Here is a 248,107-nt window from a genome sequence, read left to right as displayed (position 1 = left end):
GCAGAGTTTCGTCTTGGAGGTGATGTCGCCCCCCCACGACTTCAGCCACAAGGCTCTCCTGGCCGAGTTTGAAAGGACTAGGGACCTTGCTGCCACCTGTACCGCTTCTCCTGAAGCATCAGCTAAATAACCAGTTGCCTTCTGGAGGACTGACAGGGAGTCTAAGATTTCCTCTCTTGGGGTACCCCCCGATAGGTGGTCTTCCAACGTACGTAACCAGAAAAACAAAGATCTGGCTACGCAGGTGGAATCAATATTTGCTTTGAGCAGGTTCGTAGAAGCTTCCCAGGACTTTCTAAGGTGACTTTCTATTTTGCGATTCATCAGATCTTTCAAATGGGAAGCATCCTCAAAGGGCAAGGACGTTTTCTTAGTGACCTTAGACACTTGGACGTCTATCTTAGGGATCTCACAAATAGAACTATCACCTTCTAGAGGAAACCGATTTTTTAGCTCAGAAGGCACAGTAAGTGCCTTCTAGGGGGAGGACCACTCCTGAGCTATTAGGTCCTGTATAACCGCATGAACCGGGAAACCCTTTCTACCTCTGGGTTTCAACCCTCCAAACATCTCATCCTGGACTGAGAGCCTCACCACCTCCTCCTCCTACCCCATGGTATTTCTTACCATGGAGACTAACTCCTCCATATCCTCCAAGGAGAAATAGTATTTTTTTGCATCATGACTGGAGACGGACGTGGAGCCCTCATTTTCCCAAATATCCTCCGATCCTGAGGAACGGACTTCTCCCGAATCTGAGTCGGCTTCCATAGGAGCCCTTTTCCTTTTTTTGGGGGCAGGGCCCTGGGCCACCAGGGTTTGGGTTGCTATGGAGGTTTGAACCTCCTGCCTAATGAGATTTTTTATGCTGTCAAACAGGGAGGGTTGCTCGGTACGCAGGATATTTTGCATACAAGGTTGGCATAACTTCTTTTTGTAGTCAGAAGGAAACCTGGCACCACATATACCACACTTGCAGGGGGTTTTAGTGGCAGAGGCCTTGTCTTCCTGCAAGAAGAAAAGGCTTACTCAGACCTGTGCCACCAACTATTTGACAGGCAAGGGACCGGCCCTGCTACTCACTGTAGGAGGGGGAACGCTGGGCTCCGCAGATGCTGCAGTTGAGGGCTTCTCACCATCCATGTCTGCACACACCACAGACACACTGCGCTTACCTGGAGCTACTGCACACTTTTAAGGGTGATGCTGCGTTCGGTTGCTGGGTGCTCCTCCCTCCTCCCTGGGGAGGATACCGCTCGACCCCCGCCATTGGATTCAATCCCGGGTTCCCCGGGTGCTGGCACGCGTTTCTCCCTCACAGGACGCCGGAGGCTGCAAACTGGAAGTGCGCGTCACCGCTACTTCCGGTCGATTGCCTGCCCCCTCTGACGCGCGCGGCTCCAATGCAGCGCTGGGAGGAAGGAGGAAGCCGGGGAGCTATGCAGGACCCCGGCAGACACCATACCGCCCCGCTTTACCCCGAAGGGCGCGGGAGGGGCGGCAGAAGTACTGAGTCACACCGCGGTGGAGACGGGAGCAGCCCATGGAGGAGGAGAGGCGAACGCCCCGACCTCGGCTGCCCAGCTCGGTGAGTACATAGGGGCTCCGCTCGCTGGCCACGGCAGCCCCTTGTGACCTCTTCATGCCCCGATAGGGGACAGGAAAAACACTGAGGTAACAGGAAGGGGAGGGTTATTTAACCTCTTTGTGTTCCTGTCCCCTATTAGGGCGGGGAGACAACCTCCAAGGTGGCTGTCGTGGAAGGTGACTAGAGAAAACTGCATTAAAAATTGTATGTGTGATACTGGCACTAAAGGGCGTTTTTCACTCTTCATTTATAGATGGACCCAGTGAGGAATTAAATAATAAAAAAAGCACATACTGACCTACAGATCCCCCACCGCTCCTCTCTTTTCCTTCTGTTGCTGACCAAACACCGCAGCCAATCATTGGCCGCAGCGGTTATGTGTACCTGACTTTTTTTTTATCCTTCTTTATTAAGTCTTTAAACAATCTCTATATATAAATCTGTGTGTGTGTGTGTGTGTGTGTGTATCACCAACCAATCACAAAGCATCTTTAATTTCACCAGAGCTGTTCAAAAGAAGCTAAGCTGTGATTGGTTGCTATGACCAACAGTTTTCCTTGCAACCAATCACTAAGCATCTCTCATTTCACCAGAGCTGGTTAAAAGTAGCTGAGCGGTGATTGGTTGCTATGCGCAAGTTTTCCCACTTGACAACACCTCAGCAGACACTGACATGGTGGGAGAAATCTAGCATCCCCAGGAACATAAGCTCCAGCCGTCTGTCTCCCAGAAAGGAGCAGTGATTACATGACAGAAATGAATCCCCCCCTCCCGTGTGGTATCATTAAGTGACACACATGAATGTAGGAAAGTGCACATATTAAATGTCATGTGGATTTAATATTTTCTCACAGACACTTTTATGCATTATTGATGTGTTACTGTGCTCTGATGCTGTGAGTTTTTTTAAAGTGCTACTTTCCCCATAATTCACCTGAATATACCCATATATCACGTAATGCTTTTCCCATAACAACCCATTAAATATGATACTATACTGCACACAGATGCTGTACATCCATGAGCAACTCAGCCGGACAAATTACAAGTTGACGGTGCATGAAAATGTGTGTGAAGGTTTCTCTACTGTACTAATGTATAAGGTTTGTGCCTGTCCATTGGTGAAAAGCATGACTGTGATATTTATGGTAGCAGATAAGTGACAATATCATCCTGATCAGTAGAAAACCTGGGATCTTAGTGAACCATGTTTCTGTGCAATTTCACTATTCTACTTTTACTGGATCTGACGGGATGATGTGGGATATTAGGGGAAGTAGTCCGGTGGCTCTGGCTGATGGGATGATGTGGGATATTAGGGGTAGTGGTCCGGTGGCTCTGGCTGACGGGATGATGTGGGATATTAGGGGTAATAGTCCGGTGGCTCTGGCTGACGGGATGATGTGGGATAATAGGGGTAGTAGTCCGGTGTCTCTGACTGACGGGATGATGTGGGATATTAGGGGTAGTAGTTCGGTGTCTCTGGCTGACGGGATGATGTGGGATATTAGGGGTAGTAGTCCGGTGTCTCTGGCTGACGGGATGATGTGGGATATTAGTGGTAGTAGTCTGGTGGCTCTGGCTGATGGGATGATGTGGGATATTAGGTGGTAGTAGTCCAGTGGCTCTGGCTGACGGGACGATGTGAGATATTAGTGCTAGTAGTCCGGTGGCTCTGACGGGACGATGTGGGATATTAGGGGCAGTAGTCCGGTAGCTCTGGCTGACGGGATGATGTGGGATATTATAGTGAATGTGGCTATGCAGAGTGGGCAGGGCTCTACACTCAGCTTTATATATAAATATAATCATTATAATTTGTTATAACTAACCGTAGTTAGTTACTATGCCCGGGCAGCGCCGGGCTCTTCAGCTAGTATATAAAAAAGGAATCAAATATGTTTTGTTACATACTAACAGATAACATTATTCAAGACCAAACTGTTTTCTTTTACACCAACTCTTCATGGCCTACCAAATCCCTAACCCACCCTCCCACACTGGTGCATCTGAATTTTATATACCACATTATAATAAATGTATTCCAGAACTATTCCAACCTCCACAACTTTGGACCTTGTTAAAACAATTGAATTACGGATATCCTGGTTAATCATTATTCAGCTCAGCAGCAATTGTACATATTACCTGTAATACAGCCAGACATGATCTGGATGAGATTCTAAAATGCCATTCTTTCATATTTGGGGCTGCATTTAAGCAAATGGAGTTGGGGAAATAGTGAGGATTAGTGGTGTCCTCAGTCTTGAGAAATACAGCAGATACTTAGCCTTCATGCAATACCATCAGTGAGGCATTTGATTGGCTCCAAATTTATTCTGCGCACAACCACCACCCTAAACATACAGCCAATGTGGTTAAAAATTATCTTTATTGAAAAAAATGAGGAATTCCTGAATTGATGATACGGCCCCACAGAGCCCTGATCTCAACATCATTGTGACTGTCTGGGATTACATGAAGAGACAGAAGGATTTGCACAAACAACATCCACAGATCTGTGATTAGTTTTCCAAGATGTTTGGAACAATCTCCCTGGAGAGTTCCTTCAAAAACTGCGTACAAGTATACAAACAGGAATTGATACTATTTTGAAGGCAAAGGTTGGTCACACCAAATATTAAGCTTTAACTATTTATTTATATAGCACCATTGATTCCATGATGCTGTACATGAGGAGGTGTTACATAAAAAACACAAATAGAAGTTACAATGAACAAACTTATAGTAACAGACAGGTACAGGAGGGAGAAGTCCACTCCTTACCCTTGTGAGCTTATATTTTCCTTTTATTCACCAACTTTAATTTTTGTAAATGAACAAAATTCAAATTATTAACACTTCCATTGCGAAAACATCCTTACCTTGAAAAATATAAAATAATGCAAAATAAATAATGCAAAGAAAACAAGTTCATAATCATTTAGAAACAACAATACTAAGGTTTTAACTCAGGAAGAGCTCAGAAATCAATATCTTGTGGAATAACCATGATTTGTAATCACAGCTTTCATGCGTCTTGGCATGTTTTCCACCAGTCTTTCACACTGCTTCTGGCGCAAAAATTTAAGCAGTTCTTCTTTGTTTGATAAGATTGCTGTAAAAGAGAAATAGCGCAAAAGTGCATTATCCGGTGTGCAGATAACAATTGCAAGTTATACACTCACCAAATGGAGTTTTGTAACAGGCAATGGAGGATTCGCTGCTGCAGAACTACAGATCCATGAGGGACCAACATAGAAGATTCAGAATAGGAAAAATGTGGTCAGACAATCCGCGCTGCGAATCACTAAAAACGCGGATTATTAATACAGTGGTCTTTATTCTACGCGTTTTAGTCTCACAGAACTCCTTCCTCAGGATAAAAAACACCTGAGGAAGGAGTTCTGTGAGACTCTGAAACGCGTAGAATAAAGACCACTGTATTAATAATCCATGTTTTTAGTGATTCGCAGCGCGGATTGTCTGACCACATTTTTCCTAACCTGAATCTTCTTTGATGGTTTGTGACTATCCATCATCCTCCTGATTACATTCCAGAGGTTTTCAATGGGGTTCAGGTCTGGAGAATGGGCTGGCCATGTCAGGGTTTTGATGTGGTGGTCTCTTAATTTTTGCCAGAGCTGTATAATATATTATATATACACATACAGTATATACATACATACACGCACACACACATTTGTGTGTGTATCTATTTTCCTTGACACGTACGAAGTATGAAAAAGTGAAAGGTAAAGTATACACCAAAGTGAGCTTTATTAAGAAACATTACATGAAAAACTTTGTACATTACACTGGAAACTTACAGACAATATTTGCACAGTCAAGCACACATTAACAGGACAATACAGCCGGATGTGACTTCAGGTAAACACACCTCTGATACAGAGCTGCTTCAATTGTTTAAAGCCTTGAAAAATACTGTGAAGTTCTGGACACACAAACTCAGTTCTGTTTTTATGACAAGTCTATTAATGGCATCAAATTGTATGTTCAAATGGAATGAAAAACATAAACCTTAATATAATTTATTTATAATACATAGTCTACATACAAGGAGAGACAAATTAACATTTCTTAGTTATTTTAATTATCAGAATCCATGTCACTGTCTCCATGAATTGATGCAAACTCTTCACTGTCTTCTTCGTCTTCTGATAGCTGGATCTGACTGAGTACATTGGGCCCATGACGCTCTTCTTCCTCGTCCTCTTCTTCTTCTGATAACTCATAGCCTCCCATGCTACTAAAGCTGGTGTCTCTAGTATTAGATTTTGGGTCAGGCTCCTCATAACTTCCATAACTATAAAATACAAATCAGTTTGATTCAATTCAGATATGACTCCCTCTTACATAAAATATTTTTTATTGGGCCTGGTTCAGACAGGTACATTTCCTGGTCCATAAAAAATCAGCAATGCTGAGACTGAGTGCGGTTCTCCCGTGGGTCAGGAGACCAGCTTTAGATCTAGGAACAGCGGTCCATATCCAGACATCTGAAACTGGCCTAACATTTTCACTTACCAATTTTTGTAGTAGTACTTTTCTCTGAATGTTAAGACAATAAGTAGCTAATAAAGTAAAGGATTTGTATAAGGATAAAAAAATGGTTTATTTGTTCCAGAAATGGAAACAAGCTTGTCTATGGGTTGTGTGTGGCAATAAAGCTCAATGCCATTCTTGTTAATGGGGCTATGCTACAATCAATATATAAACCATGAACAGTTGTGATGGCATTTGTAGACAAAACTACTTTTTTGTAACTTTATTATGAAAGAAGATTGTCAAGAAATGCAAGTGAGGTCCCATGCAGGTAGAGCTAAACAACGCAAACTAAAGAAATAGGCAAAACTTGTTACACAACTTTCCCTCCTATATCCCAATGGCCACAGATTCTTGGATTCAGGTTGCAATGGTTTTGAATGACAAAACCCACCCATAATAAACAAAAGAATATCCTGTGTCACAGCACTCTGTCCTTCACAGCAGCCTTGACCACCATACAATGTGTAAACTATGAAACCGCACTCCTATAGGCTACATGCAGTTCTACTATAATAGATCAGAGGTCATGACTAAAGATGACCAAACCCGAACTGCAAAGTTCGGGGGTTCATATCGGACACCTAGTGTCTGGTGTTGAACTCCAAACACGGACTTCTCCTGGAAGTCCATTTTACAGTACAGGAAGCGAGAGAGCGAGAGCGAGGAGAGAAAGGAGGGGATAGAGGGGAAAGGGAGAAAGAAAGGGAGTAAGAGAGAGAGAAAGAGAGAGAGAGAGAAAGAGAGAGAGGGAGAGAGAGAGAGGGAGAAAGAGAGAGGGAGGGAGAAAGAGAGAGGGAGGGAGAAAGAGAGAGAGGGAGGGAGAAAGAGAGATGGGGGAGAAAGAGAGAGGGGGGGAGAAAGAGAGAAAGGGGAGAAAGAGAGGGGGGAGAAAGAGGGGGAAAGAGGGGAGAGGAAGAGAGGGGGAAAGAGGGGAGAGAAAGAGAGGGGGAAAGAGGGGAGAGAAAGAGAGGGGGGAAGAGAGGGGAGAGAAAGAGAGGGGGAAGAAAGAAGAGGAGAAAGAGAGAGGGGAGAGAAAGAGAGATGGGGGAGAAAGCCAGAGGGGGAGAAAGCCAGAGGGGGGAGAAAGCCAGAGGGGGGAGAAAGCCAGAGGGGGGAGAAAGCCAGAGGGGGAAGAAAAAGAGGGGGAGAAAGATGAGGGGGCGAGAGATGAGGGGGAGAAAGAGTTGAGGAGAGGGAGAGAGAAAGGGAGAAAGAGGAGGAGGGAGAGAAGGAGTAATAGGGAGAGTGAAGGAGAGAAAGAGTAATAGGGAGAGTGAAGGAGAGAAAGAGTAATAGGGAGAGTGAAGGAGAGAAAGAGTGATAGGGAGAGTGAAAGAGAGAGAGGCAAGGGAGAGAGAAAGGGAAAGAGAAAGTGTGGGGGGGGGGGGGATTTTTTTCCAGTTCCAAAGTTCAGCTCCCCATTGATTTCAATGGGGTTCGGTTTCAGGATCAAGTTCCATTTTTAAGAGGGATCTTCAAGTGCCAGTATTTGTGCTCCATTATTTCCATCTTTGGAAGGGTTTAGATTTAAGGTCTACTGACGCAATGTGGTCAATTTCATTTGTGTCATATTCGCATTCACATCCAGAAATCTCTGTTATTTTACATTTTGTTCTTGCTTTAGGTTTCATTCAGAGTTAGAAATAACAGGAGTGGTGTACGGACACTGCGGTCAGTTTTTATAGTTTGTTTACACTGTTATGTACATTGTATTCTTACAAATTATTCCTAATGCAGATGTGCGCTAAAGACTGGTTTAATGTGAGCTCAACACGTGCAATATTACATTATTGGTTCTTATACAGACCTGATGTTGCTGTCTTCCATCCCTTGTGAGGTCTCCAATCCTTCTCCGTATGACATCATACTTTCATCATTTTCCATTCCCAGCCTGGTATTCTCCTGCATCATGTGAGGTTGCTTAGGTCTAATTCCTCCTGACTCAATGTCAGAGTCACTGCCGCTCTCACTAAGCTGGATGGCTGCACAAAATATATGTGCAAAAATGTTAAGAATTTCAGAAAAGTTAGAGATTTGGCAACATTTAAATTCCCGAAGACAGGGGTGCACAACTTTTTTTTTAGCCTGAAGGACGAATTGTCATCTTTGTATTTTAAGGGGCCTCAACAAAACTTAATGGAAACGTGTCAGCAAGGTTTTTAGATCCCAAAGTAACAACATCACAGTAACATACCTGTAATGATGATTACTTCCATATCTTCATATTATAATTCTGTATCTCCGTTGCCTTGTAATCCATTGGCGAGTTCTTATGCAAATGCAGGGGCTTGACTTGTACTTACAGTTCCCTTGCATCACTCCATCTTTCTCCTTCCTACCAGTGATTGACAGGTCGCTCTTCTCCGTGAACTGCTTCCCCACAACTTGTGCAGGTGTCATTACTCCTGGGGGTGGTGAGAGCTGTACTATCCATTTCCGCTTTTATCGACCGCTGGGACTAATGGCGCCTGCCCGAGCACTCAGAAGTGGGAGCAGGTCACAGAGACTGACAATTCAGCAATGAACTAGGAGTCAATGGAGACACGGACTAATAACAGGTATGGAAGTAATCATTACAAGATCTTTACTATTAGAAAGTTACTTTAGGAGCTAAAAACCTGGTAATAGATTTCCTTTAAGATCCTTTATGTCATAATATTACACACACCGCTCACATATCCACATGCAGCATACACCGATCACATATCAGACACATGTAGCACACACATCGCTCACATATCAGTATCAGACACATGCAGCACACGCCGCTCACATATCAGACACATACACCATAGACAATGCTCACATATCAGACACATGTAGCACACACCACTCACGTCAGACACATGCAGCACACACCGATCACATATCAGACACATGCAGCGCACACTGCTCACATATCCACATGCAGCACACACCACTCACATATCCACATACAGCACACACCACTCACATATCCACATGCAGCACACACCACTCACATATCAGATACATGCAGCTCACACTGCTCACGTATTAGATACATGTAGCACACCGCTCACATATCAGACACATGCAGCACACACCATTCATATCAGACACATGCAGCTCACACTGCTCACGTATCAGATACATGTAGCACACCGCTCACATATCAGATACATGTAGCACACCGCTCACATATCAGATACATGCAGCTCACACTGCTCACGTATCAGATACATGTAGCACACCGCTCACATATCAGACACATGCAGCACACACCACTCACATATCAGATACATGCAGCTCACACTGCTCACGTATCAGATACATGTAGCACACCGCTCACATATCAGACACATGCAGCACACACCGCTCACATATCAGATACATGCAGCTCACACTGCTCACGTATCAGATACATGTAGCACACCGCTCACATATCAGACACATGCAGCTCACACTGCTCATGTATCAGATACATGTAGCACACCGCTCACATATCAGACACATGCAGCTCACACTGCTCACGTATCAGATACATGTAGCACACCACTCACATATCAGACACATGCAGCACACACCGCTCACATATCAGACACATGCAGCTCACACTGCTCACGTATCAGATACATGTAGCACACCACTCACATATCAGACACATGCAGCACACACCACTCACATATCAGATACATGCAGTTCACACTGCTCACGTATCAGATACATGTAGCACACCGCTCACATATCAGACACATGCAGCACACACCACTCACATATCAGATACATGCAGCTCACACTGCTCATGTATCAGATACATGTAGCACACCGCTCACATATCAGACACATGCAGCTCACACTGCTCACGTATCAGATACATGTAGCACACCACTCACATATCAGACACATGCAGCACACACCGCTCACATATCAGACACATGCAGCTCACACTGCTCACGTATCAGATACATGTAGCACACCGCTCACATATCAGACACATGCAGCACACGCCGCTCACATATCAGATACATGCAGCTCACACTGCTCACGTATCAGATACATGTAGCACACCACTCACATATCAGACACATGCAGCACACACCGCTCACATATCAGATACATGCAGCTCACACTGCTCACGTATCAGATACATGTAGCACACCGCTCACATGTCAGACACATGCAGCACACACCACTCACATATCAGATACATGCAGCTCACACTGCTCACGTATCAGATACATGTAGCACACCGCTCACATATCAGACACATGCAGCACACACCACTCACATATCAGATACATGCAGCTCACACTGCTCACGTATTAGATACATGTAGCACACCGCTCACATATCAGACACATGCAGCACACACCATTCATATCAGACACATGCAGCTCACACTGCTCACGTATCAGATACATGTAGCACACCGCTCACATATCAGATACATGTAGCACACCGCTCACATATCAGATACATGCAGCTCACACTGCTCACGTATCAGATACATGTAGCACACCGCTCACATATCAGACACATGCAGCACACACCGCTCACATATCAGATACATGCAGCTCACACTGCTCACGTATCAGATACATGTAGCACACCGCTCACATATCAGACACATGCAGCACACACCACTCACATATCAGATACATGCAGCTCACACTGCTCACGTATCAGATACATGTAGCACACCGCTCACATATCAGACACATGCAGCACACACCACTCACATATCAGATACATGCAGCTCACACTGCTCACGTATCAGATACATGTAGCACACCGCTCACATATCAGACACATGCAGCACACACCACTCACATATCAGATACATGCAGCTCACACTGCTCACGTATCAGATACATGTAGCACACCGCTCACATATCAGACACATGCAGCACACACCGCTCACATATCAGATACATGCAGCTCACACTGCTCACGTATCAGATACATGTAGCACACCGCTCACATATCAGACACATGCAGCACACACCACTCACATATCAGATACATGCAGCTCACACTGCTCATGTATCAGATACATGTAGCACACCGCTCACATATCAGACACATGCAGCACACACCGCTCACATATCAGATACATGCAGCTCACACTGCTCACGTATCAGATACATGTAGCACACCGCTCACATGTCAGACACATGCAGCACACACCACTCACATATCAGATACATGCAGCTCACACTGCTCACGTATCAGATACATGTAGCACACCGCTCACATATCAGACACATGCAGCTCACACTGCTCACGTATCAGATACATGTAGCACACCGCTCACATATCAGACACATGCAGCACACACCACTCACATATCAGATGCATGCAGTTCACACTGCTCACGTATCAGATACATGTAGCACACCGCTCACATATCAGACACATGCAGCACACACCGCTCACATATCAGATACATGCAGCTCACACTGCTCACGTATCAGATACATGTAGCACACCACTCACATATCAGACACATGCAGCACACACCGCTCACATATCAGATACATGCAGCTCACACTGCTCACGTATCAGATACATGTAGCACACCGCTCACATATCAGACACATGCAGCACACACCGCTCACATATCAGATACATGCAGCACACCGCTCACATATCAGACACATGCAGCACACACCACTCACATATCAGATACATGCAGCTCACACTGCTCATGTATCAGATACATGTAGCACACCGCTCACATATCAGACACATGCAGCACACACCGCTCACATATCAGATACATGCAGCTCACACTGCTCACGTATCAGATACATGTAGCACACCGCTCACATGTCAGACACATGCAGCACACACCACTCACATATCAGATACATGCAGCTCACACTGCTCACGTATCAGATACATGTAGCACACCGCTCACATATCAGACACATGCAGCACACACCACTCACATATCAGATACATGCAGCTCACACTGCTCACGTATCAGATACATGTAGCACACCGCTCACATATCAGACACATGCAGCACACACCGCTCACATATCAGATACATGCAGCTCACACTGCTCACGTATCAGATACATGTAGCACACCGCTCACATATCAGACACATGCAGCACACACCACTCACATATCAGATACATGCAGCTCACACTGCTCACGTATCAGATACATGTAGCACACCGCTCACATATCAGACACATGCAGCACACACCGCTCACATATCAGATACATGCAACTCACACTGCTCACGTATCAGATACATGTAGCACACCGCTCACATATCAGACACATGCAGCACACACCGCTCACATATCAGATACATGCAGATCACACTGCTCACGTATCAGATACATGTAGCACACCGCTCACATATCAGACACATGCAGCACACACCACTCACATATCCACATACAGCACACACCACTCACATATCCACATGCAGCACACACCACTCACATATCAGATACATGCAGCTCACACTGCTCACGTATCAGATACATGTAGCACACCGCTCACATATCAGACACATGCAGCACACACCACTCACATATCAGATACATGCAGCTCACACTGCTCACGTATCAGATACATGTAACGCACACCGCTCACATATCCACATGCAGCTCACACCACTCACATATCAGATACATGCAGCTCACACTGCTCACGTATCAGATACATGTAGCACACCGCTCACATATCAGACACATGCAGCACACACCACTTACATATCAGATACATGCAGCTCACACTGCTCACGTATCAGATACATGTAGCACACCGCTCACATATCAGACACATGCAGCACACACCGCTCACATATCAGATACATGCAGCTCACACTGCTCACGTATCAGATACATGTAGCACACCGCTCACATATCAGACACATGCAGCACACACCACTCACATATCCACATACAGCACACACCACTCACATATCCACATGCAGCACACACCACTCACATATCAGATACATGCAGCTCACACTGCTCACGTATCAGATACATGTAGCACACCGCTCACATATCAGACACATGCAGCACACACCACTCACATATCAGATACATGCAGCTCACACTGCTCACGTATCAGATACATGTAGCACACCGCTCACATATCAGACACATGCAGCACACAACACTCACATATCAGATACATGCAGATCACACTGCTCACGTATCAGATACATGTAGCACACCGCTCACATATCAGACACATGCAGCACACACCACTCACATATCCACATACAGCACACACCACTCACATATCCACATGCAGCACACACCACTCACTTATCAGATACATGCAGCTCACACTGCTCACGTATCAGATACATGTAGCACACCGCTCACATATCAGACACATGCAGCACACACCACTCACATATCAGATACATGCAGCTCACACTGCTCACGTATCAGATACATGTAGCACACCGCTCACATATCAGACACATGCAGCACACACCGCTCACATATCAGATACATGCAGCTCACACTGCTCACGTATCAGATACATGTAGCACACCGCTCACATATCAGACACATGCAGCACACACCACTCACATATCCACATACAGCACACACCACTCACATATCCACATGCAGCACACACCACTCACATATCAGATACATGCAGCTCACACTGCTCACGTATCAGATACATGTAGCACACCACTCACATATCAGACACATGCAGCACACACCACTCACATATCAGATACATGCAGCTCACACTGCTCACGTATCAGATACATGTAGCACACCGCTCACATATCAGACACATGCAGCACACACCGCTCACATATCAGATACATGCAGATCACACTGCTCACGTATCAGATACATGTAGCACACCGCTCACATATCAGACACATGCAGCACACACCACTCACATATCCACATACAGCACACACCACTCACATATCCACATGCAGCACACACCACTCACTTATCAGATACATGCAGCTCACACTGCTCACGTATCAGATACATGTAGCACACCGCTCACATATCAGACACATGCAGCACACACCACTCACATATCAGATACATGCAGCTCACACTGCTCACGTATCAGATACATGTAGCACACCGCTCACATATCAGACACATGCAGCACACACCGCTCACATATCAGATACATGCAGCTCACACTGCTCACGTATCAGATACATGTAGCACACCGCTCACATATCAAACACATGAAGCACACACCATTCATATCAGACACATGCAGCACACACACTGATCACATATCAGACACATGTAACGCACACCGCTCACATATCAGACACATGCAGCACGTACACCGCTCAAATATCATACACATGTAGCACACACCACTAACATATCAAACACATACAGCATAGACAATGCTCACATATCAGACACATGCAGCACACACCCTTCACATATAGGACACCTGCAGCACACACACAGCTCACATATCAGACAGAGCATAGACAATGCTCACATATCAGACACATGTAGCACACACCGCTCACATATCAGGCACATGCAGCACACACACACTGGTCACATATCAGACACATGTAGCACACACCGCTCACATATAAGGCACATGCAGCACACACTGATCACATATCAGACACATGCAGCACACACCGCTCACATATCAGATACATGCAGCTAACACCGCTCACTTATCAGACACATGCAGAACACACCCCTCATATCAGACACATAAAGCACACACCGATCACCTATCACCTATCCACATGCAGCACACACTGATCACATATCCACATGCAGCACAAACTGATCATCCATCAGACACATGCAGTACACAGTCACACCGCTCATATATCAGACACGTACAGCACACACCGATCACATATGAACATGCTGCACACACTGATCGCATATCGACACAAGCACTTTCATATCCACATGCAGCACGCGCAGACACACTTTTTACATATGAAGTACACAGCGCAAATATCCACATGCAGCTCACATATCAGACAAGTGCAGTAAACACACACGGCTCACATAGCCACATACAGCGCACACAACACTCATATCCACACTGCTCACATATCAGACACATGCAGCACAAACAACATTCAAATATTAGCCACATGCACCACACAAACACAACTCACGTCACACATGGAGCACACACCGCTCACATATTCACAAGGAGCACACACCGCTCACATATTCACAAAGAGCACACACACCGCTCACATATTCACAAGGAACACACACACCGCTCACATTCACAAGGAAAACACACACCGCTCACATTCACAAGGAACACACACACCGCTCACATATCCACAAGGAGCACACACACCGCTCACATATCCACAAGGAGCACACACACACCGCTCACATATCCACAAGGAGCACACACCGCTCAAATATCCACAAGGAGCACACACACACCGCTCACATATCCACAAGGAGCACACACACACCGCTCACATATCCACAAGGAGCACACACACACCGCTCACATATCCACAAGGAGCACACACACACCGCTCACATATCCACAAGGCGCACACACACACCGCTCACATATCCACAAGGAGCACACACACCGCTCACATATACACAAGGAACACACACACAGCTCACATATACACAAGGAACACACACACAGCTCACATATCCACAAGGAGCACACACAGCTCACATATCCACAAGGAACACACACACCGCTCACATATCCACAAGGAGCACACACATCGCTTACATATACACAAGGAACACACACACCGCTCACATATCCACAAGGAGCACACACATCGCTCACATATCCACAAGGAGCACACACATCGCTCACATATCCACAAGGAGCACACACATCGCTCACATATCCACAAGGAGCACACACATCGCTCACATATCCACAAGGAGCACACACATCGCTCACATATCCACAAGGAGCACACACACCGCTCACATATCCACAAGGAGCACACACACCGCTCACATATCCACAAGGAACACACACACCGCTCACATATCCACAAGGAACACACACACCGCTCACATATCCACAAGGAACACACACACCGCTCACATATCCACAAGGAGCACACACACCGCTCACCTATCCACAAGGAGCACACACACCGCTCACATATCCACAAGGAACACACACACCGCTCAAATATCCACAAGGAGCACACACACCGCTCACATATACACAAGGAACACACACACCGCTCACATATACACAAGGAGCACACACACACCGCTCACATTCACAAGGAACACACACACACCGCTCACATATCCACAAGGAGCACACACACACCGCTCACATTCACAAGGAACACACACACACCGCTCACATATCCACAAGGAGCACACACACACCGCTCACATATCCACAAGGAGCACACACACCGCTCACATATCCATATGCAGCAAAACATCATGTACTTTAGTCACAAATACATTGACCATATGTTGAAAAAATGCCCATGAACCCGCCTGCCTTTTGGTAACTGAAATATAGTTAGTAGTAAATTCTTTGGTCCCAATTCATAAAGACTGGCATTTTTCATATTGGTTTTGATGAAGGTGTGGAATGGAGTGCAAGGCATCTGATTAATTAAGAGGCTCATTTGTCGACATAAATCTTACTTCATTCATACTCCAGTATGATTTGTGGCATAAGGAAAGCCACTTCTGATGGTGATTTGGACAAGGAGGTGTCGCCACGCCAAAGCTCCACCCACTTTGTCAGACCTGGCCAAAAATGGCTTGAAAATCACAAAGGTAACAATTGTTCCACAAATGTTTTTTGACTGTTCAAAGATTTTTACAACAGTTTTTTGGTGCAAAAGCTCTGATTAATTGGGGCTTTTCTCTCCGGCCTCAGCACAGATGTGTTCCTGGTCAGCACTGCGTGTGATGCAAATGACAGCCGCGTGGGCAGTATGTGACCCGAGGGTTGTGCACACTGACCTGCGACATCTATGTGGACAGTACAATAATAAAGTGACAAAATCTGCTTCCTGATGAAAAGTCATTCTTACCATACAGACCATAAGGCTAAGTGCACACGTACCGGAACTCTCGCGGAAATTACCGCGAGAATTCCGGAATTCCATTCCGCGGGAAAAATCGCATTTTAAATTCCCGCGATTTTCCCGCGGAAAAACTAGCATTTTGCAAGCGTATTTAGCTTGCAAAATGCTAGTGTTTTCCAAGCGATCTGTAGCATCGCTTGGAGAACTGATTGACAGGTTGGTCACACTCGTCAAACACAGTGTTTGACAAGTGTGACCAACTTTTTACTACTGAGGCCGCCAATGCAGCATCAGTAGTAAAAGATAAAATGCAAAAAAAATAAATAAAAAATGGTGTTATATTCTTACCTTTCAACGTCCCGCGCAGCCGTTGCCAGTAATCCTTTGCGAAAATGCCCGCGATGACGTCAGTTCTCGCGGGATCGCGATAATTCGCGATGACGTCGCGCGAATGACCACGAGACTTCGCGATCCTGCGAGAACGGACGCCATCGCAGGCATTTTCGCAAAGGACTACTGGGAACGAGAGCGTGGAGAGAGGCGGGCAGGCTGTGCGGGACGCCGGAAGGTAAGAATAACAATATTTTTTATTTTAAATTCTATTTTTTACAGGGATATGGTACCCAGAGCCCGGAGGACAGTCTCCTCTCCTCCGGACCGTGGGTACCATCCGCAAATGTTCTGCTTACTTTCCGCATGGTGTGCACAGCCACATGCGGGAAGTAAGCGGAACAATGCATTCCTATGGGTGCGGGATCGCCGCGATTCCGCTAAATTATTGAGCATGCTGCGGTTTTTACCGCAAAGCGATTCCGCCGCGGTAAAAACCGCAGCATTAGCACAACATTGCGAAATCCCATAGGAATGATGGGATGCTTATTTTTCGCGGCAAAATCGCGCGGTTAAAACCGCCGCGGAAACGCGAAAAAAACGCCACGTGTGAACTCAGCCTTACTGTGTATGAACACAATGTACTTACATGAGAAGGGATTATCTCCTTCCTCGTCGCTTCCATCATCATCATCTTCACCATCAGACATCAGTAAATCCTCATACAATACACTGGCCTGAGGCAGCTGCACTATGTTCTCATCTTCCTCTGCCAAGTCTCCATCAACATCATCAATTTCCTTACATAATTTAAGGGATAAAAATAAAAAAAACTAATGAAGTCTTAAGTTTGTCTGAAATCTGGTCAAAACAGCTTTAGGAGGAACTTACAGGGGCTGGAGTCTTAGGTTTCCCATCATCATCATCTTCAAATCCTTCTATGTCAACATCAGAATCATCTTCCCCTAGACGGTTTCTTCCTAGTCTCATCTGCAGAGAAAGAAAATACATATTAGCGTTAGATGTCCATGGGCTGGGATTCTTACTGATGGCTAGAACTATTCCCCTTCTTCTTAAATGGAACTGGTGAGCTTGAAAATGTTGTGCAACCTCTAGGAAGCACGTTACAGGGCAGGAGAAGCTGAACACATTGATATACCGTATATGTAAATCACTGCACTTTTTATTCTTAGGAGTCCAATCAATGATCCTAATCAGTGTTTGAGTCTTCCTTGTATATTTGTGCATACAGAGCTAATGGTCAATCATGGATTAGAACCACCCACTTGATACTGAAAGGGAATCTGTCACCAGGTTTTTGCTACCCAATCTAAAAGCAGCATAGTGTAGAAACAGAGACACGGATTCAAGGGATGTTTCACTTAATGGGCTGCTTGCTGCAGTTTTGTTTTTTGTTTTTTTTATAAAATCACTGTTGTACCAGCAGGACGTTATGACTATAGGACTAGTAAAGCTGCTGCTACGTTGTCCATCTGCGCTCCCATTGATGATTGGCAGCGTTCTGCCGATCAGTGGTGTGGGTGGAGTAAAACAGAGCTCAGCATTCAGAGAACCGATAGATCTGCACCGGTGGGTCTCTGTTCCTATACATGCTGCTCTCAGATGGGGTACCAAACACATGGTGACAGATTCTTTTTAAAGCACCACTCCAGCGGTTTATTTTTTCAGTGCTGGAGTGGCGCTTTAAATGTAAGCCCCCTGCCCTCGTTGTTATACTCACCTTCCGGCAGCTTCATCTTTAATAACAATAATAATAATAATTTTTATTTTTATATAGCGCTAACATATTCTGCAGAGCTTTACAGTTTGCACACATTATGATCATTGTCCCCAATGGGGCTCACAATCTAAATTCCCTCAGTATGTCTTTGGAATGTGGGAGGAAACCCAGGCAAACACGGGGAGAACATACAAACTCCTTGCAGATGTTGTCCTTGGTGGGATTCGAACCCAGGACTCCAACGCTGCAAGGCTGCAGTGCTAACCACTGAGCCACCGTGCTGCCCTTTTACCGCTTCCGCTCAAGTCTCGCGATGCTATTTTGTGCCCGTAACTTCTGACTTCCAGACAGTCAGACGCTAAGTCACAAGAGCTCAATGCAACTCTATGAGAGAATGAGACCAAAACGAGGCTTTCATAGAGATGTATCGAGAAGTGACCTCTGACGCACTAGAGATGCTGGCAGGTCACTTTTTGCCAAAGACCGACGGGAGTGATGCTGGAAAAGGATGAAGGCGGTAGAAGGTGGGTATGAGACAGGGGGCAGGAGAATTACATTTAAAGCACCACTCCAGGGGTGCAATAATAAAAAATGCTGGAGTGGAGTTGTAAGAATGAAAAGTGAAGCAAACAAACATATTATTTTGTTTAGCATTTTGTATTTTAATGCTCTGCCAGCAGATAAGTGCAGCATGATCAATGTGATCCCAGTTCCTTTAATTGCGGAGAAGTGAATACAGGCTGTAGGCTTGCAATCTAGAAAACACAAGCAATAGCTTTTTTGGTAGGAATGATGAAACTACTAAATGAAATAATATTAAAAATAGAAGGATACAAATAATCCCTGGTGTTTGTGTAGAAACATATCATAAAGTAAGTATATTATCACCAAGCTTCTCTTCTCCAGGGAGGCAGTAGCGGCCTCTGTGGCAGATAAATTGCTTTCATCTGGGTAGAAAGGCGCTTCCTGGGACATGCTCAGCGATGTGTTGGTGTCATAGTAGTCAGGAGGCTGCCATGTAATAGAAAAATGAATCAGCTAATAAGTTGATATATGCTAATAGACATCACTGGTATGTTGCATAATGAATTGCTGGGAACTTCGTGTAACCAGCAAAGCAATCTGCTGAGTGCGTAGCCCCCATGATGAACAATATGTCAGTCCCATATTTGCTATCATTTTTAAGCAATAAAGGGCTTGTCCACTACTTGTACAGCCTCTTCATATATGCCCGAGTTCCCAGAGAAAAATAACAAAAGCTCATACTTATCACCGGCGCCATGCCAGAGATACATGCGCCAGGTCTCTCAGTGCTCACATGACCACTGTTAAATAACGTGAGCGCTGCGGTCAATCAGTAATCGCTGAATGGCTGCTGTCTTTATTATTTCATCAGAGCGGACATCCACTCATGGAATAATGATGAGTAGCCCCTGATCAGCAACCACTCATTGTCATGTTACCTGAGCACTGCAGATGGTCACTAATCAGCTGCTGCTCATCAATATCCTGCTAGAATGGACATCACGACAGAAGTACCAAAGGCAGTAAATGGGAAAAGATTTTTGTGTACTCACCGTAAAATCTCTTTCTCTTAGCCTCTAATTGGGGGACACAGAACCATTGGTGTTATGCTGCTGTCCACAAGGAGGCGACACTATGCATAATCTGAAAAAGATTAACTATGGCTCCTCCTCTGCAATATACACCCCTGGACGGCGTTAGCCTTCTCCTGTTTTGTGCAAAAGCATTAGGAGGAATATAACAGAAAACATGACCAAGCCTGTAAGAAGGCCACTATGTACGAGCTCAGAGAACAATATAAGAACTCAACCGTAACAACTGCCCGTAAGGGCAACAGGGTGGGAGCTGTGTCCCCCAATTAGAGGCTAAGAGAAAGAGATTTTACGGTGAGTACACAAAAATCTCCTTTACTCTGTCGCCTCATTGGGGGACACAGAACCATGGGACGCCCCAAAGCAGTCCCTGGGTGGGAAGCAATTGACGAATATTGTGCAGACAGGACCCTAAACTTGGGGCACCGCCGCCTGCAGAACCCGTCTACCCAGGCTCGCGTCCACTGAGGACTGGGTATGAACGCTGTAGTGTTTGGTAAACGTGTGTAGGCTAGTCCAAGTGGCCGCCTTACACACTTGTTGAGCCAAAGCCTGGTGCCGAATGGCCCAGGAGGCCCCTACCGCCCGTAAGAGGAGAATTTTTAAGGCGGTAAGCCTCTTGTATGGTGGATTTGATCCACCTGGCGAGGGTAGCCTTGGAAGCCGACAGACCCTGGCGGACGCCTTCCAGAAGAAGGAAAAGGAAATCAGACTTCCGGAAGGGTGCAGTCCTAGACACGCAATGCTCTGACGAGGTCAAGCATATGCAGAGCCTTCTCCACTCTATGAACCGGAACCGGGCAAAGGGTTGGCAGTGAAATTTCCTCATTGAGGTGGAAGTTGGACACAACCTTCGGAAGGAAGGATGGGACCGTACGGAGAACCAACTTGTCCTGGTGGAAAGCCAGGAAGGGCCGTCTGCAGGAGAGTGCCGACAGTTCAGACACCCTGCATAGCGAGGTGATTGCCACCAGAAAGACCACCTTCTGGGATAGAAGGCGAAGTGGGACTTCCCTAAGGGGTTCGAAGGGAGGTCCCTGCAATGCTGTCAGGACCAGGTTGAGGTCCCACGTTTCTAGTGGCCGTCTGTAGGGGGGAACCAATTGGGAAACCCCCTGAAGAAAAGTCCTTACTTGCGGCTTGTTAGCAATGCGTCTTTGAAAAAGAACTGAGAGTGCTGACACCTGGCTCTTAAGCGAGCCCAGGGACAGTCTAGCCTCCAGACCCGATTGGAGTAAATCAAGCACTTTAGGGAGAGAATAAGGGAGTGGGATCTGGTCGCGAGATTCCCACCAGGTAAAGAATGCTGTCCAGGTACGGTAATAAATCTTGGCAGAGGCTGGCTTCCGTGCCCTGATCATGTTTCCAATGACGTCCGGTGAGAGCCCTGCCTGGGTTAGAACCCGGGTCTCACGGGCCATGCTGTCAAATTGAGAGCCCCTGAATTCTGGTGGAAGAATGGGCCTTGTGACAGAAGTTCGGGACGGTCGGGGAAGACACCAGGGGGCGTCTGCTGTAAGTTGTATGATGTCAGCGTACCATGTACGTCTGGGCCAGTCTGGCGCGATTAGGATGGTTGGAACTCCTTCTTGTTTGATCTTCCTCACCACTCTGGATATCAGGGGGAGAGGTGGAAAAATGTACAGAAGCTGGAACTGGGTTCAGTCCTGAACCAGGGCATCCGCTCCGAGCGACCGCGGATCATGTGTTCTGGCCATGAAGTTGGAGACCTTGGCATTGAAATGGGATGCCATTAGGTCCATGTCCGGGGTCCCCCAGCGATGGCTGATCTGGCGAAAAATTTCGGGATGGAGAGACCACTCTCCCGAGTCTATTCCTTGTCTGCTGAGGAAGTCGGCTTCCCAGTTGTCCACACCCGGAATGTGGACCTCAGAGAGTACCGACCCCGTGTTTTCCGCCCAGTGGAGGATGTGTGTCACTTCTCTCATCGCCTGGGTACTGCGTGTCCCGCCTTGGTGGTTCACATATGCCACAGCCGTGGCATTGTCCGACTGTACTCTGATATGAGAGGCTGCCAGTAAGTGACGAAAGGCTCTCAACGCCAGGAGGATGGCACGAATTTCCAGGATGTTGTTGGGCATGTTCGCCTCCACTGGTGACCACTTGCCCTGTGATGTAAGTGCACCGCACCCCAACCCGTCAGACTCGCGTCGGTGGTCAGGACCTTCCATTGACCTGTGAGAAAGGATTTCCCCTGCGCGAGTGAGGTTGGCTTGAGCCACCAGAGCAGGGACCTCCTGGTTGATGATGTTAGCTGGAACTCCCTGTCGAGGGAAAAAGGATTCCTGTCCCAGGACTTGAGAATGGCTAGTTGAAGAGGCCTGAGGTGAAACTGGGCAAATGGGACCGCTTCCATTGCTGCCGCCATCCTGCCGAGGACTCTCATGGCAAACCGGAAAGATCGGGGGGGGGGGGGGCTGCGAAGGAGGATGCGGACTCCTAGACGGAGAGCCAGTGCCTTGTCCTTGGGAAGGAGCACCAGACCCCTGGAGGTGTCGAACAGCATCCCCAGGAAGGACAGAGACTGACTCGGAGTAGTCGATGACTTTTGTAGGTTGACTAACCTGCCCAGGCGACTCAGAGTGTCGATTGTGATTGAGACGCTGAGCTCGCAGTCCTTGAAGGTGGAAGCCTTGATGAGGAGATCGTCCAGGTACGGAATGACTACTATGCCTCTGGAGTGTAGAACGTCCATGGTGGCTGCCATGATCTTGGTAAACGTTCTGGGAACCGTGACGAGTCCGAACGGGAGAGCCACGAACTGGTAGTGGTCCTGGTTGATTGCAAACCTGAGAAATCTCTGATGGGCGGGATCAATCGGTATATGCAGGTATGCGTCTTGTATGTCTATGGAGGCGAGATATTCTCCCTGTTCCATGGATGCAATGATGGACCAAAGGGACTCCATGCGAAAATGACGAACCCGCACATATTTGTTGAGTTGTTTTAGGTCCAATATGGGCCGTACGCTGCCTCCTTTCTTGGGGACTACGAATAGATTGGAGTAGAACCCTCTGAAGCGCTCAGCCGCGGGAACCGGTACTATGACTCCTGCTTAAAGAAGGGAGGAAACCGCTTGGTGGAAGGCACGAGCCTTGGCTGGCGGTTTTGGGGGAACAGAGAGGAAGAACCGGTTTGGTGGGTTGGAAGTGAACTCTATCTTGTATCCGGAAGAGACTATTTCCCTGACCCACCTGTCTTCTGTAATAAGCAGCCAGACTTGCTGAAAGAGCAAAAGTCGTCCGCCTACGGGTGGGGTGTCTTCCAGAGTTCGTGAGTCATGAGGAGGAGAAAGTCTGAGGTTTTCCTCCTTTGGGCTTTGACTGGCCTGCTTTTGGCTGCCAGGTCTTGTCGGGCCTTTGCGTCGACCGTGAGTTGTCCCTGCGTGGGGAACGGTTACGATTTTGTGCTGGGCGCGAGACGGACCGGCCCGAAGAATTCCGAAAGGATCGGAATCGTGTTTGGTTACGCTTTTTGTAAGTGCGTTTAGGTTTTAGTTGAGGGCGAGAGGTACTCTTACCCCCGGTGGCGTTGGATATAATTGTGTCCAACTTTTCACCGAAAAGCCGCCCACTGAGGTACGGGAGGTGCGTGAGGGACTTCTTTGAGACCGTGTCCGCTTACCATTCCCGCAGCCAGAGGATACGCCAAATCGTAATGGCGTTTGATGCTATCCCCGCTACACCCCTTGCTGAATGCAGAGCTGCATGAAGCATGTAACCTGCTACAACTGCTATTTGAACCGCTTGGCCCGACAGCTCAGGGGTTGGTGCTTGGAGGCCATCTTGTAATTTTTTGGCCCAAGCTAGAATGGCCTTGGCAGCCCAAACTGAAGCGAACACGGGAGCCAGGGAGGCCCCTGTAGCCTCAAAAATTGAACGAGCCATGCGTTCTACCTGCCGGTCTGCTGCGTCCGAGGGTTGAGCTATCTGGCAGTGAGAGGAGGGTCTGTGCTGCTAGTCTAGAGACTGGGGGGTCCACTTTGGGTGGATCTGTCCATTCCTTGGTGTGTCCTTCTGCGGGAAGGGGTACCTTGCCTCCAAATATTTGCGCTTGAAGAATTTCTTCTCAAGCTGTGAGAACTGCTTGTTAAGGATCGCCTTAAATTCTGGGTGATTAGAGAAGACCTTAGGCGGTTTTAGAACACCTTCAAACGAAATCTTGTTCTCTGGAGCCTCCGGGGGCGGATCAGAAATATCCAGCACCCGATGGATGGAAGAGATCACGTCTTCAACTAGCGCTATATTGCTAGGGGGGATTGGGATCAGGGAGCCCTCCGTTTCGTTGTCTGAGGCGGAGTCACAGATGCCTTCCGAATCTTGTGTATCGCTGAGGCGTCCCCTGGTGGGTGAACTGTGGCGGAGGTCTTCTGTGGTCGGGGATCGCTGTGGAGATCTGCGCTGTCTGTCTCTGGTAGGGGACGGTCTAGGTGACCTGGAACTCTGGAACTACGGTGTCTCTCCCTAGAGGGGGATGACCGTGTGCTATGGGATGACGCAGATGAACGCGACCTGTGGGTCCGCTTACGTCTGGATGTGGCCGGGACGTCATGTCCCTGAGTCGAGCTCTCCCTTTGCTGGGTAATGTTCATAGCCGAGGCATGACCCTGCAGAGCCTGAAGCAATGTGGAGGTTATCTGTAGACTGCGTCATAGATTGCGACATCTGAGTAGCCCATTCCGGCGTGGTAGCAGACACCGAAGCATTGGTAGGGGCTTCTTGGGGTTCTGACCCAGTAATACAGTCCCGGCAGTGCTGGTACGTTCTACCACTGGGGAGAGTGGTTTTGCAGGCTGTGCAGAATGTATAAAAGCAGTCCTGCCTGGTTCTCTTGGACCTTGAGCCCGGCATAGTGCACAGAGTGCAGAAGGGCTGGCTATGCAGAGGACCCTACAGGGGTGGCTATGCAGAGGAACCTATGGGGGAGCCTTATAGGGAATATGGATTCACAGCCGAGTAAAAAACCCTGCTGTGATCTTACCCCACACCAGTGTGCCCCTAGGTCCAGCGCTGAAGATCCGCAGTCCTGTGCCCCCCGGAGATTGGCTGGCCTGGTCCTGCTGCAGAAATGGCCGCCAAGAAGACGAGGAAGGGGAAGAAGCGCGGCAGAGCTGTGAAAAAACGCGCCCTTTCTGTCTCGATCCGCCCCCTCTATGACACTGTAGAGTGTCATATTTGTCATCTGGGGGGCGGGCCGGGGGCGGAGAGGAGGCGGCGGCTTCAGCTAGGCCGAAGCCGCAGCCTAAATTAGATGCCTGATGCCCAGAAAGGCTCCAGGCCGGCGCAAAAGTCCGGGAGGGGGTCGGATCTGAACCTGACTCCCCCGGATCTAAAGGCAGGACAGCGGTGGGGCTATAAGCGGAAGGGGGGCCCTGTGAGGGGTCCCTCTGAGGCACGATAGAGCTGGTGCTGCCGCAGAGACAGGGGCGCAGGAAGCCCTGTGTGTCTCTATTGTGCCATGCCTGCCTGCATCCCCCCCCAGCCCCGACAGGAGCCCGCAGCTGGGCTGGGGTCCCTGGATGCAGCCGCAGTGTGCTTATGCTGCTGGGAGCTGTTCAGACCCTATCTGAGGCGTCTCAACCTAATGCCCATCAGGGGGGCTTTATCCTCGCCTCAACCTCAACCCGGAAACCAAAAAGGAATTGGGGAAGGAGGGGGGTCTCGACTTCGAACCAGCACCCGAAAGACTGGGGAAGGAGCGACATGGGGAATAGCCATCTCGACTTCAACTGGGCACCCCGTAATAGGGGGCCGAGGAAGGAGCCATGCCGGGAGTCTCACAGGAGACCCACTTTTCTTCATCTGTAATCCCGTCGAAAAAAACGGCGTGAAAAAAAGAATAAAAAATTTTTAGGTGTTCTTCCTATGCGACACTAAGCAAAAACTGGAGAAGGCTAACGCCGTCCAGGGGTGTATACTGCAGAGGAGGAGCCATAGTTAATCTTTTTCAGATTATGCATAGTGTCGCCTCCTAGTGGACAGCAGCATAACACATATGGTTCTGTGTCCCCCAATGAGGCGACAGAGTAATGTCACATGAGCGCTGAGAGCCCTGGCACCATCATCCCTGGAATGGCGCCGAAGCAGCAGCAAGTATAAGGTTTTATTGTACTCGGAGACATGACCATTTAAGAAGGAGTAGTCTAAGTAGTGTAATGGCTTCAGTATGACTATGCTATAAAGGAAAATACCCAGACACACAAGTACTAACCTGGGGAGTGTACGGTCCAGGAGTCATTGGATCTAGGCTATCCAGGTCAGCGTCATCTAGGGCAGCCTCCTTAGCAGTGCAAATGTCCTTTTCTAGTTGTGTCAGGTGCTCATCATACTGGTCCAAAAAGGAAACAAAGACCAGAAATCAGCAAAGAATATGGCTCCCGATTCATCAAAGCAATAGTGCCCAAATTCTGGCGTAAAGGCTTTGAAAAGGCTACATTTTTGTGCAACTTGGAGTTAACTCATAAGCTACAAAATATTTGCGTGGGCAAGTTTTTCTCAAGTGTTATCACCCATACGTCATCACCTCATTCCTGTATGAATTACCACTTCCTTTACCCTCCTGGGGAACCACCACCCATGATGGGGAAACGCATCACATCTATCTGTATTTTTAGTGACACCCTTATGTCTTATTATTCTTAAATACAGTGATTATTTTTCTCTTGACTACTTGTGCATTTTACATTGGGCCAAAGCTACCACAGAGCAGGTATGGTATCATGTTGGTTGTGCAATCATATTTACACGTCTGGCATTTAGGAATCATGTGAATATGTATTCTTACCATGTGTATCTTTGGATTGAACTATAAGGGCACTTCTCTTTTCCATTGAAGATTTATCCATCTTTCTTTTTGTATGGGAGATTTTGCTTATATAGGTGTCTATGTGTATTAGGGTCCACTAGAGATTCCCAGGGTGAGATGACGGTGAACGGGGCAACTTTTTGCTTGTCTCTTAGGTTGCCAACCTCAAGTGGGGTGAATTGTAGGGGTTGAGGGCGAGTTTATAGGCACTCAATCGATTTATTCTGACCTCTTTTCCCTATTCACCCCTATCCCTTGATACTTTTTGTATCCTGTGCTTTAATGCTGGTTTGATTAGAGACTGATAACTGTGAAAATTGCACTAGCACAGTTACAACTCTTTTATATTTTTTTTTATTGGAATTTACTTCTTACTTATTTACTTTTTAAATTATTAATGTACATTTTTATGGATTTTTTTTCCGATATGTCAGATCGCTTTTGCCATTTTCACAGCAGTTTCTTCCAGCTCCGTCTAAATGAAACTAGGGCAGGACAGGAGTGTGACCCCACAGTACGTCTAACTCATGACAGGCTATGGTGTTCCGCCAGAAATTAAAGACTGGAGTAAGATTTGTGGCGCAGTGCATGCCACTCGTCAAGGGCGCCGGATTCATTAAGAGGCATGCACTTCTTAACGTATCAAGAGCTACATACCCCCCCCTCATCAAGATCAGCGTGAGAAACATGGATTTTTGTGATAACTCACCGTAAAATCCTTTTCTTCGAGATGCTCATTGGGGGACACAGATACTGTGGGTGTATGCTTCTGCCGCTAGGAAGCTGACACTAAGTGAAAAAAAGAGGTTAGCTCCTCCTCCGTCGTATACACCCTCGCCCCTATTGCGGGTGGAACTCAGTTTGGTGCCAAAGCAGTAGGAGGACAACAAAATCAGCCTTAATACAGGTACAAAATGTCCAGAAAAGGACCAACCTTATATCACATAAATAAATGCGTATTAACTAAACAGAACTGGCTAATAGGGTGGGTGCCTTGTCCCCCAATGAGCGTCTCGGAGAAAAGGATTTTACGGTGAGATATCACAAAAATCCATGTTTCTCCTTCGCCTCATTGGGCGACACAGATACTGTGGGACGTCCTAAATCAGTCCCTGGGTGGGAGATTGACTCACCGATCCAAGCTACATGCACCTCTTGTTTAAAAAGTATGCCACCGCTGCTTGGAGAATCCTTCTACCCAGGCTCGCATCCGCTGAGGCCTGAGCATGGATATTATAATGTTTGGCAAATGTGTGCAGGCTGGACCAGGTTGCTGCCTTGCAAACCTGTTCGGCGAAGCCTGGTGCCGAAGCGCCCACTGCCCGGGTAGAGTGTGCTCCGATCCCTGCTGGAATCGGCGTGCCTCTAATGCCGTAGGACTCCTGAATCGTCCAACGAATCCATCTGGCTATGGTCGATTTTGAGGAAGCGAGTCCCTTCCTGCGCCCTTCGGGGAGCACGAACAGCGTGTCCGTCTGACGAAAGGGTGCCGTCCGCGACACATACCTCCAGAGGGCTCTTACCAGGTCTAATGTGTGAAGAGCCTTTTCCACATGGCGCACTGGTGCTGGACAAAATGAAGGCAAAACAACATCTTCATTAATGTGAAAAGAGACTTTCGGCAGAAAAGGAGGGGCTGTCTGAGGACCACCTTATCCTTATGGAAAGTGAGGAACGGAGCTCGGCAGGATAGGGCCGCCAGCTCTGATGCCCGCCTGATGGAAGTGATGGCCAATAGGAACACCACTTTCCAGGAAAGGTACCTCAAAGAGATATCCTGAAGCGGTTCAGATGGAGCTTCCTGCAGAACACTTAGGACTATGTTAAGGTCCCAGGCGTCCATAGGCGCCTTACAGGGAGGTACCAAGTGGGAGACTCCCTGAATGAAAAGTCTTCACATGCAAATTGGTAGCAATTCTGCGCTGGAACAGGACAGATAAGGCCGATATTTGTCTCCTGAGGGAACCGGGGGCAAAGCCCGAGTCTAATGCTCTACCGACTGAGCTATCCGGGCTCTCTAAGCTCGACTGGAGAAAAGCCAAGATGTTGGGGATTGAGAATCCCAGCGGGGAAACACTCCGGCGTTGACACCAAAGAACACCTTCCAGGTGTGGTGGTAAATTCGTGCTGAAGCAGGCTTCTGGGCGCTAATCATTGTAGCGACCACCTTGCTCCCGAACCCTGCCTGGGTTAGAATCCAAGATTCAACGGCCATGCCGTCAAACACAGGATCCCTGAGTTCGGGTGACAAATCGGCCCTTGAGACAGTAGATCTGGGCACTCTGGCAGGCGCCAAGGAACGTCGGCGAGCAGCTGCATTAGATCTGCGTCTCACGCTCGACGGGGCCAGCAGGATCGCCGGCACCCCTTCCGTCTTGATCTTTTTGATGACTCTCGGAAGTAGTGGCAGTGGGGGAAATAGATATGGGAGGCGAAACTGGTTCCATGGCAGAACCCACGCGTCCACCGCGAATGCCTGCGGGTCCTTGGCCTGAGCGACATATGTGGGCACCTTGGCATTCACTCTGGAAGCCATCAGGTCCACATCCGGAGCTTCCCACAGTTGACAAATCTGCTGAAAAACTTCGGGATGTAGAGACCACTCTCCGGATGCAAGACCCTGCCGGCTGAGAAAGTCTGCCTCCCAATTTTCCACGCCCCGGAATGTGGACAGCCGAAATCACTGAGTGGTTTGCTTTGGCTCACTGAAGAACGAGCTCCACCTCGCGCATGGTTGCTCTGCTGCGGGTGCCCCCTTGATGATTTATGTAAGCCACCGCTGTGGCGTTGTCCGATTGAATCCAGACGGGGTGGCCTGCTAGAAAGTGAAGAAACTTCTGCAGAGCCAGCCGAATTGCTCGTATCTCCAATAAGTTGATCGGGAGGCGTGCCTCCTGTGGCGACCACCGTTCCTGGGCTGTGTGGTGGCGAAACACCGCTCCCCCACCGAGGAGACTGGCATCGGTTGTCATTACCAGCCAATGATCTGGGGGGAAAGGTTTCCCCTGGGCCAGAGAGGAACTGGTTATCCACCATCCGAGCGACTGCCTGACTTGAGAGGACAGTCGGCACCTCCGATCGAGCGTGAAAGGATTCTTGTCCCAGGCTGACAAGAGGGCGTGCTGCAGGGGGCGAAGGTGGAACTGGGCGACAGGTATCGCTTCCATTGCTGCCACCATTTTCCCTAGAATCCTCATCCCGGATCGGATGGTATGAGGGACTGGTTGGCGAAGTGTCCGGACTCCCTGCAGGAGAGCTAGCGCCTTTTCCTGATGGAGAATTACCAACCCTCGGCAAGTGTCAAAGATCATTCCTAGGAAGGAGATTCTCTGAGCTGGCACAAGGGATGACTTCTTTGCATTGCCAACCATCCTAAGCGGGCAAGAGTATCTAGCGTGATGTTGACCTTTTCCTCGCAAGCCCGTATTGACTGGCCCTTGACCAAGAGGTCGTCCAGATAAGGCAAGACGACTATGCCTCGAGAATGCAGTGTGGCCATCACAAATGCCATAACCTTTGTGAACACTCTGGGAGCCGTGGCTAGCCCGAAGGGTAGCACTACGAACTGAAAATGTTGATCGCCGATGGTGAAGCGTAGAAACCTCTGATGAGGAGGAAAAATGGGAATATGCAGATATGCGTCCTGGATGTCTACTGAGGCCAAGTATTCTCACTGCTCCATGGCCGATATGACTGAACGGAGAGACTCCATCCGGATATGTCTGATCCTGATAAATTTGTTCAGAAGCTTCAGGTCCAAAAAAACAGGCCTGACAGACCCGTCCTTTACGGGAACCGCAAAAAGTTTGGAATAGAACCCCTGAGCTCTTTCGTGTTCCGGCACTGGAACAATGACTCCGTTGTGCTGGAGCGATTTGATGGCTCCTAATAGAGCCCTTGACTGGGTTTCCACCCTGGGAAGCCGGGAAGAAAAAAACGTCCTGGAGGATATCTAACAAATTCTATTCTCTAACCCGAGGCCACCAACTCCTTTCCCCATGCGTCGTGAGCAACATTGACCCAGACGTAGTGAAACCAGAGTAGGCGGCCGCCAACCTTGCCGGTGTCGTCTGGTAAAGGCCTCGAGTCATTTGCCCGACGATCTTTGGGATCTGGATCCCCTCGATCTGGGCTGCTGAGTATGCATTCTCCCCAATGGGTTGGCTCTATATGAGACCTGCCGCTCCCTATCCTGGTTTGGGCAGCCTGAGGCGGCGGAATTGGCCGCTGTAGTCCTCCCGGGGTTGTGAAAGGCCCGAAAACGTGCCTGAAAACGGGTGACGAAAAAGCGTTTTGACCTTTTGTTGAGGGAGAAACCCGCTCTTTCCTCTTGTGGAGTCGGAGATAAGTTGATCCAACTTCTCCTCAAATAGGTGGCCGCACTGATAAGGCAGGGAAGTCAAGGACTTCTTAGAAGTAGAATCGGCTCGCCATGTCCTTAACCATAGGGCTCTTCTGACAGAAACTGCATTAGCGGCAGCAAGTGCCGAGCAATTGTCCGCATCCAAAAACGCATTGATTTCATAGTCTCCGGCCATCGCCATCTGACCTGCGACCTCCGAAATCTCTGCAGGTAGATCCTGCTCCTGCGCGACCTTGTTTAATGTTTCTGACCATGATATCATAGCCTTGGCTACCCAAGTTGCTGCGAATGAGGGCGCGAGCGCTGACCCTGACGCCTCATATACTGAGCGAGCTAAGCTCTCTATAAGGCAATCCGTGGGATCCTTAATTGAAGAAACACTAGGGACGGATAGCAGGGTCTTAGTGGCTAGGCACGAAACCGGAGGATCCCCAACGGGGATTCCATCCATTTTTTTACAGAGGTCCGGAGCAAACGGATACCTTGTGTCGAGTGCCTTTTGACCCGAGAAACGCCTATCTGGACGTTCTCTGTGCCGCTGCACTATGTCCTCAAACTCCGGGTGAGAGGAAAAAATTCTGTGCGGGCGCTTCACTTGCTTAAATGCCATTTCATGCCCCATAGCTGCTGCGTGACGCAGGAGTATCCAGGTCAAGGGGCTCGTCTGAGTCACATTCTGAGGTCTGCTCGCTTTCAACCACTGGTGACGGGGAGCGAGAAGCAGAACTTACGGATGCCAAGGCACCGGATGGACTGGGCGACACCGTGGGGATTCGTTTCCCTCGGGTCTGCCTGGAGTGAGAGCGGCCCCTGCAGGCGAGGGGCTCTTGTGAGGTGGAGGTCCCCTCTAAGGCCGGCGAGCCACTGTCCTTGCCCCCATCTGAGGCATGAAGGGACTCAATTGCATGAACTGTGACAGTGATAGGACCCACTCTGGGGGGCTTGGCACACTGGTCGCGGTCACAGGGGAGGACGGACACTGAGGTTCTGTTAGGCGTCGGGTTGCGGGCGCTGTACAGCGGGAATCCCGAGCCTTGTCCTCTGTGGTCTGCTCACACCAGTATTGTGGGTTCGGTCGCAGGGGAGGGCTCCTGGGCGCATTTGGAGTCGCCCGCTTTGCATAATCGCTTGCTCTGCACCCGCGGAAACGCAGCCCGACAAGAGATGCAAGCTGCTTCTTCAGACATGCTGTATCTGTCCACTGCTGGGGATTGGGGGAAGGAGGTAGCACCTCGTTTTCCCTGTGGTCTCCCGGGCAGCACTTACCCTAGTCCTGTGCCCCCCCGTTCCTGGACGCCTCCGCACAAAAATCGCCCGCCACCAGCCGTGGGGCGGACCGCTAGCATATAGACCGGTCCAGGGGTGGTATTTCCGGGTCTGCGGCCTAGCCGCGCTCCGAAGCCGGGGACTAAATTTATCCCTCGCCGCCCAGGCCTAGGGGGGGGCGGGCCGCCGGAAGTGACGCGCAGCCCGGAGGCGGAACTTCCGGTCGTGGCCTAGCTTCGGCTAAAGTCACGGCCTCAATTTATCCCCTGCCCGCGACGGGGTTACGGGGGGGGCGACTTCATGGCGCCACAAAAAAACGGCGCTACTTACTGGCGCGGGCTTCTCCGCACCGCTCTGCAGCCGGTGGCATCTGACAGCTAAGGGCTCCAGCCCCGGATCTTCGCCGCAGGAGCCCTCCCAGGCCCTCTCCCCACTGACGGTCCTCTTCAGCTTCCCAGCTCAGGCATGTGAGGGAGCCTTGACAAAATAGGAATGTGCAGGCACCCTAGCTCCATCTAACCCCTTCAGGGGGTGAGGAGAGGGACCGTCCGCCGCCTTGCAGTCTAAGCATTGGTGGAGCAGTGGGGGCCGCACGGACTAGTCTTGTGCCTCTGTACAGTCCATGGTTTCAATACAGTTGTGGCCAAAAGTATTGACACCCCTGCAATTCTGTCAGATAATACTCAGTTTCTTCCTCAAAATGATTGCAATCACAAATTCTTTGGTATTATCTTCATTTAATTTGTCTTAAATGAAAAAACACAAAAAGAATTGTCCTAAAGCCAAATTGGATATAATTCCACACCAAACATAAAAGAGAGGGTGGACAAAAGTATTGGCACTGTTCAAAAAATCATGTGATGCTTCTCTAATTTGTGTAATTAACAGCACCTGTAACTTACCTGTGGCACCTAACAGGTGTTGGCAATAACTAAATCACACTTGCAGCCAGTTGACATAGATTAAAGTTGACTCAACCTCTGTCCTGTGTCCTTGTGTGTACCACATTGAGCATGGAGAAAAGAAAGAAGACCAAAGAACTGTCTGAGGACTTGAGAAACCAAATTGTGAAGAAGCATGAGCAATCTCAAAGCTACAAGTCCATCTCCAAAGATCTGAATGTTCCTGTGTCTACCGTGCGCAGTGTCATCAAGAAGTTTAAAGCCCATGGCACTGTGGCTAACCTCCCTAGATGTGGATGGTTAAGAAAAATTGACAAGAGATTTCAACGCAAGATTGTGCGGATGTTGGATAAAGAACCTCGACTAACATCCAAACAAGTTCAAGCTGCCCTGCAGTCCGAGGGTACAACAGTGTCAACCCGTACTATCCGTCGGTGTCTGAATGAAAAGGGACTGTATGGTAGGAGACCCAGGAAGACCCCCACTTCTTACCCCGAGATATAAAAAAGCCAGGCTGGAGTTTGCCAAAACTTACCTGAAAAAGCCTAAAACGTTTTGGAAGAATGTTCTCTGGTCAGATGAGACAAAAGTAGAGCTTTTTGGGCAAAGGCATCAACATATAGTTTACAGGAGAAAAAAAAGAGGCATTCAAAGAAAAGAACACGGTCCCTACAGTCAAACATGGCGGAGGTTCCCTGATGTTTTGGGGTTGCTTTGCTGCCTCTGGCACTGGACTGCTTGACTGTGTGCATGGCATTATGAAGTCAGAAGACTACCAACAAATTTTGCAGCATAATGTAGGGCCCAGTGCGAGAAAGCTGGGTCTCCCTCAGAGGTCATGGGTCTTCCAGCAGGACAATGACCCAAAACACACTTCAAAAAGCACTAGAAAATGGTTTGAGAGAAAGCACTGGAGACTTCTAAGGTGGCCAGCAATGAGTCCAGACCTGAATCCCATAGAACACCTGTGGAGAGATCTAAAAATGGCAATTTGGAGAAGGCACCCTTCAAATATCAGGGACCTGGAGCAGTTTGCCAAAGAAGAATGGTCTAAAATTCCAGCAGAGCATTGTAAGAAACGCATTGATGGTTACCAGAAGCGGTTGGTTGCAGTTATTTTGGCTAAAGGTTGTGCAACCAAGTATTAGGCTGAAAGTGCCAATACTTTTGTCTGGCCCATTTTTGGAGTTTTGTGTGAAATGATCAATGTTTTGCTTTTTGCTTCATTCTCTTTTGTGTTTTTTTAATTTAAGGCCGGGGTCACACTAACCGACACACAATATGGTCAGTATTTTACATGCGTAATACGGATGAATGACCGCTAAACAGTGCTCCGTATGTCATCCGTAATCAAGGTGTGGTCGCGTATTTTGCGCATGTAAGCATCCGTATGGCGAGATTTTCTCGCAGGCTTGCAAAATGGACATATAATGGAGCCCTATGACAGGGTTTATAACACAAACCAAAGAATAGATATAGACACATAGAATACATATATATATATATGCGCATTCTATGTGTTTATATCTATTCTTTCGTTTCTATATTAAACCTGTCAGTGTAAGTTTACTGTATAGCGCACTTAATTGCCGGCTTTGCTTAAAGACACCGGGTGCGTATTTCTCGCAAGTCACATGTGTGGTCCGTGTGTAATCCGTATTTTTTGAGCACCCATAGACTTGCATTGGCATACTACGGGCGTAGTACGCTGACAATCGCAGCATGCTGCGATTGGCATGGAGCGTAGAATACGGATGAGAAATATACGGCTGGTGCGAGGGACCCCATAGAGAATCATTGGTCTGTGTGTAATGCGTGCTTTTAGCGCCTCTCACTCGGCCGTATTCCTCGCCAGTGTGACCCCGGCCTTAGACAAATTAAATGAAGATAATAATACCAATTGTGTTTGCAATCATTTTCAGGAAGAAACTGAGTATTATCTGACAGAATTGCAGGGGTGTCAATACTTTTGGCCACAACTGTACCTAGGGGTGGTCAGGGCTAAGTCCGGCATTGTGTCCCACGTCGCGGGAGAGGATACGTGGAGGGACACTCACACGTGCTCGCCCGTTGATGGTTTTGGGAGATCAGACCCTTTCAATAGGGTCCGTCGCCCCTGTCTCATCTTCATGGAAAAAAAAAAAAAAATCTGGAGCAAAACCAGACGTGTGCCTCCATGGACACTAAGCAAAAAACTGAGTTCCGCCCGCAATAGGGGTGAGGGTGTATACGACGGAGGAGGAGCTAACCTCTTTTTTTTCACTTAGTGTCAGCCTCCTAGCTGCAGAAGCATACACCCACAGTATCTGTGTCCCCCAATGAGGCGAAGGAGAAACGGCGGTCTTGATGAATCGGGACCATAGTGTTGTGTGGTTGACTTTAATATCCCCCGAAACACAGCTTACCTCAGCCAGAGTCTGGCTACAGACATTGACAATTTCCTGCGCTGTTTTACTATACGGACTGTCTGGCCCTGTGAATAAACAAGTTATTGTGTAATTACGGTATATTCACTATGTGAAGAACACAATGAACATAGTAACATCACAAAAAACATTAAATAAACTAAATAAAAAGTCTGAGCATCCTCACCAAAATTTTACTATTGCAAAATTGCATCGGTTTTAGAAAACCGGGGAGAATCTTTCACATAGGCTCTATCTGAAATACAAGCAAACTGGAAAAGCCAAAAATAGGGTGATCACCCATAACTTACCATTGTACTTCATACTGTTTGTGCAGATTAAATTAACATCAGCCAGGAAGATTTCTCGATTTTGATACTTGTGTTTGGAAATATTCTAGACACAAGAATAAATGCAATCATTATAGTTTTACAAAAATAAAAAGTTATTAATTAGGACATAGGGAATTCCTATACAATTTCTGCTTTTTCCTCAAGGAGATGGTTTTATTACTTTTTTTTTTTTTTACACCATATGCAGAATGTTTTATACCCAAATCTACTTATTTCATAGACATCTATGCAATGGCTACAGGCATTTAAATGTAAGTTATTAAACTGTTCAAGAAGAAAAAGAACACCAAAAAAAGATAAAATAAATGAATATGTAACCTGACGAATGGTCTCCAAATCCATCGGGTTCACAATGACTTTGTAGTAGTCAGGAATAAACTTTTTATTTACAGGATGATGGAAGGGCCATGACTGTAGAAATGAGGGAAAAAAAAAGGTGTTAGAAGTTATTAGGGGCAAATTAGAAGGATCCTACAGAAGTTTCTTACCGTCTTCTATTTTACCAATAATCATCACACTTATTATGGTAAAGGAAAACAAATGAAATGTGTTCCTCAGACAAGGATTTCTATCTACATGTAAAGTCGTATAGTAAAAATCCCACCATCTCCAGTGGTGGCAACTCCACCTTAAAATGAAGAAACATACCTATGTATTTTAACATTGTGAAGAAACCTTAAAACTCAACATACGTCAGTCACTGCCATCATCTTCTGAGTCACGATGTTATCCAAGATAAAGGAGAAGGCAACTTGGTCATCATCATCCAGCAATGGGTTAATCGCTTTCTCCAGTCTCGCTAGCTTGTCCTCTTTCTGTTAACAAAAGCGCACAGTACATTTCTTACAAACCTAGAAAGTGATGTATATTTCACAGAAATCAGCCAGTAAATGACAAGTATCTATCCACCTTTGAACATTTTCCGCGGTCTCCTTCCTGCACTTTCCACTTTTGCTTGATTGTATGGGACGGAGTATGGAGTAATACTGTGTAACGAGCTCTAGATCAAATGATGAGGAAAGCACTAGGCGAAGCGTCCGTCTACTACTATTCTACTTTAGGGCACTTTCACTAATTTAAGTCCCTTTTTTCTTACGACTATTCACCCATTTGGAGAGTACCACTGAAGTGTTTGTGCGGATGGCCAAAGGGTATCGCTGACAGACCCACAGCGCTCAGCTGACGGCTAGGGGCAAATTCATTTTCAGATATGATTATCCAGGTTGGGACAACATATTTAGGCTAGGGATGTTAGCGGTGATGTGTCGTATGATACTGACATCGCAGTGTGGTGTTGCATTGCATCTAATGATCGCCAATAGTCACCTGCAACCTTCCTCGACGGAGAAAGAGAATTACAAATGTTTCTAAACGAGTTGGATTTTTTCCGACGTTGGTTACAAGTCACACACAACTCACTTGCCATAGGTTTCAGTATAAATTACATGCGATTTGGCCATTTATTTATTTTTTTTTTTTTTACAAGATCCCAGCACAGGATGTTGTTCGTGATACAACTTTTATGAGAATTGCTGTCGCCAGACATATTGCTGTGCACCCTTAGTCTTCGGAGGACATCATCTCTAGCAAGTACTTGGATGCCCCATAATTCCTTACTGCTTTGTGTTATTCCGTTTCTTTGTTAAATTATTTATTAATAAAGTGACAATTGTAAGATACCATTTCTCTTGATAAAGGGGCAATGTCCCTACATTCTGAAACCAATACTACTGATTGGACAGTACAGGATTGGGGCTACATGGTGACGTGTTGCACCACAGCCACTCTCTGACATGTTGCTAAGATTTGGCTATAAATAAAAGCCAACTTGCATGCAAAGCACATGTCATGTGCAACCTGTGACAGAATATGCAACACATTTGGAAACATATATAACTGACACAGTCACAATATCTGGCAGAACACAATACAATGACATAAGAAATCAATATATCCTTTGATGCAAGGTGTTACTGCAATTTCTGTCAAGCCACCCTAGCCAAAGTCTGTTCAGGGACACATCTAACTGGTGTCAATTTATTTCTCAATTTCTAGGAGGAATAAGAGAGGAATGACACAACACAAAGCTCAAAGAAAAGAAGTCCCAGAGTTGTTATTTTATGGAGAATACAAGGATTCAGCAAAATAGCCACTGACAGGACCTCATTCAAGCAGGCGTCCTTTGACTTCAACATGAGATCAACAGGATATTTGCGGTGGGCATAAAGGGGAATTTGGAAACTCCTGAAGAGGTAAAGAATTGTTGGGCAATGCAGATCTCTCATCGGACTTGCTGTCATTTCTTCCACATCACCGTATGATTCTTCTTGTAGTGAGGAAGTATTTTCATCTAGTGCAGAGAGACTTCCATAACTCAACTATCATATAAAGATTTATCCTTTCATTTAAAACACTGCCAGGAAGAGAAACTTTATGCTATCATCCGAAATGTCTAAAGGATATTCATGAGGTCTGACACTACTAATTCTGTATCCTCTGGACCCCTCTCCCACATCTCCGTGATGCTGTACTGTGTTTGTAAAAGTCAAGCTTTCATGCAAAGTTTTCCAGTGCTGAATGTGGGCAAATATAAGTAACCCTCAGTGCAGACATTCAGTGATATTTTACTCTATTTAATATGAATTCATGGAAACAACTCTTCTTTGTGAGCTGCTTTGCGTTGACCGCTTGATACTAAGTCCCTGGTCAACACGCTCTTATACATCATGCTGCCAATCATTGATTTTCAGAGCTAAGAGTGAACTGACAGATGTCGTCTCAAAAAAGCCAGATTTATTAGACCCTCAGCAGACTATTCTATAAATGTGGAGACTTTCCAGTTCAGACTGTAGTTTTCTAAAAAAAAACAATCAAACATAAAAAATCACCTGCTTGCCCGGGGCCCAAGGATCATCTCAGAAAGTGTAACTGTCTATGCAGAGAAATCATGTAGCTACATCCGTACCGCAGTTCTTGTGACTATCAGAAATGGGAGGTTTTCAATTTAAACCACAAAGGAATCTTGGTAATTATTGTTTTTACTTCCTTAAAGCCCATTTATTCACTTGTAAATTATCAATTACTATATCCCTGGTTATACTCGCCTAAGAATCTAAAATTTTATCACAGTAATTCTGTCCTGGTCTTACGGCAGCAATTCCTGGGACTCCTTTTTGGACTCTTTGTGTGGCGTGTTCTGTATTCCATGCTTTGTGTATTATCAGCACATACTTGCACTCTTCCACTTTGTCTTTTTATTACTTTTTTCATTTATTAATTTGTGACATCTCTGTATTAGTATTATCATTATTAAAATGTTAGCGGCTTACCTCTCTAAGCTTTTCATCACACAGATCCAACATTTCTTTTGAAATTTGGGTCAAAGCATGTTTAGGTCCTGAATTTAGGAAAAAAAGGTATATATATTTTACATAAAAAGTTTCCCAATCTAGAATCATACCATAAAGGTGATACATAAGAGTTTCCTCACCATTATAAAGGATGCTGTTCTTCACGATTAACTCCACCTGCTCTCGAAACTCCTCACGGGATGGATACATTCTCTTGCGCACATTTTCTCGCAATGTTTGTAGATCCATGGGATTTGTCACTATCTTGTAGTAATCCTTCACTACTTTAGCATTTACAGGACTGTGGAAAGGGTAGGTCTTCAAAAGAAAAAGCATCATGTAAAAACAGGATTTTTGGTTGCTTACCGTAAAATCTGTTTCTCGGAGCCTTCATTGGGGGACACAGGAACCATGGATGTATGCTGCTGCCACTAGGAGGCTGACACTATGCACATAAAAAAGTTAGCTCCTCCTCTGCAGTATGCACCCCACCGACTGGCACTAAGTTAATTAGTTAGTGAGAAGGCAGTAGGAGAAGCAACAAGATAGAAAGAACAAACAGACAACTTAAACTGTAACAATAGCACATAGAAGAAGGAACAACAGTTGCAAAGAACATGGGATGGTGCTATGTCCCCCAAACGAAGACTCCGAGAAACAGATTGTACTGTAAGCATCCAAAAAACCTGTTTTCTCTATCGCTTCATTGGGGGACATAGGAACCATGGGACGTCCCAAAGCAGTCCCTGAGGAGGGAAACAGCAGAAAACTCCATTCAGGTCGGAGAACTCACCACTGCCGCCTGCAAGATCCTTCTGCCTAGGCTGGCGTCCGCCGAAGCGTAGGTATGGACCTTGTAAAATTTGGCAAATGTGTGGATGGAAGACCAGGTTGCCACTTTGCAAAGTTGTAGGGCGGATGCCCCATGGTGTACTGCTCAGGAGGCGACCACTGCCCGGGTAGAGTGAGCCTTAATCCCAGGGGGAGGAACTCTGTTCTTAACCCGGTAAGCAGGGCTGTGGAGTCGGTAAGCCAAACCTGCGACTCCGACTCCGACTCCTCAATTTCCCTTACACCGACTCCGACTCCGACTCCGACTCCACGACTCCGACTCCCACACATATTGCTTATATTTTAGTGAAAAATTTATTGTAGTACAATGTGAACCTCAGACATTTAATCATTTTTATGATCCAATAATCAAGATATTTAGATAGAACAGAATATATATTGGTGTACTACCCGGTTTTCATTCTTTTTGGTACAGATACGATATGGATAGACAGATATGGATAAATGGATAGATAGAGCAGATTTCTAATCTGCTTTTGCTATTGAAAACATTATCTATGAGCTCAAAAACCTTTCAGGTGATGCAGTTTTTTAAAAAGATGATTAGCTTTTGCAGCTGAAAAACGTATCCTCAAAAAACACAGGAAAAACGTTGTGTGTGAATGTAGCCTTAGATCAGGAATATAACAGCCATTTATAGGACATTTCATAACTTTCCCAAACTCCTATGAAAAAATATTCAGCACATTCTGCATTGAATTACTGTACCCAATTTATTATATATTTTAGGAGTCGGAGTCAGTCCATTTTATACCGACTCCAACTCCGACTCCGACTCCACCAAAATGAGCACAGACTCCGACTCCGACTCCACGACTCCGACTCCGACTCCACAGCCCTGCCGGTAAGCCTCCAAAATTGCAGTTTTGATCCAGCGAGCAATCGTTGCCTTGGAGGAATGACAAATAGGAGATCCATCTTCTTAAAGGAGGTGGTCCTAGCCAGATAGATCCTCACCACCCTGACCAGGTCTAGCCTGTTCAATGAACGCTCCAGAGAATGAGTCGGAGCAGGACAGAAGAAAGGGAGGACAATATCCTCAATCAAGTGAAAAGTGGATACCACCTTGGGAAGGAAAGAAGACATAGGCTGCAACACCACCTTTTCCTGGTGAAGAAGCAAGAAGGGGGGGTCGACAGGAAAGAGCCGCCAACTCTGAGACGCATCTGATGGAGGTGATAGCCACAAGAAACGCCACCTTCCAGGACAAAACGGACAGGGAGACCTCTCTGAGTGGTTAAAAGGGAGAACCCCTCATGATCTCTAGAACAAGATTAAGGTCCCAGGGATCCACGGAATTCGAGGGAGCCGCTTGCACCAATCCTTGAAGGAAAGTTCTGACCTGAGAACAGGAGGCTAAGGACTTCTGAAAGAGGATGGAGAGGGCTGATACCTGACCCTTTAGAGAACTAAGGGGAAGGCCAGCATCAAGTCCCACTTGGAGAAAAGCCAAAATGGAAGGAAGCGACAAAGTCATCGGCGGAGTGTCACACCAACGGAAATAGGCCGTCCACGTCCGATAATAGACCCTGGAAAACGATGGCTTCCTAGCCTGGATCATGGTGCGTATCACCCGATTGAAAAAAAACGGACAATTTCAGAATCGCGGTTTCAACAGCCACGCCGTCAAATTGAGCGACCAAGAACTCTGGTGGTAGATCGGTCCTTGTGACAGAAGATCTGGCCTGTCTGAGAGCCTCCAAGAGGCGTCCGCCAGAAGACTGACGATCTCTGCGATCCAAGACCTTCTGGGCAAATCCGGTGCGATCAGAATAACCGGCACCCCCTCTTCTTTGATCTTCAACAGCCTGGGAAGAAGGAGAAGGGAAGGAAATAGGTGGGGAAGCACGAATTGCGACCAGGGAATGGCCAGGGCATCGGCACCCACAGCGAGAGGGTCGCGGGACCTGGAGACAGACCGTGGAACTTTGCTGTTCAGTCAGGACACCATGAGGTCCATATCCAGATGCAGGGACCACTCTCCTGCCGCGAGACCCTCGTGGCTGAGAAAATCGTCAGCCCAGTTGTCCACGCCGGTAATATGCACTGCGAACATTGCCGGAACCGTGGCCTCTGCCCAGAGGAGGATCCTGGATACCTTGGCCATCACCAGGGGACTCCGGGTCCCTCCCTGGTGATTGATGTATGCCACAGCTGTGGCATTGTCCGTCTGAAATCTGACAGGCAGACCCTTGAGAAGTCTTTCCCAGTAACGGAAGGACAGAAGGATGGCCCTTATCTCGAGGATGTTGATCGGTAGAGAGGACTCCTGCGCCGACCAACGCCCTTGATCAGTCAGATGGCGAAAAACCGCCCCCCAGCCGAGAAGGTTGGTGTCCGTCGTCACCACCTGCCAATAGACGGGAAGGAAGGACCGTCCCTGGAGGATGAGGGGGGATGACTGCCACCAGTTGAGAAACCGCTTGACTCGGGAAGGGAGACGAAGCGGACGATCCAGCGACCGGATAGACCTGTCCACTGCGAAAGGATGGCCTGCTAAAATGGTCTTGAGTGGACTTGCACAAAGGGGATTGCTTTCGAGGCTGCTACCATTCTGCCCAGGACCTCCATTGCCAAACGGAAGGAAGGAAGCCGAAAGCCTTGCAGAGAGCGAACTCCCTGCTGGAGGATTGCTCTCTTCTCTTCGGGGAGAAAACCCTCGCTTGTCGGGTGTCGAACACCATGCCTAGGAAGACAAGGCACTGAGTCGGAACAAGGCAGGACTTTTTCCTGTTGACTAACCACCCGAACCAGGCCAGGGAGTCAAGGACGATGGACAGACTTTCCAGGGCTTAAGAGAGAGACAGAGCCTTGATGAGGATATCGCCGAGGTACGGGAAAAGCACCAGGCCCCTGATCCTCAGAATGGCCATCAAAGCCGCCATGATCTTTGTGAAGACCCTGGGAGCAGTCGCGAGTCCAAACGGCAGGGAGATAAACTGGAAATGGTTCTGCTGTACTGCAAAACGCAGAAACCTCTGAGGAGCTGGAAAAATCGGAACGTGGAGGTAGGCATCTTGGATGTCTATGGAGCACAGGAATTCCTGCGCCTCCATGGAATCAATTACTGAGTGGAGGGACTCCATCCTGAAATGTCGAACGCGGACCCTTCTGTTCAGTAACTTCAGATCCAGAATGGGTCGAACTGCGACGCCCTTCTTTGGAACTACAAACAGGTTTGAATAGGAACCTGTGAAGCGTTCTCATTCTGGGACGGGGACGATAACCCCCGAACTGAGAAGGGAGGTGATGGACGCAAAGAAACCCGGAACCAGAGCAGGATCTTTTGGAGGACAGGATTCGAAGAACAGATCTCGTGGACGCGAAGCAAACTATTTTGTATCCAGAGGATACTACCTCCCTAACTCATGTGTCCTCCACCGAGGCGAGCCAAACGTCCCTGAAAAACAGGAGACGACTGCCTAGCCTGGGAGATACGCTGGGAACTGGACACAAGTCATGCCAAGGAAGATCTGGCAGGTTTGGGCCTGGTGGATCTACTGTGGGAGCTTTGAGGACGCCAGGAAGGGGTGAGCTTGAAGGAAGCCTTTTTCCTGACCTGGCGGGTCTGCGGCCTGCGCTGACCGGAAGAATCCTCTGTTGCCGCAAATCGGCGAAAAGGAGCGTAAATGCCGCTTCCGGGAGGGCCGGCGAGGTCTGGACTGGGGAAATAAGAGACTCGTGCCTCCTGTGACCTCTTTAATAATCTGGTCCAACATGGAGCCAAACAGGCGGTCTCCCTGGAAGGGGAGGCAGGTAAACGTCTTCTTTGACGATAGGTCCGCCTACCATGCTTTGAGCCAAATGTTCCTCCGGATGGCCACCATATTGCTGGACGCCTGAGCAGCGCAGGATGCGGCATAAAGGGAGGCAGATATCAAATATTTCCCTGCATAGGAAATCTGGTCTGCAAGGTCGGCTAGCTCCCTCGGAGGAGCTCCTGCAAGGATGCCCTTACAAAGCTGTTTGGCCCATCTGGCTATGGCCTTTGAGACCCAGGTAGAGGCAAAGGCCGGGCATAATGTAGAAGCAGCCGCTTCAAAACCTGTCTTAGCCAGCGATTCTCTAATCCTATCGTTGGCAGTCCTTGAGGGATGCTGCATTAGAAAGCAGGAGGACCGTGTTGGTGGACAGTCTGGAAATTGGGGGGTTCACAGCCAGGGAAGTCGTCCAGTTAGCGGTGAGCTCAGGGGAGAAGGGATATAGGATGACGAGGTGCTTCCCACTTTGAAAACGTCTGGTAGGGTTCTCCCGTTCCCGCCTGAGTACCTCCACAAATTCACTGTGTGGTGCAAAGACCTTGGAAGGTGGTTTTGACCGTCTAAACGAAAACGCCTCATCTGCGGGTTCCGTAGAGGTATCCTTGATGCCTAAGGTCTGGTTGACCGCGACAATAAGGCTCTGGACCACATCTCTCATGTTGGAGGCCTGTTCTGAATCGAGGTCCGACTCATCTACTGAAAGCGTGTCTGAAGACGCGTCGCCTGATTCGGGAGAGGAAGACCTGGAAGAGAGATCTCACAGTGAGAGACCGGATGATGAGATGGAGAGGGAAGAGGACCTAGCACGGTGCTCCTGTCTGGGTCTCTTACAGCCTGTGTTGGAAGGGCTGGACGGAGAATCCTGTGAACCACAGGCAACTGCAGGGACCGGAAGGGGCAATTTGTCAAGTACGGACACCAGGGTCTGTGACACCCTGGTGATGTCCGCCATAGACAGCGACACAGAAGAAACCCACCCTGGAAGAGGGGTCTCAGTCTCGCCTGGGGTGGGAAGGGACTCCTGGGCAGTGGGGTTGCTGCAGTCCTGACAAAGGGGAGAGGACTGACCTGAAGGGAGTCTGCTTTTGCAAGAAGAGCACGCAAAGTGTCTGACCAGAGTAGAGGAAGAAGAGGAAGAGGAAGCCGGAGGACGAGAAGGTTCCCCTTTGTGCTTAGGCATGATGAGCAGACCCACTTATGCCAGAAGGTTAGGGGACACAGAGAGATGCAGAGGATAGTGTCAGTCTGCAGTGCAGAGCTACTCACAGTATCCTGTCCAGAAGTCTGCTTCCAGGCTGTAGAGGCTGCTGAGGAAGAGCAGGTCCTGCAGGGAGAAGCCACCGTCCGGGACCACACGCTGGAAAATGGCGACTTCAGGGAGAAGGCCGGAGGTCCGTGTATGAAATTGAGTGCTGCAGGCGAGTGGACGTGCTGAAAAAAGCCCGCTCTCTAAAGCCAAAAAAGGGGCGGAGCTAACCGCCAGGTCTAGGGGCAGAAAGATGGCGGCGATCGCTGCCATCCCTGCGCCGCTTGTCAGATGAGGGCGGGTGGAGTGGGCGGAGCTAGCCGCCGAGTGCCGAAAGCGGAAGTGAAGGGGAGACAGGCGGGCAGAGCCAAAGAGGAAACTAGGCTGGATAGAAGTCGGGGCCTAGATTAACACCTGGAGACCACCGGAGGGGGGAGTGGTCACCCTAACGCTGAAAAGGGTCCCATCAAAACCCTAAAATAGGGTTGAGACAATACTCACCTTCTTCCTCTGTCCTTTCGTTTATGTAGAACTAGTTCTGAAGGAACAAAGGGAAAAGAGGGAAGAGGTACCTCTCCTTCTCGGGGATGTTAGACGTCCAAAAAAACCTGTTGAAGGACGTCCACGTCTTCACCAACCATCAGGCTCTGGTGGGCGACGATAGGCCAGGACCAGATCCAAATCACCTAATGAAAGACCCGTGTCTACCTCCTACTGACACTAAGCTAAAACTGATTAACTTAGTGCCAGTCGGTGAGGTGTACACTGCAGAGGTGGAGCTAACTTTTTTATGTGCACAGTGTCAGCTTCCTAGTGGCAGTAGCATACACCCATGGTACCTGTGTCCCCCAATGAAGCAATAGAGAAAAGAATATATATGCATTGAAGCAATCCAAAAAAAGCAACAATGCTGTTTTCTGTCCATCTCTGCATTAGAATGATTAGGGTAATGTTCCGCATTGCAGGATAGTCTTAGGCTGAGGCTCCATAGCGAGTCACTTGTAAATCAAATATGTCAATGTTTTGCCAAAAATCTGACATGGATTTTTAAAAGGCAGCTGGAACCTTTCTAACCCGTAAAGAAATAATGAAGTCTCTTAATGCTATGCATTTACCACAATTACATTGTCCCACCGTGTAATTATGTAACTTACATTGGCCATGTCTCTCATGTCATTGATGATGGACTCAAGCACTGATGATAAGGTGACCATGGGATCAGTTCTTCTACGATGTATTGACTTATGGGGTCGCTGAAAGGACAAGCAAATGAGCACAATGTAAGCTGTATTTTCTCCATTAGATTTCAATCACATCAGATAATGTCCATGTGAAGAATATGCAAAGTGACATCACATATCAAAATGAATGCTATTGCAAAAAGTGAATAGCAAGGAAAAAATGGCTACATCTGCTGCAATGTGAATATAGCCCTATTACAGGATGCTAAAACGGCAGGTTACTGATAGTTACATGCTGACTTGGTATTTGTATGATGGACTATTTCTACTGTTCCAGTGTTATTCTATGTTACCGGAGAGTGATTATCATCTTTTTCTATAAGAGTTTGAGAGACAGCAGTTACAATACAAATTACACAGGCCACAAAAAAAACAAACAAAAAAAAACTATAAACCAAAGGGCAATACTGTCTTGGACACATGCATTTTTGTTCACATCACACTGTGTTTCACCTAAACCCACGATTTCCTCTGTGAGTAAGGCAATTAGGCAGAGAATAGCCATTGCAGGATTGTAAATGCTACATTTATGCGAGACTGTGTAATGCAACATGTCGTACACACAGTGCATGCCACTTTCCCCTCTCCAATCGCCCACAGACTTTATACATCCAGGCAGTCCGCACTTTACTCTGCAGTGAAATGTCAATGCAGAGTAAGGGCCCCGTCACACATAGCGACGCACCAGCGATCCCGACAACGATATTACCTTGTCAGGATCGCTGGTGCATCGCTACATGATCGCTGGTGAGCTGCCAAACAGGCAGCTTCACCAGCGATCAGCACCAGCGACACATGGGTAACAAGCGACGCACGTCGCTTAGTTACCCACTGTGTACCTTAGTTACCAGCGCGCTGGTGCAGGGAGATGGTAACCAAGGTACACTTTGGGTTTCTAAGCGGCACGCGCTGCTAAGAAACCCGATGTGTACCTTGGTTACCGGCTCCCTGCACCAGCGCGCTGGTACCTAAGGTACGCATCAGGTTTCTAAGCAGTGCGCGCCGCTTAGAAACCCGACGTTTACCTTAGTTACCAGCGGCAGCTCGCTGATCGCTGGTCTCCCGCCTGTCACACGCAGCGACGCGTGCTGGCCAGCGGGAGACCAGTGATCGAAAAAAATGTCCTGGCTGTTCCAGGACGATCAGCGATAACTGGCAGGGGGGCCGGTCGCTGGTCAGTGTCACACACAGCGATCTCGCTGGTGAGATCGCTGTTGCGTCACAAAACTTGTGACTCAGCAGCGATCTCTTTAGCGAGATCACTATGTGTGACGGGGGCTTAAGTCTTGCAGACACAGCCAGACTCTGAATAGAGAAGGTAGAAAGGGTTTATCACTGTCTCTGCCTTTCTGAATTGATGTATACAGAAAGTTGAAAAACCATTGTGCATACAGTATCAGAAGCACTGATACCGCTTCCTCCTTCGAACAAAGCAGTCATACGATCGTTGGCTGTAACGACATCAGGAGCTGCTAGGTTCTATGAGACCCAGCATGCTCTACTATGCATGAGGCTGAATTTTCCTGGTTACAGGCCCAATATACCAGCCTCAATTACAGGAAAACCAAAAATACGAAAGAATGTATTAATACATTACCACCAAAGGTCTTGTAATACCTTATTAGTACAGTGTGTAAAATAAAATAAAAACAGCAAGAGGAAAAAAAAGGGTAAGAGACTGACAGTTTAAATCTCTGTTTCTAGCCCCACCCCATCAAAAAAAAAAAAAAATGTTCACAATATAAATATAATTTCTTTAGAGGTCCTTTTATGGTCATGAAAATAAAATAAAAATGTGTAAACCAGACATGCTTTGACAAAAAAAACAACAACAGATTATCGTTTTAAACTGATGAATCACTTTGAAGGTCTTACATTCAAGTAATCACAATGCACAGTACTTCCCACTCTTCTCTTCTTCTTTTGGGGTAACTGCTGCTTAGGGAACTTCAAGACCAAGGATTTCCTACGAACCTCATCCGCACTAGAAGAAAACACAAATGTAAGGTGTGAATACATTCCTATATAAAAAAGGGGATTTTTGGTACTTACCATAAAATCTCTCATACCCATTTGGGGCACACAGGAAAACAGTGATGTTTACTGCTGCGACTAAGGCCTGTTTAACACTTCTGTTTTTGACCATCATTCAAAATCCGCCGTTTTTAAAAAGAAACGGATCCGCCATTTTTTTGGGCGGATCCGTTTTTTTCCGCATTGAGTTGCATTACCGGCAGATCTTGACGGATGGCTCTCCGTTTTTTGCGGATCCACCCGCCGACATGCCTGGATGGACCATGCAACTTTTTTTTGCTGCAGGATCCGCATTTTACAGAGCGCATGCCCGGTGGAAGGAAGTCAGCCAGAAATTTTTTTTTTAATCAGATAGTTTTTATTAAAAGTTTTAGAAATGACAGGCATGTACAACTTACAACATGTTGTCAAACATTCCCTTCCCCCATAACACCCCCCTCCCTTTGTCCGATGGCATATGGACTGGTACATAGCGAATAAACCCAATTCCATCACACAACCACATCATATGAGAAATGACGGTTAACAACCGACAGGAGACCACCTCCAGGGCCCACTCATTAATCTAGGAGATTCGAGGCAGCCAGGCCGGGAACCTTCAACCATCCCTCCCATATTTTCCGGAAGATATGCGGCACACCCCTCCTGAGGTACACAAACTTTTCCATATATAATATTTGGTTCAACCTATTAATGTATTCTTTTCTTGAGGGGATTTTGGCAGAAATCCAGTGATAAGCTATCAGCTTTCGGGCCACAAATAGCATTCTGGCCACAGCAATTTTAAGGTATTTATCCCCTCCCACCTCATCAACATAACCCAAAACACAAATCGTGGGGTCCCTGGGAATATCCTGTCCCGTGACCAAGTGTATAAGGCCAAGGACCACGATCCAGAATAACTGCAGGCAAGAGCACGTCCACATCATATGTAAAATGTCCGCATTATCTATCGTGCACTTGGGGCACCTCGAATCCAACCGCAACCCTCTACTGAACAACCATTCGGGAGACCTGTATGTCCTATAGAGGATATATAGCTGAGACAAGCGGCCAGGCTCACTAAGAGATAATCTGGGAATCATCTGTAGAATCGAGTCCCACTGTTCCGCTGATATCGTACCCAGCTGTTGTTCCCACTTTGTCAGTGCGCCAATAGGATGCCTTGACAGGACCTGTCCAAGTAAGCCACCATACACCATTGAAATCAGTCCCCTGGTGGACCCCTGCATACCAAGCCTATGGATAATGACATCGTGGTGTATGGTTAGGTCAACTTTTTTGCTCTGCACCATGTACGCGTGACGCAGCTGCAAATATTGATAAAACATAGAGCGTTGGAGGGGAAATTCCCGTCCCAATTGCTCGAAAGTTTTAAAAACCCCTCTCTCCACCAGCTGCGACACCCACCATATGCCAATCCGCCTCCAGTGAGCAAAGCCTCTGAGCGTTTTCATGCATGGCAAATGCTGATTGTCCCATATGGGGGAGTACTTTGTAAGACCGCGTATTCCTCTCAGCTGCCTCAGCTTATCCCATACCCTAACCATTAGAAGCACCGTAGGGAACCTGAATGCAAGGGGTCGAAATCTATCCGACTCCAGACTCGACACCAGTGATCCCCGCCCCACTAGGAATTGAAGGATCCTCTGACCTCCCACCAAATCCACCAACTCGCCCTCCATTCCTCCTGCTACAGGCTGGCATTGGGAAGACAGAAAATAAAGCCATGGGTTGGGCAACGCAAGTCCCCCTTCATCTTTAGGTTTTTGCAAGTGTTCAAGTTTAATTCTCGCGCCTTGTTTCAGCCAGATAAGCTCTCTAAAAATCATATTAATTTTATGAAACCTGTTCTCGGGAAGCCAGACAGGGGAGTTATGGAGGACATATAAGAGTTGCGGCATAACTACCATCTTCAACAGATTCACTCTTCCCACAACAGAGAGGTGTAACTTTGCCCAGGCCTTAACCTTCTGTTTGATCCTGTCCAACAGCGGAACAAGATTTAGGCTCTCATAGTCTGTCAGCTTATTGGATATCCTTATGCCCAAATATTGGAGGGACGTTGCAACCGGCACACCTACCACACTGCAGGAGCTTGAGTCCAGTGGGAGGAGCGCAGACTTCTCCCAGTTAATAACCAGACCCGAGACCTCCCCAAATGCCCCAAGAAGTGTCATCGTGTTTTGCAATGATCTGTCCGCGTCCGCTAAAAATAACAACAGGTCATCCGCATATAGTGCTGCCTTCTCCTCATGCTCCCCATATCGGAATCCCTCTATGCCAGCATCCAATCTTACCCTGGAGGCCAATGGCTCCACCGCGAGAGCAAACAGCAGCGGGGATAAAGGGCATCCCTGCCTTGTTCCTCTATGAAGCAAGAAAGGATTAGACAACTGACCATTAGCCCTCAGCCGAGCACTCGGCTCCGAGTACAAGAGCTTGACCCAGCCAATAAAGCCCGGGCCAAAGCCCATACAGTGAAGCGTCGCCCATAAATAGTCCCACTCCACACTATCAAATGCCTTAGCGGCGTCTAGGGACAGAACCACCCTCTTCCCGGCATTATCAGCCCTCACCTGCATATTCAGATATAATCTCCTAATATTCATAGCCGTCGATTTGTTGGGCATAAACCCCGTCTGATCGGGGTGTATTAACACAGCTACTACCTTTGAGAGTCGAATGGCCAGGACCTTCGCTAAAAGTTTAATGTCTAGCGTCAACAGGGAGATGGGCCTATACGACGCGGGCAGAGTTGGGTCCTTATCCTTTTTCAACAACACGGCAATGACAGCTTCTCGCATAGACGGTGGGAGAACACCCCGTTCCAAACTATCGTTAAACACTGTCAATAGAGCAGGGAGCAACTCCGTTCTATACCTTTTGTACACCTCAGCTGGCAACCCATCTACCCCAGGTGCCTTACCATTGGACATGGTTCCCAGAGCCTCCTCCAACTCGTCCAGACTCAGAGGTCTATCTAAAAAGTGTCTGTCCTCAGGAGTCAGCCCTGGTAGATTGGCAGCCTCCAAAAAAGGCAACAACATCCTCTGTCGGGGCCCTAGCATGTGAGGAATATAAGTCAGCATAAAAAGTCTCCAGAATTTTTAAAATCCCCGGTGCGTCAGTGAGTAGTCGCCCATTCACATCCTGAAGACCCGCTATAGTCGCAGACCCTCTCTGTGCCGATGTCACGACAGAAAGCAAATTCCCCACACTTTCCGCACTCTCAAAATATTTAGTAGATTGAAACAGCCGTTTTTGCGCCGCCGCCTCTAATGTCTGTTTGGTCACCTTTGACTGCGCCTCCCCCAATCGCTTCCGAGTGTCAGGCGTGCTCTGTGCTGCAAGGGCCCTTTCCGCGTCCTCCAGTTCCCTGAACACAAGTTGTGATTTTGCCCTGGAGGCGGTCTTTATTTTAGAAATCTCTCGTATGTACATTCCCCTTAAGTACGCCTTTAAGGCCTCCCAAACGATCCCACTAGAAGCCGAGCCTCTATTAAAACTAAGATATTCCTGCAACTCAGGGATAAAGCCGTCATTCTTATCGATTAGCTGCAGCCAAAACGGGTTGAGGCGCCAGAGAGGTCTATCATTCCTCCTGTTCCCGCCCCCCCCAAGCATGACCGAAACAGGCGAATGATCAGATACCGTTCGCGCCAGATATTTAACCTCTAAACTTTTTGCAAGCATAAGATCATCACCCAGGGCCAGATCAATGCGAGACAGGGAGGAGTGAGTAGAGGAGAAGCACGAGAATTGACGGACACCAGGGTTACGGCATCTCCACAAGTCGGTCAAAGCTATCTCCCGCACGAGCACCCCAAATGGCGTAAGATTACCTCCCAGCCTCAGAGGCTCATGGCTACCCGTCCCAATGTGAATCCAGAATATTCCACCATATGCGGAACCCCCGGAAAATCTCTCAGAATGGCAAGAACTTTATAGATAACTCTACTGCTATAAGGCGGAGGTATATATATAGATATCAACACCAGTGGGGTAGAAAAAAATTTACAAGATAAAAGGACAAATTGCCCCTCTGTGTCTACCACTACCCGGTGACACTTAAATTGAGTCCTGGAGTGAATCAATATACTAACCCCCCTAGAGTATTGGGAATGAGTAGAGTGAAAGCCCGCCTGTACCCATCTCTTATCCAGGATTCCCAGCGTCTCCTGTGTGAGATGCGTCTCCTGCAAACAAACAACCGCCGGCTTCTGGTCCGTTATGAAGGAGAATATGGCCTGTCGTTTTACCGGTGACTTCAACCCCCTGATATTCCAACTAAGTATCTTAAAATCAGCCATTATCGTACCATAGCATATTGCCTACCATCTCCCCCCCGGCCGTACCATAGCCAATATTGAAATGTACAAGTATGCCAAAGGACATTTTGAACCCAATCCCTCCCCCCTCCCCTCAAAGAACACCCTCCAACAATTCCTTGGGCTGAACCAAGGGTGCAACAAGTAAGGGTACTGTCAAACCCTTCCACCCCATTCAGCAGGCGCTTCAGTTCCTTTTCACTACCCGCATTTGACAGGATATAACCCCACAGCACTTTGCATTTTCCCGTATCCGTATTCAGACCAAGGCCCCATAAGGACCACAAATTCTTAAAAAAAAACAGCATATAACAGAGTAATACAAGAATGAATAAAAATATAACTTCTTAGGCAGTCCATTGCCTCAGGACCGCAGACTTCAACCGCAAGGCTCCAAAATAACTGAGCAGGCCAAGATACCATCAGCCACATTCCTGCTCCTTCCTCTCCTTCCTCAACTGTCGCTCGTTAAGGTCCAACCAGTCCACGGCTTCCCTGGGGTCCAGAAAAAAGTGGATTTTATTCCAGGCCTCAACACGCAGTTTAGCCGGGAAAAACATGGAGTACTTGACGCCACAGGCTCTCAGACGCTTCTTGATGTCTGTAAACTTTGCTCTCATCTTCTGAACCTCCGGCGAAAAGTCCGGGTAAAAGGAGACTCTGGATCCTTCTATTGTAAGGTCAGGGTGTTCTCTTGAGTATCTAAGGATAACGTCTCTATCCCTGTAATGGAGGATTTTAGCCAGCACAGGTCTTGGTGGATGACCAGGGAGGGGGGGCCGAGTCGGGACTCTGTGTGCTCTTTCCACTGCATATAGGTGTGTTAGATTGTCCTCACCTACTGTTTCTTTAAGCCATGTTTCAATAAAGGCAGTAGGATTCTTTCCCTCACAGCGCTCTGGCATTCCCACAATACGAACATTATTCCGTCTGGATCTATTTTCAAGGTCGTCAGTTTTAGCCCAGACAGCCGCCATATCCTTCTTGAGCTCTGTACAATACTGACCTGAGTCAGAGGCCGAATTTTCCACAGCACCCATACGTTTTTCCAGCTGGCTTGTTCTGTCTCTAACACTGTGCAGTTCATGTCGCACAGTCTGCATGGACTCCTGCAGAAAGCCCAGTTGTGTCAGGACATGTGAGATTGCAGTCCCACAGTGTACCACTGCCAGCATTACATCTTTGTTGGTGGGCTCGTCTGGAACTTGTAATTGCAAGGCTGTGAGGTGCTGTTTATTTCTTTCCACCAGATCACTCCAGCTAGGCTCAGCTCCCTTCCCCCCCTGCACTCTGGCATGGGCAGCCTCCTCCTCCTCCCCCATTCCCGGGCTCATGTCCTCTGCCACAGTCTCCTGGTCCATATCAGAGTCCTGGAGAGACTCCTGTTCTGCCTCGGCCGTGCGGGCAAAGCGCTGCAGCCTGGCCGCCACTGCCCTGTTCCTAGCCGCGCTGTCTTCTGCGGCCTCCTCTAAGGCGCGCGCTGTGGCGGCGGCGCCATCTTGGCTCCCCGCTCCGTCCTCTCCTGCCACCCTTCTCTGACCTCTTTTCCCCATATCCTGGGGTGAAGCAGCGATCTCCGGTGCCCCGCGGTGTCTACCGACTCCGATGCAGCCTCCAGGGGTTATACTAGCCGTGCTGTGGGGACGGAACGGCTGAATTAATCAGGTATATGCGGGAGCTCAGCGGGCACACGTCTTCCTCACATGCCGCTCAGGCCACGCCCCCGTCAGCCGGAAATTTAACCCTGAAATCCTTTCTGCCGGTCGGGAATCAATCAATCTGTCCTGCCACTATGCACATAAAAAAAAAAAAGTTAGCCCCTCCTCTGCAGTATACACCTCACCGACTGCCACTAAGTTAATCAGTTAGTGAGAAAGCAGTAGGAGAAGCAACAAGATAGAAAGAACAAACAGGCAAATTCAACTGTAACAATAGAACACAGGAGAAAGAACGGAAGTTGTAAAACATGGGAGGGTGCTGTGTCCCCCCAATGAAGGCTCCGAAGGAACCATGGGACGTCCCAAAGCAGTCCCTGGGGAGGGAAACAGCAGAAACTCCACTCCACCGAAGCATAGGTATGGACGGTATGGTGGATTCCCCATGGTGTACTGCCCAGGAGGCGCCCACTGCCTGAGTAGAGTGAGCCTTTATCCCAGGGGGGAGGCACTCTGTTCTTAACCCGGTAAGCCTCCAAAATGGCAGTTCTAATCCAGCGACCAATCGTAGCCTTGGAGGCCGGCAGGCCTCTTCGCGCACCATCAGGAATGACAAATAGGAGATCCGTCTTTCTAAAGGAAGCGGCCCTAGCCATAAAAATCCTCACCGCCCTGACCAGGTCTAGCCTGTTCAATGAGCGCGCCAGAGAATGAGTCGGAGCAGGACAGAAGGAAGGGAGAACAATATCCTCATTCAAGTGAAAGGTGGATACCACTTTGGGAAGGAAAGAAGGCGGGGGCTGGAACACCACCTTATCCTGGTGAAGAACCAAGAAGGGGGGGAAGGCGACAGGAAAGAGCTGCCAACACTGAGACGCGTCTGATGGAGGTGATAGCCACAAGAAACGCCACCATCCAGGAGAGAACGGACAAGGAGAGCTCTCCGAGAGATTCAAAGGGAGAACCCCTCATGACCTCCAGAGCAAGATTGAGGTCCCAGGGGTCCACAGGATTCCGGTACGGGGGAACCGCATGCGCCACTCCTTGAAGGAAAGTTCTGACTTGAGAACGGGAGGCTAATGACTTCGGAAAGAGGATGGAGAGGGCTGACACCTGACCCTTTAGAGAACTAAGGGCAAGGCCAGCATCAAGTCCAGCCTGTAGAAAGGCCAAAATGGAAGGGAGCAACAAAGTCATCGGCGGAATGTCATTGGAGTTCCACCAGCGGAAATAGGCTTTCCAGGTCTGATAATAGACCCTGGACGACGAAGGCTTTCTAGCCTGGTTCATGGTACCTATCACCCGATCTGAAAAACCGGACGCTCTCAGAATCACGGTTTCAACAGTCACGCCGTCAAATTGAGCGACCGAGAACTCTGGTGGCAGATCGGTCCTTGTGACAGAAGATCTGGCATGTCTGGGAGCCTCCAAGGGGCGTCCGCCAGAAGATTGACAGTCTCCGCAAACCAAGACCTTCTGGGCCAATCCGATGCGATCAGAATGACCGGCACCCCTTCCGCTTTGATGTTCAACAGCCTGGGAAGAAGGGGAAAGGGAAGCACGAATTGCAACCAGGGAATGGCTAGAGCATCGGCGCCCACCATGAGAGGGTCGCGGGACCTGGAGACGAACCGTGGAACCTTCCTGTTCAGCCAGGACACCATGAGGTCCACATCCGGAGTTCCCCATCGAAGGTAAATCTGACGAAAGACTTCCTTATGTAGAGACCACTCTCCTGCCACGAGACACTCGAGAAAATTGGCAGCCCAGTTGTCCACGCAGGAAATATGCACTGCGGATATTGCCGGAACCATCGCATCTGCCCAGAGGAGGATCCTGGATACCTCCTCTGCCATAGCCAGGGGACTCCTGGTCCCTCCATGGTGATTGACGTATGCCACTGCTGTGGCATTGTCTGTCTGAATTCTGACTAGGAGACCCGAGAAGCTTTTCCCAGTGACGGAGGGACAGAAGGATGGCCCTGATTTCGAGGATGTTGAACTGTAGGAGGACTTTTGAGCCAACCAACGCCCCTGAACCGTCAGATAGCGAAAAACCGCCCCCCAGCCAAGAAGGCTGGCGTCCATCGTCACAACCTGCCAATGGATGGGAAAGGAAGGACCGGCCCTGGAGGATGAGGGGAGATGACAGCCACCAGTTAGGAGACTGCTTGACTGGGGAAGGGAGACGAAGAAGCAGACAGTCCAGAGACAGGACAGATTTGTCCCACTGCGAAAGGATGGCCCTCTGAAGAGGTCTCGAGTGAAATTGCGCAAAGGGGATTGCTTCCGAGGCTGTCACCATTCTACCCAGAACATTCATTGCTTAACGGAAGGAAGCTGAGGGCCTTGCAGAGAAAGAACTTCCTGCTGGAGCATTGCTCTCTTCTCTTTGGGGAGAAAAACGCTCGAATGTCAGGTGTCAAACAGCATGCCTAGGAAGACAAGGCGCTGAGTCGGAACAAGGCAGGACTTTTTCCTGTTGACTAGCTACCCGAACTAAAAGGAAGCACACTGTAGCGCCAAACCATGCAAACATGAAAAATGAATAATGAATTGCATTACTGCATTAGAAGTATGAAAAATTGAGAAAGTTTAGCGGATTTTTCATAGGTTCCCATTCAGATGGAGACTACAGTCATAGTGAGGATTGGCATAGAATAGGGACCTGGAAAACGAGAAATGCCTTAACGTGGCTTCCAGGTACACATAACTTGGCCATTTTATGCGCTAAACTTTCTCAATTTTTCATACTTCTAATGCAGTAATGCAATTCATTATTCATTTTTCATGTTTGCATGGTTTGGCGCTACAGTGTGCTTCCTTTTTTTGCTTGACTGTATATGAGTTGGTGACTCTAGGTTAAGCACCTGTTCACATTATGCTTGGATGTGATGGTCAGTTTTTGAAATTTTGATTCATTTACCTTCTGACTGAGCACTCCACCTGTTAGCTGCAGGCGTTTTTAATCAAACCAGGGCCATTTCCCCTCCACAGAGATATAGACTTCAGTCCTAACAGAGGATTTTTCATAGGTTCCCATTCAGATGGAGACTACAGTCTTAGTGAGGATTGGCATAGAATAGGGACCTGGAAAACGAGAAATGCCTTAACGTGGCTTCCAGGTACACATAACTTGGCCATTTTATGCGCTAAACTTTCTCAATTTTTCATACTTCTAATGCAGTAATGCAATTCATTATTCATTTTTCATGTTTGCATGGTTTGGCGCTACAGTGTGCTTCCTTTTTTTGCTTGAATGTATATGAGTTGGTGACTCTAGGTTAAGCACCTGTTCACATTATGCTTGGATGTGACGGTCAGTTTTTGAAATTTAGCTACCCGAACTAGGCCAGGGAGTCGAGGACAATGGACAGACTTTTCCTGGGCCTGAGAGAGAGATGCAGCCTTGATGAGGATGTCATCAAGGTACGGGAGAAGCACTAAGCCCCAGATCCTCAAAATGACCATCAATGCACCCATGATCTTTGTGAAAACCCTGGGAGCGGTTGCGAGTCCGAACGGCAGGGTGATAAGCTGGAAGTGGTTCCGCTGTACTGCGAAACACAGGCACCTCTGATGAGCTGGGCAAATTGGAACATGGAGGTAGGCGTCTTGGATATCTATGGAGCACAGAAATTTCTACGTCTCCATGGAAGCAATTACTGAGCGGAGGGACTCCATCCTGAAATGTCGCACGCGGACCCTTCTGTTCAGTAACTTCAGATCCAGATTGGGCCGAACCGTACCGCCCTTATTTGGCACAACAAACAAGATTGAATAGAAACCTGTGAAGCGTTCTCGTTCTGGAACGGGGACGATAACCCCCGAACTGAGAAGGGAGGCGATGGACGCAAAGATACCGGGAACCAGAGCAGGATCCTTTGGAGGAAGGGATTCGAAGAACCGATCTCGGGGACGCGAAGCAAACTCTATTTTGTATCCTGAGAATACTACCTCCCTGACCCATGCGTCCTCCACCGAGGCGAGCCAAACGTCCCTGAAAAACAGGAGATGACCGCCTAGCGTGGGAGAAACGCTGGGCTCTGGACCCGAGTCATGTCGAGGAAGATCTGCCAGGTCTGGGCCTGCTGAACCTACCGTGGGAGCTATGAGGATGCCAGGAAGGGGTGGGCTTGAAGGAAGCCTTTTTCCTGACCTGGTGGGTCTGCGCTGACTGGAGGAATCCTCTGTCGCCACAAAATGGCGAAAGGGCCGAAAGGAGCCGCTTTAGGGATGGGCTGCGAGGTTTGGACTGTGGAAGGCGGGAACTCGTGCCCCCGGTTGCCTACTAAATAATCTGGTCCAACATGGAGCCAAACAGGCGGTCTCCCTGGAAGGGGAGGCAGGTAAGCGACTTCTTTGATGAAAGGTCTGCCTGCGAAGCTTTCAGCCAAATGTTCCTCCGGATGGCCACCATATTGCTGGACGCCTGAGCAGCGCAGGACGCGGCATCCAGGGAGGCAGATACCAAATATTTCCCTGCATAAGGAAATCTGGTCTGCAAGGTCGGCTAGCTCCCTCGGCGGAGCTCCCGCAACGATGCCCTTATAAAGGTGTTTGGCCCATCTGGCTATGGCCTTTGAGACTCAGGTAGAGGCAAAGGCCGGTAATAATGTAGAAGCCGCCGCTTCAAAGGCCGATTTTGCCAAGGATTCTATTGTTGGAATCCTTGAGGGACGCTGCATTAGAAAGCGGGAGGACCATGTCAGTGGACAGTCTGGAGACTGGTGGGTCCACAGCAGGGGAAGCTGTCCAGTTAGCGATGAGCTCAGGGGAGAAGGGATATAGGATGCCGAGGCGCTTCCCTCTTTGAAAGCGTCTGGTAGGATTCTCCCTTTCCCTCTTGAGTATCTCCACAAATTCACTGTGTGAGGCAAAGACCTTGGAAGGTGGTTTTGACAGTCTAAACGAAACCGCCTGATCTGCGGGTTCTGTAGAGGTATCCTTGATGCCTAAGGTCTGGTTGACTGCGACAATAAGGCTCTGGACCATATCTGCATTGCTGGAGACCTGTTCTGAATCTAGGTCCGACTCATCTTCTGAAAGCGTGTCCGGTGACGCCTCGCCTAATTCGGGAGAGAAGGATCCGGATGAGGGATCTCGCCGTGAAGGACCGGCTGGTGAGATGGAGCGGGAAGAGGACCTAGAACGGTGCTCCTGTCTGGGTCTCTTGTGGCCTGCGTTGGAAGAGCCGGACAGAGGATCCTGTGTCCCACTGGCGACTGCGGGAGCAGGAAGGGGCAATCTGTCTAGCACGGACACCAGGGTCTGAGACACCCTGGTGAGGTCCACCACAAACTGCGACAGAGAGCCCACCCCAGGATAGGGGTCTCGGTCTCACCTGGGGCAGAAAGGGACTCCTGGGTAGTGGGTACCGTGGGGTTGCTGCAGGTCTAGCAGAGGGGAGAAGACTGACCTGAAGGGAGTCTGCTATTGCAAGAAGAGCACGCAAAGTGTCTGACCAGAGTAGAGGAAGAAAAGGAAGCTAGAGGACGAGCAGGCTCTCCTTTGTGCTTAGACATGGTGAGCAGACCCACTAACTGATGCCAGAAGGTTAGGGGACAGAAAAGATGCAGAGGAGATTGTCAGTCTGCAGGACAGAGCTACTCACGGTATCATGTCGTCTGCTCTTAGGAGGTGATGAGCTGAGCGCAGGACCAGGCAGGCATGCAGATCTCCTGAGTGAAAGAGCCATCCGGGTGCACTAGCCGGAAGATGGTGTCTAGCAGGGGACCCAGCTTGTGAAAATGTGCGCTGCTGAGAAGAATCCAGCTCTCAGCAGCGGGAAAAGGGGCGGAGCTAAGCGTATGGTCCGGGGGGGGGAGCAAGATGGTGGCGGCTCCAGCCGACTGTAGACGCTGAGAGTAGTGGGCGGAGTCTCACACCACACACAGGAAAAGGAGAGGGAGAGACGGGCAGGAGAAGATCCGGCAAAAAGGCAGAGAGGAAGGAGGCGGAGCCAGCACTATAACTAGGCCCGAGAGAAGCCGGGACCTAAATTACAGGCGGTGACCGCCGGAGCAGGGGGAGCAGAGGTCTCTATAGCGGCGCAGAAAGTCCCCACAGCAGCGCAGAGGTTCTTGCAGCGGCGCCAACGAATCGCTAGGAACAGGCTGCAGAAAAACCCCAAGTAAAGAAGCCCCGGTGTCCATTAAAGCACAGATCTCACCAAGGGACCATGGAGCTTGTGCCCCCTGGAGTGGCGCTGTCCCCAAAAAGAGGTATGTCCGGTGTGGGAAATAGAGAGGGCATACCCTCAGAAAATCTTATTTTATTTATTTTTTTCTTCTCTTCCTGATCTTCTCTTGGCGGCGACTCAAGCCGCCTTGAGGGTCCTTCGGCCTGAAGGGGGGGGGGGGGAGGGAGATACTGAAAGCGAAAGAAGGTACCTCCCAATCTCTGAAGATCAGATGTCCTGGATCCGTTTTGCGGGACGTCCACGTCTCCTCAAACCGACAGGCTCTGGTGGGCGAGTGGGTAGGGGGACGTAGGCAGGACCGGGTCACCTGAACACGCTTCTGTGTTAGGGGTTGGGGTCCTGCCGAACAGACATATGAGGATACGGGGTGGCAGTACACGTTGTACTCAGTCTCTACGTAGGAGTACAGTAGTGACTATTCACATTGTATCCCTCTGAAAACCTGAAACAGGGATTTTCGTGATAACTCACCGTAAAATCCTTTTCTCCGAGACGCTCATTGGGGGACACAGGACAGTGGACCTATGCTACTGCCGCCAGGAGGCTGACACTAAGTGAATGAAAAAAAGGTTAGCTCCTTCTCCGCAGTATACACCCTCGCCCTGATTGCCGGCGAGACCAGTTCGGTGCAAAAGCAGTAGGAGATGAAAAACACAGACAAAATAAACCTTAATGCAGGTAACAACATGTCTGGAAAGACCCACCTTATATCATAAATACATATTAAACAAAAAAGGAGCCAATTGGCTAACAAATTGGGTGCTGTGTCCCTCAATGAGCGTCTCAGAGAAAAGGATTTTACGGTGAGTTATCACAAAAATCCCTGTTTCTCCTTCCCCTCATTGGGGGACACAAGATTGTGGGACGTCCTAAAGCAGTCCCTGGGTGAGAAGTTGACTCACCGGTCCAAGCTATATGCACCTCCTGTCTAAAGGTGCACCACCACTGCTTGGAGTATCCTTCTACCCAGGCTCGAGTATGCTGAAGCCTGAGTATGGATACTGTAGTGCTTCCAGAATGTGTGCAGACTGGAGCAGGTTGCTGCTTTGCAGACCTGCTTCGCCAAAGCCTGGTGCTGAAGAGCCCAAGAGGTGACCACCGCCCGAGCGGAGTGTGCACTGATCCCCGCTGGCACAGGTGCGCCTCTGTTGCTGTAAGACTCCTGCATAGCCAAACAAATCCACCTGGTTATGGCCGACCCTGAGGAAGCGAGTCCCTTCCTGCGACCCTCGGGAAGCATGAACAGCGTGTCTGTCTAATGAAAGGATGCCGTCCGTGACACGTACCTCCTGAGAGCTCTCACCAGATCCCACATATGCAGCGCCTTTTCCACCCGGTGTACCGGTGCTGGGCAGAAAAAAGGGCAAGGCAACATCCTCAATAAAGTGAGATGAGGAAACGACCCTTGGCAGAAAAAAGGAGGAGTCGGCCTGAGAACCACCTTATCCATGTGGAAAATCAGATACAGGGCTCGACAGGATAGAGCCGCCAGCTCCGAGACCCGTCTAATTGACGTTATAACCACGAGGAACACCACCATCCAGGAAAGGTATGCCAAAGAGACACCCTGTAGTGGTCCAAACGGAGCTTCCTACAGACCGCATAGGACCAGGTTAAGGCCCCAGGCGTTCAGAAGGACCCTATAGGGGAATATCAAGGGGAAGACCCCCTGGCTGAGGGTCTTTACCTGCAGATTGGTAGCAATCCTACACTGGAACAGGGCGGATAAGGCCGAAATCTGTCTCCTGAGGGATCTTAGAGCTAAACCTAAAGTCTAGGCCAGACTGGAGAAGAGTTAAAAATGTTAGGAATAGAGAATCTCAGTGGAGGATAACCGCAGTTCCTACACCGTGAGAAGAAAACTTCCCAGGCGTGGTGGTAAACACATGCTTAGGCGGGCTCCCGGGCACTAACCATTGCAGCCACCACCTTCCGGCCGAACCCGGAATCCAGGATCCAAGATTTAACGGCTAAGCCGCCAAGCACAGGGCCTCTGGGTTTTGGTGGTAGATCGGGCCCTGGGAAAATAGGTCTGGGCGCTCTGGTAGCCGCCATGGGATGTCAACGAGTAGCTGCACAAAATCTGCGTACCCTGTCTGACGAGGCCAATCTGGGGCAATAAGTATTACTGGAACCCCCTATGCCTTGAACTTCCTGAGACCTTCGGAAGCATTGGAAGCGGAGGAAACAGGTACGAGAGGTGAAAACTGGTTCCATGTAAGGACCAACGCGTCCACGGCGATTGCCTGTGGGTCCCGGGACCAAGCGACAAACCTGGGCACCTTAGCAATAACTTGATCCTAAGTTCAGAATACATATTTTTGTGGCACAACAACCCCTGGTATAGTTCCAGGAAGGGAATAGTTCCCAATGGAGCTCCCGAATAACTGAAACAACTTAGAAAAATTGGAGCAAAAAATCCATACAGAGAAACAACATATGCTCTTAATCTTGCTTTTATTAGTACAAAAGGATATATATGTTAAAAAGACATTATTACAATATATTACAAACTCAGACAGAAATGTAAGACATAGATCAGAATGCACCCAATTGGAAAAAGTGCGCTACCAAACACAGATGTTCAGCACAGGAATTAGGCAGAAGTCCTCCACAGAGGCCCCATATGTGACTCCATACATCATTAAAGGTAACCCCATTATATAATAATCTAGGTGGAGTTGTGAGCAATCCATAGGGGCCAAAAACCCCCATCTCCAAAAAATAGTCCCCAAATGTACCGATCCAGACAGTCATCAAAAATATACTGTAAAGCTACAGCCAAAATAAAGAGATAGGGACCCCCCGAGGAAGCCGTTTGCGAAATGCGTGTAGGGGTACGCGTCTACCAATGGACACCAGCACGGGTAATGGCTAAAAATACCCCCTCCCCTCTCTCCATACCCATTTACTTGTGTCACTGATCTCTTTTTTTTGGCTGTAGCATAACAGTATATTTTTGATGACTGTCTGGATCGGTACATTTGGGACTATTTTTTGGAGATGGGGGTTTTTGGCCCCTATGGATTGCTCACAACTCCACCTAGATTATTATATAATGGGGTTACCTTTAATGATGTATGGAGTCACATATGGGGCCTCTGTGGAGGACTTTTGCCTAATTCCTGTGCTGAACATCTGTGTTTGGTAGCGCACTTTTTCCAGTTGGGTGCATTCGGATCTATGTCTTACATTTCTGTCTGAGTTTGTAATATATTGTAATAATGTCTTTTTAACATACTGCCTTTTGTACTAATAAAAGCAAGATTAAGAGCATATGTTGTTTCTCTGTATGGATTTTTTGCTCCAATTTTTCTAAGTTGTTGCACCTTAGCATTTAGCCTGGAAAAAACTCGGGATGCAGTGGCCATACCCCGAACGCGGGACTCTGCCGACTGAAAAAGATCGCCGCCCAGTTCTCCACGCCCGGAATGTGAACTGCCGAGATCACAGAGTGATTTCTCTCCGCCCAGCAAAGGATATGCTTTGCCTCGAGCATGGCCGTCATGCTGCGGCTGCCCCCCCTGGTGATTTATGTAAGCCACTACCGTGGCATTGTCTGATTGAATTTGGACATGGCGTCCTGCCAGGAGAAGTGCTGCAAAGCCAGCCGAATCGCCCGAATTTCTAAAAGGTTGATCGGGAGGCGTGATTCCCGAGGTGACCAACATCCTTGGGCTGTGTAGTGGCGAAATACTGATCCCCATCCGAGGAGACTGGCGTTGGTCGTGACCCTCAACCAATGGTACGGAGGAAAAGGCTTCCCCTGCAGAAGGGAGGGACTCATCGTCCACCATCTGGGAGCCTGTCTGACCGGTGTGGACAACCGGCACTGGTGGTCGAGGGAGAACGGGCTTCTTGTCCCAAGCTGCCAAGAGGGCATGCTGCAAGGGACGAAAATGGAGCTGGGCAAATGGAAAAGCCTCTATTGCTGCCACCATTTTCCCTAAGACCCTCATGCCAAACCGGATGGTACGGGAGACCGGCTGGCCAAGTACCCAGGCTCCCTGCCAGAGTGCTAGGGCCTTGTCACGAGGGAAATTTTCCAACCCTCGGGAAGTGTCAAAGATCATCCCTAGAAAGGAAATTTTGTGAGTTGGAATACGGAAAAAACTTCAGAACTTCAAATTCACCAGCCACCCTAGGCGAAGAAGTGTATCCAGCGTGATGTTGACGCTCTCTTCGCAAGACTGAAAAGATGGGCCCTTGACCAGGAGGTAGTCCAGATGATTATGCACCGGGCATGCAGGATGGACATGATGGCCGCCAAGACCCTTGTGAATACCCTGGGGGCGATGGCTAGCCCGAAGGGTAAGGCTGTGATGCAGGTTGCTGATGGCAACTGTAAGAAACTTTGATGCGAGGAGAAAAATGGGGATGTGCCGGGGCGCCTTGGATGTCGATAGAAGCCAAATATTCTCCTTTTTTCCATGGCAGATATGACCAAGCGGAGACGGAGAGACTGCATCCGGAAATGCCTGATCTTGACAAAACCTGTTCCGAAGCTTCAGGTCCAGAATGAGCCTTACGGTTCCGTATCTCTGGTACAGGGATGATCACTCCACTGCGCCTGAGAGATTCGACGGCTTCGAATAAGGCGCATGTCGGGGTTTCAGATTTGGGACAACGAGACAGGAAAAATCATTTGGGGGTGGCTGATAAATACTATCTTGTACACTGAAGACACCAGCTCTCCTACCCACGCGTCGTGTACGACGGTGAGCCAGACGTGATGAAACCAGAGCAGGCGCCCGCCTACTCTGCAGGTGTAGACCGGAAGTTCCTCCAGTCATTCGGCCGTGAACCTGTGGGACCTTGATCCCCCTGATTTTGGCTGGTTGGAACGCATCCTCCCCAATGGGTTGGTTCTATATGAGATCTGACGATCTCTGCCCTGATTGGGCCGACCTGAACTGGCGGTCGAAACCATGTTTGAAGCTGGTGTCGGAATGGCTGCTTAGCCCTCTGTTGTGGGAGAAAGTTGCTTTTCCCCCTGTGGTGTCGGATATAAGATGATCTAGCTTCTCACTGAACACTCTGCTGCTCTGATAGGGCAAAGAAGTTAGGGATTTCTTGGAAGTTGGGTAGGCTCTCCATGTTCTCGACCATAGGGCTCCCCTGATGCAAATCGCATTTGCGGCAGCCAGTGCTGCGCGGTAAGCTGCATTCAAGGATGCGTTAATCAAATAGACTCCTGCCAGGACTATCTGATTCGCGATCTAAGCTACCTCCGACGGTAGATCCAGGCTCTGCAAAGCTGCATTTAACGACTCTGACCAGGAAATCATGGCCTTGACTACCCAAGTTGCCGTGCAAGAGGCCTGAAACCTGATACTGAGGCCTCAAACACCAAGCAAGCCCAGCTCTCTATTGAGACGATCAGTGGGATCCTTATTAGAAGAACTGTTAGGTAGGAATAATCGGGTTCTTGATACCAACCGTGATACGGGTGGATCTACCGATGGGGGCTCTGCCCACTTTTCACGGAGTTCGGAGGCAAAGGGATATCTTGCAACCAGTGCCTTCTTTCCTGCAAAGCCGCTCCCTGTCTCATTGCACTATGTCCTCAAACGCTGGGTGAGTCTATGAGGCCGTTTGACCCATTTGAATGACACCATATGACCTGAGCTCAAGGTGGATTCATCGTCAATACCCAGGGTTTGGTTGATGGCCTCAATGAGACTGTCAACTGATTCCTGGTAACCAGGTGCATCGAAATTGAGGGGCCCCTCGGAATCAGAGTTTTGCTCGCTGTCACGCCCTAGAGAAGGGGAGCGAGAAGCAGAGCTCCTAGATGCTGAGGCCCCAGTTGGGCTGGGTGACACTGTGCGGGTTTGCTTCCCCAGCGTCTGTCTAGAGTGAGAGCGGCCCCTGCAGGCCGGAGGCTCCTGTAAGGTGGAGGATTTCTCCAAGACAGGCGAGCCGCTGTCCCTGCCCTTATCTGGGGTCTGAAGGGACTCAATTGCCCTCGTTAGTGATGCCATAGACTGTGACAAAGACAGAGCCCATTCCGGGGGCCTGGTCGCAGGGGAGGGCTCCTGGGCGCGTTAGGAATCGCAGGCTTCGCATAACTCTGTGCCTGCGGAAAAGCGGGCTAACTGGAGGTGCATGCGGCAATTAGCACCGTATGAGGCTTGGTCCTCTGGACCTGCGCGCCCAGATTTCCCTGCTGGCTGGCATGGCCTGAGGGAGTGACGTCATTAGTATAACTGCCCGGCTGGAGGGGGGGGTAGTAGCAATTACCCACAGTCCTGTGCCCCTGAGCGTCCTAAAGTGCAGCAGGAGTGGTCTGGGCTGCTCCAAACTTCAAAATTTGCGCCTCGCTAGTGGATGGTCCCCCCCGAAGTAGGCGTGCCCGGGGGCGTGATGTCCGGCCGTGGCCTAGCACAGGCCGAAGCCGTGGGCCTAAATTTACAGCGCCGACCCAAGGACACGGGGGGCGGGCCGCCGGAAAATGGGCGTCAGTGGGCGTCCCACCCGCGGCCTAGGCAAACTAGCATCCGGGGAAAAAAGTTCCGGCGTCGGCTGGCGATGAAGAGGCAGCGCCATGCTGCACGCGCCGGGGAACAGCAGCTGGTGCTAAGCTTGCAGCGGAAGCACAGGGAGGATGGCAGGACCTCCACAGGAGCCCTCCCAGCCCACCCTCGTTCCGTGCCCCCTGTCCTGATCGCATGGAGCGCTTCAGCTGCCAGCCTGTCAGGTGTGTGTGAGGGGAGGGGGGCTATGTACAGGACGGTGCAGACACCATGGCTCCATAGTTCCTTACCAGGAAAGAGGAGAGGGACCGTCCACCTCCTTCCACCACCGCAGTCATTGCATTGGTGGTGCAGTAGGGGCCGCACGGACTGTACCTGTGCCTCTGTACAGCCTAGTGTTTCAATACCTCAGGGTGGTCAGGGCTGAGTCCGGCATCATGTCCCACATTGCGGGAGAGGATACGTGGAGGCGACACTTGCCCGTGCTCGCCCGTTGATGGTTTGGGGAGATTGGACCCTTTCAATAGGGTCCGTCGCCCCTGTGTCATCTTCATGGAAAGTAAAAAAGAAAAAAAGTCTGGGGAAAAAGACCAGACGTGTGCTTCCTATGGACACCAAGCATAAACTGGTCTCGCCGGCAATCAGAGCGAGGGTGTATACTGTGGAGGAGGAGCTAACCTTTTTTTAATTCACTTAGTGTCAGCCTCCTGGCGGCAGTAGCATACACCCACAGTCCTGTGTCCCCCAATGAGGCGAAGGAGAAAAGGTACGACGCACATTAGGTAGATATGGGTCTCCAGAGAGACCCATGTCCACCTCCTACTGACACTAAGCTGAAACTAATTAACTAGTAACTATGAACTAGTGCCAGTCGGTGGGGTGCATACTGCAGAGGAGGGGCTAACTTTTTTATGTGCATAGTGTCAGCCTCCTAGTGGCAGCAACATACACCCATGGTTCCTGTGTCCCCCAATGAAGCGATCGAGAAATATGAAAGTCGCAAATAGAAGGGGACCAGGAATGAAGAGATATTGGAGCATGATGGTAGCAGGGGGTGCAGGCCAAGGTAAGTCAGTGATACTTTGCAGACTGTCCTCTCTGTCTTACGTTTCCCTACCTAAAGAATAAGATTAGGACATTTTAGAAAATAACATAGGTAGACACAAGTCTAAGACCCAAAGCTGTCTCTGCCTCCTTCGTAACACTAAGCAAAATGGGTTAGGTAGGTAGGATGGTGTAGCCTGCTGAGAAGCCACCTTTTTTCTTTAAGTGTATTTCTAAATGGAAGCAGCATGCACCCATGGTTTCCTGTGTCCCACAATGAAGCTTCAGAGAAAATATATGTATTAATAATTAGTTAAAGTCACACTGTGATGCTTTCCTAGAAAACACAATGTGCAAAATAGAGGAATATTCTTCAACTCAGCGCAAAGCCTTGTGTGGTTTTTAGCCATTGCCATACCTTTCAATGAGCTGTTTGCCCAAAACTATTTTGGTTCCTTCCACTTTGATCAGCTCCTCGTTATCATTGTGTATCACGGTTTTTTCCAACTCCTCTTCTTGTTCTTCGGTCATTGCAACTGGATTTGATGGAGGCGCGTTTGTTTGGTTGTACAATGGGCAAAACTTGTTGGTTCTCATATGTCCAATTGCTCCACAAGCTCCACATTTTAGCTGAATAAAAAAACAGATGATTAAGGATATAGCTTAAACAGCTGACATTATGTGCATTAAATAAGCAATTCTTTAGCTAGTAGGAATTATCTGTCTAGTTCATGTTCAATATCTGAGCAATTTACAATATTTTCTCCACTGACCAACCTTCAGATCTGGACGCTCCTTCATTTTTTTGGGTTTCTTTTCAGGCGGACCTCTTAGTTTTTCCTTTTCTTGGTTACGTTTCAGTCTTCGCAGCTGCTCTTGGATTCTTCGCCTTTCTTTCCTCATCTCTTCACGATGTTGTTCATCAAAGAGGGCAAACTTCCGTCTTTAACACAGAGTAGTCAGGGTCACATAACACAAAAAGATGTAATTTTTCACCAAAATGTAATTACACCCATGGGAGTCTCCTGAAAATGGCAGAAGTACTCACATAAACTCATCATCTTTAGTGGTACGGATTCTACTGTAGGCATCAATAACAGCTGGTTTGCGCACAGTCTCACATCGAACATATTCTTTTCCATCCTCATCCCTAAATGTGCGGTAGATTTTCAGTCGACGTCCACTAGCGGCTGAATTTAAGCTGGTCACTGAAGCCGTGTCATCATCCTTGTGAGAGCCTCCTGGAGTACCTGCCCCTGTGGCCAAGAGAATAAGTTACTGACCACATCGGGGTCGGAGTAGGGGGTGGTGGTTTGGGGCCTTATCTAAATAAATAAAAATTCAGAAAGACTCAAAAGTCCTGCAAAACGACTGCTAGGTGTGGTAAAAGTGACAACAGAATACAATATAGCACTCATTCCTACTCTATTAACCAGTACATGGATGTAGTGCGCAGAACGGACAGATATACTTTTTTTCGGATTATAAGACGCACCAGACCATAAGACGCACCTAGGTTTTAGAGGAGGAAAATAGAAAAAAAATTGAAGCAAAAAATGTGGTCATGACATACTATTTTGTGGGGGGAGCTGCTGCTGACACTGCTATAGGGGCAACATCCCCCATCCTGGCATATATATGCCCCCCCATCTAGGCATACATGGTTCCCAATCCCCATCTAGGGATACATGGCCACCATCTCCATCCTGATATACATGGACCCCATCCTGGTATACATTGCCACCAGCCAGGTGTGCACGGGCCCCCCCATCGTGGTATACATATTCACCATCAAGCTGCGCACATTAAAAAAAAAAAATCATTCTACTCACCTTCCCCTCCGCTTCCTCACAGCAGAGTCCAGCTGTGATGCCGGCAGCTGCCTACAGCGTGTAAGAAGCGCATGATGTCACTGCGCCCTCACACGCTGAGGTCAGCTGCCGGAATATTCACTGCTCTCCACGCCTGGGACTATGGATGTGGAGAACAGTGAATATTCATCTTCTTTAATAGCAGGCACACTGTTAACTGCAGCTGTCGGCTTCCTGCAACGGGTGGGCGATCACGTGTGCCCGTTATTAAAGAGAATATACAGGGTGAGCCATTTATATGGATACACCTAATTATTTAGGTGTATCCATATAAATGACTCACCCTGTATATTGTATACTGTATATAATGGGAATGGTTGGTGATATCAACTTCCTGTTTGTGGTACATTAGTATATGGGAGGGGGAAAACTTTTCAAGATGAGTGGTGACCATGGCGGCCATTTTGGATCCAACTTTATTTTTTTCAATGGGAAGAGGGTCATGTGACACATAAAACTTATTGAGAATTTCACAAGAAAAACAATGGTGTGCTTGGTTTTAATGTAACTTTATTCTTTCATGAGTTATTTACAAGTTCATGACCACTTATAAAATGTGTTCAAAGTGCTGCCCATTGTGTTGGATTGTCAATGCAACCCTCTTCTCTCACTCTTGACACACTGATAGCAACATCGCAGAAGAAATGCTAGCACAGGCTTCCAATATCCGTTGTTTCAGATGCTGCACATCTGGTATCTTCACAGCGTGAACAATTGCCTTCAGAGGACCCCAAAGATAAAAGTCTAAGAGGGTCAGATCGAGAGTCCTAGTCACTAAGTATCCATACCTTCCCTCAATCATACAAATCACCACAATCCAAAAAGCATGCAACCACGGACATTCCCATAACATATCCAAAATACCCGCATCTTCGGTCAAGCATCTCGCACAATCAGAATGTGTCTCACACCGACCCTATATAAAAACTCAGGAGATCTGTAGGCACTATGTACGGTAAATAATTGTAACATACGACCAGGCTCGCCAAGTGACAATTTTGGAATATATTCTAAAATATACTCCCAAACTTCATCTTCCAATACTCTCAATTCTTGCTCCCATCTATCCCTTGCCCTAATAGGGTGTCACTTTAAAAAGGAGTGCAGCAGGTCCCTTCCATACAAATATAGTCTAATAAAATATCTTTCTGAACCATCAGCCCACTAATCTTCCTCTGCTGCCTATAAGCATGTTGAACCCTCAAATAAAACAAAAAAATCCGTATCTGGCACCTGGAATTCCTCTTGTAAGGATTCAAATTACCTCAACACTTGATTCATCAGTAATTGCGATACATAATAAATCCTTTTTCGCGACCAAGATTTTTGCTCCCCCAACTTATGAAATTCACCCAGATTTTCATTTAACCAAATAGGAGTATATATAGTTAATTCAGAAATCTCTCTGATCTTTTTAATCCTAGACCACGTTTTTTTTTGCACAAGACCCAAAGTGGAGAACCTCCTGCCCAACACTACCATCTTCCAACCCTTGAACCAAAGGAAACCTCCTAACGACATATTTAAGGACGGCCTGCACTGAACACCCCCCGTCAACTGATCCCCAACCTCTAACCTTGGGATGCCAGGAAGTATAGCCAAGGATTTGGCAAAGCCAGACACCCCCTCATCTTTAGGCCTCTGCAATATTTCTAATTAAATTCTGGGTTGACGTCCACCCCAAACCAAATCTCGAAATATGGAGTTAAGTCTTTGGAAAAAAACCCACGGGAGCAAGACTGGTGACTTATGGAGCATATAAAGGATTTTCGGCTTAAGAATCATTTTGGACAAATTCGTCCTACCCACCACCGAGAGACGCAGCCTGCGCCAAGCCTGAGCTTTATCTTTAAAATTTCCCCAAGAGCGGAAGCACATTTAACCTAAAATATTCCTTGACCGGTAAAGCAATCTGAATTCCCAGATATCTGAACTGATCAATGACTCTCAATTTAGAACAATCAAACTCTCCCAACTCACCCATTCTATCCCTCTCCACCATCGTAAGATTAGATTTATCCCAATTTATCCTCAGTCCAGACATAACTCCAAACCACTCAACGACTCAAGGGGATCCTCCAAAAACAGAAGAATATCATTGGCATATAACACAATCATTTCCTCCACCGGGGCATACTTAAAGCCTTTAACTCCTTTGCCCCCCCCCCCAAGGGTGGTTTGCATGTTAATGACCAGGCCAATTTTTACAATTCTGATCCTTTATGAGGTAATAACTCTGGAGCGCTCCAATGGATCCTGGTGATTCTGGCATTGCTTTCTCGTGACATTTTGTACTTGTACTTCATGATAGTGGTAAAATTTCTTTGACATGACTTGCATTTATTTGTGAAAAAAATGGAAATTTGGGGAAAATTTCGCAATTTTCCAACTTTGAATTTTCATTCCCTTAAATCACAGAGATATGTCACACAAAATACTCAATAAGTAACATTTCCCACATGTCTACTTTACATCAGCACAATATTGGAACCAATTTTTTTTTGTTAGAAAGTTATAAGGGTTAAAAGTTGACCAGCGATTTCTCATTTTTACAACAACATTTACAACCATTTTTTTAGGGACCACATCACATTTCAAGTCACTTTGAGGGGTCTATATGATAAAAAATTACCCAAAAGTGACACCATTCTAAAAACTGCACCCCTCAAGGTGCTCAAAACCACATTCAAAAGTTTATTAACCCTTCAGGTACTTCACAGGAATTTTTGGAATGTTTTAAAAAAAAAAAAAAAAATGAACGTTTAGCTTTTTTACACAAAAAAATTACTTCAGATCCAATTTGTTTTATTTTACCAAGGGTAACTGTTATGAATGGGTTACCGAGGAGGAGAGCAGGTCCAGGCTAAGCCACAGAAAACCAGAGAGGTTGGTACCTAAGCAGATTGCAGACCCCTGATCCTATCAACACAACTAGCAGTAGCCGTGGAGCGTACCTACGATGATCCTAGACGCCTTGGCACAGCCGGAGAGCTAACTAAGCCTAAAGCAAGAAAGGGGAACTCTAAACTGCCACAGAGCAGACCCCAAAAGGAATAGATAGCCCCCAAACATATATTGTCGGTGAGACAAGATGAAAACACAAACTTACAGGCAGGAAAATAGACTGAGCAAATGATGGGGCCCACACTGACTAGACAGGACAGGAAAGACACTGTCTGCAATCACGCAAAAAACCCTGCAAAAAGTCCAACACATCTGATGCAAAAAACACTGAAGTCACACGACTTTGCCCCCCACTATATCAGCACTCTGGTATATTTTGAAAGCAGAGCAAAAAGAGACCAATATAACAAGGGATAAAACAAACTGGTACAAGCAGTAACATATGGGCGGTGATTCAGCACAGCCCCAGCCGGGGCTGCCTGACCCACACCAAGAAGAGATAGACAAAACCAGATCAAATGCAAACAGAAAAGCAAATAAACCACTTAGCTGAACATGCAGGGACAGAGCTGGAGAAATCACACTTCAGGAGGAACAGGAAGCAAATCACCAGCAGGGATAGAGGGAGTCGGCTGTCTTAAATCCCAATCTGAAACCCCAGATCTCCAATCGTCATCATCATTATCAGGTGGCAAGCCTCTGTCAATCAGATCAGCTCCATTACCTCCAGTAACCACCAGAGGGAGCCCAGAAAGAGAACTAACTCGCAACCCCTCTGTCGATCTGACCAGCTCCACTACCTTCAGTAATAACCAGAGGGAGGCCAGAAAGTGAATTCACAACAAGTAACAGGAGAAATTGAACCCCAAAAGTTGTTGTACAAATTTTCCTGAATACGCTGACACCCCATATGTGGGGGTAAGTCACTGTTTGGGCACATGGCAGAGCTCAGAAATAGAGATTTTTGTGTACTCACCGTAAAATCCTTTTCTCCGAGCCATTTCATTGGGGGACACAGAGACAGCGGGTGATATGCTGCTTACCACTAAAAGGACACTAAGTAAACCAGAAAAAAAGTTTACTCCTCCCCTGCAGTATACACCCTCTCGCTGGATGAGATATCTCCAGTTCAGTGAAAAAAGCAGTAGGAGCTTAAACAGTCAACAATAACCATAACTATGTGGGACGTCCTAAAGCAGTCCCTGGGTGGGGAGCATACATCTGCTAATACCCCATGTACCACTGAGTCAACACTGAGGTACTGCCGATTACAGGATGTGTCTTCCGAGAGCTGCATCTGCGGAGGCCTGAGAATGAATTTGGTAATGTTTTGAAAAGGTATGCAGATTGGACCAAGCCGCAGCCTTGCAGACCTGTTCTGCCGAGGCCTGGTGCCGAATGGCCCAAGAGGTGCCCACTGACCGGGTATAGTGCGCCTTAATCCCCGCTGGGACAGGCGCATTCCTGACACGGTAGGATTCCTGAATCGCTGAGCGAATCCACCTGGCTAGCGTTGCTTTTGAAGCGGCTAGGCCCGCCCTATGCCCCTCTGGAACTATGAACAGGGCATCTGACTTGCGGAAGGGAGCTGTCCGCGAGATGTACCGTCTCAGCGCCCTAACCACATCCAGTGTGTGGTGGGCCTTCTCAATGCGATGGACTGGCGCCGGACAAAAGGAAGGCAAAACAATTCCCTCGTTGAGATGGAAAGAGGAGACGACCTTGGGCAGGAAGGACGGGGACGTCCTGAGAACTACCTTGTCCTGATGAAAATTCAGGAACGGAGAACGGCAGGACAGGGCTGCCAATTCCGAAACTCGTCTGATGTAATTGCCACTAGAAAGACCACTTTCCAAGAGAGGACGGTCAATGACACGTCCTGCAGCGGTTCGACAGGAGCCTCCTGTAAGGCCCCGAGAACCAGATTAAGGTCCCCATGATTCCAATGGCCTTCTATAAGGAGGCGTCACATGGGAAACTCCTTGAATAAACGTCTTGACCTGAGGTTTGGTGGCAATTTTGCGTTGGAAATTTGGCCCTTGAGCGAGCTAAGTGCGAGGCCTGATTTTAATCCGGATTGAAGGAACTCCAATATGGCCGGAATGGAGAACACCAGAGGGGAACGACCATGATAAGAAGATTTTCCAGGTGCAGTGATAGATATGCCTGGATACAGGCTTCCTAGCACTAATCATGGTGGAAATCACGTCGAGAGAGAACCCAGCCTGTGCTAAAATCCAGGATTCAACGGCCATGCCATCAAAGACAAGGCCCCGGAGTTCTGGTGGTAAATCGGGCCCTGAGAAAGCAGATCCGTGTGATCTGGAAGTCGCCAGGGGACGTCGGCGACTAGTTGTATTAGTTCTGCATACCATGCTCAGCGCGGCCAATCGGGTGTGACTAGGATCACTGGTACACCCTCCGCTCTGATCTTCTTGATGACCCTCGGAAGCAAGGGAAGAGGGGGAAAGATGTATGGGAGCCGGAACCGGTGCCATGGCAGAACTAGGGCGTCCGCTCCGATGGCGAATGGAACGCGCGATCGGGCAATGAACCGAGACACCTTGTTGTTTAGTCTGGAGGCCATAAGGTCCACATCTGGAGTCCCCCAACAATCACAAATCTGGTGAAAGACCTCCGGATGAAGAGACCACTCTCCTGAGGCAATGCCTTGGCAACTGAGAAAAGCTGCCGCTCAATTTTCTACGCCCGGGATGTGAATTGCTGAGATGGGCGAATGGTTGGTCTCGGCCCAATGTAGGATATGACTCACTTCGTGCATGGCCATCCTGCTCCGGGTACCTCCCTAGCGGTTGATATTTGCTACAGCCATGGCGTTGTCAGATTGGATCCTGATGGGGCGACCTGCGAGGAGATGGTGGAAACTCCGTAGAGCAAATCTGATCGCTCGTATCTCCAAAATGTTGATGGGGGACGTGACTCTCGGGTCGACCAACGACCCTGTGCCGTGTGGTGACGAAAGACAGCACCCCAGCCGAGAAGACTTGCGTTGGTGGTTACTACCACCCATCTTACTGGGAGAAAAGACCTCCCTTGATTCAGGGCTTGCATGACCCGCAGGGACAGAAGGATCCAACGGTCCAGGGAGAACGGGTTCTTGTCCCAAGCTAACAGCAACGCATGTTGTAAGGGACGGAGCTGGAACTGTGCAAATGGAACTGCTTCCATCGCAGCCACCATTTTTCCGAGAACACTCATGCTGAAACGAATGGAGTGAGAAGCTGGACGGGAAAGAGTCCGCACTGCATGTTGTAAGGCTTGCGTCTTTTCTGGAGGGAGAATGACCAACCCGCGGGAAGTGTCCAAGATCATTCCTAAAAAGGAAATCTGCTGAGCTGGTTTCGGGGAAGACTTTGCGAAGTTTATCTTCCACCCCAGGCGCGAAAGTGTATTTACTGTTATCTCCACGGATTCCTCACAGGCTGGAAGGGACAGACCCTTGATGAGCAGGTCGTCCAGATACGGTAACACCACTACTCCCCGAGAGTGGAGAATGGCCATGACAGCCGCCATGACCTTGGTAAAGACCCTGGGGGCGGTGGCGAGTCCGAAGGGCAAGGCAACGAACTGGAAGTGTTCCTCGTGAATTGCAAAACGCAGGAACTGCTGGTGAGACGGACAGATCGTAATGTGAAGGTAAGTGTCCTTGATGTCGATGGATGCTGGGAACTCTCCTTTTTCCATGGAAGCGACAACTGATCAGAGAGATTCCATTCGGAATTGCCGAACCGTGACAAACTGATTTAACAGTTTGAGATCCAGAATGGGTCGCATCGTCCCGTCCTTCTTTCGCACCACAAAAAGGTTTGAATAAAATCCTCTGAACCTTTCGTGATGTGGGACCGGAATGATGACTCCGTCCCTTAAGAGAGCCTGAACAGCCTGAAAGAAGGCTCTTGTCTTTCCCTTGGGGGGAGAGGAAAGGAAAAAGCGAGTTGGAGGGGGAGAGGAAAACTCTATCTTGTATCCGGAATCCACCAGCTCCCTGGCCCACTTGTCGAGGACGACCGCGAGCCAGGTGTGGCTGAAGGAAAGTAGGTGACCGCCTACTCTGTCAGCATCCGCCGGATACCGCAACAAGTCATTGGGTAGATCTATGAGATCTGGCTCCCCTGGATCCAGAAGCCCTAGGCCTGGGTTTCCAAGAGCGGTTAGGTCTGTATGAGACTCGGGAGCCTCTGTCTCCGCGCGGAGACGGACTTGATCCGGAAGATGTAGAGGAGGACCAACCGGAGTTGTTGCGACAAGAACGAAAGCGCGTTGGCTGTACGAGTTTACAGATATGACAGGGGAAATACCAAAGCCAGGTATCCATCCACAGACAGCTGTTTCGGGGTATTGCCCCTCATCAGTGTGGAGTAGGATTCTGGCTAGGTGGGAGCAATGCCTAGTAGACCAACATCACAAAACAATCACTGACCCCAGGGAGACCAGTCAAAGAAAACACAGCGGCAGCCGGCAAAGGCGCTCAATCAGTGAAATCCTAGCTGCAATGCTCCCTGGGAAATACGAATATGCAAATAAAGTCCGTGGAGCCTCATTTAAGAGTCTCAAACACAGGACTAGCCAGATTTTCCTCCAGGGAAGGATCAAGCCAGTCATATCTGTAAACTCGTAAAGAGCTGGATATTGACTTAAAGGGCCACTTAATATGGTGGTAAGGGTGGTTTCCGAAAGGAGCCACCCCTTGGCTGGGTCCTTCCCTGGAGGAAAATCTGGCTAGTCCTGTGTTTGAGACTCTTAAATGAGGCTCCACAGACTTTATTTGCATATTCGTATTTCCCAGGGAGCATTGCACCTAGGATTTCACTGATTGAGCGCCTTTGCCGGCTGCCGCAGTGTTTTGTTTCGTGATGTTGGTCTACTAGGCATTGCTCCCACCTAGCCAGAATCCTACTCCACACTGATGAGGGACAACACCCCGAAACAGCTGTCTGTGGGTGGATACCTGGCCTTGGTATTTCCCTTGTCATATCTATAAACTCGTAAAGAGCTGGATATTGACTTAAAGGGCCACTTAATATGGTGGTAATGGTGGTTTCTGAAAGGAGCCACCCCTTGGCTGGGTCCTTCCCTGGAGGAAAATCTGGCTAGCCCTGTGTTTTAGACTCTTTAATGAGGCTCCACAGACTTTATTTGCATATTCATTCTCTGAGGAGGCTGTTTGCCCCGAATACGGTATGCCTACAGCATCGCCGAGCGAATCCAATGGGCAATCGTGGACTTAGAGGCCTGGAGCCCCTTTTGACAATCTTCAGTGATGACAAGTAGGGAATCTGACTGACAAAAGGAAGCAGTCCTAGAGAGGTAGACTCGAATAGCTCTGACCAAATCCAGTTTGTGGAGGGACTTTTCCAATGGATGAACAGGAAAGGACATAGAGAGGAAAGGACAATGTATTCATTGATGAGAAAGGCAGAAACCACCTTGGGCAAAAAGGAAGGAACAGGACAGAGGACTACCTTGCCCTGGTGAAGAATCAGGAAAGAAGAAAGACACGACAGTGCTGCTAGCTCAGAAACTCTCCTGATAGACAATGGCGATTAGGAAGGCCACTTTCCAAGACAGGAGAGAAAACGAGATATCCTGGATGGGCTCAAAGGGGGCACGCTGAAGAAAGTCGAGAACAAGATTGAGATCCCATGGATCTACCGGAGGATGGTAAGGTGGCGCCAGGTGGGCGACCCACTGAATGCAAGTCTTCACCTGAGAAAGGGAAGCCAAATCTCTCTGGAACAGGACTGACAAAGCGGATACCTGACCCTTAAGGGTACTGAGCGATAGGTGAGAATCAAGGCCCACTTGAAGAAAGCCGAGGATGGACGGAAGGGAAAAGGACATCGGAAACAAACTGTTATCCTCGCTCCACCAGAAAAAGGCTTTCCAACATCTGTGGTAGATTCGTTAGGATGCCGTTTTCCTCGCCTTAAGCACGGTCTGGATGACCCTGGTAGAGAAACCGGCCTCTTTTAGGACTACGGCCTCAACGGCCATGCCGTTAAACTCAGAGACCGAGAACTCGGGTGGAAGAGGGGGCATTGCGAGAGAAGATCTGGACGGTCTGGAAGCTTCCAGGGAACGTCCGAGAGCGTGTTCACGAGCGCCACATACCAGGCCTGACTCGGCCAGTCTGGAGCGATGAGAAGAACTGGAACCCCTTCTGCCTATATCTTTTTTATGACTCTCAGAATAAAGGGGAGAGGCGGAAAAAGATAGGGGAGCTGAAACTGGGACCACAGGATCACCAGGGCGCCGCAGCCTAAGGCCCTCAATGTCCGGGGTGCCCCATCTCTGACATATTTGGTCTAAGATGGCGGGATTGAGAGACCACTCGCCTGACGTGATGCCCTGACAGATCAGAAAATCTGCTTCCCAGTTTTTCACCCCTGGAATGTGAACTGCTGATATGGCAGGGATGTGAAGTTCCGCCCATTGCAGAATCTTTGTCGCCTCTGACATGGCCTGTTTGCTGCGAGTCCCGCATTGGTGGTTTATGTACGCCACGACCGTGGCGCTGGCCGACTGAATGCGGACCGGCATGCCTGCGAGCAGAGACTGCCAGCGGAGAAGGGCAAGAACCAAGAAGGATTGCCCTGATCTCCAGGAGATTGATGGGCAGAAGGGTTTCCTGAGCGATCCAATGACCCTGCACTGTGTGATGAAGACTGCTCCCCAACCGAGGAGACTGGTGTCGGTGGTGATGACCTGCCACCGGAGAGGGAGAAAGGAGGAGGATAGCGTCCACCAAGTCAGTGATTGCCTCACTTTGAGAGGCAGAAGAACCACTCGGTCCAGGGAGACAGTTGTCTTGTCCCAAGCAGACAAGAGAGCCTGCTGAAGAGGACGGGTGTGAAACTGGGCATAAGGGACGGCTTCCATGGCGGCAACCATCTTCCCCAGTACCCTAATGCAAGACCCTAAAGGGAGAGGGAATGGTTTCCTTAGAGAGTGAATTACCTGAAGTAGAGGCGAAAACTTTACCTTCGGAAGGAAAATACGGGCCTGAGCGGTATCGAACTCCATACACAGAAACACCAGGCGCTGAGATGGAAGAAGGGAGGATTTCTCATTGTTAACTATGCAGCCTAGGCGGGCCAGAGTGTCCAGAGTGATCTGAATGCTGTGGTTGCATTCCTGGTGTGACTGTCCTTTGATCAGGAGATAGTCCAGGTAAAGGATTATGAGAATCCCCTTGCAGTGAAGGATGGTCCTCCTGGATTGCGAACCAAAGGAATCTCTGATGCTGCACACAAACATGAATGTGAAGATAAGCATCCTGAATGTCGACAGAGCAAAGAAACTCCCCCGGTTCCATGGAGGCGATCACCGAACGTAAGGACTTCATCCTGAAATGGCGGGTCCGAACATGGCGGTTCAACCGCTTGAGGTCCACAATCGGACGGAGAGACCCATCTTTATTCGGGACTATGAACAGATTGGAGTAAAACCCCGAAAACGGCTCGTTTGGAGGAATGGGCACAATTACGCCTGAGTGTAGAAGGGAAGAGACCGCCTGAAAAACCCCTGGAGCTTGACAGGGACTCTTTGACGGGTGCGAGATAAAGAACCGTCTTCCTGAGGTGGAAGAAAAGTCGATCTTGTAACCGGACATGACTATCTCCCTGACCCAGGCGTCGCTGACCACTGACAACCATGCGTCCCTGAAAAGAAGGCGTCCTCCCACCCTGGAAAGACTTCCAGGAGGGGGTAACCCGTCATTGAGAGGAAAACCTGTGAGAGCGGGATCTAGAGGGCTTTGAGAGACATCCCTTTGGTCTCCAGTGAGGTGCTGGTTTGAAGGATGGTTTTCTCCTTTCCCTTGGGATGGACGAGGGGTCTTGCTGGGAGGAAGTCCCCGAAGAAGAGAAAGGTTGAAAGGAGCGGAAGGTCTGGGGCCCTTTCCTATTGAAGGGACAATTGGGCTTAGACTGAGGAAGGGAAGTACTCCCCCCCCCCCCCGATGGCGTCCAAAATTATTTGGTCTAATTTGGACCCGAAGAGCCTGGACCCTTGAAATAACAGGTTTGTGAGAGATTTTTTAGATGTAGGATCTGCATTCCACACCTTTAACCAGAGGATACGGCGTATGGCGATGATATTGCTGCTTGCTCTGGCGGAACAGCCGGCCACATCCAAAGAAGATATTTGCCAGCATGAGCTATCTGATCCGCCAAATCTGCGAGTTCTTCCTTAGCAGCTGCAGCTACAATGCCCTGGCGGAGGATCTTAGCTCAGGCAGAAATAGACTTCGCCACCGAGGTTGAAGCGTAGCTGGGGCAGAGGGAAGCACCGGTCGCTTCAAAGGCCAATTTGGCTAGAGATTCAATCTGCCAGTCCTTGAGAGATGCACTATCTGGGAGGGACAGAACTGTCTTTGAGGCCAGGCGAGAGACCGGAGGGTCCACCTTTGGAGACTATGCCCATTTACCTGTAAGGTCTGGGCTGAATTGATACAGTATGTCTAACTGTCTCCTTCCAGGGAAGCGCTTTTCAGGGTGCTCCCAATGTTTGGCCATGGTCGCCTCGAACTCTTTATGATGGGGAAAGGTCCGAGGAGCATGTTTTACCCGTTTGAAGGAGACGGAGTGTTCTGGAGTGGGAACCTCATCCTCTTTTATCTTAAGAGTTTGAGTGCCAGCTAGAATAAGGCTATCAACCATGTCTTGCAGCTTGGAAGTCTGGTCTGAATCGGAGTCGGACCCAGATTGGGAATCCAGTTCAGACCCAAACGCCTCCTCCGAGAAGGGGGAATGGGGATAAAGGGGCAATCTGGAAAGGATACAGGGGCCCGGGGAACTGGATGAGGAGCTAGGGAGAGTTTGCTTCCTAGATTCTTTTCCCGATCTGTCCCTGGAAAGGTCGATGTCAGGTGTGTGCAAATCACCCTGTGAGGCTTTCAGAACACTGGTGGCGGCAGATAAATTCAGAAGACATTCCAAGGCCTGGACGAGGGCCTGTGATATTTTTGTCAGTTCCGAGACCGACAGAGACATGGCAACAGCCCACTCTAGAGGGAGGGATGTGCTCTCATCCCGGGTTATTAAGAGTGCTCCTGTGGGGCAGACATGGTGGAAGGACTGCAGGACGGGCAGAGGGGGAACGGCTGACCTGAGGACCACTTTCTCTTGCAGCGGGCGCAGGCGTAATGAATTATGGTGGGCTTTTAGGGAGGACCAGAAGCCCCTGCAGAGTTGGGCATAAGTTTGGTGATACTGCTGATGAGAGCTATACTGGTAAAGAGTGATAGAGCTATACTGCTGAGGAGTGCCATAGTGTAAGAGGGACAGGGAAGGGGAGCAGAGCAGAGCCTACCCGATGCCTTTCAGATGACCGCATTGTCTAATCTGCGTGGAGTAGGAGAAGCAGGTAGTGGAGAAATGCCGCAGGAGCTCAGGAGTTAAGATTGCTGGGGACCACGATGAGCTGCACGATGCGCTGGTGTGAGTGGCCAGGCTACACTACAAGGAGAAAGCGAAAGGCTGACTACAATTGGTTGGGGGGCGTGGCTAGTCAGAAGAACTATCAGCCAGCACAAGAGGGTCACAAATAGGCTTGATGGCGGGAGGCGTGTCCCCGCCTGAAATGGAGTTCTGAGAGGCTGCTGAGCGACGCACGAAGAGCGGGGGGGCGAGGCCGGGGGAAGAGCCGGCTGTTGAAGCCAAACGCAGGGAGATGAATGGCTTTGTGCGCCGGGGGCGTGTCAAGCCCGGGGAATGAGCTGGCCATGCGGGGGAGGGTGCCTCTGCAATTGGGGGGGGGGGGGTCGTCCGGGGGGGTGGCCGCAAGGATCTCCATGACTCAGAGGAAGGTAGTGATGGCGTGCAGCAGAGAGAAAAGGCACCGAATACAAACGGTGAGCCTAGCTGGGCTGCTAAGCCGGCGGTTTCTTTGAAAAATAGCCTGCTGCAGACTGTAGTCTGCCGATGGGGGATGAGGTAACAAGAAGGAAGACATACACACCAGCCACAGTGGTGATGTCCAGGGTCCTCTTGGCTGATGAGATCTCGTAAGGTACCCCCGGATAGTGGAGGATCGCTGTAAGACAGGGATCCTCCTTCCCGCACCAATTTTGGATGGTGCAGAAGACGGCATCAACCCCTTACAAGAATCATAGAATCGTAGAGTTGGAAGGGACCTCCTGGGCCATCTGGTCCAACCCCCTGCTCAAAGCAGGATTCGCTAAATCATCCCAGTCAGATGTCTGTCCAGCCTCTGTTTGAAGACTTCCATTGAAGGAGAACTCACCACTTCTCGTGGCAGCCTGTTCCACTCATTGATCACTCTAACTGTCAAAAAGTTTTTTCTAATATCTAATCTGTGTCTCCTCCCCTTCAGTTTCATCCCATTGCTTCTAGTCTTTCCTTGTGCAAATGAGAATAAAGTTGATCCTTCTACAATGTGACAGCCCTTTAGATATTTGTAGACAGCTATTAAGTCTCCTCTCAGTCTTCTCTTTTGCAAACTAAACATTCCCAAATCCTGCAACCTTTCCTCATAAGACAGGGTTTGCAGACCGGTCACCATTCTGGTCGCTCTTTTCTGAACTTGCTCCAGTTTGTTGATGTCTTTTTTAAAATGTGGTGCCCAAAACTGGACACAATATTCCAGATGAGGTCTGACCAAAGAGGAGTAGAGGGAAATAATGACTTCACGTGATCTAGACTGTATGCTTCTGTTAATGCATCCTAGAATTGCATTTGCCTTTTTTGCTGCTGCATCACACTGTTGACTCATATTCAGTCTGTGATCTATTAGTATACCCAAGTCTTTTTCACATGTGCTGTCACTTAGCCCTATTCCTCCCATTCTGTATATGCTTTTTTCATTTTTATTGCCCAGATGTAGTACTTTGCATTTCTCCCTGTTAAAAAACATTCTGTTAGTTGCTGCCCACTTCTCCAGTTTATTTAAATCTTTTTGAATCCTCTCTCTCTCTTCTCTAGTATTAGCTATCCCTCCTAGCTTTGTGTCATCAGCAAATTTAATCAGTTTACCCTCAATTCCTTCATCTAAATCATTGATAAAGATGTTGAACAATACAGGGCCCAGGACAGAGCCCTGTGGTACCCCACTTGAGACATTCTTCCAACTGGATGTGCAGCCATTTACGACCACTCTTTGGGTCCGATCACTAAGCCAGTTATGAATCCACCTAACAGTTGCCTTGTCCATTCCATACTTAGTCATTTTTTCAATAAGGATTTTATGAGAGACTTTGTCAAATGCTTTGCTGAAGTCAAGATATACTATATCTACAGCATTTCCTTGATCCACCCAATCAGTGATACCGTCATAGAAGGAAATTAAGTTAGTCTGACATGACTTATTAGTTACAAACCCATGCTGACTCTGTTTAATCACTTCATTCTTATCCAGGTATTGACATACATGTTGTTTAATAATTTGTTCAAAGATCTTTCCTGGTATAGAAGTCAGACTCACCGGCCTATAGTTGCCTGGGTCCACTTTCTTCCCCTTTTTGAAGATAGGAACAACATTTGCTCTTCTCCAGTCTTCTGGCACTTCTCCTGTTCTCCAAGCTGGTGACCACCGTCTTCCTCTCAGCCCTCTTCGAGGAGAGGAGTGAGGAGGGGAAAAACAGGATTTTGGTTGCTTACCGTAAAATCTGTTTCTCAGAGTCTTCATTGGGGGACACAGGAACCGTGGGTGTGTGCTGCTGTCACTAGGAGGTTGACACTATGCCATGAAAAAAATGTTAGCTCCGCCTCCGCAGTATACACCCCTCCAACCGGCTGTAGGACAATCAGTTAGTGAAAAAGCAGTAGGAGGGGACATTGACTTACATGATAATCATATAATTTTTACAGATAATAAAATCATGGGAGGGCGCTGTGTCCCCCAATGAAGACTCTGAGAAACAGATTTTACGGTAAGCAACTAAAATCCTGTTTTCTCTTTTGTCTCATTGGGGGACACAGGAACCGTGGGACGTCCAAAAGCAGTCCCTGGGGTGGGAGAAGACAGAAACTTCCTTCAGGTCGTAGAACTCACCACTGCCGCCTGCAAGATTCTACTGCCTAGGCTGGCGTCCGCTGAAGCATAGGTATGGACCTTATAGAACCTTGAGAAGGTATGCACGGACGACCATGTAGCAGCCTTGCACAACTGCATGGCTGATGCCCTATTGTGTACTGCCCAGGAGGCGCCCACCGCCCAGGTTGAATGGGCCTTGACCCCAGCAGGGGACACCCTGTCCTTCACCCGGTAGGCTTCCAGAATTGCCATTCTGATCCAGCGGGCAATTGTTGCCTTAGAGGCCAGCAGGCCTCTTCTCCCCCCGTTGGGTATAACAAAGAGCGAGTCTGCCTTCCTGAAGGGAGCGGTCCTGGCTAGATAGACCCTTATCGCCCTGACCAGAGGATGGGTTGGGGAGGGACAAAATGACGGAAGGATTATATCCTCGTTCAGGTGGAAGGCCGATACCACCTTGGGAAAAAAGTTAGGAGGAGGCCGCAAAACAACCTTGTCCTGGTGCATAATCAAAAATGGAGGGCGACAGGACAATGCCGCTAATTCTGAAACCTGCCTAATAGAGGTGAAGGCTACGACAAATACCATTTTCCAGGATAACAAAGACATGGGAGCTTCCTGGAGGGGTTCAAAGGGTGAATCTGTCAAGGCTTCAAAGACCGAGTTAAGATCCCATTGGGCCACTGGGGATCTGTAAGGAGGGACTGCATGTGTCACCCATTGCAGAAAGGTCTTAACCTGTAAGCGGGAGGACAAATTTCTTTGAAAAAGAATAGAGAGAGCAGATACCAGACCTTTCAAGGAACTTAGGGCAAGACCGGCATCTAATCCTGCCTGGAGAAAGGCTAGTACAGATGACAAGGAACAGGGCATAGGTGTGATGTGATTAGACTCACACCAGCCAAAATAAGCCTTCCAGGCTCGATAATAGACCATGGAAGAGGATGGCTTCCTAGCCTGGATCATTGTATTAATGACTCGATCCGAAAATCCCGCTGCTCTCAGTATTGTGGTTTCAACGGCCATGCCATCAAATTAAGCAACCGAGAATTCGGGTGGTAAAACGGCCCCTGAGCCAGGAGGTCTGGCCTGTCGGGGAGTCTCCAGAGGGGGGCACGAGAGAAGATTGAAAATTTCTGCAAACCAGGCCCTCCTGGGCCAGTACGGGGCGATCAATATGACCGGCACCCCTTCCACCTTGATCTTCTTTAGCAGTCTGGGCAGGAGAGGAAGGGGAGGGAACAGGTAAGGGAGTCTGGACTGTGTCCAGGGAATGACCAGAGCGTCGACCCCTATTGCTAGAGGATCGCGGCATCTTGAGACAAACTGTTGGACCCTTCTGTTCTGTCGCAACGCCAGAAGGGCCACGTCTGGAGTCCCCCATAACCGGCATATCTGACAGAACACGTCCTGACGTAAGGACCATTCTCCTGCTGCGAGCCCCTCCCGACTGAGGAAGTTGGCGGCTGTGTTGTCTGTGCCGGGAATGTAGACTTCCGAAATTGCCGGAATTGCTGTTTCCGCCTAGTTGAAGATTCTGGATACCTCGGCCAGTGCCCGGCGACTCCTGGTTCCCCCTTGGTGATTGATGTATGCCACCGCAGTGGCATTGTCCGTTTGAATCCGGACTGGCTAGAAAGACCGCCCTCAGTTCTAGAATGTTGATTGACAGTGAGGATTCTCGCCTTGACCATCGTCCCTGGACCGTCAGGTGACGGAATACTGCACCCCAGCCCAGGAGACTGGCATCTGTAGTTACCACCTGCCAGTGGACAGGGGGAAAGGGTCGTCCCAGATGAACGAGGGGGGAGGTCAGCCACCACTTGAGGGACTGCCTGGTCTGAATGCAAGGGAGGAAGGGGCGATCCAGCGAAGAGATGGACCTGTCCCACTGAAGAAGGATATTCCTCTGAAGTATCCTGGAATGGAACAGAGCAAAGGGTATTGCCTCTGAGGCTGCCACCATCCTCCCCTGGACTCTCATGGCAGCGCGAAAGGATAGAAGTCAGAATTTTAACAGAGAGCGAATTCTCTGCTGGAGGGTAATCCATTTTCTTTCTGGGAGAAAGACCCTCCAGAGGCTGGTGTCTATTAGCATCCCTAAGAACTCTAGGCGTTGTGTTGGCGTTAGGTGAGATTTCTCCCTGTTTACGATCCAACCAAACCGGGACAGCGTGTTTAAAACCACCGCTAGGTTTTCCCGGGTCTGAGCGAAGGAGGGGGCTTTGACGAGAATATCGTCGAGATATGGTAGTAATACTATGCCTCTGACCCTTAATATAGCTGCCATCGCTGCAATAATTTTTGTAAAAATTCTGGGGGCTGTTGCCAGCCCAAATGGCAGGGCCACAAACTGGAAATGCTGCCGTTGGACAGCGAAACGCAAAAACCTTTGATGTCCCTGAAAAATGGGGACGTGCAGGTAGGCGTCCCGGATATCTATGGAATATAGGAATTCCTGATCCTCCATAGTCGTAATTACCGACCTAATCGACTACATCCTGAAATGGCGTAAGCAGACCCATCTGTTTAGCCTATTGAGGTCTAGTATTGGACGAACTGAGCCATCCTTTTTTGGTATCACAAACAGGTTTGAGTAAAAACCAGTAAAACGTTAGTGCTTGGGAACAGGGATGATTACTCCTGCGTTGAGGAGAGAGTCAATTGCCGCAAAAAAACCTAGAGCCATAGCAGCGTCTTTTGGTGGTTGTGATAGAAAAAAACGGTCTTGCGGAAGCGCGTTGAAGTCTATCTTGCATCCTGTGAATACCACCTCCTTTACCCAGATATCCTCTACTGAACTCTGCCAGACATATCTGAAGAGGAGAAGGTGGCCTCCTAGTCTGGGAGAGGTACTGGGAAGGGAGTTGGATTCCCTGCCGGCATCAGGCTGAAGCGGCTCTGCTTGGCCCTGACCTGGTAGCTCTGCTATGGGAACTGTGGGAATGCCATGAAGGGCTAGCCCGAAAGGAAACCCTCCTCCTATCACTAGGTGCTTGCGACCTCTGTGGGCCCTGAGCATAAGTGCCTGTCGCTGGGGCACGGCAAAAGGGCTGAAAGGTTTGAGCCCTACGTTTGAAAACATCGACGAGGCTTGGCCTGAGGGAGAAGGGAGAAGGGATCCGTTGCATCCTTAATGATCTGATCTAACATTGACCCAAAGAGTCAGGCACCCTGAAAACCAGGATTTTTGGTTGCTTACCATAAAATCTGTTTCTTGGAGCCTTCATTGGGGGACACAGGAATCATGGGTGTATGCTGCTGCCACTAGGAGGCTGACACTATGCGCAGAGAAAGGTTAGCTCCTCCTCCGCAGTATACACCCCACCGACCGGCACTAATTTCGTCAGTTAGTGAGAAAGCAGTAGGAGAAGTAACAAAATAGAGTGAAACAGAACAGACAACTCAACTGTAACCAACAAACAACATAAGAACAGGAGTTGCAGAACATGGGAGGGTGCTGTGTCCCCCAATGAAGGCTCCGAGAAACAAATTTTACGGTAAGCAACCAAAAATCCTGTTGTTTTCTCTATCGCTTCATTGGGGGACACAGGAACCATGGGACGTCCCAAAGCAGTCCCTGGGGAGGGAGAAGCAAACTTTCATTAGGTCTGAGAACTCACCACCGCCGCCTGCAAGATCCTTCTGCCTAGGCTGGCGTCCGCCAAAGCGTAGGTGTGGACCTTGTAAAATTTGGCAAACGTGTGGATCGAAGACCAGGTTGCAGCTTTGCAAAGCTGCAGCGCGGAAGCTCTGTTGCGCACCGCCCAGGAGGCACCCAAAGCCCGTGTAGAGTGAGCTCTAATTCCAGGAGGGGACACTCGATGCTTGACCCGGTAGGCTTCCAAAATTGCCGATCTGATCCAGCGAGCAATAGTAGCCTTGGAGGCCGGCTGACCTTTCCGCGCACCATCTGGAATGATGAAAAGTGAGTCTGTCTTTCGCAAGGGAGCCGTCCTAGCCAGGTAGACCTTCATCACCCTGACCAGGTCTAGCTTGTTCAAGGTGCGCTTAAGAGGGTGGATTAGACCCGGACAAAAAGGACGGAAGAACAATGTCCTCATTTAGGTGGAAAGTGGACACCACCTTAGGAAGGAAGGAAGGTGGGGGCCGCAGGACCACCTTATCCTGGTGGAGCACCAAGAAAGGGCCGCCAATTACGACACTTGCCGGATGGAGGTGATGGCCACCAGAAAGGCTACTTTCCAGGAGAGAAGGGATAGGGAAACTTCCCTGAGAGGTTCAAAGGGTGAACCTTGAAGAGCCTCCAGGACCAGATTGAGATCCCATGGATCCACGGGAGCGCGGTACGGAAGTGCCGCATGAGCCACCCCCTGAAAAGTCTTGACCTGTGGTCGGGAGGATAACGTCTTCTGGAAAAGAATGGAAAGCGCCGAGACTTGACCCTTTAAAGAGCTGAGGGCAAGGCCCGCGTCTAGGCCTGCCTGGAGGAACGCCAGGATAGAAGGGAGTGAAAAGGACATGGGCGGAATGTCATTGGCCTCGCACCAAGTGAAATAGGCCTTCCACGTACGATAGTAAATTCTAGAAGACGATGGCTTTCTAGCCCGGATCATGGTGTGAATAGCCCAATCCGAAAAACCTGACCGTTTCAGAACCGCGGATTCAACAGCCACGCCGTTAAATTGAGCGGCCGAGAATTGGGGTCGCAGATTGGACCCTGAGACAGCAGATCTGCTCTGTCTGGAAGCTTCCAGGGGGCGTCCGCGAGAAGGTTGACAATGTCCGCGAACCAAGAGCTTCTGGGCCAATCCGGAGCGATGAGAATGACTGGTACCCCTTCCGCCTTGATTTTCTTCAACAGCTTGGGAAGAAGAGGAAGGAGAGGAAACAGATAGAGGAGCTTGAACTGAGACCAGGGAATGGTCAGAGCATTGGCGCCCACTGCGAGAGGATTTCGGGCCCTGGAGACGAATTGTGGGACGTTCCTGTTCAGGCGAGACGCCAGCAGATCTACGTCCGGAGTCCCCCAACGACGGCAAAGCTGATGGAAGACGCCCTGATGTAAGGACCACTCTCCCGCTACGAGGCCCTCGCGGCTGAGAAAATCGGCGGCCCAGTTGTCCACGCCGGGAATGTGCACCACGGATATCGCTGGGACTGATACCTCTGCCCAGTGGAGAATCTTGGGACACCTCCGCTAGTGCCGAGGGATTCTGTGTCCCCCCTTGGTGGTTGACGTATGCCACCGCTGTGGCATTGTCTGTCTGAAACTGGATCGGCAGACCCCTGAGAAGCCTTTCCCAGTGAATGAGAGACAGATAAATCACCCGTATCTCGAGGACGTTGATCGGCAGAGTTGTCTCTTGTGTTGACCACCGACCCTGAACAGTCCGACTGCGAAACACTGCATCCCAGCCGAGAAGGCTGGCATCCATTGTCACAATCTGCCAGTGAATCTGAAGGAATGACTGGCCTAGGGAAATGAGCGGTGACGTCAGCCACCAATTGAGGGACAGTTTGACCCGGGACGAGAGGCGAATTGGACGATCCAGGGAAAAGACAGACCTGTTCCACCGAGACAGAATGGCCTGTTGAAGCGGTCTCGAGTGAAATTGAGCAAAGGGAATCGCTTCGGCCGTCGCCACCATCTTTCCCAAGACTCTCATGGCTGACCGGAAAGATGGAAGCTGGGGGCTCTGCAGCGATCGTACATCCCGAAGAGAGATCATCTTCTCTTCAGGGAGAAAGACCCTCAATCGACGGGTGCCAAACAATAAGCCTAGAAACACAAGACGTTGTGTCGGAACAAGGCAGGACTTCCTTTTGTTGACGGGCCACCCGAATCTGGACAGGGTGTCGAGAACGATGGTTAGACTTTCGAGAGCCTGGGGAAAAGTCGGAGCTTTGATTAGAATGTCGTCGAGGTACGGAAAGAGGACGAGACCTCTGATCCTCAACAGGGCCATCAACGCCGCCATGATCTTTGTAAACACTCTGGGAGCGGTGGCGAGACCGAATGGCAGGGCGACAAACTGGAAGTAGTCCTGATGAATTGCGAAACGCAGGAATTTGATGCCCGGGAAATGGGGACATGCAGATAGGCATCTTGAATGTCTATTGAGCACATGAATTCCTGCGCCTCCATGGAAGGGATTACTGACCAAAGGGACTCCATCCTGAAATGTCACAGGCCGACCCTTTTGTTCAGTAATTTGAGATCCAGAATGGGCCGAACCGCGCCGCCTTTTTTCGGCACTACAAACAGGTTTGAGTAAAATCCTGTGAATCGTTCTGTTTCGGGAACGGGCACAATCACCCCGGAACTGAGAAGAGAGGCGATGGATGCAAAGAAACCCGGAACTAAGGCGGGGTCTTTTGGAGGTCGGGACTCGGAGAAGCAATCCTGGGGCCGAGAAATGAACTCTATCTTGTATCCTGAGGATACAACTTCCCTGACCCAAGCGTCTTCCACCGAGGCAAGCCAGACGTTTCTGAAAAAAAGAAGTCGGCAGCCCAGTTGGGAAGGCGCCTCGGGACTTTGTTGATAGTCATGCCGATGTGGACCGTTCAGGTCTGGACCTGGAGGATCTGCCTTGGGAGGAGTGAGATTGCCAGGAGGGAGTGGGCCTAAAGGAGACCTTCTTCCTATCCTGGCGGGCTTTCAGCTTTTGTTGGTTGGAAAAAGGTTCTGTCGTCGCGACGCGGTGGAAAGACCGAAAGGGCCGAAACTGACGCCTTGGAGGGGGTCTACGAGGTTTGGACTGAGGGAGAAGAGCGCTTGCGCCCCCAGTGGCGTCTTTAATAATCTGGTCCAGCTGGGATCCGAAGAGACACGCTCCCTGAAAAGGGAGATTGGTAAGGGACTTTTCTGATGACAAATCCACCTGCCAAGCCTTAAGCCAAATTGTACGCCAGATTGCAACTACATTGCTGGACGCTTGAGCCGCGCAATACGCGGCATCTAAGGAGGCAGAGACCAAATATTCACCTGCATGGGAGATCTGGTTGGCTAGCTTGGCCAGCAGCTCTGGCTGGGCTCCATCAAGAATGCCTTGGCAGAGATCCTCCGCCCAAGTAGCTATGGCCTTTGCTACCCAAGTGGAAGCAAAAACCAGACTTAGCACCTTCGCAGCCGCTTCGAATGCTGACTTTGCTAAAGATTCTATGATCCTGTCGTTAGAATCCCTCAGAGATGCCACACCTGAGATCAGAAGGACCGTGTTGTTAGATAGCCTGGAAACAGGAGCGTCTACAGAGGGGGAAGCCGACCAGTTGTCGGCGAGCTCTTGAGAAAATGGATACAGCACGCCGAGACGCTTCCCTCTTTGAAAGCGCCTGGTCGGATTTTCTCTCTCCCTGGTAAGGAGCTTGTCAAACTCAGAGTGAGAAGCGAAGACCTTGGAAGGTGTTTTTGCCCGTCTGAACGAAACCTCCTGATCTGAGGGTTTCGCAGGAGAGTCTGTGATCTCAAAAGTGTGGTTAATCGCTGCAATGAGGTTCTGTACCGTAACCTTCATGTCCGCGATATGGTCCGAATCCAGCTCTAAAATCCCTTCGGATGGCGAATCCAAGAACGCTTCGCCTGACTCGGGGGAGGAGGCACGGTAAGGAGACTGCTGGGAAGGACTATGTGGTGAGATGGGGCAAGGAGAGGATTCCGGCCGGAGATCCTGCCTGGGCCTCTTGCGGCTAATGCTGGCTGGCTCAGATGGAGCCTCTTGTGACCTGCTGGATCCTGCAGAAGTGTCCAGGGGCAACTTATCAAGAACGGCCACTAGGGTCTGAGACACACTAGTGATATCCGCCACTGATTGTGATAGAGATGAAGCCCACCCAGGAATGGGGGATTCACTCTCACGTGGAGCAATAGGGGGCTCCTGGGTGGCGGGCTCAATAGGATTGCTGCAGTCGAGGCAGAGGGGAGTGGACTGACCTGAGGGAAGTTTGCGTTTGCAAGATGAACATGCAAAGTACTTAACTAAAGTGCAAGTGGAGGAAGCAGGAAGATGAGCACAATCATGCTTAGAGTTAGACATAATAAAGAAAAGTCACTGAAGCGGTGCCGGAAGGTTGGGGTACAGGAGGCAGAGGAGGGTGTCAGTCTGCAGTGCAGAGCTTCTCACGGTCCGGTGTCCTGTAGATACCTCTAGCAAGCGATGCTGCACAGCTCGTCTGGACCTGCAGTGGCCACAGGCAGAGGAGACGGTGGGCGGGCCTAAAACGGGCGGGAGAGAAGCCCGCCTAAGGTGAAGGCGGGGGGCGTGGTCGTGACGCAGGGCAAGGCCCAAATTGAAGCCGGGGCCTGGAGTAAATGCGGCCGCCGCCGGGAAATGCGGGGCGGCGCGGAGACATCGCTGCACTGCCGCGGCGACCGCTCCCGACTGGATCCCTGCCTGAAGCCCGGCTGCAGAGATGGAATAAGATAAGTGCAGCCGGGGGGGGGGCAGGGTGAGGAAAGAGGCTGTCACGGGGGGCAAAAGTTGAGAGGAGCCGTGATTCCTCGGGAGACATGCCACTCAGGAGCCCCATACTTACCCTCTGCCTGTTCCGTCTTCTGAGGAGGAAAAACCTGGGGAAAGAAGAGGTACATTCATCATCCAGGTGGCAGTAGAAGGATGTCCGCGCCTCTTCCAAACCGACAGGCTCTTGTGGGCGAGTGGGTGGGAGACGGGGGACGAGGACCAGTCTGGATCGCCTGACACGCATCCGTGTTAGGGGATCTTGGTCCTGCTGTGGAGAGCTATGAGGATACGGGGTGGCAGTACACGCCGTACTCATAGTTTCTTTGTGGGACTACAGATGTGACCATTCACTCTGTATCCCTCCGGAAACCTGAAAAGAAACGACGCACACTGAGATAGATATGGGTCTAATGAAAGACCCGTGTCCACCTCCTACTGACACTAAGCTAAACTGACGAAACATGGATTTTTGTGAGTACTCACCGTAAAATCCTTTTCTCCGAGACGCTCATTGGGGGACACAGAGACTGTGGTGGGGTGTGTGCTTCTGCCGTCTGGAGGCCGACACTAAGTGTACAAAAAAAGAGTTAGCTCCTCCTCCGCCGCATACACCCTCGCCCCTAGGCCGGGCGTAACTCAGTTTAGTGCATAAGCAGTAGGAGAACGCGCCTTAAACTCAGGCAAGAAACTATATGTCTGAAAAAGGGGGCCACCCTAAACCTTGTACAAGGAATTGTAAAACTCAAAATAAGTAAATGCCAACTGGCTGATAGGGTGGGTGCTGTGTCCCCCAATGAGCGTCTCGGAGAAAAGGATTTTACGGTGAGTACTCACAAAAATCCATGTTTCTCCTTCGTCTCATTGGGGGACACAGAGACTGTGGGACGTCCTAAAGCAGTCCTCTGGGCGGGATCTTAGCTCACCCAATCCATGCTAATTTGCGCCCCTGATTAGAGGTGCGCAACTGCTGCCTGGAGAATCTTTCTTCCCAGGCTTGCATCCGAGGATGCCTGGGTATGTACGTTATAATGTTTGACAAACGTATGTAAACTGGACCAGGTAGCTGCTTTGCATACCTGCTCCGCTGAAGCCTGGTGTCGTAGTGCCCATGAGGCACCCACTGCCCGTGCCGAGTGAGCCTTGATCCCTGCCGGAACCGGCGTGCCACTGATTTGATAAGCTTCTTGGACCGTCAGGCGAACCCATCTGGCCAAAGTCGCTCTGGACGCAGCGAGCCCCTTCCGCCGTCCCTCTGGAACCACGAATAGAGAATCTGTCTGGCGGAATGGCGCCGTCCTTGTCACATACCTCCTAAGAGCTCTTACCAGATCCAGGGTGTGCAAAGCCTTCTCTACCCTGTGCACCGGTGCCGGGCAAAATGAAGGTAAGACGATGTCCTCGTTGATATGAAATGCAGACACAACCTTCGGCAAGAAGGGGGGAGCTGGCCTTAAAACTACCTTATCCTTATAAAAGGTTAGGAACGGTGGTTTACAAGATAAGGCCGCCAATTCCGAAACCCGCCTAATAGACGTTATGGCTACTAGAAAAACGACCTTTCTGGACAGGTAAGGCAAGGATACCTCTTGCAATGGTTCGAAAGGGGCCTCCTGAAGGGCTCTGAGCACCAAGTTCAGGTCCCATGATTCCGTCGGCGCCTTATAGGGGGGTACTAAATGTGCGACCCCTTGCATAAACGTCCTAACCTGCCAGACGGAAGCGACTTTTCGTTGGAAAAGTACCGACAGGGCCGAGATTTGCGTTCTGAGGGAACTCGGGGCCAACCCTGCGTCCAGCCCTGCCTGTAGAAAAGCCAGTACGTTGGGGATCGAAAAAACCAGAGGAGCCACTTCACGATCCCTACACCAACGGAAGAAAACTTCCCAACTTCCTCGCCGAGGAAGGCTTTCGGGCACTCACCATCGTGGCCGCCACATCGCGTCTGAATCCTGCCTGTGTTAACAGCCAAGATTCAATGGCCACGCCGTCAAACACAGGGCCCCTAAGTTCGGATGGCAGATCGGCCCTTGGGACAGTAAGTCCGGCCGATCTGGAAGACGCCAGGGTACGTCCACCACTAGTTGGACCAGATCTGCGTACCAGGCCCGCCGGGGCCAGTCCGGGGCCAGCAGAATTGCTGGAACCTTCTCTCTCCTTATTTTCCTGATAACTCTTGGAAGCAGCGGCAGCGGGGGGAACAAGTACGGGAGACGAAACTGGCTCCACGGGAGCACCAGCGCGTCTGCTGCGATTGCCTGCGGATCGAGGGATCGAGCAACAAACCTTAGTACTTTGGCATTCTCTCTGGATGCCATAAGGTCCACGTCTGGTGTCCCCCACCGTTGGCAGATCTGCTGAAAGACCTCGGGGTGCAGGGACCATTCCCCTGCCGCGACCCCCTGTCGGCTGAGAAAATCTGCCGCCCAGTTTTCGACTCCTGGGATGTGCACCGCTGAAATTACCACGCGGTTCTTCTCCGCCCAACGTAGTACCAGTCCGACCTCGCGCATGGCTGCCTGGCTGCGCGTGCCCCCTTGATGGTTGACATATGCTACTGCTGTAGCATTGTCCGTCTGGATGCGCACCGGCTGGTGTCTCAGGAAACACTGGAAATGTTGTAGGGCCAATCGTATTGCCCGTATCTCCAGAATGTTGATCGGGAGAACTATCTCCTGAACGGACCACCGCCCCTGGGCTATGTGACTCTGGAAAACTGCTCCCCAACCTTGCAGGCTTGCATCGGTCGTCACCACCAACCATTGTTCCGGGGGAAAGGGTTTCCCCTGGACCAGAGACGAGTCGCGAGACCACCACCGGAGAGAACTCCGTACCAGCGGAGACAACTTGCACCGATGACTGAGAGACAGCAGCCTCCGGTCCCATGCTGTCAAGAGCGCATGCTGAAGCGGACGGAGATGGAACTGGGCAAACGGGATTGCTTCTATCGCCGCCACCATTCTGCCCAAAACTCTCATGCCATACCGGATGGACCTGGAGCCCGGCTGTAGAAGGTTCCATATCCCTTGCTTGATTTTTTGCGCCTTGTCCTGAGGGAGGATCACCAGCCCCCGGGAGGTGTCGAAAATCATGCCTAGGAACACAATTTTTTGGGCTGGAACCAAGGACGACTTGCTCCAATTGATCAGCCAGCCCAGACGGGCCAGGGTATCCAGAGTAATACTGACATTGTCCTGGCACTCCTGAAACGACGGCCCCTTTACCAAAAGGTCGTCCAGGTAAGGTAACACCGTTATGCCCCGTGCATGCAGGATGGCCATAACCACCGCCATTATCTTTGTAAAGACTCTGGGGGCAGTGGCCAGACCGAAGGGCAGAGCCACGAATTGGAAGTGACGTCCTCCGATCGCAAATCGCAGGAACCTCTGGTGTGGGGGGAATATCGGAACATGCAGATATGCATCCTGCACATCGATTGAGGCCAGGAATTCCCCTGGATCCATGGCTGCAATGACCGAGCGGAGGGATTCCATCCGGAATCGCCTGACCCTGATGAATCTGTTTAGGATCTTTAGATCCAGAACCGGCCTCACAGTCCCGTCTTTTTTGGGGACCGAAAAAAGATTGGAGTAAAACCCCTGCGACTCTTCGCTCTGCGGCACTGGGGCGATGACCCCTTTGTGCTGTAGCGACGCTACAGCCTGTAACAAACTCTTCGCCTGCGAATCTGTTATGGAAAGTCGCGAACGGAAGAATCGCTGAGGTGGCCGTCCGACAAACTCTATCTTGTACCCGGACGATACAAGTTCTGCCACCCAAGCGTCGCGTGTCACTGCGACCCAAACGTGGCTGAACCTTAGTAGGCGTCCGCCCACTCTGTCGTCCGTAGGTACGGAGTGCCTCCAGTCATTTAGCTGGAGGTTTTTGGGGCTTGGCCCCCTTCGCTCTGGGTAAATGGCCTCGGCCTCTACCCAGCGGATTGGCCCTGTAAGAGACTTGTCTTTCCCTACTCTGGCCATCGTTTGCGGAGGAGTATGCCCTGGCCGAAGTCCCCCCCCAGGGGCTACGAAAGGGTCGAAAACGCCTTTGCGTTTGCCTGAATGCCGGGCGACTTCTCTGCTGCGGAAGGAAACTACTCTTCCCCCCTGTGGCTTCTGAGATAAGCCTATCCAGCTTCTCACCGAACAGTCGATTGCCCTGAAACGGCAATGAGGTTAAGGATTTTTTAGAGATAGAATCCGCTTTCCACAGTCTCAGCCATAATGCACGCCTAATGGCGATCGCATTTGCCGCCGCCACCGCCGAACACTCGGCCGCGTCCAGTGAGGCGCTGACAAGATAATCACTTGCTCCTGACATCTGATTTGCCACCTCTAAGACCTCCGCGGGGAGATCCCTGTCCTGGAGGGCCTTATACAGAGCGTCCCCCCACGAAACCATGGCCTTAGCCACCCAAGTCGCCGCAAAGGAGGGGGCCAGAGCCGACCCTGCTGCCTCATATACCGAGCGGGCAAGCCCGTCCATGAGGCGATCAGTTGGGTCCTTTATAGAGGAAACACTGGGTATCGACAATAGCGATCTTGATGCTAAACGTGACACCGGAGGATCCACTACTGGCGACTCTACCCAAGCCTTATGGAGCTCAGGAGGAAACGGATACTTTGCCTGCAGCGCTTTTTGCATTGCAAAACGCTTATCCGGGTGATCTCTATGTTTCTGGACTAGCTCCTCAAACTCCGGATGCGTGGCAAATCTTCTATGTGGTCGCCTGGATTTCTTAAAAGAGACCTTGTGACCTGAGGCTGTGGGCAAATCGTCCTCGATCTCTAATGTCTGGTTGACTGCCTCAATGAGACTGTCCACCGAATCCTGGAACCCCAGACTCTCTAGATTCCAGGCCTCTTCCTCCTCTCCTTCATCCTGATCGCTCCCAGAGCTTAGTGACGGGGAACGGGATGCCCTAATACCCGCCGCCGAAGCCCCGGAGGGTCCGGCCGACGGGGAACGAACCCTCTTGATATGAGCTTGCCTGGTACTGGAGCGACCTCTAATGGTTGGAGGGTCCTGAGACGAGGACGAGCTCTCTTCCGCTGGCAGACCCCCCTCCCTGTTCCTGCCCGGGCCCTGAAGGGATTCAATTGCCCTTGTAAGGGACAGCATAGACTGCGATAAGGACACCGCCCATTCCGGGGGGTCCTGACCCCTGGGTTCAGAAACAGTGGGGGGCTCCTGGGCGCGCTCCGACTCACAGGCTTCACAATATTTACCCGCCTGTGCCTTTGGCAGCCTGACCCCACAGGAGACGCAAACCGCGTAAAGGAAAGAGTGAGCTTTCCCTTTGGCAGACATACTTGCACAGGCTGAAGGCAGAGTAGAAGGAGGAGGAGGGTAACCTCTTCCTCGACAAGCAGCGTGGTTCTCCACACGGAGTTACACTCACCCACCGGCTCCTGTCTGCAGTACCCCTGCGTGGATGCGAGGTGTTAGGGCGGAAGTCTCTCCGGGATCTGTGCGCCCGCCGTTTCTCTGACCTCCTGCCCTATATCGCACGTCTCCGCATCAAAGGAGGGGCCTCATACCGCCGCCACCGCCGCGTCAGCGGGCGGGACTTCCGGCTACCACCGGAAGTCAGCGGGCGGGACTTCCGGCTACCACCGGAAGTCGGCGCGCGGCCTCGCGCGATACTCGCGCCCTCTTGCAGCGGGGCCGCGGCCCGCTCCGATACACGCGGCGTGCGGAGCCCGGGTGCAACGCCCTGGCTACCGCTACTCACCAGCGCCAATTTGCGGTGCGCTCCCGGAGCGGACCCATATATTAAATAGGTGAGCAGGACCACTCGCCGTGCAGGGGGGGGGGGGGGGGGTCTGGCTCTGTCGGTTTTACTCGCGGCCTCTTCCCCTGTACCGGAACCCCCGCTCCGCTCTCACCTGCGCCTCCGATTCAACCCCCTGGACTCACAACCAAGGGGTGGACGGGGCCTCCATACACTGCTGCTGTAGGAGAGGAACAACGTGGAGGCTGACCACTGGCTGCTCACACGCGCCTGATGAAGTTGTGGGGAAACCGAGTCCTCTAATCAGGACGCGTTGCCCCTCTTTCATTAAAAAAATAGATGTCTGGAAAAAAGTCCCAGATGTGTCCCTCGGTGCGGGAGAGGACACGTGGAGGGTTACTCACACGTGGTCGCCCGTTGGTGATTTGGGGAGATCGGATCCTCTCTATAGGATCCGTCGCCCCTATCTTATCTTCATAGAAAAAAAGGAAGGGAAAAAAGAAAAAAAAAAAAAAAAATCTAGTCTGGAACTCCAGACTGCGTGTGCCTCCATCAGACACTAAGCAAAAACTGAGTTACGCCCGGCCTAGGGGCGAGGGTGTATGCGGCGGAGGAGGAGCTAACTCTTTTTTTGTACACTTAGTGTCGGCCTCCAGACGGCAGAAGCACACACCCCACCACAGTCTCTGTGTCCCCCAATGAGACGAAGGAGAAATTAGTGCCGGTCGGTGGGGTGTATACTGCGGAGGAGGAGCTAACCTTTTTCTGTGCATAGTGTCAGCCTCCGAGTGGCAACAGCATACACCCATGGTTCCTGTGTCCCCCAATGAAGCGATAGAGAAAGGCAGATTGTCATTGCGTTCGATCCACTCCATGACTTCCTCCGGGGACTGAAAAAATGGACCTTTTCAAATGCCACGACTCTGAGCTTTGCGGGATGCAGCATAGAATATGACATGCCGAAATCCCTCAGTCTCTTTTTCACTTCACCAAACCTCATCCTTAGTTTCTGTACCGCTGCAGAATAATCAGAATATATGAAGACGTTCTGACCATCAATCATCATGTCTTCAGCATTACTAGCTTTCTTCAGAATACACAGTCTCTATCCCGACAATTCAGGATCTTCGCCAGAATAGTACGGGGAGCTGTGCCAGGGGGCAGGGGTCTTAACGGTACTCTGTGGGCTCTCTCTACCACAAACACCTTAGAGAGTACATCAGAGCCAATTTTTTATAATAGACATTTTTCGATAAATTCAGTGGGATCTGAGCCTTCAGCTTTTTCTGGAACTCCCACTATCCGAATATTGTTCCGTCACAAGCGGTTCTCCAAATCAACATTTTTAGCAATCAGTTCAGCCAGTTGTTTAGAACATTGCTTATGTGCCTTTTGCAATTTAACTATTTGTTCCTCTGCAGTACCAACTCTTTCTTCCACTTCTTTAGTCCTGGCATCTGCTTTCTGCATAGCAGCCCTCATGTTTACCATCTCAGCCTGAATGGCATTAACCTGCTGAGCTAGCGCGGTGAGGGTCTCCTTACAAAAGTTTACAACGGCAAAAACATCTTTTAAAGTGGGTTCTGTAATACCAGTGGCAGCCAAATCCCCTGAACCACCAGCTCCTCCACTCACAATTGGGCTTCTAGACCTGCTTCCATCCCCCACTATGGGCTCTTCCCTGCCCTGCTCTTCTTCATCCTCTTCAACCCCTGCATCCAGCTCCCCCCTCTCCCCGACTGACTGATCCTCCACCTCCACTCTTGCAAACCTTTCCAGGCGTACAGCAGTCAACATCCTCCTGGCACAGGCAGAATTCTCCTTCCCCGTGTCCTCCTGCACCTCAGCAACAGCTTGAATACTGTAGACCTCGGCGGTGCAGGCGTCTTTCTGCCTTTTGCGGGTCATGCTGACATCCCACTCGGCTCCAGGTACTCCCTTGGGGTCTAGGGGTCTTCCGTTCACCAGCTCTGGTAGTTAAAGGGCCCTTTATTGCGGCAGTCACAGCTCACCAGCAGAGTTACAGGCGGGAGAGCTCAGAGCTGCGACAGCTCACATTGCTGGTTAGGCCACGCCCCACACAAACAGGAAGTTGATATCACCGACTATTCCCACTTTATTTAGGTGGATCCATATAAATGGCCCACCCTGTATATTCACTGCTGTCCACTCCCATGGGATACACAATATTCAAAAGTCATTTTTGCTATTCACATTTCATAGATTTCACATGGACATGCTTTAACATGATTAAGTGCAACCATTTTCTTATACTGTGTATTTTGCAGTGAAATCAGCCATATGACCGCTGCAGCCAATCGCTGCTAGGTGGGATATTATCCAATTAGCAGTTTAAGACCTTAATAGCAATACTCACAAAACCCCTTTCTGTCTTTTTTGTCTTTTCGGCTCCGCTCTTTGTCATTGCCACTGTCTTCCCCCATTAACATCCTCTGCAACTCTTTTCTCTCCTGCTCTTCCCGCTCTCGAGACAGCTGAGAACTGGTCTTCTTATTCTGCAGCATGTTCTCAATGTTTTTCCCCATCTCCTCAAAGTCACTATCTTCAGCGGAGCTACTATCTGTATCTGTGGACAAAACCTCTGCAGACTCCAAGACCCTAGAAAGGTGACAATAAGGATCACATAAGTGAGGATCACATTGGTTGGTCCCCTGCCAATCACACATTGGTGCCATGTCCTAGAGCAATATCATTTAGGCCTCAGATCTGTCGATACTTTACATAATATACTGATGTCACAAGGCGTACATCAAGTCACAGAACATGACAAAAAGTTCAGTGTAGCACATGTTAATTATTGTAGGTCTAATTAGGCTAATTGCATCTCATTCATGTAAAGTACCTATAGGATGTGGTTGACCTGAAGTTTTTAAGTATGAATAAACAGGTGACAAAGCTGCTGTAACTAAACGATGCCTTCATATCATTGATGTTTCCAGCACCTCGTTTTAGCCATGCTAGTAAAAATTTAGTTTGCCTTAAAGAGATTTCACCAAATTTTTTATGTTGAACTGGACATAGGATGTAATACATTTTTTTTTTTAAATTGGGAGGGGGCAGCACAGCTGAGGTTAGCTGTATCACATTACAAATCCTTCTATCAGCTCTCACCCTCTCATAGCACTGTTACCCCTGCTGTACTTCCCCTCCCACCACATCTCCTATTCTGGAGCTGAGAGCTCAAAGATGTCAGTACTCACTTATGTCTGCTGTGCTCAGGGCAACTTAAAACCGCTCAACAGTGAGAGTAGAGCAGGGTGTCATTAGATCTCACACAGGAATAGTCCAGAGAAGGTAGGCTACTTACGTGCAAGACATATGACGGACAGCCTGATCTCACTGCAGAGAAAGTACAAGTTGACCCGAACACAGCAAACATAAGTGATTACTTACACCTGTGAGCTTTCATCTGCGGAACAGGCAGTGGAGGGGCAGTACATCAGAGCAGACAGTGCTATTATAGGAGGCGAGCTGATAAAAAGGTTTGTAATGCGACACAGCTAAACTCAGTTGTGCTGCCCCTTCCGCACAGACACCTTATCTGAAAAATGATAGTCATCAGTGCTCTTTTGTTTTAGTCATGCAGGTTAAACTAGGAGATCAGAGCAATTTGACATCATATGTCTCACACACTGCGAAACCTGCTCTAGGCTATGGTGAGGGTGTGTGGCCCTAACCTAACTATGAGCCAAATAGATTCTTTCAACTTTAGCATATTACAATACTGATAAGAAAAATCTTGAAACGGATTCACTGGTGCTAGAGCAGAATTTGGACAACATACTTGTTCTGAAGATCAAATATCCGCTGGCACTCCTCTTTGTATCGTTCTTGATGTTCTGCCACTGAGAAACGTGACCCTCTAGCAAATTTACTCATTGGTCCCTCACCAGAGCGTGCTTGCTCAGTGGACATTGTTCTCACAACATCGATTACTTCCCAACGAGACAGCTTCTTAATCTGGAGAAAAAAATTAATCAAGAAAGAGATTAACTATTGACTGTAAAGAAAAATTAAGAGTATGATTGAAAAGTGCTGCTTTATAAAGATGTGTACTTTGCCTTTACCATATAAATAATTAGAGATGGATATAAGTAAAACGTGTGATGTGTAACAGTCCACATATCGCGGTCAAGGTTTTATAAGAAGCAGGTGATTAATATCTAATATTGTATCCATTTGATTTATTTAAATGGAGAAAGGAAACCTCCAAATCTTCAGCGGTTCCATGAAACCTACCCATCACATAAACACCTATGGTTCTCAGACAATTATCGCCCTTTAATTTCCATACTCGCCTCTTCTTCTGGAACTCCAAATTTGCGGAGCAACTGTTTTGCATTTTTCAAGGATAGTCTACGCAAATCGGCATCTGTTCCAGTCACTGTTTTTTTCACCGGCTGAGGCTCTTTATCATCTTGCTGTTACAAGAAGTAAAAAGTTACATCACTAATAAAATTATATATTTTAAGCACTTATATACACGGACATTTAATAATCATCAACAATTATAGCTCGTACTTATAGGAAGGAAAGTTGACCACTCGTCTTTCCACAAAGAGAGGAGAAAGCATGCCAATCTACACAAATGTGCATCCTCTGAAAGTTTACATGCTACACGAGTCACATCAGAATTAAGTAAACTTCTAACCTTTTGCTGTGTTGGTTTGTTAGGAATCTTCACATATGAGAAGCCTTCTCCACAACCGGTAGGGTCTGCAACTCCAGTCACCTCCAGCAGACATTTCCCTTTCATAGCAGCAATAAATGCTCTTGTGGTGTTCCAGGGTGCAGTCCTGACCTGTTCAAACACAAGTGATAACATATGATTTGGAGATCCAGCCACCAATAAAGTGCAAGACTTTAGGCCAACACTTGCAGAATGTGACCACCATAGTGCCAGCAGGGTCTTCCACTCACACTTACCTCATCATCTATCTTCATCTGGAAGTCTTCTTCATTCTCCTCATCTGGGGCAAAAAATGATTTTTCTCCATAGCCAGCATCCTGCAAGGACATGATAATCCAGTATGTCCCAATCAATAAGTCAGACACACGGACAGAATAGATCTGCCTCAGGAGAAGAGCCTGCCATCACAATCACTGCATGACAATGTGCAATGATTTCCAGACACACACAGCTGTATGACCATCTTAAAACTCATCACTTAAATAAAAACCACATCACCCCCAACCTAACATTATTTTCCTCCCACTGTCCTTCCCTCATTATATATTCATGGATTGATTATAACCAGGGCTGTGGAGTCGGTAAGCCAAACCTGCGACTCCGACTCCTCAATTTCCCTTACACCGACTCCGACTCCAACTCCGACTCCACGACTCCGACTCCCACACATATTGCTTATATTTAAGTGAAAAATTTATTGTAGTACAATGTGAACCTCAGACACTTAATCATTTCTATGATCCAATAATCAAGATATTTAGATAGAACAGAATATATATTGGTGTACTACCCGGTTTTCATTCTTTTTGGTACAGATACGATATGGATAGACAGATATGGATAAATGGATAGATAGAGCAGATTTCTAATCTGCTTTTGCTATTGAAAACATTATCTATGAGCTCAAAAACTTTTCAGGTGATGCGTTTTTTAAAAAGATGATCAGCTTTTGCAGCTGAAAAACGTATCCTCAAAAAACACAGGAAAAACGCTGTGTGTGAATGTAGCCTTAGATCAGGAATAGAACAGCCATTTATAGGACATTTCATAACTTTCCCAAACTCCTATGAAAAAATATTCAGCACATCCTGCATTGAATTACTGTACCCAATTTATTATATATTTTAGGAGTCGGAGTCGGTCCATTTTATACCGACTCCAACTCCGACTCCGACTCCACCAAAATGAGCACCGACTCCGACTCCACGACTCCGACTCCACAGCCCTGATTATAACAACTACCTTCTAGCCTACCATCAAATCCATTAGTGTCTCTCAAATCTTTTCCTCACTTCTGCTGCCCATCTCTGTTTTCACTACCTCTATGTCCGTCCCTACCATAGTCCACATAATATTCAAAATCTAAACATACAACGTCAAAGTATTTTCTCACACTTTAACCCTTTAACCCCCAAGGGTGGTTTGTACGTTCATGACCGGGCCAATTTTTACAATTCTGACCACTGTCCCTCTATGATGTAATAACTCTGAAACGCTTCCATGGATCCCGGTGATTCTGACTCTGTTTTCTTGTGACATATTGTACTTCATGATAGTGGTAAAATTTCATTCATATAACTTGCGTTTATTTGTGAAAAAAACGGAAAATTGGCGAAAAATTTGAAAATTTCGCAATTTTCCAACGTTGAATTTTTATGCCCTTAAATCACAGAGATACGGCACACAAAAAAAAGAAGATTTTTGTGTACTCACCGTAAAATCTCTTTCTCTTAGCCTCTAATTGGGGGACACAGAACCATGGGTGTTATGCTGCTGTCCACTAGGAGGCGACACTATGCATAATCTGAAAAGATTAACTTTGGCTCCTCCTCTGCAGTATACACCCCTGGACGGCGTCAGCCTTCTCCAGTTTTGTGCAAAAGCATTAGGAGGAACGTAACAGAAATAACATAACCATGCCTGTAAGAAGGCTACTATGTACGAGCTCAAAGAACAATATGAGAACTCAACCGTAAACAACGGCCCGTAAGGGCAACAGGGTGGGGAGCTGTGTCCCCAATTAGAGGCTAAGAGAAAGAGATTTTACGGTGAGTACACAAAAATCTCCTTTACTCTGTCACCTCATTGGGGGACACAGAACCATGGGACGTCCCAAAGCAGTCCCTGGGTGGGAAGCAATGGAGGAATATTGTGCTAGCAGGTCCCTAAACTTGGGGCACTGCCGCCTGCAGAACCCGTCTATCCAGGCTCGCATCCGCTGAGGACTGGGTATGAACACTGTAGTGTTTCGTAAACATGTGTAGGCTAGTCCAAGTGGCCGCCTTACACACTTGTTGTGCCGAAGCCTGGTGCCAAATGGCTCAGGAGGCCCCTACTGCCCGCGTAGAGTGCGTCATGATACTGGCCGGAAGAGGGGAATTGTTAAGTCGGTAAGCCTCTTGTATGGTGGACTTGATCCACCTGGCAAGGGTAGCTTTGGAAGCCGGCAGACCCTTGCGAACGCCCTCCGGAAGAAGGAAAAGAGAATCAGATTTCCGGAAGGGCGCAGTCCTAGACACGTATATACGCAATGCCCTGACGAGGTCAAGCGTATGCAGAGCCTTATCCACTCTATGAACCAGAACCGGGCAAAGGGATGGCAGTGAAATTTCTTCATTGAGGTGGAAGGTGGACACAACCTTCGGAAGGAAGGATGGTACTGTATGGAGAACCACTTTATCCTGGTGAAGAGCTAGGAAAGGCCGTCTGCAGGAGAGTGCTGACAATTCAGACACCCTGCGCAGCGAGGTGATTGCCACCAGAAAAACCACTTTCTGTGACAGGATGCGGAGTGGGACTTCCTTAAGGGGTTCGAAAGGTGGTGCCTGTAATGCTGTCAGGACCAAATTGAGATCCCACATTTCCAGTGGGCGTCTGTAGGGGGGAAGCAATCGGGAAACTCCCTGGAGAAAAGTCCTTACTTGCGGTTTGTTAGCAATACGCCTTTGGAAAAGCACTGAAAGCGCTGACACCTTGCTTTTAAGCGAGCCAAGGGATAGCCTGGCGTCCAGGCCCGATTGAAGAAAATCCAGCACCTTCGGGAGGGAATAAGGGAGTGGGACCTGTCCACGGGATTCGCACCAGGTAAAGAAAGATCTCCAGGTACGATAATAAATCTTGGCGGAGGCTTGCTTTCTTGCTCTGATCATGGTTGTGATGACGTCTGGTGAGAGCCCTGCTTGGGTTAGAACCCAGGTTTCAACGGCCACGCCGTCAAATTGAGAGCCCCTGAGTTCAGGTGGTAGAACGGACCTTGTGACAGAAGGTCGTGATGGTTGGGGAGACGCCAGGGCGAGTCTGCTGTAAGTTGCACGACGTCGGCGTACCATGTGCGTCTGGGCCAGTCCGGCGCGATCAGGATGGTTGGAACTCTCTCTTGTTTGATCTTCCTCATGACTCTGGGGTTGGGTGGAAAAATGTACAGAAGCTGGAACTGGGTCCAGTCCTGCTCCAGGGCATCCGCTCCGAGTGACCGCGGGTCCTGGCCATGAAATTGGAGACCTTGGCATTGAAATGGGATGCCATTAGGTCCACGTTCGGGGTCCCCCAGCGATGGCAGATCTGGTGAAAAATTTCGGGATGGAGAGACCACACCCCCGCGTCCATTCCTTGTCTGCTGAGGAAGTCGGCTTCCCAGTTGTCCACACCCGGAATGTGGACCGCTGAGAGTACCGACCTCGTCTCTTCCGCCCAGTGGAGGATATGTGCCACTTCTCTCATCGCCTGGGCACTGCGGGTCCCGCCTTGGTGATTCACATATGCCACCGCCGTGGCATTGTCCGACTGTATCCTTATGTGAGAGGCTGCCAGCAAGCGATGAAAGGCTCACAGTGCCAGGAAGATGGCCCGAATTTCCAGAATATTGATGGGCAAAGTCATTTCCGCTGGTGACCACTTGCCTTGTGCCCTGTGATGTAAGTGCACCGCACCCCAACCTCTCAGGCTTGCATCGGTGGTCAGGACCTTCCAGTGACCTGAGAGAAAAGATTTTCCTCTTGCAAGCGAAGTTGGCTTGAGCCACCAGTGTAGGGACCTCCTGGTTGACGATGTCAACCGGAATTCCCTGTCGAGGGAGAAGGGATTCCTGTCCCAAAACTTGAGGATGGCAAGTTGAAGAGGCCTGAGGTGAAACTGGGCAAATGGTACCGCCTCCATTGCTGCTGCCATCCTGCCGAGGACTCTCATGGCAAACCGGAGGGATCGAGAAGGATTGTGGAGAAGTATGAGAACTCCCAGACGGAGAGCCAGTGTCTTGTCCATGGGTAGGAGCACCAGACTCCTGGAAGTGTTGAATAGCATCCCCAGGAAGGTCAGGGCCTGACTCGGGGTAGTCAATGACTTCTGTAGGTTGACTAACCAGCCCAGGCGACTCAGAGTGTCGATTGTGATTGAGACACTGTCCTCGCAGTCCTTGAAGGTGGAAGCCTTGATGAGAAGGTCGTCCAGGTATGGAACGACTACAATGCCTCTGAAGTGTAGAACGTCCATGGTAGCTGCCATGACCTTGGTAAACGTTCTTGGAGCCGTGGCAAGCCCGAATGGGGGAGCCACAAACTGGTAGTGGTCCTGGTTGATCGCGAACCTGAGAAACCGTTGATGGGCGGAAGCAATTGGAATGTGCAGGTATGCGTCTTGTATATCTATGGAGGCGAGATATTCTCCCTGCTACATGGACGCAATGATAGACGGAAGGGACTCCATGCGAAAATGACGGACCCGTACATATTTGTTGAGCAGTTTTAGGTCTAGTATGGGCCGGACGCTGCCTCCTTTCTTGGGGGACTACGAATAGATTGGAGTAGAACCCTCGGAAGCGTTTGTTCTCGGGAACCGGTACTACGACTCCTGCTTGAAGGAGAGAGGAGACCGCTTGGTGGAAGTCACGAGCCTTGGCTGGCGGTTTTGGTTGAACAGAGAGGAAGAACCGGTTTGGTGGGTTGGAAGTGAACTCTATCTTGTATCCGGAAGACACTATTTCCCTGACCCACCTGTCTTCTGTAATAGGCAGCCAGACTTGCTGAAAGAGTATAAGTCGCCCGCCTACTGGTGGTGTGTCTTCCGGAGTTTGTGAGTCATGATGAAGCGAAGTTCTGAGGTTTTCCTCCCTTGGGTTTCGCTTGGCCTGCTTTCGACTGCCAGGTCCTGTCCGGCCTCTGCACCGCCCGTGGGTTGTCCCGTGTGGACAGCGGTTACGATTTTGTGCTGGTCGCGAGACGGACCAGCCCGAAGAATTCCGAAAGGATTGGAATCGTGTTTGGTTACGCCGTTTGAACGTGCGTCTAGGTTTCAGCTGAGGGAGAGAGGTACTCTTACCCCCAGTGGCGTTGGATATCATTATGTCCAACTTTTCACCAAAAAGTCGTCCACTAAGGTACGGGAGATGCGTGAGGGACTTTTTTGAGGACGCATCCGCTTTCCATTCCCGCAGCCAGAGGATACGCTGGATCGTGATGGCGTTTGCTGCTATCCCGGCTACACCTCTTGCAGAGTCCAGGGCTGCATGAAGCATGTAATCTGCTACAACTGCTATTTCAACCGCTTGGTCCGAAAGCCTGGGATTTTAAGCTTGAAGACCCTCTTGCAATGCTTTGACTCAAGCCAGAATGGCCTTGGCCGCCCAAACTGAAGCGAACGTGGGGGCCAGGGAGGCCCCTGCCGCTTCGAAAACTGAACGGGCCATGCGTTCTGCCGGTCTGCTGGGTCCCTGAGTGTTGAGCTATCTGGCAGGGAGAGTAGGGTCTGTGCTGCTAGCCTAGAGACTGGGGGTCCACTTCGGGTGGGTCTGTCCACCCCTTGGTGTCCTGCTCTGGGAAGGGGTACCTTGCTTCCAAATATTTGCGATTGGCAAATTTCTTCTCAGGCTGCAAGAACTGCTTAGTAAGTATCGTCTGAAACTCCGGGTGATTAGGGAAGACCGTAGGTGGTTTCAGGACACTTTCAAAGCAAATTTTGTGTTCTGGGGCTTCCGGGGTTGGATTAGAAATTTCCAGCACCCGGTGGATGGAAGAGAATATGTCCTCAACTAGCGCTGTAGTGCTAGGGGGACAAGGTACCGCAGACCTCTCCGTTTCGATGTCTGAGTCGGAGTCACAGATGCCTTCCGAATCCTACGTGTCGCTAAGGCGTTCCCCGGTGGGCAAAGTGGAGGGAAGGTCTGCTGTGGTCGGAGATCGCTGTGGGGATCTGCGTTGTCTGTCTCTGGTAGGGGACGGTCTAGGTGACCTGGAATCACGGTGTCTCTCCCTGGAGGGAGATGACCGTGTGCTATGGGATGACGCAGATGACCGCGACCTGTGGGTTCGCTTACGTCTGTGAGTGTCGGAAACGGCATGTTCCCGAGACAAGCTATCCTTTTGCTGGGTAACGTTCATAGCCGAGACATGCCCCTGCAGAGCCTGCAGCAGTGTGGAGGTTAGATTATCTATGGACTGCGTCATAGACTGCGACATCTGAGTAGCCCATTCCGGCGTGGTAGCCGATTGTTATGATTGAGTCACCGTAGGAGGCAAAAACAGAAATGCTAGCTAAGTCCAGAAAACCAGAGAGGTTGGCAGCTATCGGATTGCAGACCCCTGATCCTATCCACAACAACTAACAGTAGCCGTGGGGGGTTCCTACGATGCCCTAGACCCCTCGATCACAGCCGGAGAATTAAATAGGCCTAAAGAAAGAAAGGGGAAATCTAAACTGCCCCAGAGCAGACCCCAAAGCAATAGGCAGCCCCCAACATATAATGACGGTGAAGCAAGATGAAAACACTAACACAGACAGAAAGATAGACTGAGCAAAGACGGGGCCCAAGCTAACTAGATAGGAAAGGACAGGAAGGTTGCTGTCTGCAATCCGTGAAAAACCCTATGAAAATAAGAGCCAACAGACTGACAGTGAAAAAGGCCCTGAAGACGCTAGGCTTCAAAAAAGCTATGTCAGTACTGAGGAATATTCTGAAGACAGAGCAACAGGCAAAAGGAGATTCAGCTCACCCCAGCAGGGAATGGCAGAATCCAGAAAAGCAAGGAAAACAAAAACAAAACACAAATGCTAACAGGCAAAGCAGAAAATTTAGCTTTAGAGGAGCAGGAATCAGACTGGTGTCCTAGAAGTCAACAGAGAAATCACCCGCAGGGCAGAAGGGCGTCGGCAGCCTTATATCCAGTTCGTGACTCCACTAAGCCAGTCATCCTCATTAGACTCAGGTGCCTGATAATCAGGCTCATTACCTTCCTTTACAGGAATAGGGAGTTCACCAGACCTCAGTGACGAAGGGGAAAATGAACTCACAACAGCCGACGCTAAAGCATTGGTAGGAGCTTCCTGGGGTTCTGCCCCAGTGTTTTGGATTCAATCCCGGCAATGCGGGTACGTGCTACCACTGGGGAGAGTGGTTTTGCAGGCTGTGCAGAATGCATAAAAACAGTCCTGCCTGGTTCTCTTTCTTGAGCCCGGCATAGTGCACAGAGGCTGGCTATCAGGGACCCTACAGGGGTGGCTGCGCAGAGGAGCCTATAGGAGAGCCTTATAGGTGACATGGATTCACAGCTGAGTAAAGAGAACCAAACTGTGATCTTACCCCACCATTGTGCCCCTAGGTCCAGCGCCGACAAATCACAGTCCTGTGCCCCCCGAAGACTGCTGACGTTGCTGTGGGCGTCCTGTCAGAGATGGCTTGACGCAAAGATGGCTACCGGGATGCTGAGGAGAAAGGGGCGGAGAGCTGAAAAGGGCACGCAGGGCTATGTAAAAACGCACCCTTTCTGCCTCGATCCGCCCCTTCTATGACACTATAGAGTGTCAAAATCGTAATCCAGGGGGCGGGCCGGGGGGCGGGGAGAAGGCGGCGGCTTCAGCTAGGCAGAAGCCGCGGTCTAAATTAGAAGCCTGATGCCCAGGAGGGCTCCAGGCCGGCACGGATGTCCGGGAGGGGGTCGGATCTGAACCAGACCCCCCCCCCGGATTGAGAGACAGAGAAGCGGTGGGGCCAGCAGCAATAGCGGTATCTGTATGGGGGGTCCCCCTGAGGCGCTATGGAGCCGGTGCTGCCGCAGAGACAGGGGCGCAGGAAGCCCTGTCTCTGTATGTGCCATGTCTGTCTGCACTCTTCCCCGGCCCCAACAGGAGCCCGCAGCGAGGCTGGGGTCCCCGGCTGTTTAACCTGCAGAATGCTGCCTTACATAGACCGTACCTGTGGTGTCTCAACTTAATGCCCCCAGAGGGGGATTAAGGAGTGTGCGTCTGTCACCATCAGGGGTCTTCATCCTCGCCCTCAACCCAGACCCCAAAGAGGAAGGGGAAGGAGGGGGATCTCGACTTCGAACCAGTACCCGAGGGACTGGGGAAGGAGCGACATGGGGAATAGCCACCTCAACTTCAACCTGGCACCCTATAATAGGGGCCGAGGAAGGAGCCATGCCGGGGGTCTCGCAGGAGACCCACTTTTCTTCATCTGTAATCCGTCAGGAAAAAAACGGAAAAAAATAAAAAAAGGGGAAAAAATCTTTAGGTGAGCCTCCTATGCGACACTAAGCAAAAACTGGAGAAGGCTGACGCCGTCCAGGGGTGTATACTGCAGAGGAGGAGCCAAAGTTAATCTTTTCAGATTATGCATAGTGTCGCCTCCTAGTGGACAGCAGCATAACACCCATGGTTCTGTGTCCCCCAATGAGGCGACAGAGTAAACTTAATAAGTGACATTTCCCACATGTTTACTTTACATCAGCACAATTTTGGAACCAAAATTTTTTTTCGTTAGGAAGTTATAAGGGTTAAAAGTTGACCAGCGATTTCTCATTTTTGCAACACCATTTTATTTTTACGGACCACATCACATTTGAAGCCACTTTGAGAGGTCTATATGATAGAAAATACCCAAAAGTGACACCATTCTAAAAACTGCACCCATTAAGGTGCTCAAAACCACATTCAAGAAGTTTATTAACCCTTCAGGTGCTTCACAGGAATTTTTTGAATATTTAAAAAAAATGAACATTTAACTTTTTTTCACAAAAAAAATACTTCAGTTTCAATTTTTTTTATTTTACCAAGTGTAAAAGGAGAAATTGGACTGGAAAAGTTATTGTGCAATTTGTCCTGAGTACGCTGATACCTGATATGTGGGGGGGGGAAACACCGTTTAGGCTCATGACAGAGCTCAGAAGGGAAGGAGCGCCGTTTGACTTTTTCAATGCAAAATTGGCTGGAATTCAGATCGGATGCCATGTCACGTTTGGAGAGCCCCTGATGTACCTAAACAGTGAAACCCCCCCACAAGTGACCCCATTTTGGAAACTAGACCCCTCAAGGAACTTATCTAGATATGTGGTGAGAACTTTGAACCCATAAGGGCTTCACAGAAGTTTATAACGTACAGCGGTACAATTAAAAAATATGATTTTTTAATCATTTGAAATATGATTTTTTAATTGTACCGCTGTACGTTATTAACTTCTGTGAAGCCCTTGTGGGTTCAACGTTCTCACCACATATCTAGATAAGTTCCTTGGGGGTCTAGTTTCCAAAATGGGGTCACATGTGGGGGGGTTTGCACTGTTTAGGTACCTCAGGGGCTTTCCAAACTCATATTTTTTCCACAAAAACGATCTTTTCACCCCCAATTTTTATTTTCACAAGGATAACAGGACCCCAAAAGTTATTGTGCAATTTGTCTCGAGTACGCAGATACCCCATATGTGGGTGTAAACGACTATTTGGGCACATGGCAGAGCTCGGAAGGGAAGCAGCGCCATTTGACTTTTTTGGCTGGAATTGAGATCGGACACCATGTCGCGTTTGGAAAGCCCCTGATGTACCTAAACAGTGGAATCCCCCACAAGTGACCCCATTTTTGACACTAGACCCCCTAAGGAACTTATCTAGATGTGTGGTGAGCACTTTAAACCCCCCAGTGCTACACAGAAGTTTATAACGCCCGGGCATGAAAATAAGAAAAAATCGTATTTTTTCCACAAACATGATCATTTAGTCCCCAATTTTTTTTATTTTCCCAAGGGTACCAGGAGAAAATGGACCCCAAAAGTTGTTGTCCAATTTGTCCTGAGTACATCGATACCCCATATGTAGGAGAAAACTACTGTATGGGCACACGTCGGAGCTCGGAAGGGAAGTAGTGACGTTTTGGAATGCAGACTTTCATGGAATGGTCTGCAGGTGTCATGTCGCGTTTGGAGAGCCTCTGATGTGCCTAAACTATTGAAACTCCCCACAAGTGACCCCATTTTGGAAACTAGACCCCCTAAGGAACTTATCTAGATGTGTTGTGAGCACTTTGAACCCCCCAAGTGCTTCAAGTTTATAACGCCCAGGCGTGAAAATAAAAAAATCATTTTTTTTTCCACAAAAATGATATTTTTGCCCCCAATTTTTTATTTTCCTAAGGGCAACAGGAGAAATAGTTGTTTTGCAATTTGTCCTGAGTAGGCTGATACCCCATATGTGGGGGTAAAACACTGTTTGGGCGCATGGCAGAGCTTGGAAGGGAAGGAGCACCATTTGACTTATTCAAAGCAGAATTGGCTGGAATTGAGATTAGACGCCATGTTGCGTTTGGAGAGCACCTGATGTGCCCAAACAGTGGAAACCCCCCAATTCTAACTCCAACCCTAACCCCAACACACCCCTAGCCCGAACCCTAGCCCTATCCCTAATGGGAAAATGGAAATAATAAAAGGTATATTTTAATAGGGTTTAAGTACAAAAATAACATAAAATTGCACAGATGTCCCCTATTATAAAGCCTAGTAAAAAACGGGCTATTGTATTGCCGGAAAGAGATAAGGTATAACAGTCAAACCAAATCTAACCAGCTGAATCTGCCAATCCAATCATGTGGTCAAAAAAACCTGAATCATAGCAGTTAAAAACTGCACAATACTATTATAGCCCGAAAACCTCAAAAAACGGATAAAAAGGGGGAAATGGACATAAAGAAGATGTATAAAAATGGATAATACGTGCTACCATCTGATAACAATTTCACTCAGCCGATGTGAAGAAAAGAGTGACCTGGTCCTATACAAAATGACTATCTGAACACCTACCTAGGTGAGGAGGTTGGCACCCTAAGAAATACAAGAATGGCGCCCCTGCTCATGCGATGGCTATCCCTAATCTCCTATATCATCCTATAAGACGAAAGATTAGAAACAGAGGGACAGAGATATCCATGATAACATCATTTCTCAAATATAGTCCGAACACTCTCAACGCGTTTCCCCCTACTGCGGGTTCATCAGGAGAGATGCATATTGGTCAGAGCGGTCTGGCAGTGGAGACTAATCCAATTGATGAGGCTGGATATCATTATGAAGAAGTATATATTCACAGATAAGTACTTTTTTTTTTTTTTTTTTCTTTTTCCATGAAAGGGCTTATTGTTGTCAGTATCTGGTGATTTAAACTAGGGGTACGATATATATCTGATATCTGGAGTGGCTGTAGCACCCCTACTAATTTACACTGAGACTTGAAAATCTGGTACATTCAGTGGTGTCTTTGTTTGCTTTCATGATTTCTGACAATTTGTTATCAGATAAGCCGTTCCTGTTTACCTACCATTGATTCATCATTGTGTCTAATGGGCAGTTTTTTATCTGGGTACTTGATGTGATCATTTTCATATATACTTCATACACATAACATAGTGGTTTTGGGAAAGGGCATAATTTGCTACAAATTTATATGTAACTGGTTCTACTGTGTGTGAGTGTTATGCATCTATTCAGACTGTCTGGACTTTCTACCTTTCCTCACATGCATATATGATTGTATAAATCTACTTTACTGCATTCATGAAGATATTCTAAGCAAATGGATACAGGCCATCTGGCCCTCTGGTTCTAATCTGTCGTCTTATAGGATAATATAGGAGATTAGGGATAGCCATCGCACGAGCGGGGGCGCCATTCTCGTATTTCTTAGGGTGCCAACCTCTGCACTTAGGTAAGTGTTCAGATAGTCATTTTGTATAGGGCCAGGTCACTCTTTTCTTCACATCGGCTGAGTGAAATTGTTATCAGAAGGTAGCACGTATTATCAATTTTTATACATCTTCTTAATTTCCACTTTTTTTCCCGTTTTTTGAGGTTTTTGGGCTATAATAGTATTGTGCAGTTTTTAACTGCTATGATTCAGGTTTTTCTGACCACATGATTGGATTGGCAGATTCAGCTGGTTAGATTTGGTTTGACAGTTATACCTTATCTCTTTCCAGAAATACAATAGCCCGTTTTTTACTAGGCTTTATAATAGGGGACATCTGTGCAATTTTATATTGTTATTTTTGTACTTAATAAAAGGTATATTTTAATAGGGTTTTTTTTCAGTTAGTCGGTTATAGGTAACCCTTGTTCACATTATACTTGTTAGTTGAAAATGGAAATCAATACTTTTTTTAACTTTATTATTTTTCCCTAACTAAGGGGGTGATAACGGGGGGGTTTTATCTACTATTTATGGCAGTTTTTATATTTGGCAGCTGTCACACGCTAAAAGACGCTTTTTATTGTTAAAATAGTTTTTGCATCACCACATATTGAGAGCGATAATTTTTCCAGATTTTGACCCACTGAGTCATATGAGGTCTTATTTTTTGCGGGACGAGTTGACGCTTTTATTGGTATCATATTTGGGCACGTGACTTTTTTTTATCGGTTTATGTAATTTTTTTATGTTTTGGCGATTTTATGCAATAAAAACAATTTTATATAAAAAATTATTATTTTTTCATTGCTTTATTCTGCGAGCTATAACTTTTTTATTTTTTCTCTGATGATGCTGCGTGGCGGCTCGTTTTTTGCGGGACAAGATGACGTTTTCAGCGGTACCATGGATATTTATATGCGTCTTTTTGATCACGCGTTATTGCACTTTTTGTTCGGCGGTATGATAATAAAACATTATTTTTTGCTTCACTTTTTATTTTTATTTTTTAAGGGGTTCGCTAAAGGAGTTAACTAATGGGACAGTGTTATAGGGCAGGTCGTTACGGAAGCGGCGATACCAAATATGTGTACTTCTATTTTTTTTTGTTTCCAAAAAATGAATTTATTAGGGAATATTTTTTTTTTTTTTTAATTTAGCGATTTTTTTAAAACTATTTTAAATTTTTTTTAATTTTTTTAACTTTATTAGTTTGTCCCAGGGGGACATCACTGTCCTGTGACAGATCGCTGATCTGTCACATCACTGACAGATCAGCGATCTGTCACAGGCATTGAAGACTTCCTCTTGCCTGCGCTTTGCAGGCACTGAGGAAGCCAGCTCCCTGCAGGCCCCCGAAGGTCCCCGTCGCCATCTTGGATTCGGGGACCTGCAGGGAAGGAGATCCCCACAGCAGCGCTGCACATTGCGCTGCTGTGGGGGGCTCAGGGAAGCACGGAGGGAGCTCCCTCCCTGCCGATGCTTCCCTTTAAACCCCGATACACCGTGATCGTGTTTGATCGCGGTGTGCAAGGGGTTAATGTGTCGGGGGCGGTCAGTGACCTTCCCTGACACATTGTGCCGGGTGTCAGCATCAGTAGGAAAAGATAGGATGTTAAAAATAATGAAAAAAATAGGGATATACTTACCCTCTGAGTCCCCGGAGTCCTCCGGTCCTCAGCGATGCTGCCGGAAAGTTCTATTCCCAGGGATGCATTGCGAGAATCACCTCAGATGACGTCATTTGGGGTGATTCTCGCAATGCATCCCTGGGAACAGAAGTTGCTGGCAGCGCCGCTGAGGACTACGGGGGCCAATAGAGGGTAAGTATATCCCTATTTTTTATTTTTTATTCTATTTTTTACAGGATTATGGTACCCAGGTCCTGGAGGACAGTCTCCTCTCCTCCAGACCCTGGGTACCATCCGCACATGAAGCACTCACTTTATGCATGGTGGGCATAGCCACATGCGTAACGTGAGCGTTTCAATGCAATCCTATGGCAGCGGATTCGCCGCGATTCTGCAGAAATAATGAACCTGGAAAGAAACCAGATCTATCTAAAGCAGTGCAAAATTTTATTGACAAAAAACAGGCACATATAGAGAGTAACAGAACAATCATGATAGTATAATAAAAAGGCAATAAATGAATGCCCGGAGCCCACTGAAACAGACTAATCAGCAGCAAATAAATTTGTTATCATGTGAAAAGCACTCAGGCCCTTTGTAAGGGAAATGAATTCGTGCAAGTAAAAAGTGCTGAGGAGTCTGCACTGAAAAGAGTTAATCCACAAAAGTATATTGCACTAGACCCTGGCAGTATGAATCTATAATGCTGTGGCAATGAGTATGACCCTCATTGATATCTAATTTGCTGTGGACAATATAATCTGAAAATGCAGCATATCATAAGGGGGGCAATAAGACATCACCACTGGACCAGCGTCCCCGCAGTAGCGAGTGCAGTACAATCCAGGCAGAAAAACGATCAGCACTATGTATTATATCTATTGCACAGTTGCCCAAAGGAAGGGGAAGAAAAATATCATTGTATGTACATAACCATCATGTCCTGGTGCAAAGAGCGCCGATTTGTACACCCCAACACGTGTTTTGCGGTGAAAATACCGCTTCCTCGGGGATATGCTGCTTTTTCAGATTATATTGTCCACAGCGAATTAGATATCAGTGGGGTCATACTCTTTGCCACAGCATTATAGATTCATACTGCCAGAGTCTAGTGCAATATACTTTTGTGGATTAACTCTTTTCAGTGCAGACTCCCCAGAGTTTTTACCTGCACTAATTAATTTCCCTTACAAAGGGCCTGAGTGCTTTTCACATGATAACAAATTTATTTGCTGCTGATTAGTCTGTTTCAGTGGGCTCCGGGCATTCATTTATTGCCTTTTTTATTATACCATCATGATTGTTCTGTTACTCTATATGTGCCTGTTTTTTGTCAATAAAATTTTGCACTGCTTTAGATAGATCTGGACTCCAGCACTCTCTTGTTTCTGTCCAATTTAGTGGGAGTCGTCTCTGTTGATTGAGACTACATGAGGCATAATTCTTGTATTTACAGTAATGGACTAAAAATGCTTCTTTGGAGAATTTTCTTTATAGAAATAATGAACATGCTGCGGATGTTACCGCAATGCGATTCCGCAGCGGAAAAATCCGCAGCATGGGCACAGCAACTGCGGAATCCCATAGGATTGCATGGGGGTGCGTTTTGTTAGCGTTTTTTAAGCGGTTCCGTTGCGGTGGAAACGCTTAAAAATACGCAACATGGGCACGCAGCCTAACAGTTTCAAACAAAACAGTCACAAGTAACAACGTTAACAATACAATAATTAAAGCAAAATAAGACGACCCTGCTCGTGAGAGCTTACAATCTACAATGAGGTGGGGGAGATACAAAGTACAGGTGTGTATTTACAATGATGGTCCAGCCATCTTGAGGGAGTGGGGGATAGATAGAGATAGTGCATCGGCTACACACACACACACACACTTACACTTTAAAGTAATTTCATCGCTAAGGCTAGTTTCACACTAGCGTATGGAGGAGCTGCGGAGGGATGTGGACTTCATACGTGAAGCTCCGCCCACGGCCGCACCTCCTCCGGTCAGTTCCGCCTACGTCGGCATGCTGTGTACGTACACTATCTGTCATGATCCAGGTTGGATATGACAGGTTTTGAATAAGTAACCTTTTTTTTTCCTTTGAGCTGGTTGCTTGGAGTTGGTTTTGCCGCCGGTGGCCATTGGGGTTATTGCACGGTGATGTCTTTTGTTCTAGTTTGCCCCCGGTGGTGGTTAGTGTAATTGCACATGATAATGAAGCAGGTGTGATTCCTTGGGTCCTGCCTATAAAGGTGTAGCAGGTGGTTTCACTCACTGTTGATGATATTGGTCTTTTCCAACCATCCTTGGTGAAGGAAGAACTTGAGAAGAGTCCCGGGCAGCTCAGTCAGAATCCTGGAGTGGCAGCTATGGTGTCAGTGTGGAGTTCTTGCAAAGCTTGGTGGAGTGGTAGCTATGGTGTCAGCGAGGAGTTCTTGCAAAGCTTGGTGGAGTGGCAGCTATGGTGAAAGCTGGACTCTGTTGCTGGAAAGCTGCACTCGGATGCTGGACTCTGTTGCTGGAAGAGAGCTGCACTCGGATGCTGGAAAGCTGCACTCGGATGCGGGACTCTGCTGCTGGAAAGCTGCACTCGGATGCGGGACTCTGCCGCTGGAAAGCTGCACTCGGATGCGGGACTCTGCCGCTGGAAAGCTGCACTCGGATGCGGGACTCTGCCGCTGGAAAGCTGCACTCGGATGCGGGACTCTGCCGCTGGAAAGCTGCACTCGGATGCGGGACTCTGCCGCTGGAAAGCTGCACTCGGATGCGGGACTCTGCTGCTGGAAAGCTGCACTCGGATGCGGGACTCTGCTGCTGGAAAGCTGCACTCAGGTGTTGGATCCGGTTGGAGGAATAGATGCACTCAGGTGTCGGACTCTGTTGCTGGGAGCATTAGCAACAGAGCAAAGCTAAATGGTGTTTCCCTGTTTGTCACTTTCCTCAATGTGTGTTTTAGTGCAGTGGTGGGATTAGTTTCTGCACCGTCCACTTCACTAGTAAGGGATTGGTTCAGGGCGAGCTAGGGATTTCTGGTATCTTGATCGGCGCCCGGTGCGGAACCGGCCTAGGGATCGTTAGGAGTGTAGAGACACTGACTCAGGGGAGTGCAGGAGGTCTCCACATCCCCGTTCCCTATCGCAGGGCCCACCATTGTAATTGTTTTCCCCTTTATTCTGAAATTCGCCCTGCTGGAGGCGGTGTATACAGACATAAGTGTACTACTGAAATTCGCCTGCTGAAGGCGGTGTATCCGGCTGCACGTTCTATTATTTAAATTCATCCTGCTGGAGGCGGTGTATCCAGGGTCACGCGTGTCATATAAATTCGCCCTGCTGGAGGCGGTGTGTCCAGTCACACGTGACAATGACACTATCTTTAGCACTGGGCACACAGGCCATGCCGATGTATGCAGATTCCTCCACATACATCGGCATGACCTGCGTACCCAATGCAAAAGATAGGGTACGCATGCTGCATGCCGACGTAGGCGGAGCTGACCGGAGGAGGTGCGGCTGTGGGCGGAGCTTCACGTAGGAAGTCCGCATCCCTCTGCAGCACCTACATACGCTAGTGTGAAACTAGCCTAATGAGGTTTTTACCCCGGAAAAAACATTCCAAAGTGACTCCCTTCTATTTAAGCTGCTGCCCACTGCATGCTATGTAATCCATTCCCAGCAGCCGAGACCGTGAGACGGAATACAGGGGGTGGGAATGGGTGTTTGTCTTTCTGCTCCTGCTCTCCTGTTTGTCAAACTTCATGTAGATGCAGAACAGAGATGAAGGTTTTTGAAGGTTTTATTTCAGGGCAGACAGGGCATTGGACCATGGCAGGTGCAATGTATGCTGGGAAATGAGGAAAAGGATGATCCAGCTCCTATAGTATTGGCAAAATGCTAAGAATAAACACCCACTCAAAGAGTGTGGATGGCAAGTTAAGGAGTATGACAATTGAAACTCTTCGTGAACATATTGGACTGGAATTTAAAAACAAACTGTAGCCAGGGAACAGGGATTTTCCAAAACTACAGTTTAACAACTTACTGACCTTTAAACGCTGTTCAGCTGCAATCATGCTGTAATATGCACAGCACTGCTCAGGAGATACCATGGCACGAATCTCTTCTTCCGTTGGTAAGCGGAAATCCGGTTTCAGTACCCACCAATTAGAGTCCATTCCTGGAACACAAAATATAATTGAATTTTATGTATCCATTATAAAATATTGTATAGTCATATTCACTATGATGGCAGCACTACAGCTACAGACGGCGCCATGAATGTCTAAGCTCCTCCTATGAACGCTGTCTTCACCCTTCAGCTTTGATTGACAAATCAGATTATTGTCAACTAAGGCTACAAACATAAAAATGGTGAGACATTACCTGTTCTTTTAAAGTCAGCGCAGAGTTTCAGTCTCTTTCTAATGCTGCTCTCTGAATGGGAAGGAAAAGCCTTTTTTATATCTTCCATACGAATTCTACGTGGTCGATCTTTGCTTTTCCAGAACAGACGATATATAAACACCTGAAACCGTTCAAGAGCAAAACTGTGTCGCCATCATTTGGCCAATATTCAAATAAAATTAAAAAAAATTGAGAAAAGTCGGGAGTTACAGACCTGCAAGAAATCACGGATGTGTGTGTTCGCCCGCTTAGAGTTTGGCCCAGGAACTTCAAAGAGAGGACACTGCTGCCCAACTACAAAAATGTCCACCAAATCACGAACATAATAACCTTGCCGGGTTCGGATGATCAGGAAATCTGTTTCAGGCATCTTGTGCAAGTAGATTGGAGATCTGAACAAATTATTTTCAAAAGCCTGAAAAAATAGAAAGAAAAAACAAACAAACAAAGTTTAATGAAAGCTCAGATCAGTAATGCCCCAACCTGTCATCTCTGGTGGCACATACCTGTAAAAGTTGTCCTGGGTGCAGGGAGCCCAAAAATGGTGAGGTGTGACAATATACGGTCTCTCCATACTTGCAGTCCGGCGCTCCAGGATCCTTCCCTGGTTTCTACAAAAAAGTGAAACGATCAGAAAACAATGTTCTTAGAAAACCATACAAATACTGCTGAAAATATTAGAATTTGTACCCTCTTGTAATAGTTTTTGATTTTAGTTGCCATTCCAACTTGCATCATTAACGGAGGGTTTTCTTCACTGTACTCAGCCAGAATGAGATCTCCATCTTTGCCTGTGAGATCTTGTGACGTGCGCATAAAAAACATCTCTCCTCCACCAGATGCCTGGCGTTCTTGCTCTCTCATCTAATGTCCAGAAGAGGATATTAATAGATTAAAGACAATAACTGACCCTTTAAAAATGAAATCCAATATTGTGCTGAATATTTCACTGAACACTACAGATGAGATGCTTTTCCGTTTTCCCAACTGCCTGCTTACGGGTATGTCAGGTGGATTTAAACCTGAAAAAATGTGACATAATTAGGATTTATTAACCCCTAATAATTTACCTTTGCTTTCTTCTTGATGTGTTTGAGAAGAGGCTGCACCGAGTGTGCTCCTGGTTGGGACAGGGCCCCAAATGAATATTTCTTCAAAGGAGGACGGTGGAATTGTCTTAGTTTCATCGGTCCCATGTGTGTAGGGAAGAAAGGCTGTCTGAGCTCCACTGCTGGTATCGAGTGCTGACACAAAAGAGAGGATGAATGTGAATAACCTGTCAGTCACGTCTACATGAAGATAATGAATACGGCAGGTAGTTTAGTCTAATAATTGATGTAGTGAAGACACTAAATTATAAACTGTAAAACAGAAAGGCAATCTCCAACAGTGAGATCGGTCTTCTCATGTCTCTCAATATAGTTACCATCCATTACGACAGCCGCAACACATGCAGGGATTCCGTTTGTTAGGCATATTATTATATTATTGGAGCACGCCAAAGACACTCTGTTAGCATCCGAGCATGCTCGGACAACACCTTATCTGATCACGTTTGCTCATCACTAGGTAGTGCACATCGCTGTTAGCAAAGACCCATAGTCATCTTATATATGCTCACAATCCCAAATCAGGTCTCAGCAGCAAAGATCACTTTGTTTAGTACTAGCATCAATGCTTCAGTTAGGAATTATGCGCCTGTAAGAATAAGAATTACCTGGATAATGTTTCCTCCAAATGTTCCTCGTAAGCCTTGCTGTTTTGGATAGTAAAATTCATCATTGGATAAATTCCAGGGATCCTTTACCTCCGGCTGGGACATGTTCTGTGAGAGGACACATTAGACAACATCCCTTTTTACTCATCCAGACTTAGATGCTTTATTATATCAGTATGACATTAATAAGCGAGTCCTAGATCAATGGGAGCAAGTGTAATTAAGCATGGAGCCCTTAGAGGGCCAAATGTTACACCGCGGAGCATGTGGCATCAAGCTATGCGTCTCCTCAGATGTTAATTAAGGGTTAGGATAAGAGAAAAAGAAGAGCCTTACTATATAAAAAAAAAAAAAAAAGGTACCGTATATACTCGTGTATAATCCGAGTCTTTCAGCACTTTTGTGCTGAAAACGCCCCCCTTGGATTATACATGAGTCAACTGACCCAGAAAGCCGGCGCCAGAGGGGGAGTGGCGGGTGACAGAGGCAGGAGCCAGAGGGGGAGCAGCGGGTGACAGAGGCAGCGGCCGTAGGCTGTGGCTAAAGCCTGTGATACTGCTAAAGAGAAATTAATATTAATTTCTCTTATAGCACGCACAATGACACCCGCAGCAGCCAGCTTCCAGAAGACAGCCTACTCACCCTTCCTGCGCGCCCTTGCAGCATCTCATTGGTCCCGGCGCTGGCAGCTCTTCCTGTGCTGAGCGATCACGTGGCCCAGCTCATTAAGGTATTGAATATGCATGCCTCTCCACTCCCATAGGCTTGAAGGGAATATTCATTACCTTAATAAGTGGGACCACGTGATCGCTTGGTACAGGAAGAGCTGCCGGCGCTGGGACCAACGAGATGCTGCAAGGGCGCATGGAAGGAGGAGTAGGATATATTTTTTTTAATAGGAACCATTCATACAAGGATAGGGGATAAGTAGCCATGCATACCAGGACAGGACTAGGGAGCCATGCATACCAGGACAGGACGAGGGAGCCATGCATACCAGGACAGGGATGAGGGGACAATGCATACCCAGCTTATACTCGAGTCAAGTCAATAAGCTCACCCAGTTTTCCGTGGCAAAATTTGGTGCCTCAGCTTATACTCAGGTCGGCTTATACTCGAGTATATATGGTAGCTGTGTGTACTGATGTAAATAAAGGGATATTCTAGACAGAATTTCTTAAGACATGACCCCCTTACCTGCTGGGGCTCCTCCTTGATTACACCGGTTTTCCCTAATAAAATTCTACTTTTCTTTAGAGATGACTCCTTCTTGCTCTCCTTAGAGGGAGAATTTGACGTTGCTTCTTCTTTCTCATCTGGAATTTCTGTTGATAAAAAAATAAATTAAATATAGATGAATTTCTAACAAGTATATGACAAAATGTATGTGAAATGTTACCAACCCAGGATAATGTTTTCATCGTTGGGATTTAATGTTAACACAGGAGGGTCCAAAATCCTGTCCATGGCTTGATCATCCCAGATTATATTGTCTTCCCACCGTCCATACACCAATTCTTCATTGTCAATAGGAAAAATTGAAAACCAAGGGCGATCTTCTTCAGTGGATGCTAAAAAGAAAGCAAAGTGGACATCTCTGTAATCAGACTCCCAAAACCACAGCACAATCTGACCACAAGTCTCTGTCTAGCCCGGGTCTGACTGTGCCATGACTATGTGCAGATACTATCCCTTATAGAAGTAGCAATCGGCATACAGAGAACACTACTTGATCTGCAAACATTTGTGTCATAGGAAGAAAAATTGCACAAGGAACATATATACAGTGCCTACAAGTAGTATTCAACCCCCTGCAGATTTAGCAGGTTTGATAAGATGCAAATAAGTTAGAGCCTTCAAACTTCACACAAGAGCAGGATTTATTAACAGATGCATAAATCTTACAAACCAAAAAGTTATGTTGCTCAGTTAAATTTTAATAAATTTTAAACATAAAAGTGTGGGTCAATTATTATTCAACCCCTAGGTTTAATATTTTGTGGAATAACCCTTGTTTGCAATTACAGCTAATAATCGTCTTTTATAAGACCTGATCAGGCCGGCACAGGTCTCTGGAGTTATCTTGGCCCACTCCTCCATGCAGATCTTCTCCAAGTTATCTAGGTTCCTTGGGTGTCTCACGCGGACTTTAATCTTAAGCTCCTTCCACAAGTTTTCAATTGGGTTAAGGTCAGGAGACTGACTAGGCCACTCCAACACCTTGATTTTTTGCCTCTGGAACCAGGCCTTGGTTTTGTTGGCTGTGTGCTTTGGGTCGTTGTCTTGTTGGAAGATGAAATGACGACCCATCTTAAGATCCTTGATGGAGGAGCGGAGGTTCTTGGCCAAAATCTCCAGGTAGGCCGTGCTATCCATCTTCCCATGGATGCGGACCAGATGGCCAGGCCCCTTGGCTGATAAACAGCCCCACAGTATGATGCTGCCACCACCATGCTTGACTGTAGGAATGGTATTCTTGGGGTCGTATGCAGTGCCATCCAGTCTCCAAACGTTACGTGTGTGGTTGGCACCAAAGATCTCGATCTTGGTCTCATCAGACCAGAGAACCTTGAACCAGTCTGTCTCAGAGTCCTCCAAGTGATCATGAGCAAACTGTAGACGAGCCTTGACATGACGCTTTGAAAGTAAAGGTACCTTACGGGTTCGTCTGGAACGGAGACCATTGCGGTGGAGTACGTTACTTATGGTATTGACTGAAACCAATGTCCCCACTGCCAAGAGATCTTCCCGGAGCTCCTTCCTTGTTGTCCTTGGGTTAGCCTTGACTCTTCGGACAAGCCTGGCCTCGGCACGGGAGGAAACTTTCAAAGGCTGTCCAGGCCGTCGAAGGCTAACAGTAGTTCCATAAGCCTTCCACTTCCGGATGATGCTCCCAACAGTGGAGACAGGTAGGCCCAACTCCTTGGAAAGGGTTTTGTACCCCTTGCCAGCCTTGTGACCCTCCACGATCTTGTCTCTGATGGCCTTGGAATGCTCCTTTGTCTTTTCCATGTTGACCATGTATGAGTGCTGTTCACAAGTTTGGGGAGGGTCTTAAATAGTCAGAAAAGGCTGGAAAAAGAGATAATTAATCCAAACATGTGAAGCTCATTGTTCTTTGTGCCTGAAATACTTCTTAATACTTTAGGGGAACCAAACAGAATTCTGGTGGTTTGAGGGGTTGAATAATAAATGACCCTCTGAATAAACTTTTCACAATTTTAAAAAAAATTAAACAAAGAAATAACATTCTTTTTTGCTGTAGTGCATTTCACACTTCCAGGCTGATCTACAGTCCAAATGTCACAATGCCAAGTTAATTCCGAATGTGTAAACCTGCTAAATCTGCAGGGGGTTGAATACTACTTGTAGGCACTGTAAATTCTATACTTTCCTAGACGTCTTCAAGGTTTATCAGTAAGAATTGTGACTTGTGGTTGACCCATAGCCATAATCCATACTATACCTTGCTGTTCTGGAGGATGTTTTTCCTTCCCCTTGGTAGAGATGAGTGAACCAGGAATGATTGGCTTTTGCACTAAAGGCGTTGGTAGGTTTAACAGTGATCCACTTCGATTCAGTCCTGCACAAAAGAAGAAAGACTCCTTAAATCAGCAAATAAGTAACTGAGCCTCATACTACTGACATCTTTGCTTTAACTGTTGGCACCTTGCTGGGCATTGTACGCTGTGGCATTCCTGGTCATGCTGGAGGGAAGCCAACCAGCTAAACTGGCTCTCTGGGTCTTGGTTACTTTGTGCTTCACGTCCTCCCCGTTCCAGATCACGTCATCCTCCCACTGAAGCTGCGTTACCATCAGGAAATGTTCATCTTGAAATTGTGCCTCTGTGGATTCCTCCGGTTTCTAAATTATGTCAAATTATTTCTGTAAGATACTGATATAGTAACATTTTGACCAAGAATCTGTGCTTTTTTATTCATTCACAAACCTGGTCGTCAATGTTATTGCCAGCATCAGGCGCAATATCGTCATCATTGTTCTCCTCCTTCAGCTTAAATCCATAATCAAATCCACTGCCATCTTCAGGTACTCCCAGCATATCGTACCACAACTGCGCTGGGCCGTAGCGCCACTCTGCTACTCGGGGTTTTGTATCTGCAACCTTATCTGTATCCCCAGCGGACTGGGAGAACTTGGACTCCACAGGAGCCATCATGGTGATCTGCAGAAAGCAAAAAATAATTGGCTTCATTACAATTGATTTGTAAAAGAATAAGTTTAAAACGAAAAAGCTTAAATAGTAACTATACTTTTCTCCATAAAATCAATAGTACCAAGTGAAGAGAAGACAAGTTACAAAGTTTCTAGTCAGAGAAATCTGCTTCTTTCTCCACTTATTGGTCACTTTTTTTGCCTCCTGTACTGATCATTCACTCAAAAACTGCTCAGGCCTGTCTATAGTCAGTCTGCAGGGCTAGGAAAGCCAAAGAAAAGGAATGTAGGGGAAAAGATAGAGGGAGAAAAAGCCAGAGATCATAAAAAGGAAACGCTGAGGCTTCAAATGTGGAGGGGAAAAGTGCAGAAATCTAGGATGCAATTCATGTGATGGACAGAAATAGTGTCATTCCTCTTGTACGCACACAGGACACCTAAGGCCTGTTTCACACTTCAGTTTTTTGTGCCAGTCAAAATCCGCCAAAAAGGCGGAAAGCGGATCCGTTCTTAACTGATGTGATCGGATGCCACCGGATGATAGAGGAGAGAGAGACAGAGAGGAGAGGAGAGAGGAGAGAGGAGAGAGTAGAGAGAGAGAGGAGAGTAGAGAGAGGAGGGAGAGAGTAGAGAGTAGAGAGAGAGAGTGGGGAGAGGGGAGGGAGAGGGGAGAGAGAGGGGAGAGAGAGGGGAGAGAGAGGGGAGAGAGAGGGGAGAGAGAGGGGAGAGAGAGGGGAGAGAGAGGGGAGAGAGGAGAGAGGAGAGAGAGGAGAGAGGAGAGAGAGAGGAGAGAGAGAGGAGAGAGGAGAGAGAGAGGAGAGAGAGAGGAGAGAGAGAGGAGAGAGAGAGGAGAGAGAGAGGAGAGAGAGAGGAGAGAGAAGAGAAGAGAGAGAGGCGAGAGAAGAGAAGAGAGAAGAGAAGAGAGAGAGGAGAGAGAAGAGAAGAGAGAAGAGGAGAGAGAAGAGAAGAGAGAAGAGAAGAGAGAAGAGAAGAGAGAAGAGAAGAGAGAGAGGAGAGAGAAGAGAGGAGAGAGAGAAGAGAAGAGAAGGAGAAAGAGAGAGAGAGAGGAGAGAAGAGAGAGAAGAGAGAGAGGAGAGAAGAGAGAGATAACTTTTTCTATGTCCACCAGAAATTATTTCAGGGTTAAATTTCCTCCTGACTTCATTCATCCGGCATGAGCTGTATCAAAATGCGGATCCTGCACTACAAAAAACATTACATGGTCCGTCCAGGCATCTCGGCCGATGCAAAAAAATTGGCGGATCCGCAAAAAAACGGATCCAACGGATGGCCATCCGTCAAGCTCCGCCGGTAATGCAAGTGAATGGGGAAAAAAATGGATCCGCCCAAAAAAATGGCGGATCCGTTTTTTTGCAAAATCGGCGGATTTTGACTCATGGTCAAAAACGGAAGTGTGAAACAGGCCTAAAGTGTAACGGTACCTTCAGGTAAGTTTTCATGTATAAGATGAAATACCACCCTAAAGATATATTTTTTTAAGCAGATAGGATAAAAATTCTGTGCTATTTAAATTTCTATTATATTTTTATTGCAGGCGATAGCTTTTCTAAATGAAAAAATAAGTTAAAAAGTGAGTTTCAAAATGCTCAGAGTACCTAAAGCTGCCACTACAGGGAGTAAAGGAGCGAACTGTATAGTTACACACTAAACTCAATACCAGGCAGTATGCTGCCTCTAGTGGTAGCTGCAAGAATTTTCCCCTTTTTTTTTTATTTCGCAACCCTATAGGACTTAAAACATTTCGTCTGTGTTCACACCAAAAAACCCGTGGGGAAAACGCAAAAAAGAAGCATTTTAATGCATTTTTCACTTTTTGTGCATATTGATGTGTTTTTTACCGTGAAAAAAACGCTTTGCGGTAAAAAAAAACAAAAACGCAACATGCTCATTAATTTCGCGGTAAATTCCGCATTTCTAGCTATTTCCTATGTGTCTGGGGACGCACAAAAAAAATCGTGGCAAAAAACACGGCAAAGTAGTACAAAAACTTGGCACTCAAAAGAAAAATTGATTTGACAGTTCCTTTATTGTAAAAGGCATCCAGTTAAATATATGGATGCCTTTTACAATAAAGGAACTGTCAAATCAATTTTTCTTTTGAGTGCCAAGTTTTTGTACTACATTGTTAGTTGGCTGGATACCCGACTTGTGCACCTGCCTCCACACTGAGTGCCGTGTCTTTTCTATTTTGCAAAAAACACGGCAAAAACGCGTGGAAAAAAACCCGCGTTTTCTGGGAAGGAGTCCTGTTTTTATGCAGAAATTTTCTGCATACGTGTGCACATAGCCTAAGTGAAATCACTGTTCCCCAATGAATCTTAATCTGTAGCCGGGCTTCACAGCAGACCCAAGATGGCAGTTACGGGAGCCTTCAGCACGACACAGGCTGCCATGATAACCTATCAGTTCCCAAAATCACGTCACAGGATGCTGATGAGTGAGGCCATGCACCTGCAATTAAGTAATTTAAATGCTGCTGGTCAGTGATTGACAAAAGCAATAGATAGTTAAATTCAGCAAATGGAGGAAAGTCTGGTTGCTGCACTTACAGAAATCTGCTTGTGTTACACCAGAAAAAATCTGTACGCTATAAATACAAAAGCAAGCATTTATTATACACGCACTTAAAAAGGTCTATTGCCCTCCAATAGAACACATATTATATGCATACAGACAGTTCTGGGGATAACATACCAATGGGTGACATATTAATGCACCCTACATCCGTGCACTAATCTGACATCCATTGGTATAGTGTCTGTGCTCTGTATTTGGGCAAATGACCTTTATAAGTGGGTGTATGATAAATGCTTGCTTTACATTTAGAGGATTGTGATTTATTCTAGCGCATGTCTTTTGTAGTCAGCACCCTGGTGAAACCTGCGATATTTTTGGCTTGGAAACCGATAGCTTGTATGAAGAAGGGTCAGCACCTTACCTGGCTTCATTATTTTCCAAGGGGCTTATGATGATTTACATCAGAGGTCAATAAGGGGCTAAGAGGGGGTTTCCGATCTCATGAAATGATAGCATATCACTAGGATATCCTGCCACTTTATGATTAGGGGGGCTTTTTTTTTTAGACATCCACTGATCCTGAGAAAGAAGGCGACCTAATAAATAAAAGAAGGGCGTTTATTCACTAAATGCTTTCCTATGATTAGGCGAAGCAGTCATCAGGATAAGCCGTAGGATAAAGTCGTACCTCATCGTCCGAGAGGCACTGTTCAGGTGGTGGTGCTGGAGCATACTCATATTCCCAACAAGACTTCTTCTCGGGTCCTGCCTCGGCTTCTTCACCTTCTTTTGCCTGAACTTCCTGGGTTAGTTCTCTGTGCTTTTTTCGGCGTTTTCGGCGAGCACTGCGCCAAACTGACAGGACGCTTTTCCCAGGTCCAAATAGTCGAAGAAAGCGCAAAACCTGTAGGCAAAATTAAACTGCTCGTTAGAAGAACTAACACTTGCGATTAACGCGGTTCACTAATGATGTAGCCTTATTTTATTAACCATGTGCGTCACTGCTCAATGTATTAGACCCAGCGTATGAGGACTCAGCATGTGCCATGTGTGGGCAGAAAACAAATCAGCTGTAATATGTAAGGAATAGCACTGATTAATCACATCACAGGTTGGTAACAATAAAAAGGCCTTATAAAGATATCATTTATTTTTCTGGTTTATATAGCACCATCATATTCCACAGCTTGTTACAGACATCATCACTGTGCCCATTGAGGTTCACTATCAGTATGTTTTTGGAGTGTGGGAGGAAACAGGAGAACCCGGAGGAAACCCACGCAAACACGGGGAGAACATACAAACTCCTTGAAAATGTAGTCTTTGGTGAGTTTAAACCCAGGACCCCAACACATAGCAACAGTGCTAACCACTGAGCCACTGTGCCGCCTCATACCATCCCAAAAAGAGCTTGTAGAGAACAAAAAAATAACAAGAATGGTAGAAAATACCTTGCCAGGTCTAAACTCTGGGAAGAGCTCTGTGACGCTAGGAAGAGGTTTGGTGCCATCTCTTTGCATTATGCCAGCAAGTGGTAAAGTCAGCTTTCGCTCCTTTTTCTCACTTTGTCCGCGCTCTTGAGGACCAATCTCAGATTCAGAATCAGATGAACTGCTGAAGTCCACCTTTTCCAAGGAAGCAGAAGATGGCGCAATAATGGAAGGAAGAATGATCCCATCACCTTCTTCAGAGGCTGTATAAAACAAGCAGAATTCGGCTTTAAGAAAGGCATAACCCCAATTGAAATCTATCTCCTATACATAGAGCATAGTACTCGGCTTTCTTAGACACTGAACAGCATGCAGGCTAAGCATGTGCACTTATGCTTCACTCATATGTGGCTCTACAAAGCTCCATTCTCAAGTAGTTGGACCCCAAGCGATCAGCAAATTATCCCATATCCTATCAACAAGAGACACTGGATCAGTCCACATCATGATAGGGCGAAGAACTCAACTTTATAGATAGAGGACTGGTTTTCTTTACATAGTTGATAACTTGTGTAGATAAAAACAGAGTTTGTTCCTAACTTCTGCAGCATGTGAATATTTATAGGATTTGCAAAACATAGCCCCAATTTGACGAATCATTTAGGAGACTTTGTGTAAAATGTTTATTTTTTTGCACAATGTGTAGTTATGCGACTGTGACATCTATGAGAAAGTGTAGAGTAGCTTGGTACAAAAGGGTGGAGATGGAGCAGAGCCACATCAGAACATAAAACATCTGGCATTTCTTAAGCCTCTGGCTGCAATAGCATTTCTGGTCAGGATATGCCACCGAAAAATGTGCCAAATCCATTATGTAGCTCTTAATAAATTTGTTGCTCTTTACTCTTGCCAGCTCTTCATTAAGGCTAGTTTCACATTTGCGTCTTTGTGCACAGAGCATCGTGCGCAAGTAAAAATGCATGCAAAAACGTGCATGCATTTTTTATGCGCATGCGTTCTCTAGGTGTCACATTTCACAGGAGGAAAATCCTTGAAAAATCCATGAAACGGACTCCACCAATGGGACACCAGTGGGCGTGTGTCATGGGAAGGGGGTGGTTTAAACCAGTGTCTAGACATGTTTACTCTTAAAACGCATGCGTAAGCAAACGCAGGCGTACGCATGCCCATGCCTGCTTTCCCATAGACTGTAATGCGTTGTTTTAACGCATTCCATGCGCAAGCGTACGCATGCGTTTTTTTGCCGACTTTGGACGGACCCAAAAATGCAACATGTTGCGTCCGGCGCGTCTAGTCGCACACCTCGAAAAAACGCATGCGCACGAAAACGCAGACGAACGCATGCAAACGCAAGACCATGCATTCGCCATGTTAAAAATAAGTACGCATGACGCATGCGCACAAAAACGCTAATGTGAAACCAGCCTAAGACAAGCATGAGCAACACCAATCTTAATGGATCAGCCTCTATGTTCTTAGAAGAATGTAGTATTTTTTTCACCTATTGAAGTAAGCAATTTACTGCGTAAATATCCAGAAACTAATGTAGTCCCAAAATGAAGTTGAAAAAGTAAATACTGCACTGAGAAAATGGAAGGGAGTAAATGTACACAGCAGCTTCTCTCCATATGAGACTGAAAAGTGTGAGAAAGGGCAGAAGTAGGAGATAGGAGTAGATCAAAGTTCTTGGTGTAGACCTATAAAGGCCTCATACACATGAGGTGGCCTCTAGACTCTCCCACCACAGATAATGTCTGGGAGATAAGGATTGCCTGGTCCTTTTGTTCTACAGACAGGTAAGTCGCTGCCAGGAGATGTATAGATATGAATAGATTTTTACACATATATCCATGACCACTTACTTATTGGTGCTGCTCCCTTTTCCTCTTCTTTCTTACATGTCACTGGTGGAGGAGGTGGAGGTGGCATTAGCTTGGAATCAATATCTTCACAGTCCGCATCATAGTCATCGTCATCATCATCTAATCAGAGCACAAATTTCATCAAAACCTCAACTAGCACATGAAACTCTATGGTCACGTCACCTGCGATGACAATAACATTTACCTGCTCTTCGGGAGAGATGGAGACTTCCCATAGCCTGCCTATATCTTCGAGACTCATCTTCAGCCACTTCATTGATATCAGAGTAGTCAATAGCATCATCAGTACTCTTAACCCAACCTGTATAATAGAGCCGGTGAGATGTAAGCAGATAGACTATAATTAGCAGAATAAAAATGATGTAGGTAGAGGTTTAATAATGAAAAAAAGTTTTGTTGAAAGATGCTGATATTCAAATAGAAACTCTGGTCCCGAGTCTCAGCAGCTTCCCCTTCAATTTCTGGTGTCGACAAGCGTAGACAAATAAAGGGACTGGCTTAGCTGCAAGCTGTTGTGAAGGGAGCCAGCCCCCTTCACACACATCGCAGATCACATGAAACATTCTCCTATGTCGAGCACAAAACTGAAAGCAGAAATAATGAGCTGGGGACTAGAGTTGAGCGAATTGGTTCGGATTTGGTTCTGAATACGATCGGTTGCGAACATTGTTTTGGCAATATTAGTCGAACACAGCCGAACATAATTAGAGTCAATGGGAGTAGAAATTACCGAATATGTTCAGAAGCGATCATCAGACATACATTTGGCCCAAATATGGTAAATTCAGATTCGGCGACCAAATCCAAATAAATACGCTCAACTCTACTGGGGACTAGAGTGGATACTTGAAATCGGGACAGCAAGCCTAATAGAACTATAATAGAAAGTGAATGGGATGTAAACGGCAGTGGCAGCTACTAAACAATTTATGGAGCTGCGGTATATTGCTTACATACACCGGCAACTAGAGCAGATATCAGCTGATTGGTGGAGGGGTGGATTCCAGGTGTCAGACCCCTGACAGATCTCATATGGATGACCGGTCCTATGGTAGGTTCATCAACCCCTTTAAAGAACTTACTTTTTAAAGTTTATTTAGGTATTTTTTTTTTTATTAATGGACAATCCCTACAATTTTGCAAATATACAACTGGGGAATACTACATACACTGCTGCAATACACAAAATGCCTTATCTCAATGCTATTACCGTCTTCATCCAAGTTCACCCCTTCAGTTTCTGTGGCCTCATCCGCGCTGGATGTGATTTCTGTAATAAGATTTCCAAGGCCAAGAGCTCCCAATCCTGCAAGGTGTTTCTTTGACTCCTAAAAACATGAGATTTATATCGCATATGATAAAAAGACAATGTACGCAGGAGACTCTGCTGGAGACACTGGAGAGGAAATCGCTTCAACTGCACTGAAAATTAGTAAACATCCATTTACCAATCCTGCATGTACAGTCATGGCCAAAAGTTTTGAGAATGACACAAATATTAATTTTTACAAAGTCTACTGCTTCATTTTTTCTAATGGCAATTTGCATATACTCCAGAATGTTAGAAAGAGTGATCAGCTTAACAGCAATTACTTGCAAAGTCAATATTTGCCTAGAAAATGAACTTTATCCCCCAAAACACATTTCATCATCATTGCAGCCCTGCCTTAAAAGGACCAGCTAACATCGTTTCAGTGATTGCTCCATTAACACAGGTGTGGGTGTTGATGAGGACAGGGCTGGAGATCAATCTGTCATGATTAAGTAAGAATGACACCACTGGACACTTTAAAAGGAGGCTGGTGCTTGGCATCATTGTTTCTCTTCTGTTAACCATGGTTATCTCTAAAGAAACACGTGCAGTCATCATTGCACTGCACAAAAATGGCCTAACAGGGAAGAGTATCGCAGCTAGAAAGATTGCACCTCAGTCAACAATCTATCGCATCATCAAGAACTTCAAGGAGAGAGGTTCCCTTGTTGCCAAAAAGGCTCCAGGGCGCCCAAGAAAGACCAGCAAGCGCCAGGACCGTCTCTTAAAAGTGTTTCAGCTGCGGATCGGGCTACCAGCAGTGCAGAGCTTGCTCAGGAATGGCAGCAGGCAGGTGTGAGTGCATCTGCACGCACTGTGAGGCGGAGACTCTTGGAGCAAGGCCTGGTCTCAAGGAGGGCAGCAAAGAAGCCACTTCTCAACAGAAAAAACATCATGGACAGACTGATATTCTGCTGAGGTACAGGGAGTGGACTGCTGAGGACTGGGGTAAAGTCATTTTCTCTGATGAATCCCCTTTTCGATTGTTTGGGACATCTGGAAAACGGCTTATTCGGAGAAGACCAGGTGAGCGCTACCACCAGTCTTGTCTCATGCCAACTGTCAAGCATCCTGAAACCATTCATGTGTGGGGTTGCTTCTCAGCCAAGGGAATGGGCTCTCTCTCAGTCTTGCCTAAAAACACAGCCATGAATAAAGAATGGTACCAGAATGTCCTCCAAGAGCAACTTCTCCCAACCGTCCAAGAGCAGTTTGGCGATCAACAATGCCTTTTTCAACATGATGGAGCACCTTGCCATAAAGCAAAGGTGATAACTAAATGGCTCAGGGAACAAAACATAGAGATTTTGGGACCATGGCCTGGAAACTCCCCAGATCTTAATCCCATTGAGAACTTGTGGTCAATCATCAAGAGACGGATGGACAAACAAAAACCTTCAAATTCAGACAAAATAAAAGCATTGATTTTGCAAGAATGGACTGCTATCAGTCAGGATTTGATCCAGAAGTTGATTGAGAGCATGCCAGGGAGAATTGCTGAGGTCCTGAAGAAGAAGGGTCAACACTGCAAATATTGACTTGCTGCATTAACTCATTCTGTCAATATAACCTTTTGTTACTCATAATATGATTGCAATTATATTTCTGTATGTGATAAAAACATCTGACAAACACACATAAAAACCAGAGGGCAGCAGATCATGTGAAAATATAATATTTGTGTCATTCTCAAAACTTTTGGCCATGACTGTAGGTGAATGTATGAGTAGTAAGACATCCAACTACATGGTCAGATATTGGTAGGAGCCATAGTGCACCAAATGGTAAATAGCGCCTGTCACCTCTCCTGAGTCGTCTGGTTAATGTCAAGTTCAGACCACTGTAATAATTATGCTATTAATGTCTGAAAATTAAACATAATTTGGTCTGTGCACTCGTTGGCATTGGTGCCGCCATGAAATGCAGTACTCTGGTCTGTAAATTGCTCATATGCAATAGCACGTAGGTGCTGTCCACCGGGCTTGCTGGAACCCGGCCTGAACAAATATTGTACTCCCTGTGCAGCAACAACTCAGGATCTTATGATCGACCTGTGCCATGGCATTCCTCTGTTACACCTCCTAGAAACGTCTGACAACTGGATGTGTGGGTCCCTATACAAGCATGCATTGTCCAATCAGGACTGCCAGCATCTGACTATGTAGTAACACAGCAAATGGTGACATCCAGTTGTTCATTTATTTAGAAATATTCTGCAGGAAGTGGAACAACAGAAGAAAAGAACAACACAGGGACCAAGGGTTCAGAATCGTTACTACATGGGGAAATCTACTAATCCAGACTCGTCAGGGAAGGTGACAGATCACTCTGTAAGTGGAACTGGGGATCATCCGATGCATTATCTGGGCACATGGTTTTTTTTTTTAGAAAATAAAGCAGAAACATGATTGGCTGCTGCGAAGCATCTCCTTTCTTCTGATCTCATTTTGACAAGTCTCTGCACGATGTGTCTCGCTGTGATGACGATGTGATCACTGCTGGTACAGAGAATGCGGGCATCCCCTAAACCAGTGGCCCCCCAACATTTCTTACTTATAGAGCCACATTCAACTCTAAAAGATGGTGAGATATCCAGAACCCCCCTTCACCTATCATAGTGACACTTCGAGACCCCCCATTAATGGTATAATGACAGCTAAAGCTTCCCCATAGAAGCCTCACTGAGACCTTGTGCACCCTCCTTGATAAGGATACATCCAGGTATTCCTACTTTTAATGATTTTGCATCCAGCACTCCTACCACATTATAGCATCCAAATCCAAGCACCTTACCTGCCACTATCATCAGCGTACTATATATATCCCCACCAGTATTTGGGCCTTCAGATCTGGTCAACTCACAAAAGTCTCCATCTGAAGACCTGCTCTTCTTAGCTGCTTACTGGATCTGGTGCTAATGCATCAAGCTGGCCGACGGGAGCGCCCCCTCCGCACACACTACACCAACAGGGGAGCCCCCCGGCCTTTTGGATAATGGGTACGGTGTGCTCATTGCAATATGATCTCCTGCACACAGGGTCTGGTCTGGGGTATGGCTGTAATTCCCCACAGTCACTGATGGGCACAGGACCCCCTGACCTCAGAAGAGACACAACATCATGCTGAAAATGATTCCTGACCCTGCGGCAATGACTGCAGACAGGTGCACTAGAAATCCCAGCACAGCCTGCACAGGACTGTCACTATCGGTGCATAATCCCACTGCAGGGTCGGACAGAGGCCCCCGCTGCGGATTCCAGCGGCTCCTCACCTTGTCCAGCACCGAGTCATCCTCCAGCTGTCCGTCCTCATTAATATTCCCGAACAGAAACCCTGTGATGGAGAACGGCCGCTCCTCATCGCTCTCCGAGTCCGACATTACACACCGGAAGCGATCAACTACAAACCGGAAGCTGCAAAGGTAAACTTCGGCAGAGGACTGGTGGAACGCACGGACTTCCGTTTCCGGTACAGTCAGTGGGCTCTCGTTGTGTAGGTCAAGCGCCAAAGTGAGGGGCAGGAAGAAAGGGGATTGCGACGTGTGAGAAATTCTGAATGCAGTGACAGGATAGTTGTTTGTGTCGTGATATCACATAACGCTAGCTACATTACCTTATGGGCTCGTCTACAGTGAGTCTGTTGTAATGAAACTACAACTCCCAGGATGCGCACAGGACGTGTAATACTACTGTGTGACAGCAGGGGCAGCACAGCAGTCAATACAGGGGAGCACAGCCTGCGGCAAGGAGAAAGACGGGACTACAAAACTAGTAGTGACCGTTAGAAGGTCCGACCCCTACATGTTGTCTGCTGACCACTCCTCAGGTCGCCGACCTCGCTGTCTGCTGACAGCTTCTCAGGTCACCGACCTCTCCTCACTGCTGACCGCTCCTCAGGTCGCCGACCTCACTGCTGACCAATCCTCAGGTCGCCAACCTCACTGTCTGCTGACCGCTCCTCAGGTCGCCGACCTCCTCGCTATCTGCTGACCTCTCCTCAGGTCGCCGACCTCGCTGTCTGCTGACCGCTCCTCAGGTCGCCGACCTCACTGCTGACCAATCCTCAGGTCGCCAACCTCACTGTCTGCTGACCGCTCCTCAGGTCGCCGACCTCCTCGCTATCTGCTGACCTCTCCTCAGGCCGCCGACCTCCCCACGCTGTCTGCTGACCGCTCCTCAGGTCGCTGACCTCGCTGTCTGTTGACCACTCCTCAGGTCGCCAACCTCACTGCTGTGAAAAACAAGGATGATTGACCTCATGGAGATCAACATCCAACACTGCGGAGACACCATCACGTGTTTCTCAACGCAGTGATTCTAGAGCAATGCTCCCATCCCTTATGGGAACACGTGATGGTGTCTCCGCGGCTTCTGATTTGCATGTTTTACACATTTCCCATAAGGGATGGGGGCAGTGCTCTAGAATCACTGCGTTGAGAAACACGTGATGGTGTCTCCGCAGTGTTGGATGTTGATCTCCATGAGGTCAATCATCCTTGTTTTTCACAGTCTTCTACTAGGCATTGCTCCTACTAGCCAGTTTCCTACTCCACACTGATGAGGGGCAAATACCCCGAAACAGCTGTCTGTGGATGGATACCATGTTTTGGCATAGGTGGTTTCCTTCATTGGAGACTGCCCTTCCCGTGGTTGTTCCTTCCCGGTGAAAGACCTGGCTAGTCATTGCTTGCGTTGAGAAACATGTGATGGTGTCTCCGCGGCTTCTGATTTGCATGTTTTACACATTTCCCATAAGGGATGGGGGCAGTGCTCTAGAATCACTGCGTTGAGAAACACGTGATGGTGTCTCCGCAGTGTTGGATGTAGATCTCCATGAGGTCAATCATCCTTGTTTTTCACAGTCTTCTACTAGGCATTGCTCCTACTAGCCAGTTTCCTACTCCACACTGATGAGGGGCAAATACCCCGAAACAGCTGTCTGTGGATGGATACCATGTTTTGGCATAGGTGGTTTCCTTCATTGGAGACTGCCCTTCCCGTGGTTGTTCCTTCCCGGTGAAAGACCTGGCTAGTCATTGCTTGCGTTGAGAAACATGTGATGGTGTCTCCGCGGCTTCTGATTTGCATGTTTTACACATTTCCCATAAGGGATGGGGCAGTGCTCTAGAATCACTGCGTTGAGAAACACGTGATGGTGTCTCCGCAGTGTTGGATGTAGATCTCCATGAGGTCAATCATCCTTGTTTTTCACAGTCTTCTACTAGGCATTGCTCCTACTAGCCAGTTTCCTACTCCACACTGATGAGGGGCAAATACCCCGAAACAGCTGTCTGTGGATGGATACCATGTTTTGGCATAGGTGGTTTCCTTCATTGGAGACTGCCCTTCCCGTGGTTGTTCCTTCCCGGTGAAAGACCTGGCTAGTCATTGCTTGCGTTGAGAAACATGTGATGGTGTCTCCGCGGCTTCTGATTTGCATGTTTTACACATTTCCCATAAGGGATGGGGGCAGTGCTCTAGAATCACTGCGTTGAGAAACACGTGATGGTGTCTCCGCAGTGTTGGATGTTGATCTCCATGAGGTCAATCAGCCTTGTTTTTCACAGTCTTCTACTAGGCATTGCTCCTACTAGCCAGTTTCCTACTCCACACTGATGAGGGGCAAATACCCCGAAACAGCTGTCTGTGGATGGATACCATGTTTTGGCATAGGTGGTTTCCTTCATTGGAGACTGCCCTTCCCGTGGTTGTGCCAACCTCACTGCTGACCGCTCCTCAGGTTGCCGACCTCGCTGTCTGCTGACCACTCCTCAGGTCGCCGACCTCGCTGTCTGCTGACCACTCCTCAGGTCGCCGACCTCTCCTCGCTGTCTGCCGACCTCACTGCTGGCCGCTCCTCAGGTCGCCGACCTTGCTGTCTGCTGACCAGTCCTGAGGTTGCCGACCTCTCAGTCTGCTGACCACTCCTCAGGTCGCCGACCTCTCCACGCTGTCTGCTGACCGCTCCTCAGGTCGCCGACCTCACTCTGCTGACCACTCCTCAGGTCGCCGACCTCTCCACGCTGTCTGCTGACCGCTCCTCAGGTCGCCGACCTCACTGTCTGCTGACCACTCCTCAAGTTGCCGACCTCGCTGTCTGCTGACCAGTCCTCAGGTCGCCGACCTCGCTGTCTTCTGACCACTCCTCAGGTCGCCGACCTCTCCTCGCTGTCTGCTGACCACTCCTCAGGTCGCCAACCTCTCCTCAGGCCACCGACCTCTCCACGCTGTCTGCTGACCGCACCTCAGGTCGCCGACCTCTCCTCGCTGTCTTCTGACCACTCCTCAGGTCGCCTACCGCTCCTCGCAGTCTGCTGACTGCTCAGATCGCTGACCTTGCTGTCTGCTGACCACTCCTCAGTTCGCCGACCTCTCCTCGCTGTCTGCTGACCGCTCCTCAGGTTGCCCACCTCGCTGTCTGCTGACCACTCCTCAGGTCGCCGACCTCACTGTCTGCTGACCACTACTCAGGTAGCCGACCTCGCTGTCTGCTGACCAGTCCTCAGGTCGCCGACCTCGCTGTCTGCTGACTGCTCAGATCGCTGACCTTGCTGTCTGCTGACCACTCCTCAGTTCGCCGACCTCTCCTCGCTGTCTGCTGACCGCTCCTCAGGTTTCCCACCTCGCTGTCTGCTGACCACTCCTCAGGTCGCCGACCTCACTGTCTGCTGACCACTCCTCAGGTCGCCGACCTAGCTGTCTGCTGACCAGTCCTCAGGTCGCCGACCTCGCTGTCTGCTGACCGCTCCTCAGGTCGCTGACCTCGCTGTGTGCTGACCACTCCTCAGGTCGCCGATCTCTCCTCGCAAGCTGCTGACCGCTCCTCATGTCGCCGACCTCTCCTCGCTGTCTGCTGACCGCTCCTCAGGTCGCTGACCTCTCCTCGCAAGTTGCTGACTGCTCCTCAGGTCGCCGACCGCTCCTCAGGTCGCTGACCTCTCCTCGCAAGCTGCTGACCGCTCCTCAGGTCGCCGACCCCTCCTCGCAGGCTGCTGACCGCTCAGGTCGCCGACCTCGCTGTCTGCTGACCACTCCTCAGGTCGCCGACCTCTCCTCAAGCCACCGACCTCTCCACGCTGTCTGCTGACCACACCTCAGATCGCCGACCTCTCCTCGCTGTCTGCTGACCACTCCTCAGGTCGCCGACCTCGCAGTCTGCTGACCCCTCCTCAGGTCGCCGACCTCTCCTCGCTGTCTGCTGACTGCTCCTCAGATCGCTGACCTTGCTGTCTGCTAACCACTCCTCAGTTCACCGACCTCTTCTCGCTGTCTGCTGACCGCTCCTCAGGTCGCCGACCTCGCTGTCTGCTGACCACTCCTTAGGTCGCCGACCTCGCTGTCTGCTGACCACTCCTCAGGTCGCCGACCTCGCTGTCTGCTGACCGCTCCTCAGGTCGCCGACCTCGCTGTCTGCTGACCCCTCCTCAGGTCGCCGACCTCGCTGTCTGCTGACCACTCCTCAGGTCGCCGACCTCGCTGTCTGCTGACCACTCCTCAGGTCGCCGACCTCGCTGTCTGCTGACCACTCTTCAGGTCGCCGACCTCGCTGTCTGCTGACCACTCCTCAGGTCGCCGACATCGCTGTCTGCTGAGCACGCCTCAGGTCGCCGACCTCGCTGTCTGCTGACCACTCCTCAGGTCGCCGACCTCGCTGTCTGCTGACCACTCTTCAGGTCGCCGACCTCGCTGTCTGCTGACCACTCAGGTCGCTGGCCTCTCCTCAGGTTGCCGACCTCCCCACGCTGTCTGCTGACCGCTCCTCAGGTTGCCGACCTCGCTGTCTGCTGACCACTCCTCAGGTCGCCGACCTAGCTGTCTGCTGACCAGTCCTCAGGTCGCCGACCTCGCTGTCTGCTGACCATTCAGGTCACTGACCTCGCTGTCTGCTGACCACTCCTCAGGTCGCCGACCTCTCCTCGCTGTCTGTTGACCACTCCTCAGGTCGCCAACCTCACTGCTGACCGCTCCTCAGGTCGCCGACCTCACTGCTGACCGCTCAGCAGGTCGCCGACCTCGCTGTCTGCTGACCACTCCTCAGGTCGCCAACCTCGCTGTCTGCTGACCGCTCCTCAGGTCGCCGACCTCTCCTCGCTGTCTGCTGACCGCTCCTCAGGTCGCCGACCTCACTGCTGGCCGCTCTGGTCGCCGACCTCGCTGTCTGCTGGCCGCTCCTCAGGTCGCCGACCTTGCTGTCTGCTGACCACTCCTCAGGTCGCCGACCTCTCTTCGCTGTCAGCTGACCGCTCTTCAGGTCGCCGACCTCACTGTCTCCTGACCACTACTCAGGTTGCCGACCTCGCTGTCTGCTGACCACTCCTCAGGTTGCCGACCTCGCTGTCTGCTGACCACTCCTCAGGTCGCCGACCTAGCTGTCTGCTGACCAGTCCTCAGTTCGCCGACCTCTCCTCGCTGTCTGCTGACCGCTCCTCAGGTTGCCCACCTCGCTGTCTGCTGACCACTCCTCAGGTCGCCGACCTCGCTGTCTGCTGACCACTCCTCAGGTTGCCGACCTCGCTGTCTGCTGACCACTCCTCAGGTTGCCGACCTCGCTGTCTGCTGACCACTCCTCAGGTTGCCGACCTCGCTGTCTGCTGACCACTCAGGTCGCTGGCCTCTTCTCAGGCCGCCGACCTCCCCACGCTGTCTGCTGACCGCTCCTCAGGTTGCCGACCTCGCTGTCTGCTGACCACTCCTCAGGTTGCCGACCTAGCTGTCTGCTAACCAGTCCTCAGGTCGCTGACCTCACTGTGTGCTGACCACTCCTCAGGTCGCCGACCTCTCCTCGCAAGCTGCTGACTGCTCCTCATGTCGCCGACCTCTCCTCGCTGTCTGCTGACCGCTCCTCAGGTCGCTGACCTCTCCTCGCAAGCTGCTGACCGCTCCTCAGGTCGCTGACCTCTCCTCGCAAGTTGCTGACTGCTCCTCAGGTCCCGACCGCTCCTCAGGTCGCTGACCTCTCCTCGCAAGCTGCTGACCGCTCCTCAGGTCGCCGACCCCTCCTCGCAGGCTGCTGACCGCTCAGGTCGCCGACCTCGCTGTCTGCTGACCACTCCTCAGGTCGCCGACCTCTCCTCAAGCCACCGACCTCTCCACGCTGTCTGCTGACCACACCTCAGGTCGCTGACCTCTCCTCGTTGTCTGCTGACCACTCCTCAGGTCGCCGACCTCGCAGTCTGCTGACCCCTCCTCAGGTCGCCGACCTCTCCTCGCTGTCTGCTGACTGCTCCTCAGATCGCTGACCTTGCTGTCTGCTGACCACTCCTCAGTTCACCGACCTCTTCTCGCTGTCTGCTGACCGCTCCTCAGGTCACCGACCTCGCTGTCTGCTGACCACTCCTCAGGTCGCCGACCTCTCCTCGCAAGCTGCTGACCGCTCCTCATGTCGCCGACCTCTCCTAGCTGTCTGCTGACCAGTCCTCAGGTCGCCGACCTCGCTGTCTGCTGGCCGCTCCTCAGGTCGCTGACCTCGCTGTGTGCTGACCACTCCTCAGGTCGCCGACCTCTCCGCGCAAGCTGCTGACCGCTCCTCATGTCGCCGACCTCTACTCGCTGTCTGCTGACCGCTCCTCAGGTCGCTGACCTCTCCTCGCAAGCTGCTGACCGCTCCTCAGGTCGCTGACCTCTCCTCAGGTCGCCGACCCCTCCTCGCAGGCTGCTGACCGCTCAGGTCGCCGACCTCGCTGTCTGCTGACAACTCCTCAGGTCGCCGACCTCTCCTCAAGCCACCGACCTCTCCACGCTGTCTGCTGACCACACCTCAGGTCGCCGACCTCTCCTCGCTGTCTGCTGACCACTCCTCAGGTCGCCGACCTCGCAGTCTGCTGACCCCTCCTCAGGTCGCCGACCTCTCCTCGCTGTCTGCTGACTGCTCCTCAGATCGCTGACCTTGCTGTCTGCTGACCACTCCTCAGTTCACCGACCTCTCCTCGCAGTCTGCTGACCGCTCCTCAGGTCGCCGACCTCGCTGTCTGCTGACCACTCCTCAGGTCGCCGACCTCGCTGTCTGCTGACCACTCCTCAGGTCGCCGACCTCGCTGTCTGCTGACCACTCCTCAGGTCGCCGACCTCGCTGTCTGCTGAGCACGCCTCAGGTCGCCGACCTCGCTGTCTGCTGACCACACCTCAGGTCGCCGACCTCTCTTCGCTGTCTGCTGACCGCTCTTCAGGTCGCCGACCTCACTGTCTCCTGACCACTACTCAGGTTGCCGACCTCGCTGTCTGCTGACCACTCCTCAGGTTGCCGACCTCGCTGTCTGCTGACCACTCCTCAGGTCGCCGACCTAGCTGTCTGCTGACCAGTCCTCAGGTCGCCGACCTCGCTGTCTGCTGACCGCTCCTCAGGTCGCTGACCTCGCTGTGTGCTGACCACTCCTCAGGTCGCCGACCTCTCCTCGCAAGCTGCTGACCGCTTCTCAGGTCGCCGACCTCTCCTCGCTGTCTGCTGACCGCTCCTCAGGTCGCTGACCTCTCCTCGCAAGCTGCTGACCGCTCCTCAGGTCACCGACCTCTCCTCGCTGTCTGCTGACTGCTCCTCAGGTCGCTGACCTCTCCTCGCAAGCTGCTGACCGCTCCTCAGGTCGCTGACCTCTCCTCGCAAGTTGCTGACTGCTCCTCAGGCTGCAGACCGCTCCTCAGGTCGCTGACCTCTCCTCGCAAGCTGCTGACCGCTCCTCAGGTCGCCGACCTCTCCTCGCAAGCTGTTGACCGCTCCTCAGGTCACCGACCTCTCCTCGCTGTCTGCTGACTGCTCCTCAGGTCGCTGACCTCTCCTCGCAAGCTGCTGACCGCTCCTCAGGTCGCTGACCTCTCCTCGCAAGCTGCTGACTGCTCCTCAGGTCGCCGACCGCTCCTCAGGTCGCTGACCTCTCCTCGCAAGCTGCTGACCGCTCCTCAGGTCGCCGACCTCTCCTCGCAGGCTGCTGACCGCTCAGGTCGCCGACCTCTCCTCGCAGGCTGCTGACAGCTCCTCTGGTCACCGACTTCTCGCTGTCTTCTGACCGCTCCAGAGGTGGCCGACCTCTCCTCGCTTTCTGCTGACTGCTCCTCAGGTCGCCGACCTCTCCTCGCAAGCTGCTGACCGTTCCTCAGGTCACGACCTCTCCTCGCAAGCTGCTGACCGCTGCTCAGATCATCGACCTCTCCTCGCAAGCTGCTGACCGCTCCTCAGGTCGTCGGCCTCACTGCTGACCACTCCTCAGGTCGCCAACCTCTCCTTGCAAGCTGCTGACCGCTCTTCAGGTCACCAACCTCTCCTAGCAAGCTGCTGACCGCTCCTCAGGTCGCCGACCTCTACTCGCAAGCTACTGACCGCTCCTCAGGTCGCCGACCTCACTGTCTGCTGACCGCTCCTCAGGTCGCCGACCTCTCCTCGCAAGCTGCTGACGGCTCCTCAGGTCGCCGACCTCTCCTAGCAAGCTGCTGACTGCTCCTCAGGTCGCCGACCGCTCCTCAGGTCGCCAACCTCTCGCACGCTGCTGACTGCTCCTCAGGTCTCCGACCTCTCCTCGCTGTCTGTTGACCTCTCCTCAGGTCGCAGGCTGCTGTTGTCAAGGTGAAAATATATTTTCTTATATAACTTTTATACTTTTATACTGTGAAACAATAAGTTTTTCCTAATTGCTTGCTAATGCAAATGTAACTGTATTAAAGATGGCTGCCAGTGTTCACTTTCACTTAAATTCAGTGTCTAAAGAGTTAAGTTAAGTTTCATTTCTCCTAAAAAAAGATAACTCAGGAATGTGAAGAAGAAGTAACCATCGGGAGACTTTTTGACGAATCAGAGAGAGACTGGACACTAGATGTATACTGCATAAACCCCGCCTAATGCACGCCTTCCCCTAACACTCAATATAGTATTGTGTATTTGTAAATAAAGCCAGTTGTTGTACTGCTCCTGACAGGTGTGGATGCGGGACATTAGCTAAGACTGAATCAGCTGCGTGTCTGAGTCATTCTTAATTGGTACCAGATGTTTTGCGCTCGCACAATGATTTGGAATGACTGGTGAATGAGGATTTATTGTCGTTTACGACCCCGACAATTTGGCGCCCAACGTGGGGCGTGGACAGTGATCCGAGGCTCCTCTGGACCCATGCCTGGATGTCTGTGGATGATACCTGTAGTGGCTGACCTCGAGGACTGATCACCCTCCAAAACACGGTAAGTGAGATCATATACACTGTATGTGTCACACTTGCTAGTGTCTCAGCCGTTATTGGTTTGTCTGTGGTCTCCTTGGGTCTGAGGGGTGACCGGTCGAGTGGTGAGACTGAGTGCGATCCTGTGCCACGCTCTGAACCAGCAACTGAGAGACGTTGCATTCTGCGCGTCCTCGTGTACACCACACCTCCTCCACCGGTCATTGTACTCCATTTAACCACCCTACCCGTGACTATTGTCTAGTAGTGAAGTGGAGTGATAAATTGAGCTAGTTGCAGATTGTGGGGCAACTTAGAGGAAGGGATAGGAGACGCAGCCTCTGTGATATTGTACCAACTAGGTAATTAAGACGTCCCGAGAAGGGACCACCTGTATTTCTGTGGAGGGCTCTCACTAGGAGACCGCCTCCCGACTGTTGGAATATCGTGGCAGGATAATCTGTTAATCACTGCTGTTCAAGGTTAGGGAAAGGAAATATTGAGCGCGAGGCTCTTTTCCTAGTACGTCGAACGTGAGGCTCCGTACTGTGGAACATCAGTGTTGATATCGCTACCAGTGGTTTTTCTGCAGAGAACCATAGTATTCTGTAAGAGTCATGCTGCGTATCTTAAAGCAGAAGAAGTCTGTGCCCCACAAGTTAGATGAGGATGCTGTGGAGGTCAAGGCAATAGTAGCGTCACGGGAAGGCAAGAAGGCAGTCAAGAATGTTGAGAGATTGTATAAGCATGTAGGAGAGATTACAGCCGGCTATGTGGCATAATCTCATAGAGAACAAACGAGGCATGTTGAAAGATAAAGGATTGTTAGAACAAGCACAAGCTCATCTGCGAGTTGCGCGAGGCTTGAAGAATGAAGGATGGAAAGAGATTGATGGGGAAGGAGGATCAGACAATGCGGAACCTGTGTTTGGTTATAAAATGCCTTTGAACTGTGATCTTATAGATTGTAAAATGGCCGCCGTGCCACTGATGATGAAAATGCAGTCCCAACCACCGCCCTATAATGGCGACAAGACGAGCTCTCCAGAAGCGTGGGTGTGTCCTGTTTGTGGCGTGCAGAATCCAACCTGGGTGGAAACCTGCCGTGTGTGTGGGGCGGGCCGTCCTTGGGGTTCCGCCCAGACCATGGACGGAAGTGGGGCATGCCACGCCTCCACCGGCAGCCATCTTGGTGCACCCGGAATTCCTCCCCAGCCACTATGTCCGCTGGTAACACTTTCCGGCGAGTACTATCAGGGACCACCACTTCCTGAGAAACCTCCGGCACCGACCGATGCTGTTCCCACCTCTAATGTTCCTGTTTCTGTTCCGGCCTCTGGGCCTAGTCTCCCGGTGCAACCCACTGTGATATTTGTAAATACACCTGGTCAAGGTCCCTTCACTCTTGATGCCCTGACCGGCAGTACGGCTTTCCGGTCCGTAATGCGTATGAGGCGCCAAGCTATCGGATGAGGGATCAGAAGATTCTGACAATCAGGTTGCTACAATTCCCCCTGCCCAGCCACTGCTATTAGGTCCGTTCGAATCCCCCCGGCCCGGAAGGAGCCCACTACCTACCCCTCTCAACAAATCCTCTAGGTTGCCCCATGACCCTGAAATCTGGTTCCCCTGTCATTCACGCTATTACATCACACCTCAGGGCTCCCAGGTTCTTTTCTCAGTGGGGTATGGGGACATAGTTACCCACCAGGTAGGAGTCATAGTGAACCCAGCTAACTCTACCCTGTCGCATAGAGGTGGTTTGGCCCAACAGATAGCTAAAAAGGGAGGCCCAGCCATAACCCAAGAGTGTCAGGCCTACCTTACCAATTATGGCCCCTTGCATCCAGGAGACGCTATGTCCACCCAGGGAGGGAATTTGCCCTGTGATATAGTGTTACACACTGCAGGCCCTATATATGATTACAGGACACCCGAGCATTGCCGTACAATATTGCAGACCGCCTTACAGACAGTGCTTATCTTTGCAGGACGGCTAGGGAGAGATACACTTCCTCGTAGAACTTTGGCTATACCATTGATATCTTCAGGACTCTTTGGATACCCACTGGGCCCCTGTATGAAGGAACACGTTGAAGTCATCAAGAATTGTCTCCAATCAACCCCAGATCTCGATTTACAAGAAGTTAGGATCGTCTGTTACCATGAATCCGGATTAGAGGGCATCATGCCCTTGGTAGCTGAATACATGATACCACTGATGCACACAGGTATAAAGCCCCTGGATGAGGTAATACCCACAGCACCCCCAACTGCCCCGAAGGATGAGGCAGTGACACATGACGAAGAAGAAGAAGGGCTGAAGCTGAAATACAAACCCTTCACTCCGGTACAAATTGATGCTATTGTTAACAAGTTACCTGACCCGGACAAATTTCCCATGCAGTATGTAAGGAAACTGGAACAGACTAGGAGCATCTACGGGGCTACATGGTCTGATCTATCAGGCATCACCTCAATCAAAGCCTCCGAATATTTTCTCCCCACCATCATGAAGGAATTGGACCCCACTAAAGCAGGACCTCTCAACAAGTTCAAGTCTGGAAAGGAGTTTATCGCTCAACTCACAAAGTGGGCCCAGGATCGTCTCTGTGACGAAGCAGGATCAATACAGGATATACAACAAGAATCTGGTGAAGCTGTGGAGAAATACGCTGCCAGACTAACTATGCAGTTTGAAGACTTGGGTTATTCAACTCATGTGAAGACGCTGGCAGCCTTGTTGGTCCGTGCTTTTATTGATGGTCTGGAAGATCCACTGAAGGATAAGGTCATGAAGCTTCGTCCCGAATTACCTGATGGTCCCCTAAAACAGGCCCTCACTGTTGTGAAGAGTTATCAGAAAATGCTTCAAAGGGAAGAAAAAGAAGCAGAAAAGGAAGCAGAGAAGGAAGCACAGAAGGACAAAGGCAAGAAGAAACCAGCCATGTATATGGCAGAAGCCTCAGAAGTACCTGTTATGGTGTATCAGGCTCAGGATCGGTATGGATCACCACGCTTGAGGCCGAGAGGGTCCCAGGGCCAAAACTACAGGGACAGACCAGTTCGTGATGACCAAGGGAGACCTCTGTGTTGGGAGTGTGCCAGCCCTGGTCATATGAGAAGAAGTTGTCCTCGCAGGGGGCACCCTCAGAGACCTCTTCCTCCTCCACACTCATGAAGTTCAGGCCAACCGGTGCCCACTTTTCCCGCCACCTGTACTTCCTCGTCTTGTGGTACAGTGACCCTGGAAGTGGACAATCAACCTCTCAAGTTCTTAGTGGACACTGGGGCGGCCACCTCTGTTATCTCTTCATCTCAGCTGCCTCCTACAATCTCCCTGTCTTCAGATTTCCTCACATGTATTGGAGTTGAAGGTCAACAAACCTCATCACCACTCACTGTTCCCGTCCCAGCTGGCCCATTCTCTGGTGTCTTTGCCAAATTTCTGGTGTCTGAAACCTGCCCCGTCAACCTTCTAGGAGCTGACCTCCTTCAAAGGCTTCACGCTACCATCATCTTCGGTGATCAAGGGATGGAATTGCAATTACAAGATCCTGCCTCACAACAAGGCACTGAAGATCGTTGTGTCCTTAAGGCTTTCCCTCTGATGATGATGACTCTGCAAACGACACCTTCCCCGGATTTGCCCAATCTACCTACCACTCTGTGGTCAACTGGACCTGAGGATGTGGGTCTGCTCAAAGTGCCTCCAGTAAAAGTCCACCTCAAACCTGGGCACCCATACCCCAGACTACCTCAGTATCCGCTTAAGGCTGCCCAAGAGCGGAGCCTTGGAGTTCAGATTACCTCCCTCTTACATTCTGGAGTGCTAATCAGATGTGTTTCACCCTGTAACACACCCCTGTTTCCAGTGAAGAAGAAGACAGCTCCTGGAGACCCTCCGAAGTACAGACTTGTACAGGACCTCAGAGCAGTCAATTCAGCCACCATCTTGGAAACTCCTGTGGTACCCAACCCAAACACCTTGCTTTCTCAAGTGCCTACTTCAGCAACACTCTTCACCGTTATTGACCTGGCTAATGCTTTCTTCAGTGTCCCGCTTCATGAAGACTCACAGTTTTTATTTGCCTTCACGTTTCAAGGATCTCAGCTGACCTGGACCAGGACACCACAGGGTGCCCAGAACTCCCCTAACCAGTTCACTCATGCTATGAAGATGACCCTGGATCCGTGGGTGTTACAGAATCTTCATGTCACGCTTCTCCAGTATGTTGATGACCTACTCCTCTGTGGAACTGAAGAGAATCTGTTTGCTGCTTCTGAGTCCTTGCTCCTTTTTCTTCATTCTGCCAACTGCAAAGTCTCAAAGGCCAAGGTCCAGTGGTGCAAAGAGAAAGTCGTCTTCCTCGGACACTGCATCTCTCAAGGCTCGAGACACCTCACCGAGGACAGAAAACATGCAATCGAGGATATCCCTTATCCAAAGACATACTCTGCTATGCAGTCTTTCTTAGGACTCATTACCTACTGCAGACAGTGGATTCCGGATGCTTCAAGACTCATGCAACCTTTGTATGATTGCCTCAAGACTGGAGGACCGGACTGGGATCATGCTGAAAATCCGTATATCTATGCTCAGCAAAAGGACTGTTTCCTGGCTCTCAAGGAAGCTGTTGTCAGCGCCCCTGCTCTGGGTCTCCCTGACTACACTCAGCCGTTTCATCTCTTTGTTTCAGAATCTGAAGGACATGCCTCTGGTGTGCTGGCACAGAAACATGCTGATCGTTTCCGTCCTCTGGCCTACTACTCAGCCAGGCTAGACCCTGTTGCCAGAACTGCTCCTTCCTGCCTCAAGGCTGTGCATGCAGCCCATGTTCTTCTGGATAAGTCTGCTGACATAGCACTTGGTCATGACTTGGTCATTCAAGCTGGACATGATCTCTCTGCTGTCCTCCAACAAACATCTCCTAAGCATCTAACGAGCCAAAGACATCTCAGACTTCAGTGCTCTCTACTTCTGCCCTCCAACATCACCTTCCAGAAATGTACTACCATCAACCCAGCCACTTTGCTTCCACATTCTAGGGGGGAGTTCCCTGACGGGTATATGGACTTACCAGACGGGAGGTCACCTGATGACCCGCATGACTGTGTAAAAGCACTGGAACAAGAAGCCTCTGCACCACAAAATGTGGTAACTCAAGAACTTCTCAACCCTGATTTGCAACTATGGACTGATGGATCTCGATTTGCAGACTCTTATGGCAAGTTCCACACTGGATATGCGGTCACCACTGAAACAGAAGTCCTTCTGGCTGAAGCCTTGCCACCTCACCTTTCGGCTCAAGAAGCCGAACTTGTGGCCCTACAACAAGCATGTTATCTAGCAGAAGGGAAGACGGCCAATGTCTACACTGACTCAAGATACGGCTATGGAATCTGTCACGATTTTGGATTCCTGTGGAAGTCCCGAGGGTTCATTACGGCTACAGGAACCCCTGTTAAACATGCACTAAGGATTAAAGCCCTGATGAAGGCATTGGAGCTACCTGTACAAATTGCGGTGATCAAGGTCAAAGCTCACGGGAAAGTCAATTGGAAGGAGACTAGAGGAAACCATTTAGCAGATCAAGCTGCCAAAGCTGCTGCCATAAAGAATGTCTCAGCAAAGTGGGAAGAAGAAGAAACAGCACCAGAAAAACCCTGTTGGGAAGGCACTGATACACCTGTGATGCCTGTGCTTACCAGAGCACAAACAAGAGAACAGGCAACCAAAGAAGCTACCCAAGCCGAAGAAGAACGAGACTTTGAGAAGTCCGAAGCCCGAAGAAAGAAGAGGGAGTTGATAGAAGACATGGAAATGGAATACCCTGCCACCGGATCTGTCTGGAAGCCAGCCCGACCACCTGAAGAGAGATTGTGGGAAGAACAAAAGTTGACCTCTAAAGAAGAAAAGAAGCAGTGGGAAGCTGCAGGAGCCATTCATGGGAATCGTAGTTCTGCCGGACAATACCAATTTCCTAGACTCTATAAGGTGGATGGGAAACCCTGTCTACCCAAAAGAATGTATCCAGCCGTTGCAGCATGGGCTCATGGATCAACTCATCGAGGAAAGAACCAAGCTCTGGCCTGTATCAAGAAGCTCTACTGGGCCCCAGGAATCTCTACCACTGTCACAGCCTACTCAAGAGCCTGCCCAGTCTGTGCCATCTGTAACCCAACAGCCACCGCCAAGGTTCCACTTCAGCATCTTGCCAAACCAGACTACCCTTGGCAGAGAATCCAGGTTGATCATATTCAGATGCCCAAGTCAGGAAAGTATGAGTACGTCCTAGTGGCTGTGGATATGTTCTCAGGATGGCCCGAAGCCTACTCAGTGACCAACATGACTGCCAAAACTACAGCTAAGAAGCTCATCACTGAAATTTCGTGCAGATTTGGAATTCCCGAAGTTGAATCAGATCAAGGCCCAGCCTTCACTGCCAATGTCTACGAGGAATTGTGGCACATGTTAGGGACAGATTTGGGTCTGCACACCCCCTATCACCCCTCCAGTTCAGCCAAAGTTGAGAGAATGAACTCCACAATTAAGACCCAGTTGCTTAAAATGAGCCAGGACCACCCACTCCCATGGCCAGATTTGCTCCCCGTGGTCCTATACCATATCAGACACACCCCACAGGGAAAACACGGCCTGACTCCCTTTGAGATTCTTTTTGGTGCTCCACCTAAAATAGGAGACATTAGGCCACAAGAGTTGTCTGAGACAAATGATAAAGTTGTACAATTTGTGATTGCATTGTCTAAGGAACTGTCTAACACCCACTCTACAGTTTCTGCTTCTCTTCCAGAATCCACAGGTGACGTGGTCCATGACTTTGTGCCAGGAGACCTGGTGTATGTGAAAAAGTTTGTGCGCAGAGATTGTCTCCAGCCGAGATTTGAAGGACCCCACACGGTGATCCTGGTCACCCCCACTGCAGTAAAACTTGAAGGAAAGAGCACCTGGATTCATGCTTCACACTGTAAAAGAGACCGAACCAGTGTTTAGTCACAGTAGTGACTGAAGGGAAATGTTGCTGTTGTTTTTGACCTTGGGACTGGGGGCCATCCTCGCCCCTACCTCTTCGGCCCCTATTGTAAATAAGAATTCTGGTCCCTTTATTCTCTGGGTAAACCTGATAGCCCCGGTGAATATCTGGCGATTTGATTTCTGTGATGTAGTCAAGTGCCTTGAGACTGAACGGGTGGTAGAGGGGATCATCCAGTTCTATATGTGTGTTACCAGACAAGACAACAATAATTGTCATTATTGGACAGATGCTGCCTGGAGTACGGGGAATGATTGGGGATATAAACCTAGCGAAGCCATGTTCCCCAAGGATGGGACGGGTAGGAGTCTTCGTGAGAGAATGCATCTAACAGCCCTTCTGCAACCATTTAGGGGCTGTAAATGGGGTAGAAGCTGTCACCCCCTTCTCCTAAATCTTGAAAGCCCTCAATCTGCTGATCTGCAGACGTTCGTACTAGGAAGGCATTATAATTATGTATTTAGTGCTGGACCTTATGCGTATTTAGGCCATATACGGCTTCAAGATATTAGCTTCAGACCAACCAAGGCCCCCGTTACCAGTACACCTAAAATAGGCCCAGGTGAGCGTTTGCAAAATGTAGTTAATGAAGTGATCCCCATTCCAGGTCTCAGTTGGCAAGAGGTTTTCTCCATAGAAACACAAACAGCCCCAAGGAAAAATTTGTGGTTAGAATGGGTGAGGTACAATGTAAAAGTCCAGAATATCTCTGTAGGATGTATTGCTTGTGCTGCTGCGAATACACACCTATACACACATGCATTGCTTTTCCCTGATGACACCACCACTGCCTGTGTCATGAATTTGTTGAAAGGTTTGAAGCCCACTGATTGCCCAGATTACGTCCCACTAATTCATAAGGAACCCAAACTAAAGGTCCCAGGAGAAGTAACTGTATTAGCTGACAATTACACCTGCTATAATTCCCACGACACCACAGGTACACCAGTAGGGATCTTCGAGACAGGTTTCTGCAAAGAGAATAGTTCTCTAGATACTGACTTGTTAATCAAACATACACAATATATGTATGACATTTATTGGTTATGTGGAGATGGTAAGCTCCGCCCTAGGTTGCCAAATGCCTGGACAGGCCAATGCACCCTTGTTAAACTAGCTATGCAGTTCAAGATTCTACCCTGGGATCCAAAGATACCTGATGAACCTACCAGGAAAAGGAGAAGCCTCGATCAGCTCCATATGAGTTATGAAGAAGATCCACTAGTATATATTGATGCTATTGGAGTGCCAAGGGGGGTGCCTGACCAATTTAAAGCCCAGAACCAGATCTATGCTGGCTTTGCTTCTATAATCCCACAGGTGCAGATTAATAAAAATGTTGAATGGATCAATTACATATATTACAGTGAACAAAGGTTTGTCAATTTCAGCCAAGATGCCTTCCAAGGTATAGTTGAAGAATTGGGCCCTAACACTAGAATGACACTCCAAAATCGACTAGCCCTTGATATGATATTAGCTGAGAAAGGAGGAGTTTGTGGGATGGTGGGAGAGGAGTGTTGTACCTATATCCCTCAGAACTCTGGAGTGAATGGAAAAACCATGATAGCCCTTAAAAAGATAACTGGGTTAGCAGCAGAATTGAAAACTAATGCTGGAGTAGACACATCTTTCTTTTCCGGCTGGTTGGGTGGACTCAAGAGATTCCTTCAACAAGCTTGTATAGTACTGATTGCCCTCCTTGTAATTGGATCGATAACTCTTTGTTGTGTTATTCCCTTGTATAAAAAGGTTATTGCCAAAGCAACTCCGACTGGCACCTTCCTCAATCAAGAAGTAGACCCACCAGAGTACGATGGTACTGATCTAGGGGAGATCCCTAAGTATATTCCCCTCAAGAGAGTAGACAAAACCCCCCATTCTCAGATGATGTTAAGAGACTTAGTTTAGGGACAGCGGGAGAACTCCATGTGAGGTTAGTGAAGGGTTCAGCTGCCTGGAGGCCTCTCGCTAGGGGAGAGCTTCTGAGGTGTCTGGATGAAGAAATCCACCTCCCCTTTTCCCATCGCATGGACAGTCTCGAAGGATCTTTCATTAAGGGAAAAACTTAGTGTTTAGGGGGGATTGTCAAGGTGAAAATATATTTTCTTATATAACTTTTATACTTTTATACTGTGAAACAGTAAGTTTTTCCTAATTGCTTGCTAATGCAAATGTAACTGTATTAAAGATGGCTGCCAGTGTTCACTTTCACTTAAATTCAGTGTCTAAAGAGTTAAGTTAAGTTTCATTTCTCCTAAAAAAAGATAACTCAGGAATGTGAAGAAGAAGTAACCATCGGGAGACTTTTTGACGAATCAGAGAGAGACTGGACACTAGATGTATACTGCATAAACCCCACCTAATGCACGCCTTCCCCTAACACTCAATATAGTATTGTGTATTTGTAAATAAAGCCAGTTGTTGTACTGCTCCTGACAGGTGTGGATGCGGGACATTAGCTAAGACTGAATCAGCTGCGTGTCTGAGTCATTCTTAATTGGTACCAGATGTTTTGCGCTCGCACAATGATTTGGAATGACTGGTGAATGAGGATTTATTGTCGTTTACGACCCCGACACTGTCATACTAGCAACTGTTTGTTTTCCAGACAACTAATGCAAAAAATCATTGACACCGAAAACCCAAAATGAATGATAAAAGGGACATTTCCACTGTGGACCGTGTTCAAACCACTGCGGGTATGGTAGATAACGTGCAGCGGCTTCACACGGTCCGACCTGTACAGGGTGACTGGGTGTGCTGATGTCCGCACAGTGACTTACACTGCAGCACACATATGAGACTGTGTCCACAATTTGCGCCCGTAGGTCAGATGACCGGAATGAGGACATTAAAATAAGAATTGTCATCATAATTATCTGCAAATGCTTCGCCAGCTTAAAAAGCACAAATGAAAAAAAATCCACTATTTTATGGACTGTCATCTTCACGTAATGTTGGGCGTTTTGAGACGTTGTGCCTGCTCCAAATTAAATTGTAAAATCCAAGTATGTACAGAAGAGAATCACGTAGACACACACTTCTGTAACTCAGCAGAACTCTTTATTACATCACTGGTCAGGGTCTATACAGTTGTGGCCAAAAGTATTGACACCCCTGCAATTCTGTCAGATAATACTCAGTTTCTTCCTGAAAATGATTGCAAATACAAATTCTTTGGTATTATTATCTTCATTTAATTTGTCTTAAATGAAAAAACACAAGAAGAATTGTCCTAAAGCCAAATTGGATATAATTCCACACCAAACATAAAAAAGAGGGTGGACAAAAGTATTGGCACTGTTCGAAAAATCATGTGATGCTTCTCTAATTTGTGTAATTAACAGCACCTGTAACTTACCTGTGGCACCTAACAGGTGATGGCAATAACTAAATCACACTTGCAGCCAGTTGACATGGATTAAAGTTGACTCAACCTCTGTCCTGTGTCCTTGTGTGTACCACATTGAGCATGCAGAAAAGAAAGAAGACTTGAGAAACCAAATTGTGAGGAAGTATGAGCAATCTCAAGGCTACAAGTCCATCTCCAAAGACCTGAATGTTCCTGTGTCTACCGTGCGCAGTGTCATCAAGAAGTTTAAAGCCCATGGCGCTGTGGCTAACCTCCCTAGATGTGGACGGAAAAGAAAAATTGACAAGAGATTTCAACGCAAGATTGTGCGGATGTTGGATAAAGAACCTCGACTAACATCCAAACAAGTTCAAGCTGCCCTGCAGTCCGAGGGTACAACAGTGTCAACCCGTACTATCTGTCGGCGTCTGAATGAAAAGGGACTATATGGTAGGAGACCCAGGAAGACCCCACTTCTTACCCCGAGACACAAAAAAGCCAGGCTGGAGTTTGCCAAAACTTACCTGAAAAAGCCTAAAACATTTTGGATGACTGTTCTCTGGTTAGATGAGACAAAAGTAGAGCTTTTTGGGCAAAGGCATCAACATAGAGTTTACAGGAGAAAAAAAGAGGCATTCAAAGAAAAGAACACAGTCCCTACAGTCAAACATGGCAGAGGTTCCCTGATGTTTTGGGGTTGCTTTGCTGCCTCTGGCACTGGACTGCTTGACCATGTGCATGGCATTATGAAGTATGAAGACTACCATCAAATTTTGCAGCATAATGTAGGGCCCAGTGTGAGAAAGCTGGGTCTCCCTCAGAGGTCATGGGTCTTCCAGCAGGACAATGACCCAAAACACACTTCAAAAAGCACTAGAAAATGGTTTGAGAGAAAGCACCGGAGACTTCTAAGGTGGCCAGCAATGAGTCCAGACCTGACTCCCATAGAACACCTGTGGAGAGATCTAAAAATGGCAGTTTGAAGAAGGCACCCTTCAAATATCAGGGACCTGGAGCAGTTTGCCAAAGAAGAATTGTCTAAAATTCCAGCAGAGCATTGTAAGAAACTCATTGATGGTTACCGGAAGCGGTTGGTCGCAGTTATTTTGGCTAAAGGTTGTGCAACCAAGTATTAGGCTGAGGGTGCCAATACTTTTGTCTGGCCCATTTTTGGAGTTTTGTGTGAAATGATCAATGTTTTGCTTTTTGCTTCATTCTCTTTTGTGTTTTTTCATTTAAGACAAATTAAATGAAGATAATACCAAAGAATTTGTGTTTGCAATCATTTTCAGGAAGAAACTGAGTATTATCTGACAGAATTGCAGGGGTGTCAATACTTTTGGCCACAACTGTATAGGTTTTCTCTGGATATACTTTGTAGCAATATAATAGAGATCAGATTGTCTTTACAAATGTTCTAGCATTAGCATGTATACAAGTAGTTGGCTAAAGTTAGTCATCTTCACTCAGCTTTAGGGCCTATGTGTGGCTTGCACTTCTTTCTTTCACTTTTCTTTGTTATCTCTAAATTTGTTAGACAAAGAAAATCCTTAGACTCCTTATATCAAACTTTACAGACTTTTTAGAAAGCAAGGAGATGCACATAGAATAACCGAAATAGAGTCAGGATAGATAATTCCTGCTCTCACAATTGGAAATCCTTGAGAGTTTTCCAAATTGGTCTTGAGAGAGGAGGAAGTGTCTAGGAAAGCAAGTTTATCTGCCTTGTTCTAGATGGTCATGTAGACGACCACTAAAGGGATTGTTAAGGACTGAACAATTGTTAATTGATCTATTAGATTGGTCATCAGAATGAGATTGTGCTTTAGTACCGTAGGCTGTGGTGACCCGATATAATTGGGGCAGAGCACAGCAGCTCTATACATAGCTTAATTCACCTAAGACCATGGCACTCTTTAATTGCAGAGAAGAGAATATTATTGTTCAGTCAGCGTGTCGTGTTCAAGGGCACCTAATTTTAAAGATGACCAACTATTCAGTCCACCCAAAACTTGATCACAACATCCTAACAGGCTGTAAACCATGTCCGGGAGGCCTAAAGCATTGCCATTCTAGTAAACTGTGGTGTGGTGATATGCTGACCGTTAAAGAGAACCTGTTATATAAAAAAAAAAACACTGTTAACTGTCAGATATGGGGTTAATCTGCAGGTCAGTAGCATTCTAAAGCTGCCTGAACTGAGAGTCCCACTGCTGGGAGGAAGTGAACTTTATTCCTCCCGACACCTCGGGCTTTCAGTCATAGGGGCACTGCTTCAGTCACCACTCAGTACATGGTGAGCAACGACTGTAACCACACTGCTGGCACTGACTGACAGCTGGCTTTAATGCTGAGCCGGCTGTCAGTCAGTGGCAGGGCGCAATTACAGCCACCGCTCACTATGCACTGAGCAGTGACTGGAGCCACATCCGCTATCCTCTGACTGAAAACCGGAGGAATAAAATTAATTTCCTCCTGACAGCGCAGCTCTCAGTGCGGTCATTGAGCAACTTCAAAATGCTATTAACCTCATGTCTGCAGGTTAAGTGTTTTTTTTGTATGGTTTTTTTTTTTTACATGACAGGTCCTTTTTACATCCGCACCGTCCTATGGATAAGGTCATCAATTGTTTAGTCCTGGACAACCACTTTAAAGGGCTTGTTCCATCTAGGACCTTTAAGGCATATCCACTGAGAACTGCATCTATTATAAGGTCTCATCTCACAACTGTGGAAATGGAGAAGCGGCTGCACGTATACAAGTCTTTTACACCACTTGTGTGGGAGAAGTTAGAGCGTTTTAGATGTCTCATATGAACTATGCTTGTGTTCCCGGCGGTGTATGATGGACCCTGCTCTCGGAGGATGCGATGGGGCCCACATGTATCTGACATGTATGGCACGTTATAAGGTCGGCCAAAAATGTCTGAGCAATAACATCTTTTTTAAGTTGCTGAGCAGCATATTAAGCTTTGAGACATGGTGTCCAGTGCTGTGCTTCAGCCCTTGGGGTACAAATGAGGAGAGCTGCACACCCCCTTTAACTATAATAACCCATCTGCGTGTTAAAGGGAGCGCAAAGTCTATAAGAGACAGTGGCACACTGCTTTCCTACTACCGCTCACACTTTAACAATCATTGTGAACAGCCAGCAATTGAATATTAGTGTATTTTTTAATGAATGAGGTATTCAGAATTCATTTCTGAATTTGATGTATCCATGTGATAGACAACACTTGTGAAAGTGCCATAAAGGTTGTAAACTAACAATTTTTCTCTCTATTTGAAGGGAACCCTAGACAGCATGAATCAGTTCAGTTGCGCGATTACAAACGTGTTTTACTCTGAAATACTGCAATGTCTCAGAGAAAACATAGTTTAAACAGCGGCCGGGAACCACAGAGAGAGACCTATTCGTCTGGTGCGACCCCTGTCTCCCTTCTTCCCACCCCACTCCTGTTGATTGACAGGTCTGTCGCATGTGTGTTTCACCTGGACTAGGGCAGGGATAGCCTGGCGGGGACAGCGCAGGACTTGTCAGGTCTTTTCCCATAGTCCCTGACTGGGTCTTTTAGCTACATCCTCTCTGATGCGCTGGGACTACTCAGAGTAAAACGTACAAGGCTGCAGTAACGCTGCCGAACTCTGAATCATGCTACTCGTGGCTCGGGCAGCAGGGATCTAGTGACAGGTTACATTTTAATTAACAATAATACAACTTTCTGCAGGAGGCAGAGCTGCTCCTTTTTAGCTAGTGTAAAGTTACTGGGAGGTGGGTCCCCAGACAGTCGGGAAATGTTACATCTGTATTTGTCAGTGGGGCATTTGTAAAGCAGACAAAACTTTTCTGGTGCAGTTACCGTACGTGAGACGTCTCTGTGTAATTAAAAAGCGCATGTGGTTTAGCAGTGCATTGCTGCGGTTTTGCAATAATGTTTTTGGCCATTTGGCTTGTGAGGCTGAAGTCCATGGTTTCACACATTGCAGAATCGTTGTAATTTGTGGTAACAAAGCAGATACTTTTTGATGCGGCTTTTTACTGCTCCATCAAAAATGTGTCTTGTAAATGTGCCCTCGGCTCTGTTTCCTCTCTACAGTCCGCAGTGGTGGAGGTACCGTACTTTACTTCCTGCCCGTGCTTTTTTCTCACAATAACACAATATTTTCTGTGCTTGTCTCCAGGTTTTGTTTTATTGTCATGATGTCCCAGTGGTCTTCGCAGTTTCCTTGTTTGTGTCTTATTTCATGTATTCTGTCCTGGGCACAATTCTATTGTGATGATGTCCTAGGTTTATTTCTAAGTAATGTGCAGAGATTATCATCTCACCCCCTCAGTATTCTGGCATAAAAAAGTCACAAATTTTGACAAAAGATATTTAATATTTAGGGATTCTTTTGTATCAGCGTCAACATCTAGAGGTGATTTGGCTTCACTTTCACATCAGGAGGTCAACCGGTCAATGACGTTAAGTCTACAGATTTTTGCCGGGTCGCATACTCTAGTCTAATTCTCGCACAGGTATCTATAAATGTTACTTCACCAATTCTGCTCACTTTCCGATGCAGAAGTGAGTGGCACTAAATTATCCCTTTAAGAATAAAAAAGTCATCCAATGTCACTCCATGTGATTCACGACCTCTTTACTAAAGAAGAAAAAAAGCACTACTGGAATAATGCACACCACAGAAAAATATATATAGAAAATATAAATCAAAACAATTTTATTGGCACACAATTACAATTAAAACACACTTAAAAACATAGAACTGTGTCCACAGAGAAAAATTGATTCAATAATGACTCCCATGCATGAGAGTAGACAGTAAATGACCCCAAAATAACCCCTCTCCTAGCGGCTCATGAGGCTAAAGCAATACATATGAATGTAACCTGTCCAATAGGACCTGGAAAGCTTGATAGAATAATAATCCCAAAGGGAGAATGATCCCAAGGGGAGAGCAAGGAAAAATACAAACTGTCCCACCAGTCTATTAACAGGGGGACAATATGAACCCAGAGGGAAAGCTCAAACAATGAAGACACCTTCCAAAAAAAGCCCCATTGTCAGCATATTACCAGGAGAGAGTCAGGAACCCACTGCTCCCAAGGGTCAGAGATCTAAGCGGACCACAGATGTAACCCCACACGTATCGCCCCCTCAAGTGAGGCTTCCCCTGATGAATACATTTTTACATTTTCTCTTTGCATCACGACCTCTTTACCTCTCGTAACTTTTCCTTCCTTGGTCTCACCGAAACATGGCTGACACCCTCCGACACCGCCTCCCCTGCTACGCTATGTTACGGCGGCCTCCACTTCACCCACACTCCTCGCCCTGGCAACAGACATGGCGGAGGAGTGGGCCTTCTCCTTTCTTCCATCTGCAACTTCCACCCAATCCCACCTCTTCCCTCCCTTATCCTCCCCTCTTTTGAACTCCACTCTGTCCGCATCTATTCTCCCTCCAACCTCCAAGTGGCCGTCATATACAGACCTCCAGGTCCGACCACTGGCTTCATTGACCAATTCTCTACCTGGCTCCTTCACTTTCTCTCTGCTGACATTCCCACCATCATCATGGGTGACTTTAACATCCCCATTGACACCAGTCAGCTGCCTCCAAACTCCTGTCCCTTACTTCATCTTTTGGACTTACTCAGTGGTCCTCCTCAGCCACCCACACAGATGGACACACATTAGACCTGGTCTTCACCCGTCTCTGCTCTCTTTCTAACTTCACCACCTCCCCTCTCCCTCTATCTGACCACCATCAGCTCACTTTCTCATCCCTGTCCTACTCACCTGTCACCCATGTCCAGCAGCATGCGCACCCCCGCAGAAACCTTGCACATCTCTGACTCTATTCTACCACTGTCCTCCGTATCTTCACTCCACGACACTGCCACTAGTTTCTACAATGCCACTCTTGCATCAGCCATCGACTTGGTCGCCCCTGTCATGCATAACAGAGTGCGACGAATCAATAGACAACCCTGGCACACTAGCACCAATAAAAAGCTTCGGCAAGCTTCCAGAATTGCAGAACGGCGCTGGAAGAAAACGCATTCGCAAGATGACTTCACTGCACTCAAACAAGCAACACTTGCATTCAAATCAGCTCTCACCTCTGCTAAACAGGCCTACTTTACATCCCTTGTATCTTCCTTATCCCACAACCCCAAACAACTGTTAAATACTTTTAACTCCCTCGTCCGCCCACCACTGCCCCTCCGACCTTCCTAAACTCTGCCGTGGACTTTGCCGCACACTTCGAAAACAAGATAGACCAAACACGGCAAGTCTTTATTGCTCAACCACCACAACCGCTTTGCATACCAGACCAATGCCCAAACCCCATAACCTCCTTATCTAACATCACTGCAAGGGAGCTTGCTCATCTTCTCTCCAAATGACACCTCACCACTTGTGCACTTGACCCTATCCCATCCCACCTCCTCCCCAGCATCACCACCACTGTTATCCCATCCTTAACCCACCTCTTCAACCTATCACTAACTTCTGGTACCTTCCCTTCCGCTTTCAAACTTGCCACAATCACGCCTATCCTTAAAAAGCCAACCCTCGATCCAACGGCCACGTCCAGCTATCGCCCAATATCGCTGCTCCCATTCGCTTCTAAACTCCTGGAGAAGCACGTCCATGCTGAACTTTCCTCCCACCTCTCATCTAACTTGCTCTTTGACAATCTACAATCTGGCTTCCGCCCCCATCATTCCACTGAGACAGCCCTGACCAAAATTACCAACAACCTACTTACAGCCAAAGCTAACGGACAATACTCTATACTCCTCCTTCTAGACCTTTCCTCTGCTTTCGACACAGTTTACCACTGCCTCCTACTACAGATCCTGTCCTCCTTTGGCATCAAAGACCTTGCCCTATCCTGGATTTCCTCATACCTTTCCAACCGCACATTCAGCATCTCCCACTCCCACACTACCTCCTCATCCCACCCTCTCTCTGTTGGAGTCCCACATGGCTCTGTTCTAGGACCCCTACTCTTCTCAATCTACACACTTGGCCTGGGGCACCTCATAAAGTACCACGGATTCCAGTACCACCTTTATGCCGATGATACTCAGATCTACCTCTCTGGCCCAAACGTCACCTCTCTGCTCTCCAGAATCCCGGAGTGTCTATCAGCCATATCCTCCTTCTTCTCCTCTCGCTTCCTCAAACTCAGTGTGGACAAATCTGAACTAATCATCTTTCCCCCATCTCACAGATCTACCTTACCCGACCTTTCTATAACAATTGACGACATCACGCTTTCCCCCGTACCGGAGGTCCGCTGCCTCGGAGTATCCCTTGACTCTGCTCTGTCCTTCATACCACACATCCAAGCTCTCTCCACCTCCTGTCGCCTCCAGCTTAAAAATATTTCCAGAATCCGTTCCTTCCTCAACCCTCAATCTACTAAACTACTTGTGCATGCCCTCATCATCTCCCGCCTCGACTATTGCAACATCCTTTTCTGTGGCCTCCCTGCTAACACCCTTGCACTTCTCCAGTCTATCTTCAACTCTGCCGCCCGACTAATTCATCTCTCTCTTCGCTACTCCTCCGCTTCTCCCCTCTGCAAATCTCTTCACTGGCTCCCATTCCCTCAGCGTATCCAATTCAAATTACTAATACTGACCTACAAGGCCATCTATAACCTGTCTCCTCCATATATCTCTGAATTAATCTCCCGATACCTTCCCTCACGTAATCTCCGGTCCTCCCAAGACCTCCTTCTCTCCTCCACACTTATTCGCTCCTCATCCAACCGCCGCCAAGACTTTTCCCGAATAGCCCCCATCCTCTGGAATTCCCTGCCCCAACACGTCCGGCTATCAACCACACTCGGATGCTTCAGATGGAACCTGAAGACCCACCTTTTCAGGAAAGCCTACAGCCTGCAGTGATCCCCGCTACCTCCTCACCACAACTGGAGCTACTGCCTCACTATCACTGGAGCTGCTGCAACGCCCCAACCTACTGCCTCCTTCCCCACCATCCTGTAGCATGTAAGCCCGAAAAGGCGGGGTCCTCTCTCTCCTCTATATCAGTCTGTGATTGCTAGTTTGTTCACTGTAAGTGATATCTGTAATTTGTATGTAACCCCTTATGTACAACACCATGGAACCAATAGTGCTTTATAAATAAATAATCCAATAAAGTGGGCCTAAAACCTATATACAATTTAATAGACATGAAAAATGTTTTTATAAAGTCGACTCCCTTTTTATGGTGGGAAAAAGAATTGAATAACACATTCTCGAGCAGTGAATGGACAAGCTCACAAGTTTTTGCCGCTGACACCTTCAAATGTGCCTCTTATCTTGACTCCTATATGACTCAATGACAGTTTTAAGATGGTATTACAACCCTATGAGGCTTCACTCTCTGTTCCCCTCTTCTACCCAACTCTGCTGGCGTAATTGTGGCCAAAAAGGTTCTTTAATCCACAGATTTTGGAGCTGTCCAGTAATCACTTCCACCTAGTCGCTTACTTTTCATCTGATCTCTACTCTATCAAAAAATAAAACCATCTCCTTCTTTATCACTACTTTTGTTAGATATACATTCTACTCCCTCCAATGGCAGAGTAATTGCCTCACATACAGTGGGGCAAAAAAGTATTTAGTCAGTCAGCAATAGTGCAAGTTCCACCACTTAAAAAGATGAGAGGTGTCTGTAATTTACATCATAGGTAGACCTCAACTATGGGAGACAAACTGAGAAAAAAAAATCCAGAAAATCACATTGTCTGTTTTTTTTTCATTTTATTTGCATATTATGGTGGAAAATAAGTATTTGGTCAGAAACAAAATTTCATCTCAATACTTTGTGATATATCCTTTGTTGGCAATGACAGAGGTCAAACGTTTTCTGTAAGTCTTCACAAGGTTGCCACACACTGTTGTTGGTATGTTGGCCCATTCCTCCATGCAGATCTCCTCTAGAGCAGTGATGTTTTTGGCTTTTCGCTTGGCAACACGGACTTTCAACTCCCTCCAAAGGTTTTCTATAGGGTTGAGATCTGGAGACTGGCTAGGCCACTCCAGGACCTTGAAATGCTTCTTACGAAGCCACTCCTTCGTTGCCCTGGCGGTGTGCTTTGGATCATTGTCATGTTGAAAGACCCAGCCACGTTTCATATTCAATGCCCTTGCTGATGGAAGGAGGTTTGCACTCAAAATCTCACGATACATGGCCCCATTGATTCTTTCATGTACCCGGATCAGTCGTCCTGGCCCCTTTGCAGAGAAACAGCCCCAAAGCATGATGTTTCCACCACCATGCTTTACAGTAGGTATGGTGTTTGATGGATGCAACTCAGTATTCTTTTTCCTCCAAACACGACAAGTTGTGTTTCTACCAAACAGTTCCAGTTTGGTTTCATCAGACCATAGGACATTCTCCCAAAACTCCTCTGGATCATCCAAATGCTCTCTAGCAAACTTCAGACGGGCCCGGACATGTACAGGCTTAAGCAGTGGGACACGTCTGGTACTGCAGGATCTGAGTCCATGGTGGCGTAGTGTGTTACTTATGGTAGGCCTTGTTACATTGGTCCCAGCTCTCTGCAGTTCATTCACTAGGTCCCCCCGCGTGGTTCTGGGATTTTTGCTCACCATTCTTGTGATCATTCTGACCCCACGGGGTGGGATTTTGCGTGGAGCACCAGATCGAGGGAGATTATCAGTGGTCTTGTATGTCTTCCATTTTCTAATTATTGCTCCCACAGTTGATTTCTTCACTCCAAGCTGGTTGGCTATTGCAGATTCAGTCTTCCCAGCCTGGTGCAGGGCTACAATTTTGTTTCTGGTGTCCTTTGACAGCTCTTTGGTCTTCACCATAGTGGAGTTTGGAGTCAGACTGTTTGAGGGTGTGCACAGGTGTTTTTTTATACTGATAACAAGTTTAAACAGGTGCCATTACTACAGGTAATGAGTGGAGGAAAGAGGAGACTCTTAAAGAAGAAGTTACAGGTCTGTGAGAGCCAGAAATCTTGATTGCTTGTTTCTGACCAAATACTTATTTTCCACCATAATACGCAAATAAAATGAAAAAAAAACAGACAATGTGATTTTCTGGATTTTTTTTTCTCAGTTTGTCTCCCATAGTTGAGGTCTACCTATGATGTAAATTACAGACGCCTCTCATCTTTTTAAGTGGTGGAACTTGCACTTTTGCTGACTGACTAAATACTTTTTTGCCCCACTGTATATATTCTTCTAGCTGCAAAAATAGCAATGACAAGATATTGGAAGTCACCAGGAATTCCTGCCAACAATGAGATAATACAATCGATAAATAAAACGTGTGCTTTTGAAAAAACTGATAGCACACAAAAATAATAAGTTACAAGTTTTCAATGTTAATTGGAAGAGTTGGTTGAATCGTCCAGAAAATATTGTTCTAATTTAATAGTAGTCATTATTGAATGTAAACCTTGAAGTCTGTTGAATACAGCCTTGTATGTTATGTTGTATTTTATTTTCTGTAGGTTTAAGCCCTATGTAGACTTTATTGTCAGTCTAAAATATTGTATACACTGTTTATTTTCTTAAAACAAAATAAAAAGATATTGTTAAAAAAAGAATAAAAAAGTGGTGGGGCTTTACAAATGGGTTCATAGCTGGCGTAAATTTCATTATCTGACAAACAAATACCGTATATACTCAAGTGTTATGGATGAGTCACCGAAGGAGGGAAAAACAAAAATAATCGCTAAGTCCAGAAAACCAGAGAAGTTGGAAGCTATCGGATTGCAGACCCCTGAACCTATCCACAACAACTAGCAGTAGCCGTGGGGGGTTCCTACGGTGCCTTAGACCCCTCGATCACAGCCGGAGAACTAAATTAGCCTAAAGACAGAAAGGGGAAATCTAAACTGCCCCAGAGCAGACCCCAAAGCAATAGGCAGCCCCCAACATATGACTGTGAAGCAAGATGAAAAAACACCAACACAGATAGAAAGATAGGCTGAGCAAATGATGGGGCCCAAGCTAACTAAATAGGACAGGATAGAAAAGCTGCTCTCTGCAATCCGCCAAAACCCTATCCAAAAATGAACCAACAGACTGATAGGAAAAACAGGCCCTGAAGTCGCTAGGCTTCAAAAAGACTATATCAGCACTCAGGTATATTCTGAAGACAGAGCCAGAGATCAACAGATCAGAGACAAAAATGGAATTCAGCTCACCCCTGACCGGGGATGGCTGAACTCCAAAAAACAAGGCAAACAAAACCAGAACTAAAGTGTACAAAAGGCAGAGCAAAACTTAGCTTTGAGAAGCAGAAATCAGACTGGTCTCCAAGAATCCAGCAGGAAAATCACCGGCAAGGCAGCAGGGCGTCGGCTGCCTTATATCCAGTCATCAGTTCCTGTGACCCAGTCATCATCTACCTGCTCAGCTGTTTGGTAATCAGCCTCACTACCTTCCTTCGCCAGAAGAGGGAGTTCATCAGACCTCACTGGTGAAGGGAAAAATGAACTCACAACACTCAAGTATACGCCGACCCAAGTATAAGCCGAGGCACCTAATTTTGCCACGGAAAACTGGGTAAGCTTATTGGCTCGAGTATAAGCTGGGTATGCATTGTCCCCTCCTCCCTGTCCTGCTATGCGTGGCTTCCCCCGTCTCTGTCCTGGTGTGTGGCTCCTCCGTCCTGTCCTGCTATGTGTGGCTCCCCACGTTCTGTCCTGGTATGTGGCTCCCCCTGTCCTGTCCTGGTATGTGTGGTTCCCTCATTTTATCCTGCTATGTGTGGCTTCCCCCGTCCTGTCCTGCTATGTGTGGCTTCCCCCGTCCTGTCCTGCTGTGTGTGGCTCCCCCGTCTTGTCCTGCTATGTGTGGCTCCCCCTGTTGTATGCATGGCTCCCCGGTCCTGCATGGCTCGGCTCCAAGCCTGCCACTAGGAATTTTGTGGCCCCATACTGGCAAAATTTTCAGGGCCCCCTTTAGACTCCACCCCAGCACTGCCTTCACCCCTCGAACTGTCCACAGTCCCACCGCTCTCTCTTGGAAAATCTCCACTTCTCACCAATCACACATTAACAGTTCCCATCCCCAGATCACACATATAGCCAGCAGCTATTGTTTTGGCCAAAAGATTTTTTTAATCTGCCACGACGACAAGGTAGACTCTTTTGGCCAGGCCCTACTCTAACCTATTAAATATTTGTTAAAATATGCCATACAATTTAGGTATATTTTTATTTATTTTTCAATTTTTAGAATGACCAATAATATCACATACAAGGAACAAATACCAGACACCATATTACCACCACAAACTACAATACCACATACAAGGAACACTTACCGCCACACCATGTCCAAACAACATATTACCACCACAGTGACCGAATATTATCACATACAAGGGACAAATACCACCGCACCATGTTCAGGAAACATGTTACCACCACATGGTGACCAATAATACCATGCACAAGGAACTAACACCACCGCCCCATGACCAAATACAATATTACCATCACAGTGACTGAATAATATCACATACAAGGGACCAATACCACCGCACCATGTTCAGACCACATATTACCACCACATGGTGACCAATAATACCACACACAAGGAACAAACACCACCGCCCCATGACCAGATACCATATTATCACCACATTGAATAATATCACATACAAGGGACAAATACCATCACACCATGTCCAATCCACATATTACCACCAAATGGTGATCAATAATACCACATACAAGGAACAAATACCAACACAACATGACCAGACCACATATTATCACCACACAGTGACTGAATAATAGCACAAACAAGGGTCAAATACCACCACACCATGACCAGACCACATATTACCACCACATAGTGACCAACTAATAGCACTTACAAGGAACAAATACTGCCACACCATGGCCGGACAACATAATACCACCACATAATGACCTATAATACCACATACAAGGAAAAAATACCACCACACCATGTCCAGACCACATATTACCACCACAGTGACTGAATAATATCACGTACAAGGGACAAATACCATCGCGCCATGTCCAAACCACATATTACCACCACATGGTGATCAATAATACCACATACAAGGAACAAATACCAACACAACATGACCAGACCACATATTACCAACACACAGTGACCGAATAATAGCACATACAAGGGTCAAATACCACCACACCGTGACCAGACCACATATTACCACCACATAGTGACCAACTAATAGCACATACAAGGAACAAATACCGCCACACCAGGCCGGACAATATATTACCACCACATTGTAAATGAATGCTACAATACTGATCATTAACAAAAAATGCTATCATCATAAGTGCCAATATACACAGGAGATCTGTACTTAGTATGCAGTGTCTGTGTACAGGTAATACAGTGATCGCCAGTGACATTATACACAGGAGCTCTGTATATAGTGTCAGTGTACAGGAAATACAGGGATCACCAGTGACATTATACACAGGATCTCTTTACATAGTATACAATGTCAGTGTACAGGTAATACAGTGACCACTAGTGACATTATACACAGGAGCTCTGCATATAGTGTATAGTGTACAGGTAATAAAGTGAACAATAGTGACATTATACACAGGAGCTCTGTATACAGTATACAGTGTATAGTGTCAGTTGACAGGTAATACAGGGATCACCAGTGACATTATACACAGGAGCTCTGTATATAGTGTCAGTGTACAGGTAACACACTGACTCACCAGTGATGTCTCTAGCTGAAGTCCTTCGTCTTTGCTTTTCTTTTTATTCCAGCGCAGACCGCCATCACTTCTTTCAGCCAGGAATTGTCTCTGCATAAAATAACACAGTTATCCAGCGCACCATTTCCAGAGCACATTCCCCACTTTTTCCCTTCTACCCTACACATCTGAATACAGACGTGCACCCACAATCAATATATAATTGTTTAATATGCAACCCACCATTCCAAATATAAATTATAATCCACTACTGTACCCCCACTATCTATACATAGCCATTTTACCCATTTAATATACAAATTAATTAGCACCTGTTCTCTTCCCCCAATTCATTACCAGTCACTTTATCCTCAAATCCCCTCCACTATATACCTCCCGCTCTAACCCTTAACCCGATTCATTAAATTTACATGCCCCTTCCTCCCCAATTCATTGTCATGTCTTTCTCTCCCACCCTCTATTCATTATCAACAGCTCTCCCCCACATTCAATACATCATTTTCTCCCCCACCCTCAAAATTCATCATTATTTGCTCTCCCCACTCCCCACCTTCAATTCACCATTTGCTCTCCCCACCCCACCTTCAATTTAATTGCTGTCCCCCTTCCCTCTCACTCAATTCATTATTTGCAGTCCCCATCACCCCCACGTCATCATTTGCAGTCCCCATCACCCCCACTTCATATTTGCAGTCCCCATCACCCCCACATTATCATTTGCAGTCCCCGTCACCCCCACGTCATCATTTTCAGTCCCCATCACCCCCACTTCAATTGCAGTCCCCATCACCCCCACTTCATCATTTGCAGTCCCCATCACCCCCACTTCATTATTTGTAGTCCCCATCACCCCACATCATCATTTGCAGTCCCCATCTCCCCCACTTCATTTGCAGTCTCCATCACCCCACATCATCACTTGCAGTCCCCATGACCGCCACTTAATTATTTGCAGTCCACCTTACTTCATCATTTACCGTGCCCTATCCCCACTTCACTTCATCTTCAGTCCCCCCTCAACCACACTTCATCACGTGTAGTCTCAATCCACCTCCTCACCCATTTAAAAAAACAAAAATGTTTTTTATACTTACCTCAGTCATTCCCGGGACGTCTAGTGTTTTCAGCAGTGAACCAGCTAGACTGTATGGGCTGCTGACAGGACCTGGAAGGAGCCCATACAACCAAGCAGGAGCTGTGCAGCCATCAAGGTTAGACAGCCGTGGACAGCTCCAAGAAGGCGCCGACATGTGAGCCCGCAAGGCACAGTATTTTAGTGCACGATGGGGCCCGATCAGCAGAAGCACAAGAGCAGGGCCCCGGACCTGCGGGCCCGCTGTGTACTGCTGCTCACAGGGCCCCATACAGCAGTAAATGCCCTGATGGCGGCCCTGTATATAGACTGCTGTATTTACATTCTATTGTTGAAACTGCTGTGTATAGTCGCAGTACATTATATATACAGTATATGATACACAGCAGTATCAAGTATAATGTACTATATATAGACTGCTCTATATACATTATATAGGCGATACTGCGATTATTTGCAGCAGTAGAAGCCAGTATCACTTATATATTGTATATAGAGCAGTCTATATACATTCTAGAGGTGCAACTGCTGTGTATACATAAAACAAAGTTTTCATCTTGGGGCTCACCCAGGTCCCTGAGATGGGGGGAGGTTGAAAAGATGAGGTGGGTCCACCTTCTAGCATCAGCGGTGAAGAGGAGAGGATCCCTGGAACTGGTGAGTGTTCTCTGACGGCAGCTTTTTCAAATTTCTAACTTGGCCCTGTGTGCACACAGTGTCTTGCTTGCCCGCGTTGACAGGGAGGCAGCCGCACACACGAACGAGAGCTGTAGCCATACTCGTGCACTGATACGGGCAGTCACAGCTCTTCTCTGTGCGTGCAACTAGAGAGCATGCGCACACAGGGCCTTCACGCAGACGGCCCACAGGGTATCTGCCTGCCTTGGCAGATGCCCAATCTGGGCCTGATCAAGATCTTTAGAGATGGACTTGTAACCTTGAGATTGTTGATATCTTTCAGCAATTTTGGTTCTCAAGTCCTCACAGTTCTCTTCTCCTCTTTCTGTTCTCCATGCTTAGTGTGGCACAGAGACACACAATGCAAAGACTGAGTTAACTTCTCCCCTTTTTATCTGGTTTCAAGTGCTATTTTTCATATTGTCCCCACCTGTTACTTGCCACAGGTGATTTTGACCAACCATCACCAGCTTGAAAACAAAGTTATTTAGCCACAATTTTGGAAAAGTACAATTTTGACCTGGCCATTTTGGGGGTTTTGTGTGAAATTATTTCCAATTTGCCTTTTTTATCTCTATTTTTTTGTGAAGTTCCAATACACACAAAGGAAATAAACATATCTATAACAAAACGTGTAATTGCAATAATTTTCTGGGAGGAATACTTCATTTTCTGGAGCAATTTCAAGGGTGTCAACACTTTCAGCCCAGACTGTACCATAATTCTATAGAAATTGTACATTCACTTAAAATTTACCTAGCCTACTGCTTGCATTTTACTATTCAGTTAAAGGGATTGTCCAATATTCACAGCATCGAGGATAAATATTTGATTTCTGGTTGTAACACCTCTAGGACGGGTGAAGTTTGCAGCAAAGTGTTTGAATGGATCAATGGACATTCATGTGCCGTGTTGTCCCATCCAAAGTCCATGGAACTAGCGAATGTGTAAAGAATTGTGGTCATAATAATGTGTATTATTAACATCCAATCTCGTTCTATACTTGTTCTGTACATGTTACAGGAAGATTGGTGCAACTATGAGACAGATATTATTACAAAACTTACAGCATTGAATACACAAGAGTCGATGCTTGCAGTAAATATGACTGGGGGCTCAATGTCAGTTTTCAGCAGCAAGTGAGGTATGATCCACGATGGAAAGAAAATAGAAATTGATCTTGTTAAAAGTGTCATTGAAAAAAACCACAGGTTGATTCGCCCAGTTCTCGCTTTAGTGCAAGGAGAGGACAGTACAGAGATGGAAATATTACAGACATAAGCCAGGACTAAATGAAAGGGTTGTAATTACAGGAATTCTTGGAAATAAAGCAAAACTGGTATTAAAATGTAAATGGTTATAGAGTACCAAACGAGAATCTCTGGAAAATTACATGTGGTGTTCAATGATCTCTAAGCATCAAACCATTAAAATGCTTATATACCGTCCACCACCCCCCATTATCTGAATGCAAGGCAGAGTGTGAACTTGCGCTAATTGTGCAGTAACATGTCATCTCTGCTCTGTCCTGTCTTCCAGCACAGGGTTAAAATTGCTCCTACTCCATATCTGGCTTCATGGCTTGATCACAGATGCTGGATCCTGATTCCAAGAAAATCCCACCAACCCAAGATTGTGAAAGAAATGCACAAAATACTTTTATTGGATGTTAAATTGAGTGAATTTTATTCCAAATCTCATAATTATTATTTCATTCAGTGTCTGAAATTTAGAATCAGCCAATTACTATGAAGAAGACACTGAAAATGGCAGAACCCCCGACTCACAAAGAATCATCCTCCAGCACTCAGGAGAGGAAAAAACACCTGTGGTGGAAACCTCTAGGGAACCATGGCTGGAGGACTGCCCTTCCCTTGGGCTTAGAAGGTTAATGCCAATATGTAACAGCAAATTGTACCACAATTTGTACATTGTGTCATATTTGTTATGGAGAAGCCTAATGCGACCTCTCCAGGCCGTACACATAAAGGCGAAGGCGGCGAGTACCGGACGTGAGGGAGATCTGGCTGCAACATCTGTCACCCCATTGATCTGGCTGGCTAGGCGGTATGGCTGATCTGGCTGGCTAGGCGCTATGGCTGATCTGGCTGGCTAGGCGCTATGGCTGATCTGGCTGGCTAGGCGGTGTCCCCTTCCTCCCATTGTGGAGTGATGAAGCTCCAGGTCTCCAGACACATCAAGTACGACTCCTACGCCTGAATGACTGGTGGTTCTAGAATCTTCTCCTGTATCATAGATGCATGTATGTATGACATCAGCGCAGTTGCCGTGGTAACCACAGATGTTTAATACTGTTGTTTCATTGGCTAGAAAGGCCCGCCTAGTGTTCAAAAAAATTAACCCTTGAATGACTGGCATTGTGCCTTTCTCCAGAAGCCTGTAAAATAAACTTGTCACTAGACAGGACCATTATCATTATTATATTTTAAAGTTGCCCCAACCAAAGTCTGATTAGTGATCGCATCTACAGATTTAATGTGTAAAACGCACAATAATTCCCTTAGCACAGAGCAGTCCCATAGCGAATGAATGATACAGAGGTCATTGGAGTTAGATATAGGACGCTATAAGGGGTCACACACTGTATATAGGAGGCTATGTGTGGGCACATCAAGGTACATAGGAGGTTATATGAGGACTCACATTGTATATAGGAGGCTATGTGCGAGTCATGCTGTATATAGGAGGATATATGAGGGTTCACATGCTATATGGGGGCTCATACTGTATACAGGAGGCTATGTGGGTTGATACTGAATGTAGAAGGCTATATGGGGGCACATACTGTATATGGCATGCTATATGGGGGCTCACAATCTATACAGGTGGCTTCATAAGGGCTGTGATGCAGTGACCCCTGTGACAGCTAGGGGAGCTGTATGGGCTGCCTGGGACATGCATGCAGGCATTCCCTTTGTTTTTTGTTTTTTTTTTATTTGTTTATTAAACCATAAACAGGGTATACAGCATACATATTTGTACATGTGTTAAATACTGTATAAAATATATATGTTTTACATGACATTAAATGCAAAGCAAAATGTGCATACCAGTTGTATACAGAATAAAACATAATGTCAATTAAATCACACTGGCCTTTACGTTATTACACAAGTGATGAAACCTATCTAACTTCTGAGCCGTACCTATATCTACAAAAAACAACAACTATTTCGCAGCCTGATTCCACACAATTAGCTATTTATTACGTGACATCTCAATACTACAAAGTAAGGTGAGAGGAATTCCACCTCTCCCAAATCTCAAATTTACCTGGGCACCCTCTGTTTTGATACAGCGTGTGCTCATATGGGATAATCGAGTTCACTAAATTGATCTAGATCCCAAGAGAAAGAGATGAGCCTCCCATCCACCGCAGCGCCAGTACCTTTTGTGCCATAAACAACGTCTCCTGTAAGAAAATCCCAGCATATTGACCCCATGTCTCCTCATCCCTTACCCCAAATAAAAAGACCAGTGGCTCAAGGGGAACAGGAACTTGTACCAGGGATGTTAATAATGATGTCACCTCCTTCCAATATTGTGCAATGATAGGACACTGCCAGATCATGTGGATAAAGTTTGCATCTACTAAATTGTATCTCAAACATTCCGATGATGGTTATTGACCCATCTTAAAGAGTCGAGTGGGAGTCAAATACGATTGGTTCATAATATATAATTGTATCATCCTGTTGTTAACAGATGGAGATACCCCGACTGGAGACTCCAAAATTTCCTCTCCCTGTACACCAGGGATGAGCCTTTCCCATTTCCCTTTAACCGAATCTATGGTGGACTCTGACCCTACTGACAGCATGTATGTATACAGAGAGGAGATGAGACCCTGGGGACCCTGTGATTTAAGGATTCCTATCAAGGGTGAAGACGAAATAGCATTGTCTACACCTACACATCTCATGTGTGACTGAAAGGCTGAACTTAATTGTAAATAACGGAAGAAATGGGATCTCGGGACGTTGCATTTAACCTGTAATTGTTCAAAAGATGTCAGAGATCCATGGTCATGTAGATCACCTATCGTAAAAACATTGTATTGAGTCCAGAATTCGGCGGACGGGTGTTCAAGTAAAGCCAGAAGGTAACTATTATTCCATAGGGGCATTTCAGCTATAATATCCCCAAATGCAATCACCCTTTTAATCTGTTTCCATACTGATTGTGCCAGACGAAGCAGGGGCAACAAACGAGGGACATTTATTTTTCCCAATTCAAAAAAACCCAGGGGGCAATTGGCTCGTGCGGCTTGAAGCAGATGATCTTCAGAATTAGGGAAGTGATTACCGGGCATCCACTTACTTATAGCTCTGGCCTGTCCAGCCAGATAATACAGAAAAAAATCCGGTAATGCTGCCCCCCCCCTTTTTTGGTCTTTGCAGAGTGGATAGTTTGAGTTTAGGCCTAGTTTTCCCCCATATAAAAGACGTAATCTGGGAGTTCAGGTTCGCAGTGAAGGATCTGGGCACCACCACAGCACTGTGTTGAAGAGAATAACTGAGTTTAGGGAGTAATATCATTTTAATTAAGTTAATACGTCCGGCTACAGACAGCGGGAGTTTACTCCAAATTGTGAATTTGACTTTGACCATCTCCAGCAATGGGTGTATGTTAAGTTGCAAATCAAGCGTACTGTCTTGAGAAATATGGCCACCTAGATATTTAAAACGGGGTACAATGGGTAATGAGGAGAGAGTCTCAAGTCGTGGCATCGGGGCATGGGAGAGAGGCATCAGAGCAGATTTCTCCCAATTTATATACAAGCCAGAATATTTACTGAATTTATTTATAGTGGTTATTACTCTTGTCAGTGTTTCCTCCGCTCTATCCATAAATATCACCATAGCATCAGCGTATAGGCCTATGGTGTCTGTCCGATCCACTATTCCTATACCCTCAATATTAGGGGAGGATCTTATGCGAACTGCCAATGCCTCAATCACAAGGGCAAAAAGGGCCGGGGAAAGGGAACACCCCTGACGGGTTCCCCTGTGTAGTGGAGAGGTCTCACAAATGGAACTATTTGCAATGACACTGGCTTTAGGCTTCATATATAATATATTAACCCATTTTAGAAATCTGTCACCAAATCCATATCTCTGTAAACATGCATGGAGGAAAGGTCACTCAAGAGAATCAAAAGCCTTGGCCGCATCCAACGATGCAAATGCCCATTCATTGTCCGGCACCAGGGAGTTATATTGGACCACCGACTGGACTCGCCTAATATTGATGGAAGTACTCTTGCCAGGCATAAAGCCGGTTTGGTCAGGGTGTATGAGGTCTAATATGACTGAGTTCAACCTGGTGGCCAAGATTTTCGTAAAAATCCTATAGTCCACATTTACTAATGATATGGGCCGATAAGATCCACAATCTAAAGGGTCTTTCCCCTCCTTTTTAAGCACTATAATATTAGCCTCATATAAGGATTCTGGAATGGATCCCCCCTCCCAAATCCCCCAAAACGCCGTCAAAAAAAGTGGCGCCAATATCTCCCGGTATTTCCTGTACAATTCGATAGGAATCCCATCCGGTCCAGGGGCCTTCCCAGAAGCCATATCATTCATTGCTTCCTCTATCTCCCCCAAAGTAAATTCAGCATCCATAAAGGCCCGCTGTGAAGATCAATGTGGGAAATGTTATATCTGACAGGTAGTCTAGACACCCCCAGTTATCAACATCAGTCTTAGAGTTGTACAATGAACTATAATCTAATATATGTGTGGCACAGTCAAAAGTTTTACCATAACCAGGTTCCCCGTATCATGTTCCCACATGCTTTATACATCTATTATCCCTCTGTGTCCGTACTGTTACACACTTAACATTATGGCTGGTCCAAACAATCAGGGCAATTGTTACCACCCACCTTTCGTGTCTCCTCTTTTTCCCTCATAGATTGTAAGCTTGCGAGCAGGGCACTCATTCCTCTTGGTATTTGTTATAATTTATGTGATTATTGTTATGCTGTAATGTCTATTGTCTGTACAAATCCTCTCTGAAATGTAAAGTGCTGCAGAATATGTCGGCGCTATAGAAATAAAATTTATTATTATTAATATATAAAGGTCAATGTGTGTGTGTGTATGTTTGTATGTACAGTGGGGAAAAAAAGTATTTAGTCAGTCAGCAATAGTGCAAGTTCCACCACTTAAAAAGATGAGAGGCGTCTGTAATTTACATCATAGGTAGACCTCAACTATGGGAGACAAACTGAGAAAAAAAAATCCAGAAAATCACATTGTCTGTTTTTTTTTCATTTTATTTGCATATTATGGTGGAAAATAAGTATTTGGTCAGAAACAAGCAATCAAGATTTCTGGCTCTCACAGACCTGTAACTTCTTCTTTAAGAGTCTCCTCTTTCCTCCACTCATTACCTGTAGTAATGGCACCTGTTTAAACTTGTTATCAGTATAAAAAGACACCTGTGCACACCCTCAAACAGTCTGACTCCAAACTCCACTATGGTGAAGACCAAAGAGCTGTCAAAGGACACCAGAAACAAAATTGTAGCCCTGCACCAGGCTGGGAAGACTGAATCTGCAATAGCCAACCAGCTTGGAGTGAAGAAATCAACTGTGGGAGCAATAATTAGAAAATGGAAGACATACAAGACCACTGATAATCTCCCTCGATCTGGTGCTCCATGCAAAATCCCACCCCGTGGGGTCAGAATGATCACAAGAACGGTGAGCAAAAATCCCAGAACCATGCGGGGGGACCTAGTGAATGAACTGCAGAGAGCTGGGACCAATGTAACAAGGCCTACCATAAGTAACACACTACGCCACCATGGACTCAGATCCTGCAGTGCCAGACGTGTCCCACTGCTTAAGCCTGTACATGTCCGGGCCCGTCTGAAGTTTGCTAGAGAGCATTTGGATGATCCAGAGGAGTTTTGGGAGAATGTCCTATGGTCTGATGAAACCAAACTGGAACTGTTTGGTAGAAACACAACTTGTCGTGTTTGGAGGAAAAAGAATATTGAGTTGCATCCATCAAACACCATACCTACTGTAAAGCATGGTGGTGGAAACATCATGCTTTGGGGCTGTTTCTCTGCAAAGGGGCCAGGACGACTGATCCGGGTACATGAAAGAATGAATGGGGCCATGTATCGTGAGATTTTGAGTGCAAACCTCCTTCCATCAGCAAGGGCATTGAAGATGAAACGTGGCTGGGTCTTTCAACATGACAATGATCCAAAGCACACCGCCAGGGCAACGAAGGAGTGGCTTCGTAAGAAGCATTTCAAGGTCCTGGAGTGGCCTAGCCAGTCTCCAGATCTCAACCCTATAGAAAACCTTTGGAGGGAGTTGAAAGTCCGTGTTGCCAAGCGAAAAGCCAAAAACATCACTGCTCTAGAGGAGATCTGCATGGAGGAATGAGCCAACATACCAACAACAGTGTGTGGCAACCTTGTGAAGACTTACAGAAAACGTTTGACCTCTGTCATTGCCAACAAAGGATATATCACAAAGTATTGAGATGAAATTTTGTTTCTGACCAAATACTTATTTTCCACCATAATATGCAAATAAAATGAAAAAAAAACAGACAATGTGATTTTCTGGATTTTTTTTTCTCAGTTTGTCTCCCATAGTTGAGGTCTACCTATGATGTAAATTACAGACGCCTCTCATCTTTTTAAGTGGTGGAACTTGCACTATTGCTGACTGACTAAATACTTTTTTTCCCCACTGTATGTGTGTGTGTCCGGGATTGGCATCTGCACCGTCACAGCTACAGCCACAAAATTTTGCACAGTCACACATCTGGACCCCGAGAGCGTCATAGGCTATGTTGTGAGGTGACATTTTAACCCCGTGCGTTCCAATTCACCAAACAATTTTGCCCCTAGGTACATAATGGGGAAAAAGTGTATGTATGTATGTGTGTATGTCCGGGATTGGCATCTGCACTGTCGCAGCTACAGCCACAAAATTTTGCACAGTCACACGTCTGGACCCCGAGAGCATCATAGGCTATGTTGTGAGGCAAAATTTTAACCCCGCACGTTACAATTCACCAAACAATTTGGCCTATTATTATCATTTCTATGGTGTTATCGTCCTTCTGTAAAGCTGGACATAATACAATTTATTACTGTGCCAACACAGACCACCCTCTGACACAGACTGCAGGGGGAGCCCAGTATCACACAGGATAGGATTAGATACACGGCTCAGCAGTCAATATCACACAGGATAGAATTAGATACACAGCTCAGCACACAGTATCACACAGAACAGTATTAGATACACGGCTCAGCAGACAGTATCACACAGAATATGATTAGATACACAGCTCAGCAGACAGTATCACACAGGATAGGATTAGATACACGGCTGAGCAGTCAGTAACACACATGACAGGATTAGGTACACAGCTCAGCAGTCAGTATCACACAGGATAGGTTTAGATACATGGCTCAGCAGACGGTATCACACAGGATAGGATTAGATACACTTGCTCAGCAGTCAGTATCACACAGGACAGGATTAGATACACAGCTCAGCAGTCAGTATCACACAGGAAAGGATTATACACATGGCTCAGCAGTCCCTATCACACAGGATAGGATTAGATATACAGCTCAGCAGTCAGTATCACACAGGATAGGATTAGATACACAGCTCAGCAGTCAGTATCACACAGGATAGGAATAGATACACGACTCAGCCGACAGTATCACACAGAATAGGATTAGATACACGGCTCTGCAGTCAGTATTACACAGGATAGGATTAGATACACTGCTGAGCAGTCAGTAACACACATGATAGGATTAGGTACATGGCTCAGCAGTCATTATCACACAGGATAGGATTAGATACACGGCTGAGCAGTCAGTAACACACGATAGAATTAGATACATAGCTCAACAGAAAGTATCACACAGGAGAGGATTAGGTACACATCTCAGCAGACATTATCACACAGGATAGATACACAGCTCAGAAACAGGATGTGCCAAAGGAGAGGACATTTTCATTCCAAGAATTCCACTCATTCCATCTGATTTGTTTTTTGATTTTAAACGCCTCCAGGCTCCAGTCCAACTGCTATTTGCAATGTCCATTAACAATGCTCAGGGACAGTCCTTGAAAGTAGTAGGAATCGATTTGCAATCTCCATGCTTTTCTCATGGTCAACTTTAGGTGGTCTGTTCAACAGTTGGAACTGCCAAAAATCTGTTCATCTTTGCACCGAAAGGAAAAAAGAAAAAATCTTGAATGAGTTGAAAATAAAATACTATCAATACTTGGGTAATCGTTTAGTTAATTTGTGTTGCAAATCTGTAGTGTTGAATATATGATGTGAAATGTTTTTATGTGCAATATAATCATTATAATTTGTTATAACTAACCACAGTTGGTTACTATGCCCAGGCAACGCCGGGCTCTTTAGCTAGTAAATCATAAAAACAGCTCAGTATTTATTCAGTTGAAGAAACCAAGATACCATTCGAGTTGCGAATCTGTAATATTGTATTAGTTGCATTATGTTGACGCACCAAGTAAGCTAAAAATTTACTTGCCTGATTCCCCAGTTCGAAATAAGATTGGTGAGCAAAAAATAATTTACGTTTGGATTTAGTGTCAATGTGTTGAGTAGGCATTCCCTTTGTTATGATGGGAAAATGGTGAGCGGCAGGATTATAAATGGCCGATATTATCACAGGGGTGGGTGCCCTGTGATGGAAGCTGGAATATGTATTAATCAGCAGAGATATACTGCTGAGGATTTGTTGCTGTGTATCAGGGAAGCTTCCAAGTGACTTGGTGAGATGAGTGGGACCAGTCACCTACAAACCCACCCAGGGACATGTGTCTGAACACCCAATGTAAAGCCTGTGTGTGTATGGCTGGGTGTGTTGAAAGGACCTGCAATTGTGGCGCCCCCAGAAGTATGGTCGCCACAGTGGCATTACCTTCCTCCTAGGGAGGGTGATGTCATGCTTGGAAGCAATGAAGGATCTCTCTATCAGGTAAACCAGCACACAGCACAGTTCCCACTCCAGGCCAGCAGAGGGAGCTCTGAACCTAACTGCTGAGGAGCTGCTCTCTATGGCCAGGAAAGGGAAATTAGTTCAGTTCTTGGAAGAGGGAAAAGAGTGTGGATGTGGAAAAGAGGAGCTGGAGGATTGAGCAGAATTCAGGCTCACTTCTAGCGCATGGTCCTGAGTCCGGTATCCGAGGTTGTATGGATGCTGATGGTCCTGCAGCAGAAACCGGAGGAACAAGAGGCTGTAAATGCTCTGTTCCCAGCTAAGACTCAGAGGCACAGCAGCAACTTGTGTGAGCCAGAAAAAGGAGGCTACGGCTGTCTGCCATACGAGGGGAGTTCTAAAGAGAGCAAGCAATGGGAACTTCAGTGTAACTCAGTACTGCAAGGGCCTCAGATAAGCGCTAGAAAGGAGACTACACAACCTGTTGTGAGTTCATTTTCCCCTTCACCATTGAGGTCTGATGAACTCCCTCTTCTGGTGAAGGAAGGTAGTGAGGCTGATTACAAAGCACCTGAGCAGAATGATGATGACTGGGTGACTGGGATTGCTGACTGGATATAAGGCAGCCGACGCTCTTCTGCCTTGCGGGTGATTACTCTGAGGGATTCTTGGAGACCAGTCTGATTCCTGCTCCTCAAAAGCTAAGTTTTCTGCTCTACTTTTTGCATTTGTGTTTTGGTTTTGTTTTGCCTTGTTTTTCTGGATTTCTGCCTTTCCCTCCTGGGTGAGCTGAATTCCTTTTTGCTCTGTCTTCAGATAATACCTGAGTACTGATATAGTCTTTTTGAAGCCTAGCGTCTTCAGGGCTTTTTTCCCTATCAGTCTGTTGGCTCTTGTTTTTGAGAGGGTTTTGGCGGATTGCAGACAGCAGCTTTTCTATTCTGTCCTATTTAGTTAGCTTGGGCCCCATCATTTGCTCAGCCTATCTTTCTATCTGTGTGAGTGTTTTTTCATCTTGCTTCACCGTCATTATATGTTGGGGGCTGTCTATTGCATTGGGGTCTGCTCTGGGGCAGTTTAGATTTCCCTTTCTGTCTTTAGGCTATGTAGTTCTCCGGCTGTGATCGAGGGGTCTAGGGCACCGTAGGAACCCCCCACGGCTACTGCTAGTTGTTGTTGTTAGGTTCAGGGGTCTGCAATCCGATAGCTGCCAGCTTCTCTGGTTTTCTGGACTTAGCTACTATTTCTGTTTTTGCCTCCTACGGTGACTCATTCATAACAGAATCACCCGCCATACCGCAGATCCTAGGGTACTCAATAGCAGGAATGAATTGTAAAAAAAAAAAAAAAGTGTGTATATTTTTTCCTCTATATCTCTGAGGCCGTAGGTGGAATTTTTTTTTTCTCTCAATGGAGATAAAGCAATTGTCTGATCGTGTGGAGCAGCTTGCTGTGGAATTACGGGGAATTTCCGCCTACCTTGCTCATTCACATGCTGCTGAACCAAAGATCCCGACTCCTGAAGTGTTTTTTGGGGATCGGTCTAAATTTTTGAATTTCAAAAATAATTGTAAATTATTTTTTGCCTTGAAGCCTAACTCGTCAGGGAGCTCCGCGCAGCAGGTTAAAATTGTCATCTCTTTGCTGCGTGGCGATCCCAAGGATTGGGCGTTTTCTTTGAAACCAGATGATCCTATTCTGACTAATGTGAACGCATTTTTTCAAGCCTTGGGGTTGTTGTATGATGAACCTAATGCTATTGATCAGGCTGAAAAGACCCTGTTGGCATTGAGCCAGGGTCGAGATTCTGCAGAATTGTACTGTCAAAAATTCCGAAAGTGGGCGGTTCTTACTACCTGGAATGATAATGCCTTGGCAGCTCTCTTTCGGAAGGGTTTGTCAGAAGCCGTAAAAGATACTATGGTGGGATTTCCTGTTCCCTCTGGTCTTGACGATTCTATGTCATTAGCCATTCAGGTTGATCAGCGTTTACATGAACGCAGGATTGCACGAGAGGTGTTGCCACCTGTTGAACAAGTGTCTGAACCTATGCAGTGTGATAGAGTTTTGTCCAGGGAGCAACGTCAGGAGTTCAGAAGGCGTAATAAGCTTTTTTTTTTTGTGGAGATGCCTCGCATATTATTTCTGTCTGTCCTAAACGAGAGAAACGTTTTGCACACACGTTTTCTGTGGGTGGTGTTCAACCTAAGTTTCTTCTGGCAATTACTCTGATCTGCTCCCTGTCCACATTTTCCGCCAAGGCTTTTGTGGATTCGGGAGCAGCCCTGAATCTAATGGACTTGGATTTTGCTAAACGTTGTGGATTTCCGATGACACCTCTGCGGAGGCCTATCCCTTTGAGGGGGATTAATGCTACTCCTTTGGCGAAAAATAAACCTCAGTTTTGGACCCAGGTGGTAATGCGGGTCGCCCCAGACCATCAAGAAAATTGCAGATTTTTGGTGTTGCATAATTTGCATGATACCATTGTTCTGGGGTTTCCCTGGTTGCAAATTCATAATGCAGATTTGGATTGGAAATCTGTGTCTGTGGTGAGTTGGGGTTGTCGGTGTGCCCTTAGTGAGGCTCCGTTTTTTTCCACCTCTCCTCAGTCGCATGATGTTCCTGACTATTTGGCGGACTTTTATGATGTATTTAGTGAGAATGAGTCTGCGTCTTTGCCTCCTCACAGGAGTTATGACTGTGCAATTTAACTGAGCCCGGGGTGTAAATTTCCTAAGGGTCGGCTCTTCAATTTATCTGTACCCGAGCACGAGGCTATGCGATCCTATATTAAGGAGGCGTTGGAGAAGGGTCATATTAGACCATCCTCTTCACCCTTAGGTGCTGTTTTTTTTTTTTCGTGGCCAAAAAGGATGGTTCATTAAGGCCTTGCATTGATTATCGTGCCCTCAACAAAATTACTATTGAATATCAGTATCCGTTACCCCTGATTTCGGATCTATTCTCCAGAGTTAAAGGTGCTTGCTGGTTTACCAAGCTTGACCTCAGGGGGGCGTATAATCTTATCCGCATTAAGCATGGGGATGAATGGAAGACGGCGTTTAATACTCCGGAGGGACATTTTGAGTACCTGGTGATGCCTTTTGGGCTCACTAATGCCCCTTCTGTCTTCCAGTGCTACGTTAACGACATTTTCCGAGACTTTGTGGATACATTTTTGATTATCTATCTGGATGATATTTTGATCTTCTCCAAGGATTGGGATTCTCATGTGGAGCATGTTCGGACTGTGTTCCGGATCTTGAGGGAGAATACCCTGTATGTCAAAGGATCGAAATGCCTTTTTGGGGTACAGAGGATTTCATTTTTGGGATTTATTTTGTCTCCGTCAACTATTGAAATGGACCCAGCCAAGGTACAGGCCATTTATGATTGGGTTCAGCCCACTTCTTTGAAGGCCCTCCAGAAGTTTTTGGGTTTTGCTAATTTTTATCGGAAATTTATAGCAAAATTTTCTAGTATTGCCAAGCCATTGACTGATCAGACTAAAAAGGGTGCTGATGTGTTGAATTGGTCTCCGGAGGCTGTTTCTTCCTTTCAGGAGCTGAAGCGAAGATTCACTTCTGCCCCGGTTTTGCGGCAACCTGATGTCTCACTCCTGTTCCAGGTAGAGGTGGACGCTTCTGAGATTGGTGCAGGATCTGTTTTGTCCCAAAAGGATCCTGTAACATCTAAAATGAATCCCTGTGCTTTCTTTTCCCGAAAGTTCTCTCCATCTGAACGTAACTATGATGTGGGGAATCGGGAACTGTTAGCCATGAAATGGGCATTTGAGGAGTGGAGACATTGGTTGGAGGGAGCTAAACACCAAGTCGTGGTCCTCACTGACCACAAGAATTTGATTTACCTGGAGTCGGCCAAACGCTTGAACCCTAGACAGGCTAGGTGGGCCTTGTTTTTTAAACGTTTTGATTTTGTGGTCTCTTTTCTTCCTGGCACTAAGAATGTCAAGGCAGACGCCCTCTCTAGGAGCTTCGTTGCTGATTCTCCTGTGGTGACCAAGCCTGCTACCATCTTAGGCAAAGGGGTAGTTCTTTCTGCCATCTCGCCTGATTTGAGACGTGCTCTGGAAGAGTTCCAGGAGTTCAAACCTGAGCGTTGTCCCAGTGGAAAGTTGTATGTTCCTGACCAGTGGAAGAAGAGAGTGATGTCTGAAGTTCATTGCTCTGCATTAGCTGGTCATCCAGGTATTTTTGATACTAGAGATCTGGTGAGTCGGTCTTTTTGGTGGCCCGCCTTGTCTCGTGATGTCAGGAATTTTGTGCAGTCCTGTGGGACTTGCTCCCGGTCTAAACCTTGTTCTCGCTCTAGTGGGTTGTTGATGCCTTTGCCGGTCCCCAGGAGGCCATGGACCCATATTTAAATGGATTTCATCTCTGATATGCCTGTCTCTCAGAGAATGACTGTTATTTGGGTGATTTGTGATAGGTTCTCTAAGATGGTTCATCTTGTACCACTCCCTAAGTTGCCATCTTCCTCTGAGTTGGTGCCCCTGTTTTTGCAACAGGTGGTTCGCTTGCACGGGATTCCTGAGAACATTGTATCTGACAGAGGAGTTCAATTTGTGTCTAGATTTTGGAGGACTTTCTGTTCCAAGCTGGGAATTCAGTTGTCCTTCTCCTCTGCTTTTCACCCTCAGACCAATGGGCAGACGGAGAGAACAAACCAGACCTTGGAGTCGTATTTGAGATGTTTTATTTCCGCCGATCAGGATGATTGGGTTTCATTTTTGCCCTTGGCCGAATTTGCTTTAAATAATAGAGCTAGTTCTGCCACTTTGATGTCACCTTTTTTTTGTAACTTTGAGTTTCATTCTCGATTTTCTTCAGGGCAGGTGGAGCCTTCTGCCTGCCCAGGTGTTGACACTGTGGTGGAGAGAATGCACCAGATCTGGGACCAAGTGGTGGATAAGTTATCTCTCTCCCAGGAAAAGGCCCAGCGGTTTTCCAACCGACATAGGACCATTGGTCCCCAGTTTAAGGTTGGTGATATGGTTTGGTTATCATCAAAAAATATCGCTATGAAGGTGGCTTCTCCTAAGTTTAAGCCTAGATTTATTGGACCTTACAAGATTTTGGAGATTATTAATCCGGTCTCTTTTCGTTTGGCTCTTCCTGTCACATTTAAAATTCATAATGTGTTTCATAAGTCCTTGATGAAGAGGTGTGTTGAACCAGTTGTTCCTGGGGTGGCACCTCCGGACCCTGTATTAGTTGAAGGTAACATGGAATATGAGGTAGAGAAGATACTGGATTCCCGTCTGGCTAGACGGAGACTCCAGTATTTGGTTAAGTGGAAGGGTTATGGTCAGGAGGATAATTCCTGGGTCTCTGCCTCTTATATTCATGCCAAAAGATTGGTGCGTGCCTTTCATCGGGCTCACCCTGATCGCCGTGGTGGCGTGGATGAGGGTTCGGTGACCCCTCCTCAAGGGGGAGGTACTGTTGTGAGTTCATTTTCCCCTTCACCATTGAGGTCTGATGAACTCCCTCTTCTGGTGAAGGAAGGTAGTGAGGCTGATTACAAAGCACCTGAGCAGAATGATGATGACTGGGTGACTGGGATTGCTGAATGGATATAAGGCAGCCGACGCCCTTCTGCCTTGCTGGTGATTACTCTGAGGGATTCTTGGAGACCAGTCCGATTCCTGCTCCTCAAAAGCTAAGTTTTCTGCTCTACTTTTTGCATTTGTGTTTTGGTTTGCCTTGTTTTTCTGGATTTCTGCCTTTCCCTCCTGGGTGAGCTGAATTCCTTTTTGCTCTGTCTTCAGATAATACCTGAGTACTGATATAGTCTTTTTGAAGCCTAGCGTCTTCAGGGCTTTTTTCCCTATCAGTCTGTTGGCTCTTGTTTTTGAGAGGGTTTTGGCGGATTGCAGACAGCAGCTTTTCTATTCTGTCCTATTTAGTTAGTTTGGGCCCCATCATTTTCTCAGCCTATCTTTCTATCTGTGTGAGTGTTTTTTCATCTTGCTTTACCGTCATTATATGTTGGGGGCTGCCTATTGCTTTGGGGTCTGCTCTGGGGCAGTTTAGATTTCCCTTTCTGTCTTTAGGCTATGTAGTTCTCCGGCTGTGATCGAGGGGTCTAGGGCACCGTAGGAACCCCCCACGGCTACTGCTAGTTGTTGTTGTTAGGTTCAGGGGTCTGCAATCCGATAGCTGCCAACTTCTCTGGTTTTCTGGACTTAGCTAGTATTTCTGTTTTTGCCTCCTACGGTGACTCATTCATAACAACAAGCCATCTGCATAGAGAGATTCCTAAGTTGCTCCCAGGCTGATCAACTCCTGTTCCATCTGTAATCTGGATCCTGGACTGCACTTACAAAGCAAAGTAAAAAGGTAAAGGAAACTGCACCCTGTTGTGTCATTGCCTTCTTCCTGCAACCCCTTCAGCACTGCTACATCTCTGTGCCTAACACTGCACCCTCATCCTCAACACCTATTACTACTGCCCTGGGACTACAGCTCTACCTGTGGGGAGCTCTTAAATCTTGCTGCCTTATACCATCTGTCCCAGAGGATCTGCATGCAGCGTCGGCTTAACCACTTCATTGCCGAGCACCACAGGTGGCGTCACATATCATCCACCTATAAACTTTATTCAGCTACATTTCACCCCTTTTGCATGGACGCCCAGGGCCACGGACCGGGTCACCGCCACCGTGACACATCCCTCTGAGACACCAGTACCGAGTAACCCCACTGCCCTGGCGGGCGATCCACAATGAGGTCATGAGCCATGTGATCCATACCTCACCTGTGGGTGTGGCTATGGACCATATAATGTGCCTGAAGTCTGGTCACATGGGAGAGAATGTGTACCTGAGTGGTTCAGGGTGCAAGGTCCTGGAGGGTCAGTGTTGGGAGATTCTGGGAGAAGGATCAGATGCCTGGAGCACGTGCTGCGACCTTGGACCTGGTGAGGTATGAGTGTTGGACGGTCTCAGGAGGGGACGGACATCATGAATAGCACCCGCTGAGGCCCTGGGCATGGTTGCCGGTGTGTTGGGAGACCCTGGGAGGAGGGTTGGATCCCTGAATAGCACCCGGTGAGGCCTGTGTGTTGGACGGTTCCAAAGTGGGGACGGACATTCTGAATAGCACACAGACAGGCCACGTTTGTTTGCAGAGTCAGTGATGGCACTGCATTGGAGGAGCTACCGTCCGTCTGTGGATCTGGACTGTCAGGTGGCCTGGTGATCAAGGTGTTGTCCGGGATGGTGATCCCTGTTTGGCAGCTTCCCTGAGAGAAAGGACTACCAAAGAGTTGGCAAAGTAAGATATTCGTCCCTATAACAGTTTGAGTATGAAGGGCAAAAAATTGTACAGTTTACAATAATACTCGTAGTATCTTAAGTAAATCTTCACTGAACGATGTTGTCTATACTTTCATTGAGACCTCCAGGTGATGGGGTGAATAGTTTATCCAATATGACTCCCTGTTCACCAGATTCTGGAACCGGTTGGGTGTGTGTGTTGTGATCTCTTCTAAAAGGGTGAGTTTCAGACAATTGGGATCTGTCCTCTGATAGTGAGGAAATGCTTGGACAAACCATTCCGTATATTGTATCTATAACGATTCATTGTGTTGTGAACTGCTTGTGTCGTGCGACCGACATCCTGAAGATTACAGTCACACTGCAACAAATAAATCACATAATTGGTGTTAGTTTAAAAATTGATTAATAGGGAAAATTTCCCCTGTGACTTCTAATGAGAATGTTGTACATTTTATCATATTCCATCCAGGATATTTTGTTCCCCCACACCGAAAGGAACCTCTGAATGGGGGTCTGTGTGAGGGGTTCTTGTGTGGAGTGAGTCAGGGGGACTTCTGATCTGATGTTGCTGGGTGCAACATGGTTCTTAAAATTCCCATTTCTATGAAAAACAATATTAGTTTTTTTTTTATTATATTTCCTGTAAGGACAGGATCATTTGCCAGAATTGTTCAATACTTGAATAATGCCCCCTGATATTTCTATGAGACTGTATGTTGTTGTGAAACTGTTTAACTTTATTATCCAACAACTCTTTTTATAAAATTGTCTTTTCATCTTTCAAAAGGGACTCCGTTGCCGTATTCAAGCACAATATCTGGTTCAGTTTTTTGTGCGTTCAAACATCACTCACCATAACTTAATATCTGCTGACCCACACAAGGGGCAATTTCTATTAGTTTTTTACATTGCCAATAACAATGGCAGCCTACATGCACTGATCAGTCCATCCCAGATTGCTCAGTCCACATTGTCTGTCTGTGTAAACAGGCTATTGAATGACCACCGATTTGTAAAAGTTTGCAGATAAGCTGTCATGTTATTCTGCTGGTCAGTCCTTGTAAACAGACCCTTAAGGCCCCGTCTCACATAGCGAGATCGCTATCGAGATCGCTGAAGCGTCACCGATTTTGTGACCCAACAGTGATCTCGCTACATGTGACACATAGCGGCGACCGGCCCCCCGCTGGATATCGCTGTTCGTGCTTGAATGTCCTGGGCCATTTTTTCATCATCGGCGTCCCACTGGCCAGCAAGCATCGCTGTGTTTAACGCCGACCTCGTTGTTGGAGACGCAGAATTCATGGACGCAGGCGTGAGTCATCAGAAAAGCTGCTGTGTGACAAGGTACCAACGACTGACGAGGTCGTTATATGGATCGCCGTCGGATTGCTGCGTCGTTGAAGAGATCTGCCTGTTTGGCACCTTACTAGCGACCATGTAGCTACGCACCAGCGATCCTTACCAGGTCGTATCGTTGTCGGGATCGCTGGTGCATCGCTATGTGAAACGGGACCATTAGTCTGTGTTCTGAAGTTACATTACATTAGCGTTTTACTGTTTTCTTACATTGTGATGCCACAATAGAGTTTCCATTGGGGAACAGGAGCTGGCACTGGACTTAACCAATTTAGATCAGTGTCACAGAGCAGGCAGGCACAGGGCTTGGTTTTCCGGATCTGTTTCTTCTTTTTCTGTAGAATGTCCTTAACCTTCCTTTCCTTCTCTTTTGGGAAACAGATCAGGAAAGTTCACTTTGCTAAACCCCTCTGCAGTTAAGAGGGACAGTGCTGAAAGAGTCACATGGTCTCTTCTGTCTCTGATGCCAGGACAGCTATACCTACAAGGCCGCCAGCTCCACAGGTGATTAGTCCATGCCCACTATTCTTGACCTTCCTGTCTCCCAGAGCTTGGCACATAGCAGCACATGAAGTTGGTTAAGAAACTCAAAACAGGACTTCAGGACAATCCAGTTTGTGTCTACCTGTAGCTCCCCCTTTCCCTTGGCCCCTCTGTAAGGGCCCCGTCACACATAGCGATCTCGCTAGTGAGATCTCTGCTGAGTCACAAGTTTTGTGACGCAACAGCGATCTCACCAGCGAGATAGCTGTGTGTGACACCTATCAGCAACCGGCCCCCCTGCCGGTATCGCTGATCGCTCTTGGAAAGCCCTGGACATTTCTTTGATCGCTGGTCTCCCGCTGGCCAGCACGCATCGCTCCGTGTGACAGGCGGGAGACCAGCGATCAGCTGGTAACTCAGGTAAACGCAGGGTTTCTAAGCACCGGGCAGTGCTTAGAAACCCGATGTGTACCTTAGTTACCAGTGCGCTGATGCAGGGAGCTGGTAACTAAGGTACACATCGGGTTTCTAAGTGACGCACGTCCCTTAGAAACCCAATGTGTACCTTAGTTACCAGCTCCCTGCATTAGCGCGCTGGTAACTAAAGTACACAGCGACACCGCGCGCTCGGCGTCGTTGGTGCTGATCGCTGGTGAAGCTGTCTGTTTGACAGCTCACCAGCGATCATGTAGCGACTCACCAGCGATCCTGACACGTTGATATCATTGTCAGGATCGCTGGTGAGTTGCTATGTGTGACGGGGCCCTTAGTCCCCTCTAGCATCCACTTTAGTCTGCCTAGGCCTTCTTCCATCTGTGGACACCAGTGACCTCTCCCATCCCAGCATTCAGTCTTGGCAGACTGTTGTCAGGCTTGGAACTAAGCATAAGTCCACAGATAAAAGCATTTTCATGTAAGAGGTCATCTCCTCTTCTATGACCTTTGTCGCACAATTGTCCAGTATCTCTGTGTCACAGAGGTCTTATTTCTCCAAATGCTAGATAGATTTCTTCAGCTTCTTATTCAGAGTAACTGTTATTGTTTCTCATGTGGATTCTCAGGTTTTGAAATATCATCCATGGTGCTTGGTAAGTTTCCTGTCCCCAGTGGATAACAGAAAGCTTACTTCTTCCACCAAACTTTCTGTATGTGACAGAGCCATACCTGCAGTCATGACCGTTATACATTCCAGTTGGATCTAAGCCCTTCCCTTGAACGACTTTCCATTTGGTCCCATCTACATCTGAGAATTTGAAAGGGCCTATGGATACACTTATGATATTCTGGCTGGACCAAAGACAAGATCCTCTTTGATTTTATTCCAACGCTCCCTTTCCTTGGGTTGCAGTTTGCCGCCTCCATGACAAAGATTTTTCCTTAATAGTCAGAGATTGATTCTTCTGACCTGAGAACAGACTCGCATATGTCAATCTCCCATCCTTCTTTGGTTTTGTGTCACGACTGTGTTGTCGGGTATCCTGGGACCAGTGGCTCCTTCCCTGTCCCTAACTCTAAGGACGCCCTAGCTCGCCCTGTTCCCTGGATTACTTCTGATGGTGAAGACGCTGTGGCCACGTACCATGCCTTTGCTCCTGAATCCGCCCTCAGTCTATACCCTTCCTCCAGTGCGCAGGCGCTGGACCTCTTCCGGCGTCTGCGCACTACAGAACTCTGCTCTGCCCTCAACAGGGCAGAGCAGTGCGCCTGCGCCGGGAAGCAAAGAAGAGGACGTCATCGCTACAATATGGGAGGCGCCGGACCTCGACACCCTCTGGACCAGAACCGGACCCGGACATCCCCTGGGTGAGTATAATATAACTTGTTTTTCTTCTCTTTCAGGTTACATCAGGGGCTTATCTACAGCATTACAAAATGCTGTAGATAAGCCCCTGATGGCGGTGGCTGCATCTCATAGCCCCAAAAAATACGTGACAGATTCCCTTTAATGTTCCTTGAGGGCAACCACACCCAGTCACTAATACACAGGTCCGGAGCCACCAAATGTCTCTGATCAGCCACACTCAAAACCTACCAACAATAAATCCACCAAACATCTTCTCCAATTATAACCACCAACAACCTCTAGCTGTGATGGTTAAGTGTGACTGGACACACCGCCTCCAGCAGGGCGAATTTCTCTAACACACGTGACCCTGGATACAGCGCCTCCAGTAGGGTGAATTTAAATAATAAAGGGAAACACCAGGGAAACCGATACAATGGAGGGCCCTGCGATAGGGAACGGGGACGTGGAGACCTGCACTCCCCTGAGTCAGTGTCTCTACACTCCTGACAGTCCCTATGCAGGTTCCGCACCTGGCGCCGAGCAGGATACCTTAAAACCCTAGCTCACCCTGCACCTAGCCCTTTCTAGTGAAATGGACGGTGCAGAAACAAATCCCACCACGGCACTGAAACACACAAAAGGAAAGGTACAAATAGGGATAACACCACTTAGCTTTGCTCTGTCGCTCTTGCTCCCAGCAACAGAGTCCAGCACCAGAATGCAGCTTTCCTCCTGAATAGCTGCTGCTTCACCAAGCTTTGTCAGAGCTGCAAGGAACTCCTCTCTATGGCTCCTTCCACACCACGACTCTGACTGAGCTGCAAGGAACTCTCTCTAGCTCCTTCCTCCACCAAGGATGGTTGAAATGACCAATATCACCAACAGTGAGTGAGAGAACAAGACACTATATAGTGAAGCCAGAGCAATCAGACCTGTTAGTGATTCCCGTGTAATAACGCTAACCACCAGCCGGGGCAAACTAGAACAAAAGACACCACTGTGTAATGACCATAATGGCCACCGGGGGTAAAACTAACTTTAAGCAACCAGCTTAAAGAAAAAAAAAGGTTACAAGTGCTTTTATCTGTCACAATCCAGCATGGATCATGACACCTCCTATGCAGCATAAGCTATCCTCTGGACAATGAGTGCTAGCCAGGACCCAGATTATATCGGAGATGGGAGTGGCTAACAGTGCACAGTTGAGAGCCTTAAGGCAGGAAAGCTTCCGTGAGCTCTCAACTGAGCAGACTAACCCCTAGACCGCTAAAAGAAATTTACACCATTTAATTTGAAGGTGATGTGCTCCTAATCAGTGAAGGAGTAAGAGAAATCAGACGCTGTGGTCTTCTGACTCCTCTCTTAGCGGTAAACTCGTGACATTCTTCATGAGAATCCTAGGCCAGATGGTGACATTTCAGTTGCAATCTAGCACATTAGATTATTTCCATGTCTTTGGGTAATTTCTCCTCTGGTGGCTCTCTTATCTCTAATCCATGGAAATCCTCCCTTTCTCCCAGTTTACTTCCAAGTCCTGAGCTCAGATGCCCGTCTTTTGATGTGCAATAGATACCAAGTCCAAATAGTACATTCCATGTCACAGAGCGCTACTGCCCGATTCACCTTATCCTGTGTTCCGATACTACTGAGCATGTGCGACATGCCCTGCATTCCAGACTTCGTTCTGGCGTTAGTACCTGCATCACTTCCGGAGTCAGCACACTGGAAGTACCACTGTGATTGTCCATTTAAACAGCCACTGACACCAATGACGCCACGTCACCACAGCGCACACTGTGTTTTACACCCAATCCCCTGGCGGCCTATCATAAGGTTAGTAGAAAACGTAAATTCTCCATTTTGTTTTTTTCTGCCATTCTATACCTCAGATATTCATGAGACTTCTCTCCCACAGCCCTCCATGGGATGCCACACTGCGGTGGTTAGTGCTCAGATTGCAGTTACCCTATATATCTGATAAAACTGGGCATAGGTTAGTACCAGGATATATTATTCTACTCATGTCCTTGGTTACCCTCTATTCTCATATCCTCTCATTATTGCCTCACCTGCCAATTCTTTTCTTGAATAACATATGCATATACCAGTGCATAGGTTCGGCTCCACTTCTAGTATGTCTAAAATCTCATGTTTACGAAACAATCACTGACCTCAGGGAGACCAGTCAAAGAAAACACTGCGGCAGCTGGCAAAGGCGCTCAATCAGTGAAATCCTAGGTGCAATGCTCCCTGGGAAATACAAATATGCAAATAAAGTCTGTGGAGCCTCATTTAAGAGTCTCAAACACGGGACTAGCCAGATATTCCTCCAGGGAAGGACCCAGCCAAGGGGTGGCTCCTTTCGGAAATCACCATTACCACCATATTAAGTGGCCCTTGAAGTCAATATCCAGCTCTTTACGAGTGCAGATATGGCAAGGGAAATACCAAGGTCAGGTATCCATCCACAGACAGCTGTTTCGGGGTGTTGCCCCTCATCAGTGTGGAGTAGGATTCTGGCTAGGTGGGAGCAATGCCTAGTAGACCAACATCACGAAACAATCACTGACCTCAGGAAGACCAGTCAAAGAAAACACTGTGGCAGCCGGCAAAGGTGCTCAATGAGTGAAATCCTAGGTGCAATGCTCCCTGGGAAATACAAATATGCAAATAAAGTCCATGCAGCCTCATTTAAGAGTCTCAAACACGGGACTAGCCAGATCTTCCTCCAGGGAATGACCCAGCCAAGGGGTGGATATTGACTTAAAGGGCCACTTAATATGGTGGTAATGGTGGTTTCCGAAAGGAGCCACCCCTTGGCTGGATCCTTCCCTGGAGGAAGATCTGGCTAGTCCCGTGTTGGAGACCATCCTATGATGACCTCTAGGAGGTCTAAAAATTTAAAAGATCTTCTCGTTAGGAGTCATTATGTTCCAACGCCAATTAATCCATTTGGTACCAGGGGCCCGATAGCTGGCTCTGTCCCTTGCGGCCACTGTCTTGCCTGCCCGAATGTCTCGCAGTGCTCTACGTTCTATAACTCGGGGAGAGCAAGAGAATTTCAGATCACCCAACGTATATCATGTGGAACTACCAATGTCATCTATTACGCTATTTGCGGATGTCCCATGATATACGTTGGCTTAACGTCAAGAGAACTTCGTGTGAGAGTTCGGGAACATGTGTGGGACATTCTGGCGGCCAAGACAGTGGCCGACCTTTCTACTTTAAAGACAATGCCTCGCCATTATAAACTGGTGCACAACTCTGATCCAAAAACGCTCATGGTGAGAGGGATAGATTATATCCATCTTGGGATCAGAGCCGGCAACTATAAGAAAATTTTGGCCCAAAGAGAGACCAGATGGATTGTCACCCTAGATACGGTGACCCCGAAGGGCCTCAATGAGTCTCTGAGCTTCGCCCCCTTACTATGCCCGGGCAGCGCCAGGCTCTTCAGCTAACCCTCCCCGAGCGTGTGTTCCAGTGCTGGACGCCTGGCTGCATGTCTGAGGACCTGGTGGCGGCATGGCGCATGCGCCGCTATAGCCGCTTTTGATTGGTCTACCCAGGTCACATGCTCTGACATGTGACTGCTACCATAGATACAAAAGGTCCTTCAGCTGATTTAGCCGCATCTCCTTGAGAAAGCGCTCCTTGGTAGCGCGAAACGCGCGTCGGGGATCGTTCCACAACTTGGGGCACCTGTACATCATTCGGTAGGCTCTCCTTGGGTATTACTTTTTGCTGCTATGGCGTGATATGTGTTTTCTATGGGACTGTTTACCGCTACCTCTTACGTTGATTAGCCAGCCCTGCGGGGTCTCTGTCTGTTTATACCTATTATGGTTGTAATAGAAATTAATATGGGCAGTGACGCTAATCCTGCTTGTCACCTGGGGCTTCTTATTTAGCCTGGCGTAGTTTTTGGTGCACAGGTGTGCATTTCATCCCCTCTCGCCTTCCTTCCTGTTTTTTTGGTGTCTATTCTTTATGTGCAACTTTGCTATCTATGATTAATGTATATATTTGTACTAATAAAGATTGATGATTTTCTAATATATTTTGGACTCAATCACTCTTTCTTCTCCTTTTAAATATATGCTTATGGAGTGGAACCACATATTAATATGGCAGGTTATTTACATAGGTTACCGCCTTCATTTTTGTTTAATGTATTGGGCTTCATTGTGTTGCATATTTCTCTTCTAGCCACGTTTGGAAAAAGACGCATGTTGGGTTCGAAACGTAACCTGTCACTTTATCCATCTTTCTTGCTATAATATCCTACTCTGTGGTGAATGTCTATTTCATATTGAAATAAAAACAAGCACTATTTTCAATCCTCTGTGAGTGCGGCTGATTATATTCTACTCATCTTTTCATTTGGACTAAGTATTTTCTCCATCACAAGCTGTTAGGGTCAAAATAAGCTCCCCTACCCATCAACATGGGATCTCAGAATCATCTGGACATTTCTTCTGCCAGGCAATCCAGTTTGCTTTCAGAGTAATACAGTTGTGCTCAAAAAGTTTACATACCCCAGCAGAATTTTTACTTTCTTGGCCTTTTTTCAGAGACTATGAATGATAACACCAAACCATTTTCTCCATGGTTAGTGGTTGGGTGAAGCCATTTATTGCCAAACTACTGTGTTTTCTCTTTTTAAATCATAATGACAACCCAAAACATCCAAATGACCCTGATCAAAAGTTTACATACCCTGGTGATTTTAGCTTGATAATATGCACAGAAGTTGACACAAATGGGTCTGAATGGTTATTAAAGGTAACATTCTCACCTGTGACGTGTGACAAATGCCAGGAAAATTGTTCGTGATGCAAAGAAAAACTCACAAATAAAATCAGCTGAAAAAAAACACAAATAACATCAGCTGAAATACTGGACTGTCTGAAAACTAGCTTTGTGGTTGTTTCAAGATGCAGCCATATTAATGTAAGTCTCAACTTCCATTCTATTTCAGAGGTTTCTGGCCACCAATTCTCATGTCAAGTCATTCCTTCTTGCCCCCATTCTGTGGTCTATGTGACCTTAACTTGGTGCTAGATGCTGTATAGGCTTCTCTATCGAGACCTGGGATGTAGCTTTCTTCATTGCAGTGTTGTCCATCAGAGGTGTCACCAAACTGGCGACAGTCTTGTGCCACTCTTCTTTTCTCATCTTTCTTTATACAATGAGACTAGTCTGGTGTCTTCCTTCTATCTCTTTTTCCCCTTAATGTAGCGGAAAGGCTTCCATCCCATTGCCTCTCTCCATTCAATATCATAGAAAAATACCTCCATACCTGGACGTTCTCAGCCTGCTGCTTGGTGATCCATTCACACATTCTCTAACTCTTTTACTTGCTGCACATTTTTTGCGTCCATGAATGCGGGCCGTCCATGCATGTGCCGTACTGCTTTTCGGCTTTGCCCGCAGTTGGGCAAAGCATACTGCACACGCGCGAGATCCCATTTGACTGCGCACACACAAAATCTCTAAGCAAGCTGCGTAATTCACGTCAAGGAATGCGTAGCAAGCTGAGGAGTGGCGGAGTGAGGGAAACAAAGCAATGCCCATCGAACCGGACCAAACACAATACCATACAGCGCGGGAGCAATAAAAAAGGTTTTAATGGGTGATACATGGGGAGTCAGGGGGTTTCATAAGTAGTTGTGGAATGCATAGCTGACACTCAATTAACTGATATTTTTAGCTGGTAGGCCAGAAAAGTGGTGACAGGTTCCCTTTAAAGGGGTTCACCACAACTTAGATATTGGTAACCATGGAATCAAGTCAGCACAGGTCCGTTCATTTTGTAGTAGCTATTCGCAGGTACAGCAGCTAAGCCCCTATTGATTTTAGCAGGAGCTCAGCTACAGTACCCAAGAAAGGAAACTATGGACGTTTCAGAACTTTGCTGTTCTGGCCCGGATCACTGTTTACTTCCAGTTGGCCGGAACAGTGTGCACAGTACAGCACTTGTTGCCTTTTGTTTTGCTCTATTAAAAGGATTCTACTGTACAAATGAATACAAGTGGTGCACCTTCGGCAAGAAAGCAGGCAATATTTTTTTATAATCTGGTACAGTCCTTTTTACAGATTCAATTTTTATATAGATGTAATATCTGGCCTCTGGACATAAAAAAATGATAGTGATAATCTGTAAAATGTTCCTTTTTAAAGACAAGCAATTAAATAATTTCTGCGAGAAAATGCCTCCCACACAGAGCATGGCTACAAAGAAATTGATAATGGTGACATTGGTGTTCTCGCTGTGTGTCATGCTGGAGTTACGCAATCACAAATTACTAATGGCAGTAAATAGACGCTTTGTGCTCTTTGCTACCCAAGGCTTTCAATGGGATATTCTTTAGAAGAAGCAGAGATACTGTCCTCTCTTCATTATTATTCAATCTATCTGTGATCTTTCAGTGAGAGTCGTAGATCTGAGCCAGCCTTGTTTCTTTCAGCCTTCCCATATTAGTGTCTTTATTCTCCACATTATTTGTCGATGAGAGCAGCATTTATACTTCATAGATTTTCGACACTTTCAGCATAAAAAGAACAAACACAGCCAAGAGTGCCACATAGAACTGTGGTTGCTACATATAACTATACTAGGACATAACTTAAAGCAAAATGATCTCTTTCCGATTCACAATAAACATAGAATTTTAAATTAATGGCAATTTTCTTAGTTTCTTAGCATAGTGTACATCCCTACAGGGAGCACATGTAGAAGATTTTCCGCTCAGATTGCTCGCTGACAATTACAGTACCAGTGTTGTGCGTGAGAGTTGAAATCTACAGCAGTTCAATTTCCGCTGCTAATTTCATGGCAGATTTCAGCCTTTGCAGCACTAATGGTGATATGTTCATCAAGTTCACTGCAGGTCTGCAACAAAATTGTCAATTTTTGGGGGACTACAGAGATTCCCATACAAACAGCAAAAAAACACTAGTATTCTCCACGACTAGTCTGTCCACATTCATGTCATGCCATCACGTGACCGCTGTAGCCTATGATTGGTTGCAAGTCTGTTATGTGACACCATGGAATATTTTGGGACCAGAATAAAATTACTACAAAATTGCCAGGGGATGCAAGTATATAATGTTTTAAATTTTAAACTTTGAGAAAAGTTTTTCTTTAAAAATAGATTTTCAGATTTTTGTGTGAATGTGTAGCTAATCTATAGCAAACTCAAGGTTTTGCAAGTTCTGTCATCTACATTGAACTCTACGACCATTACGGAACATAAATAACACCCCTGGATAAATCTACATTGCATTTGTTCAGATCTAATCCATTTTGTTGCTACTGTATTTCCCTCTGTATGGAAAGTCCACAGCTATATCTTTTTATACACTCTTAAAGGGAACCTGTCACCTCCTTTTTCAGCTATAATCTGTGGCCAGTGCCTTTCGGGGCTTATCTACAGCATTCTGTAATGCTATAGATAAGCCCCCCGATCTAACCTGAAAGAGAAGAAAAACAAGTTTTATTATACTCACCCAGGGCAGTCCGGTCCGATGGGCGTTGCAGGTGCGGGTCCGGCGCCTCCCATCTTCATGCGATGTCGTCATCTTCTTTGCTTCGTGTCATGGCTCCTGCGCAGGCATACTGATCTGCCCTGTTGAAGGCAGAGCCACGTACTGCAGTGCGCAGCCACCGGGAAAGTTCAGAGAGGGCCAGTGCCTGCGCACTGCAGTACTTTCCTCTGCCCTCAACAAGGCAGATCAGTATGCCTGTTCAGGAACCACGCCCCCATCCCATTCCTGGTATGCATGGCCTCATCCTTATCCTGGTGTGATTGGCCCCAGGCCTGGTATGCATGGTCCCATCCTTATCCTGGTATGATTGGCCCCATCCCAGTCCTGGTATGATTGGCCCCATCCTAGTCCTGGTATGATTGGCCCCATCCTGGTCCTGGTATGTTTGGCCCCATCACAGTCCTGGTATGCATGGTCCCATCTTGGTCCTGGTATGCAGGTATGCATGGCCTATCCTTATCCTGGTATGATTGGCCACATCCTGTTCCTGGTATATATAGAAAATGATTATTATTATTAGAAAAACGTATTTGTTAAAACAATTACATATCACCAAATGAAGGGACAAGGGGAAAAAATTTCTATAATATTGGTAAAAGTTGCCTTTTGATCATCTTTTTGTTACTGTCGATACTTTATGAAGTTGATGATAGTCATTATAAATCCGTGTGGATACATGGTGAGTATATTTACAGGTAATAATTGATACCATGTGTCCCAGTCATACTTGGTGGATCTGTCAGCTCCTTGTCTCTGCAATTCTGGTGATCTCAAGTTGTGCAGAGGGTTTCTTAATCAGTGTCAGCTGCATTTTCGGTTGTATCCGATGGACGTAGCTAAAGTGGCATACCTAGCTTCCCACTTGGAGGGAGAAGCCTTGACATTGTTTAATCCCTTCCTGGAGCAGAATGATTCCATTGTATCTCATCTCCAAAACTTCCTGGACACCTTTTGCAAGATCTTTGATGACCAAGGACGAGTGGCGTCATCCATGGAGGCTCTCTTCAACCTTCAGCAAGGTAATCTCTCGGACGGTCAATATGCCATCTATTTCCTTACTCTGGCTTCTGAGTTACAGTGGACTGACGAACCTTTGATTGGTGTCTTCTGACGTGGGCTATCCGGGAGACTTAAGAACAAATTGACGATTCGAGAGTTACCCGATACCCTGGATGACTCATCTCTCTCGCCATCCGAATTGATCTCCACCTTCAGGAAAGAACCCATGAAAGGCGATTTCCCCATCTAGCTCCATCTTTCCAAAACCCCCTCATCCCATCTGTTCCTGTTCCAACTTCGGTCACCGAGCCTATGGAGGTCGACCGCATCAAGTTGGATGAACGAGAACGTGGGGAGAGGCTTGCCAAAAAGCTGTGCCTATACTGTGGGAGTGCTACCTATTTTTGCTACCGATGTCCAAAGAGGCCGGAAAACTTATCTGCCTAGGTCAGGTAAGGGAGGTCTTCCTAGGTGAGAGTGATTCCTCTCTACCCCTTACTGTCTCTATACAGGTGTTGGCTGGAGGCGGGAGATTTTTTGAGACAGCATACTTGGATTCCGGTTCTGCAGGTAATTTTGTGTAGCAAGCTGTGGCTCATCGGTTTGGGATTCCTGTTGCTCCCTTGCAGCATCCTCGTCACATCACTTCCGTGGACAGAAGACTCTTGAAGGATTCCATCCTAGCCATCACTGAGGAGTTGGAACTTCAGAATGGGGCTCGCCATAAGGAGAGGATCGCCTTCTATGTACTACCAAACTTTTCTCCTCCATTTCTGCTAGGTCTTCCTTGGCTTCGCATCCACGAACCGGTTCTGGATTGGCGTTCAGAAGACATCCTTCGTTGGGGTCATTCGTTTCATCATTACTGTCTCACACCTGTGCAGCCAGGTCACACTCCACGACCTCCCCCAGCCCTACCCGGGTTACCTGTGGCTTATTGGTCCTTTGCGGATGTGTTCGACAAACGTGAGGTGAAAACTCTACCACCACACAGGCCGTATGACTGCCCCATTGGCCGTATGACTGCCCCAGGTTCTACTCCTCCCAGAGGCCGGATTTACCCTCTGTTGCCTGTCGAGACTCAAGCTATGTCTGACTACATCAAGGAGAACCTGGCCTGGGGGTTCATCCAGAAATCCTCCTCCCTTGCTTGTGCGGGGTTCTTCTTTGTGAAAAAGGACAGGTTTTTGGGTCCATGCATCGACTATCGAGGTCGCAATGCCATCGCGGTGAAGAATAAGTATCCTCTGACTCTTATTCCAGAGCTCTTCGATCGCCTTCGTGGAGCCAGGATCTTCACCATGTTCGACCTCCGCTGAGCTTACAATTTTGTTAGAATTCGTTCCAGGGATGAGTGAAAAATCACCTTCAACACTCGTGACGGCCACTACAAACACCGGGTAATGCCTTTTGGGCTAAGTAACACGCCAGCGGTATTTCAGGAGTTAATCAATGACGTCTTCCGTGACCTTCTCTACGTCTGTGTAGTCGTATATCTGGATGATATCTTGGTGTTTTTTCCAGATCTCTCTACTCATAGAAGAAATACCCATCAGGTCCTTCTACGATTGAGGGAGAATCGTCTGTATGACAAGTTTGAGAAGTGCCTCTTTGAGCGTAGCTCTCTACCCTTCCTGGGTTACATCATCTCTGACACAGGTCTCAAAATGGATCCTGAGAAGGTGTCAGCTGTTCTCAAGTGGCCAAGTCCTGTTGGAGTCAAAGCCATTCAGCGATTCCTAGGGTTCACCAATTACAACTGGTAGTTTATCCCGCACTTCTCGGATCTGACCAAACCACTCACCTCTCTGACTCGAAAGGGATCCAATCCTAATGAATGGCCTCCAGAGGCAGAGTCTTACTTTCTGTCTCTCAAACAATCCTTCTCTACTGTTCCCGCTCTCCATAGGCCTATGGTCAATAAGCAGTTCTTTGTGGAGGTTTATGTTTCCTCTTCTGGAGCTGGAGCCGTATTCATGCAGATGCTTCCTTCTTCACTAAAGTGTTCTCACTTTGTGAACGCAACTACTCCATTGGTGACAGGGAATTGTTGGCTGTCAAGTTGGCCTTGGAGGAACGACGATGTCTCGTGGAGGGTGCAGTTCATCTGGTCATTATCTACACCAATCATAAAAACTTGGCCTACCTTCAGTCGGCTCAGAGGCTTAACCCTCGCCAGGCTCGATGGTCGTTATTCTTCGCCCGGTTTAACTTCCAACTCCACTTCCGTCCAGCTGAGAAGAACATCCAGGCTGATGCTTTATCCAGGTCTTTTATCTCCGACGACCAAGAGGAGGAACCTCGCCACATCATTGACTCGTCTAGAATGATCACCGTTGCATCGGTCCGGCTGTTGCAGCCACCTCCGGGTAAGAGGTTCGTTTCTGTCCTGAATAGGAGACGTATACTGCTGTGGGGGCATTCTTCTAAGCTTGCTGGTCATGTGGGGCTAAGAAAGACCATGCAGCTGATTTCGCTGCTCTACTGGTGGCCCAAGATGCATCTAGATGTCTGCGATTTTGTCGCCGCTTGTCCCTCATGGGCTCACAATAAGACCCCCCAAAAGGCTTCTCACTGGTTGTTTTCTGCCCCTCCCTGTGCCATCTACTCCATGGGGGCACATCGCAATGGATTTAATCACCGACTTGCCAGTGTCTTCCGGTTGTACCATGATATGGGTCGTGGTGGATCGATTCTAGGTATATTTGCCTCAAGGTTCCCTCCTACAAGTTTGCTCCTCGGTTCATTGGTCCCTTTGAAGTACTTCAGAGAATCAATGAGGTACAGTGGGTATGGAAAGTATTCAGACACCTTTAAAGTTTTCACTCTTTGTTTCATTGTGGCCATTTGGTAAGTTCAACAAAGTTCTTTTTTTTTCTCATTAATGTACTCTCCTCACTAGAGTTGAGCCATTTTGGTCGGATCGGGTTTCGTGAAACCCGTCTGAAACAAAATTTGAGTCGGATGAAACTGGTCTGACTAGGGCAAAAAAAGTCGGAGTTTCATCCGAAACCCACTCCGACTTTTTTTTCCCTAGTCAGACCAGTTATCATCCGACTCAAATTTTGTTTCAGTCGGGTTTCATGAAACCCGATCCGACCAAAGTCGCTCAACTCTACTCCTCACTAGAGTTGAGCAACTTTGGTCAGATCGGGTTTCATGAAACAAAATTTGAGTCGGATGAAACTGGTCCGACTAGGGCAAAAAACGTCGGAGTTTCGTCCGAAACCCGACCCCAATGCAAGTCAATGGGGAATAAAAGTCGGCATTGAGTGGATGAATGCTCAACTGTACTCCTCACCCATCTTGACTGAAAAAAACAGAAATGTAGAAATTTTTGCAAATTTATTAAAAACGAAAAACTGTAATATGACATGGTCATAAGTATCAAACCCTTTGCTCGGTATTGAGTAGAAGCACCCTTTTGAGCTAGTACAGCCATGAGTCTTCTTGAGAATGATGCAACAAGTTTTTCATACCTGGATTTGGGGATCCTCTGCCATTCTTCCTTGCAGATCCTCTCCAGCTCCATCAGGTTGGATAGTGAATGTTGGTGGACAACCATTTTCAAGTCTCTCCAGAAATACTTATTTGGGTTTTGGTCAGGGCTCTGGCTGGGCCAGTCAAGAAAGGTCACAGAGTTGTTCTGAAGTCACTCCTTTGTTATTTTAGCTGTGTGTTTAGGGTCATTGTATTGTTGGAAGGTGAACCTTCGGCCAAGTCTGAGGTCCAGAGCACTCTGGAAGAGGTTTTCATCCAGGATATCTCTGTACTTGGCCGTATTTATGTTTCCTTCAATTGCAACCAGTCGTCCTGTCCCTGCAGCTGAAAAACACCTCCATAGCATCATGCTGCCACCACCATGTTTCACTGTTGGGATTGTATTGGGCAGATAATGAGCCTGGTTTTCTCCACACATATCGCTTAGAATTATTAGCAAAAAGTTCTATCTTTGTCTCATCAGACAAGAGAATCTTATTTCTCATAGTCTGGGAGTCCTTCATGTGTTTTTTTTAGCAAACTCTTTGCGGGCTTTCATATGTCTGGCACTGAGGAAAGGCTTCCGTCAGGCCACCCTGCCATAAAGGCTCGACTGGTTGAGGGCTGCAGTGGTAGTTGACTTTGTGGACCTTTCTCCCATCTCCCGACTGCATCTGTGGAGCTCAGCCACAGTGATCTTTGGGTTCTTCTTTACCTCTCTCATCAAGGCTCTTCTCCCACAATTGCTCAGTGGTCCCAAACTTCTTCCATTTAAGGATTATGGAGGCCACTGTGCTCTTAGGAACCTTGAGTACTGCAGAAATTCTTTTGTAACCTTGGCCAGATGTGTGCCTTGCCAAAATTCTGTCTCTGAGCTCCATGGCCAGTTCCTTTTGACCTCATGATTCTCATTTGATCTGACATGCACTGTGAGCAGTGAGGTCTTATATAGACAGGTGTGTGTGCCTTTACAAACCAAGTCCTTTCAGTTTAATTAAACACAGCTGGACTGCAATGAAGGAGTAGAACCATCTCTAGGAGGATCACAAGGAAATAGACAGCATGTGACTTAAATATGAGTGTCTGAGCAAAAGGTCTGAATACTTATGACCATGTGATATTTCAGTTTTTCTTTTTTAAGAAATTTGCAAAAATTTCTACATTTTTGTGTTTTTTTTTAGTCAGAATGCAAAGTGTACATTAATGAGAAAAAAATGAACTTTTTTGAATTTACCAAATGGCTGCAATGAAACAAAGCGTGAAAAATTTGAAGGGGTCTGAATTCTTTCCGTACCCACTATATATATAATATATACTGTGTGTGTGTGTGTGTATATATATACAGTTTATATATACACTACTCACAAAAAGTTAGAGGCTTTCAGGTGAAATTTATGGAAAACATAAAAGGTTCACGCTACAGTGATATTTTATCATGATGGTAGGGAATTTAAGGAGAAGCAGTGATGGTGATTGCCTCATCTCAAACAATTTATTGATTCAAAAGTCAACAACCGTGATAGGTTTACCCCAACAAAAAATGTCCATGTCATGTGGCCTTGAGCATCAATTACATCTTGACAAGGATGTCTCATGTTGTTCACAAGTGGAGTTATTGGCTGCAGAGGAATGAAATCCCACTCTTCTTAAAGGGTGTCCCTCAAATCATTGAGGTTCTGGGATACAGAGTTAAGATCCTCTACACAGCGACTCAGCTGATCCCATAGGTTTTCTATGGGATTCTTCTCTGGAGAAAGTGCAGGCCACTCCATTTGAGGTACCACAGTCTCCAGCAGCCGTGACCTAATGATGCAACCTCAATAAGCTGGAGCATTGTTGTCTATGAAGATGAAATTAGGCCTATGTTGTTCATGCAGAGGCACAATGAGTGAATTAATGATGTTATTCAAGTAATAGAGGCTTGTTACTGTACCATTTACAAAATGTAAGGCTCTTCTATATTGACTAGATCCACCTGCCCACACTGTAACACCACCAACACCAAAGGCTTGTCTGGTGACAAAAGTGGCTGATGCACAGCACTCTCATTGACGTCTCCAACATCGTTTGCGGCCATCATTTTTGCTCAGCGTGAATCAACTTTCATCGGTGAACAGCACTGAGGCACACTGGTCCCTCATCCAGCGTAGATGCTCCCTGGTCCACGCAAGATAATGCTTGTGACTGGTGGTTTGGTCAGGTACCCTTGCCAGTCATCGAGCATGCAGACCACGCTGATGGAAACCGCTTCGAATGGTCTGATGTGACATTTGAATGCCTCTTGGATCACTTAAATGTGCCTGGAGTTGTGTGGGATTTATTATCCAGTTCTGAAGGGCATTGTTTATGATGAAGTGGTCATCAGTGTGGGATGCAGCCAAAGGACGTCTACTTCTATGCCTTTCTATGACTCTTCCAGTCTCTCTGTATCTCCGTTACAACCTGCGGATGACTCTGTTACACTCTAAACTCAGTGGCTACTTCTGTCTGAGAACATCCTGCTTGAAGCCTCACAATGGCAAGAAACTGTTGATCAATTAATAGGTGTTGTCTTAGTCTCATGATATCAAAATGTGAACAACGTGATGAGGAAGACTAATTAAATACCAATTCTAATTGAGCCACAAAATGTATTGGGCAATTAATGGATTAAACACCTGTTGTGTTTTTTTGCCATTAAGCTCCTTGTTAGAGAACAGCAAGTTATGCAAAAAGTACTGAAATATTGAACAGCTGAACATACATTATGTTTTCAAAAGTTTAGAGACTGTCACATTAAGTTCAGCTGAAAAGGTTAGAGTGCATGTAATACACTTGCCGGTGCTCCTGCACGGTTCAACTCCCCTCCCATGCAGGGACACCAACACACTCGCAGTGGTGGCTGCGTGGTCACCGCTCAGTCACCTGGCACTTTTCCCTGCTTCCTGCACACTGACTTCCAGCGGCGCACCTAGTGCACTCAAACCTGCCAAGTGGTCCCCAGGCATTAGTTGTGAGATATCTTGTATAAAAGGCAACCTCCTCAATAAGGAGGTCCCTAAGCAATGTGGATTCTTTAGTTTGAGTGGAACTAGTGAGTTGTTAGGTCCCCTGACCCTTGTGTGGCTATGTCCTGAACCTAAACCCCTGGTACATGTGCATCCAGTGCCTCAAAATGCTCCCCCAGACATTGTGTGACCGGTGCCTGAATGTGCTCCCCTGGTCCTTGTGCGTTCAGAGCCTGCATGTGCTCCCCTGGTCCATGTGTGGCCAGTGCCTGAACCTCGTCCTCTGGTCCGTGTGTGGACAGAGCCTGAACCTCATCTCATGGTCTGAATCTTGTCCCCTGGTCTATAAGTAGCCAGGACCTAAACCAGCTCCCCCGGTTCTTGTGTGACCAGTGTCTGAACATGTACTCCATATATCCGGACGGCTAAAACTAGTCTCCGAATCCTGTTCTGTCTGTGACTTCTTGTCAGTATCTGTCCTGTCCAAGGAGTAGCCTGAACAGAGCTTGCGTCTGTGTCAGCGAACCTGACAATTGGGTCAGCTGAAGATCCATCTGAATTACCGGGAACTTCCGAGGAGTGGTACATGGCAGCTACCTGTTGTTCAAGCCTGACTTCACCATCAGGAGCTTCAGTGAACATCAGGTAGCCGCTTAGCTATGCCCCTCCTGGGTAAGCCTGACCCTGTGGCACAGTGGGTCTACGAACCACGTACGCCACCTGCGGGTGTGACAGTGCATTTTAGGATCATCCTGAAATTTCACTCGAAAGCCAAATATTTCTTTTTGTGAGCAGTCTACATATACCAGGATGAGAAACATTTACAGTGGGATGTAAAAGTTTGAGCACCCCAGGTCAAAATGATTGTTATTGTGAACGGTTAGGGTATGTGCACATGCTGCGGATTCTGCTGCGGATCCGCAGCGGATTTGGCCCTGCGGATCCACAGCAGTTTCGCAGACAGTGTACAGTGCCATGTTAGCCAATGGGATTTCAAATCCGCAGTGCACATGCTGCGGATTTCTCCCTGCGGTTTTAAATCCGCAGCATGTGAATTCTTTCTGCGGATTCCGCTGCGGTTTGACACCTGTTCCATTTTCCAGGTGTCAATCCGCAGAGGAAAACCGCTGGCAAATCCGCAGGAAAACCGCAGGTTTTTTTACCTGCGGTTTTACCTGTGGATCCACGCGGAAAAATCCGCAGGTGAATCCGGAGCGTGTGCACGCAGCCTTAAGCAAGTTGAAGATGAAATGATCTCTAAAAGGCCTAAAGTTAAAGATGACACATGTCCTTTATATTTTAGACAAAAAAAAAATTTCATTTTTTTTTACATTTTAAAAATTACAGAAGGGAAAATGGGCCAATGCAAAAGTTTGGGCACTTTTGGAGATTTGTGTGCTCAGATAACTTTGACCAAGGTTTCAGACCTTAATTAGCCTGTTAGGGTTATAGCTTGTTCACTGTCATCGTTAGGAAAGGCCAGGTACAACTCCTGGCCTCTGCTAAAATTCTAGTTCCTGACATGTGGAAATCAGATAATGCCCCAGCCATCACTACAACACTGGAGGACCAGGGTAGAGCAAATATATAGATTAGAGGAACTTCCAAGTTCGGAGGCGAAGAAACATAGACAATTTACTGATACGTGGCGCCTTTGGCGGGACACTCATTCTAAACACTAATATTCAATAAAGTCTCTCGGAATTCGAACATAAACCCCCTCCCTCCCCACCCATTCTATTGTAATCCCATTTGCATTCTCAAATTAGATCTTCCCTTCTCCTTCTTTCTGGCTCTCTACTTTTCTACTTTTTTTCTTCTCTTATTCTTCTTTTCCTGGTTGCAAGTACTTTATACACACAAGTTTGTATTTACTATTACTTTTGTCAGATTCAAATTATTTCTGTGACCATTGTGGGTTTTTCTGTCATTACACGAGGGGTACCAACAATTTTGACCACGTGTGTGTATACACAGTATATGCAAGACTAGAGGTGTGTGTGTGCGTGCCGGAAGGTGGGCAACCGGGCAGGTGTACGCACACATGCTCATATACACAATCTCGTCCTGTGGACTACAACACCTTGAACAATGTTGCTGTGCTGATGGAAACAAAGAAACAGATTGGGACCTTTCTTTTTCTTGTTCCTTGAGACTTGTAAATTTCAGTGCTGGCTGCAGCTGACTGGAAGCAGTGAAGACTAGTTCTTGAGGTCTAGTTTTGACTGTAGGCAACAAAATTACTGTATCTTTTTCTTTACTTTTCTCTCTACCTTTCCTCTCTCTTTTACCTCTGCTCAACGTCTTTATAAGTGCTACTTTTCCTGTTTTTCTATGATATTCTATAGTGTGGATGTCTATATATTTTAACAAAAAGATGGTTAAAAGAAATAAAAGGAAAGGCCAGGTGATGCACATCTCCCAGCTTTATAAAATCCAGCCTCCTCTAACTTTGTGCTAAAAAAAACAGCAGCCATGGGTTCTTCTAAGCAGCTGCCTAGCACTCTGAAAATTAAAATGGTGGAGACTCACAAGGCGTGAAACTGTGTCGTCCGGTGTGTACCACACAAAAACCTTCCTGCTTGCGTGTTTTAACATGGACAAATAAAAGGAATTTTTAAATGGAACGGTGAGTGCCACCTTTAGTTCTTGCTCATGGACATTGCCTGAATTGTATTTTCTGATGGTGAGCACCCACCTGTGATCTTAGGGGCAAGGTATAATCAGCGTTCCCAAAATGGATATATAAGCTGGCTGCAGGTGTCACGGCGGTGCCTGTCTTTTTTACTCTTGACCTATTAATATCCATCTCATAGAGGTAATATATGTAACATGGCCCAAAAGGAATCCCAAGGAGACGAAACAAGGTTAAATCTCTCTACAGTATTGTCATTAAGGACTGCCCAGTACTAAAAATTCCTGACATCCTTGATGCGAGAATATAGATCTAGTTGGGAAGGTGGAGAGGTTCGCTTCCAATGGTAGGCAATCAAACATCGTGCTACTATCAGCATATGTAAAAGGAATCTAATGGATCTCTTAGATATGGACTCAGGGAAAATATTTAATAGAAAGAGCTGACAATCTAGAGGGACATTTACTCCGAAAACTTGCTTAGTGAGGAGTTGGACTTTCACAAAATCGGTTTAATCATAGGTCATTCCCCAAAACAATAACAGTAATTTTGTATATATACCGGGATGGGGGTGCCCCAGATCAAATCTTGCACCTAGGGCCACCGGACTCTAGTTACACCACTGCTCACAGCTAAATCCATCAGAGATCTCATCTAGCAGGTTACCTGTGATCTGAAAGCTCATTAATGTTCAATTCAGATAAAATAACAATGCAAACACACATATTTCATGTAAAAGGTATAAAAAGCCTTAAAGCAATAGCTACGTATGACCATACAACCTCTCCTTTGAAGACTACGTCTGTGTAGTGCTCCACTTACTTTTAGACGTTACTCAGTAGAGATAAGAGATGGATATCACATGTACTCATGTGAAAGAGTCTTCAGCTGAAAACATATTCTGTTTACATGGCTTTGTCCTGCAATGCATCTTTCCTGACTTCAGCACTTTTCTTGAACAATATATTTGTGGAATAGGGCTTGCTGCCAAGATTGGAGAATGCTATATGTTTTCATTTAGACTAATAAGCTTAGGGAGCATATTCCCTCCAGTTATCTGTTCAGTTCTCACACATGAAATCAGAGCGGATGCCCAGGGCTATCCAAGTAAAGCTACACAAAGGAATCCCCATGTTTGTAACACCAGAGGTGTACATTACCCCCGTGATTTAAAGGTGAAATGTGACTTGTTCTCCAATGAGTTCTACAGTTTTTGCAGTTATATAAGTATTATGTTTGAAAATGGCAGACATCCATTTAGGTTAACCTTTTACCGTGCAGTTCCAAAGAAATGCAAAAAATGTATAAATTGCCAAATGTCCATATTTTAGGAAAAAGTAATCCTTAAGTCCAAATATGGCAATCGGAATGAATGCCTAGATGAGTTATCTATCATACCTTTTTTATGACAATGCAGATGATCTCTAAAATTGGTAACACTAACACCACAGATGTGTCATCCTGTATAATTAAAAGAACACATTAAAGTTAACCTGTCATCAGGACTGTGCTGAGTAAACTACAGGCATTGTCAGGTTCCCCTTTAGGGTGGATCTGTCACTAGATTTCAAATTTGTCAAATTTGTACACATTATTAAATGTATCTCTTTAGACCTTATGAGGCCAATGTGCTTACGTTGAATATGTTGCTATAATGACTGTATACTGCTTTTTGAAAGTTTTCTCAAGAGCTAGGTTTGTGAAATGCTCATTTTAATACCAGGAGGAAGAACTGGCAAAAGGAATTTATAGCCATTCTGACATGGATTGTTTTCAAAGTAAGTGCACCACCCTTGTATGGTCTAAAGCCCCTGTCACACACAGCGATCTCGCTAGTGAGATCGCAGCTGAGTCACAAGTTTTGTGACGCAACAGTGATCTCACCAGCGAGATCGTTGTGTGTGACAGCGATCAGCGACCGGCCCCCCTGCCGGGTATCGCTGATCGCTGTGGAATGACCAGGACATTTTTGTTGTCGCTGGTCTCCTGCTGGCCAGCACGCATCGCTGCGTGTGACAGGCGGGAGACCAGCGACCAGCGAGCAGGAGCCTGGTAACCAATGTAAACGTCGGGTTTCTAAGCAGCGCCCGGCGCCTAGAAACCCGATGTGTACCTTAGTTACCTGCGCGCTGATGCAGGGAGCTGGTAACCAAGGTACACATCGGGTTTCTAAGTCCCGCTCGGTGTCGCTTGTGCTGATCGCTGGTGAAGCTGTCTGTTTGACAGCTCACCAGCGATCATGTAGCGACACCAGCGATCCTGACATGTTCATATCGTTGTCGGGATCGCTGGTTAGTCGCTATGTGTGACGGTGTAGGGTTCGTGGGCCAGGCTGGGGGGTGGTTCCTCTGTATACCGCATAGTGACGTACAGACACAAGATAGAGGCAAGTTTCGGGTGCAACAGGTCCAAGTTTATTTTCCACCGTCCGACTGACGGCCCTCACAGCACACAACGCAATATCTTTCTCACGGCCCTCCATGTCCAGGGCCGCTTCACACACCGTACTTTACACCAGGGACGTAGACGTATTTATACGTACCGCCCCTTTTTCACTCTGTGACGATCCTGTCAGCTCAGTCACTGAGGCCGCCTTAGGCCCGTACACCATCAGCACTTTACTGGTCAGTTTTGTCGTTCCAAATACGGTGTCCTTCACCCCGTGCCTCGTCTATACTGCGGTTCTTCCTGTCAGGACCACCCCCCTGACATTCTCTCTCCTCAGTCCCCCTAGTTTGGGTTTCCTCACAGTGCACAAACTGTCGTAGTCCTCCTGTCACTGGAGCTCCCTCTGGGGACTGGAACTTTCTGGAACCCTCCTTCAAATTTATATCTTTCCTGATTCCCTGCAACTCCGCCCCCATGACCAACGGTTTCCTAAGCCCCAAGCTGATGTCAAGTCCTTTGCTCACACTCCTCCCTGCCCTCTAATGGTCAACCCAAGGTACTGCACGTCCACTTCACTTTCTCAGCTGTTTCCCCACTGTAGTAACTGACACCTGTCTAAACTGTGCAAACCTTCCCTTCTCTATTCTGACACGTCCGTCCGTCCGTCAGGTCACCTTCCCTACAACGGGGCCCTAATACTCATTTAATGAAAGATGTCTGGAAATCTGGTGATAGATTCTTATTTTGCAGAAGTAGAACAACAAAACATGCCCTCATACAGCAATATTGATGGAAAATTAAAAAAGTTAGAACATTTGAAATGCAGAGATGAAAAACCGAAAAACATACACTTCATTATTATAGAAAACCTGTCAGCAGAATTGTGCACAGTAACCTACAGTGTCGGGTTGGCGCTGTTATACTGATTATTATGATACCTTGGTTGATGAAAGCCCAGATCCTGAACTTTGTTTCTCGCAATGGAACCAGGGAGCAAATAGCGCAAGATATGGTTTTATCCATGATATAAGGTATTAAAGAAAGGGCGGGTGCTTGCTCACTTTATATTGTTGCAATTGCAACAATTTCAAAGCGTGTGTCAGCTGCTGCAAACCACAGGTCACAGACTAGAAGGTAGTAGTATGGAGATGGGCAGCTTTTCCTGCATTGCTGGGGATACTACTACTACTGAACTTTCTATTTGGCATACTATGTCCTGCTCACAGATGCAGCTTTTAGTATCCTTCTGGTCCTGGCTCTCTATGTCCTGCTCCTGGACACCACCGTTCCTGGTATCACTTGGTTTTGAATGTGTTCCTTGTAGATCATACTTCCCATTCCTGGTCTCTTCTCAGACTCTAAAGTATCTTCCAGTGTTAGGATCACATTCCTGTCCTGTGATTATTCCTTCATCATATCCTATCATTCCTGTCCTGTGAGCTCAATCCTTCAAGGCAGGGGTGTTAAACATATTTTCACTGTGGGTCAAATCAGCATCAAAGAGCCACTTTTTTAAGGGCTCATGCAACACGTTACAAGTACGGACTTCAATGCATGTACTGGTCAGGGGTTAAAAGAGAGATGTTTTTGAGTGGTAGTGCTATGAAAGCTGTCCCTGGGCAGTAGGGCTAATAGAGAGCTGTGCCAGTCCTCAGAGTCCAAGATGGCATGCTCCCTATGCTAAGTACTGACAGCACTTGTTGCAATTCAAAGATGGAACCATACAAAAGTGCTGGCCAACTTTGTTTACTGGGTTTCAAAGATGGCACCCGCTCCTTATGCTGGCACCACACCCTCCACTAAGCGCTAACTGCATTCTCTCAGATTCCAAGATAGCCCCAGCTTAATGTGCTGGCTCTGCCTCCTTAGCTAAATGCTGGGGATGACACCAGCACAAGGGGCATATATGCTGTCTTCCAGGTGCAAAAATTAAAGATGTGTCTGACAGGATATCAGGACTCTTCAGACCTACAGATGACTACCCATTCCTGCTACTACATGTGGGGACAAATGACACCGCAAGAAACGACCTGGAAACCATCTGCAGAGACTTTGAAGACTTAGGCAAGAAAGTGAAAGAACTGGGAGCGCAGGTGGTCTTCTCTTCCATCCTCCCAGTGGATGGCCATGGAACAAGGAGGTGGAATAAGATTCTGCAGGTGAACAACTGGCTACGTCGATGGTGCCGTCAGCAACGATTTGGATTTCTGGATCACGGAGTGAACTACTTATACGATGGACTACTTGCTAGAGATGGGGTGCACCTTACGAAGACTGGAAAGCAGGTATTTGGAAGTCGCCTTGCTACACTTGTAAGGAGAGCTTTAAACTAGAACAACATGGGAAGGGAAGCAAAAGACCAGAAAAAGCCATACACCTGACAAATGCTACTGAGAACTCTGCTATTAGAAGTGGAAAGGAAGAACAAAGACGAAAGAATCTAATTAAAAAAAATATTGGAGAAAGAGAAACCAATCACAAACTAAAATGTTTCTATACTAATGCACAAAGCATGGGCAACAAACAAGGAGAATTGGAACTACTAACACAGGAAAAGAAATATGATGTCATTGGAATCACTGAAACTTGGTGGGACAATACACATGATTGGAATACAAGACTAGAAGGATACAACTTATTTGCAAGAAACAGACTGGATAAACGAGGAGGGGGTGTCGCATTGTATGTTAGAAATGCGTATATCTGCACAGAGATTGAAGCTTCAGAGACTGGGAGTTCTGTGGAAACTGTTTGGGTAAGAATACAAGGACAGAACAATGGAAAGGACACCATTGTAGGCATTTACTACAGGCTGCCTGTGCAAGCTGAAGATATGGATGAACTCTTTATGCATCAAATGGCCAAGTTCTCCAAAAAATATGACATAGTTGTCATGGGAGATTTCAACTATCCAGACATTTGTTGGGAATCTCTCTCAGGCAAAACTAACAGGTCAAGGAAATTCTTATCCTCTCTTGCTGACAACTTTATCTTCCAAAAGGTAAAGGAGAAAACAAGGGGAACTGCTACCTTGGATCTAATCCTTATAAACAGGGAGGAAATGGTTGAGGAGGTAAAAGTGGCTGGGACCCTAGGAGGTAGCGACCTTGCTATTTTAGAATTTTGGATAACTAGAGGCGGAAGACCTGTGAAGACTCAGACGTCAAGGTTAGATTTCAGAAAGGCACATTTTAAGGGATTCAGAAAGAGAATTGGAGGGATCCAATGGCTGGATATCCTTAAAGACAAAAATGTCCAGGAAGGATGGGAAATCTTGAAAAATGAAATTCTCAAAGCACAGTTGTTAACAATTCCGAAAAGAGGGAAGAATAGGAAGCATTTAAGGAAACCAGGATGGATGAACACAGAACTTAAGCACATGCTAAAAAGGAAGCAAAAAATGTTTATAAAATGGAAAGAAGGAGGCATATCTAAAGAAGAATATAATGCTGTCTGCAGAACCTGCAAGGCACAAATCAGATTAGCTAAAGCTGAAAATGAATTGAGGCTTGCAAGAGATGTCAAAAGCAATAATAAAGGATTTTGGGGATATGTCAAAAGTAAAAGAAAAGTCAAAGATGCTATAGGATTTTTACAGGATGAAAATGATGAAATGGTAAGACAGGATGTTGAGAAGGCTGAACTTTTAAATTCCTATTTTGCATCTGTTTTCTCTCAGAAAGGAAATGTAACATCAACTGTTATTCACTGTCCTATTAAGGGAATAGAAGAATCCAGGATATCTATAAACAGAAAGATAGTGAGGAAACACTTAGCTAACCTAAATGTATTCAAGTCTCCAGGTCCAGATGAATTACACCCCAGAGTACTGAAGGAGATAGCAGAAGAAATTTTTGAACCCCTCTCCATAATCTTTGAAAATTCTTGGAGAACAGGAGAAGTGCCAGAAGACTGGAGAAGAGCAAATGTTGTTCCTATCTTCAAAAAGGGGAAGAAGGTGGACCCAGGCAACTATAGGCCGGTGAGTCTGACTTCTATACCAGGAAAGATCTTTGAACAAATTATTAAACAACATGTATGTCAATACCTGGATAAGAATGAAGTGATTAAACAGAGTCAGCATGGGTTTGTAACTAATAAGTCATGTCAGACTAATTTAATTTCCTTCTATGATGGTATTACTGATTGGGTGGATCAAGGAAATGCTGTAGATATAGTATATCTTGACTTCAGCAAAGCATTTGACAAAGTCTCTCATACAATCCTTATTGAAAAAATGACTAAGTATGGAATGGACAAGGCAACTGTTAGGTGGATTCATAACTGGCTTAGTGATCGGACCCAAAGAGTGGTCGTAAATGGCTGCACATCCAGTTGGAAGAATGTCTCAAGTGGGGTACCACAGGGCTCTGTCCTGGGCCCTGTATTGTTCAACATCTTTATCAACGATTTAGATGAAGGAATTGAGGGTAAACTGATTAATTTTGCTGATGACACAAAGCTAGGAGGGATAGCTAATACTAGAGAAGAGAGAGAGAGGATTCAAAAAGATTTAAATAAACTGGAGAAGTGGGCAGCAACTAACAGAATGGTTTTTAACAGGGAGAAATGCAAAGTACTACATCTGGGCAATAAAAATGAAAAAAGCATATATAGAATGGGAGGAATAGGGCTAAGTGACAGCACATGTGAAAAAGACTTGGGTATACTAATAGATCACAGACTGAATATGAGTCAACAGTGTGATGCAGCAGCAAAAAAGGCAAATGCAATTCTAGGATGTATTAACAGAAGCATACAGTCTAGATCACGTGAAGTAATTATTTCCCTCTACTCCTCTTTGGTCAGACCTCATCTGGAATATTGTGTCCAATTTTGGGCACCACATTTTAAAAAAGACATCAACAAACTGGAGCAAGTTCAGAAAAGAGCGACCAGAATGGTGACCGGTCTGCAAACCCTGTCTTATGAGGAAAGGTTGCAGGATTTGGGAATGTTTAGTTTGCAAAAGAGAAGACTGAGAGGAGACTTAATAGCTGTCTACAAATATCTAAAGGGCTGTCACATTGTAGAAGGATCAACTTTATTCTCATTTGCACAAGGAAAGACTAGAAGCAATGGGATGAAGCTGAATGGGAGGAGACACAGATTAGATATTAGAAAAAACTTTTTGACAGTTAGAGTGATCAATGAGTGGAACAGGCTGCCACGAGAAGTGGTGAGTTCTCCTTCAATGGAAGTCTTCAAACAGAGGCTGGACAGACATCTAACTGGGATGATTTAGCGAATCCTGCTTTGAGAAGGGGGTTGGACCAGATGGCCCAGGAGGTCCCTTCCAACTCTACGATTCTATGATTCTATGATTCTATGATTCTATGATTCTATCTTGGATTATGGGCTCTGGCTCACTCTTGCACACTGCTCAGGCCATGTCTCCGTAGGGGAAAAGTGGAGAGCCAGTCTTTCTGTGTACTGACCTCGCAAATAACATAAAATGATGTGTTCCAGTGACAGATGATGGACCTGAGTGGGGGCTGGTTTTGTGCGAGATAAGTTAAGGTTTTTATGGGTAACATTTTGGGGTACATAAAATTTTTTAATGCTTCCAGAATAAGGCTGGGATCACATTTTTATGTTGTACACTGAGCTCTTACGCAGAGGTTTCCATTTAAATCTCACAAAAAGGCAATTCGGACAAAACCACTGATGGAACCACTCACTATAATGATGCAGATGGAGACTGTGATGGATTGCACAGGGGAACGAGGTGTCGACTTCGCTCACCTCGGGGGAGGGGAGAGAAGGACTCAGCAGGGATCGGCTCTCTGGTGCCACCACTTGCCCCAGGTCTGTCAGGGAACTGTACCGAGGGCAAATAGTCACCAGAAAGGCTTCCTTTATAGGTACGAATTGTTGAGACTCTCCCAGTGAGACTGGATATATATCACCAGTCCAGGCTGGGGATATATATATAAACATCCTGGCTGTCACTGTCAGAGTTCCTCACTAACACAGTATGGTATTCTGACACCAGTTCCTCGTTCGACATAAGCCCCGTCCGACAACAGGCTTATATCTGGTCAGAAACCTACCCGGGTAGCGTACAATTGACCGACCGAGTGTGCTGACGTGGGGATTCGTGTATCAAGATAAAAGAGCAGCCCATGATTAATTTTAAATTTAATCGCCAAAAAGGCGCACTAGAAATATACAGGTATATATTTACAAGAACAATATACAGGTATACAGGTATACAGGCAGGAGTGTAGTGCAAAGGTAGGATATAGATAGGCTGCAATAACCGTGTTATGTAACATGTGACCACAGGGAAGTGCTGATGGATCACAGGTCAAAATCTTAGTTGCTTGGTTTTCCTGGCTGCGTCAGCTAAAGTATCCTCCTGCGAGTAGAATTAACTCAGTCCAAAATGAGGGTCTGCCTTATATCTCCTGGGCTGCTCCCTCCCACACTCTGTTCCCGCCCCTGGGCTTGTGCAGCCTCTCTCCTCCCACATGGGAGAGTATGATTTTTTGCTTAGAACCGTGGAGACGAAAGACAAAAAAACTGACTGGCACATCCAAACTAGTGTGAATAGGTGCATACCAAGAGGAGCTACCCCCATATACAATGTACAAAGAAAGGTTGCACTCTATCATGCTAAAGCATGTCAACCAGGTGGTGATTTTAATTATAGCAGGTCCCTACTTACCCATAAATGCAGGCATTGCTGACAGAGGTGTCCACATTCACCCAGGAATTCAGACAGCAGGTTAGAGAGGTATTCACACAGTGTAGGTACCCATCAGATTTGAGACCGCCTTGACATTGGCTGGTGGGCAGATAATATTTGGCCAAATTTTATGCTAAGCATCTCATATATTTTTTCCTAATATTCTAAAGCTGTATTGCTATTCAAATTACATTTATTCCACATTGACATGCTTTAGCATGATAGAGTGCAACCTTTCTTTGTATATTGTATATGGGAATAGCTCCTCTTGGTAGGCACCTATTCACACTAGTTTGGATGTGCCAGTCAGTTTTTTTGTCTTTTGTATGTTAGCTTACTGACCGAGCACTCCGTCCTCTACCAGGTGGTGATTTTAATTATAGCGGGTCCCTACTTACCCATAAATGCAGGCATTGCTGACAGAGGTGTCCACATTCACCCAGGAATTCAGACATCAGCCTTAGAGAGATATTCACACAGTGTAGGTACCCATCAGATTTGAGACAGAATTGACGTTGGCTGGTGGGCAGATATTTGGCCAAATTTTATGCTAAGCGTCTCATATATTTTTTCCTAATATTCTAAAGCTGTATTGCTATTCAAATTACATATATTCCACACTGACATGCTTTAGCATGATAGAGTGCAACCTTTCTTTGTATATAGAACCATGGAGGCTCATAACTTTCCGCCCGAAGCTCTGAATGAAATGACAGAGAAGCCACTGGATTCTGCTGGATTTTATCTGCACATAGAGACTAAATATGCCTACCGTAATTTCTGGCAGCTATGCTTTATAACTCCATAACACAGAGTGCTACAGGTGGCTTCCGAACACGGGCATGTGGGGAAAGGAATGCTGATTCTGAGAATGTGCTCGGCTAGGCTCAGAGATATTGCATTCTGTTATTATAGGTCATTTTCCAGATTCAATACCTCAGAGCCTTGCTGTGACCTATAGTGCCACGCTGTCTCTATGTGCTTGAGTCAGACAAAAGAATCCAATTTGCCTGTAGCTGCAGAGAGTCTAAATGGCATTTTTTGGGATTTACACGGAAACCCCGATGTAAGCGTTCAGCGGAGAGCACAGGATAAATGGAAAAACAGCCCTGTTCCCAATTTTGGAGACAGAATGAATAGATAGAGAGCAGTACAAGTGTAGTATAAGTGATAAGACAAATTTATTCTTCGTGTTAGTGCAATTATAGCGATATCAGATTTATATCTTTTTTTTGCTTTGCAGATATCGCAAAATGGAAATGCTTTTTTTTATAAAAAAAATAATAATTTAACGCCATATTTTGAGAGCTGTAACTTTTTTATTATTGGGCGAACAGAGCTGTATGAGGGCTTTTTTTTGCACCACGAGTTGGAGATTTTTTTGGTAGCACATTTGGGTACATAACGTTTTTTGATCACTTCTTATTCAGATATTTCAGCCACAGAATAAACAAAAAAACAGCAATTCAGTTATGTTTTTTTAATTTTTGAGCACTTCACCTTGTGCTGTAAAAGCCATAAGACCAATTTATTCTTTGAGTCAGTACGATTACAGCAATATCAGATTTATAGTTTTTTATGCTTTACTACTTTTATAAAGTAAAAATTGTTTCATAAAAATTATTTTTTTGCATCACCATATTTTTAAAGTGACATTTAAAGTGGCCAGATTTAGAGTGTTACATACAGTGGGGAAAAAAAGTATTTAGTCAGCCACCAATTGTGCAAGTTCTCCCACTTAAAAAGATGAGAGGCCTGTAATTGACATCATAGGTAGACCACAACTTTGAGAATCAAAATGAGAAAACATCCAGAAAATCTCCTTGTCTGATATTTCAAGATTTATTTTGCAAATTATGGTGGAAAATTAGTATTTGGTCAGCTAAAAACATGCAAGATTTATGGCTCTCACAGACCTGTAACTTCTTCTTTAAGAGGCTCCTTTGTCTCCCACTCATTACCTGTAGTAATGGCACCTGTTTGAAGTTATCAGTATAAAAGACACCTGTCCACAACCTCAAACAGTCACACTCCAAACTTCCCTATGGTGAAGACCAAAGAGCTGTCGAAGGATACCAGAAACAAAATTGTAGCCCTGCACCAGGCTGGGAAGACTGAATATGCAATTGGCAAGCAGCTTGCTGTGATGAAATCAAGTGTGAGAGCAATAATAAGAAAATGGAAGACATACAATACCATTGATAATCTCCCTCAATCTGGGGCTCCATGCAAGATTTCACCCCGTGGGGTTAAAATGATCACAAGAACGGTGAGCAAAAATCCCAGAACCACACGGGGGACCTAGTGAATGACCTACATAAAGCTGGGACCACCGTACCAAAGTCTACCATCAGTAACACACTACCTGCCAGGGAATCAGATCCTGCAGTGCCAGACGTGTCCCCCTGCTTAAGCCAGTACATGTCTGGGCCCGTCTGAAGTTTGCTAGAGAGCATTTGGATTATCCAGAAGAGTATTGGGAGAATGTAATATGGTCTGATGAAACCAAAGTAGAACTGTTTGGTAGAAACAAATCTCGTCGTGTTTGGAGGAGACAGAATACTGAGCTGCATCCAAAGAACACCATATCTACTGTGAAGCATGGAGGTGGCAACATCATGCTTTGGGGCTGTTTCTCTGCAAAGGAACCAGGACGACTGATACGCGTACATGAAAGAATGAATGGGGCCATGTATCGTGAGGTTTTGAGTGCAAACCTCCTTCCATCAGCAAGGGCATTGAAGATGAAACGTGGATGGGTCTTTTAGCATGATAATAATCCTAAGCACACTGCCAGGGCAATGAAGGAGTGGCTTCATAAGAAGCATATGAAGGTCCTGGAGTGGCCTAGACAGTCTCCAGATCTCAACCCCATAGAAAACCGTTGGAGGGATCTGAAAGTCCTTGTTGCCCAGCGTCGGCGACAGGCCCAAAACATTACTGCTCTAGAGGAAATCTGCATGGAGGAATGGGCCAACATACCACCAACAGTGTGTGCCAATCTTGTGAGGACTTACAGAAAACGTTTGACCTCTGTCATTGCCAACAAAGGATATATAACAAAATATTGAGATGAACTTTTGTTAATGACCAAATACTTATTTTCAGCAATTATAAAAATACTATTTGTGCTAACATGATATCCGGACATAAGAGCAATATAGAATAAAAAATATATATAGAACAGTGAGGTTTACATAGATGCACACACAGAAAAAACTGCAGAAAAAAGCTTTAAACTTCCAAATTGTCTAAAAAACCTGCACGGCGGTAGGATGGATCACAATACATACACAGCGATACCTTCGTTTCAGCAGAGTGTTGAGCAGTGGAAAATTCCTAACTGCGAGAGTCCAATAGAAGGGCACCGGTACATGCGGCAGTCCGGATAAAGATATAGATTTCCATGTTCTCAGAACACAAAATGATACCGTGAGTATTGGACGCTGTCCCGGCCGGTGACAGACGTCCTGCTTACAGCGTGCGAGCCGCTGTTGGAGAGCGGTAAGGGCACTGCGTGTAAGCTGTAGCCAGCAAGGTGAAGCAGAAACCTGCAGGACCTTGTGTGACGTCACGGTCACGTGTAGAGTCACGTGACTGGCTAAGGAGCGCTGTATAGACCGCACTAATGTCTTACGCGTTTCGGAATTCTCTGATTCCTTCCTCAGAGATGGTCCATAGGGTGTGAAAAGCGCTTATATACCCACGGTCATTTGTATCTGTGTTCATACATTAAAAGCAAAGAGTTCAATCTCGCTATTTAAGCCATTGGGAATCAACGTATTCATTTCAAATATCAATCTACTTTCTTCCCTCGACATCTGTTGAATAAAGTTTCCTTTTCTCCAGCTTTTTTTAATCACTTTAATTCTGGTGACTTTAATATCTTTAATAGAGCCTCCATGATGTATAAGAAAGTGGTTTGAAAGGGGATGGCCTGTGAACTTGTTCCCAATATTACGCAGATGTTCAGCTATCCGTATGTTCATTGGACGTATAGTGCGCCCAATGTACAATTTTCCACAGGGACAAGTAATGCCATATATAACCCCTGTGGTGTCGCAAGTCATAAAATCCCTAATCTGTATCTCCACGGATTTATTGGTAATAACAGTTTGTTTTTTAAGATCCAATTTTTTACAGGGTCCACATTTTCTACACAGAAAGAAAACTATTGGTAATTTTTGCAAACAGAATGTATCCGTCCTTACAGGCTTAGAAATAGAAAGGGCTATAATGTTACCCAAATTATTAGCCTTCCTAAAAATAAACCTAGGGTATAATGGCAATAATTCCCCTATGGCTTTATCATTCCTCAAGATGTTCCAATGTTTATTAACAATTTTTTTTTAAATTTTACAGTTGGCATTATATTGCGTAATTATAGGAATTTCTTCTATGATGGAATAATCACTTTTTTTCTTCTGTTGTTCCAGTAGTTGGTCTCTTGACAAATTCCCTGCCAGTTCCTTTGTTTTCTGCAAAGATTCAAAGTCATACCCTTTGTTGCAAAACATCTTTATCATAGTCTCAGCCTCCCTATTGAAATCCTCCAATTTAGAAAAATTTCGATGAGCTCTAATAAGCTGGCTTTTTGGAATGTTTAACAGCCAGCTAGGAAAGAGACAGCTGTCTGATGAAATAAAATTGTTCGAATCCGTAGGCTTATGGTATAATTGTGTTTCAATGACATTGTTTTCTATAAAAATTCTTAGATCCAAAAAATTAATTTCTTTGGAACTAATGGTAACAAAAATTTAAAAAATATGAATTTTTATTCAATGTATTAAAAAACTTGTTTAATAAAACCGGACCACCAGACCAAATAAAAATAATGTCATCTATAAAACGATGCCACAGCACCAGGTTCGCCCGTAGTGTGTCATCCGGGTAAATTGTTTCCTGCTCCCATCTCCCAACGTACAAATTAGCATAACTAGGGGCGAACCTGGTGCCCATGGCCGTGCCCCACTGCTGGGAGTAGTCGTTCGCTCCGTATCGGAAAAAATTATGAGTTAAAATAAAATTTATACAATCCAAAATGTACTCAATTTGATCACTGGGTAGTGTACCGTCCTTAGTCAAAAAGTATTTTACTGCTTCACAGCCTTTTTTGTGCTGAATAACGGTATACAATGAGGTAATATCGAGTGTCCCCATAATGTAATGATCACGCCATTCTATATTTTTTAAAATTCTTAAAATATGGGTGCTATCCTTAAGGTAAGCCGGGAGCTTAAGGACAAATTTTTGTAAATGACAGTCTACAAATTTAGATAAGTTCGATGTTAGGCCTCCAATCGCAGATATATTAGGTCTCCCGGGTGGATTAACTAAGTCTTTGTGCACCTTAGGTAAATAATAAAAATAAGGGACTCTAGGGTGTGATATACTAATAAAATCCATTTCCTGTTTATTAAGAAAACCCTCTCCTTATCAAATCCTGCATCTCAACTAAATATTCATTAGAGGGATCATTATTTGGCAACTTGTAGGTCTGCTTGTCAGACAAAATCCGGAGGGCCTCTTTGTCATAATCTGACATATTTAGTATAACTATTCCACCACCTTTGTCCGCCGGTCTGATCGTAATCTCCCGATTCTCTTGAATTTGTCTGATAGCTTTTCATTCCCTATACGACAGATTCTGCTTAAATTTATTGCATCTCTTATCTGATACCCTTCTAATTTCTTGTATGACATTATTTTGAAAGGCTTCAAAAGCTTCTGAATACTCTCGTATCGGATTAAAGTTCGATTTCTTCTTTAAGGCAGTATGTTCATATGGGTCAAAAATACTCTTGGAGCCATCAGGATTCGTATTAATAATTTTCTTTTTCATGTAATGTTTCTTTATAGCTAGTCTCCTCATGAACATTTTGATACCGACGAAGGCCTGAAATTCGCACTAGGCTCATATTTTAGACCTTTGTTTAATAAACATAGTTCGCGTTCTTGTAGGGGATAATGAAATTTGTGTTCTGAGAACTTGGAAATCTATATCTTTATCCGGACTGCTGCATGTACCGGTGCCCTTCTATTGGACTCTCGCAGTTAGGAATTTTTCACTGCTCAACACTCTGCTGAAACGAAGGTATCGCTGTGTATGTATTGTGATCCATCGTACCGCCGTGTAGGTTTTTTAGACAATTTGGAAGTTTAAAGCTTTTTTCTGCAGTTTTTTCTGTGTGTGCATCTATGTAAACCTTGCTGTTCTATACAGTCATGGCCAAAAGTTTAGAGAATAACACAAATATTATATTTTCACATGATCTGCTGCCCTCTGGTTTTTATGTGTGTTTGTCAGATGTTTTTATCACATACAGAAATATAATTGCAATCATATTATGAGTAACAAAAGGTTATATTGACAGTTAGAATGAATTAATGCAGCAAGTCATTATTTGCAGTGTTGACCCTTCTTCTTCAGGACCTCAGCAATTCTCCCTGGCATGCTCTCAATCAACTTCTGGATCAAATCCTGACTGATAGCAGTCCATTCTTGCAAAATCAATGCTTTTATTTTGTCTGAATTTGAAGGTTTTTGTTTGTCCACCCGTCTCTTGATGATTGACCACAAGTTCTCAATGGGATTAAGATCTGGGGAGTTTCCAGGCCATGGTCCCAAAATCTCTATGTTTTGTTCCCTGAGCCATTTAGTTATCACCTTTGCTTTATGGCAAGGTGCTCCATCATGTTGAAAAAGGCATTGTTGATCGCCAAACTGCTCTTGGACGGTTGGGAGAAGTTGCTTTTGGAGAACATTCTGGTACCATTCTTTTTCATGGCTGTGTTTTTAGGCAAGACTGAGAGAGAGCCCATTCCCTTGGCTGAGAAGCCACCCCACACATGAATGGTTTCAGGATGCTTGACAGTTGTCATGAGACAAGACTGGTGGTAGCGCTCACCTGGTCTTCTCCGAATAAGCCGTTTTCCAGACGTCCCAAACAATCGAAAAGGGGATTCATCAGAGAAAATGACTTTACCCCAGTCCTCAGCAGTCCACTCCCTGTACCTCTTGCAGAATATCAGTCTGTCCATGATGTTTTTTCTGGAGAGAAGTGGCTTCTTTGCTGCCCTCCTTGAGACCAGGCCTTGCTCCAAGAGTCTCCGCCTCACAGTGCGTGCAGATGCACTCACACCTGCCTGCTGCCATTCCTGAGCAAGCTTTGCACTGCTGGTAGCCCGATCCCGCAGCTGAAACACTTTTAAGAGACGGTCCTGGCGCTTGCTGGTCTTTCTTGGGCGCCCTGGAGCCTTTTTGGCAACAAGGGAACCTCTCTCCTTGAAGTTCTTGATGATGCGATAGATTGTTGACTGAGGTGCAATCTTTCTAGCTGCGATACTCTTCCCTGTTAGGCCATTTTTGTGCAGTGCAATGATGACTGCACGTGTTTCTTTAGAGATAACCATGGTTAACAGAAGAGAAACAATGATGCCAAGCACCAGCCTCCTTTTAAAGTGTCCAGTGGTGTCATTCTTACTTAATCATGACAAATTGATCTCCAGCCCTGTCCTCATCAACACCCACACCTGTGTTAATGGAGCAATCACTGAAACGATGTTAGCTGGTCCTTTTAAGGCAGGGCTGCAATGATGTTGAAATGTGTTTTGGGGGATAAAATTAATTTTCTAGGCAAATATTGACTTTGCAAGTAATTGCTGTTAAGCTGATCACTCTTTATAACATTCTGGAGTATATGCAAATTGCCATTAGAAAAAATGAAGCAGTAGACTTTGTAAAAATTTATATTTGTATCATTCTCTAAACTTTTGGCCATGACTGTATATATATTTTATTCTATATTGCTCTTATGTCCGGATATCATGTTAGCGCAAATAGTATTTTTATAATTACTGATTTTTGTATCTTTGGGACAAATTAGGTGGTTTTGCCCATTATTTGCTGCTTAGGATTCCGGTGTATAACGCTTAGCGCCCCTGTTATTTGTTGTAAATACTTATTTTCCACCATAATTTTCAAAATAAATCTTGCATAATCAGACAAGGTGATTTTCTGGATTTGTTTTCTCATTTTGACTCTCATAGTGGTCTACCTACAGGCCTGTCTCATCTTTTTAAGTGGGAGAACTTGCACAATTGGTGGTTGACTAAATACTTTTTTTCCCACTGTATATGCTTAAATACATTTCACATTCTGGGTCCATGGTCCTGTTATAAGTCTGATCTTGTGGGCTCAGCTGCCAACTGCTGACTTTTCTAAAGACCACAATCTGAAATCCCCTAATTGAAAATTAGAAGTTGCTAATATAAAGTATATTAGATCAAATTTTACTAAAAAAGTTTACATATTTAGCTGAAGTATATGAAAAAGGGACACTATGTATGAGTACCTTTTTTTAGTTATTCTGTTCTTATGCAACCTTAGAAAAAGTCGTAGTTACTCACCGGTTAATGGTATTTTTCGGAGTCCATGACAGCACCACCTGAGAGAGGGGATCCGCCCTCCAGGAACAGGAAATCCTACAGATACATAAGGGCGGCACCTCTCCCACGCATCAGTTGGTATACAGAGCACAAGAGGACCACAAAGGTTAATAGCATAATTTATATACAATAGTCTTACACGACTATTAATTACCCGTGTACATATCAGAGGAAGAAGTGCACACCCCAATTAAATTAAAGGGAGGTAATATACGGGTGCTGTCATGGACTCCGAAAAATACCGTTAACCGGTGAGTAACTGCGACTTTATTCGGTTGTCCATGACAGCACCACCTGAGAGAATTACAGAGAGTAATAATTAATTTAGGGAGGGACTACAGCCTGCAGAACCCTGACACCAAAGGAGAGGTCTGAGGAAGCACCCAGGTCTAGTCTATAATGGTTGTAGAAGGTGCTCGGAGAGGACCAAGTGGCTGCCTTACATATCTGGTCGATCGAGACCTCCGATCTCTCTGCCCAAGAGATTGCCATGGCCCTGGTGGAATGCGCCCTCAGCTTGCCAGGGGCCGGTTTGCCATTTGAGGTGTATGCCAATGAAATGGCCTCCCTAATCCATCTTGCTAGCGAGCTTTTTGAAGCCCTAAGGCCCTTTCTAGTGCCCTGATAGGAAATAAACAAGGCATTATCTTTTTTCCAGGGGTCGGTAACTGCCAGGTACTCTAGGAGACATCTCCTAACGTCTAGCGTGTGTAATTTCCTTTCCTTATCATTCGTGGGATTAGGGAGGAAGGATGGAAGAACTAGCTCCTGAGTTCTATGAAAACTGGAGGCTACTTTAGGCAGGTATGCTGGATCAGGTGTAAGAATTACCCTGTCATCCCTGAATTGTATGTAAGGAGGAAGTCTAGACAGCGCCTGGATGTCACTAACTCTCCGGGCTGATGTGAACGCTACCAGGAGAGCCACTTTAAGGGACAGGTTTTTTGTGGAAGCTGATGAAATAGGCTCAAACGGGGCCTCTGTCATGGCCATAAGGACTAGGTTTAGATCCCATGGCATAAATTTATTTCTCACTACCGGTCTGGACCTGCCTGTTGCTTTAATAAACCTATTGATCCATTAGTAACTGGCGATGTTGCAGTTGAAAAGCACCCCTAGAGCCGACACCTGTACCTTAAGGGTGCTTGTGGAGAGTCCCATGTCCAGACCTCTTTGTAAGAACTCTAAGATCTGTGATATGGGAGTGGTCTGCCCAGCTACTACCCCTGAACCCTGAAGGAATCTTTTCCAGATCCTAACGTAGATTTTGGTTGTAATCGGTTTTCTGCTTTTGAGCAGGGTGTTAATTAGGGCCGGGGAGAAACCTTTCTCCTTTAGTAGTGCCCGTTCAAAATCCACACCGTCAGATGTAGGCCAGCTACCTGAGGATGGTAAACTGGGCCCTGGGATAGGAGGTCTGGGATGTTTGGTAGGACCCAAGGGTCGGACACCGACATGGTCCAGAGGCATGAGAACCATGTCCTCCTGGGCCAAAATAGGGCGATCACTGTAATCCTTGCTTTGTCCTTCCTGACCTTCCTCATCACCAGGGGTAGTAGAGCCAGGGGAGGGAAGGCGCATGCTAGCCCGAAGTCCCATTTGACCAGAAGAGCATCTACTGCCAGAGGATTCTCCCTGGGATTTAGAGAGCAGAACTGAAGCACCTTCCTGCTCTCTCTGGTGGCAAAGAGGTCCACTTCTGGCTGCCCCCATTTTTGTACGATTTGGTCGAAGATGGACGTTTTTAAGGACCATTCCCCCTGCTTTAGAAGGTTGCGGCTTAGGAAGTCTGCTGTGGTGTTTTCTTTTCCTTTTATATGCAGAGCTGTTAAAGACAGGAGATGTTGCTCTGCCCATTGGAACAGCCGTTCTGCTACCTCCATCAGGGGCCTGGAACGAGTCCCACCTTGGTGTTTGATGTAAGCCAAGGTGACCTGATTGTCGGAGAATATTCGAACATGGTGACCCTGTAGATACACAAAAAAGTTTTGACTACCTGCTCTACGGCTGTTAGCTCTTTCAGGTTGGAGGACATTCCCAACTGATGGCATTCCCACAGGTCCTGGAGCAAGATTTCCCCCATGTGGGCCCCCCAACCCGTAGGGCTTGCGTCTGTGGTGACTACCCGGGTTACGTTATATTCCCAGGGCACCCCTCTGGCTAGATTGTTCTCGTCTAGCCACCACTCAAGGGATCTCAAGGTATGTTGGGATAGAGTCAACTGGCCTTCTAGATAACCGCCCAGGATCTTTTGATGGCGTAAAACCTTGCCCTGTAGCACCCTTGTATGGAACTGGGCCCACCGGACCATGGGGATGCAGGATGAGAGAGAACCCAGGAGGGACATTGCTTTCCTGAGAGACATGGTAGGGCTATTGGAGGCGTTCAAGAACTGCTGACGTAGGCGAACTAATTTTTCGGGTGGAAGACGACACTCCTGATTCTGCGAGTCTAGGGTTAAGCCCAAGAACTGCTGGACCTTCATGAGCTGTAGGCGGGACTTCTTAATGTTTAATAGCCACCCTAACCGCTCCAGAGCTGATTTTGCTTTTTGCAATTGATCCAGACAATGGACTGCTGTTTTGCCTACAATAAGGAAGTCACCCAGGTAAGGGTTTACTAGGATGTTTGCTTCCCGCAGATGGGCCATAACCTCCGCTATAACTTTAGTGAACACCCGGGGGGCGACTGCTATACCAAAGGTAAGTGCAACATATTGAAAATGCTGTAACGACGCCTGTAAATGAACCCTTCAGATTGATTATGGTCCTGTAAGAATTATCTGGTTTACGGACCAAAAATAGGGGGGGAGTAGAAGCCTTCGCCCTTCTCCGCCTCTGGTACCTTTATCAGTACTCCTTTCTGACATAGGTCAACAACTTCAGTCTCTAGGGCAGTCTGTTCCGCCAGGGAAGACCTGAGCGGGGTGACCCTAAAACTGTTCTGGGGGACACAGGCAAATTCTAGCTTTAGGCCTGAGGCTATCAACCCCAGGATCCAGTTACTGTTTGAGATCCGCGACCAAGCCCAGTACCCTTTTTCTTTTTATCTTCCCATCTGCCCCGGTCCCTGGATGACCTCCTCTGAAAAAATCTCTTCCTAGCAAAGGGACGTCTATAGGAAGGGGTGGGCACGGAAGGGAATTTCTTTTTATTGTCGCCAGCCTTCACCAGGAGTTCATCTAGGACTGGTCCGAATAGATATTCCCCCTCACACGGGATGGAGCAAAGCCGGGATCTGGCCTGGATATCCCCGGGCCAGCATTTCAGCCATATAGCCCGTCGGGCTGCATTTGATAGCCCTGCGGCCTTGGCCGCCATTCTTGCGGAATCTGCCGAAGCGTCGGCTAAAAAGGCAGCCGCATCCTGGATGGTAGGTAGGGTTTTCAAGATAGATTCCCTCGAGGCTCTGTCCTCTAACTGCGTTTCCAGCTGGTCCAGCCAGACCATCATAGACCTGGCTGTGCAGGTAGCTGCTACTGCCGGTCTCAGGGTGCCAGCTGACATTTCCCATGTGCCTTTCAAGTAGGAGTCCGCCTTTTTATCCAGCAGATCCTTTAAAGAGACCATGTCATCAAAGGGGATAGCGGATTTTTTGGAAGCTTTAGCCACTGCTGCATCCAATTTCGGGGATTTGTGCCATTTATTTACCAAGGGGTCCTCAAAGGGATATCGCCGTTTAAAAGCTAGTGGTAGGGAGCCTTTCCTTTCTGGTTTCCTCCATTCCCTATTAATCAAATTTTGGACCTTGTCGTTTAACGGGAACGACTTACGTTTCCTGGGGTCTAAACCCCCGAACATTAGGTCCTGCGCTGACCGTTCTGGTTTTGTGTCCATTACCCCCATGGTATCCCTGACTGCCTTGACACGTTTGTCCACTTGTTCCAGACCTAGGCAGAAACGACTGGCGTCTTCCTCTGAAGAGGACGCAGATGCGGAGGTGGAGGGCTCTGAGGAGTCTTCATTTCCTCTAGGGTCAGCTGAAGAGCCTGACCCTGAGAAACTTGCTCTCCTTCTCTTCCTAGACGACTCCCCCTGGGGTATGGATTTTAGGGCTTTAACCTCCATCCTGATAATTTCCCTTAGACTTGTAGCGAAGTCAGGGGTTTCTTCCGCCACCTACAGGAGGGGGGACAGAGTAAGGAAGTATGCCTGGTAATTTTTTGGGACTACGCCCCCCTTTTTTTTTTTTTACCGTCTGCCGTATGCATGACTGGCACAGCCTTTTAGGGTAGGCATCCGGCAAGGGGCATTTGCAAAGGGCGCATTCCCTGATTTTTGCCTTGTCAGCGCATTTCTTCCCCTATAAGAGGAAAACATAAGGGAAACACTGCATCAGGGCACATTCACAAAGATCTCTTACCCTGAGCAGATGGCGCAGGTACCGAATCACGGGGGGGGGGGCAGCTGGATCCTTCGGCCTGGAGGAACTTCTATGGCCGGATTGTCCAGTTTGGTTTTTCTTTTGCTGGGAGCTGGTTTGGGACCTCTCTGAGGTACGTTCCTGCTCTTGGTCCAGCTGGGCCATGGGAGTCTCCGGCTCATCCATTCCTGCACCTGAGCTGAAGCCGCTCTGCAGTGCTTCTGTGCCCTTTTCTTCCCCCCGGCAATTCGGGTTCACAGGTGTCATGGCCAGGGGCTGATTCCCGCCCCCCCTTTCCCTCCGACGTCCATAGGCACTTCCCCCCCGCCGCTCTGTCGGCGCCCGCGCCGCTGCACCCGGCGACGCATGGGGAGAAAAGCCGGCTGGTATTCGACTTCCGGCCCGGCGCTACCGGCCTCGCCCCCTGCTGACCGCATCACTCCCGGTCTGAGGGGACGCGCAGGCTCCCTGCACGCCACCGAGGCACAGCCGCACGCCCCCGACCGCGGCCCGGACGAAGGGAGACCGCACCAGCAGGACCAAGGACCGGATACATACTTACCCGCCAGCCCAGGAGACGGGCATCTGCCGGACCCCGCTCCCACCTGCCCCGCACACTGACGTGGAACCCTACTCGGGCCACCGTGGCGCTTCCAGGGGACTCCGCACTGCCCGAGGTAGGAGACCCCCCCGCTACCTGAGTCGGACAGGCGGCCTGGGGATTCCTTCATCCATGATGGCATGATCTGTAGGGAATCCTGTCCTCCAGGAACAAGAAACCAACTGATGCATGGGAGAGGTGCCGCCCTTATGTATCTGTAGGATTTCCTGTTCCTGGAGGGCGGATCCCCTCTCAGGTGGTGCTGTCATGGACGACCGAATATGTAATTTTTACTGTGACCATTAAGGTATTACAGTTTCTGCTTATTGGACCTCTTCTTAACCCCTTCCTGACCTTTGACGCCACGTAGACATCATGAAAGTCAGCGTCAATCCTACTTGTGATGCCTATGTGGCGTCATGGGGAGATCGCGGTCCTGCAGGTCGGATGACCGGGGTCACTGAAAGATCTCTCGACCCGCAGGTACAGGAGCCTTTGTATCTCACCCCGGGGGGGTGGCTTACCCCCCCCCCTTGGCTACGATCGCTCTGATTGGCTGTTAAAAGTGAAACAGCCAATCAGAGCAATTGTAATATTTCACCAATGAAATTTGGTGAAATATTACAATCCAGCCATGGCCGATGCTGCAATACCATCAGCCATGGCTGGACATCGCGATCTGACACCCCCCCACGACTGACGGGGCGATCTGCCCCCGCCACCTACTGACGGTGGTGATTTTCCGCCACCGTCAGTATTTGCTCCTCCTCCCCTACCCTCCGATTCCCCCGCCTTCCCCCCCAGGTACCTCCTGAGTCCCGGTGTCCCTCCTAAATCATCCATGGGCGCCGCCATCTTCCAAAATGTCGGGCGCATGCGCAGTGCGCCCGCCGAATCTGCCGGCTGGTAGATTCATTCATTCATTCATTACAGGTACATTTTGATCACTGTGATAAACCCTATCACAGTGATCAAAATAAAAAAAAGTAAATAAACCCCCCCCGTTTATCATCCCCATAGGTAGGGAAAAGTAATAAAATAAAGAAATTATATTTATTTTTCGGTTAGGGTTAGAATTAGGGTTAGGGTTGGAATTAGGGATAGGGTTGGAATTAGGGTTAAGATTAGGGTTAGGGGTGTGTTGGGACTAGGGTTAGGCTTGTGGTTAGGGGTGTGTTCGGGTAAGGGTTGAGTTAGAATTGCGGGGTTTCCACTATTGAGGCACATCAGGGGGGTCTCCAAACGCGACATGGTGCAACCATTGATTCCAGCCAATTTTGCGTTCAAAAAGTCAAACAGTGGTCCCTCCCTACCAAGCCCAGACGTGTGCCCAAACAGTGGTTTACCCCAACATCCCCATATATTCAGCGTACTCAGGAAAAATTGCACAACAACTTTGGGGGTCTAATTTCTCCTGTTACCCTTGAGAAAATAAAAAATTGGGGCTAAAAAATGATTTTTGTGGAAAAAAAAATGATTTTTTATATTCACGGCTCTGCGTTATAAACTTCTGTGAAGCATTTGGGGGTTCAGAGTGCTCACCACACATCTAGATAAGTTCCTTGGGGGTTCTAGTTTCCAAAGTGGGGTCAATTGTGGGGGAGCTCCAATGTGTAGGCACACCAGGGGCATGGTGTCCGCTAACGAAGGGAGCTATTTTTCCATTGAAAAAGATATTCCCCCCCACATATTGGGTTTCAGCGTACTCAGGACAAATTGGACAACAACTTTTGAGGTCCACTTTCTCCTTTTACCCTTGGGAAAATAAAAAAATTGTTGCTAAAAGATCATTTTTGTGACTAAAAAGTTAAATGTTCATTTTTTCCTTCCATGTTGCTTCAGCTGGTGTGAAACACCTGAAGGGTTAATAAAATTGAATGTGGTTTTGATAAGCTTGAGGGGTGCAGTTTTTAGAATGGTGTCACTTTTGGGTATTTTCAGCCATATAGACCCCTCAAACTGACTTCAAATGTGAGGTGGTCCCTAAATAAATGGTTTTGTAAATTTTGTTGTAAAAATTAGAAATTGCTGGTCAACTTTTAACTTCCTAACAAAAAAAAAAATGTTTCCAAAATTGTGCTGATGTAAAGTAGACATGTGGAAAATGTTATTTATTAACTATTTTGTGTCACATAACTCTCTGGTTTAACAGAATAAAAATTCAAAATTTGAAAAAATTCAAATTTTCACCAAATTTCCGATTTTTTCACAAACGCAAAAATTATTGACCTAAATTTACCACTAACATGAAGCCCAATATGTCACGAAAAAAAACAATCTCAGAATCGCTAGGATCCATTGAAGCATTCCTGAGTTATTACCTCATAAAGGGACACACTGGTCAGAATTGCAAAAATGGCCTGGTCATTAAGGTTAAAATAGGGTGGGTCATGAAGGGGTTAAATACTACGCTTCCCAATGTAATTTGAAAACACCGTATACTCACCTCCTGCACCAGTGCTGTCCCAGCAATGTTTGCGCCTGGTCTCTCAAGGCTCGTGTGACATTATTATGCCACGTGAGCCTTGCAGCGGCTGCTGTTGGGATGCTGCACTCTAACTTCCTTTCGGTGACCCTTAAACAAACAGCAGCAGTGAGAACGCAGCAGCCCAATATTGGCTTCTGATTGACTTCAGGGCATAACAATGTGTCACGCTGGTGGTTGTGGAACCATTGTGCAATGGATCGGAGAGAGCCTGGAGTGGCATAACTAAGCGACCAGCTGGTTCCTCACTAGAGCACCTGATGATATGGTTAAGACTCGGACCTAGGTAGATGCCAGATACTACTTCAGGACATAACCTGGAACTGCAGCAGCTGACCCCAAAGGGGCAGGGAAGCAGGATTGGACTAGGAGAGTCAGGCCAGCCAGAAGCTGGTTAACAGGAGGACATGCGGCTGGTTAGAACAGGTTCTGTATAAGACTGCACGGCTGTTGGACAGAATGGATGCTAGAGCAGGCATGGACAGGCTTAGTTCAGGAACACAGGGCGGACTCAAGTGCAGGTTAAGACTGAGCAGGTGAGAATAGTGGTACAGGTGCAGACTTGGCAGATCAGACTACAGGACTAGGTATAGGCTGTACAGGTTCAGCAGGATGGACAGAACCAATTCAGACAGAATGTACAAGATCAAACTCAATGAGCACAGAAACAGGGACCTTACAACTAAGAAGCAGGTCTACACACTGATCACTAATGTTGCTAAGGCACCTCCCTATACTGGAAGGTACCTTAAATATCTGACATCTCCCAGCTTGTGGCTGGGGAAATTTCAGAAGCATGTGTGCTGCCTTTTTAAGAAGAGAACACTTGCGCATGCCCTAAGCACACTCCCAGGATACCTGCATGGTGCAGTTCCTGGAACGAAGCAGATGCGACAGGGACTGGAGCCGGAAGGGGGAACGGACATCATGCATGGATGTTGACACTGTCATTACACAATCTTACGTGAGCCTTGAGAGACCTGGCACCAACATCGCTGGAATACCACTGATGCAGGAAGTGGAAGAAGCAATTATCCAAGTAGTGAGAAAACCTCTTTAATGGTTTCCTCTTAAGATCTGTACAGCAGACTTAAAAATATCATAAATGGCTACAGGGAAGATAAGATGTCAAATAATTCACACAAATAAAACAGTTCAACAATTTTCATTGCCAGGATATTTTTTTTTTTAATTTTAGAAGAGACGTTTCAACAAATCTAAAGACTTCGATGCCTTGTGCGCTAAGATTTAGACACATTTTTTTCACTTGGTTTTGGTTTCAGGAGGCTATGAAGAAAACCTTTTCAGCATTTCCTCTCAACCACACTCATGCGTTTCAGGAAAAAGATGACTCCGAGCTAGGGTGGTTTTCACTTTGTAAAGTGAGGTGTTTAAAGGCTTCTTGTAACTTCCTCTCTGAACACAAGTCATTACTAACAATGTTGTTTTTGTACTTTTTGTATTTGGAAATAAATGACTACACAAAAGAGTATCACTTCTCCATTTCTTAAAGAGATGGCACCAAAAACTATACAAAAGTAGTTTGAATAGTAATATTAATGTCCCATATGGAAAAGCTGATTTTAATAAGATCTGTATTAATGGACCTGTGAACAGCAATTAGGTTGCTCGCATGTTATCTGTATGGCGTTTGTGTTTCTCTTTTTAAGTGGTCTCCATTTCAGTAATATTCTGATATAACCAATTGTCTTTTAATGAAATTTATCGGGAGTGCATGAAATATGAAATCTAGATAGTGACACCCACTCAGGACAGGCCTTTGCTAGTATATTAAGCAGATGTGCCTCCATCTGGCCGGAACTGGAAATCCAGAGACCTCTTTTCTGGAGGTAAGCATGGATAATACAGTTGGAACTACATCACTCAGTCATTTATGCATTACCTATGGACAACCATTTTAAATATGGTACATGTATTTTGTGCTAAACACATTTTACTATTGGGTTTCACTAAAAACTTTGCACTGTTTGCGTTTACAGTTTCTAAGTTTCAGCTGATTTATGACTACATTAAAGTTGACATGAACTTCATGTGGTCTCTACGATGGAGACCCAAAGAATACACTTTTGGGCTCTGTCTGGTGAATAGGGAATGTAAATACTTTTAATATGTAACCTGGGAGCATTCCCAGTGCACATTCTACAAGCAGTGTAAACATAGCTTTTTAACCCCTTAATGACAAGGCCATTTTGTCCCGTAATGACTGCCAAACTTTTTTTTTTGCTTTGCCTCTCACCATTTCAGCAGTCGTAACTTAATTTATTTTTTCATTGATGTTGGTGTTTGAATACACAGTGTGAGGCTTGATGCCTGACAGGTGTGTGTAGGGGTGTGTGCTTCCCTGATTGTGTGGAGTTTCTGGACTGCAATCCTGATGTCATGCGACACGTTCCGTGCCTGTAGTCTGCTCCGTCAGGGGCGACTCGCGAGCTTCACTCAGACACTTACACCACGTTAGGGATGAGATGGCTTAATTGTTACACCGGATGAAGGCTGGGTGTGTTAAAGGCTGCACTTTCCCTTATCTGGTGGATTAAGCCAAAGTGTAGTCACTACAGCAAGTAGAGTTTTTCATGGTTCCTGTGTCATCAGGAAGGTTGAGCCCACAGCCTCCAGAGGGGATCAGATTCCACCTCCAAATCCAGGATTCTATTCTGAGGGTGTAAGTAACCTCTGTGAAAGTTCACCTTTTTAATTGTGGTATAATACTTTATTCTTAAGGACAGGTCCAGAGTGTGTCACTAAAACTAAGCACAAGGAATGTGCATTGTGTAAAGCCAAATTACCAGGTGCTTCGGATAAGAGATTGTGTCAGTTCTGTATAAAGAAAACAGTTTGCGAAGAATCCACTTCATTTACCTTGGAAATTAATCTATTATTAAAGTCTAGGTTAAAAACTCCTTAAAATCTTAATACACCATAAGGAATTAAAAGGGGATAAATCGGGGAGATGCATTAACGTCCTACCCTTGGATTTGGATGAGTTGTTTGACATCTCTGAAGAAGTATATGCCTCCTCTTTCTCAACATCCTCTTTGGATGAGGGTGACGCAGGATGGCCTTGTTTTCCGGTAGAGAACACGGACAAACTTATTAAAGCCATTAAGTCCACTATGAAGAATAATGTCTAAGGCACCTAGGTCAATACAGGATATAATGTTTGGGGGCTTGGAACATCATAATTGTTGGGCCTTCTGGTTTAAAAAAAACCCAAAAAAGACTGTCACTCAAAAGTGACCAGAAGAAACATAAGTGGAAAGGTTTTCTACCGTTGGTAGTAAAGCGGAAATACCCCTTTGAAAAGAGACTTTGGCTATCTGGGACAGGCTTCTAAAAATTGAGGGGGCAGGGACATTTAGCCGGCAAGTTTAACTCTGTCCACAGCTAATACCCAATTTCTTCTCTGGTGGCTAGCATTTGTCCATAGGTATTTAATGGACAAATCCAACACACTGTGCTCTAACAACGGACGTAAGACCTTGAGCAGGGTTATCAAGTTGCCCTTTTTTATTTTTATCTGGGCAGCTTATAAAAAAAAAAGTCATGGACAGAAAACAATTTTTACGGACACATTGGAAAACCATAATAAATCATTATCATTATAAGTGATACATGTGTATAGTCCAGAATTCTGATATGAAGACATCAGCTGTATTCACTCTAAGATGCTGAGAATTACAGTCAACATATTTTGCATAAGTTTCTTCATCTTCAAAATCACAGACGTCTTACAATTTTTTTTTTACAGACGGTGAAAAAGTACCTTGTTTTTACGGACTGTCTTGGAATTTCTGGACAGTTGGCAAGCCAGACCTCAAAGCTATGGAGCTAATATGGAAGACAGCTTTATCCAAGGTTTTTGATCCGACCTGGAAGTGTCCACTTCCTCCAATCTGAAGGAAGTTTCGGTAATAAAATGGACACTAAGGGAGATGCTTCCGCTTTTACAAATTTGTTATGTTGGGATCTTACCTCAGATAACAGAGCTACAGTAACCTACATAAATCACAAGGAGGAAAAATATCCAGATCTCTGATGGCAGAAACCAAGCAAATCCTTCTGGAGACAAATCTCTTATCTTTATTAATCTTTAGTAATCTCTTTATTATCTTTATTAATGCTTCACATAAGAGGAAAAGAGAACATCAAAGCAGACTTTGTAAGTAGTGTTCAACTGAGACAGGGAGTAGACACCAAATCCAAAAGTTTTCAAATACACTGCTCAAAAAATAAAGGGAACACTTAATAAACAACAGAATATAACTCCAAGTAAATCAAACTTCTGTGAAATCAAACTGTCCACTTAGGAAGCAACACTGATTGACAATCAATTTCACATGCTGTTGTGCAAATGGAATAGACAACAGATGGAAATTATTGGCAATTCTCAAGACACACTCAATAAAGGAGTGGTTCTGCAGGTGGGGACCAAAGACCACATCTCAGTACCAATGCTTTCTGGCTGATGTTTTGGTCACTTTTGAATGTTGTTTTGCTTTCACACTCGTGGTAGCATGTGAAGGATTCTGCAACCCACACAAGTGGCTCAGGTAGTGCAGGTCATCCAGGATGGCAAATCAATGCGAGCTGTGGCAGAAAGGTTTGCTGTGTCTGTCAGCGTGGAGGCTGGAGGAGCTACCAAGTGACAGGCGAGTACACCAGGAGATGTTGAGGTTCACACTGAGCACATGTGACAGATGTGGCAGAGTCTGGAGACGCCGTGGAGAGAGATCTGCTGCCTGCAACATCCCTCAGCATGACCGGTTTGGCAGTGGGTCAGTAATGATGTGGGGTGGCATTCCTTTGGAGGGCCGCACAGCCCTCCATGTGCTCACCAGAGGTAGTCTGACTGCCATTAGGTACCGAGATGAGATTCTCAGACCCCTTATGAGACCATATGCTGGTGCCCTGGGTTCCTCCTAATGCAGGAAAATAACAGACCTCATGTGGCTGGAGTATGTCAGCAGTTCCTGCAAGATGAAGGCATTGAAGCTATGGACTGGCCCGCCCGTTCCCCAGACCTGAATCCGATTGAGCACATCTGGGACATCATGTCTCGCTCCATCCACCAATGTCACGAGGCACCACAAACTGTCCAGGAGTTGGCGGATGCTTTAGTCCAGGTCTGGGAGGAGATCCCTCAGGAGACCATCCGCCGCCTTATCAGGAGCATGCCCAAGCATTGTAGGGAGGTCATACAGGCATGTGGTGGCCACACACACTACTGAGCATCATTTCCTTGTCTTGAGGCATTTCCACTAAAGTTGGATCAGCCTGTAATTTGATTTTCCACTTTGATTTTGAGTATCCTTCCAAATCCAGACCTCCATGGGATACTAATTTTGATTTACATTGATCATTTTTATGTTTTCTTGTTCTCAACGCATGCCACTATGAAATGAATAAAGATTTGCAGCTGCGATATTTCATTCAGTGATATCTACGATGTGGTATCTTAGGGTATGTGCACACGTTGCGGATTTGTGTGCGGATCCGCTGCAGATTCGCAAGTGATGTACAGTACAATGTTAGCCTATGGAAAATAAAAACCGCTGTACACATGCTGCAGAAAATTCCGCGCGGAAACGCAGCGGTTTATTTTCTGCAGCATGTCAACTTGTGCAGATTCTGCAGTGTTTTTACACCCATTCCATTATAGGAATCCACAGGTGTAAAACTGCAGACCAAATCCGCACAAAATCTGCTAGAATCAGCAGGTAAAACGCAGGCATTTTGACCTGTGGATTCTAAAGATTCCGCGTGGAAAAATCTGCCCACGAATCCGCATCGTGTGCACATACCCTTAGTGTTCCCTTTATTTTTTTTAGCAGTATAGATTATGAGCCAATGGGGTGGTTCCTGGAATAGATCTGGTCGCAGACAGAGAAAACAGGAAAGTAAGGACTTTTAGTTCTCTGGATCTCAGGGTTTCCCTCAAGCAGTCAATGCGGTCTTACTCATGTGGAATTTCAGACTGGCCAGCACTTTTCCTCCAATTGCCCTAATTCCAGTAGTTTTGAAAAAATCAAGATCAGGCAAGAATGATCCTGGTAGCCCCCATTTGGCCCAAAAGGCCATGATTCTTAATGTCAATCTCTGATCCATGGGTTCTAACAGAAGTTCCGGATCTGCTATACGAAGGGCCAATCTTCCATTGTCAAGTAACCAGCCTACATTTGACAGCCTGGAATTTGAAAGGGAATTACTAGAAAAAATATATTTTTTGCTAATCTGATCTCTACGCTACAGCAAAAGTAGGAAAATGATAACCACAAAAATCTGTGGGAGAACATGGTAAAAATTCCTAAGTAGCACAGGGCTAAAGAAGGATGACAGCTCACCAGTTACAAAATAAATGTATTTCCTCCAAGACATGTTGGAAAAAAAGACTGTCTACAAGTACAAGCAAAGTACAGGTGTCGACTCTGGACGCATAATATATGAGGGGCGTTCATTAAAGATTTCCCCTGACCCACTTCCTGTGGACTGAGAGCAATGAAACTTGGCACAGTTACAAACAGGGCTGTGGAGTTGGTAAGCCAAACCTGCGACTCCGACTTCGACTCCGACTCCTCAATTTCCCTATACACCGACTCCAACTCCGACTCCGACTCCACGACTCCGACTCCCACACATATTGCTTATATTTAAGTGAAAAATTTATCGTAGTACAATGTGAACCTCAGACATTTAATCATTTTTATGATCCAATAATCAAGATATTTAGATAGAACAGAATATATATTGGTGTACTACCCGGTTTTCATTCTTTTTGGTACAGATACGATATGGATAGACAGATATGGATAAATGGATAGATAGAGCAGATTTCTAATCTGCTTTTGCTATTGAAAACATTATCTATGAGCTCAAAAACCTTTCAGGTGATGCGGTTTTTTAAAAAGATGATCTGCTTTTGCAGCTGAAAAACGTATCCTCAAAAAACACAGGAAAAACGCTGTGCGTGAATGTAGCCTTAGATCAGGAATAGAACAGCCATTTATAGAACATTTCATAACTTTCCCAAACTCCTATGAAAAAATATTCAGCACATTCTGCATTGAACTACTGTACCCAATTTATTATATATTTTAGGAGTCGGAGTCGGTCCATTTTATACCGACTCCAACTCCGACTCCGACTCCACCAAAATGAGCACCGACTCCGACTCCACGACTCCGACTCCACAGCCCTGGTTACAAATGTGGTCAAAATTGTTGGTACCCCTCGTTTAATGGCAGAAAATTCCACAATGGTCACAGAAATAACTTGAATCTAACAAAAATAATAATACATAAAAAATCTACGAAAATGAACAAATAAAAGTCAGACATTGCTTTTCAACCATGCCTCCACAGAATTTAAAAAAAAATTAAACTCATGAAATAGGCCTGGACAGAAATGATGGTTCCCCTGAAAATGTGACAAAACGGACAAGTTAAATCAAGGTGTGTCCACTAATTAGCATCACAGGTGTCTACAATCTTGGAATCAGTGAGTGGGCCTGTATAGAGGGCTACAGATACTCACTGTGCTGTTTGGTGACATGGTGTGTATCACACTCAACATGGACCAGATGAAGCGAAGGAAAGAGTTGTCACAGGACATTAAAAAGAAAATTATAGACAAACATTCAGAAATTTAAGCTCTATGGGACTGGAGCCAACCTCCCTGGACGTGGCCGCAGGAGGGAAAACTGATGACAAATCAAAGAGACGGATAATACAAATGGTAACAAAAGAGCCCAGAAAAACTTCTAAATAGATTAAAGGTGAACTTCAAGCTCAAGGAACATCAGTGTCAGATCACACCATCCATCGTTGTGTGAGCCAAAGTGGACTTCTATTCTATCTCCACTCAGAGAAATAGCAGTTCTACAGAGCATTAACTCCTTTCCTCTTTCTGGACTTGTCTTTGGCCCCAGTAAAATAAATACTGGTATATTTATTTATGTTTTCTTTTTTAAGTTTGTTAGTAATATTCCTCAGAAATAATTGTATATAACCAATCATTCCTTTGTCCTAAAGAAATCATCCTCTGACATGATTTGCTATCCTCAGGTGGTGTTAATAAAGCTGCTGAAGGGGTGATTTTTTTTGGTATGTGACTTATACTAGCACTGGTCACTGTATAATTTGACTCTGTGCTGGAGTTTTTAACAGCCATGTGGTATTGGGAGATGCGCTGTGTGCTCCTCCTGTGGTACGATCCTGAAGGTGTATGCAATATTGCAGGTTTGGAGCACATTGTCCTTGCAACTCTGCCACTGAGCTTTGGCAGAGACTGATTCCCCCTTTCTTTTCCCTTTATTCTAATTCATCATTAAATAGGAATAATATGCCGAACCAAAGTTTTTAAAAAAATATATATATTCTATATTTTTTATTAATAAAACATTTATTCTTAATTGATTAAAATATAGATCCTTGTAATTTAATTTTTTACTAATGGTTTATTTCAACATATGTCTCTTCCACATTGGATACACTTGCAGGAACCTGTTGGCATAGCCGAGTGGTCTAATTGTCAGGCAGCAGATCTGGAGGAGTTCGTGTCCGAGATTTGCTTTTCTTGCTCAGTATATATGTGTTTTTTAATTTTCCTTATATATATATATTTTTTTTCCTTTTGTTCAACAACCTGTGAAATTAAAATAGACATGTCAATATAAGAACAGCTTCTAACTATTAGGCCGGGGTCACACTGGCGATTAAAACGGACGAATGCAATGCGATAAGAAAAATCGCATTGCATTCGTCCCAATGTTATTCTATGGGGCAGCTCCCATCATGCGACTTTTGATCGGATCCGATCCTCGGACCGAGACAATCGCAGCATGCTGCGATTGTCACCGATTTTCGGATCGGATTTGACAATGCAAGTCTATGGGGGCGTGAAAAAAATTGAATTACAAACGGACCCGATGTGTGAGTTGCGATAAAATCGCACCAAAAGCCGGCATTTTTGTTCCCAAAATACAGTAACATCACAGTGTCCGGTTAAATAAAGAAACTAATTAATAGATCTTGACACAAATAAATATATATATTTCATACATGTCATAGAGACAAATTTATATATATATATTTCTAATTCATACAGTTCTTAATTCCAGAATAGCCGCAGAAACATTAGCCGGCTTTTGTATAACATTCTCCTGCCCGACATGAAATGACACATAGTTTACATATAGTTAACCATTTCATGTTTTTTTTTAATGTCTATCACTATTAATTATATGAGGGCTTGTGGGTAAAATTTTGGAGTTGTAGGGGTTCATTTAAGGGGTTAATTTGTTGTATTAAATTGCGGGGACTCCCGCTGACGTCACTGAGGCTGCAGGGAGTCCCCGCAATTTTAAACAACGAATTAACCCCTTAAATTAACCCCTACAACTCCAAAATTTTACCCACAAGCCCTCATATAATTAATAGTGATAGACATAAAAAAAAACATGAAATGAAATGGTTAACTATATGTAAACCATGTGTCATTTCATGTCGGGCAGGAGAATGTTATACAAAAGCCGACAAATGTTTCTGCGGCTATTCTGCTATGATGAACTGTATGAATTAGAAATATATATATATATATAAATGTGTCTCTATGACATGTAGAAAATATATATATATATATATATATATATACACATATATATATATATTTTTAATGTGTCTAGATCTATTAATTCGTTTGTGTGCGGAAACCTGTCATTGGGCTCCATTATATGTCCATTTAGCTATCCTGCAAGAAAATCTCGCAAGAAGGATGTCAAAAGGATCCTTACATGCGATTAAAATCGCATCAATGAAGAAAAATCGCATCAAAAACAGATCACTGGTTAAGATACTTTTGTGTGATTTCGGACTGTTAAAATTGGACCGATTTTTTATTCGTTGTGTGTGACTCCAGCCTTACTATGAATTTTTATACTGTCTGCTAACTATGAACTTTGACATGTGTCATCTGACTGTTTGGAGCTCATTTTTTTGAAATCTGTGTGTACTTAATTCACCACCTATGTATGCTTCATGTGGTATTTCCTGAAGAAGAGGTTGCAAAAACCCTTGAAATGCGTAGAATAAATCACTGTCAAACTTTATCAACCTCTGAAATTTCATCATTTGGGCAGCGCGGACGAAATCCACGTATTCCTTTGCAGAGCTCTGTTTCAGATAGTCGCTGACCGACTTGTGGATCTGCAGCAGCCCTTATCTATACATGCTTTGAATATCTACTACCAGGTGAGCAGTTTTTTGTTAAACCGCTTACTTTATTTGTGGGATAAGACCCTATATTGCGCTTGTGTCTCCCTCTTTCCTCACAATAAAAGTGGACTTCATGGGAGACTACCAAGGAGGACACCATTGTTGAAAAAAAAAATAAATTATAAGCCAGATTGGAATTTGCCAAACTACATGTTGACAAGCCACAAAGCTTCTGGGAGAATTTCCTATGGACAGAAGAGACAAAAATAGAACTTTTTGGCAAGGCACATAAGCTCCATGTTCACAGACAGAAAAATGAAGTATATCAAGAAAAGAACACTGTCCCTACTGTGAAACATGGAGGAGGCTCTGTTATGTTCTGGGGCTGCTTTGCTGCATCTGGCACAG

The 248,107-nt window shown here is 47.0% G+C and overlaps 1 protein-coding gene across 1 annotated transcript; it reads right to left on the bottom strand.

Annotated features, from left to right (window-relative positions):
- Window positions 1–5,349: 5,349 nt before the first annotated feature.
- Window positions 5,350–139,249, bottom strand: LOC141059951 (transcription initiation factor TFIID subunit 1-like). Its single transcript, XM_073556188.1, has 40 exons — window positions 139,103–139,249; window positions 135,730–135,847; window positions 134,704–134,820; window positions 134,499–134,618; window positions 132,637–132,878; window positions 131,874–132,089; window positions 128,424–128,657; window positions 128,143–128,338; window positions 127,940–128,056; window positions 125,877–126,044; window positions 125,671–125,798; window positions 124,474–124,581; window positions 123,827–124,000; window positions 123,447–123,620; window positions 123,263–123,367; window positions 122,971–123,171; window positions 122,736–122,877; window positions 122,399–122,529; window positions 105,025–105,105; window positions 104,750–104,899; window positions 104,397–104,519; window positions 103,883–104,058; window positions 102,455–102,696; window positions 70,182–70,389; window positions 69,911–70,076; window positions 69,552–69,763; window positions 49,268–49,376; window positions 47,306–47,404; window positions 40,433–40,610; window positions 40,272–40,339; window positions 37,635–37,757; window positions 37,261–37,353; window positions 36,901–36,985; window positions 36,590–36,657; window positions 27,060–27,176; window positions 20,101–20,223; window positions 18,363–18,461; window positions 18,121–18,271; window positions 7,965–8,139; window positions 5,350–5,915 (listed from the first exon to the last, which is right to left on the bottom strand). Exons 1-40 carry the CDS (start codon window positions 139,208–139,210, stop codon window positions 5,699–5,701), a joined length of 5,862 nt encoding a protein of 1,953 aa, XP_073412289.1. The 5' UTR covers window positions 139,211–139,249; the 3' UTR covers window positions 5,350–5,698.
- Window positions 139,250–248,107: the final 108,858 nt, after the last annotated feature.

This window comes from Dendrobates tinctorius, unplaced genomic scaffold, assembly GCF_039654945.1.
Source record: "Dendrobates tinctorius isolate UK_male_01 unplaced genomic scaffold, ASM3965494v1 ptg000231l, whole genome shotgun sequence".
Taxonomy (NCBI): domain Eukaryota; kingdom Metazoa; phylum Chordata; class Amphibia; order Anura; family Dendrobatidae; genus Dendrobates; species Dendrobates tinctorius.
This window is presented reverse-complemented; position numbering and strand designations above follow the sequence as displayed.

Excerpts from the sequence above, each read along its gene's own strand:
- LOC141059951 (XM_073556188.1), bottom strand. The coding sequence starts at position 139,210 with ATGTCGGACTCGGAGAGCGATGAGGAGCGGCCGTTCTCCATCACAGGG. Across the intron at positions 69,764-69,910 it reads AGGAGCGTCCAGATCTGAAG|CTAAAATGTGGAGCTTGTGG; the intron begins GTTGGTCAGTGG and ends TTTTTTATTCAG. Across the intron at positions 40,611-47,305 it reads ACATGAGAGACATGGCCAAT|ACCTACCCTTTCCACAGTCC; the intron begins GTAAGTTACATA and ends TTTCTTTTGAAG.